At 40.1% G+C, this 288,358-nt stretch overlaps 1 long non-coding RNA gene across 2 annotated transcripts; it reads left to right on the forward strand.

Moving 5' to 3' along the window:
- The first annotated feature begins 86,833 nt into the window (after positions 1-86,833).
- LOC309866483 lies at positions 86,834-215,554 on the forward strand. 2 transcript variants are annotated; one of them, XR_014312713.1, is made up of 3 exons: positions 86,834-86,912; positions 192,027-192,153; positions 215,396-215,554. It is a non-coding gene; the product is annotated as an uncharacterized lncRNA (long non-coding RNA). The 2 variants fall into 2 exon arrangements; XR_014312714.1 differs by lacking the exon at positions 215,396-215,554 and adding an exon at positions 203,129-203,432.
- The last annotated feature ends 72,804 nt before the right edge of the window (positions 215,555-288,358 follow it).

A 288,358-nucleotide genomic window follows, 5' to 3' on the forward strand; every position in this document is an offset into this window, starting at 1 on the left:
CCTCTGCTTTTGGCTCAGGTCATGGTCCCAGGGTCCTGGGATCGAGTCTGGCAGGGAACCTGCTCCCCACCCCTGGCCTTTCTGCCTGCCTCTCTGCCTACTTGTGATCTCTGTCTGTGAAATGAATGAATGAATGAATAAATAAATAAATATTTAAAAAAGGAACTAAATCATAATGAAATAGAAAATTAAAGTAAAAGATGAGAAATGATACATCATGTAAATGTTAACCAAAAGAAAATTGATATACCAGTAGCAGAAAAAGTAGGTTTTATTTATTTTTTTTAAAGATTTTATTTATTTATTTGACAGAGAGAGATCACAAGTAGGCAGAGAGGCAAGTAGAGAGAGAGGGGGAAGCACGCTCCCTGCTGAGCAGAGAGCCCGACGTGGGGCTCGATCCCAGAACCCTGAGATCATGACCCGAGCTGAAGGCAGAGGCTTAACCCACTGACTCACCCAGGTGCCCCAGAAAAAGCAGGTTTTAAACAAAAAAAGTGACCTTGCAGTTTGAAAGGGTCACTGTAAAATTCACCAAGAAAATATAACAATTCAAAACATGTATGTAATTAATCAAATAGCCTTAAAATATATAAAGCAAAACTTGATAATGCTGTAGGGATAAATTGATAAATCCCCCTTCATAATGGAGAATTTCATTTCATCTCTTTTGTTTATTGATACATCAGACAGACAAAAAGATTAGCAAAGTTGCAGATGGCTTGAATAACAAAACTAATAGGTATAATCTAATGACGATACATCACATTCTGTAGTCAAAAATTAAAGAAAGCATGTGTTACATTTAATATAGTATTTATTTGTTAAGTATTTAAGATATTTAACACTGTGTAGCAATTTTTGAAAATTTTTTGTTGTGTTACTTACATAAAACTGTATATGTTCTTTTAAAATTTAAATTCAATTAACATATAATGTATTATTAGTTTTAGAGGTAGAGTTCAGTGATTCATCAGTCTTCTATAATACCCAGTGATCATTATGTCACATGCCCTTAATGTTCATCACCCAGTTCCCCCATCCCCCCATCCACTCCTCAGTTTGTTTCCTATGATTAAGATTCTCTTAGGGCTTGTCTCCCTCTCTGATTTTTGTCTTACTTTATTTTTCCCTCCCTTCCCCGATGATCCTACTTTGTTTCTTAAATTCCATGTATGAGTGAGATCATATGATCATATGATCATATGATCTTTCTCTGATTGATTTATTTTGTTTAGCATAATACCCTCTAGTTCCATCCATGTCATTGCAAATGGCAAGATTTCTTTTTTGATGGTTGCATGGTATCCATTGTATATACATACGACATCCTCTTTATTTATTCCTCTGTTGATGGACATATGGGCTCTTTCCATAGTTTGGCTATTGTGAACATTGCTTCTATAAACATTGGGGTGCAGGTGCCCCTTCAGATCACTGCATTTGTATCTTTGGGGTAAATCTGTAGGAGTGCAGTTGCTAGGTCATAGGGTAGCTCTATTTTCAACTTTTTTGAGGAACTTCCATACTGTTTTCCAGAGTGGCTGCACCAGCTTGCATTCCCACCAAGAGTGTAAGAGGTTCCCCTTTCTCTGCATCCTCACCAACATCTCTCATTTCCTGACTTGTTAATTTTAGCCATTCTGACTGGTGTGAGGTGGTATCTCATTGTGGTTTTGATTTGTATTTCCCTAATGCTGAGTGATGTTGAGCATTTTTTCATGTGTCTGTTCACCATTTGCATGTTTGTGTTTCCTACCCTTTTCTTGATTGGATTTCTTGTTCTTTGGGTGTAGAGTTTGATAAGTTGTTTATAGATTTTGGGTAGTGGCCCAATGATAAAACATTTGCAAATATTTTTTCCAATTCAGTTGGTTGTCTTTTGTTTTTTGCTGACTATTTTCTTTGCTGTGCAAAAAACTTTTTATCTTGACGAAATTCCAGTAGTTCATTTTCACCTTTTTTTCCCTTGCCTTTGGTGACATGTCTAGCAAGCAGTTGCTTTGGCTGAAGTAACAGAGATTGCTGCCTGTGTTCTCCTCCTGGATTTTGATGGATTCCGGTCTCATGTTGAGGTCTTTCATCTATTTTGAGTCTGTTTTTGTGTGTGGTGTAAGGAAATGGTCCAGTTTCATTCTTCTGCATGTGGCTGTCCAATTTTCCCAACACCATTTGTTGAAGAGACTTTTTTTCCATTGACATTCTATCCTGCTTTGTTGAAGATGAATTGACCATAGAGTTGAGGGTCCATTTCTGGGCTCTCTGTTCTGTTCCTTTGATCTATGGGTCTGTTTTTGTGCCGGTACCATACTGTCTTGATGATTACAGCTTTGTAATAGAGCTTTAAGTCTGGAATTGTGATGCTGCGCTTTGGTTTTCTTTTTCAACATTCCTCTGGCTATTCGGAGCCTTTATTGGTTCCATATAAATTTTAGGATTATTTGTTCCATTTCTTTGAAAAAGGTTGATGGCATTTTTTTAAAGGTTTTATTTATTTATTTGACAGATAGAAATCACAAGTAGATGGAGAGGCAAGTAGAGAGAGAGAGAGGGGGAAGCAGGCTCCCTGCTGAGCAGAGAACCCGATGCGGGACTCGATCCCAGGACCCTGAGATCATGACCTGAGCCGAAGGCAGCGGCTTAACCCACTGAGCCACCCAGGCGCCCAGTTGATGGCATTTTGATAGGGATTGCATTAAAGGTGTAGATTGCGCTGGGTAGCATAGACATTTTAACAATATTTGTTCTTCCAATCCATGAGCATGGAACATTTTTCCATTTCTTTGTGTCCTGCTCAGTTTCCTTCATGAGTGTTCTGTAGTTTTCTGAGTACAGATCCTTTGCCTCTTTGGTTATGTTTATTCTTAGGTGTTTTTGAAAGTGTTCTGTATTAGTTTTCTCTTGCTATGTAACAAATCATTATAAATGTAGTAGCTTAGAACAGTAGAAAAGTTTCTTAGGTCAGAAGTAGAGCATGGTGTGCTGGATTTTCTTCTTAGGGTCTCACTATGCTAAAATCAAGGTACTCAACATCACTCAGTTCTCCTCTGGGGCAGAGGGTCACTGGTCATTGTTAGAATTCGGTTCTTTATTGTTTAGAAATGAGGTCCCCATTTCCTCTCTGTCAACTGATGTCTTCTCTCTTCTAGGACCAACCACCCACATTCCTTCTTATGTGACCCTTTCCATCTTTAAGCCAGAGTGGCTTATATAATCCTTCTCATGCTTCCAGTCTGTCTTCCTCTTATAGCCTCCCTTTATACCACCAGTCTTTCCTTTAAAGGGCTCATATGATTAAATTAGGCCCACTTGGATAATCTCCATTTTTTTTAAAGGTCAACTGTTGCATGTAACATAACTGAAAAATGGGAATGATACATCATCGAATTCACAGACACCAGGGATTAGATAGTTCAGGCCTTGAATTCTGCCTACCGTAACCTTTCACCAGTTTTTACCCTTGAGTTCTGTTACTTTTATTGTTAGAAATTCCTTGACACAGTACTTTTGTAGGAACACATAATCAGTATTATAAAATCAATGACTGTATTTCATAATTTCTTATGTATCATCTCTTTAACCTATAGTTATCATGTTACTTTATTTTTAGGTATATGGAAGTTTTTGTAAACCTATAATCTTATAATTGATACCTCATTATGGTCACAGAAATAGACTATAAAATATTATTGCTTTGGAATTTATGAAAACTTCCTTTGAAGCCAGTACATAGGTAATTTTTATGAAGTTTCTATTTTTTTAAAATTTTTTATTTTTTATAAACATATATTTTTATCCCCAGGGGTACAGGTCTGTGAAAAACCAGGTTTACACACTTCACAGCACTCACCAAAGCACATACCCTCCCCAATGTCCATAATCCCACCCCCTTCTCCCAAACCCCCTCACCCCAGCAACCCTCAGTTTGTTTTGTGAGATTAAGAGTCACTTATGGTTTGTCTCCCTCCCAATCCCATCTTGTTTCATTTATTCTTCTCCTAGTTTCTATTTTTTTCTCAAAAATGAATTCATGGTCTCCATTTGGTAAAATTTTATTAATTGTGCTATTAAAATTTTTTATATTTAATTTATTGTATCATCTATTACTTTCTGAGAGAAGTACGTTAAAATAAATTCTTCAGCTACAACTGATTTATATTCCCATAACATTCTCATTTCAAGGCTATGTTTTAGGTACATGTAGGTTGTTATATATTCTTTTTTTTTTAATTAGTTTGTGCAACTGGATTGAAGACAAAGAAATCAGTTGTAGGCAGAACTATTAGGTGATTAGTCTTCCATTGACAGCTTTCAGCATTTTTCAGGGATACATTAAAGATTTTATTGGAAGATCAGCTGTTAAAACCAAGCCTCTGAACAATTTAAATAAAAATTAGAACATGTTGAAGATTCTATTTTAGAAATAAGATGTGTCTCGTTTTCTGTATTTTGGAGGCCAAGAATAGGTTATTTCCTTTATTAAGTAAAATACATAACGTGCATAAAATGTATCATATTTTGCTTTGCTGATTCTATATATTCAGCACCAATTCTTTAGCTACCACAGGGAAGAGCAAAAGTTGTACCATGGACCTCAGACCTCTAGCACTGGAGTCAGCAGTTTGGCTAATTTTATAACAGTGGTGATTCTCTGATGTGACAACTGCATATCTATTTCTCTTTTCCTTCACCCCTAAATGTTCTTGTCCGCTGATTAGAGCAGTGAGGAGTGGTTTCGGCATCAAAACAAAGCTAGGTTGCAGTATTGGTCCCTTAACACATGAGCTCTATATTGGAACATTTTGAATCTTGGCTGCTACCTGTTCTCTTGCAACAGCATTTTCTAAAGGCAGTGACTGTCCAAAGCTGCCAACATCCAAGTCATTTTGGGTATACACATACATGAGTAGAGGGAAATAAACAAAATTAATTTAAAAGCAGAATTCATATAAGGGAGTTGCCAGATTAGAAAACAAGAAAGAACCAGTTATTTATGTAGCACAGGTTATTCTGATGTTGAAGTAGCATAATTGCGAGCCATCCTTATGAATCCATCCCAAGAGATTTTGTTGATTTTTCTTTGTTTTATATATTCATGCAATCTCTAGTACTAGAGGGGCATCTGGATTTGGATCATGTAGCAGTGGAAAAAAATGGATGAAAGAACCTTTGAAATTGGGCAGACTACATTGATACCAAGATGTCTAGCAAATATTACCATTAGTGTTAACATAGGATGATAAATTATTTTAAATGCAAACTTGAGTGGTTTCAGTGCAACCTTAGGTTGGTCTATAAGAAAATAAATTTTCAAAAGGCAAGCACTATTTGATCTCATAATTGTGACTTGCCAATAAAGCTTATCATTCCTGACCAGATCTACAGAGCATTGTGCAGGAGGGTCACGAGCCAAAGAACTAAGTTTTAGTGCCACAGTTTGTCCTTTTTTGGTCTGGCTCTGCACCCTTTTGGGGTGGTCACAAGATTCTGACCAGAACACTTAATTTTCCAGGGTGGCAGGAGGGTGCCTTTTAACTAAGTGGGCAGCAGGTTGGACAAAGAGGACAGAGCCAGAGGCCAGTCATAGGATGAGTGAGAGAGCAGTGAGAATAAATGGCCAGTAGCAATCTTTAGATTCAGAGAAACAAAGAGAACCAAGTAAGACCATCTGTTATATGTTCTTGATTTGTTGTCCCTTTTATCTGCGTATACTGTCATTCTTTATTTCTTGCTAACATTTCTAGCTTTAAATCCCGTGTTATATTTTGACCTAATCCTGTTTGTTGGGCGTGAAGGAAAGTGGAGGCACATCCTTTGTGGAGGGTGCTGCTTGGATTGTCTCAGAGGAGAGAGGCCTCTGCAGCATATGGGAGTGAAGTTGGGAAACACTGGCCCTCATTAGTGGGGAGGTGGATACTTCTGCAGGCCAGAAGATACAGGGGAATCTAGCAATCAAAATACATTACCGCACTAACCCAGTTGATCTGCGATATATTTCAGGGTACCCCCCTTTCCTCATCAGGGCCCTAACCTTAGCATAATAGACCTGCCTATTTTGAGAACTAAACCTTCTCTGGAGCTCTACTGCTCCTGTGATCAAGTTCTGGTCTTAGTCCTGATCCTCAGTTTTACCTTTCCATCCCCAAAGAAGCTCTAATTGTTTTCATCTCTCTAATTGAAGCCCTAATTAACTTTGCATTGATGATTCACCATTCTCAGCATTTCCTTACCTTCCTCTGAAGTTTCAGGTGTCCCCACAACTGCCACCCAAATCTATTGTCCTTAACATTTCCACTTCCCCTATAGTTCCTTAATGTTTGGCCCATTGCACTCCTTCCGTGGGTATACCACTCCAGTTCACCACTTGTGAATGTTGTAACTGTTATACTGCCTGCTTGTGCTCACCTCAGACTGTGCCCCTCCTACTACTAGCAGTGGTGCCCTTGATCTGGCTCCAAGTCTCTTCTTAATGTTTCTATCTTGGACCGTTCCTGGCATTAACTATTATAGGTTGAGATCCCTCAGAAAGTAGTATCTGGGACAGAGGTCCCTACAACTGTAGGCACTTTATCAGAGCATACTCTAAGGATCCACACCTGCGGGGAAGGCTAGGCAGCAGGACTGGGTGGGAGGGCAATGGGGGCTACAGAGCAGTCCCAACAGAGGCCTCAGCTGACCACACAAGCGCTCAAAGCCTGGGGTAATCATTCAGTATTGTTATCAGTTGGAGCTGGGGAGCTGGACCTTTATCCCTTTGCGATGACTCGATACTAGACATTGGTACTTCTATACTGGGTATAGGAATGGGGTGTGACCTTTTTTCTTCAGCTGAGGGCAATTTCTGGGGAGCACTGATGGCTGAGACACTGCATCATCAGCTGCATGATGGGTGATCTGGGTGGGACATTAGTGCTGCATGGAAGAAGCCAGCAACTCTTGTTAGTGTATTATCTAGTTACCTGCTTCTCTAGCTCCTAGAGCTGGTGTGAAGATTGAAGATTATGTTTGTAAGGTGCCTGGCATAGTTGGTTGTCAGTATGTTATTATTAGTAGTAGTATTAATATCAGCATTCATGTCCTTATAGTACTTTGCCATGTGTCTGTTGTCATGTTTTTTTTAGAGTTGTAATCAACTAAAATTATGCATATTTTCCACATTGCCGCCTAATCTTTATAACCATGATTTTGAACGGTGCTTAATATTTAACTCCAGTGGATTAGTCATAACTTATTTCATTGCTTTTTTTACTTTGTATATACTTTTACGTTTTTGCAATTAGAATGTTGAGCTGGACTTCTTCATGCGTCAATATTTTTCCAGGCTTCAGATTGTTTTCATAGGCTAGATTCCCAGAAATGGAATTACTGGGTCAAAAACATTTTGACAGCTTTTGATCAAGAATGCCAAATTATTTTACAAATACATTGTAATAATTTTATTGCCTCTAGCAATATAAAGAATATCAATTTTCCTGAAGCTTTACCAACAATTGGTATTGCTATTTAAAAAATTGTTATTTTTATAACAGTAACTGATCTTAATGTCTTTCATGCCAGTGAATTGAATATTTTTATAAACATTTATTTACTGTTATTATTTACTTTATTTACATGATTATTGAGATATCATTAGGGCTTTAAAATAATCAATCTATGGGCTCACTATATAATAGAGTTATTCATTATGCTGTCTTCAACATATTTTGTTAGCCTATTCTTTGCCTTTCTTTCACACAGTGTTTTAGATATATATTAGCTTAGGTTTATAGGTAATCACACTTGTTGATTTTTTTTTTTAAAGATTTTATTTATTTATTTGACAGAAAGAGATCACAAGTAGGCAGAAAGGCAGGCAGAGAGAGAGGAAGGGAAGCAGGCTTCCCGCTGAGCAGAGAGCCTAGCATGGCAGGATCCCACGAACCTGGGATTATGACCTGAGCCAAAGGCAGAGGCTTTAAACCACTGAGCCACCCAGGCGTCCCAGATCTTTTACTTTGTAATTAATTCATCCTTTTTATAATTCAGCAGCACTTCATGTCACCTTATGATCATTCAATTTTATCCTTGTGATTTTTCTAAAATTTTTTTGCCAACTAATTCATCCAGAATTTTTCTTGCTCATGGCATGATATAAAACATAAAAATAGTTAACCCCATTATTGCATTATTTTACTAGTAAATGTCAAAAGGTATGGGATGGGATAGGGGATCAAAAGGATAAAAAGGATTCAGAGATAAACCCCTGCCATGGTAAGGAGCAGCATTGAGATAGGCAGATCAATGAAGCCAGGTCAGAGTGTTCTATTCAGTATCATTTTCAGTTGCATTAAGTTATTCTAGTAGAAATGAAGCTTGATAATTTGACATTGAGGAGAAGGGGGTTGGAGATGCACTGGACCAATGGTGTGAAAGTTCCCATTCAGTGAAGTTAAACTAAGGAAGCTTCCCAGTCCCATGTATCCAAGTTTGACCTGTTTCTCTGGAGGCATAAATGCAACCATGGTAAAGGCCAATATGTTGTTGAGAAATCGTTCTTTCTCTCTTGATTGATAATCTTGAAATTAGTACAGACTGTTTTAATTATTGAGAATTTTACTGTATGTTCTGGCTTTTGGAAGGGCTTCTTTCACACTGACATTATGTTTTAACATACTTAGAAAGTATTTTTCCTCAATTATTCTTCCAAATTAATTTTATAATAATTTTATCCAGTTTAAACAACAACAATGAAAACCCTACTGGGATTTTTATTTAAATTGCTTTAATGCAATATGTTAATTGAAAAAAATTGACATTCTTACAATATTTAGACTTTTCTTAGAGAAACACGCTGAGTTTTCCATTAGTCAAGTTTTATTTTATATTTCTCAGGGAAATTCTCAAGGCTCCTACCCCCATCTCTCCCTATCTAGGTCACATGCATTTCCCATTAAGATTCTATCTTCAGATTTTATATTTTGTGTTCTATTGGGAATGGGGTTATTTCCCCATGAGGTGTTCTATATCTTTATCTAGTAATTTTATTGATTTTAAAAAATTAATACTTTTTTCAGTGGATTTCTATAAACAGTGTAATTTTCCTGTTTCCTTTTCAGGGGTGGTATTTGTTGGTTTAAAAGAAATGTTTCTACATTGAGTGAGACGTGCTTCTCTTTCCACCATTTGAAGATTGTTTTATGAATAGTGGGTATTGAATTTTACCTAATATCTCTTTCTGTTTTGATAAAGCATTCTGATTTTTCTCACTTGGCATAGTGGTAAAACTATTACAATTTCTAGTGATCTGTAGTTGCTTTCCAGAAACACTCCCTATTGATTATAATGGCCAGGTCTTTAAATTAACTATTGAATTTCCTTTACTATTGTTATAGTTGAGATTTTTATATCTATATTTACAAATAATATTGATTCTATAAGTCTTTATCCTATGTACTTTAGATTTTGTGACACTTTTATATTTGCTTAGAATTGTGCAGCTTTTAATATCTTTGTATTCATCAAATTTTATGGAAATTTTAATGGTCTTTTTTCCCTTATTTTCTTTAGAAAGTTTTAAAAAATCCATCAGTAAAAGCAATTCATGACAGGGATTTTGGAGGGATATTCTATTTTTTAATTTTATCTTTATTTATTATTCTACTCAAGTTTTATCTTGCATTAATTTTCATATTTTTCCAAAGTATTACCAATTTCTTTTGTGTTTTCAAATGAAACAGTATTTCTTTGTTCTTATAAACTGTGTATCTGTTGCTAATAGTTTCTTCCATTAAAAATAAAAGTTTATACTTCTTCCCTCTGACCTCACAGGTCATATTTTATTCATATTTTTTAAAATACCCAAATACCAGTTTTATTTAGTAAATTCTACTGTCCAGAGACAAAAGTTACACACAAACACACACACATTGTTAGGAAATGGACAGCAGAATTATAAAATGAAATTACCCTGATCCCAGTTTTCTCTTTCCTTTGTAGATAATCATTTCCCCTGATTATGGCTATTCTTTTAGCAATAATCTGGCCTTCAACACAGTCAACTCTTTTCAGTACGAAGAATAAAATCTTTCTTGGGAAAATGTTCTTCTGTTCTTTTTAAACCTTATGGCTTCTTAAAATATAGCTTTTCCTTTTACCAAAGTTTTACATGCACATTATTTAAAGAGTCAAGTATTCCCACAGGCTTGCTATAAAGAACATCCCTCTCCCTACAAGCCAATCCCCCTTCCTGTATTTTTCTATTTTCCACAGGCATCTACTTTCAAATCTTAGTTATTTAACCTCCATTTTTTTCAATGACATGCTTATTTTATTACATCTCAAGCCTGTTACCTTCCTACCATCGAAGCTGTTTTAGCAGCCACCCTCCCCATTCCCACCACACACAAAACCTCTGGGTCTCCATTCTCCCAATTTGGTCTTCTGATTTTCTCATATTTCTCCTTTATTTTCTGTCTCTCTGGCTTTTTGCTCTGTATTTTGGGAGAATTGCTCAAGTTCACCTTTCATCCTTTTCTTTACTGTTTTTTAATGGGATTCTAGTATTGCTAAATGCGTGTGTTCACACTTCCTTTTTTCATAAGAAGTCTGATTTTTGTTAGTTTTCTTTCCTCAGTTTCTGGTATAAAACAATTTGATGTATCTAGTCTATCTTCTTTCCTTCTTTTATCTTCTCTTGACATTTACAAAAATTAAATGAGCCACTCTTTAACTCTTTTAAAATATTCCCTCCTTTTTAAAAAATGTATCTTTCCTGGTATTCACTATCTTTATTCAGTTTCTTTAAAAAAAAAGGAGGGGAGCCTGGGTGGCTCAGTGGGTTAAGCCGCTGCCTTCAGCTCAGGTCATGATCTCAGGGTCCTGGGATCGAGTCCCGCATCAGGCTCTCTGCTCAGTGGGGAGCCTGCTTCCTCCTCTCTCTCTCTCTCTCTCTCTCTGCCTGCCTCTCCATCTACTTGTGATTTCTCTCTGTCAAATAAATAAATAAAATCTTAAAAAAAAAGGAGGGGGAGAAGCATGATTTATGACATTTTCCAATAACACTTCTTTATTTTCCAGTTACTACATTTGCTTGTGTTTTATTCAATATATAAGTATGTATATTCAAGAAGTATGATATATTATTCCCTAATCCAGTCTCTTTCAATGGGAACTACTTGCCTCAAAATTTTCAGATTGGTTCTTCTCTTTTAAACTGTTGGTCTCTTCACTTACTCCGTAATTTTCTTATCTTCTGGCTTTATGAGTGAAAGATTTTATAAGTAGAAATCTCATATATTGAGATCAATCAAGCTTGACAGCTGGTGTAGATTTCAAGAAGTATGGTGTATAAGCTCTGTGTGTGTGTGTGTATGAAATGAACAGTTACTCTATTTTCCATTGTGGACCTCTCTACAGAGCAACCTCTTTCCTCTCTTCATTTGCTTTCTCTGAATTTTAGGAGTGTTTTTTGGATTTGTTCTCTGCTTCATTGGTCAAAAGGTAGTTACTGCATGGCTATTGCAACTTTATTTTGAAGTAATCTTTTTGATTGAATAAAAGCCATGTCCAGTGGTATCCTACTGAAAACACAAAGCAGTTGTTTTTTGCAATATTGGTGTGGGTTTGGAGCAAATCTATTTCAGTGAAAGAATTTTGTCCTGATGGTACAGGAATTAGTTCTTACTACCATGTGCTGGATATTATCACGGACTTCACTCGATATTATTCTTTTCCTTTTCCTTTGCTCTTGAACTAGGAGAAATGTTGGCCAGTGGTGGCAGAGTCAAAAAGTGAGGCTTGCCATAGTCCCTTTGTGTTGTGCCTGAGCACTGTGCATTCCATCTCTCGGGTCAGCCATAGCAGTTCTTGTCTTATAGAAATAATTATTTGCCCAGTTCTGAGTTCTTCCAGCCCTCCAAGCCAGGGCTGTCCAATAGAACTTTCTGAGATGATACTGTCACATCATGGTGCTCTATCTGCTCTGTCCAGGAGAGGAGCCATTAGCCACATGTAGCTATCAAGCGCTTGAAATGTAGCTTGTGGCTCAGGACCTGAATTTTAAATTTAGTCTAACTTGAATTAATTTAAATTTGAATTTGAGTAGCCATATGTAGCTAGTGGCTACCATATTGGACAGCAGAGCTCTTGGCATCTCAAAGCATTCAGGTTAAGGAGAAAATATCCCTTGAAAGAGTAATTCTGAATCTAGCTGAGAAGGGAGATATCATCCAGCAGCTCCTGGTCTTCGAAGACCCTTAGTCCACAGAAGCACAAGGAGGCCTCAGGAGAGACTGAGAGCTCTTTTGGTTCAGAGTACAGATTCAATCAAAGAATAGTTGGACTTCCAGCATGTAACATACAGATAGTGAACCAAATGCTCATCAGGATTGGAGAAAATAGATACATAGGACTCAAAGCTACCCCTGATAGGGGTTGATTCTTAATGTTTGACCCATCATTTCACAAATTCCCACCAGCACCCACATATCATTGTTTCTTTCTTCTCATGTGGCTGTACAAGTTTCCTTTCGTAAGGTTTAACAGATACTTGAAGTAGTATTAGGGAAAGCGGTTTCCTTGTACTTTCCTGACTTAGCCATCTTCACAGAATTTTCTTAATTTTATTTTCAAACTTGGAAAAAGAGCTAAGTTATCAGCCAGGCAGATAAAATGATTTGTTTGATCATCTGAGAAGTAGGAGCTTGTAAAAGGTATTTGTTTGAGCTCTCCACTTAATCTTGACAGCACCTTGCCATCTGACACTCAATTTAATGTTTGGAGACAAAGTAGAAAAGGAGGGGTGTGGTATCATTTGTTACCACTTCAAAGACAGGGTCACTTCTGTCCTCGCCTGCCAGGATACTCCCCATGCCATTCAGCTCCCCCATCACCTCCATTCATTTTAGCCTGAAACTCACCTCAGCAAAACAACTCCCCACCCTGATTTACCCTAATCAGAGAAAGCTGGGGTCCATGATTACATCCTCCAAACTCTGTCCATTTCACACCATAGCCAGGTTTCCAGAGAGCCTGCACACTCCCTGTCGATGAGTTCCGTGAAGCCAGTGGCACACCAGGATGGCCTTATTTGCTTTCTGCTTTAAGCAGAAAAATTGGATTTAGAAAGCTTTTCCTAATCTGGATCTCTGCAATATATAATAAACTTCTTACATCTGTCACCATCAGCATTCTCCTTGCTGTCTTTACTTATATGTTTTAAAGAGGAAGGACAGTGGTGCCCTTTCTTTCTCTTCCTATTCAAGCACTGTCTGGGACAGCTAGCCCTGAAGATTAGTGATATCTTCCTGGCTTGGATGATGGGGGACCAGAACAAATTTAGGATTGACCTCTATACCAACCACATTCCATTCTTACTAACTCTAAGGAACAACTCTTGATCTGGAAGCTTCTGAATGTTTTGAAACTTTTCAGATAATAAAAGGCAAGCCTAAAGCTCTCTGAACATCCTCTTTATTGATAACATTGATTGTATCCCCAAGGCAGTGTTTTCAAAGTAGGGGACTGCCATTCACTTACTTTAGAATTACTGCCTGTACCAGTTAAAATGCAGATTCTCAGGTCCTACTGACTCAGACTCTCTGGGGCCAAGGATCTGTCTGCATTTTAACATCTCTCCAGCTGACTCCTATGCACTGTGAGAACCACAGTGCACAGTTATCAGATCCTTCATTCAGTTGTAGCTCTTAGAGGCTGGGGTATAAACAGGAACCAACTTGGTCCTCCTGACTTAGTTTCCTTAGTTTCCTTGTTTGTAAAACTGGTAATCACAGGCTTGATGAGGCATGAGCATAAATCACCTGGCACACATAGTGAGCACTTGGTAAACATTTTCTATTATAATTTCTCAACAGATGCTATGTTTTTAAAAAATTATCTAGGAAACAGCTTCATTTTATGAAGCAGTAATTTATTTATTCATCAAAGACATGTACACCTGCCAATTAGAGTTCCAATGAGCTTGAGTTCTCCCACTCATATCATTCCTGCCAGTTGTAAAGGATCTTGGTGTCTCAGCCTGCACATTGCCATTTGGTTTTTTGAAATATGCAACCAGATCCTCTATCCCCATTACTACAACTTTTCTCAGTTCCTCTTAGTATCTAAAACTTTGGTTGGCAGCTGCGAAGCCTAAGACCCGTGTGTAGCTAACAGGGACCAATTTTCTCCTGTGTCCTATAATTGAGAGGACAATTTCAACCGGAGATAGTTTTTGAACTGGGCCTTTTCACTATGATGAAGACTAAAGGGGGTAATATACATGGGGCATTTAGCACAGTGCCTTTTACATGGTAAGTATTCAGTAAGTGGTAGCTAATTGTTTTGATTAACTCCCAGCCTTAAGACTAATAAGACAAGCTAATATTTTGAGCACTTATAAGTATCAGGCTTTGTACCAACCACTGCACATGCATTATTTAATCTTTACAACACCAGCTCTATAAAACAAGTGGTATTACTGCCCCAGTTTATGAAGGATGGTACTGAGGATTACAGGGTGATTCCATTGTCTGATTCCAGAGTTCTTAACTCTGTGTTTCCCTGTATCCCTCTTTATTATAGTGCTTGGAAGTTTTATTGAGATTTAATGTAGGTAGGAGGTTGATACCACGGTTTACCGGTGAGAGAGATGTTTGGCATTAGTGGACTTTGTAATAACCTCTTCAAATTATATCACAGAATTGATTGCTAAACTTGGCTGTTATACCTTTTCAAGGACCTATAACCTCTTGCTTAAAGTCCATAGTTTCACTTCATGCATACTCTTTAACCATCCATTTCATAACATATTTTATTTTTTCCGTATCTTTATGAAAATCTGTATAAGTCAGCTTTTCCTGCATTCCAGTCTCCCCCAATAGTTAGTAACTTAAAACTGCTTTCATTTATTTAGCTCATAATTCTGTGGATTGGCAAATTGGACTGGGCTCAGCTAGGCGATTCTTCTTTTGGTCTTGGCTAGGGTAACTTTTGACGTCAGCTGCCAAATATGCTGGGGCTACTTAGTGTGGTAGAGTGTTCATTCAGCTGGATGAATCATTTCAACTCCTTCCATCTCTCATTTTCTAGGATCCTAGCTTAGACTTGTTCTTATGGTGGTGGAAGAATTCTAAGATTCTATAAGAAAGAGAACACAATCCAATGGGCAAACACTTTTTAAATTTCTGCATTTTCCATGTTGCTATTTGTCTCAATGGCCAAGGCAAGTCACATGTCCAAGCCCAGAGTCAGTGTGGGAGGAGACAAGGCACATGAAAATCTTGAGTGCATTACTCTAACCCAGGCTTTGTAGTCAGACACCGTGGCTCCACAGAATAACTGTATAGGCAAAGGCTTGGAAGGATAGTGGAGGAGGGCATCTACTGTGGAGTGGCTCTGAGTATCTAGCTTAGTTAGAAACAGTTAAGCATCCTCTTGGTGTGACCATGGTACCAGATGGAACTAGAAGGTGACATGACGCGTCAGGGACCCCCGTACTCCCAAGCTGTTTCCTTCATACACCCATGCCCAGCCTTTTAACCTGAAGGAGACACTGTCAGAGATAGCATTCTAGTAGGTGGTGAGAGCTGAGCTATGGAATGAGTGGTTTATTTTTATCTTCTACCTTCACTGTGTCCCCAGCCTGGCATGGCCTGGAGAAATAGCTGTTATATCCATTAGAATTTAAACCAGCCCTAAAATACCTTGGCAAAGACATCTGCAGGCCTCTCTAATCACTATCATTCCAAAGAGCCACTAAGTTGATCTTACTTATCCTTGAAATCAGATCATGGTAGTATCATCATACAAACTCTCTGGGCTAATAAGCTTTGGACTTGAACATTCAATTTAGTTACCATATCAGCAGTTTTTCATTGTTTATTTCATGAAGAAAGAAAATGCTGTAGGTTATCTGAGGACCTTGGTATCTTGTAACAAGTGGGACGCACATAATGTTAGAACCCATTACTCGATGTGGGTTGTCCTGGGAAATTGCAATAGAAAGTCTGGTGGAAACAATTTTTTATAAAAAGTGCTTCTTTCCCTCCTATAATTTCAATGTAAATGATGGCATAATAATACAACCCACTAACGCAGGGAAAATTCCTTACCTCTTTGTAAATATCTTATGAAATAGTGTAGTAATACTTTTGTACCCTGAAACTTGAGGCTTGGAGCAAAAAATTCCAAGGGAATGAGATGATGACGGTCATCAGGGCTTAGCCTTGCTTACTGCTGCTGTTGCTATGTATAATCAAGTCCTGGATTTTGGCCTGCTGTGACTTGATTCCCCAGGCCTTGTATGGAGAGGTCTCTTTTGTGTATGTGGTTTTCCTTTACTTTCCACATATAGTGGGTTTGAGGGTTTGAGGATTGAGGGTTTGAAGATTCCAGGATTTGGTTCCCTATGGTAATGCTGTTGACATTAGACCATCAACTTCATTAATTTTAGTAAACATTTGTGGAGCTCCTTCTACACCAGAGTATAAGCCTGTATGTACTGCCCTGACCTCTAAGACCTTAGGATCTGGTGGAAGTCAATGAAAGAGGCTGGCCTGACAGCTAACTGAATACCAAGGAGATAAAGACATTGAGAGGTACCTAGAAGAGAGGGATTAATTTTTGTGTGGGATAGGAGATCAGAGAGGTGATGCTTAAAGGATGTTTTAGAAAATGAACATTGGTGGGGAGGGTAGCCTGGGTGGCTCAGCTGATTAATCATCTGCCTTTGGTTCAGGTCATGAGGGTCCTGAGATCAAGCCCCACATTGGGCTCCCTGCTCAATGTGGAGCCTGCTTTTTTTTCTCCCTCTGCCTGCCGCTTCTCCTGCTTGTGCTCTCTCTCTTTTTCTGTCAAATAACTACATAAAATCTTAAAAATAAACATTAAGTGACATTCCATCTGACTTGTTGAAAATTGAGGTTTAGAAAGCTTGAATGGCCTTGTATGTCTAGAGAGACAATGGACTAGATAATTTGTAAACTTCATGAATATGCTTGACAAAATATTTCAACTATCTAAATATACTTAACAAAATATCCATTATATGATAATTTTTAAATGAGAGCATGAGCATACAGGAAAGAAGGGGGAAGTTCTCCAATGTTAAGAATGGAACAGGGCCAGGAATCCAAAGAGGTAAGTGAGGGCTAGAACTGGTGCCTACTTTATCATCAACCACCAATAAATTCCAGGTGCCCAGGAGCTCTAGCTTCTCTGATCATGTCTAGTGAGGTATAAGGAAGCAGGCAGAAAAGCCTGCATAGGGAGATAGACCAGCTAGGGACTCTGAAGTGAAGCTGGAACTCATGAAAGGAAACATCCTCAGGGAAAAGGTGAAGTAGAAAAGATATCCACTCCATGGAGATAGCAGAGATCATTGACCTATGCAGATTCACTACTGATGGTGGAGAACATGGCAATACATATGTTTTTACATGGATTTGGGGCCTGAATCCATGGTATTGTCATAGTCCTAGTAACCATAAGCTGAGAACCTTAATTTGAAGCAGACGTGGTAGGCAGGAACACAGACCTCTGGAGGAATCCACATTTAATCTGTACTGTAAATGACCCCCATAGGTTGAGATCCAGTGAACATGTACTCATAAATAGAGGCCATGGAACATGTGAGGAAACAGAACATCATGCATGAGAATCAGCAGAGACAGTAACCTCACACATTTTACACATTTATGCTTAAAGAAATAAGAGAGGAAAGTGAAAATATGAGTAAGGAGCACGAGCCTATCAAAAATGACCTGATATGAGATACTTGAAAAAGTACTCAATGAATATTTGGAAATTAAAAAAATAATAGTAGAAATTAAAAATTAAATAATATAATGGCCCTAACTAAAACAATGCAGAACTCTGTCAATAGCAGAAGGGTTAAATAAACAATGCAATGTTAAAATGCAGTGGAGGAAAACAAGCTAGAGCTAATGCAACAACGTGGAGAGACCTCATAGCTCTACTGTGAAGCAGAAGAAGCCAGATAAAGAGTACAAATGCTATATGATTCCATGCATAGGAAGTTCAAAAACAAGCAAAGTGGATCTATGAGGATCGTGGTCAGAGTAACAATTGTCTGGTATGGAAGGCTATTGATTGCGAAGGCATATGAAGGGGCAGGCTGGGGTGCTGGCAGTACATGAGTGTGTATGCCTTGTGGACGTCATCAGAGATGTGGTGCTGTTACTGTGATAAAGGTATTATACCTCAGTATAACATAACAAAAACCTCAGTGGCCCTATCTTCCAATTCTTTCAACCCTGAAGACCAGATTAGATACAGCCAAAGAGAAAATTAGTGAACTGGAACTGAAGAAAATATACAAAATTTAGCAGAGAGAGGCAGAGATACAAAAATGACAGAGTGAGGTCCATGCAGAGCCCTAAAAGTTACAGTGGGTGAATAATTTCTAAGACAGACACAAATCCTCTGGTTCAGGATGTCTAATGAACTCCAAGCAAGAAAAAAGAGATCCACACCTAAACACATCATTGTAAAACTATAGGCAAAAGACAAAGAGGGACACCTGGATGGCTCAGTGGGTTAAGCCTCTGCCTTTAACTCAGGTCACAATCTCAGGGTCCTAGGATCGAGCCCCACATCTGGATCTCTGCTCAGCAGGCAGCCTGCTTCCCCCTCTCTCTCTGCCTGCCTCTCTGCCTACGTGTTATCTCTCTCTCTCTCTCTGTCAGATAAATAAATAAAATCTTTAAAAGACAAAGAAAAGATCCTAAAAGCACTGAGATGAAAACAGTGATCATCTGCACATAACTGTCAATTAGACTGAGTAATGTTCCAAGTCAGTAGACAAAGGACGATACCATCGGTACCTTGAAGAAAAGGGAATTCTCAACCCAGAATTAAAAACCAGGAGAATGGGAGCAAAATAATAATTTTGTAAATCAGGTGAACAAAGCAAAACTGAAGACAGATTTCACTACCGATAGACCCTCACTTTAGGGATTTTTCTAAATGGTGTACCATCAAAAGAAAAATCATTACTGAAGGGCTATCTGAGGTACAAGAAATAATGAAGAGCAAAGGGAATGTTAAGTTTTAGGGCACATATACAAAAGGAGAATAGTTGGAAACCATCTTAATTTATCTGTATCTATATCTATATAAATCATAAACATGTACATTGTAAAGAAGAAACTAGAATGTTGTATGGGGCAGCCTTACCTGAAAAGCAGAGTATACTGACCAAAATTAGCTGAACTGAAGCTGAACTGAATTCTACTAATTCTTCCTGTTATAAAGTCATTGTACTTCATGAATTTGGGAGTTTCATTAGATCCCACTGAATTCCTAGAACTGCCACTGAACCATTGACCTTGTTAAGATGAATCGATTCTGCCATATCTGATAATTGTCAATGTTTGCCTTCCTGGTAATGTTGAAAATAGCAACTCCATAATAAGATAGAAACAGATTTTATTCTAATAATGCAAGTAAAGCCTAGAGATTAATTAAAAACAGATTTTATTCATTTACATAATTAGGAAATTATTTGCAACATCAGTCCTAATAAACTTGGAGTTGTTTGACAAATGCGATGATTTTGTTCCAGGATAAATATGTATCCTGTGTAAATACTTTAGATATTGATGGAGGGAAAGGATCTTTAAGGAACAAACTACATAAATGCCTGCCCTTTGGAAAGTGCCAAGGGCTATAAAAAAAATGGAGGCATTCTTCTCCATCTCCGAGAGGTGAGTACAGCACCCTGTGGAGGGTGGAGAGGGTAGTTGCTGGTAGCCGTAGCTGATAATTTGAGAATCCAGTTTCTTGGCATTCTGCTATCACTGTTGTAATGACAGACTGGTGATCTTAAACCTTGACCTTAATTTTCTCGTTCTTCCAGGACCCCACCAATCCATCTTAAACCGTCCTTTAGTGGCCTTTCATTCCTTAGTGAATATTTTAACCTAAATAAAAATTTCATCTTTTCCACCCTCAAGAGACAGCTCAGATCTCACCTTCTCTGTAAATTCTGCCCTGAATTCCACGGCAGGATGAACCATACCCTCCTCCTTCATGCCCCCCTGCTACTCTTGTCTCTCTGTGGCAAGTGTTTGTTTTTAAGTGGCCAGAGAACTCAAGGATGGCAGAGGCTGTGGGCGTCTCATTTCTCCATGCCTAGTGAGTGGGCACATCACTGCTTGTTACGGTGAAACAGAACTGTTTCTATGGAGGCTGCACCTGATGAAGATGATGATGAAGAATTACGGTTCTGCAGTGCTTTATGTGTTCAAAGGCAGTTCCAGTGACCTCGTCTTATTGCATCTGCCCCCATTAGGTAGTTAGAGCAAATGTTTGAATCTTCATCTGACAGATAAAAAGCCCAGGAAGACAAAGTCTAAATGGCTCACACCATGTCCTGAGGTTCGTGCAGAGGGTGAGCCAAAGGAGAGGGTTGCAGATGGGAAATAATAAGGAACAAGGTTTTTCTACTCCTTAGAGAAATCACTTCATTAATTTTCTCACCATTTAAATCTGGCTCCGCCTTCTCCTGTCCTTTTCTTCATGGGATCAGAGAAACAGCCTTTTGATAGAAGGAAGACACACCACAGAGATGCTGAATGTGTGCTGACCCTCACGTGGGGACCATTTTCCTGTGGAAGCAGCAATAATCATAATCATAATGCTTGCTTGAACTTGGCACTTTTCTTCAGTGTAGAGTCTGAAATTACCTGCTGATGCCTTCAGCGTGGCAGTGGGCTGCTTGAACAGAGGAGAGGCTGGGGACAGCAGAGTGTGTTATTGTGCAGAAATTCTCGAAGCTCTCACGTCTGTGAATGACTTTGGTGAATAAGCCAACCTGGGGCAATTCAATAGGCAGGGTGTTAAGTAGGAAGCTGTGACATTGTTTCTATAGAAGGGGTAGGCCAGAGATCTCTCAGGGGTGATGTTGTGTTCAGGCCACTGGGCAGAAAGACCCATAAGAGGAACATTGCAAAGCTCCAGACATAAACAAACAAAACCCTACTTCTCAGGGACCCCAGGAATGACAGGAAACCTAGTTTCATAGAGGATTGGGAGCATTGATAAAAATGAATAACTCTTTGCTTTCTTTCTCCATACACAATGTCACACAAACATGAGGATTCTCAGGTGTCGATTTTTTTTAGGTGTGAAGGTAACCCATTTCTATGGTGCTCTCCATCATGGAATAATGCAGTGTTTTCTCCCATTGCAAAATAAGGGGAAATCTCTTCTTCAATGTGTCTTTTTTTTTTTTTTTTGACAGTTGGTAGATTTGCACAGCATAGACTTACCTGACCTTAGCCACATGGCGTTTTCTCCCCTTCCACCAAAACCAGCTATCCTGAGATAATCATTGTCATACTGTAAAAGTTTAAGGTGTGTAGCATGTTGATTCAATACACTTAACATATTGAATGAGGTGTCATTTTAAACTTTTATCTCTTAGCCATACTGGAGCCTCTACCAGAGTCTCATCTTTAAGCAGGGTTCCTGATCTATAGGTTCTCATCTTTAAGCAGGGTTCCTGATGCTATAGGACATATCGAGGCCATCTGTCATGTCTGTTCTGATTGATCTGGGTGGGGGTTTTCCACAGTCCCCAGCCTGTGTAGAACCCCTTGGACCGTCCTCCTGGTCAGGGGTCCCAAACTGTAACAATCCCTATGGGGGCATATGAGTGTTCTCCATGGGCGTGACAATACTAAGCTGCACTGAAAGAGTGGTGGGTGGATCTGCCCATGACTTCTACCTCCACACTCCCTGTAGCTGAGTGGACAGGTGGGCAAGCTTCTGTCCTAATCAGGAGTAGGCTACACACTCCCAAGGGAGCTGTTTCCCCAGCAATTGTTATTTGAGAACCCCACCAGCTACCTGAGTTTTTCTCCCTGACCTGGCCCTGACCTCCAGTTCTCTGACCAACTGCTCTACTTTTTTCTGGTGCTTGACCGCCTCCCTGGCCTCAAATTCTTATTTTGGATGTGTTTTTACATTACTTGACTCCAGATTACCCAGAAAGAAGCAGTAGAGAGGGAAGAAAGCAAGGACAACTCTCTGTATTGATTAGGCGACAGCAAAAGCGATGAATCTGACCAGTGCCTGTCCCCCAGGGGCTCACAATCTAATTAGAGGAGATAGGCATGACAGCAAGGGTGCCACAAAGTGTTTCAGGGGCTGTGATTGCACTGTGTAGTTGGTATAGGTAGAATGGATGGAGAGGTCATTTCTGGGCTGGTGAGGGGAGTTAAGGACAAGATGGAAAGTCTTCCTGTAGGAGGAGACTACATGAGTGGGGCAGAGTGAAGAGGGTGGAGGAGTAAGGCAGCCTACTGTGCTCATGCTCATGTTCATGCAGTCCCTCTGTACTCCAGGGGAGTGGAGATTGGGGTGGGGAGTAGTAAGAGATGAGGCAGGAGAAATGGTCAGGGACTGGGCTATAGGCACTTGGGGGACCAGGCTCAGAATTATGGACCAAAGTCAAGAGATTGTCGCAGGGGTAAGACTGGCCTCAGGGAGGTACCAGAGTTCGAAGTCATGGTGTCCATAGGGGCATGGCATACTTGGGCTTGATTAGGCTGCATTGGTATCACAGGGCCACAGAATGTCCTTTGTGGTATTTGAGGCTAGGTGTTGGTGGCCTGATCAGTTGGAATAGGACCTTAGGCAGAGGTTATAAGGTGCAGGATTCACCTACCTGCGCAAGACGGCTGGCCAAGAAGACAAGGCCAGATGTCGGAATGATGAGAAAATGGCCTGGGATTCATGGGAGGAGCGGCCTAGCTGTGTAAACTAAGCCAGAATAGGGGAAGTGTGGTTTAAGAGGTTCACATATGGAGACCAAGTCTTGGGAGCTGAGTAATTTCAGATCCCACCTTCCAGCGGAGAGGAGACATCTAAAATGCTCCCTTACCTGCTCAGGCTAGCTTACAAATTCAGTGGAGCAGAGCTGTAGCTATTGGGGAAAGGTCTAGGGGAGACAGAGGCTGCTGTGGAGATTTCAAAGCAAAAAGTAGTTTAAGTTTCAGTGAAGGAGGCCTCCTTTTTGTTCCTGGATAATGGCAGACACTCTGCTCTGTGACCCTCACAGATATTTTCCTGTGGCCCTGGAACACTCCTCTAGCTCTTATTTCAGCCAAAAGCTGTCAGGTGCCTGCAGGCCAGTCCATAACACTGAAAGTCCAGCATCAGTATGGGAATCCTCCCTGCCCTCTGCAGAGCCCCTACTCAGAGCTTTCTCTAGAACTCTGCCCACTGTGAATGAGAGCTGCAACAGACCTTCCTCTCCAAGGCCACCTGCAAAACACTCCTCTGCATCGGGGCAGACCTCACTTCCTTCTCTGGGAAAGGAAATTCCATCTCCCCAATAGCCCTGTCCTCTTACCTAAATATTCATTTTGTGAGGCTTCCAAGGGCTGTATTTTCAGAATGGTTTATGAAAAATCTGATCATCTAATCTGCCCTATCCTCAGATTCGTTTTCTTTTTAGTCTACCAAATACACACATTGCAGGATATTTATTGCTAATTTCAAAGAGCCACTGAAGGGTCTCCTTTCCCTTAGTTATCTGGGAGGCTGAAAGATTTCTAGTTGTGTTGCTATTGCAGTGAAGAAATGATTTAAATAAAAACTCTCCTGCCCACTGAGACTTTGTTCAAGACCCTTGGCCATAGCTTGGGGTCCTATCCCCAATCCACATCTGCCATGTTGTTACCCACCTGACTGGGAAGAGTCTTAGCCAATGGGCGGAACGTGGCTCTGGGGCATTGCCCAGGCACAAGTGACATCCTTATGGGTGATTTTGCCCTCTCCTTGGCAAGGGTGACTCCTATTGTTGTTGCTCTAGAAAGTGAGTAGAATCCATCTGCCAAATGAAGAATAGTACAGTCTTCGGGGTCAGGCAGGGTTCAGAGAGCAGGGACTCCTCAGAAATGAGGTTGTCTGGGGTATGGTGTCTGGAAGGATGGGAGCCAAAGGAGTGTCAGAGAGCTGGTGTCGGATTAAGTGAACTCAGCCTCAGGATTAGGTGAACTTGTTAGAAGGGCTGGCTGCCTTTCCATCTCGGCCCCCAGGAGCTTTTTTATCTCCTTAAGCTCAAACAGAAGCTGAACGTGTGGACAGCCAGTGGGCCTGGGGGAATGAGTGGCTTAGGGAGGAGCTTAACACTGGTTCTCTGTACCCCCCTCCCCTCCCCAATACCACATTTTCTCATTCCCTCAGACAGAGTTTTCTAAGAAAGCCAAAGAAGTGAATTAACATGAAAAAGAGAATTATAAGTATTCTGCTGGGTTCTTTATATACATGATCCATAAAAAACTTGCAAAAGAATCAATTTTCTTATTTCTAGATAGGCACACCAGGACTTAGAGATGAAGTCATCCAATCTGGGACACGTTTAAGAGTAAAAGGGGGTGCTAAAAATACTTACAATTACACACATGTATGTATTTTAAAGTACTTATTGTCTGAGAAACTTGTTTTATTGTATTTTAGACTTATAAGGTAATTCTACTCAAAAACTTATATTGAAGATAAACTGCTTTCCTTAAAAAGAGTTAACCAGATACAAAGCATGTTATCTGTGATATTCAGCGACTTTTTCAAGGTCACATGGCTAGTTAGTGACAAAGTCAGGCTTCCAAGCCAATATCTTTTCATGATTTCGTGCTTGTTAATTTTAGGAGAGAAGGGTGCCAGAGATCCACTAAGTGTTCCAGAAGTTTTTTTGTTTTTTGTTTTTTGTTTTTCCAAACTCATGGATGCCTCTTTTTCCACTTGGGAGTTATATTTGTCTGTCAGACCATTTCCTTCCTACTTCAGTTCTTTCCAGTGTGTCACCTCTAGGGTCTAGGCCATTCCCTGGGCCTCCTCTACTGCCAGCACTCTCTGACAGCTCTTTGGCCCTTGGCCTGATTTCAGACCCTCTCCCTACCTTCACTTGTTATACTTCAGTGTTACTAGATCCTGGCTGTCTTCCCCTAGTTCGTCTGTGTTTCTCGACCCTTCACTGTGCCCTTCTGGTTCTGGCATCTGGGTCCACCTTGACCACAAGACCTCTAGCTCAACTCTGTGGCCCTGGGTATGGTTTCCTCCCTCCGTGACTTTGCCTTCCTCTCCCTGACTTGGTTCGTAAATTCATCCCTGGCTGTGGTCCCTTTACCCCGCCTCCATGCCCACATTCACAACTTGAGTCTTTGAGATTTAATCAACTAGTTCATTGAGCAATCCAGGTGTATACCCACCTGATTTGAAGTGATTTATTTTAATGAAGATAATCATGTGGCCCTGGTTTTCTGGGGCAGCCCTAATTTTAAATATTACGTCTTTTGTCCTAACAAGAAGTGAGTACTGAAAATCTCAGTATTTGGGCATATAAATATCATTTTCTACATTGCCTTAGGCACTCAGAAAACAAAAAACAAAAAGACAAAAAAGGCACAAATCCCTCGTCAGACAATATGCCCTACCTTTGGCTCAGGACATGCAGGTCTCTGTTAAATTATTATTTTTGTCAGCATATGTAAGTCTAAGAAGGAAGAGCTTTTTTGTATGTTTTTAAAAATCTCATCAATATTGGTGTCCCACTGTTGTCCTTATATTCTGTGAAAGTACTTGATTGCCTTCATCGAAGGACCAGTGTATTTCTTGCTGAGTAGCACTGTGGGTTTTGTGGTCTGTGTATCCTCAGTCAGCACCTGACACCATGTTTGTTGTGACAACCCCAGTGAGGTAAATCCCTTCCCTGTGAGATTCACAAGGACATGATCTCCAGGACTCTTCTGTCTCATAAGCCCTCAGGAAAATGGTACTCGTGGCAAAAGTCTGTCCTGAGTTTTGGCAGACACCTCAACTGCAAATGCCTCCCTCCACCCTCCCAACTCCCTGCCTGGGGTTGCTTAGTGGGAGCATGTGTCAGCATCTTCCCAAAGACCAGAATCGCCCCAGTCCTAGGATCCCATCCCAGGTCTGGTCTGGTTTTCAAGAAGCAGGTGCTTCTTCCACAGATGGCCTCCCAGATGGACTCTCTATACAGAGGAAAGAGGAAATATCCCAGAGAGGAGGAACACAACTGAGTGGGCATAACTGCCAAAATAAGGAGGCAGGGCGGGGAGAAGCAGTCCCCTTTCGCTGCATTCTGAGGCCCACTGGTTCCTGAGATGCTTCCAAAGGGGATCTGTGGCCGGTGGAACTGTGAAAGGCTTCGCTGTGGCTGGAGATGCCCACCAGCACACCGAAGTAGCTGAGAAATTCTGCAATCAAGTCAGCAGCTTCTTCTAAACATATTTGACCCCAGGACACCTTTTTTTCATCTAACAACCTTTAACAGCTTAAAGAATCAGGGTAAAACAAAAGAGCAGGGTTTTGGGGTCAGAGGGCCCTGCCTGAGTTCAAGTTCCAAATCCTCACATTGACCTATGTCACTTTGGGTAAATTATTGAGCCATAGTTCCCTCATCAGTAAAATAAGTATAATGACCAATGACCCTACAAGCGTTGTTGTAAGAGCTAGAAGGTACTGGTTGTGAAAGCACTTGGCATGGAAGGTATTTCTTGAAAGAGAAGGCTTTGTTTAGGTACAGAATTACCTTAGCTAGTACACCTTGTAATGAAGAGTAGTCTCACTGATATTGACCAGTTCAGAAGCTGCCCTTCCCCATTTCTGGCTATTCAGGATGTACCAGGGCCAGTGTATTTGGAATGAAATGTTGAGTCTTTGATAGCTAGCTCAGAATGCTTCTGAGTTAATGTCTGCTTTTAAGAAAATATTTTTAAGTTTTGCAGCAAAACACAAGACAAATTAGAGAGGAAAGGCTTACTGTTCATTCTCCCCATCTACAGAATGAAGCCATGAATTAAAAAGTTGCTAAAGAAACAGCAAGAGGGCCTGGTGTGGACAGAGAGGCTGGGGTACTGCAGGAGGAACTCCGCGCAATCCATATGTATGGTTTGGAAAGTTTACTTTGGAACCTTGATTTATTTTTCATGTACACATAAGAAGTAACACCTGCATATTGTAATACGGGTTTTTGTCTTTTTTATATGTTAGATCAGGAGTTCTTAACCTGTACGGCATAGGCCATTAGGATGGAGAGGCGCAGGGTGAGGGAGAATGCTTTAAGGGTTCAGAAATTCCTGGAATCAGAAGCAAATTTTGTTTACATATGTGCATTTTTGTAGGGAAAAAAGTTCTAAACCACACAGTGGGTTTGGGTCTCTGTGAACTGTATAAATCCCATTCAGAATAAACTCCCTGGCCAGTAGAGTTCACTATACAATTGATAACTGGACAGGGGCCTGGGCACTCCCGGGAACCTCCTGGGCTTCTGTGACTTGTGCAAGGCGCTTGACTATACTGCTTCCTCAACAAGATTGATTGGATTGATTTTGCTTGGTCCTCTTGCTCTGGGATGCTGTAGCTTTTCAGTGATTCCTCCTTCCCTCTTTGGCACACAAAGTCCTTGAAACCTGCTGTGGATGTGGCTATAAATCCTAGGTTACCTATAGGTGGCTGACATGACTTTCACAGTTACACAAATGGAACAAGCAATGTGAGTGTCAGATAACTCAACCTACTTGCATATCAGCAGATACTTTATTGGATACCTGTTGGTGCCATGCACTGTTAGAACTCAGGTATAGATAGGTGACAGATGATTAAAAATATATATATGACAGATAGCCCCTGCTTTTCAGAGGCTTCCTTTCCTGTGGATTCAGGCAAGTATAATTCATGATATAAGCAATAAAAGGGAAATGATATAGAATTGTGACCTTTATATTGTTCAATTTGTACTGCAATACCAGTGTTATACAAGAGTAAGCCTGCCCTGTGTCCTTAGGTCTCACCATTTATTCATCTAACAAATATTGACAGCATGCCAATTGTAGGTCAGGCACTGCACTAGGTACTAGGAATTCTTGGGCAAGCAAATGCAGACAGGGTTCATGGCTAGTGTGGAGATGGACATTCACTAAGTTAAATCAAAACACATACATACACAAATGCAAAATTGCAACTGAGATATGAGCTATAAGGATGGGAGACATGGTATCTTATGAGAATATTACAGGGGACATCTTGTCAGATCTCTGAAGTCTTCCCTAAGGAAATAACACCTGATAAGGAAAAATGGGAGTTAACTAGGCAAAAAGGTAAGGACAGGAAGGGACTTGCAGGTACCAGAAATAGCATGTACAGGATACCTGGGTGGCTCAGTGGTTAAGCCTCTGCCTTCATCTCAGGTCATGATCTCAGGAGCCTGGGATTGAGCCCGACATCGGGCTCTCTGCTCAGCAGGGAGCCCGGTTCCTTCTCTCTCTCTGCCTGCCTCTCTGCCTACTTGTGATCTCTCTCTCTCTCACTCTCTGTCAAATAAATAAAATCTTTTTAAAAACAAATTAAAAAAAAAAGAAATAGCATGTACAAAGACCCAGTGTCAGGGAATAACCTGATGCCTATTAGTAAATAAAAGAAAGTTCAGTGAGGCTAGAATCCAGAGAGAGTGAAGTGCACTGTTTAAAGTGAGGATAGGCCAGACTGCAAGGAACTTTGGAAGAGAAGTTGGGGTGTGATCTTTGTTTTAAGTTCAGTATCAAGACTTTGAGTTGTTTTCAGGTAGAAACAAAAGAAGCCATTTTGGTTGGGGAGATTAGGGAAGATTTCAAATTTGCCACTGATTTTTGGAGAATGAGTAGAAGCTCAGTTATTATGAGAAATACCTTTATGGAAATAGCCAAAAATGAAAATTGTGGGAAGAGTGGAAGTTTACCCAGTGCCTTGGCAGTGGTCAGTGGTAGCTATGACAGAAGCTTCATGTCTTTGGAGGAATGACTGGAAAAGCTGAGTATAGCCAAGCCATGAAGAACTGAAATGCTTTGCTAGAGCGTTTAGGACTTACTGAGTGGGGAGTCAGAGTTTTAAAGGAAGGGTATAGTATGATTTCACATGCAGTTTTCATTTGGGATTTTCATCAGAAACTGCCCTATCATGTCTAGCCTCTGCTTTTTATCTCCAGATGTACAGATGAGGACTTTAAACAAACGTTGCCAATTGACTAATCAGAAAACTTTTGTTGTAGGTGTAAAAGCTATTGCTCAATTCAATTTTTGGCATGGGTCCTCTTTGGTCATCACGTTATATTGGGATCGGTCACCTTGCTTCTTACTGAACTGAAGAATTTCCCATCTTAACCCCCGCAAAGTACTGCACTACTCAGGGAGTTTCCCAAGCAAGCAAATGGAAGCTCAGCTCTATGAAGCATTTAGAAATATCTATTTTAAGATGTAACATCTACGTCTTAAGTTTGAGACTTCTTGTCAGTGCAGTGGGTTGTAGAAACAATGCTGAACTTTTAAGCCCCCATTTGTGGAGAAATGTTAATGTCTTCATGGGTCTAGCAATTGCTTACACATTCTCCAAATGTGCCCAGAAGACACCAAAGGCTTGAACCATTGTAGAAGAAAGTCATTATTCTGTGAAGGGAATAGGAGAATCCAATTTTTAAGCCTAAATTGTAGATTGGAATAAAGGCTAGATGGAAGCCATGAAAATAAGGAAAAAATACAGGCTGGTTGTTTCTTCCTAGGAACCATTCTAAGGATAAAGATACTACTTTAAAAATTATGTCTGTTTGTTTGAGCATTGAAGACTTTTTCCCTTGAAGTGGCTAAAGGAGGGAATAAAGTGAGGATCGGAAGGAGCTTTTACTGAGTCTTTGAAACACACATGGCATCCACCTGCAGTAACTTACCCATCCTTATGGCAACCTAAAGTCAAGCTTCACTCACCCTGCTGTAGAGATGAGGTGAGGGCATGCAGCTTGTAAGTGACATGGTAGAATTTGAGTGTAGGCCCGACTATCCCCCAGTACTATGCCTTTTGCATTATTCCAATTTTACAGATGAAGACCTGGAAACTGAGCTGTCTCATTGCTTAGATGATCGTGTCGGTGGTCCAGTCTGATCATCTGACTTACCCAGCCCCGGGGTCCCTGGAAACAAATAGGGCGAAGCCCAAATCATCATTATCATAACAACTAGTGTTTATGGAGCACCGTGCTAAACTCTTCACAGGTTTTTATCTCATTTAATTCTCATAACAACCCTAGGACGTAGGTGCTCGTATTATTCCTACTGTATGAAAAGGAGACTGAGGCAGAGAGTTGCCGTATTTTACCCATGCTCACGTAGCCAGTAAGTGCTATATTTATGATTCAAACGAGGGCAGCCCACGTCTAAAACCTGTGGTTATAGCCACCTGGCCACACAGTCGAGCTTTCAGACAACCTATCCCAGAAGCCCTTTTAAAAATCCCTCTAGGGCGTCTGGGTGGCTCAGTGGGTTAAGCCTCTGCCTTCGGCTCAGGTCATGATCTCAGGGTCTTGGGATCAAGTCCTGCTTTGGGCTCTCTGCTCAGAAGGGAGCCTGCTTCCCCCTCTCCCTCTGCCTGCCTCTCTGCCTACTTGTGATCTCTCTCTGTGTGTCAAATAAATAAACAAAATCTAAAAAAAAAAAAAAAAATCATCCCTCTAACGACTGAGACCGATGCTTCTGGTTTCTCACAGATACCAGCTGGTTGGTCCAGTGTTTCCCTTGATTTCCATTTTGTCCTGCGTATAAAGATACTGCTTAAGCATATCATATCAGGCTTTGGGAAATGCCATCAGTGTGTTCTTGACCAGCCGCTAATTTAGAAGGTTTTGTTCTAAGCATCCTGGAAGAATTCCACTAAGCTTAATTTACAGGGCCATAAGCCATAAAGCACTATTCCTTTTTGGGTAAGTTTCATTTACTGACTTGCGGGATAGATGACTCATAAATAAATTGCTCCTTTTCCTTGTCAATTTCTGTCCCTATCTTTGGGAATGCATGGTTGCCTTAAATATCTGCAAAGAAAAGAAATTGGATTCTGTGTTAGTGACACTGCTGGTTCTCTCTCCCTGACATATTCTGAATATTTTACCCTTTTTTCCAGCATGGAAATCTTTATAGTCCTAATAGAATTATTCCTTGTATAGGTGCTTTATGCAAAATGGCATTATTAATATTAAAATGATAAATATTGTGACTCCTGAAATGATATGTTTTGATCACACTCTAACTGTGGCAAGCCACTTTTTTAGGATCCTTTCAGATGTTGTTACAACCTTATAGTCACATGCCTACACAGATATGGGTCATCTGGCCTGACAAGTTAAAAAGATGAAACCCAGCTAATTCACCCACAATAGTCTTTGGTACAAATTACAAGGGAACACAGATTTTCTGCCTCTAATGAATATATGGTAGGTATATTTCAAAAGAAATCTTAATCTCTTCAGTGGGATAGAAAGCAAGTCTTAAATGGATTTTGGGACATTGGCTCACACAGCTGAATTTTTGTGTTAACATGGCTTTCACTTATCAAACAGAGGTTATCTCCATCCTCAGGGGAGAGAGCAAGACTCAGTAACTGCTGCACTACTACAATCCAATGAAATACAATGAAGTTAGGGCAAGGGATCAGGAGGCCCAGTTCACACCAGTTAGGAAGATATACTGAATAACTTGAGGCTCGGATTCCCCACCTGTCCAATGAAGGGCTTGAGTTAGGTAGTTGCTAAAGATCTGCTGGCACTAACATTCCATGATTCTGCGGCTCTTAATAATGATGTGTGTGACACCCACAAAGGCCTTCCTCCTAAATGCTTAATATAGAATTAATACTTTCTCAGTCACCATCCTCTCTAGTTTTTCCTTGGAAGGACCAAGAAAGAAAAAAAAAAAAAAAGAATATAGGAATTTATAGGTCTTTATACCCTGAAAATATTAACAATATAGTAAAGAACTTTTTTTATTCTGTGACTCTAGGTACCTGTATAGGGCGAGGTCCTTTGTTGTTTCACACCTTTAACCTAAAAGAAGAATATTAATTGTCTCATTCTACAGATAAGGGGCCCGAAGTCCCAAGAGGTGAAGTCACTCACCCCAACTAACAGAGCCACCAGGGGCAGAGCAGAGAAAAATCCCTGTGTGTGGGGTTTCCAAGCCCGAGCCTTGCTACTGTCTTCACAGGCAGCCTCACCCTGGTGTTTGTGGGACCAAGAGCAAGGGAGCAAATGGAGACCCATGTCCCGTATGCATAAATATTTAAAAGTTAAACTTCATATTGATCCTGTAGGGGCCTTCTTTACAAGGTGCACCGATGTGGCATAGCCACACCCTACTCCCCAGAGTCAAGGTCAACAGCAATGCCCTCTGCCGTCTGATTCAGCTCCCTGGCTTTCCACAGCTGCTCTCAGCTGCCTTTCATGAGAAAGGAGAAGGGGCGTTTCATAGCTGCATGTACACACAGCTTTTGATTCTTGGCCAGTATTTTTTTAGCTTCCCAGAGCTGCCATAACAAATTACCACCAACTGGGTAGCTTAAAACAATAGGAATTTATTCTTTCACAGTTGTGTTTGTAAGTCTGAATTCAAGGTGTCGGCAAGGCCAGGCTCCCTTGATGTCTCTAGGGAAGAATCCTTCCTTGCCTCTTTCAGCCTCTTGGCTCCAGGCATTCTTCTCTCTCCACATGGCCTTGTCTCCTGTGTGTCTGAGGCTCAAACTTCCCTCTACCTTTCTCTTATAAAGACACCTGCCATTGGATTTAGGGCTTAAATCCAGGATGATCTCATCTCTAGATCCTTAACTTAATTACATCAGTGAAGGCCTCTTTCTGCATAAGATCACATTTATAGGTTCTGAGGTATAGGACATGGGCGTATCTTTTAGGGACCACCATTCTGCCCACTGCAGTCCTGGATGCCACCAGCTGGGCTCATCCAGGCCTGAGGAGACCACTGGATGAGCCAAGGAACAGATGCAGGAAAAAGGGACATAAAAAGCAGGTAATGGCTGCACAGAATGAGTGGAGCATTTAATGGGAGAGCTGCCACAGTTGGCACATCAGGGACCGGGGCTATGGGCAAGACCCCCATGAAGATACCCACTGTCAATAATCCGTATGTATTGCGTTTCCACTCTCTGAGGTCCTATAAGGAAGCCAAGATATTTAACCCAATGCTAGGGCCTAGGATTTGCAGACTGGAAAAGGAGCCCTTGATAGTTCAAATAGTTCAGGTGGGCCCAGGATGCCAAGCATACTGAGGCTCTAGTGACATCATGACAGCGAAAGCTGGCAGGAAACTAGGATAGGGTTGGTTAGTGACTAGAGGAACAATTTCAAATCCAAAATACGGCTCAACAAAGCACAAAGCAATGAGCAGTAAGCAAGGCAAGCTAAGTGGAATTAATCATTGTCATTGATAAATAAAATCATCAGTAGTATTAACAGGTACCATTCTTTGAGTTCTGTGTATCAGAGGCTCTGCGCTAAACATTTTTAGTGACATTATCCTGTTTGATTGTTACAACAGACTCATGAGGTGGACACCATTTTTTTAAGGAGAATTTAGACTTAGAGAGGTTCAGGAATTTCCCTTCATTCACGGCCTGTGAGGAGCTTGACTGATATTCACATCCTGGGCCATGAGTTCAGTGTCCCTGCTTTTAGTCCCTGCCTGAGCATATGGGGACAAATCTACCCCTATCTGGCAGGACTCAGCCAGTGCCTAGGAGTACAAGGAGAAACTGAGTTAGCATCTAGGGGAGGGGAGATGTCAGGAAGTAGAGCCTCAAACAGTCTGGAGTTCAGAGTAGAGCTTCAAGCTGGGGATTAGTCAGTTGGACCACTGGGTGGAGATTGAGGCAGAGGACCATTCTGGAACCCAGCCTGGCCCTGGAGATGGCAAGGACTATGCTAGGAGCTTTCATGGACCTCACCGCTTGCACCTTGTATGTGGAATAATGGAGGTAGCAAGCCAGGCTTCTTGCAAAAGAAGTAGCCCAAGGGCTTAGGCATGCACAAAGTATCTAGGAGTTCCCTAAAGTAAGGAGTGAGCCATCTGGGTTCTTGCTTCAAAGTAAGATCAGCCCATGAGCAGGTTAGAGGCAAAGGAATGGACTGGGGGGATGGACAGCAGTGCACTCAATGCTGAGAAGCTAGAGAAAGTCAAGGAAATAAGGCAATAGCTGGCAAGCACAAGTATGTGTTCAGTAGTGTGCACGCATGTGCGTTCACATGTGTTTGTCTGTGTGTGTGTGTGTGTGTGTGTATTCATCGGGCCATGGAAGGAAATGGGGACTGGGCTCTCTGTTTTGATAACGGAGGTAGAGTCAGGGGCTCTCACTGCAATTCTCCCAGGTTTTTCTTTGGTATCTCGAAGCTACCATCTCAGAGTCTTATTCCTTCCCCTATAAAGCGTTGAAGCCTATGCAAGTTCAGAGAATTTCTCAAAATGAACTTATTAGCACTTTAGTTGTATAAATAAGTATTTTAATTTTTGTGGTACACATTAAAGTTGGTGGATGGGAGACTTTCAGAATTCTTAATCGTCATGAAATATGCTCTTAATAATCAGTCTTATTAAATCTAAATGAAATGCCTATATGAGGCCCTATTTTAGTATTTTCTGAACTCACTGCAGCTTTTTTATCTCAAATAGCAACCAGAGTCATTCTAAATCATCATCAAATTAACTATTTATACTCCCTTTCACCAGCATTCCCTCTCTACCCTGTTCTGCCTCCCCACCATCCTCTCCACAAATCTCATGTTTTATGGATAAATAATCAGCACTCTCAGCTCGGCAGAGGACACCCTTGGAGCGCTGGAAGGGAGATCAAGTCTTGGGCAAGACAATCCCCTGAAACTCCAGAAAGTCCATGAGAGGCAGCTCCTCAGAGGGTGCTGTTTCTGAATGAGGTGTCTCTAGCACTCGAAGGCAGAGAGCATGCCCACTGGAGCACAGCCTTTTTGTGGAGATGCCTGATTTGCTCCCTCAGTCGGTTTGTCTTGGCGGAAGGCCAGTGACAAGGTAATGCCTCATCTCAATTTCCTTCAGATGTGATTTGGAGGAAAGTAGCTGACCAGCTTTTCAAGATCTTAGATTTTTTTTTTTTTTTTTTTTGCATTTTGGAGGCTGAGCAAAAAATTGTCATCACAGAGATCTGAATTGGCCAAAACCACAGTGGCAGATACGATGCAATGACATTTCAAAGTTTGGATAAGATTATGAAAGTCTTGCCCATGACTTTCTAAGGAGCTGGAAATAAGAAAACTCAGAGGTGACAAACTACCCCCTTCCCTTGCTTCAGGAAAACAGATTGGACTTGCAGTAGATGAAAAGGGAAGGGACAATGAAGTGGTGTGCTGTGGGAACATAGAAGATGCATTTCTTTTCCTAGGGTAATGGCATCTTACCACAGACCCTGCTGGCGACTCTGAAGCCATCATATGAGCTGTCTAACCAGCTTAAGCCTTCAGTGTCTTGACTCCCCTCCATTGATAAGAACAGCCTGGGCCTAAAACGCCCCCTCCCCCCACTTTCTTCAGTCCTGTTATTATTTGTTTTTCCCCTCATCTCCCTCTGGGAGTAGAGCTGAAACTGGCTGTTGGGTTTGGGTTTCAGGTTGTTTCAGAGGTAGCAAATGGTATGGGGGCAGCCAGACAGGAAGAAGCAGAAGCCTTTATACTTTTCTAGGGAAACATCAACCTATCAACCGAGCTATAAGCATTTCAGACACTGAAGCTCCTTATCTACTTTACCATCTTAGAAAAGGGGTGTTCTCCCTAGGAGTTAAAAGAGGGAGAGAAGGAGAAAGTCTGAACACCATCATCTCTGTCACATGTAAGTAAGTAAACTAAATGTAGGGATGTTGTGGCCATTGCCAGCATGACAACTTTGTTAGCACAGAATACCGATCATTCTGCACAGCTCCTGGTTCTGAACTTAGTATCTCCATGATCTCTGAGAACCTGCTGTTCCTCCTGTTCTTCCTCAGGTCAGCCTCCCCTAATCCCTTTGCATCACATCTGGCTTCTTTTTTGGCATCTGAGCAATAGAGGCATCTTGGAATTTGGAAAAAACCTTTGCTGTGGTGTTCAGGCTGGGTTTGAATTCCACATTCACCACTCACTGACAAGTGGTCTTGAACAAGCCAGATCATCCTGCCAGATCTCCCATTTTCTCATCTTTAAAATAAGGATAATATTGTCTCCCTCGCTGGATTACATGAGAAAAATGCATGTGAATTTTCTGACCCGTAGTAGGTGTTTAGTAAATGCTACTTCCTTCTTTTCTTCCACAACAACAAATCTAATCAGTTAAGGGACAGGATTCAGGACTGTGTTTGGCATCATTTAGATGCTGCCATTATACAAACAAAGATGTTTGAGCCTGGACTTGGCACTCCCCTTCTGTAAACTGAAGTTGTCATTAAACTCAAATGAGCACAGTGTGTCAAGTTCAGCTATTTTTACACCAGGGACAAAAACGATGTTAGTTAAGGACACAGGCTCCATCATAAGGAGTTGGGAAGGAATGTTCGCAAGAACTGACATGAGGCAAACCAGGGGCTTTGCCTGAGTTCGTCCTGGCAATGTGATGGTTCTGTTTTTCTCTGACCTGGCTCAGAGGGCCCAGAAGCCCAAAGCACAGCTTCAGCAAACCCGCCGAGGGCCTTGCAGGTGGCCAGTTATGAGAATGTAACTGAGTCCCAGTTCTTTGCAGCCTCACACCCAGGTGCCACGCCAGGTGCCTTGCCAGGTGCCTGGGCCACCTTGTAGTCCTAGTTTCTTCCCATCATTCATTCATTTATCAAACACAAGTTTTCCCTTTCATGCTGAGCTTTGGAAATGCAACGATGACCAGTGGAGCATCAGATGACCGAAGATACTTACAAATAATACTGCCTCTTAAAAAAATTATTTATTTATTTTAGAGAGAGTGTGAGTCGGGGGAAGGGCACAGGGGACAGTCTTTAAGCAGGCTCCCCACTGACCATGGAACCCAATGTAGGGCTCAAACCCAGGACCCATGAGATCATGATCTAGGCCAAAACCAAGAATCAGACGCTAAACCGGCTGAGCCACCCAGGTGGCTCAGGTGCCTCCCAAATAATATCGCTTTTAAATGGTAGAAATCATTGTCGAAATGTGTATAATGACCAAGCAGCTGACAAAAAGCATGGCATTTCAGCAAATGCAAAGAATGGCTTTGCTGTAAAATTGGCCATTTAGAAGGAAAAACCAGGTTTGCTGAAATTACCTGCACAGTGACGGAAAAAGAATTGGCTTGCAACCCAGGGTAGCTAGGTCTAAATTCTGAATTTTGGTTCTGGTTAAGTTACTTAACTTATCTGAGCTCCAGTTTCCTCCCGTGTAAAACTGAAGCCATAAATACTTTCCTTATGGTTTCCTTAAGAAGATTAAAGTCAGCGAGGTTCATGCAAACATGAGGTACAGGGCCTGATATCTAACAAGTGCTCAGTGAATGAGGCCAGAACTGACTTTGGAGAGGCTGCAGAGGGGTCAGAAGCTTCTAACAAATCTACATCAGACAAGGTTCAGGCAGTATGGCTCAGAACAGATGGCTCTTCAATTATCCAAATTAAATTGTATGAGAAATTCACCCTGCAGATTTCTGGGTGCATTTTGATGCTGGACCTACTCTTCCATATTTTAGCTGCCTCACTTGGACCACCCATTGTCTCGAGTTGTTTTGTTTTTAATCTAGCCAACATTTACCTCTCTCGGACTCCTTTTTGTCCTTGGGGACCTTAATTCCTCATCGGGACAAGGAGTTAGCAACTCTGTGGGCTGAAGAAGTGGGTGTCTATGAGGTTGCATGTCAGTATCTGCCTTAAGTATCCTCTGCTAGGGCCTGTTTAGATTTTTTAAAGATTTTAAAAATTTATTTATGTGACAGAGCACAAGCAAGGGGAGTGGTGGGCAGAGGGAGAAGCAGGTGCAGGCTCAGCACTGAGCAAGGAGCCTGATGCAGGGCTCAATCCCAGGACCCTGGGATTATGACCTGAGCCAAGGCAGATGTCCAACTGACTGAACCACCCAGGTACTCCATGCTGGGGCCTGTTCAAAATATAAACCAGCTCGCCTTCAACTTCCTTAATTTCCCTCCTGCCCTAAACCCTGTCCCTGGCCCACAAAGCATCTGCTTTTGGTTTTAGTTGATGTCAGGAACTCATAAAGTCATAGGCTGGGAAAATGACAGTGACTGACTGCCAGAGCTGAGAGGGTCCCCCCATCTTCTGACTCCTGGCTCAGGGCTCTTCTCCTTCCTTCAGTCACTTAGTTACCACTTGGCATTCAGATGCCCAGGTCTGGTGTCTCCTCTTACCTGCACTCTCAGGAAGGACATACCTGCCCCATCAGACTCTTGAAGACTTGAGTCCGGAGCCACCTTGCCCGACTCCTGACCTTTCTTGGACAGATGCCTTCTTCACTGCAATCTGGTGTAGGGAAACCACCCCAATCTATGCTACAAAATAGGATCCGTGTACCCTCCCCCGGGTGGACTTATTGAAACCTATGATTGTCTTACAACTTGCACCTTTTGTTACTGATACTGTTGTTCTTTCCTTTCTTTCTTTTTTTTTTTTAACAATCTTTGCAATATCATAGCAATTTGTGCTTTTCAAGGCATTTTTTTACCTACATGATTGCAGTTGTCTTCACAAAACCTATGCAGCTGGCATGACATTATTATCCTTTTAAAAAAAATAATAGATGTGATAAAAACACAATCTTATGCAGCGACTCCCTTCAGCTCACAGGGCAAAGGCAAGATGGAGCAGAAAGTAGCACCCAGGTCCCAGTCTTCAGGCCAGTACTCTGGGCCATGCCTTCCTGAAGGCGCCTGTGATCTTCAGGGAAACTCAAGCGCCAGCTTGGCGAAGCCCTTTGCAATTCCTCTTCAGCTACATCTACCACCCCTTTGCACACTTGCAGGCCTCTTTCTTCCAGGAATGATTACGCAGAAAATGGGAACTGACAGTGATAGATGTACTTTTCCATTTTCTGCTAACGCGGCTATGAAGTCAGAGCCCATTTTAATGAATGTCCATTAAGGTCAAATTTGGAAAGCAGGTATTAAGAGTCATTGCTGTTAATTACACCCTGAGAGCTCTATTTGTATTTCCAAATTGGATAAAAAGGTTAGTAAAATGGAACGTTTCAGCACAGGCTGGCTCCCGACTTGCTCTCCAAGTTTTCAGAAATGATTGGCTGCCCAAACTTGCTGAGAAATAATGTTCTGTCTTATTCTTGCCTCATGCCTCACAGGTGAGCCAGCACCACAAGGAGTGGCTGCCTCTTGAATCCTGTCAGTCTCTGGCAGATCCGATTACATCTGGGACCCTTAAGAGTACTTGAAGCAAACGGCACTGGTCTATTTTAATCCCGCTCCTTCTAGAAACCAGAAACTGTAAGGAGAGTCTTCCTGCTGACAGGTGGCTCCATAAAAGTCGTCCATCTGCTGCTAATTATGGCAGAGAGAAAATTCACACAGCCGAGTTTTCAGTTTATTTGCTAAAGATCTCCAAAGGTGTAACTGTCTTCCCAGATCACAAGGCCATTCACAGCATTACATCTATAGAGCCTGTTAATTATTTAAATAATTTAAAACCTGGGGTGGCAGGGAGCATTTAACAGAAGTCAGGCTGGGTGAGATGGGTTTGATGGTCTATCATGGCAGAGGGAGGTAATCTGTTCTTACAACTCACAGAGTCCAGACTGTCACACAGTTTTGTTTTTCTCCTTACCATTCTTTCCCAGGGAAACTCAGAGGGGGGCAGAATTAGGCAGAATTAGGCATATTTCAATCTTGATTTGCTTTGATTCCCCAATTCCAGTTCACCTGTCCTGTTTGTAATCTCATCTGTAAAATGGGCATAATCTTCCAACTACCCAACCCAGAAGGCTGCTGTGATTTTGGAAGGGGATAACTTATTAGAAAGTGCCATTTTGGGGGTAATATATTACATAAATATTTTTAGACCCATTAAAAAAATAGAAATGATTGAGGTGCCTGGGTGGCTCAGTAGGTTGAGCCTCTGCCTTTGGCTTGGTTCGTGATCTCTGGGTCCTGAGACCGAGCCCTGCATTGGGCTCTCTGCTCGGCGGGAAGCCTGCTTCCTTCTCTCTAATGCCTCTCTGCCTGCTTGTGATTTCTCTCTCTCTGTCCAAGAAATAAAATCTTAAAAAAAAAAAGAAATGATTAAGTCTGATAGATCAGATGATGAAATGATCTATATCTGAAGGACACATATTTTTTTTTCCTTCCTTGTGGTTTTCTTTCCTTTCTTTTATGCAGGTACCAATAGAATTTGAAAGTTGATTCTTCTTTTTTTTAAGATTTATTTGAGAAAGAGTGAGAGTGGGCACATGCATGAGCAGGGAGAGGGGCAGAGGGAGAGGGAGAAAGAATTTCAAGCAGACTTCCCATAGAGCCTGGAGCTGGGCTCAGGGCTTGATCTCATGACGGGGAGATGATGTGTGCCGAAATCGAGAGTCAGGGGCTTAACTAAGTGAGCCACCCAGGTGCCCCCAAAATTGATTCTTATATGTATTCTCATATATATACACAAGTATAATTGTGTATGTATACATATATATGTATATATTCCTTTGTTTATTACTTATTCCATAGTAATAATTTTACATTGTATTTTAGTTATTGGTTTATGGGTCCATTTCCCTCTGCAAGATGTGGAGTGCTTTGAGGGTGAGAATAATGTCTTAATTCATATTTTTGCTTCCAGGTCTAGCAGGCCCGATACATTGAACTAGTAGATGTTCAATGTATGTTAAATTGAAGAGCTTAGGTATTAAGCAAATGAAACAAATGTGATTTTACTTTATGATGAAGTTATGTTCAACATTAACCTTAATAGCTGGTACTGAATCTGTCAGATTGAATCATTTTTGACATATTTGATGATTTTTATGCAAGTGCTAGAAATTCTTTAAATCTGTTTCAAAAAGATATGTAGCTCCAAGTTGGGTTTGATGAGCTGGAACTCTTTTGCTCTATTCTCTAGATTTTGTCCTTGTCCATTATGTTGTAGCCTACATCAGAGACTGTTTTTAGGTCTAAAATGAAGGTATGATAGAGTTAGGTAGGTGATTTAGATTATATCAAATATTCCCTGATGTCTGGAACTGGGAAGCCAGAAACTGGTCCATTGTTGAATCATTTGCAGAGAATTACAATAAATACACAAAGTAAATGAGGTAATTTTACACAAAAAGAATAGAATGAGACTGTGGTGAGGTCAGAGGATAGGAATCCACCTCATAAGGCATAGCAGTGCTAGGGTCCCTCATGACTCTGTCTGGCCCAGGTATTGCATTGTGTTTGGATGTCCTTTAACCTCAGGGAATATCGTTCATATGGTTTTTCGTATATTCAGTTCTGCATGGAAAGTAGGTTGGGAAAATAAGTTATGATAAAAATAATGTCAATCTAGATAACAATGAAGAAGTCTAAAAAAGGGCTAGAAGAAGGATCAGCAGGAGAGTGGAATCGTTTTTATTCCAACATGTCCTATTAGATAAATCTACTTGCATTTGTTGTGATTTTATTTTTAAAATATTTTCTTGTGTCTGCTCTTTGCAGATTTTCTACTGGTGGTTGTTCATTGCTCTTCTATTCTTGGAATTGATTCATGTGCCCTGAGGCTGCAAAGCAGGCACTAGATCGGGATGGGCCCTGTTTGTATCAGCGTGGTTTGGTATGTCAGTTTTGCATAAAACTGCCTGACTCACCTCGCCTTTAGCACCTCCTGCTCTGATCTTACCAACCTTTTGTGTCATTACCCACTTTCTTGAATCTGAGTCTTACTCGGCCTCACTTCTCTAGCTTTGGTCCTTGGTTTCGTTCCTTGATCTCTCAGTCTAGTCATGCAGCCTGCAAACTTGCCAGGCCACCTCTTCTGGCCTGGCCTAGTCCCTGAAAACAGAGCTCCTCTCCTGGCCATTCTGGCCCCATGAGATTCGGGCAGCACACGAGGTCAATGAGCCTCATGTGATTCTTCCTCTCCTTCCTCCCATCCTCTGCAATCTTTTCCATTCTCCCATGCACTGTTTCATAGGATCCCATGGCAGGAGTTTACAAAATCTGATTGTGCTCAAAGCCCTGTATATTTGATAAACAAATACAAAGGGGCTCCTACTTGGGAAAAGCCTGAAGAATCTTTGACTTGTAATTTGCATGTCTGGAAGTAACGCTTATTATCTCTTGTTGTCTGATATTCCTTGTGTATTGATACTATCTCCCTAAATAGATGGCCACTTCCTTAGAATGTGGGTGCTTCTCTCTTACATCTCTCTCAAGTTTAACATAGTGCCCACACATACTTCGGAACTATTTTGTGTTAATTTTGAAAGTCTCCACAGTCTGACGGTTAACTCCTGCCTCAGCTGCTGAGAATCACATACTTCCCTGTCCTCTTTTCTTTAAGATGAGATAACACTGGTAAACCAAGGCCAGCAGGGTTGTACATTTGTTTTTCAAAAAGAGTAGTTGGTGAAAGTATAACAGTAAACTTAATATGATACAGTGATTGCTTATATAGCATGAATAAGCTTTTTGGGGTGATTTTATATTTCAGCAGAGATTATTTCTGTGATAGGGTGGAGTATATATGCAAAAAGTTTTTTGGTAACTATTTTTTTTTTTTAACACTCCAGTGTGTGGCCTGATGTTTTGAGAAAATACCTCCATTGTCAATACTCTGGAGCTTTTGCCAAGGTACATTTTGCTTTGCTAGTGTAGAAATAGCCTTTCTGTGACCATTAAGGATTTCTTGGCAATCCTGAATCAAAATGTCTTTGCCAGAACCTAATTTGGGGAATTGCATTTTTTTCTCACTAATTAACTCCATTGTTTCAATTAGGAAAGAACTATTCCTTCCATCCCAGAATGCTGTCTCTGTACAGGAAGATGGCTTTGAAATCTTTCACAATGAGGGCAAGGATTTGTACTAAGTTCACCCAGCATCCCTCGTTGCTACATTTTCAAAATGGCTGACCCTGTTTTTGAGGGTCAGTATGCTGGCATCCAAGGCTTATGTAAAGTTGAAAGTAGACCTCAAAATAATCTACAAGAACTTACAGAATTCTTATTATCTCCATCTTATGAGTGAAGGACAAGCATGTTGTCCAGACTCATTATGGCTAGAAAGTGGGAGAATCAAGATTAGAAGATAGGTCTCTTCTCTTTTGTCTAGGCAGAGTAGTTCTAACTGGCTCAAGTCGAGCTCACATCCTTGAAATTGATCTCGTTAAAAGTTTGGTAACTAGCCAAGTTAATCAGTCTTAAGTTCTAGAACTCATGTCAGCTACTTGACCCTCATGGCACATGCTGAAAAGATGCTTTGAACCTATAGTATAGAATATAGTTAGCAGTCTGTGATCTTTGGTTAAGAAATCTGAAATTACTTCCTATTAATGCAAATTATTATAATTAACATCAGTGATGTATTTAATTGCTATTTGTAAAAATTACTTTATATATGCATTAAGCTTAGGAAAAATAGCTATAAATATTTTGGTGGTTTGTGATAGTAAATTAATTGCAGTACTGACTTAGGAATGACTATGATGTACACCTGAAACTAGTAGGATATTGCATGTCAGTTATACTTCAGTAAAAGAAGAACGATTTAGAATCTCATTGATCTGTTAGCTTATTTCCCCAAGTGACTTTGCCCCCTTGATCCAGTAAAAGAAGTCACCAAAGACACTTTTAACCTTGACAGATGTTCATCTGACATCCCCATATTGAAGATTTTAATGTTCAAGGAAAATAGTAGAATGGGAAGGATGCTAGTTAGGCCTTTCAGAAGAGGCTTGGGGAGCTCATGGGAGGAGGGATAATATTAAGACACCCTTTTCTACTCTTGTAAGACTTCCTGTCTCACATCACCCATGGAATATTAACTGAGCATAAGACATGGGATCTAGGATCAGACATAGACTCCATCCCACTGAAAATTGCTCTAACAGATATATACTCCGACCCACTTTAGGATTGTCAGTGCTGACACCAAAAGGGTAGGAATAGAAATCAAACGACCTTTCATAAGCCTTATTATGTATGTTCAAATATTAATTTATAGGTTATCATCTCAGCTAAAATCTCATCCTTATTTAATAAACTCCTTATGTTGACTCCTGCCTATATGAGGAAGAATTTCCTTTTATCTATTCGTTCTGAATCTACACTTGTGAGAACTATGTGTACTGTTCTCAGTTCTGGTGTTGCTGGTTTAATTAGGCCAAGGGTGGGGATATACTGGAAGAAACGTGGCTGATGCTCTGCTAAAGGTGGTCATGGTGAGAACACCATGTCTATGATACTGTCTCCTGTTGTTTCCAAAGTTGCTCATCTTTGGGATGCTGAGTTTATCAGAGAATTGGAGCAAATGTCTCCCTCTTGATGTTGTGATTTTTTTGGTTACCATCGTCCAGCTAGTACTACTGATAATGAATTCCTTGTTCCTGCTCAGTATTTTCTTCCTAATGATGCCTACTATTTTGCTGGAGTTTTGTTGTTGTTGTTGTTGTTGTTTAGTAGCTATTCATTGATCAACATCTTTTGGAAATGATTTTTAAATCCATTAAAAAAAATTTTTTTTTATTATGCTCAGTTAGCCACTGTATAGTATATAACTAGTCCTTGATGCAGTGTTTAATGATTCATTAGTTAAATATAACACCTTGTGTTCATCGCAGCATGTTTGCAACCCTTTTCATATGTATTAGGGGAAAATGTTTTTCCCATTTGAGATTTATAGATAAAGTGCTATTTAAAACACTGGGCTCCATTGTTAAGAACTTGGACATTAAGAATAGTTTTATCATGATTTTATACTTCTTGCCTAAAGTAGTACCTACAACTTAGTAGATACATAATGCAAATTCTCTAAATTAAATTGAACAAAAGAAATGACTGCAGCTTTCTGTGGTCATCAACAAGTCATCTAATAAGAGATGGAAAGATTAGATTTTGGAAAAGATGCTGACACATGGTAGTGAAAGATGAGGTCACTCATGCCTTCAGCGAATGGTTCATTATTTCATTCATTTAATAGTTATTTACTGAATTCTGGTTATGTTGCAGGCATAGTGCTAAGTTGAAGGAAGCTAGGATATGGTTTGAAATTCTTTTGGGGGCAATCAGAACTATAACTGCATATAGAATTAAAAGTAATTTTTTACTTTTAATTCTATATGCAGTTATAGTTTATGTATAGTAATATGTATAAATATCAAGTGTACAACAAGATAATTTTTTTTAAGATTTTACTTATTTATTTGACAGAGATCACAAGTAGGCAGAGAGGCAGGTAGAGGGAGAGAGAGGGGAAAGCAGGCTCCCCACGGAGCAGAGAGCCCAATGTGGGGCTTGATCCCAGGACCCTGGGATCATGACCTGAACCAAAGGCAGAGGCTTAACCCAATGAGCCATCTAGGCGCCCCACAACAAGATAATTTTTATACTTATGTACCCATGTACCCACCACCCAGATCAAGTTATATGTTCATCCCCCCAAAATTTCTCTCATGCCCCTTTTCCTATTACTTATACTTGCTATAGAACTAACCATATTCTGAGTTCTACCATTATGTATTAGTTTACTGTTCATGCACTTTATTTAAAAGGAATCATGTAGTGCATACTTTTCTGTGTATCTGCCTTATTGTACTTACATACTTTTTTTGAGATTAATCCATACTATTGCATGTGTCAGTAATTTGTTTATTTGTTTTAATTGACTGATGTTTCATATTCCCAGAATTACTTTTTGACATTAGTTCAAATGGTATTGGATGGACTCTGGTAGATGGCAGTGGCCATGACATAGTCTTTTAATCTCTTCATATCTATACATAAAAAAAAATCAGAGTGACTAGGATAACAAAACTAAAAACCCATGTACAACATATATAATAAAACTAAATGAAAGGATACCCTCACAGATGCCAAAAATTAAATAATATTAACTAGTATTATTAGTTATATTTAATAATATATTAGTTATTATTAGTATATATCAGTATTATAGTATATATTAGTATATATATTATTAGTATATATAGTATATAATAATATATATTATTATTAGTAGTAGTATATATTATTAGTAGTAGTATATATTAGTATATATAACTAATATAATTAGTAATATATTAGTTATTAGTAATATTAGTATATTAGTAATATTAGTATATTAGTAATATATTAGTTATTATTAGTTATTATTAGTTATAATTAGTTATTATTAGTAATATTATAACTAGTATAATATTTTAGTAAGAACATAGTAAGAATACTTGGTTCCTCAGAGTAAGAATTCCCAAAAATGACAGTGGATACTCACTGGGAAAGCTTAATAGACTAATGTAAGGAGGGAAGCCAAATCCAAAAAGGAGGTCAGTAGCCTAGAATTCATGAGTAAGGCTGATGTGCCAGAGAAGTCTGGGACGTATGTACTTCTGAAACTAACTGTCCAAATCTTCCTTGCAAGATGATCCCTCCAGGGGAAAGAAACTTCTGTGAGTAGAATCCAGACTGGTTAGGTTAGGGACAATAGGACCCAAGAGAAAAAGTACAAAGCAGAGAAGAGGAGCAGAGCCAGCAGATCTCAGGAAGTATGCTTGTGGGGAATCCCATATGTATATTATAAGGAAAAGAAACAAAACCAAAACAGCATCCCTGTCTTTAAACAAAGAAACCAGAGCAGTGTGCACAGAAAACGAATGAAAATTATAACTAATTATTTAAACTATAATAAAAGAACAACACAAAATGAAAGAACAAAACAAAAATGAATTAGAAAAATTCAAAAATGATATAAATGGAGAAAAGAGAAAAGTTTGGTAAAAGATCTACCCAAGCTCAGACAATTATTTAAAATATTATTTTAGAAGTACATACTAAATGGGAAGGAATACAAGAATGTATAGACACCACAGAAAATTCCTTAAGAGAAATAGAAGATGGAAAAGAGGGGGAAATGTTTAAATCAACAAGAAATTAAGAAGAAATAAAATAGAAAGTGATATAGAATATAAGCAGTAAAGATCCAATACCTGTATAATAGGAGTGCCCTCCCACCCTAAGAAACCAAAGCATGGAATAGAATTAATTTGAAAAACTATAATTCAAGCAAACTTTTCTGAAGTAAAAGGTAAATTAAAATTATACCCTGAAGAGGAACATGCTATTTTTGGGAAAATCAATCCAGTGTGGCCAACCTGGTTTAAAAAATGAAAAGAAGGGCTTTTTTGAGCATCCAGACCATGATATTGCATCATGCACAAGACAGGAAAAACAAATCAGATTGTAAGTCTTTCCAAAAGTGGTGGTTTATTATCTGAAGACAATGTAGAAGTGCATTTGGGATGCTCAAGGACAAAAATAGCCAATGAGTTTATATCTGGGCAGTTTATACTGATCTTCAAGTGTAAAGATTGTAGCAAAATGTTATACACATGCAGGAACTCAGAGAACAGCTAAGGAATCTACCGCATGACTGCAGAGACATTGGCATAAGTACTGACATCTAACAGGAGCAATCACCATGTGTGATGATAAAATTAGGTGTGCATACCTCTGCTTTTCATCTGGAAACAGAAGGTTTGAGTACAAAGGAAACTTCCAAGCAAATCTGAAATATAAGGTTAAGTATAATCAAGGATAAACCAATAGTATGCAACTAATTCAGGTACTTTAGTATCAGAGACAAATTTGTCATGGATGATGTCTCCGCTCCTGAAGGAAAGCAGTGACTGTAAGATGAAGCTCTGAATGCCATGATGGATGAATAGTCATAGGTCAGTGTCCATAAACGATTGGCTGCACTGACTTTTCTAAGGATCCATTCACAGAATACCTGCAAAGAATTCCCAGAAGGCCCATAACAATAGAGAACAGCACAGAGATACCCTCTGGAAACAACCACCTGAGGCAACTTTCCTTTAGGAGAGTATTTCTAGAAGTGGATATTACCCTGTTCTAAAAATAAGTCATCTGCATAACCCTGAAAAGAGCAGTCATAGGTGTCTTGTGGTTGAGTCTATCACACTGGTTTGGCGCACAAGGTAATATGTTGAAAATGTTGTCAGGAGAACCATGAGGGGTTTCTGAGCTGGGACTCGTTACATACACTCATTATATACATACGTACATACATACGTGGTCCTCCTATGGGTGCCTATCTATAATTCGAATGCCTGGGGCACACACATGACATTTTGAAGTATGCTGCCTGGCTTTGCCTATAAAAAGCCACACTCTTCCTTTGCAGCAGTACTTACAATTTGTTAAGCACAGCTGACTCACAGCCACACCTGGAACGGAGTAGGATTGAAGGTCTGCCTCAAGCAACGTATTCCAGTTCTTTGTCTACAATAGCTGTATGCCTTATACATCCTGTTTCTACAGGAATGACTGTTTTGGACGTTTGAAAACCCTGAAGTGCCTTGTTGCATGTCCTTGGTCCCCAAATCCAAGGATTGTTATTGTTGCCAGATTGTATTGCTTGCAGAAAGATAGGACACAGTCTTTGAAACTAATGGGCTAAATTTTGCTGAATAACATTTTCCTTGTTTTATTTATCCCCAATAAGGATAATTTTGAGATATTCTAAAAATAATTGTATTGGATACAACTTTCCTTTTGGAATTGAACTGAAATAACCATGTCAGAAGCCAACAAGCAGATGGTAAACTTTCCATTTCTGCTGATTTGGGCTAGATTTTTCTTAAAGCTGAAGAGGGGTTTCATGCCTTAAGATCTCAGTGCCTTCCAGTACCTTTCGACTATTACAGATTTGGGTCATTTGCCAAAGACACACATTTATTTCTAGCTTACATAATCTCAGGGTTGTCTCTCTGCTTTATTATTGTAAATGATTGACACCAGAAGTGCTGAAATGTGTATCTGAAATTATAGAGCACTCTTAAATTCTGGTGTTAAGGAATCCGGCATCATTTCTGATTTCTTATTGTTACTGGACTTTGTTTCTGTTTCAAGGTGTTGGGCCCCTATAAGCTCTTTTTTTTCCCCCTTGGATAATTCTGGAGCATGTACTGCTTATAGAGGAAGCTAATGGTCTTGCAGGTCAGTATTCCTGTGGCTTCAGTTTGTGGTTCCTGGCAGACCAGAAGTAGTTCATGACTTCCTCCATGATTTCTGCTTTCCCCTCTAGTGTTGTCTTTTCTTCTCAGGGTTACTGCTCCTTCTCAAAACTCTACTTTCATGATTCGGCAACATTTACTTAGCATTCATTCTGTGTTGAGCATTTTGTTAGACAAATTCACTTTCTCAACTTAATCTTTGTAGTGACTGGCTCATATATGGTAGGAATATTTGTCCCTCCTTTTTTTAAAAGATGAGGAAGACTAGAGTGACTTGGGAGTGACTTGCCTAAGGCCACAGAAAGTAAGTTGCTGAGTTAGAACTTGAGTATTCAGGTTTTGATACCAAAACATCTAGCTGTGAATTTTAAAAGCAGCATTTACTAGCCAGTCACTTAAACTTGTTGAACTGAGTTCCTAGAATAGTTACAGGTTTACAACAAAATTAAAAGGAAGGTACAGAGATTTCCTGTATACTCCTTGCCCACACACATGCAGAGCCTCCCTCATTATCAACATCACTCATCAGAGTAATACCTTTTTTTTTTAACCAATGGTGCACCCACATTGACAATCATAAAAAGTCCATAATTTATCATAGGGGTTGTTGTTGGTGTTGTACATTCTTTGGGTTTAGATAGATGTATGCTCACATGTGTCCATCATTATAATGTCATATAGAGTATTTTCACTACCCTAAAATCCTCTATGCTCTGAGTTCCTTGTTTATTGCAAATGAGGATCACCCCTACTTCATAGAGTTGTGAGAAAAGATAATGTATGCAAAGTGCATGGCACAGAACAAATCTTCAATAACTGGTAGTAGTTGTTAATTTTTAAGAACTCTCATAATTTTAAGTGGTTCTTATTCAATATAATACAGAGGCAGGGGTTTAAGTCCTGGTGATAGAGGTTTGGGTACGAATCCTGGGAATTAATTAATTATTTGACTTCTCAGTGTCAGAGTTTCATTATCTACAAAATCTTCATTATCTACAAAATTATCTACTGTGTAGTTTATGAGGTTGTATGGATTGAATAAAATAATGCCAATTGAAATTTTTTTTTTAAATGTACCAGTGCCTCACATAAGTACTTGATAAATGCCAGTTGCTACTCTCCTGTCAGTGTCAGCCTATTCTCAGAAAAAGATCAGGCAAATTCTTATAACTAAGAATAAAGTTGATGAGAAGTCTCAATACAACATTCCACCCTGATAACTTATTTGACTCAGGTTTTACCATCTGGTGGTGAATTTTATGAACCAGCAGCACAACCTGGGAAAACAAAACATCTGTCGGTTAAAGTAGATAGTGGTCCAAATGTGTTTATCCTTTCAAATTTTGTAGAAAAATGCATTCTGCTGATATAATTTGGTGTCTGATCCTCTAGTTTAAGTCCAGTCCAGAAGATGATAGAATCTCAGGTGGGAAGGACATTAACAGTGATCTGGTTTGGTTTTCTTACCGTGAATTCCAGGTAAGCTATCATACCCTCTCCCTGCAAACTGATTACTGCTGGGAACAAGCTCAGTTTTGCTCCTCCTCTGAAACCCTCCCCGCTGTCAGGACTCTGCTTTCTCTGTATTCCTGATTCACCTACTGTCTTGAGGCAAGTCTGGAGGGCTCTGTGTCATTTCTTGTGTTGATGTTTAATTTCAATCTTTAAGTTTTCAAGAATCTATGACTTGCCTCCCAACTGGAATATCAAGTCCCCAAGGACATGATTCATGTGTTATATTCCTTTGGACTAATTAACAACCCCGTGTTTCATGCTGTGCAGTAAAGGGTGCAAAAATAATTGTCAAATAAGCTTTTGAGGCCCTCAATCCTAGATGGGAAAGGCATTTCAAGCCTCTCCTGTCAGCACGAAGCAATTGATAGCAGCTTCCTGGAGTATGCTGTACATTTGATGACCCTACTCTAAAGTGGTCTGTGTTTAGAAAAATGGCATGGTGTGCTAGAATATTCTGGAAAAAAAAATGGAAAGTGGGTCTTGTGCTGGGCCTTGAGAGATAGGCAGAATTTTAATAGAAAGAGCCATAGGTGACAACGGCAATCCATATAGGGGCAAAGGCATGAAAAGTATTGATTACAGCACAAAACACCATGCTTTGAACATGGCAGGTGTCTCACCAAAGGTGGTTGACTTACATATTTGTGAAAAGGGACTTTCCTCCAGGTCAGATTCCAGGACAAGTCCCATGAGAGGAAGTCATCATAAAAAATATATATATATCAAAAAGTTAAAAACCTTCAAAGTGGTCAGAGAAAGACAAATACCATATGATTTCACTCATATGTGGTATTTAAGAAACAAAACAAATGAGCAAAGGAAGAGAGGGATGGGGCAGAGGGCAAGCCAAAAAATAGACTCTTTACTATATAGAACACACTGATGGTCACCAGAGGGGAGATGGGTGGGGGGATGGGTGAGTTAGGTGATGGGGATTAAGGAGGACAGTTGTCATGATGAGCATTGGGTGATGTACGGAATTGTTGAATCACTGTATGGTACACCGGAAACAAGTAATACTCTCTATGTTAACTATACTGGCATTAAAATGAAGTAAAATGAAATGAAATAAACCCTTACATCTTAAAGAAAAAAGTATCAAAGTTTTGGATCAGCTGGGTATTTACTGGCTGGAGTGTTAGGATTTAAATGATCTGGTCAGGATATATAAGGAGTAGGAAAAGTAGTGGATGACTAGAGAGAGATCTCTAAGGAGGCTTTGATCTTTTCTAGGCAGTTATGGAAAATGACAGTCATCATCAGCACTAAGGGCCCCCTTTGAGTTTTGCAGAAAGATTCCTAGATCCCTCTTGGAACAGTGGTCCCTATAGTTTTGGGCACAATATATGTTATTATATAATTATTTGGACTTGGTTCCAACTTTCAACTTTCTGGGTTTCTGTTGTAAAGGAGGGGATTGGTAGTGACGGACAATACGGGCAGGTGGTTAGAAGCATAATCCCTGCATATGAAAAACAGCTCTATAATCACAAGCAAGTTACTTAGTCCTGCTAAGCCTCATTTTTCCTCATTTATAAAATGGGAATGACACTTGTGCCTATTTTCTAGGCTTGATGTGAGAATGAAAAAAATAAAGTACCTTAAGGTGTACCAGACACTGTTTTAAGTTCTTCATGTTCATGAAGGCATTTTTGACAACCCTTAGGAGTAATTACTATTACTTTTTAAAATAAAATTTGTGAGGAAACTAAAACTGAAATTAAGTAATTTGCCCACCAGTACAATCCCAGACATGTGAATGTTACCTTTCCTCTGATGAAGAGTTCCTGCCTCTGGATCCATAGGATTCTTCTATAAAAATTTTTTATTGTTTCCCATTCTCTCACCATGAGAGCTTTCGGTATCTGTGATGACAAAGGGGAGTTTGAGCTCCTCATGAACCCAGCTAGGCTGACAAGAGCCTTGGGTAAAGTCAATTTCAGTTTCTATCTCATTCCTTGAACCTGCCTACTCTTTAAGTACCAGGACTTACTTGTTTTTTTCCTTAAAAATCTACATGATTTAACTATTAGAAAGAAATCATAGTCATAATTCTCACGAAATTGTTTTTTTTTTGAGGGGTAGATTTCTTTTCAAAAGAGTTAAGTTTTAAAAAATCACTCAATTTCCAGAGTGGCTGCACCAGCTTGGAAGATGTGGTATATATACACGATGGAATACTATGCAGCCATCAAAAGAAATGAAATCTTGCCATTTGCGACAACATGGATGGAACTAGAGCATATCCTGCTTAGCGCAATAAGTCAAGCAGAGAAAGACAACTATCATATGATCTCCCTGATATGAGGAAGTGGTGATGCAACATGGGGGCTTAAGTGGGTAGGAGAAAAATAAATGAAACAAGATGGGATTGGGAGGGAGACAAACCATAAGTGACTCTTAATCTCACAAAACAAACTGAGGGTTGCTGGGGGGAGGGGGTTTGGGAGAAGGGGGTGGGATTATGGACATTGGGGAGGGTATGTGCTTTGGTGAGTGCTGTGAAGTGTGTAAACCTGGTGATTCACAGACCTGTACCCCTGGGGATAAAAATATATGTCTATAAAAAATAAAAAATTAATAAAAAAAAAAGCCAAAAAAAAAATCACTCAATTTCTGAATGGACTTTCTGACCCATTTGTCATCCTAGGGCAGTAATGTTTGTACAAAATTCCAAATACCCTTTCTTGTTTGTTACAATCTTACTAATATCAAAGAGTCTGAGACTGGAAGGGGAAACAAAACAAACAAACCCACAGCATCACGGCTTTGTTGTTGAATTGTGTTTCAGTTGGTTTTCCTCATTAGCCTAACTTCTTCCTCAGGATGACAATGGGGACATGAGGGAACAAAGCAAAGCAGGAAGAGAGCTAAGGATTCACACCTATTTGTCTGATTGAACTAGCTTGAGTTTCATGTCTGCAGAACCTGGGTCTTCCCCAGGCTGCCTTCTTCTCCAATCCAGCAGCTCTTGACCTTCTGTCTTCAGCTTATACCTCAAACCTAGTGGCCATCAAAAATATCTGGAGAACATAGAAAATATACATTCCTGGCTGCTGTGATTCTGATTCAGTAGGTCTAGCATGAAACCCACGAGTGTACACATCTTGCCCAGAATTGCTTAGGTCTGGGCAGAGCAAGCTCATTCTTTTTTTTTTTTTAATTTTTTTTTTTTATTTTACAGAGAGAGAGAGAGAGAGAGATCACAAGTAGGCAGAGAGGCAGGCAGAGAGAGAAGGGGAAGCAGGCTCCCTGCTGAGCAGAGTCTGATGCGGGGCTCGATCCCAGGACCCCGAGATCATGACCTGAGCCGAAGGCAGCAGCCTAACCCACTGAGCCACCCAGGTTCCCCAGAGCAAGCTCATTCTTAGAGCTACTTATTTCCTCACCCTCTTTACCAATCTCAATCCTGTCCATCCTTCTAAGTCCAGTACTAACTTGGTCTCTGCCATAAGCCTTCCCCAGCTCCTCTTCTTTCTTTCCACCTGTCTCTCTGTTTATCTGTCCCTCTCTCTGCCTTCAAAACAAAACAAAGCAAAACTCCTTTCAGTTCAACCCTAGTCTCAGATCCCAGGCTCAGCATTCTGTGGTTTGAAGGAGGGGGAGGGAATGTGACTGACTTAGGCTGGTCTTAGGAGTGTCATGCATCTGTTTCCATGCCTGCAGTCCAAGCCAAGCAGACTCTCAGACAGAATGGCCTGGATGCTACCTGGAGTTCCACTTCCTCTCATCAGAGCCCCAGGACTGGATGAAACTGGGCAGGCATAGCCCTCTGCAGTCCTTGGACCTACAGAACCCACTTCTTTGTAGGAAAAGCCCTCCTCTTCCTGTCTCAAAGTGCAGTGTTCTAAAAAGTCCAAGTGGGCTGTGAGAAGCCCTACTTAACCTGCATAGGCTGCTCATCACGGCACCATTTCCCCGAGCCCTTGGTTATTTTTACTCTCTCCAAGCTTCTTCCCATTCTTCAGGTGCTGGGCAAGGTGGCGTTCATTTGGCTTTGCTTCTGACACAAGATAAACGAGCTTGGGGCCCTGGGCGATTCACTCTGGCTGCCAGGGGGTTCCAAAATAGCAAACTATTTTTCATAACAGCAACGTGATATGAAGGGAGATGCAGCAGGTGCACTCAGATTTCCCATCGCCGTCTGGGGTGCGTGGTGGAGGGAGAGGATTCATTAAAGTTTGCGCTTATGTCCAGGAAAAAGAAGGGCCGCTCTCACAGTGGCCATTTCCCTTTGGCTGGGTCAAGGTCTCGCCTCCTGAAGGCAAATCTTGTCCTTGGGCAAGGTGGAAGTGCAGTAACACAGCAGCCCGGGCACCCCCGTAGAGCTCCATGCCTTTTTGTTTTCCCTTGCAGAAAGATAAGGTTATGGATGTGGATATCTGCTGAGTGGTTTTAAAAACACAAACATATTGTGTGTGAAGTGAAAGAGCAGGGTTTCTTAAAAGTTGCAGATAGTTGACATTTTAGTACATTGGATATGTGGTACTACACACAAATTTAAAGGGTCGACTTTTCTTTTATTCTCCCCATTTCTAGAGATGTGAAGGTGAAAGATCAAACTGGCATGGCCTCTTTGAGTTTCTCTTTTTATGCTCTTGACTCATTAGAAAAGGAACATCTGCGTTCATTGCACTGGTCGCTCTTAAAAAGTTGGTAACTGGCCCTATATCTGATAATCTCCCCTTACCCCCCATCATGAATTATGTACATTTTTTAGGATGGAAATTATAGCAAAGCAAAGAGGATTTTAATTTATATTTGCATGTATTGTTTCTTTTTGATGTGTCTCCCCCTCCCCTATCAAGTTACTAGATCTTACTGGTTAGAAATGAAAAATAAGATGGCAGTATGTGTTATAATAGTAATGATGATAATGATGACAATAATAATAATGGCTTTTCAAAACTGGAGTGAGTCTGGTGGGACAAATTTGGTATAAAAATGTCCAGAGTCAAGGCCACAATATGCGGGAGAATGATCATGTGTAAAAGCAACGAGCTAGTGAGCTGTAATTGGGTGCATGAGACACTGGATGCTGTCTTATAATACATCTTAATTTAAACATTTCTTTTCCCAGGGGACCACAGAGTACGTGGTGCATGAATAAATAAATGCCATGACTTATTTTGGAGGCCCCAATCATAATACAATTATATGCATTGCAAATTTTCCTATGCTACTTTTAGTTTCTGGTGTTTTTTTTTTTTTTTTTTAATTATTAAACTGCATTGCAGAAAAAGCTATACTTCAGTGTGGCCACAGAAATTGAGAGGTTAGTCAAACCCAATGGCAGAATCCCTTCCATTGTGAGCTTGACCCCTTCAGAGAGTAGTGATTACATTTTATATGGAGTTAGACTAATTCCTGGCCTGGCTCAATCAGACATAGAGAGTCTGGGCATAGAAAGACAGAGCTATGACTCTCTCTTATTGTCTTGTCTTTAGAGACATTTCTCTTCTCAAATCAGTGATAGCTCCTGATCCTACCAGAGGAAAATAATACATTTTTCCTCCTTAAGAACAGCATTTTCTTTCTTCAGGTCACTAAGATCCATTTGCTAAATAACTCTTGAAGTCTAAAAAATTGTCTCTGAGTAGCCAGAAGAGGTGAATTCAACCTTGCAAATAGTTCTCTAAAACCATCACCCTCCTCAAAAGCCTTTTCTCTTTATATAGTCTGTGTAAGTCCTATGCACCTGGGGTAATTTGCTGTCTTGCATTTCTCTTTCCTAAGTATCTCTGACCTCAGTGTCTCTATTTCTCTTTATTAAGAAAGCATAAGAGAGATGCAGGGTAGTGGAGAGGTATAGAGCACTGGCTGCAACCAAACAGACCAGGGATTGAGTTCTGTATTTTCTATTTCCTACTTATTTATCAGCTGTGTGACCATTTGCAAGTTACTTAACCTCTCTGTGCCTCAGTTTTCTCACATGTAAAAAGATGGTAATAATAGGGCCATCTCATTGGATTGCTATTAAGGTAGAATGGGATATTGCTTATAAAGTACTCAGAGAGTGTCCACATGATCCTAATAAATATTAGCCACTATCCTATCAAAAGCATCTTATCCCAGTAAATCCACTCACCTTATGATTTTCCATACCAGCCTAATTAAGAAATTGAAAACAGGGGCGCCTGGGGGGCTCAAGTGTTAAGTGTTTGCCTTTGGCTCAGGTCATGATGCTAGGGTTCTGGGATGGAGCCCCATGTTGGGCTCCCTGCTTGGCACGAAGCTTGCTTCTCCCTCTCCCACTCCCTCTGCCTTTGTTCTGTCACATAAATAAATAAAATCTTTAAAAAAAAAGAAAGAAAGAAATTGGAAACAATCAGATATTTGGATTAACCTGATTTGGAAGCTGAATTATTCTCTTTCATTTTGTAATGTCAAGGAAAACCCAGAATTTTTTAAGCAGACATACCCTTCTCTCTATATACCCCAGCCTTGTACCCGTGGAGTGTGCTGCCTTCATAGGTATGGCCACACTCTCCCTTATAAGACGGGATGAATAGGGACCTGAGGAGCAATGCAAGGTTTGAGGTTGATTTGTTTGTTTGTTTGTTTGTTTTGGTCTAACAACACATTGACTTATTTTCTCTCAATATTTAGGGTCTGGATGATTCCTTTTTTGGTGGGAAGCTCAAGCTCTAAACTCATGAGCCCCCCCATGAGACTGATTACTAAATCATTGTTGACCTCCTATCCACTTAAACCCAGAGGTCAGAACTTTAAAGACGTTGTAAAGATTGACACTGGTGCATTTGGGCTTCAGCTTTAAAGTAACCTGATAGTGCTGTGTGGGAGAGATAACCGTGGCTAATATGCCTGGTGGAGCCCGATAGGGAGCCAGGATCCTAAGGCTGGTGGGAGAGGTAGAGACTTTAGAATGAAGGTCATGGGCAAGGATGGCACACCAGTGATTCTGGCCAGTAGGTGGGGCCACAGCCCATCTCCACCAGTCAGGTGGTGTCCGCTGCATGTTTTCTATCTTTGATTTTTATTTTTTACTTTGGAACTTGATTTCTCTGTGGAAGTTATTTTACATTGCCATGTAGTTCGGTGCCTTCCCCTCCTCATTTTCATTCCATTCATTTCATAGATGCTTGAGTGTGTACTGTGTGTCAAGCACTGATCCAATCCATAGAAGATTGACTGAGGCTCACGGGATCTCTGTGTTTTTATCGCTGACATAGAGATGTAATTCAGGGCTTCTTGAACATTAATGTACATGAAAATCATCTGATTATCTTGCGAAAATGCAGCTTCTGATTTTGGAAGCCTGGTTGGGGCCGGAATTCCTGCAATTCTAATTAGCTTTTAGGTGATACTGGTGCTGCTGGTGGAAGACCTCTATTTTGTGTAGCAACAATGCAAAGTACTTCTGTTTCCCCCTCCTCCCTTCAGTTACTGGCTTATTGTCCTCATTTATGTCAGTGGAGTTTCACAATATCACCAACTCGACCTTCCCTCTGAAGCTGTCAGCTATATTCTGTGACCCTGACCTAGGCCACCATTCGCTCAAATATCCAAGAAGCCCAGGGAGAAACAGGAGGGAGGGTATGATGGGGTGACCCCATGGCCTTCCATCCTGGCCAAGTTTTATGTCGTACTATGAGTGGGACCGCTGAGAATCATCTGCACAGGACGGCTCTTGGCTCCTGGATGATAATAATATGTTAAGCACATTGCCTGATACAGCCTCTCTGGTAACTGGGGTGCCATTTACTAATTTACCGCTCTTACATGACTAATTTAACTCTAGTTACTACTCGGTCATTAGGGACTCACTTATTCACAAAGCAGAATCAGGCTAAATAAATAATACGAAGCTGGGAAAAGAGACAGAGGAAAGTAGAGAGTGAAAGTTAGCTTTTAATGTAGGCTAGAGATGGCTGGTAGTTCGTACAGACCCCCATTTAGAGTATAAATGCAGATTCTTCCTCTGTTTTTAAGTCCCTGTGACCCTAAATGAGTAGAATCCTGTAGCGGAGAGCAGCTACCTTCTCTTCTAATAAGAATCACATCCCAATAGAATGTACATTTCCAATTACTATGCAAAAACAATGGCAGAATTACTTAAAAATGTACAGCCCCCTAAGGGCTCTCTGTGCTGTAGTTCATGTGAATCTATCATTTGCATGCAGCTATTGTGGGGAACAACTGAACCCTCCATCACAGACTATTTAATCAAGCGAGAAGCCCCTAAATTTCTCTGCAACGATTTGTGAGTTCTGGAGCTAAATATGCAATTGGTAATATATTCTGGCTGTCTGCACGCAGCCTTCCCTGTTTCATTCTGAATGGCATGGTGTTTGCGTTGACATTTAGATGATGGGTCATCTTGGATTTCTCCTGTTCGCAGCTGGAGCTTTAGTGGCATCTCCCATTGGTAATCGCTGTGCTTTTTTCCCCCTTGTGACTGAGCCGTTTACAAACCAAGAAGAGGAAAAATTATATATTTGGGTACAGACTGTGGAAGAAAAATAAACTAACAACACAGTAGGAAAGGTGCCTAGGGTTACTTTCTGTGGATAACTGAAGATCAAGTGAAAGTAAAGGACTCAAATGATGTGTTTCCCCCACCCTGACCCACTAGTGCTGTTGCCAGACTTGTTATTGGCAAGTTAGAGGAAAACAGTCTGCAAACACAGACTCCAGGATCAACTACAATCACTAACGCAATAAGATTTGAGAAACGTGGAAATATTTCTTTCTACAAATATCTACTTTTTGATCTATTGAAGGTGCTTGGAATTCTCCCTTGCTTTAATCTATCTCTCTGTCTGACCGTCTATGTTCTTGAAGTGCCCCATCAAGATACAAATGGGTTCTGACTGGAACTTCCCTTCTAAGACACTGCTAGTCACAAACATTTGGCATCAGCTTTACCAATCTGTATCTGGGCCCTGAGGTACCAGTGGGACCAGTGACCAGGGAGTGCAGGCCAGAGGCAATGCTTTCAGAACCATGGAGCCCCAAGTGCTGAAAAGAGAATGGTCCATTGCCTCTAGTATGCAATGCGAAATAGAGACAGTTTTATACTATAAAATTAGTGTAAGAGTCAAACTCAGTTTTGATTCTTTCTATGATGCCAAAATATTGCCATAACATAGCAATATTTCTGTTTTGCAAGTATTCTAAGCTTGTGCTAGGCCAGCCAAGACAACTTTGCTGGTTCTGGGAGCCAGAAAAGACCAGGAAGAGTCAAGGCATGGGAATAGAAGTATGTCAGAGTCATAGGCATGAAAGAAGAGCAGAGAGAAGGAAGTAAAGTGTTTCTCTGTGAAATGTACCTATTTGGCAGTTTTGCTAAGAGTAGCCTGTAAGTTGTTTTATTTATTTTTTTTTTTCTTCGTGAGATGAAAAGAAGCCATCCTCCTTTTCCTCTTTAATCCCTCAAATAATTTTCCATTCTTTCCCCTGCTAAGTAACATCTCAACTCAGTTCTGCAGCTAACCCAGGAGAGCACTTGTCCCTCCACTGATGAATTCGGATGGTTCTTTGGGCTGGTTTGGCTGGAGGTAGCATCTCCTTGCACCCTCTCTGAGGTGGAGAGAAGGAAGGACTGGGAAGATGTGAGCTAGAATGATTGCTGTCCACCTTACCATCCTACCAGAAGAATGGCAGAGTCTGACACACTTTTCTCCTGGTTTGGTGTTTTGCTTGTTTTAGATAATAACAAATGACCCATTTTCTAGAATCAGGATGGGATACTGAGAATACTTATAGTAATAGTTTACATCTGAAAGATATCATTATGTGTATTAGCTCATTTGCAACTCATAGAAGTTCTCTGAGATAAGTCTAGTCATCAGTGGCATCACCCCAATGTCATAAATTTGGAATCTGGGATCCGGAGAGGCAAGATAGATTGCCTAGGGCAATGCAGCTAGAATATTGCAGAATGGACCTGAACATGAGTCTTCTGATATTTTCCCATTGTATTCCACCTATGGGTCTCACTCTGTGTCCTAAATTGGAGAAATACAGGAGCTTCAAAAGCAGAACTGGTCATCTCTGTTCTACATATAGAACATCTGCAGCCATCATAGGGCAAGACACACCCAGCTTCAAGCAACTTGGGAGAAGAGCCAAAATGATTCTGAGGGAATTGGAGAGAAGAAGTTAGTAATGAGAAGAGTTTGTAATTTTCTTTTAGACTATTATATAAAGATAATGGGGATTACAGCCTGTTCAACAAGCTGTTCTGAAAAGTTGGCTTGTAGTCCAGGCTTTACAGAATAATGGCCCCATTTCATTCCTAATATCGTTAGGCTCAGAGAATCTTCCTGAAGAGAAGAAACTGAAAATGACAGCTGATCCCAGAAGCTTTCATCATGAACCCGGGGTTCCTGCAGATATCTGGAATGATGCTGATTGTGCTCAGACACTGTTGCAAGGATTTTACAATATTAGTTCATTGACTGACCATAACTTTCTGAAGTACCGATGCAAAGAGAGGTTAAGATTCACAGACATCATAAGAGTTCTCTTTTTCCTGTTAAAACTCTGCAGAATTTTGCTTAAAGCTTTGAAGTAGTGTAAGCATTGCTGTGTATGTTCTCAAACGGCCACTGTTGTCATTGGCAGCTTACTATATAGCAGGCTCTGTGCTAAATGCTTTATTCAAAGATCCTATGAGGTTTATACTGGTCTCCCCTATTTTTCTTTTTAATAGGTTGGAAACGGCAGATTAGAGAAGCCAAGTGATTTATAGGGTCATCCTGTTAGTAAGTAGCTGAGCTCAGACTAGAACCCAAGTCTCCTAGTTTCTGAAAGCCGTGCTCTTAATCACACCAATAAGCTGTTTCTCAATCCCTGAGTGGATTAAAGCTACTGAGAGTAGTTCTCTAGATCTATAAGCATATTCTAGTTCCTAAGAGCCATAAAGGGAGTTCACATGCCTTGGAAGGGACCAGTGGTAGTTAAAGAGGAAGAAGACAGTGATTTTGAGGATGGAAGCACCAAGATTGTCAATGAATTTCAATTCACTTCACCAGCAGTTATTTATTGGCCACTGAGGAAAACTGTCTATTACATGTTTCAGATGATGAAGGAAAGGCATGTGTTATCCCTGCCCTTAGGAAACTCTCAATCTTACTACATCAACAAGGTGTTACATGATACATTTGGTAGAGTATGTTAAGTATAGAACTTAAGGCAAGCCAAGTTCTGACCACCTAAGATTTTAGCATTCGCAATGCCAAATATGTGTGGGCTAGGAAAGATCAAGAAGTTGCAAGTTCTTTTTCTGGGAAGATTCCCTCACCTTCCCCCTTCTACCTCTCTGCAGTCCCTACATGAGGCACTTGTTAGTCTTTAGCACTGAGACACACTTCCTGTTCCTCTACTCTATTACCCCTCTTCTGAGTCCAGTTTCCTTTTCCTCTGGCCAAAACCCAGTGGCCATCTGTTTCTTCCTCTCATAGAATTTCTTCTCCCCATCTTCTCACACTACCAGTGATGTCCTCTATTCCTACTTGTCAGTGTCCAACCTGAGTCACCTCTTTTGCCTGCCTTCTCATCTCCCGTGACTCTAGAGAGTCATGAAAATGGTGGTAATGCGGTCCACTACATTACCCCCAGCTGGCCTCTGACTCCATAAATGTATTCTCAAGCTCCTGCTGCATTGTCCACAGTGGCTGACCCAGCCCTTCTAAGGAGCCTCTTAGACTCCTGTGCCTATTTCCATTCCTTGCACTCAGAGAAGATTAAAATCCATCAATTTTTACTGCTCAGGGCTATACAACTCAAGAGCTTTTAGTCTACTGCCTTTTATTACAGAATCTTTCGGTATTTTTACTCACCGTCCTGTTCTCCTTTCTATGTCTGCAGAAGAAATAGCTTCATTTTTACAGAATTCAAACTCACCAAAATAAGGAAACATCACTGGCTAATATGAAGTATGTTTTTGAAGGAGATAGTTCTATAATACATTCTTTCTTTCTCTTTCTTCTGCCCCTTCTGGCTCTCTTTCCTTAGTGTACAATATGCTTAGGCCTCCATTTTCTTGAAACAAACAAACACAAAACACTTCACCTCGCATATCAAGGTGTAGGCAGACTTCTTTAAAAAAGAAGTCAAAATACATTTCCTTATCAACGTCTGACTCCTCATTTTACTGCATTTGGCTTCTGCTCCTATTCCTCCATAGAAACTGCACTCAGTGGCTTCCTGATGTTAGAATTGTTAGCCTTGTCTCAGATTCCATCCTGCTTGACCACTGATAGGTGTTTCTTCTGAAAGCATGCCTCTTGGAGGGAAGGTTCTTCTGAATGAGCCTGATACTCAAGGCCCATACACTGGTCCCATCATACCTTCCTAATGTCTTCTACTAATATACTAATACCCTTTCCCCACTCGCCCTGTCATCCAATGCAACTAGACTGAAGTTGAGAAAAGCTAAAATCTTACCTCTTAATGACCACACTACACTATTTCCATATTAAAGTTGATTTTTAAATTTTTTCAGATTTAAGGTCATTCATAAAATCCATGCTTAGTCTCAGGCAATTGGATCTAAAAGCTGTGTTCAAGTTCCAGTCCCTCACTTTATTCTTGATTTATGTTCAGTGCTCCCCTCTGGGTTCTAGAGGCACTTGTCATTTTTGCAACACCCATGGCTTTCATTGTTATTTTCCTAAGAAAGGAGGCTGATATTTTCATTTAAGTCATATAGAATTTCATATTCTTCATGAAAAGCTGTTGATATCACCTTTAAAATTCATCTGTGTCCTCCTTGGTCATGGCGAAGTCATATGCTGTGATATTGACCTGGTACAGTGATAACTTTGTCCCTTTCCTTGGAGAGGATAAATCCATACATGATAGATTGCAGGCCTTCAGAAATAATTACCTTACAGAGTAATATGATCTCCAATATATATATTCATTGATAGGAGGGGAAAAATTTCTGCCTTCCCAAGGTTATTTTATTTCTTACTGTATTGTGGGGTGAAAACCATTGCACATTTTATAAAGGCAGTCTAGACTTGGCTAGGTTACAGAACAGAAATCTCTTGAGCAAGCTGGGATAGTAACTGAATATTGTCTGTCATTGAGTAATTACTTAGTAATTTTTAAGTGCAAAATGGCATGAGTTATCATAAGTTGCACAATGTATTTGTTATCTTTGAGATGGTATATCTATGACCAGGTGTTAAACTCCATGCTTTTTCCATGTTAATATGGAAACAGGAAGGACTACTCTCAGAAAACTATCAGGTTAATGAAAATATTGTTTATCTTGTAATTTATCTGTTTGTTTTTTTAGAGATCATGCATGTGCGAATGGGGTATGGGGAGGAGGGGCAGAAGGAGAAGGAGAGAGAGAATCTTAAACAGGCTCTACACCCAGCCAGAAGTCCCACATAGGGCTCCATCTCATGACCCTGTGGTCATGAACCTGAGGTCATGACCTGAGCTAAAACCAAGAGTCAGACACTTAACTGACTGAGCCACCCAGGCTCATCTTACTTTAAAGATGTAGCCCATTAGGGGCCTCTCACAGTGCCACCATATTTAAACATGATGGAATCATTTTAGGGTTCATTGTGTCCTCTCAGCCTTCATTAATTGGAAAATTTCATTTAAAAGTGAGAGTGCTCTTAATATTTCTTAACCAAGAAAGCAATTTAGTGATTTTGATCTAGTAATCTAATTTTCTAGAATTATTTGATAGCAATAACATCTCTTATACAATAGACTTTGGGTGAATTAGGTGGATAATGAGTGAAACATTCTCAGATCCTTGGAGGTCTCTCAAAACATAGAGATTTATGTATTATCATTTGTAAAACTGAAACTGTCTGGCCACCATGCTGACATTAGTGACCAGAAGCTTCTAGGAGGAACTCTTGAAGTATATCCACCCCTGCCTCCCTATCTCCCTTACTCGATCATTTAGCAGGTATTGTTTAAGAAACCACCTGATGTTAAGATTGTGTGAGATGACTTAGACTGGCTGTCAGAGCTGGTTACATGGTTCTGTACTCTAAAAAATTCCAAACTTAGTCCCAGAAGTAAGAGATGAACATAGCTAATGATCTGTGTATTATGAACCTAACCAAGATATAAATGACAACTATGAACCAGAGAAGGAGTCAGTAAACTCTACTCTGTGGCCCACTGCTTCCTTTTAGAAATACAGTTTTATGGGGCACAGTCACACATACTCATTTACTTCTTACCTGTATCTGCTTCTGTACTATACCACAGAATCGACTAGTTGCAGCAGAAACCACCTGGTCCACAGAATCTAAAAGATTTGCTATCTTGACCTAAAACGCATGCTGACCCCTGGTCTAGAGTTTATGGAGGAAGGTTTTGTAATAAAGCAACCTAAAAGCAAAGATAAAAGTGCAGTTATCAATGATGTCAGCTTGGTTTTACATTAGGGTGTTAAGAGAACTGGGTTCCAATTCTACTTTACCAGCTACTACTAGATGTAAGACTTTGGGTAAACTTGTCTTAGATTGTTTTAGCTATGAAATCACAAGGAAATTTTTCATGTCTAAGTATGTGTTTTAGGGAAACTCAAACTGAGCATGTACTATTATGAACATTGCCATTAAGAAGGCTTATGTTGTAATATGACCAGAGATGAGGCATAGGCAGAAGTTTGGATTTTTTTTTAAAGACTGTTTCTTGGAGTCTACAGTCTCTTGTGGTTTGTCTCGCCTTCTGATTCCCCCCCTTCACTATTCCTTTCTTTCTCCTAATGTCCTCCATGTTATTCCTTATGTTCCACAAGTAAGTGAAAGCATATAATAATTGACTTTCTCTGCTTGACTTATTTCAGTCAGTAGAGCATGCAACTCTTGATCTCAGGGTCATGAGTTCAAGCCTCACATTGGGGGGTAGAGATTACTTTAAAAGATTAAAAAATAAAATCTTAAAAAAAAAAGACTGTAGTAGCTATGTGGGGATTTTAGCTTAAAAATAGATACTGAGTGAACTGTGGTAAGCTGAGAGTATTTTTCATACAGAAAAATATTTTACATACATTCTAATAATTCAATAGCAGTAATTAAACAGAATCAATGGAGAAACCAAACTGAGGTGGGGGAAGTTATCATTGTTCTGATAAAAGTCAAATTACACCCACTATCCCTTTGAAGAAGGAAATTCCCTCTAATTTTATATTTCCTCCTCCTTTGATTTGAAGTTTCTTTTAAAAACGTTTCTAACAGCTGTAGTACATGACCCTTGGAACACATCATTTATCTGGGGAATAACATTCATTTTAATATCGTTTCACCAAGGAAGCAAGACTTAAACCCACATTTTCTGATCCACTTAGTTGATAATATTCTTCTAAAAAAATGTGTGGCTGGTGAAAGGAAGATAATTTAATTTAAAGAGATTAGATATATTGCTTGAAATGCAAGTCCCCCAGAATTTGACAGCAGAACAAGACCAGTGAACAGAAAACTCATCTTGCCTCCTTGCTAATACATGCATCAGGGAATTTATAAGTTGGGCCGTCAGTCTTTGCTCCATGGAGTAATGTCAGTGTCATAGATTCTTAAAATCTGACATTCATTAAAAGCACCCAGTGTGGATATGCAGCGGGATTTTTGACAAATCAGCCAAGTGTCACCATTCTGTAAAGGATTACAGAATGATGCTTTTCAACTTTGAGTTCTTTCTTTACACTGAATGGATCTTGTCTTCATAAAGCACATAAAAGGCTGGGTTTCACTGCCATTCCAAATGGGCTGATTTTGTTTTCTTTTCCTAGCAAAACTAGGAACTTCAGAGATATAGGGGAGGTAATGTTTATGATTCTATGAACCAAGTACTGTGTAGATTCATTCACTCTATCTGTCTACCTACCTACCTACCCATCAACATATAAAGTGTCACATAGATATGGCTGTGTATATCACTTTAACCTATGAGTTAGCTGTTATAATGTATCCCAAATTAACAGATAAAGAAAGAAGGAGACTCAGTCATCTGCCCAACTAATAGAGCTTCAATGAAGAGTAAGTTTTATAAACTCTTGATAGAAAATTTGTCAGTGACCAAGAAGTGTCATACACAAATACCTGGGGGTAAGGATGTTCTTCCTGCCTCTGCCTTTGAGGGCAAATGAGAAACCTAACAGTGCTAGTTGACTCTTCAAACTTCACGCTCTCCTCAAAAGCCTGTACAGAAACACCATTGCAGTATTTATTTTGAAAACAAGCCCACACCTGGCCCTGCCCCTGGTTGTGTTGTTAGATTGGAAACAATGCCGCCTGTGGCTCTCTGTACCCTCCCCTCTCATTACAGCTCATCCTTGGAACACAATCATTTTCTATGTTATCCAAAGGTGTCATTACAGCGTGCCTGCTATGTAGTTAGTGCAGCGTCAGCATATTCAGTTCGAAACTCCCTCCCATCCCGCTTCCCATCCCTGGAGAATATAACTAGGCCATAAGAATTCCTTTGGGGCTACTCTATTGGGTAGGGACACTATTGTGTGTCTGGGGGAACTGTTTTCAGTGGCTTATTATCTATAGTTTTAGGTCAAATTTGAATAAATTTAGGAAAGCAAGAGATCCACAATTTGTGATGGAACAGTAAAGTGGATTTGCATGAAGACTTTGAGAAGTCAAAAAGAACACAGGCCCTGGCAAGAAAATTGGAATTAAAGCTTTTATTTAAATTAGAAGTTTTAAAATTAATATTGTTGAGGCAGAAGGGTATGTTCTGCTTTGTATTTTATGTTAGGACTTAATCTTCTAACAAATTGTTTAATGGGGAGTTTAAGGTTTGCACATAATATTTCAGGGTCCTGAACATTCCACACAGTAACGTCCATGTTTTCCCTGTGGCTTCACCTTTGAATAAATGATGCCTTTTTTCCAGCTTCAGTATTTTTAAATTGAAAAATACAAAGGACTGTCTTCAGAGTATTCCTTTAAGGTAGGGAATGTATAGATTTTAAGCCATGCAAATAATAACTACATTTTATTGTTAGTCAGTGTAAAAACTGCTCTTTATGAAGCAAGAACTAAGACCTGGGCTCAGAGTGCCTCAGCAGTTCAGATTTCACTAGTTCTGCAACTTATGAGCCATGCAACCTTGGGCAGGTTACTTGGGCTCCTTGTGTGCCTGCGCGCTGCAATGTAAAATTAGGATAATAACACCTACCTCATATGGTTGCTATGAGGATTAAATGAGTGAATTCATGTGTCAGGGAGGAAAAATTTTTCCTTTACCCTCTTAGGTTCAGTATCTGGGGACCTGTGAATTAAACTAACAAAAGGCAGATTAACAGGACAAAAGGCGCACAAGGTTTTTTAATTACGTGCACTAAGTTCATGGAAAAGAAATAAAACTCAAAGGGGCGCCTGGGTGGCTCAGTGGGTTAAAGCCTCTGCCTTCGGCTCAGGTCATGATCCCAGGGTTCTGAGATCTAGCCCCGCATCGGGCTAGGAGCAGCTGGGAGCCTGCTTCCCTTTCTCTCTGTCTGCCTCTCTGTCTACTTGTAATCTCTGTCAAATTAATAAATAAAATCTTAAAAAAAAAAAAAAGAAATAAAACTCAAAGAAGTGGTTATACTTGGGAGCATGTACACTAACTATCTTACCCAAGGAGAGGAAGTTTGGGCTTTGAGGGATAATGCATTGTGGGGAAGTAATGAGGAAATATATGGGGGAAATATAGGGAAATAATGTAAGATAAGACTTATTTTAGTAAGTCTGTTTATGCAAACTCACCTCTATGTCAACTTTCCATCTCTGGTGATAAGAGTTGCTCCCTTTTCCTGGTACACAGACAGGATGGATACACCTTCACAAAGGAAAATTTATGCCCCAGTTTCAGGCAGATAAGGTGAAGGCAGATTTTCGGCGTCTGCTGATTCTCAGTTGCCTTTGGCTTGAAATAATCCTCATGCCAAAATGCCATATTTTGGGGTGACATAGCGTGATCTGCTTCACATATAAAGTACTTAGAACAGTGCTGAGGATCTAGTAAAGCCTACAAGCTTCATGATTTTTACTAATGGCTAAAACTATCTGGCACTGTTAAAATCGTCGACTCTAACCATGAAAGGTAAATTAACCTCCGTTTTACAGATGAGAAAACCAAGGCTAAGAGAGTTGACTTGACTTTCCCAAGGCCAAATAGATCATAAATCATGGAGTTAGGAAACCAGTCGTGAGATTTGGTGTTTTAAATACCTACTGCAGAGACAGGAACAGGAAACTGTCAGTGGGTTATTGGGTTGTTCCAAGAAGGGCTTGGCACATTTTCTGAAGGAGAGTCACTATTTCTTTACCTGAGTAGAGCTTTAGTATTCCTGTGTAACAGAAAGCAACTCCAAGCCCTGGAGAATCATCAGCTTGATTCTAAGGAAGGAGTAGAATCTGCATAAGTACCTTACAGACAATTATCAAGTGCCAGTTGCATGCCAGGAACTTCTGAGAAATGCAGATGCTGTGTATTCTCCCATGCTCCAGAGCCCTCAGGGAAAGTTATCTATTAAGGCTACACCAGGTCCAAGTGCAGGTTGCACGTTCCTTCCCTTCTTGTAATTCACAGCCCTTGATGGGTTGCAGAAGAAAGGGATACTCAGGGGGTGCCTGGGTGGCTCAGTTGGTTAAGCCTCCAACCCTTGATTTTTGGCTTAGGTCATGATTTCAGGGTCCTGAGATTGAGCCCTGCATTGGGCTCTATGCACTGGGTATGCAGCCTGCTTAAGATTCGCTCTCTCCCTCTCCCTGTGCTCCCCACTGCTTGTGCGCACTTGTGCCTCAAAATAAATAAAAATAAAAATAAGTAAATAAATGTAAATTAAATAAGTAAATAATTATTTATAATTTAAAAATAAATAAATAAAATGTTTTTGAAAAGAAGAAGAAAGGGATACCCAGGACAGAGGTGGACTTTTTTGGAGAGGAACTTCCTGGAGTACAGCACTTCCTTAGGGGCCTCCAAAGGATGACATAAATATGAATGACAGGGAGAACATCTACATCTCTGGGCTCCTCAACCATAAGAACTTTGTCTAAGTCAGTTAGAGTACCCTCTATGACCCAGAAATAGGATTAAGTTTCACATCATACCACCCATCCCGCAAACCCCACCCCAACCCACCCAGCCACAGAACAACACCATCTAGTACCATGGGGCCTGACCAGGTAGCAGAGCAGGCTCTGGCCCAAAGGTGCAGGGGAGGGCTGGCAGGAGGCCAGACTGGGGGATTGAAATGTGAGCACACTGTCCCAAGCCTTCCAGGAGTCCAAAGACCCAGAGCAGTGAGGCAGTTGGTCTTCTGGAATGGAACCCTGGGGCCCTAAGCCAATATCTTTCAAGGTTCTAGGCAGTAGCAGCCTGAACAGCTCATTCCATTGCATATCCCTGGAGCCAGCTGTTTCTTTCAGCAGCTGCGAGATGTCCAAAATTCATCCTAGGTGACCATAGCTGCCTGTTCCGGAGCCTTTCCTTTAAAAAGCAGCCTCAGCTCATTACTCTCTTTCAGACCCAGCCCACCTGTCAGCACCCTGCGATTGGGGGCTGCATTCTTCACCCAACCATTCCATCAGGAAATACTGTCTTTTGAACACTAAGGGGGACACCTGTGGGCTAGGGCCTGGACAAGGTAGGTGGAGCATGGAGTTTCCCAGGAAGGCAGCAGGGCGCAGGCGCAGTTGGAGCCCACAGAGTGCGCTACTTGACTGTGGAATAAATGCAGATCCTAATCGAGGCAGGGAGAGGATGGACTGAGATGGGGCTGAGCACGAGGGGCCCAGACAGAGCAGGAAGTAGGCATGAAGCAGCTGCAGTTGCGACCTCTCTTCCCAAAGGCAACCAGATCTCCTGGGGATCTGGGCAGTCCTACAGGGGTGGCAGGGGAGTCCTGGAATGAGAAACATCTGGGTAAGCTTAAAATAGACCGAATTGAAGCAAGCCCCAAAGATGGAATCTAGTAAATTTTGGGCAGAATTCTGCAAGGAAGTGAAGGAATTGAGGTAGAAGTAGAGAGAGATTGAAGATAGGGGGATGGGGTGGGAGGAGGTTTTATTAGGGGTTGTGGGGCAGCACACCAGCTCATTAAATAGAAGGACCCAACCACCAGTCACTCTTAATTGCTGGGGGTGGTAGTAGAAAACGCTTCAGGGAGCTCACATGCTAGGTGGGGGCTCAGGATGACCATGTCTAGCCTGCGTCCTTAGCAATCCAGATTGGAGTAGTTCAGAAGAGATGGTGCTCCCTAGAAACTCAGGAAGACAGAGGGTCTGTGAAGGAGGGAGGTCTTGGTGCTGGTGACTGAGGGAATTGCTACATGACCGGGAAAATGTCATCTTGAAAGAGCGTCTGATAATTTTCTAGCCTCCATGTGTGTTCAATGAGGCAGACATTGGCCAGAATAGAGTTACTAATAATAGCTAACATTTATTGAGCACGTATAGGTCAGGCACTATGCCAAGCACTTTGCATGGATTATCTGACTTGGGTCATGGTAGAAATATTTACTGAGTGCCTACTGCATGTGTCAGGCATTGTTTCAGGCACTGGGGATTCAGCCATGAACAAAAAAAGTATGTCCCTTCCCTCTTGGAGCTTTGTAATTATTCTTCCTAATACAGGTAATAATATGATCCTCATTTTACAAAGGAAGCAGCTGAAGCAAGTACAAAGAGATTAAGTAATTTATTCAAGATTACATGTGTAGTTATCAGTGCCTTAACTTATTAATGTAGTAATTGCCAAGTCCCCACTATATAAAGGAGACTGGGGTAGGTGCTTGGGATATGGAGGTGGATAAACTATATTTTATGCTCTGAATCAGCTTACAGATGAGTGGAGAAGATGAACATGCAAACAATAATTATAGCTTAATGTAGTAAATACAAGTTGTTGGGGAAATAAGGAGTAGGACAGGGAAGACTTCCTTTAAGAGACAGAAAAGAATGAGTAGAATCTTACCGTGTAGAAAAATGGTTGGAAGGCAAAAGGACATTTTGGACATGGGATATAATTTGCTCCAAAAATACAGAAGAAAAGGGGTAGGGGAGGAAGCCAAACTTTGTTGATTATGTGTGCTTCACACATTTTAAAAATTAAATAAATATATTAAAAATTAAAATTAATTTAAAAATTAAATAAAAAGAATATTAGTTGTCTATATATATATATATATTTGAGTATATATACAACTATATATATAAATACTTATATATGTATAAGTTTAAAACAACCTACACCTAACCACGCAGCCTAATAAAATATGCTTTTAAAAGGTAGCCTTTCAAATAAGCTAGGTGAGATTGAGTAACTTGTCTAATGTCACAGTCAGTAATAGTAGGGTCAGGGCTCACTGCCTAGTCAGTATGGTCTTGAGCTGTATGATATCGCCCCTCCTTTTGAGGGTGGTGGAGCACTTAGACAGTGATGGGAGATGTGACACAGAAGCTTCCAGTGCACCAGTGAAGAGGGAAGAAAGAGAAAAAAGTCTATTCTCACTGCCATCCTCTGGGCTGAGACCCTAATGGAATAGAAACAGACAATGAACAGGAAAAAACATATTAGTTTCAACTAGATATAAATCCTCAGAGAAACAAAGCAATCCAGAGTGCTGGGCCTGGGACAGAATGTGACCGGGCCTAGTGCATTTCTGCTTTCACTAGGCTGTCACAGTGGGCCTCTAGAAAAGAGACTTTGACCTAATTCCTGAATAGTGACAAGATACTAGTGATGTTAAGACCTAGGGTAAATGTTTCAGGCAGAGCAAACAGTGAGTGCAAAGGCCCTGAGGTGGGTTCAGTTGAGGCTTTCACAAGGCCAAATCCTTTAACCCCAAGACCTTAGCCCCAGGCAGGTTTGCCTTTCTATATTGAGCTTGAATTATATGTGCAATAAAAGTAGAAATGTTGCCTGAGTGAAAAATTGGCCAAATGTTAAAGTCAGTACTCAAGCCAAATACCGTTATCCTTGAATGAATTTTTAGGGGATAAGAATTAATCTGATGTATTATTTAAGTCATCATGCCAATTTTTTCCAGTTTTATTGAGATTGAATTGACATATAACGTGTATTAGTCTAAGGTATACAACATAATAATTTCACACATGTGTATATTGTAAAAAGATCACCACAATAAGTCTAGTTAACATCAATCGCCTCACGTAGTAACAATTTTTTTTTCTTTTGATGGTAACTTAAGATCTACTCTCTTGGCAAATTTCAAATATACAATACAGTATTGTTAACTATAGTCACCATGCTGTGCATTATAGCTCGGCAATGTATTTATCTTTTAACTGGGAGTTTGTACCTTTTGACCCTCTTCACCTATTTTCTCCACTGCCCAACCCTGGCCTCTGTTTTCATAAATTCGGGTTTTTAGATCCCACATGTAAGTGAGATTGTATAGCATCTGTCTTTCTCTGTCTGACTTATTTCACATAGTGTAATGCCCTCAAGGTCTGTCCATATTGTTGCAAATGGCGGGATTCCCTCCCCTTTTCTCCTTCCCTTTTGTTTCCTTGTCTTGGCTGTTGCAGATAATGCTGCAGTGAAAATGGGGGTGCAGATAATCTTTTTGAGACAGTGATTTTGTTTCCTTTAGATGTATACACAGGAGTGAAATTGCTGGATCACATGGTGGGTGTGTTTTTTAATTTTTGAGGAACCCCCATATTGTTTTTTATAACGATTGCACCAGTTTACTTTCTCACCAACAGAGCACAAGGGTTCCCCTCCCCGCCACATCTTCTCTAACACTTATCTCTTTTCTTTTCAATGATGGTCATTTCAGCAGGTGTGAGGTGATAGCTTATTGTGGGTTGGATGGCCATTCCTTGAGGATAAGTAATGCTGAGCACCTTTTCATGGACCTGTGGGCTATTTGGATGTCTTCTTTGGAGGAGTGTCTGTTTGGTTCTTCTGCCCATTTTAAAAATTGGATTGTTCTTTTGCTATTCAGTTGTATGAGGTGTGGTTTTTTTTTTTAAGGTTTTTATTTATTTATTTCATTTAGAGGAAGAGAGAGCATGAGCAGAGGAGGAGCAGAGGGAAAGGGAGGGGAAGGAGTCTCAAACAGATTCCACTCTGAGCACAGAGCCTGATGTGGGGCTCAGTTCCACAACCCTGAGATCATGGCCTGAGCTAAACCAAGAGTTGGACACTCAACTGACTAAGTCACCTAGGTGCTGTGTGAGGGTTGTTTTTTAATTTTTAATTTTTAAAAATATTTTTAATATTAATTTAATTTTAGTTAATTTAATATTTTAACATTTCAGGTATTACTTTATCACATTTTAACATTTCAGGTATTACTTTATCACATATATGATTTGCAAGTATTTTCTCCCATTCTGTAGGCTGCCTTTTCATTTCATTGATGCTTTCCTTTGCTGTGCAATGACAATTTTATTATTAAGATTTTATTAGTCAGATTTTAGAGGTTTGTCATTACAGTGCAGGAGCTTCCAGTACTACACAGAAACTCACTTTAAACTGACATACTTAATAATATCACTGGACTTACATACACAACAGAATATAATTCAGGATAAAAGGTTTTCAGTAGCACGTGTCCTAAAAGGAACTTTGGCTTTAGGATACATAGATTGTCAGTTGAAAAGACTTTTCCTTTTAAATAATGAAAATGCTTTGTCCTTAGTAGTGGGTGGTATAGCATCTTTTAAACAAGCTTTTTATTTAAAGGTTTACTTCCACTTGGGGAAAACCAGGAACTGTCTTCCTCAAGTAGTCTTGCCAAGTCAGTTGTTTCGTGGAAGTTTGGTGAGGCTAAAATGTGTTTGGGTTCCTTATGCATGTTAATTTCCTCTTTTCCTCATATTTCTTTTTTTTTTTTTTTAAACTGATGAAATTTCTTGAGTTTCTACTGTGTTCCAGACACATACTAAGCCCCTGGCTGTATTATTATTGAGGTATAACTGACATGCTGTATTATATTAGTTTCAGGGGGTCAACATAGTGATTCAGCATTTGTATACATAGTGAATTGAGCAAAACAATAGGTCTAGTTACCATCTGTTACCTGACAAAGTTAATATAATATTATTGACTATATTCCCTATGCTGTACATTACATTCCCATGACTTACTTATTTTATAACTAGAAGTTTGTGCTTCTTCTTTCCCTTTCACCCATTTCTCCCCACTCTCCCAACCACCTTCCTTGCTGCAGCCACCAATCTGTTTTCTGTATGTGTGAGTCTGGGTTTTTAAAATTTCATTTATTTGTTTTGTTTTTTAGATTCCACTTATAAGTGTAATCATGTGGTATTTATCTTTCTCCCTCTGACTTTTTTTACTCTGCCAAATACTCTCAAGGTTCACCCATGTTGTTGCAAATGGCAAGATATCATTTATTTTGTGGCTTAGTAATATTCTGCTATGTTATATGTATACCACATCTTTATCCATTCATCTGTCAATGGGATGTTTAGATTGTTTCTATAACTTGGCCATTGTAAATAATTGCTGTAATGAACAAGGAGGTCCTTGTTGAATAGTATTTTATTCTTGAATTAGTGTTTTCATTTTCTTCAGATAGATACCCATTGTGGAATTACTGGATCATATGGTGGATCTATTTTTAATTTTTTGAGGAAGCTCCTTAACTATTTCCCATAGTGGCTGTACCCACTATGAGAACATTACATTCCCACCATATTCTTTTTATTTTTCATTTAGTGGCTGTACCCACTATGGGAACATTACATTCCCACCATATTCTTTTTCATATTTCAGACCCAGACTGGTAGGGCTGATTTTATTTTCTCCTTAGAATCAGCTGATTTGAAGCTCAGAGCTGAATTTGGGCCCTAGTAAGAAAGGATAGAGGACTTCATGCTACCAATCCTTGAATAAGCCTTGATGCTGAAGCCTACGAATGAAGCTACTCGAGTTCTCGACAAGTCCCAAATAAGACTTTTTCTTAAAAGATTCTTGGCCTAAGTGGAATTAAATAATGACAATTTAAATATAGTATTTAAAGGTTTTTTCCTAATATAATGGATGCTAATACACCAAACAATTCTACAAGGATTAGAAATATGATACAATTGAATCTCTATTATTCCACTTTGCATTGTTATTTAAATTTCTATATTTAAATAATTCCTTGGCTCAAAAGAATGTAAGTTAACTAGCTAACATATTCTCTTAGCATTTATATTGTCAACTTACTTTTCTATTTATTTAACCATTTGAATGCCAAAATTGTTTTTGATTCAAAAAATTTTATACACTATTAATTGTAGCATTTTACTCTTGCAGTAATAAATATGTATCATAAACCAATAGGAGATCTCCATAAGGAGATTTTTCTTGTTACAGCTGGAATGCTTTCCTTACATTTGAAAATAAGAATAAAATGAAGTGACACACCTCATTCATATTGCTGATATTATTACATTTAATAATTAGAAATAATGTGTATGGTCACATGATCATTGATCATGCATCAGTTCAAGGAAGTCAGAAATGACTTTGAAATAGGCATTTGGTTATTTGGCCTTTCAAAGCTGAGGCTGAAACCAGATTTATGGCCAACTCCAAGGGTGAGGCTGGACTTCAGCATACTCCTCACTTAGTGTAGGCATGCATCTTTTAAAAAAAAAAAATCTTTTTTATTGGAGTACAACATATGATGGAAGTACTTAAATCCTAAGTGTTCACAAGGTAGATATACCCAAGTAACTGGCACCCATGTCAGGAAAAAACCAGTAACAGCATCTCAGAAGACTCCCTTTGTGTCCTCTTCCAGGAGCTGTCACCTCCAGGGGAAGTGACTATCCTGCCTTTTAGTACCCTCGATGCTCTGCCTGATCTTAAACTTGATGTAAATGGAATCACTCATAGGTGCTCTTTTGTCTGCCTTCCTTACCTGAACATTACCATTGTGATGCTCATCTATACTGTTGTGTGTAGTTGTAGGTTGTTTACTATTATTTTTGCTTAATATTCCCTTGTGGGGTATATCATGGTTTATTTATCCATTTCACTGTCGAGGGACACTGAGCAACTACCTAGACTCTTAGCTTTTGTCAAAGACACATTTTAAAAGGGGGAAAAAAGGTAAAAATGCAGCTTCTGTATTTGTTATAAAATTACCTTTGAGGATCTTGTTCATTCCATCATTCCATAACCTCTGAGTCATGCCCTCATTTTAGCTATTTTCTTTCGGAGTTTAGTGCCAGGGAAAACCTTTGTCTCCCTTGAGGAATTAGTATGCATTCTCCTGTCTTTTAGTAAGTGTGCTTATTATATCCTACTTTGTTCCAGAAAGAACTAGAGACAGCTTAATGAAATAAAGAAAACTTTGCAAAATTAAAGACGGATAAAAAAAGCTGAGGCAGAATGCGAACTCGAGTAGCTTCATTCGTGGGCTTCAGCATCAAGGCTTATTCAAGGATTGGTAGCATGAAGTCCTCTATCCTTTCTTACTAGGGCCCAAATTCAGCTCTGAGCTTCAAATCAGCTGATTCTAAGGAGAAAATAAAATCAGCCCTACCAGTCTGGGTCCGAAATATGAAAGCATGCCAGTTCCTCAGAAGAATACTTATTCCTGGTTGAGGCACATATTTCTCTCAAGGCTTCTCTGGCAGAGCTCTGTCTCAGTGCAAGAAGAAGCAGCAGTGCATTCAAAAGGGTTGGGTGTTTTTGACCACCTCCCACCACAGGGCAATGGCAGCAGACTAGGAGGCAACTCAGTAAAGGTATTTAAGCGATTCAAAGAAGGCCCTGGAAGGGTGTTTGGCAGAAATCCTTTGTCTACCATCATGGGGGTCATTCACTTCCTAGCTGACTTGACCTAATCCCATGGTAGATATTGTGTATCTGGAAGAAGGTAGACAAGAAATCTTTTGAGTGATCTTCTCCCAATAAATATTGCTTCCCTCAGTAAACTTGATAGATAGAAGGTGGTAAAAGCTGGTGGTCATACTCCTCAGCAAATGTGAAGCCCATTAAGTATAGTGCCATTTGTTAATAGCCAACTGAAAAGGAGGCTGAGTTGATACCCTTTAAAGAGAATTCAGAGAGGACTAATGATCTCGGACAGAAGAGTGTTCCCCTCTTTGGTTGGGCCAGGATTCAACAAAGAAAATAATTTTGAATCTGTTCTCTCTGATGCCCACATGAATGGCTTCTCAGAGCTGCTGAGTCCTAGTCCATGCAGCATGGTCATAACGACTATAGCCTGGACTATTTTAAGGCAGGTATAAACAATTACCCGAAGTGGCCATTTAAGATTATATTCCTCTTTGATCCTAGTATAACAGTTATATAACATGCTGTGTTTCCCCTCTTGTCCTAGCTGGCAGGAATCTCAGACAGTTTTGTTTTTTTTTTTGGTCTCAGAGACAATTTTTAAAGCTTAATTTTTAGCTTTAATTGCAAAGCTTAATTTTTAACACGTAAGCCCAGCAGCTTTGCTTATCTTTACATTTAAAATATGTACTGCTGCTTTTTCCCTCGACTCGCCTTTCCTCTTCTCTGTTCCTATTTTTTATCCTTACTGTAGATAAAACTTATTTTGAAAAAAGGTCTCAAAGCCTTTCAGGGAAAAGACACGGTCTAAACAAATTTCAAGAGAACAAAGTATAAAGGGTGAGGAAAGTGATCAAGAATTGGCAAATGTCTAATGCTTGTCTCCAGTTCTTCTGCCCTGGGAATAAAGACCTGTCTGTACAAAGGCTTCTTGACAGCAGAAGGAACAAAATGCTCTCTGGAAAGAAAAGAGCCAGAGTCACTCCATCTTCCCTCCACCCCTGCTTTAAAACGAAACAATGCCTCCCAAAGGAGCTGGCAGCTGGCCCTTGGCAGGTGGTAGAAACAGCACTGCAGCTTGCACAAAAGGAGAAAACCCAAACTTTCAGCTTTGGGGAGCAATGTGATTATTCTGCCCACTACCTTCCCAAGGAGAAGGAACCGCCGCATCCACCAACCAGGCTGAGCTTCTGAAAACCATGGGCTGCTTCTCCTCCCCTCAGTGGCTTCCATTTTTGCTCCTGTCACCTCAGAGTTGACGGAGACAAAGCTTCTGACCTAATGCCCTAGTATCTTGTTCATTCTAAGTGTGCTTCCTCACCTTTTCTTGATGTGCCTGCTGTGCCTGCCAGCCTGCCGGGAGGGCACGGACAGAAGGTCTAGGAAGGGGAGGAAAGTGGAAGGTCAAGGTCTGCAAAAAGAAGGGCAGGTGATGTGCTTTTTCCACATTGAGGACCTGGAGAGGAAGTAAAGACTTGGATTGATGATGGGGTTTCTGGGTTTTGATGCTTAGAGTCTAGTAGGAGGTGAATAAATAGAACAATGTTGGCAGGACAAGAACATCTTTCACCCCTTTCTCTTTGTCTCTCATCCACCTCACCCAAACAAAGGTGGTGGAGTCAGTGAGGACATGAGGGTCACAGTTACGTCACTAAAAGGTGTATTTATTAACCGCCTACTTCCTGGTCATTACTATGCGGTACTTACTGCTTACCTACTATATGGTCATTGCTGTGGTGTATTTGTTGATTGCTTACTATATCATCATTACTCTCATGCATTGATTACTATATGGCAAAGTGAAACAGGTATCATCCTTGCAGCAAGACAGATTTGAATGCGCTGTTTACTAACTCGGAACTTTGGGCAATTTAGTTGACCTCCCTGAGCCTCAGTGAAAATGTGAAAAATGAAGACGCTAGTGCATACCTCATAGGGTTTCTTGCATAACTACAAGAAGCTAACTCATGCAGGTTACCTGGTAGAGCACATAGTGGTCACTTAGTACATGAATGCTCTTATCATCAGAATAATGGTCATGAGAGATGCTTTCATTTCAAGAAGAATTGCATTTGTTACTGGGAAGCTTGTGAGCCAATGATACTCAATATAAGAAAATACTTTTCAGTTTTCAAAATGTCTTATTGCCTTTCCTGGAACCATTATGGTGATCAGAGTCACTGAAGAAGGAGGGACTGAATCATTAAATTAAAAAGTACAAGAGAGCAAGAGGCAGTTCACCCTTCTTAGTTACAGGGGCAGATCAGCCCCAGGAATCCATTGATTGCCAGGCCTAGGATGGTGCTAGAGTGGGAAAAAAAGGAAGTGGTGCTAGAAAATTCCAGTTCTCGCACTTTGTTGAGTTCTGTGACTTTGAGCAAATCACAGAAAACCATAAAAACAGTTACCACTAGCTTACCTACTCAGTGCCACACACATAAGTGCTTGACATATGCGATCTCATCTAATCTTATGGTGAAGAATTTCTGCTCCTCATAGAACTCCTCTAAGGGTCAAATGAGATGGCAGATGCATTGCCCTTAGTATTAGTATTGCTACCACTTACTTTGGATGGTCACTGGTCACTGGTCACTGGAATGTGGCTTGCACTTTCCCTTTATGGAACTTGTCCCTTATTGCTTAAATAACTTGCACTCTGTCCTACACAACTGCCAATGGATCTTGAACCCAGTCCAATTCTGTAACAATTTAATACCAAATATGAAATAGTATTGTAGCCTTTGTCTGCCTCCTTGTGGGATTTATCTTCTTGTGGGGGCTACTACAAAAGCTAATACAGAATATCGAATATGATTATGTGACAAGAGAAATACAGGCAGTTCTAGTGGGTTTTGAAGAAAAGGATAATTTTCTGTGGTCTGGAGGTGTGGGGTAATCTGGAGAGGCATCAGGCATCAGAGAAGTCCTCCTAAGGAGGTAATATTTGGGAATAGACCTGGAAAAGTAATGTTTTAAATTATTGTTTGTATCCAATTATTAAATCGATACATGCACATTATTAAAAATACATAAAGGCAAAAGTGTGAAAAAAATTTACCATATGGCAACCAATCAAATACATTGTTATATTTTGAGATTTTTTTTTTAAAGATTTTATTTATTTATTTGACAGACAGAGACCACAAGTAAGCAGAGAGGCAGGCAGAGAGAGAGAAGGAAGCAGGCTCCCTGCTGAGCAGAGAGCCCGATGTAGGGCTCGATCCCAGGACGCTGGGATCATGACCCGAGCCGAAGGCAGAGGCTTTAACCCACTGAGCCACCCAGGCGCCCCTTGAGATGTTTTCTTACAGTAGTTTTTTATGTACTCAAATATATAGCTATATTACTTAAAAGGATGTATCTACACATTCATATATATATATATATATATATATATATATATATATATATACATACACACAGAGATACATAATTTTATGTCCTGCTTTTATTACTTGAAATTTTAAGTGTTTTCTGTTTGTAAAGACTTTTAATAACTATGATTTTAGTAACTGCATAATAATGTCCTAAAGAACAAATATGCCAAAAATATACATAGCATTTGCCATGTTTTAAAATACTCTGATTTACTATTTTTTAGCTATTGTAACTGACCCAGTGATGTGTTTAGCAGAAACAATAAAGCTAAATGCCAATTATCTGGCCTGGGACTTTGACAAAGAACTTTTAGGTATCAAAAGTTGTAACAAATGTTTTCCCCACTCTGATCATTTCTGCCTACTAAGCTTCATAAATCATTTCACTCTTATTTTCAGAATCTTTCAGTAAATTTTAGTTGATCATAGTGTAAAATCCTAACTTCATTTCCTGGCATCCCAGCCTGTCCAAACCAGATCCAGTCTGTATCTGTTTTATTTCCTGCTGTTACCTCCCCTCAAAGATGTTTCCTGTCCTTTCACTGTCTTGTTCCCTGTTTTGATCCCTTCAACCTTTAAGGTAAGACCCTTCATCCTTCCCTTTTCTCTGAATCTGTCCATCCCCCCTTGGCCTCACTTCCTTTCCTCTTTAATTTAGATCTCATCCGAACCAATTTCATGTGATGCTGAAACTGAAACGTCAGGGCTCCTCACTTTCATAGGCCCTTTTGAAGGTGCTGTACCTGATTTTACATTTGCAATTTTGTGTTCCTTTTCTTTAAGAAGGCCCTCGGATTGTATTAGCTACAGATGCCACAAAACCTGGATCTGCTCCTGACCCCTCTAGTGGGCACCTTGTCACCCAAGAATCTCCCATTCTCATGAAACGGCCTTTTCTTTTCTTTGCTCCAGTGCTTTTCACGTTCTCTGTTCTAGAGTTTAACATGTGAAGTTATAGTTGTTTGGGTGGTCCTAAGTTCCACAAGGGTAGCAACTGTGTCTTACTTATATTTTTGTCCATAATAAGTACATCTTTGCTGAATGCCTTGCTAATTCTTGGTATCTTGCATCAAACTTCCCCTTTCCAATACTGCTGTTACTACTGCTAATGACTGCAAACATTTTGGAAAGTATATTAGGTGTGGCACACTGTAGTTCCCTTAAATAGCTATAATAGTATTTCTGGTGTCACATGTTCTTTTATATCTTGCCACTCCCCATCTAGAGATGATGTCAGTTTCCCCTTCCTGTGAACCTGCGTGGGCTCCAACCACTACAGTCTGGGGGAAGTGATGCTATGTCACTTCTGACACTGGGTCAGAGGAAAGGGTACAGTTTTTCACTCTTTGTACATTTACCTTTGGAACACAGGTACCAGCTGTACAGAACCAAGAACCACATGGGGGAGCAATATGTTGGTGCTCTAGCCAGTAGCTTTAGCAAAGATCTCAGCAGTATCCACTATCTTCAGATGATTCCAAGCCCTAGGCTTTGAGGTGCCAGTGGACCATAGACGGCTGTCCCCAGCAAGCACTGCCTACATTGCAGCTACTGAGGAAAATAAATGTTGTATTAAAGCCACCATGTTCCAGGTTCATTTGTTTCTCAGAAATAGAAACAGCATGCTGAAGCATTTAAGTGCATCACCTTGCTGAAAACAACTGAGACCCAGAAAAGGAAATGACTTGCCCCAAATCAACTTTTCTCCAGTCTATGCCAGGTTACAAGTCATATCTCCTCTACTGGGTCTTTTGGCTTGCATAGATGCACACAGATCCTCCCTTCTTTAAACTCTCACTAGCCAGGTGTGTTCTTGACACCTGTTCCCCCACAGTAGCCTCATGATGTAGATATATCACCCTCCTTGTTTTACAGTTGAGGAAACAGATACATGAAGAGGTTGGAAATTATCTTAAGGAAACGGGTAGTGACAGAGGAATGTCTACTCCAAATCTCATTCTTTAGCTCTTCCTTAATTGTCTTTCTAAGACTTTTATCTCATCTTTATAGACGGTCTTTATTGGGATCACATATTTTGACTTTTATTGCAATATTATCTTGTTTTGTCTCATAATTATCTTTTTCTTTTCCCATTACCACATAAGACTATGCAGCCCTAGACCATAGAGGCTGTGTCCTATATTTCTCTGGGACACTTCCTAGCAGTCTGCACAATGCTGGGCACAGAAGGGCGCTCACTGATTGAGTCCATGTAAAAAGCCATATTCAGCATCCACAGAAGATATTTTTAGAACTACATTAAGAAAAAAAAATCCATAGAAACACAGCAGGTAAATCTTGCAACTAAATCAGTAAGGGCTTTGGGCAAGTCTTAGTGATTTCCTTTCTTTTTTCTGTCTAAAAATACCTCTTCTCGTCTGTTTAAAAATGTTCAAAACTATCATAAGTATAAGTACTTGGTTATATCTTTTTAAATAGCTTATTTTTTTTTTAAATCTGACTTTCTTATCAACCTCGTATTTTGTACAGTGCTAGAATCTTTTCTGTTTTATTTTTTTAGCAGATGAGATACTTGAATGAAGGCCTCCTATTGATCTCACTTATTGCTGCAGGCTCCAGCTTCAAATTGAAATGTGATCAATATGGATTTGAGTCTGTCTGGAACATTAAATAAGACCTTGTTAGACCGATATTTTTTCCTTGGTGCTATTTAATTTGGAGGGGCAGGGAACAAGAAGGATGGGTACACACTTGAGCTAACTGCTGGGAGTCAGTGTCTTGATACTCTTTCCAGGGTTTCCTCTGTGTAGCAGTCAGAGTCAGAATACACCATTGTGACCAGTCCATGTACTCACACTTCCCCCATTCAAATGGAGGTTGTGCATTTTGTTTTTGTTTTGTTTTTATTTTGTTTTTGAAGATTTTATTTATGTATTTGACAAAGATCACAAGCAGGCAGAGAGGCAGGGAGAGAGAGGGAGGTGGGAAGCAGGCTCCCTGCTGAGCAGAGAGCCCGATGCGGGGCTCTATCCCATGGACCCTGAGGTCATGACCTGAGCCGAAGGCAGAGACTTAACCCACTGAACCACCCAGGCAGGCGCCCCTGGAGGTTGTGTTTTTAAAAGACTCTCTCCAGCTACTAAGAATTTTAGAGGGAAAGAATGGCACTTTGAAGGCCCCATCCAGGAACAAAAACATGGGGCCTTCCCTTAATTCACTTTCAACTCCCATTTACTAAACACCTACTGTGAGCCAGGCTCAGGGTTAGCAAAATGGAAAACACAGTGTGGCTAATCTCAAAGAGCTTTTAGCTTTGCCTACCATTTCAAGGCAATATTCTCTCTGAAAGATACGGGGCTAGAAAAAACTGTCCAAATGTAATCCTGTCTGACAGGACTGTTCTCATAGCAACACTACCTTATAGTTTTGCTGAATATAGGTCTTATAGCATTTCAGATTAATAACTAGTTTCTCAATATAAACTGCCTGAGGTGGGAGATCCTTAATGACTGCACGTCCTGTAAGCTTGACATTAATTTTGAGGCCTAATTTAGGCAACTGGCATTTAAAAAAATGGAGGCGGGGAGGATAAAACAGGGCAACATAGAGGTGGGAGAGATGAGACCTCTCCTATTAGAGATCAGGAAATGGAAATACATGGGAATGAATCACTGAACTTCACAGGATCCGTGCATCATGTGAACACAGTCCCTTAGCCAACAGATATTTTTAAATGAGGGTGATGTCCTTGGCAGACACAGTGGCCCTGGGAATATACAATAAATAAGAGACAGCAGCTGCCTTCAAGGAGCTCAAGTTTAGATATTACAGCAGTGTAGAAAGAAGAAATAATAGTAGCTCATTATTCTACGGTCTTCTGAGTTCAAGCTATTTTAACTTTCTTAACTATAGAATAAATCTTTTGGGTTCTAAGGCTTGAAGCATTAACTTCACCTTTATCTGAACAATAATATCCCTGCTCCTTTGTCCTTTTGGTTTGCTTTGCCAGGTAAATTTTGTATGGCCTTTAAGTCCTGTTTTCCCCCTTACTAGTTGAATTTGTGGATTTTGACCCTCATAGGCAGTTCTTTGTATCCTAATGGGGAAGTTTATTCCATTCATATTCATTTTCACTAGTTACATTTGGCTCTCTGTCACCCTGCTTTAACTTTCTGTTTTTAGTAATTTTTATCACTTGACAAATAGACATTTTTTTTAAATTCTTTTTCTATCTTAAGTGATTTAGAGGATATAAAGTCTGTTTTCTTTCTATTAATGGTTACCTTTACACTGTTCCAGAATGTACTTAAACCACCTTTATTTTTTATCTCTAATTAACAATGTCAAGAACAAGTTGTATAGATATAAGATCATATTTAATACACACTTGGGATGGTGAAAACGAATCTCTAATTTTTCTGAAAGAATACTGAACTTTAATTTTTACTGGTTGTTTTCACTCAAGGGTGATTTGCACGCTCTGCCCCCTGGGGGATATCAGGCAATGTCTGGAGATGCTTCTGGTTCTGAGGGGAGGGTTGCATACCTGGCATCTAGTAAGCAGAGAGCACAGATGCTGCTAAACAGCCCACAGTGCACAGGACAGCCCCCACAATGAAGAATTATCTGACTCCAAACCATCAGTAGTGCTGAGGTTGGGAAATTCTAGCTTATGCTTTCACTTGCTTACACTGGCTAAGTAAATTTTACCACCACAAATACTTTTTTTTCCCCTCCAATTTCAAGATTGAAAGCAAAAAGAAAAAGAACTGCACATATTCTATGCTCTTTTAAAAGTTTCTCTTTTATAATTTGTTCTGTTGAAAACTCAACACTTCCCCTTTGAGGAAACATCCTTGTTATTTATTTACTTCGCCCCCACCCTTCTCGAGCGTGCTGCTTGGGAGTTTAGGCATTATCTGAGGGTGGCCTCTGTAAGGGATACGACTCCCTTCACAGATGCAGACTGACTCATATGAAAATACAGGTGGTGTCAGGAGATTCCTAGCCTCCTGAACTCCAGCCTTCCCTGCCTTCTGACTTTCTTATCCCCACTTGGACCTGAACCTCCTGTTGGGGCAGGAGGCAGACATTCCCTAACATCAGAGGAATATGTGTATACACATAGGGTTGCTGCTCCTGGGCACTGACACTTCCCCTCAGGCAGAGCTGTTTAGGCTGTAATAATATACTAACTTCATTGTTTTTCCCTCAAGGAAAGAGGAAATATAATATGGAAGTTTAGAGCTAGATTGTTATTAAATTATTTTCATTACACATCTTTCAATAATTGTTATTAGTGATAATTATTTAATTAACCATGTTTTAGTACAGTAATTCTGAACCATAGCTACACATTAGAATCACCTGGGGAACTACTTAAAAATACTTTTGGGGGGCCCATTCTAGACCAATTAAGCCCATATATCTGGGCATAGCAACAAGGCTGTGGTGCTCTTAGAGGCTCCCCAGCCAATTGCAATGTGCGGCCAGGTTTAAGAACTCACTGGTTTAGTGGTTGTTCCACTCAGCATCAATTTTTTTATACCAACACTCCCTCATTCTTGACTTCTCAATTTTACTCTTCACAATTCTCTTCTGATACTGTACACAAAGATAATATCACTGGTTGCCTTTACATATGAATGAGGATTTGGCAGGTTATTGTGTTTAGATTACGATTTTTATCTTCCTACCTATGGTTAGAACTGTGTGGACATTGGTCCTTTTTCTTTCTGAGTTGCATTTTAACATGAGTTTTTACCTGCCTTGTTTCTTCTGTGATATTTTCTGTGTCCCTGAAATTCAGTGACTTATGAAGCTATACCTGCGTTGGTTCCTTTGAACTTCTAGTAAGCACCAGTGGGTTCCTTTGATGATGAGACACAGATTTTAATTCATTTCAGGATCATTTTCTTCGGTTTCTTCTATTTTTTTGTGCTTCTCCTGTGTACTTGGTCATATTCTTCTGGAATATCTATCCCACATATATTGTAATGGTTCCTAAACTTGTTTACATATTAAGTTCACCTGGGGAACTTTTGAAACTTCCCAAGTTCCAAGTCACACTCAGTCTAATTAAATCACATTCTCTGGGAGATGGAAAACAGACACTGGAAGCAGTCAGAGCTCCCAGGTCACTTCGATGTGCAGACAACTTTGGGAACCACAGATGTGTTGGGTTTCCTGGATTTGTTTTCCATGACTCTCTTTTTCCTTCATTGTTTTTAGGTGTGCTCCCCTGTGCACCCAATGTAAGATTCAAAAATGCTCAAAGACCATGCCAGCCTGAATTCCTCTCCATTTGCTCTCCAGATCAGGTAATTTTATAGCTCTCTTTCTTTATTTTTTTGGTCACAGTTCAAATCCTAAATTACACTATTGCTTGGGTTTGTTTCTTATCTCTGTCAATATCTTCTTCAATGGCGTGCATTTTCATTTCTTATCTTGGTGCCATTACTTACATTCAGGATTCCCTTTTGCTTAGAAACAGTAATTGTCAAACTGGGTTTGGAGTCATATGAATCCATTCCCAAAGGTTTAAATTTAGTTATTCTGGGATTCAGAAGGCCTCAGAAATATTTAATACTCTCCAGGTCATGCTAATATGTAACCAAGATTGAGAAACTCTGTCCTCAGGCCTCCTCAGGTTTCTTACTAGCCTATTTTTTGTGTGTGTGCTGATAGTAGTTCTCAAATTGTGATTTGTATCAGAATCAGAGGGCTTCTTAAAACAAAATTTGAGTCTGTCTCTTCAGACAAAAGTTCAGACAGTCTCTTCAATCTGTTTCTAACCTAGTGGATCTGAGGTAAGAACGAAGAATTTGCATTTCTAACGAGTTTCCAGGTAATGCAGATGCTCTCTGGAGACCTTACTTTAAGAACCATTCAATCAGGATACAGTCAGGCCAGAATGATTGGGCTCCTTCCCTTCCCTCTCATGATCTATTGGATTTATCTAATGTGTGTATTTTGTATGCATGCATGTTAATTGGAGATTTTGATAGTAGGACATTATTGTCATCCAGGTATATCTGAGTCTTTTGGCGTGTTATTTGGTGAGTACTTTGTATGGCAAGTTGTAAGAAAAAGGTGAAAAGAGTCAAATGGAATATACTTAACCAATTAGACACCCTCCCATCCCAACTTTACTTTGTAATGTTTTCAGTTGCTATGATTGTGGAAAAAGAATGGAGCTAAAAAGGCTGGAAATTGGGAAGGTTATTACTCTGTGGGTAAAAGCATAAACTGTACGTCTATTTGTGCAATATTACTCCTTAGGGTTGACCCTGTAGAAATGTGCTTTCTGTTCCCATGATGCCTCTGTGTATCTCCTGGTTGCCAACATCTTAAACCTTTTACGAACTAAAGGATCTTTGTCTTTTGGGAGGCCAGGGTTGCTTTGGCATGATCATGCTTTGGCATGATCACACCAATTACTGACTTGATTGTACTTTTAAATTTAGCAATGGCATTTTTTGCTTCAATGAAGTATTATCTTCCCTCTTCGTGACTACCTGTTCTAGTTTTGTAAACACATTAGCCTCTTGGAATATGCTGAGAAAGTAGCTAAAAAGTTTAAAAACTGTTTAATTTTATAGTAATTTTCTTAGGAAGACATTAGCTCTTATTTCTCAGTCTGGGTCCTCTTTTGTGAGCTATAGAAAGTTTGTCTTTTTTTAAGTAAATTTTCTCCCTCTGCTTATACTTTCCAAAAGAGTTTTATGCTTTTCTAAAGCTAGGGTCTGACATGGGTCTTGTCAGATTCTGTGTGTACTCAGTTTCAAATCTCCTAGCCAAAGGGGAAAGTTTATTTTTCCTTTGCCAGTGTGTACTTGAAGCAGCCTGGGGGTATAGGGTAGATGCCAAATTCAGAGGCTGTGTATCAGGAGGCTATACCTCTCAGCTGAAAAATTAATGATTACTGATGACAGACAGGAATTGCCTGGGTACTGCTCCATGTATTTGCCTAGTGGAGGCCCACCGTACCAAAGGTGGGTCAGAAATCACATAGCTCTGGGTTATCTGATTAGGATGGCCACTGTGTTTCTATGGTTGCAGGGGCAATTGTGGGAGTCCTAGGTTGCTGACTGTCTATCTGCCTGTCTTAATTTCTAGCCATCATTCCTCCTAGTCAGTGCGTATCTTCATTTTAGGTGAGCTGTTCCTTTATGGGTGGAGAAGAATAGGAATAGTATGAAGATCGCCAACCTTTTTAGGTAAAGGGCAAGACAGTAAATATTTTAGGCTTTCAGGAGATACTGTCTTTGTCAAGGCTACTCCTATCTGCTGTTTTATTGGAAGTCAGCCTTAAACAATACATAAATAAATAGGCATAGTTGTATTCCAGTGAAATTTAATTAGAAAAACAGCCCATAGTTTGCCGAACCTTGAAATAAACTGGTTTGCTTTCCATGCAGCCCACCTAAACTTTATCAATCAAAAAGTCTTCAAAGTTTCTTATGTCCTTTCTTTTCCCAATTTATAATTTGATACAGGATTTTCTTTTATTTTTATGTTCTATTTATCATTTCAAAGATGATAATGGAAATGAGTCAGACACTTGTCCTCAAATTGCCATCTTTCCAGGAATCCCCAATGCCTATTTTTTTTAATGTTCAATATCACATTCCATGATAAAGACCTTTAATGTTCTTTAGCTCCACATTGATATTTCGTCTCAAAAAAATGAACACCAGTATCTGAAGCCTAGTTTTTAATTTTCTTTTAAAGAATTCTCTTCTATACTTACTTAAGAGCAAAAAAACCCCACTGTTCTCTAGAGGCAGCAAGGTTTGTGTGAAGCCTGAATTTCTTGGCTTGACTCCATTTTTTGCTGTTGGAGAAAGATCTTCATAGCTAGAGAAAAGTAAGTTTCTTTCCAGATTCTCGAACTTAGAAAATACCAGCACTTGAGCCTCATTCGGGGAACAGTGAATACTCAAAAATCTCCTCCTCAAGGTCCTATCTTCAATAAATTTTGAACAGATGCAGTTTTGGGATCTCCCTGGGTGGAAATTCAAGCAGTAAATATAAAATAGTTGCTCTGTTCTAGACACTGGGGTTATCTCAGAGGTATGGATTGTAGTTGCTAGCTTCTAGGAATCAATTGTGAAATTAAAGGCTGAGATATTTGGCAGTTATATCTGATTGATTGGTTCATTCCTTTTCTCAGTATACATTTATTGAGTGCTTATTATATGTCTGGTCCTATTCTAGGCTCCACAAACACAAAAATTAAGACGTGGTCCTTGTATAGATAATTGTAGTCAATTGGGGAGGAGAAATAGGCAAACCACTAATTAACGTGGAGAGTGTGAGGAGTGCTATAATGGAGCAAGTCACAAAGTATGATGAGGGGACTCAGCCTTTCTGGGGGCAGGTAAAATTCAGGGCAGACTTTCAAGGAATAGATGAAGTTGAGTTTATTTGGTTAAAGGATCAAGATTGTCCAGCCAGACAGAGAAGAGTTGGCAGAATATGCAAGTCATGGAGCAGTGAAATCACACAGGGGAGCTCAGAAAATGGCATGTAGGTGGATCTTCAAAATGTCCACACTTAATGTTTGCATTCTTAAATACTCTCTGCCAACTCTAAGTGCTATAGTATGGAGTAATTGGAAACTGAGATTTCACTTTTGAATTACCTGTGCAGAGAGAGGGTCTTAATTACTATGTCTTCAGCACCTAGGACAGTGCCTGGCACATAGTGGATCAGAATGTTTGTTGTTGAATCACTGATCCTTTAAATAAATGTGAAAAAATGAAAAAATAAAACCAAGTTCTCAGGTTTCAGGTGATGACGTGGTTTTGACATTCTGTACTCAGCCTTGGTGATGCAAGTAAAGATGGTTAAGGGACACATGTAGTCAACTCTGTCTCATTAAATGTTATGAAAATTTTGGGTGTAACACTGTGTCTTCTGTTTCTCTCACAGCCCCTTTATACACACACACACACACACACACACACACACACACACACACACACACAGCCTGTCACCAAATATATTGTACCTATCTTTGAAATAGAAGCTGAATCTAGCACTTTTCTCCTTCTCCATCACAGCCAAAGTCACTATCATCATAGATAACTGTTACTCATTGTAGTCACTAGTCCCTGGTCTCTCTGCTTCTATTTGCCAGTGAGCCTTAATGATACCTTCACTACCAGCAGCCAGAATAGCCTTCTAAAACATACATCAGTTCAGTTAGCCCTCTGTCCAGTACCCTCCAGTGAATCCCCATTGAAATATGAAAACCATTTACCATGGCCTACAAGCCCTATTATAGCCATGCCCCATCTCTCTGACCTCCTCTCCTACCACTCTCCCACCTTTCGCATAGGACCCCCAGCCATTCTAGGCTTCTTGCCATTTCTTGAACACATTAGGTATATCCCCTCTTCAGGGCCTTTGAACTTGTTTATGCTTCTGCCTGGATTGTTCGCTCACATCCGTCAGTTCTCTGTATCAGTGCCAACTTGTCAGGCCATCCCTGATCTCCATGTAAAATAATATAAAATAACATGTCTGGAGGTGACAAGAGTTCTAAGTGTTCATCTGTTTTACTTTTTAGTGAACTTTTCCTCACTGTTACATAAGTTTTATGGGATCATCGTTTGTTTCCCAATAATAACTATTGACCCAAAAACCAGAAAATTTTATTACAGAGTGTACTTTTAAACTTGATGATGGCTGGGATCTACTATGGGAATTACTCTCTACTCTGCATGAAAAGGAAGCAGAACACAGAGTTGTGTCATAGGGTAGCTCTATTTTTAACATCTTAGGGGGATGGGGTAACTGCGTGATGGGTATTAAGGAGGGCACATGTTGTGATGAGAACTGGATGTTATAGGCAGTCGTTGAACACTTCATCAAAAACTAATGATATACTATATGTCGGCTAATTGAAAATTTTAAAAAAGGAAAAAAAGGAACACAGAGCTGTTTCAGGAGGGGCCATACGGTTCTCCCTCAGAAACTTAGGCAGGGGTTAGCTGGGACAAGGTTGAGCCTCAAAAACTGTATTTTTAAGGAATGCAGGTGATATAAAATATTCTTTCTGTAAGCCTATAATAAATAATAATGGGCTAACATTTGTATGTCAACTGTGTTACCTAGGAAGTAAGTGTTCTACGCTTTCCATTTTGTAGATAAGGATAAGGTACAGAGAGGTAAAAACAACTTGCTTTAAGTCTTCCTCTGAGCAATTAGCAGAACTGGGATTTAAACTGAGTTGGTCCAGCTCGCTCAAAGTCTGCCCAATCCCCTCACTGCTTTTCCTATGAGGGACAAGGAACAAAGAACGTCTCCCTGGCTCCTGCCTCATCACATGGCCAAACCAAATTCAGTCTCTTAGTTGGTAAGTACTGCTTGTGGCACCATATTACAAGCTCTGTCTTAGCTTCTTCACTGAAAATAGACTCCCCACTCTTTCAGGAGTGCTGGGAGTGAACTGTGTGAAATATAATAAAATGCATTCATTCACCATACAAATCAGCCTTAAATGGGGCAGAAGGATTGAAGACCTCTCCCCGAGTGAATGATTTTGTAGATTATTGATTTGGGCAGCAGTTTATTTAAACATTAAAACCTTGAATGAAGTAACTTAGCCTGAAGAAAAATGTGTCAAGTACAGTCCTTGTTATAGCTAGTTTCTCAGCCTCTGAGGACTTTGTAAACTGTCCAGATGTATTTATTTTCTAAAAAATATTTTCTCAAGGAAAAAAGGATGGATTTGGAAAGGGAGAGTGGGATTTGTCTCTAGAAATGATAATCTGTTTGAAAAGGAAACTTTTGAAAGGGCTTTTTTTTTCTTTTTCCAGAAGCATTCTCTGCTTTTCGAGCCAGTCAAAAAACATTAGATGTTGTTATTCACATTCTGAAAAATGTAAAATGCTTCCCTCTCCCTTTCCTGTAGCCTGCATCCCCTTCATCTTTCTTTGTTACAATTGGTACATGGACTTGGTATTCTACCAAAGGAGCTGGAAGAGATGGAAGTACTAATTAATGGGAATAATTCTGTGCCAGTTTAAAACTTGGGGGGTAAGATGGGGGAGGAGCAAGGATAGTTCTAGTCTATGGGACCCCCAAATAACAGTAAACAAACATTAACGCTACATAGTTTTGTACAGTTTGAGTACCATTACACATATTTCTTTTTTATGACAGTGCCACCGACTGTCCCCCCAGTTGTCTCACACGTGTTAATCATGGCTTTCCAACTAGCATGCCACTTTCTCACAACAGGGCCTTGTAAAGTTGAGAAGTTGGGATCCCAGTTCCACCATTTGCCATGGCTGTGTGAATTGGGCAAGTGATATCCATAATTCTCAGTTTCCTCATTTACAAAATGGGGATAATAATGAAGGAATAAGAAGAATCAATATTTATAAATTTGCTAGTACAGTGCCTCACATTTTTTTACCTTCATGCTTATCTAAGGTCATCCTAAGCTTTCAGTGAATTATTGTACTAGTCTATTTTAACTACTTTGCTGTAAAAGTGGCGTCACTTGAAGAGAATCCCTTTCAGAATTATCAATGCTTAATTTCCAAGAGATGGAATGAATGAGGAAGTTAGAAAGGAGGAAAACACCAAATGGATTAAGAACATAATGTTGTTTATGTCATGGTGATTACTGTAGGGGTTCAGTGAACATCTTTATTTTTTTCTTAAAGATTTTATTTATTTGACAGAGAGAGATCACAAGTAGACAGAGAGGCAGGCAGAGAGAGAGGAGGAAGCAGGCCCCCTGCCGAGCAGAGAGCCTGATGTGGGACTCGATCCCAGAACCCCAAGATCATGACCTGAGCCAAAGGCAGAGGCCCAACCCACTGAGCCACCCAGGCGCCCTCAGTGAACATATTTAAATTAGAGGCTCTTTATATGTATTTTACCATCTTAATCCAGACTAGATCCTTGTTAAGAATAAAAACACAAAGCAAAAACAACCCCAAGTTGGAAAGAATGAATTGCCAAGTATGTAGGTCATGAGTTCTGCTATGTCAGGAGCAAGGGTTCCCTGCTGTATTTTAAGACTTTGAGATTTCAGGGGTAGGGCTAAAAGATTGGAATCATCGAGTAAAATGCAAAACCATTCCACATACTCATTTCTCACCCACAATAAGCTGGCCCTTATCCCTGCTAAGGGATTTGTCTTTTGTCCTGGATCCCCAACCTAGAAGTTCTGATTGGCATCTGTTTCCCATATCAGAACATTTTCCTGAGCATGTTCCCAAAGTATGAATACATCACCACTAGACCTCCTCCACCCCAAAATAGGCCCTTAAAAATTATACCGAAAAATAAACAACAAATGAAACAGATGCCTTCATTTTTTTTTTAAAGCAACAGTATTTTGGAGTCAATTGAAATGTGGTGAAATATGAATAAAGTCTGTGATTTAGTTAATATTGGTGTCCTGATGTTAATTTCTTAGTTTTGACAAATATATCATCGTTATATAATATGTTGACATCAGGGGAAACTGGTGAGAGAGGAACTCTTTGTACTATCTTTGCAATGTTTTGATATCTAAAATTATTTCAAATAAAATGCATATTTTAAAAATGAAATTTGAGATAATGTAATCTGTTTCTCCCACTTTAGATAGAAAGAAACTGAGTTCCAGAACTCAGAAACTATAGTGACCAAAATCCCGATTTTATGACTTCTCAGTTCTTGTTGGATTTGAAAATGTACTTAGAAACTTCCAAATGGTTAGTTTAACCAATGAGCCCCTTTATAAAAGAAGTTTTTCATTTTTGCCATTCTGTGTCTATGTTCATAGACATTGTTAAAGTCCACCGCATGGGGTCTAAAGGAGTGGCTACACTAAAGAGTCTGAGGATGAGGATAAGAAGTAGAGTCTCGAACACAATATCATCTGGCCTAAATTCAGCCCTGTTCTGTAGTGTCATCTTATTATGATATGGGTCCTAGAATTGGGGGTCATGTGGAGTTAGAGGTCAGACCCTGAAGATAAGTGCAGGTATGGGGGGGGGGGCTCTCAGGAGCACAGACTTTTCAAAAGGAATACCAGCATTTTGATCCAAAGCAATGTTTCAGCCCTAGTGAGTACACCTGGGCTGCTTGAACCCGGATTGGCAAAGAAGCCCATCTCTTGGATTTGTTGAGTTGGGACTTTGATGTCTTCTATTGGCTATTCTGATTTCTTACACCTGGTCATGCCCCTGCCTTAAACTCCTGCTATGCTCCCGGGCTTTAGCATCCCACCTGCTGTCTCCTGGCTTTCAAACCCCCTGACTTTCCCACTAGTCATTGGCTTTACCTTTTCCACCTGGCCTTGACAGCTTGCACCAGCCCTGTCCTGCAATGCTTATTGGCTCTTCCCTAGTAAATAACCATGGACAGTATGTGATCTTGTTTTGAGACCAGCCTGCATTCTCAATCAGAATCTGAGCTTCTTTAAAAGGATCATACCTCACTTATTTTCTTGAACCACATCATCCTACTGCTGGAAAACTTTACCACAGATGGCTTGGAAGTTGATTTAGCATTGATGATCCCCTTTATCTTTTTCCATGACCAGTAGCTAGACATGAGCTCATCTTCGTTCTGGTTCTAAATGAGAAGAATCCCTGTGCCAAGAAAAATGGGAAGATTAGATTTAGATGATAGTGGTTTGAAATTGAACTCTGCCAGGGACCTGGCCTCTTGGAGCTTCAGTTTTTTTCATCTACGAGAGGATGTTATTTATTAGTAGCTCAAGATTTCAGAAGAACTATACCGAATGATAGTCCTAGTCATTTCCTCACAGAAAGTGCAATTAAATTTTCAAATAACACCATCAGAAGTGAATGGACCTAGGAATCTTACTGGTGCCCCTTTCTCAGTTTAAGAAAAGAACAGTTACTGAGTTCCCAGGAAATACCATATTGCTTGAGGAGATTGTGGAATTAATGAATAGAAGCACATTCTTCAATTTGATCCAAGGATCTTCTAGGACAGCCTCCTCTTCCAACTTGTGTTAATTCAGCCTGAAATGTCTGGGCATTGACATTCTTGCTGTGACATATCTCTGAGCTAGAATACAAACTTTATAAAGAGCATGATGGCAATTTTGTTTGAAACTTGCATATGCAAGACTAAAAGGAAATATGCTAGGATGTTAAACAGTGGCTATATTCTGGGATTATGGGTATTTTTATTCTTTTACATTTTCCTTTTTCTCCAATGCATATATCGCTTCTATAGTGAGAAAAAAACAAATAAGTAGTATACAAGAATATTTTTGAAAATCTCAGCACTTAGTGCTGAGGAAGAAAGGAAAGTGGTAAGAAAGGAAGCAGAAGGCCTTCTGTAAGTTATGTTTTTGTTCATTCATTCTTTCAACAAATGTTCATTGACCACCTAATATCAGTCTTTGAATTCTGTCTTTGTCAGATGTAAAAGTAAGTCAGAAACGGAAAATAAAGTCAGGAAGTTGACCTCTAGTAACTCGCACTTCAGCAGAGGATGTATACAATGTATGTAGTTTCAGAGACTGTGCATTCAAGGCCTATGAAATCCCCACACAAGAAGCCTTGGCTTAAATAAGATAAAGGTCACCTTGGGCTTGTCAGAAAAAAACTTCATTAAAGAGGTGACATTTGATTTGGGCCATGGAGGAGTAAGTAAGATTTTGATAAGCGAAGACAAGAGGCAATCATTGGTCTTTGTACTGGTTTCCTTTTCCCTGCCTGTAGAAAGAATGTAGAGATGGAAACTCTAAACTTCCAGTGGTGTGGTGCTCACTTCGGCAGCACATATACTAAACTTCCAGTGGTGTGAAGATGGGCCTGTGGAGATAGGAATAGAAATGAGAAGCTTCTGGAGAGCAGGAATTGTACCCTCCTTGTCTTTGTATTCCCAGTGCACCAGACTGGCTATGTAGTATCTCTGTGCACATTTAGTAAATGAACAAATAAATGACCAGTGAAGTCCTAAGCAAAGTGTTCAGTAGTAGTGCTGGAGGAGGTCATCAAGAAGACATGACAGCAGGTTGCCTCTGAGCTGGACCTGCGCAGAACCTCTTGTCCTCTCCCCTGTTCTTGGAATATATGTTCTGCCCACTGTTCCCACAGTGGGAGCTGTTGCACCACTGCCATTCTGGTGCAAGCAGCCTTCATCTCTCCCTGGAATCACTGCTGAGATCTCCTACCTGGTCTTTCTCCTTTTGTGTTTGCCGCCTACAGATTCTCCACAATATAGCACCTGGAGTGATCCTTTTTTAAAACATAAATCAGATCATGTCACTTCTTTGCTCAAAACCCTTCAGTGGATCTGTATCTCACTCAGAGTAAAAACTGAAGTCCTTACAATGGCCCATAAGGTGTTACATGATCCATACACTTCCCCCTACCTGATTCTTCATCTCCGACTACCCTCCCCAATTTCTGTTCTCCAGAAGCACATGACATTTCTTGAGCATGACTGGTTCTCCCTGTGAAAGCCCTTTGCACTGCCTGTTTCTTCTGCTTGGAGATCTGCATGGCCATGCCCTTTGCCATCACATTTTTGATCAAATACCACCTTCTCTTTGAAATTTGCCCCATCCTACTCTTGGAACTCCCAACTCTTCTTATCCTGCCCAGCTGTAATCAAATTTCAGCATATTCTGTTGAATATTACGTCCGTTGTTTACTCTGTCCCTGTTCCAACATAGCTTCCATGATAACAAAGACCTTTGTGCTTTCTTCACAGATACACACCCAAACATCTAAAACAATGACTGGCACATGGAGGGCAACTCAATAAATACTCATTGAAGGAATCAGTGATGTCTTCCCATACTCCTTCCTCTCCCCCTGCCCCACCCACCAGCCAGTCATTCATCAGATCCAGTTACTTACACCACCCCTTTTCTAGCGGGTTCACTCCACTCCAGCTACACCCATTGCTCAGGCCCGCATCATCTGTCACCTGAGCTCTGTTCCTTTACTGTCTTCAGGACCAAATCTCTCCTGAACACTTCCAGTACTTCCCCTGAATTCATTTGCACAGTTACCTCTTACCATGCTGAGTTCCCAGACTTCAGTCAGACCCTCTTGCCCATATGATAACTCCTTAGCTTGACTCCTGAGGTCTTCTCAATTACCCTTCCAGTCTTACATTCCAGCATCTCTCCTCCCCTCCCAGGAACCCTCTCTACAGTTCCTCTTACTGTCAGGTAAGCTTACCTTCAGTCATTCAATGGCATGTTACCCTTATCTTCTTCTGCTTTAGCACATGCTGTTCCTTCTCACTCAGTCTTTTTTCTGCTCTCCTGTCTGTTCCCCAGAGCCTACTTAATGCTTCGTGGTCTGGATCCGTGCTGTGCTCAAATAGCTGCTTTCCACATTCAGCAGGGAACTCTGGCCAATGGTATATTGGTATATTTTAGAAGATATTGCAGGGAGCCGGGAATAAATGCTCTGCTTAAGGTGGGGGGAAATGAAAGTACCTAAAATGCTGTGAAGGATTAATTTGATCTCTTTCTTAAGGGATTTTTAACCCTCTTGGCCTAAAGATACCTCCCCATCTGACTTCCCATAATACTTTATTATCTGTACCACACAAACGACAGTTTTTATGTATTACCCTATGATGGCTTTTTTTTTTTTTCCTGAAACCCCAAAGACATGCATGGTCCTATGATGGCTTCTTAAACTATTCTTGTAAACAATTTAATCACATATTGCCATTTTTTTTTTAAGATTTTATTTATTTATTTATTTGACAGAGAGAGAAATCACAAGTAGGCAGAGAGGCAGGCAGAGAGAGAGAGAGGAGGAAGCAGGCTCCCTGCTGAGCAGAGAGCCCGATGCGGGACTCGATCCCAGGACCCTGAGATCATGACCTGAGCCGAAGGCAGCGGCTTAACCACTGAGCCACCCAGGCGCCCACATATTGCCATTTTATTTCTCATGTTTAGTTTTGCTTTTTTGCCCTCTGTAAGGTCAGGAACCATGGCTTACACTTCTGACTATCCCTTAGGATAACTATCAGAGCTCCTTATACAAAGCAAGTGCTTGTTAACGTTTGCAATGACAAGTAAAACTATCATTACCTCCTGGCCACCACATTGGATACTAATGAGGGGGAAAACTGCCTGTGTTTTCAACTGTGCCATCTATACCTTAGGAAATCCCAAGTCTGAACCCTGATGGTCCCATTTTACAAATTTTCTTTGAATTAGGATTGTATAAGTAAGCCCAAATCCCACTTCAGGCTAATCTTCATGCTGGTGATTGACAATTCTCCAAGGGACTAATTTTTCAGGAACACCACATGCCTTGCTTGTGTCAAGAATTAGTCCCAGGCTCTTCTTCTCCCTGCCCTCTACCAAAGCCCAGTAGGGACTTTTGAGGAGTAAAAGTAGGAGAAGGGAGTGAGGAAGAACAGAAAAGGGCAGTGGCAGGCATGAGTCTGCTGGATGCAGGTTCAAATCTCAGTTCTACCATTTCCTAGATGTTTGATTCAGGGCAAAGTGTTTAAGCTTTTTGAGTCTTGATTTATCCTCAGCTTTTAAGTGATGAAGAATTTGTGTCCACACTCCATTTATAAGGATTAAATATAAAGCATCTAAAATTGTGCCTGACCCAGGGTAGACACCTAGTGAGTGAATGGCACCTGATACGTGCTGCTTTTTTGAGTTTCCAAAGTGTGACTACAGTCATGACAACATTTATTACTCATAATAACCCTGTGAACCAGGTAGGGTGCAATTACTGTGCCTCTTTTATAGATGAATAAAAGGAGGTCTGGAAAAGTTAACTGGCTTTCTTAGCATTACTCAGAAATGTCATGACTGAAGGTCGCAAATCCAAATCTTCTGTTTTCCAAACCTGAAACACTCTGATAGATTATCCTTGATATAAATAAAGCAATGTCTTTAAAGTACTTAGAGACTGAGTGGTAAAATATTTTTACATCAGTTGCAGGTAACAGCATGGTGGTTTTTGGGGGGCTTTTTTTCCCCCTGGAGGGAGAGAGAAAGTTGGGGGGTGCAGAGGGAGATGGAGAGAGAATCTTAAGCAGATTCCATATGCAGAGCCTGATGCAGGACTTGATCTCACCACCCTGAGATCATGACCTGAGCTGAAATCCAGACTCACAATGCTTAACCAACTAAGCCACCCAGGTGACCCCAGCATGGTGTGTTCTTTAATTAGATCTCTGTATTTAATCAGTTCATTTTATAGAAACTCATAAGTGGATATTATTTTTGAGACAGAAGGTTTATTTTTTCCTTTCAACACCTTATTCTGTAAGTTTTGTCACCAACTCAACATATAATAACCTAATGCATTTTTTATTTTCTTAACAAAAATGTAAGGAATTTCTTTATAAAAAGTCGCTGAAACTTTTTTTTTTTTTTCCTGAAGTGGGTCTCCAAGGAAGCAAAGAGTTGCCAGACAATTACTTTCTTCCCCCTCCATATAGGAGGCAAAATGTAGTCTTATTAAAATCCTGAGAATGAATTCACTTAAGCTCCCCACTGCAGGATGTTTTTCTGACAAGTTCTGTCTCGAAAAAGTATGTTGTACAACTAATTAAGAAATTATTTTGACAGGGTGAATGTTTTGAAGCTCTGTGTTGTACACAACCTAATATAATCTAATTTTCTCCCAGCGAAACAAAATATGTGGATTAAAAAAAAAAAAAGCATGGTCAGATAATATCAGTAATAGGAGTGCCTCAATTTCAGCTGAGAATTCAAGAAGCAGCCAGCCAATTTGTCTAGGGAAATTTGCTCTTGGCTAAGATGGTATAAAAGGTCTTACCCCTGGGCAAACCATTTATTTTAAAAGTTTAGAAAAAAAACATTTTTTCATTGATTGTAAGATTTTTCAGAGTTACCATTTCTGTGTGAGAGGATGCAGGATGGGAGGTAAATGGCTTGCTATTTAGAGGAATAGCAAATTCGGAATGTTTTAGGGTATTTACAATTAATCTCCATTCTGGGCTTTAAGCATATTCTCGGTTTGATGCATATTCCAAGAAAGATGGTAGCTAAGTCAGGAAATCTATAAATCCCAAGCTGACAAACCATCCTAATTTTTTTGTGTGTGTGCATGTATATATGTATGTATGTGTATGTATATATGTAGTGTGTGTATATACCTGTATGTTTATGAAAATGACCCCAATAATCTAAAATCTTTATTTTTCCCTATTGCTTTTGTGACTGTGTCATGGTGCTTTTAGAGTGCAGGTGAGAAGACATGTGATAAGATGAATACTTTAACAAACAAGTGATACCAATAAAATGAATTTTTATATTAAAACTTTTATAATTTTCCTTATAAGAAATGTATTCTAGAAGTATGTATGTGTGCACGTAGGGGACTTATCCTAAATTTTACCTAATAGTGCAAAGAACAATGAAAATCCTCATACACAAATGAAAATAACACTCCCTGTAAAAAGCTATTAGGCTCTCAAAATTATGAATACAAAATAGGTGAGGATAGGGGCGCCTGGGTTGCTCAGTGGGTTAAATAAAGCCTCTGTCTTCAGCTCAGGTCGTGATTCCAGGCTCCTGGGATCGAGACCCGCATTGGGCTCTGTGCTCTGTAGGGAGCTTGCTTCCTCCTCTTTCTCTCTCTGCTTGCCTCTCTGCCTACTTGTGATCTCTGTCTGTCAAATAAATAAATAAAATCTAAAAAAAAAAAATAGGTGAGGTTATTTCCATGTTTCAGAAGGAATGAGTAAACCTATTTAGAGAGGCTATTCTAGGTCTTCTTCTATGTTGTATAGGACACTGATTCCTAAATACCACTAAATCAAATGGAATGTTTGTTTGTTTGTTTGTTTGTTTGTTTTTTCAAGATCTATTTCTTGGGGGGCACCTAGATGGTTCAGTTGGTTAAGCATCTGCCTTTTGCTCAGATCGTGATCTCAGAGTCCTGGGATGGAGCCCCCGTTTAGCTCCCTGCTCAGCGGGCAGTCTGCTTCTCCTTCTATCTCTGTACCTTACTCCTACTCATTCTCTCTCTCTCTTTCTCTGTCTCTCATATCTCTCAAATCTTTTTTTATCAGAACGAGAGAGAGAGAGAGAGACCTGCAGGGGATGGGGAAAGAGGGGCAGTGGGAGAGGGAGAGAATCTTAAGCAGACATTCCCCTGAGCACAGAGCCTGATGCGGGGCTTGATCCCACAACCCCAAGATTATGATCTGAGCTGAAACCAAGAGTCAGATGCTTAACTGACTGAGCTACCCAGGCACTTCTCAAATGGAATGCTTCTTGTTTTTTAATTTTATTTTTTTATTCACTTTTTAATTGTGTTATGTTAATCACCATACAGTACATCATTAGTTTTTGATGTAGTGCTCAATGATTCATTATTTGTGTGTACAGCATGTGCCCTCCTTAATACCCATTACTGAGCTACCCTATTCCCCCCACCCCCGTCCCTCTGAAACCCTCAGATTGTTTCTCAGAGTCCATAGTCTCTCATGGTTCATCTCTCTCTCAAATGGAGTGCTTTTTAAAGATAGCTGTACCACAAAAAGTATCATGTCATCTGCAAAGAGACAGAGTTTGACTTCTTTGTCAATTTGAGTATCTTTTATTTCTTTTTGTTGTCTGATTGCTGTTGCTAGGACTTCTAATACTGTGTTGAACAACAGTGGCAAGAGTGGGCATCCTTGTCCTCTTCCTGATCTTAAAGGAAAAGCTCTCAGCTTTTCTCCATTCAGAATGATATTCGCTGTGGCCTTTTCATGGATGGTTTTTATGAATTTGAGGAATGTTCCCTCTATCCCTATACTCTGAAGAGTTTTAATCAGGAAAAGATGCTGTATTTTGTCAAATTATTTTTTTGCATCAATTAAGAGGATCATATGGTTCTTGTCTCTTCCCTTTTAATGTGTTCTATCGCATTGACTGATTTGCGAATGTTAAACCACTCTTGCATCCCAGGAATAAATCCCACCTGATAGTAATGGATAATCCTTTTAATGTACCATTGGATCCTGTTGGCTAGGATCTTGTTGAAAATTTTGGCATCCATATTCATCAGGGATATTGGTCTGTAATTCTCCTTTTTGATGGGGTCTTTGCCTGGTTTGGGGATCAAAGTAATGTTGGCCTCAAAGAATGAGTTCAGAAGTTTTCCTTCTGTTTCTATTTTCTGAAAGAGCTTCAGGAGAATAGGTATTATTCTTTCTTTAAATGTTTGGTAGAATTCTTGATGGGAATCCATCAGGTCCTGGGCTCTAGTTTTTTGTGAGGTTTTTGATCACTGCTTGAATTTTGTTACTGGTTATTGGTCTGTTCAGATTGTCAATTTCTTCCTGTTTCAGCCTTGGTAGTTCATAGGTTGCCAGGATGGCATCCATTTCTTCAAATTGCTTAATTTATTGGTGTATACTTGTTCATAATAATTTCTAATCACTAGCCATCAGGGAAATTCAAGTCAAAACCACATTGAGATACCACCTTACATCAGTTAGAATGGCATAAATTCATAAGGCTGGAAACAACAAATGTTGGAGAGGATGTGGAGAAAGGGGTACTCTCTTACACTGTTGGTGGGAATGCAAGTTGGTACAGCCACTTTGAAAAACACTGTGGAGATTCTTGAAAAGTTAAAAGTAGAGCTACCCTATGACCCAGCTATTACACTACTGAGTATTTACCCCAAAGATACGGATAATAACGAAAAGAAGGGATACGTGCACCCCAGTGTTCATAGCAGCAATGTGTGCACAAATAGTAAATGTCCACAATAGTGAAATTGTGGAAGGAGCTGAGATACCTTTCAGCAGATGAATGGATAAAGAAGATGTGGTCCATATATACAATGGAATATTACTCACCCATCAGAAAGGATGACTACCCAACATTTGTATCAACCTGGATGGAACTGGAGGAGATTATGCTAAGTGAAATAAGTCTAACAGAGAAAAACAATTATCATATGGTTTCACTTATTTGTGGAACATAAGGAATAACATGGAAGATACTAGGAGAAGGAAAGGAAAAATGAAGGGGGGATATCAGAGGGGGAGACAAACCATGAGAGACTATGGACTCCAGGAAACAAACAGCGTTTCAGAGTGGAGGGTAGTGAACACTGGGTGTTATATGCAAACAATGAATCATGGAACACTATATCAAAAACTAATGAAGTACTGTATGGTGACTAACATAACATAAGAAATAAAAAATAATGAATAGTGCCCCCTCCCCCGAGTAAAGTGGAGGCTTCCATTGGAAAAAAAAAATTAAAAAGACCCATATCTTAGCCAAACCAACTGAGTCAGAGATTTTCTTTTAAAAGGTCTTTTAATTTTTTTTTTTTTTAACAGAAATGACTTAGTGATGAGAGAATTAAGGAAAAGAAAATAGTGTAGAAGGATTGTGGTTTTCTGGATTGGATTATAGAATATGATGCCAAGGGAGAAGTAGACTTAAGGGGAGGGAGATGCATTCAGTCTTGGAGATGTTACATTTGAGGTGCTCACAGGAATCTAGATGGAGATAGCTGGTAGTTTATTGTGACGTGATCTGGAGGTGGTTAGACAAGGCCAGGTTAGAGATGTGTGTTATGGACTTGTCCATTATTCTTTTTTTTTTTTTTTTTTAGATTTTATTTATTTATTTGTCAGAGAGAGAGAGTGAGAGTGAGCATAGGCAGACAGAGTGGCAGGCAGAGTCAGAGGGAGAAGCAGGCTCTCTGCGGAGCAAGGAGCCTGATGTGGGACTCGATCCCAGGACGCTGGGATCATGACCTGAGCCGAAGGCAGTTGCTTAACTAACTGAGCCACCCAGGCGTCCCTTGTCCATTATTCTTGATCATTTAAGTAGCAGACTTATGAGCAAGGTCCTATATAAGAGCATAGACAAAGAAGATTGTGGTGATCTCTAATTCATAAAACATTTCTGATTATCTACTATGTGCCAGGCATTGAACCAGGCTCATTTATATCAAAATGAGTAAGTCCTTCCCTCAATAAATTCACTGTTTAAGTGGGAAGAAAAGCCCACTATTGAATATATTGGAGAATAAGAAATTTCTGCCTAGAGACCTAGAAGGAGTGGCAGAAGAGGGGGCATCTTGGAAATCCTTAATATTTCAGATAAACAAAATGAGGGATGAAGCAAGAGGTAAATACTCTCAGTGATCAAGGTGGTTTATCATGCTTGGGAAAGGGGGATAAAGAATTCTCAAAGCCCTTCTACCTTAGGATTACCAGATTTAGTTCCATCTAGCTACCCCAAATCAAACCAACCCAAGCCCAGGATGCCCAGTTAAATCTGAATATGAGATAAACAATAAATAATTTTTAATGTAATTATGTCTCACCCAGTATTTGGAGCATACCTGTCATTAAAAAAATTGTTTATTTGAAATTCAAATTAACCTTTATATCTTGTATATTTTTTCTACTTACATGATTCAGTAATGATTACTTTCTATATTATTCTTGCTGTTATTATTATTATTATATTATTTTTTTAAAAAGATTTTATTTATTTATTTGACAGAGAGAGATCACAGTAGACAGAGAGGCAGGCAGAGAGAGAGAGAGAGAGAGAGAGAAAGAAGCAGGCTCCCTGCTGAGCAGAGAGCCCAATGCGGGACTTGATCCCAGGACCCCGAGATCATGACCTGAGCTGAAGGCAGCGGCTTAACCACTGAGCCACCCAGGCGCCCTATTATTATATAATTTTGATAGTGCTTTACAGCATTAAAAATGTTTTCATAACCCTATGACAGGGCTAGGCACGCTGAACCAATATACCTTTTCACTGGAGAATATGTGTGCACTTAATGATGGTGTCTCCATTGACAGAATGTTCTCCGAAATCATAGTTACATTTCTCATGATGAGATCCTGTTTAATTTCATTTGGTAGACTAAGTATTTTCACATAACTATCTCACATCCAACCCTAAGAGGTTGGTAGGGCAGCACTTAGTACATCCAATTCTGTATAAAAAACAGCTACAGTAGGTTCAGTGACTTCTCCAAAGTGACCCAGTTTGATCATGACAGAGTGAAACCCTAACCCATCCCTACAGACTCCAACTCTAGTGCATGCTTATTGGCTTACACTATCCCTAAAGAAAAATTGTAAACCCATCATGTTGAAGTAAGCCTCTGCATTCTCGGATTTTACTTTATGTAGGAGCATAACCTCTAACTTATATTTGAACAGACTTAAAAGAACAGTCTAAAAAGTTTAAAGTAAATAGACTTTAAAAGGGGCAAATGATAACAGACTGATGTAAAGGGGGTGAATAAGCAACTATATTTACAGAGAATTAATAAAAACCATTGGAAACTTCCAAGTTTCTTGTAAACAGCTGCCATTAATGAAGCCTTGAAACATTCTTTGTAATTTTATGTTGATCACTAAATGTATTCTATTCTTATGACTTCCATATTTGGGAAAAAATCATTTGCATAACACAGTATATCCAGTTCCTTGGTGTCTGTAAACTTGTAAATAATTTCTTGAATTAGAATGGCTCAAGAAAAGAGCCTAGTTTGTAACTGAAAATTTAATAGGGCATAGATATTTATGTAATCTATTACTATATATTTGTTCAGTAATATATTCCCTATATGTTTTATGGGATATGAATCTGATCTCTCAGTCTAAATTGAGGTTAGTAAATCTATCATAACAAGGATACTAGATTGTTGTTAGAAGAACATGAAGGCTTTTACTCTTATGTTTAATACTTAATGGTTGTTGGGGTTTTTTTTTAAGTTGCTAAAAATAGGAGCCCTGTTAAGTAGGTAAAGAACCCTCTTCCAAGGCTATTCTCTACATTTCCCATCACCAGCCACTGTTCTTCTATTAGTTTCTTTCTCTGCCGCTTTTAGCTCATGCTCGATAAATGATACCTGTATTTTCATGTTAAATGCTATGTTCTTTTTTAATTTTATTTTTCCCCCTGTTTTATGGAGTGTTATGAAAAACTGCTCACTTTAAGGAATTGACAGGTCCATTAACAGAGAGCTTTATGTCTGAGAGTCCAAGCAGTTAGGCCTTCTGGATATTCAGGAAGTGGAGGGTGTCAGACCAGTCATTTTTATTGCAGACTAAAATGATGGCTGCAAGGAGATGGGCTCACATTATCACTTTATATAAATCACCCAGCCTGTCTTTCATTTCTTGCCTTCCCTTAGAAATTGGAAAGCTCAGAGCTTCTACACTTCAAACAGGAAAAGAACAGAAAGCTTAGGAGACTTTGTCCGGCGTAAGGTTCCTTCAGCCCAGCCTGTTTCTCAGGGTACCAAGGGACCTATAGGAAGACGTGCTTGTCCCCTCTAATTGTTTGCAAAGGGTATGTGTGTCTCTTAAGCAATCAGGGATTTTGTAACCTGACAAACCTGGTTTATAAATCTTGACCTTGCCATTAACTAACTGGGTGACCATAGACAGGTTTATATAACCCATTTTTTTTTTCATCTTTAACATGGTGACAGTAATGACTCTTTCTAGTTACTCTTCTGATAGAAAAGGTCAAGGTGGCTGGGATCCTGTGCTCCCCATCAGCTGTAAGAGTTTGTTGATGAACTGCAGAAGAGGCATTCCAGGAAAATTCACGTTGTTTATGACCATAGCCGTAAGTGGAGTTATACCCTGATGAGCTGAAAGCTTCGACAGCCATTGCTCCTCTGTCCAAGGACCCAGAAAAAAATGTAGCCTCCTGAGCTCCTTTACCCCCTTACCTGGGTCTTACTCCTCTGATGGCAAGAAAAGGTATGAAGGGATGCCTAGGTGGTGTGGTAGGTTAAGCATCTGATTCTTGGCTCTTGGTTTTGGCTCAGGTTGTGATCTCAGGGTCATGGGATTGAGTCCAGCATCAGGCTTCACACTCAGTGCAGATTCTACTTTAGACTTTTTTCTCCCTCTCACTGCCCCTCCCACTTGTACTCTCTCTCTAAAATAAGTTAATAAATCTTAAAAAAAAAAAAAAGATAAAAGAAAAGCATCCCCCTCCCCACAAGTTAGAGCAACACCAGTCTAACCTGCCTCCCTAACTCCAGGTCCCTCTCCTGAAATCCACCTGATCTGTCAAGCTGGAGGTATGCCAAAGTGGGAGCAGTCCAGGCCCATCTGGTAATACCAATCATATGGACCAAGGCCTTCCACTCAGAACATTCAAGAGGCTTAGAGATGCCAAAAGAACCAGGAGAGGAAAAAGTTAAGAGAACAAGCCACGTGGTTGAAAACTCTTTGCCCGACTACTGTGACCCAATCCCATGTTCTCCTTCCCATAGGGTACAGCAGAGTCCTCAACCTCAGCACTGAGGACATACGGAGTTGGATAATTCTTTGTTGTGAATGGCAGATAAGGGCACTGTAGGATGCTTTGCAGCATCTACCTCTGATGTAGCCTCTACCTATGGCAGTTGCACTCCCACTCCCAGCTGTGACAAGGAAAATGTCTCTAGACCCCAGGGAGCAATATTATCCCTGGTTGAGAAACCTACTGGGTTAGAGGGAGCAGCAGATCTTGAAATCTCTCTGAAGGTTGGAATAAGTCACTGATCCCTATAGAGCAAGATTAAAGACAAGAAGGAAAGGACCTTACACAGGGGCTGGGATGTAGAAGGGGCTCCATAAATTTAGCTTTCTTTCATTCCTCTCTCCCTGGAGTGGTTACTGTGGTGTGCCACCATATCCCCACTTAAGGACCAAGGCACTCATTCTCCCAACTCCAGGAAACACTGGCTGCTGCCAGCTAACAGCTGAGTATCTCTGTGGGGACTGCTGTCCATTGAAGGTCCTGCCTCACTCAAGTTATGTCCCCTTCTGGGGAATAGCTAGTACCTAGTCATTGCAGGGATGTCAGTCCTTGGACCCCTTGCCTGGATCAGGAGTGTCCCTGAAGGGCCATCTCTGCTTCATAGCTCCTTATGGGATCGTGGGATCACTTGAGATTTGTGACTTCACTGTTTGTGCATTGTTTGTACTTCTCTCTGGCCCAGCCTACATCCCTCGCTCCTTACTGTAAGCTTTCCCTAGTCAACTTTCTGCCTGTAAATCTTTGCCACAGAGTTGCTTTCCCAGAGAACGCCCCCTAAAACACACTCCTTTTGTTCCAGGCTTTATGGGAATCTGTCGTTTTTTAAATGAGATAATGCAAATCAAATCCTTCCTTAGTATTGTCATAACTGTGCAATAAATATTAGCTATTGGTATTATTTATGAGTTTATCCATCCCATTATTTAAATTATCTATATCTAAGACTTCATCAGTCTCTGTGGGTCATGGGTTTCTGAGGCAGTTGTACCTACAAATAAACTGTATATCCTTTTCCCCAACTATTATACCTTTTGAGATTCATGGAGGCTAATTCATTCTCACAGGGGTTCTGGTAACCATATCTGCTCATACTGATGTTCTCCTAATTTTATAAATTTTGATCAGAGGTGGTAATCCCTTTTAAAATGTCACCAGTAAGCACATTGAGACAGAATCCTGAGGGCCCACAGCAGGTTGAGAGGGAGGGTTTCAGACTGCACTTGTGAACAATAGGCTTTTTCACTTGCCAGGACAAAAGTTCTGGAAGGCTCATCTTTGCATCTCTTTCCTTCTCTCCAACACCATTCCCTACCTCTCACATCACAGGCCTTCAGTAGTTGGAGACCCAGGTGCGGTTGAAGGAGGATGAGTTGGCTCAGAAGGCAGAGAAGTGTTGTTCAGCTGAGGGGCAAACACAAAGCTTCTCTTCTTAGAGAACATGAACTACAAGCTTCTCAGTGAGATACCAGAAGGCACGAGACCATAGCATAAATACAAAACCCTTCCAGAATATGACCACAGACATCAGTTTGTGGAACATCTGTACTTGCTACGTGTGCTTGCTACATTCAGGAGGTTTTTCTCTGATCCATCTTTTCTAATTGTTTTCTGATGTCCCACTAAGAAAGGACAGACATTAGCTCCATTTTTCATGGAGACACAGACTAATTATTCCAACTGAAAGGGCAGAATTCAAACACAGTTCTGTGTAATTTCAGAGACTTCTCTAAATGAAGTTTAAAGGTTTAAAACCTCTTACATGGTCTGACCAGAACATTTTCTATGAAAACTTACGGAACAGAATACAAAATCTTGTGAAATTTTAAGACAAATTGATGAGAGCGTCAAAAAAGAGAAATCATACCGATGGGGGCGAGGGGAGGCAAATCATGATCAGTTACCTATTTTGGACTCCAATTCCACCAACTTTTCACAGGAAAATCCATTTTCTCCATCTTGGTTTTCTTGAAGAGTAATTTGCTCTATATACACTTCCCAGCCTCTCTTCTCTGTTTTCCCATACCCCCACGGGCTTAGAGTAGACCTGTCTGATTAGTAAATGTGGAAGGAGTAACCAAACTAGTTCAGTTCAGCAACACCTCCATTCTTTGCCTTGCAAATGCCCCCTACCTTTTTAGAGACCAGGTCTCTAAACTATAGAAGGTCCTATAGTTTTCCATACAGAGTCTTTTTCCTGGGCAGGCTCTCCTGTCACAACCAGGTTGCTAAGAAGCCTTCTTAGCTCAGGGTGCAGTTAGCTGGTCCACTGGACTCTCACCTAAGCTATATTCTTTTGCTCTATAGAGAATATGAATTCTCTATATTCATCTGTGAGGAGACAGAGTGATGTTCGGCTTCCATCTTTTTTCTTTTTTTTTTTAAAGACTTTTTCTTTATTTATCTGACAGAGATCACAAGTAGGCAGAGAGGCAAGCAGAGAGAGAGGAGGAAGCAGGCTCCCCGCAGAGCAGAGAGCCCGATGTGGGGCTCGATCCCAGGACCCTGGGATCATGACCTGAGCCGAAGGCAGAGGCTTAACCCACTGAGCCACCAGGTGCCCCTCGGCTTCCATCTTGATCACTCTTCTGTTTCTCAAATTGCTCACAGCCTGGCTGAAAAAGGAGGCCATTTTATTGCAGGCTCCCTTGCAGTCTTCAACATTTCTGATTGCTAGCAGTATTTGGGGGGAAGCTGGAGATGTGTAGGTATGTGTACTGAACTTGCTTTTCCTTTGCTTGACCCTAGCCTGGGAGTTCCTCCTAAGCAGAGAGTCCGTTTCTGATTTCTTTCTCTCTCATAATCTTCCTCTTGCTAGAGTCCACAGCAAGGAGCTAAGTGAGAAATTATTATCTACCTATCTTAAATTTCTTGTGTGTAGAAAAACGGGTCCTTCTCATGAAAATCTGCTCTTCAGAGACAGTCTGGTTGTATCAAAAATGATATTAATAAAGATGACATATGAAATTGACCATTTTCACAGGGCACCCATGGTAAGTTTTTGTTGTAACTGACAAACCAGGTGCAGAATATTCCATGTATAATTTAGACTCCTTCCCTGTGGGCTGCTCTGCTGGTTTTGTATATAACCTCAGTTATTATTGCCATTAAGAAAAGATATTTTAGGGACAAACTCATTTTTTGAATAGATTGTTATCTCAAATTAAAAAAGATTACGGGAACTGGCAATCAATGCAGCCATCTAATTGCTATTCCTCCAATTAAAAATTAATATACAGAAAGAGCTGCCTGGAACCAATTGGTCTTAGGATAATTCTGAAATGAGGGGGGAAAAAAATAACCATTTAAAAGCAGCGGGCTTGGGTTGGTGCAGGCAGGGTTTGTGGCTCCTCATTTCCTTTGCATTCAGGCTGCAGGGACCAGCATGTTCCTGACCTTGTGCCTGTAGCCGCCACACCCAGGGCTGACTGGAAACAAAGGAGCGCTGAGCTCCTGTCTCATTGTTCCTCCTCTGTTAAAGATTTATGTATAAAATCACTTATTTGGTGATGTACTTCAGAATAGATGGCAGGTGTCATTTTTGTACAGTGCATGTCATTTTATCGAAGCTGTGGAAAACGTGTGTGATGGTGCTTGTGCTAAAAATGTTCCTCTGTTCTTTGAGGATGTCAGTGATGCCGTCCCAGCTTGTTCTTTTCTGCAGAAGTTCATTTGCTGAGCAGTGTTAAGATAGATGGGGACCAAGGAATATGAAATCAAAGGAAGCCTCTTGTGTCTTGAAGACAGGACATCCTTCTGCTTGGTTCAAAATAAGCCTCTTTAATCTGAAAGAGTCCTACTTTGCATTTTGAGTGTAACAGGGACTTAGTTTTAATTGGAAACAAATCATCATACATAGGTGCTTGTAAATATATATGTGTGTCTGTGTGTGAGTGTGTGTGTCTGTGTGTGTGTGTGTGCATATGTACGAATGGACAGAAGTACATATGTATATGTGTATTAAATACAGTAGATGGGGAAGGCTCATCAGGTCTCATCAGCTCTCAGGAAGGAGGTGGGTTTTAGTGAGAAAGAAGCAGCCCTTTATTGATTAGAGGAGGGGCTGTGGGTGGAACCCCTGGGAATCCACACCTGTGATCCTGGAATGTTACTGGAGGTCCTCCCGCTTCAGGAAAGATAAATGATAAGAGCTGGAGAAGGTACCCAGAAAGAGCCTGAGAGTGATTCAAGGGACAGGCAGCTGATTAAAAAAGATGAAACTGTGGTGTAAAAAGTCTGAGGCAGGGAAGGAACGTGTCAAACTGCCTACAGATACATGAAGGGATTGAACCTGGTGGGTGAGAACATGCCCAGGAGAGCCCAGCCGGATACACCTAGGAATCATCTGTGAAAGCTGTGAAGGGTGACTGGGGAGTCTGAATGAAGAACTGAGGTCTCTGAGAGGAGGCTGAAAGACAGGCTTAGACCCAAGAAAAGGAATGTTAGAATACAGGCCTCAAGCTTGTGATGATCATCATCTCCAGATGGGGTAAAATTCCATACAAATGTGTAATGAATTGTATCATGGGATGTCAAGGAAGACCAGGAAGTCCTCCCTAAATTCCTTGTTCTCTGGTTCCTCTGTCTTTGCTCTGAGCCTCACTCAGCAGCCCTCTTGGGGTCTTTCTTGTCAAGGAAGACCAGGGAGTCCTCCCTAAATTCCTTGTTCTCTGGTTCCTCTGTCTTTGCTCTGAGCCTCACTCAGCACCCCTCTTGGCCCTCAGTAGCTAAGCCTGAGCCTGGGGAGAATTCCCAGAAACTTTGTCTCCCTCTTACCTAGCCCTCAAGGCCTTTCACTTGTGACTCCTGAAATATACCTCTCTAGTCAGCCATGGTTTTTACTCCTCATTGCCACTGCCTCCCTAATGTTCAGACCCCAACAGAGATCAGTTAAATCAGAAAATAGGAGTATAAGGTGGGACCCCTTAAGTGTTGGTGTTTGCTAAAAATTTAGCCTGCCTCAACCAACCAATTTTCTCTCCCCACACATCCCTCAGATTCTTTACCTCTTTTTTACAATTTCTTCTTGTGGAACCCCTACATTTTGGACCCAGTTCCAGTGCCACCTTCTCCAAAAATTTTCCAGTCTCTGCTCCAGCACTTTGGAAGAAATGATTCCTTTTCAGACTGTGAATACTTCCTTCTACCTCTGTTATGGTACGTATCACTTTGGACCTAGAATTCTAGATGTGAATGTTCAATATCATTTCTCTTTGAAGAACTTAAGTTCCTTGGGGTTTTTTGGTAGTCCTTAGTGCTGGAAAGTAAAGGACTTTCAACATGGCAAACTCCTGGTTCTAAGATCTTTATAAGTACCTGATCCATTAGTCTTCATAACCATCCTGGAATATGGGTACTTTTATTAGCATCATCACCCCTATTTTTTCAGATTAAAAAACTGAGAGAAGCTAAGCCAAGATTACAGCTAGTATGTGGTAGAGTCAAGATGAGAACCCAGGGAGCCTGGCGTGTGTTCTTAACAGCTATGCTCTGCTGTCTTCCAAATCCATGAGTAAAGGAGTAAGGGTAGGTGGATTAGTGCAACATGCATTTTAGCAGGATCTTCCTGACCAGCAAGGTATCTGTGCAAAGCAATGATTCCAGGGTTAACAACAGAACTGAGCTAGGGCCCTCATCAGCGCTCACAGTAATTGCCCCCAGGGAACTTACCTGAACCTCTCTCTGCCCCTTCTCTCCTGGACTCAGACCTTGGCTTTTCCCTTCCGAAGAAAGTACCATGTAAGCACAAGGGGCAGCCCTCTCCCATGTGGCCTGCCATGGAGTAGAAAAGCTCACATCAAGTGTGGGTATGTTGGGGGGGGGGTGTAGGAGGTTTCTATACCTGCCTCTCTGGTTGTATTGTTTTGTTTTTGGTTATGTTTTAGGACTGATTTATTTGAGAGAGAAAGAGAGTGTGGGGGCAGGAAGGGCAGAGGTAGAGAGAGAATCTTGAGGAGACTCCCCACTGAGCGTAGTGCCCCACTCAGGACTAGATCTTAGGACCCTGAGATCATGACATGAGATGAAATCAAGAGCCAGACCCTTTTTCTTTTTTTTTTTTAAATATTTTGTTTATTTATTTGACACATAGAGAGAGAGGTCACAAGTAGGCAGAGAAGCAGGCAGAGAGAGAGAGGGGGAAGCAGGCTCCCTGCTGAACAGAGAGCCCAACATGGGGCTGGATCCCAGGACCCTAAGATCATGACCTGAGCCAAAGGCAGAGGCTAACCAACTGAGCCACCCAGGCACCCCAGGTTCTTTTTTTTTTTTTTTTTTTCTTAATTGAGGATGGGTGTTGGCACGTCTATGCTCCTGGACTCAAATGTATAATATTTTATCATCCTGTAGGAGAACTTTACAGAGGTATGGGAGTATTTCTCAAGAAAATGAGGTGTTCACAGGCCAAATAAGGAGTAAGGGGGTTGAAGGGCAGGGCGGGGAGGCAGTGGCAGTACTTGACTCTACCCTCTTCTCTGAAGAAGGGAGAAGTGGTAGACAACAGTCATCAAAGGAGGTGACCATGACTCTGTGGCCCAGACTAGCCAAGTCGAAAGTGCCTCTATCTCTCAGGCTACAAATGTGAAATTAGCCAACTGCAAGATTTTACAGGCAGCTACTTCCCTTGAAAAGACAGAAAGATAATTTAAATTTTATATTTTCAAAGAAAGTATAAACATGGCCACTCATCCCACAAATAAAATCTAGTCAGTTGCTCCCTCCTTTGTTCATTGATACATTGGACATCTGTGTATTGGAGACCAACTCTGCTTGAAGCCCAGGGCTAGGTATTGGTAAAGGGAAACAGAAATTTAAAAGGCCAGCCCTACCCTCAAGGATATAGGCTCGTATACAACTAACTGTATTTAAAGAAATCACTCAAGGGGCTTCTGGGTGGCTCAGTTGGGTGGGTGTCTTCCTTCAGCTCAGGTCATGATCCTGGAGTCCTGGGATCGCCCCCGACATCAGACTCCCTGCGCAGCAGAGTAAGGGGGTTGAAGGGCAGGAGCCTGCTTCCCCATCTGCCACTAATCCTGCTCCTGTTCTCTCTCACTCACGCTCTTTCTCAAATAAACAAAATCTTTTAAAAAATTAAAAGAAATTAAAAGGAAAAGAAATCAGTCAATAGGCTGTAGACATAAGTATACAGGATAAAATGAGTTCCTCATTTTTATGAAGTTTGATTAAACATAGTATTTAAGATTAGATAATCACTAAAATCACACAAACATTTAAAGTGTACACACACACACACACACACACACACACACACACACACATTTTGCCTTCCCCTCCAGCATCTTTATTTTTCTATGCCTGATCCCTTAGAGTAGAGCCATTTTCTGCATGTTTATTTTTTGTTTGTTTGTTTTTTCTAGTTTTGACAGTCTGTATCTTCCTCTCTTTTCCTTTGGGCAAATTGTTCCCCCCCTTATCAGGACTTACTGAATTAGGACTTAATATGTGTCTAAGAGAGGAGAATTCCTGGGTTCTCTCTGGTCTACCCTTAATGCCAGCAACACCATTAACAGCCTTGTCTAGTAGCCTTTTTGTGGATCAGTGGGGTGGTTGTTAGAAAGGCAAGCAGAATGAGCCAAGTAGAGTGAGCTGATAGGCATCCCCCAGAAGAACACTGGACATGCAGTCTATCAGAGATGTGTCCTAGGCTAGCTGCATGGTCTGCACATCCGCTAGGGTCGAGAGAGCACAGGCCTGAGGCTAGACCAACCTGGCTTTGAATACTGCCTACTAGTTATGTAATTCTGGGAGAGATATTGACCCTTCTGAGCCTCTGTTTTCTCCTCTGTAAAATGGAGTTGAAAATACCCATGTAATGTAACATTATAGTGAAAACCGAGTTGAAGAATAGGAGAATGAATACAAATATGAAAAATGGGTGTATGATGTATGCATGATGCCTACATAATGCTCACTAGATGGTGGCTAATATGATTAGCTGTTATTACACAGCCTCTGTGAGCTTTCATAGGATGTTAATGAGAGGCTCAAAGGATGAAGTAAGTAGGCAGAGCGGATGGATTCTGTCAACGTGGATCACATCCCTTCCCTTCGACTTCCTCGTTGAGGTCAGTTCCAGAAACCCTGAGGCCTGGCCTCATGGGGGTACTTGGTTCAGGTCATAGGTGCTCCTGCTATCATTTGATCCTAAGAACTGGCATCTGGGTAAGGATGTTAGAAGACAGGGAGCCCACTTGTCACTATATGTTCACATCTGCCTGTTTTTTCTGAATACCTCCAAATGAACTCCAATCCATACCCTGGTTACTGAGAGTTGCTTCTGTACTTTATCATGCTGAATACTGCCATGGGGAACCATGGCCTAAGCCATAGACTGATCTTTTTCTGTCATTTGGTTTCATCAAAAATTGGAGATCCGGGGCACCTGGGTGGCTCAGTGGGCTAAAGCCTCTGCCTTTGGCTCAGGTCATAATCCCGGAGTTCTGGGATCGAGTCCCACATTGGGCTCTCTGCTTGGTAGGGAGTCTGCTTCCTCTTGTCTCTGCCTCTCTCCCTACTTGTGATCTCTGTCTATCAGGTGCTAATTATAATAAAAAAAAATTGGAGACCCATACTGCCCACATTGAGACATGTTCTCCTGATGGACTGAGAGGTTCTCCTTTGGCCTTTAGTCCGTATCTATCTTAAAAAGCCCATGATGTGCACTTTCCATATACTCCAATCCACCTACTCAACAAAAGCTGAAATACATGGAAAATTATTTGTACTTGTGCTGCAGATGTAGAAATTCCTGGAATCTTATGGAACATTCTGTTCCACTAACAGGATTCCAGAATGGCATTAGGAGGACATCAAATCATTTGAGTTACTTGCTGGGACTTTTGGAAGTTAAGCAATCTTTAGCTAATCTCTGTTTTATATTTGATCTTTAAAGTCCACATCATAATACTTGGGAACATTGAGAGTGGAACTTCCTTCTCCCAAGCCAGATTGTGTTTTGGATAATTTTATACTGCCTGCTGAAATTACTGCTGATACTGCCTCTAGACAGGAAAAAGACTTGAATTTCTCTGAATGAAAAACTAAGTTCTAATCCTTACCCTTCTTGTTACCCCACAGTCTATGTCAAGACTCTAGTGACTTAAGTGGGACATTCTGTGTCAGACCAACCTTGAAACTCCTTATCCTCACTCCATTGTTATAAAAGAGAAAAACTGGTACCTACTAGGAGGTTGGGGGGGGTAGTAGTAGGGCTTCATGATGGCAAAGCTTCAGCAAGCAATAAGTCACTAACTAAGCCAGCAGCAAACTTAGAAGTGATTGTGCTGCAAAGCCAAAAACTAATGTCATCCAGAAGAGCAAGATAAATTAAAAGGCAAATTGCTTTCCTGCTCCTTCTTCCTCTTCCAGTATCCGTCTCAGACTGACCCTTGAGGTTGGTGGGTAATAAATCTTTCAAGCTTGCTTCCTGTTTCCAAGAGTTTTTAGATTATGGTTGACTCTTACCAGAATATTTTGGCAGTGAGAAGGTACATGACATGGAACAAGACAGGAGCGCTATCTGGGCCTCCATTTTGAGCCATGTCCCTGCTATCTCCAACTTGCTTAAAAGACCTCATTGCCACTCTAGTCTCATAGCTAGTTCTGCCATCTCTCTCTCTCTTTTTAAAATTTTATTTATTTTAGAGAAAGAGAGTATAAACTGGGGGAAAGGGAGAGAGAGAATCTCAAGCAGACTCCACACTGAATGTGGAGCCTGACACAGGGCTCAACCTCAAGACCCTGAAGTCATGACCAGAGCCAAAATCAACAATTGAACACTAAAGCAACTGAGCCACCTAGGCACCCACTAGTCCTGCTATCTTAGCACTCATAGTCTCATGAGACTGTTTTGGAATCTCTTAACAGAGAAGTTGACATTCTGCAATGCTATTGTGATGATCATTTATCTTCTTTTCCCAGCTGGCTTTGCCATGTGACAGACGAAATGTTCATATTTCCCAGTACCATCCGCCTGGGACTAAGGAATTATTCAAGGTGTTTAATGCCACCTTGAGAATATGAAGATATTCTCTGTGGTCAAAAGGCCTCCTGTCCTCAGAAGAGCACCCAAGTTCCTAAATGTCTTTTTCAGATGTGCTCTGACATTCATACAGAAAATGTTTGGTGAGCTCTTCTAGGGAGCCCAGCACCAAGATAGTGTCAAAACCTGGAGCTCTTACCTCTGAGGAGTTTGTGATAGAATTTTAAATTTTGCCTCAGGCTTGGGTTTCAGTTATAGGCAAACTGGAAAGGAGTGAATGAAATAATAAGAATCCTGAACTAGGAACTTAGTCTTCACTGAGCTACTCTCTAGACTCTGACCTGGGACCAGTTACTTGACTAAGCAGCCTTGGATCTCTGTTTCTTTACTGGGAGACAGGGATGTGTTTTTCTGGTAATAACAGTGTTTGCTCTATGTTCATACTCATCGAATATGTCACAAACCCAAACCCAGATTTGTCTTGCATTTTTCATAATGATATAACTTTAATATATAGTTTTCTTTTTCTTTACTCACTTTTTGGGAAGAGATCTGTACTTCAAACCTCCTGCTGTTTGAGAAGGAGTGTTTATGTTTCCTGATTCTCCTGGTATCATTCAGTCCTGTGCTTTTCAGGCTATACTCCATCAGCTAAAGGGTGGGCTCCTTCATGTAGACCAACTCTGCTTCTGTTTTATATTTTGGGCTTCAGCTGAGGTTTTGTTCATGGAAAGAGTTTCTCAATAAGCTAATGAGAGTTTGAAAATGACTAATTTGAACCCATTGCTCTTGTTCTTGGCACCTGTGCCTGGAATACTAGTAGCATTCTTCAGGGTCTTCTGTGCTTCTCACCTTTTCCTTGGGTGATTTTTCACTCTAGAGGTTTTTGAGAACCACTTCCGGATATCTCCACCTAGACTGAAAACTCATTTTCTCACTCAGAAAACTGAAAGATCATCTTCCCCACCTCCACCCTTTATCTTTCAAACCTGTTCGGTCTCCTGTATTCTCTACCTCTTCGGTTGGCACCATCAACCACATAGCTTTCTAAGTTAGAAACTTGGGGATTTTCCTAGCTTCTGCCTGTCCTAAGCCCTTACTCCCAATCAGACACCAAGGGCTATTGGTTCAGTCTCTTCGCTTTCTCCTTAATGAATCCTCTTCCTGCTGTTCCCTCAGCAGACTTTGACATTCCTTTTGCCAACAACACCCTCTCTAGAGCAGAAATATGATTATGTCTGTGCTTGTGTAGAACCCTTGCCCTGGTGCCCCCATTACCTGCTAGTGAGGTCTGAACTCCTTGGCACGCTGGACAAAGTTCTTAGTGATCTGGCCTCCTCTTGTTTCTTTTGTATTCCTCTTCTACTTTGCACTTTACTGTCCTGTAATATCTAAGTTCTGGAGGTCCCCAAGATGCATCATGCTGCCAGCATTACTTGCACTACCCACTTGCTATTTCTTCTGCCTGGAGTCCCCTTCCACCTTTGTTTACTTGGGGGAATTACTGTTCATCCTTCAAATGGCAGGCTTGGTAGACAGCTTCACAGACAGCGGCATTTATTTCTTTCCCCAAACACTGTTCCTTTGCTGTGTCACTAATCAAGAAGTATAACAATTTGTTTGTATGCCTTCACCTTCTTCTAGACCACAACCTCCTTAAAACAGGACGGGGCCTTTGTCTTTTGAAAACAGTGCCTGGAGCAACATCTGAGACAGAGTTGATACGCAGCTAAGCTGAATTCTCATTGAAGGTAGCTGAGTGCCAAATTACCAAATTATAGGGTTCCTTAGTGATAAAGAGGTAACTCACTTATTTTATCCTAAGTTGTCAAAACAGTCATATGTTTTAAAACATCCAGTCATTATTCTGCCTAGAGAGGAATAAAGCAAATGGGAAACCAAAACTATGAAGACAAGCATTTTGCATTAGGTGCAAATTAAAACACCTAGGTAAATAGTAAAAGAGTCACAGTGGGAGATGTTAGTGTGAGTTCCTCAGGAAATATTTGCAGCTAATACTTTTAATTGATATTTTCCTGGAGCTGCGAATGTTCCACTGTGCGGCTGATTCGTTCCCATTTATTTTTACCTTTCAGCCGGCTAAATCTTTGCATAGATTACCAGAGCTGGTTCCATTTTAATTCCAGTTGTTCCTGGTGTGCTACCAAAGTAAAGCAGTTGGGGGCCCGTTGGGATTTCATAGCTGTTTGATTCAAAAATTTATTCTACTGAAACCTCTTTAAACTATGGTGTTTAAAACCTCATGGATAATCAAATGAGATGAAGAGATGGTCCCCTCTGGGAAAACATACTTCAATTTGTAACGTATTTCCCTCAGATGTCTTAGGAGGAAAGGGTTGTTTTCTGAGAAACCCACTAGCAGCGTGACATGATTTGTATTAGAGGTGAAGCCTCAAGGTCTGGGTCAGCATCAAGGTGTTTGAATACTCCTGGCTCCTGGAGCTGTACAGGTTTCTGTCTGAGGTCACCACCCCGATCTCCACCCCTGCCCCTCCCCCCTGACAACGGCCAACCTCCCAGCCAATACCCATGCCAAAGAGACTGTCTTCGTTGTGTTGTATAGAGGGAAGCTTAGCTAAGATTCAAGTTTTTCCAGTAAAGGCAGCTCATTTCTTCTGTAGGTGAATGCCCCAGAGGCTGACTTACAGTGAGCGAGCCATGAGATGCCTAACCCTCCTTAGGCTTCTCTAAATTTTTTTTTAAAAATTAATTTGGGGTAAAAAATGGACAATTTCTTAATCTTATGTAAAGTGCAGCTAAAGCTCTTCCTCAGGAGGTTTTGCATTGTTTTTGTTTTTGTTTGTTTGTTGTAGGTTTTTTTGTTTTGTTTGTTTTTGTTTTTTGTTTTTTTTAATCTATGTCAGGCAAACTGAGTAGGAGCAGTGAGCTTGCTGTGTAATGCAACTTGAACGTAAATCCCTGAGGACATCTTCCAGTCAGTTTGTAGGGCATGGTATATAGAAGTTGTGAAGCCCCCCTGCTGTTTAGAAAGCTTGTTTCGAGATCTCTGCTACACTCCATTCAAGGCCACATCTCCGGAGAGCCAGCCAGTGGTCACTTTGGAAGAGGCCTGGCTGCAACTCCTTAGGGAAAAAATGCTTCTCTGCACTGGTGTATTGTTGGCTTTTGTTTTTTTGACTTCTTAAGTCAAAGTCACTGGGTTAGGATGTACCTGGAATGAAATTGACTTTATTGGGGGACAATTCTATGACTGTTGATTGCGTTAAGGGTTATGTAATCACAACAGTCAAAATCTAGAATATTTCTGTCACCTCAGAAAGTTCTCTTGAATATCTGTGTTGTCAGTCCTCTTGCTGTCTTAGCCCTTGGCAGCCACTGAGCTAATCCTTGTTCTGATGGTTTTGCTCTATCAAAAGCTATTTACAATTTACAATATTTACAAGATATCCAGAATGTCTTATAAATACAATCACAGAATATTGAGACCTTTGAGTGTGGCTGCTTTAACTTTGCAAAACACTGAGATTTGTCTGCTTATTGCGGTTATCAGCAGTTTGTTCCTTTTTATTGCTGGGTAGTATTTTGCTATGTTTGTGTTCTGCAGTTGGTTTATCCATTTACCCCAGTTGATGAACATTCGGATTGCTTCCAGTTTTGAATGATTATAAATAAAGTTGCCTTACACATTTGCACGTAGGTTTTTATGTGGGCATAAGTTTTCATTTCTCTTGAATGATACTTAGGAGCAGAATTATTAGTCCTATGTTAAGTATATGTTTAACTTTATGATAAAACTACCAAACTGCTTTCCAAGTGACCGTATACTTTTACACATCCAGTAGAAAGGTGTAAGAGTCTCTTTAGGTCTGCATCCTGACAAAAAGTTGGTATTGGCCTTTTTTCCCTTAAATTTGGACCATCAGAATGGTGTGTAGTGCTGTCTCATGGTTTTAATTTCCATATCCCCAGGGACAAATGATGTCAGTATCTTTCCATTTAGTTATTTGCCATCCATAACTCTGTCTTGGTGAACTATCTGTTCAAATCTTTTGTCCATTTTTAAATTGGGTCATTTGTTTTCTGGATATTGGGTTTTAAGTACTCTTTGTATATTATGAGTAAAAGTCTTTCATCAGATATATTGATTACTGTGTTGCAAATATCTTCTCCTAGTCTGTAGGCTTTTTTTTTTTTTTTAAATTTTCCTAAGAAGTGGTTTTGGAACAGCAGACATTTTGAATTTTGATAAAGTCCAATTTATTAGTTTTTCCTTTATGGTTTTTCATGGCTAAATCATAAAAATACTTGGAAAAAGGCAATAGAAAAAGGAATTCAGTAATTGGGGAGGAACAAGAGAAAGCAATGTGTACCTTTTGTCTTTACCTGGATTTCCACTCTCAGTCACCTTCACTATTAAAGTTTCTGTCTTCTTTTCTTCTAACCACTGTCCCAACCACCCACATCTTGTTCTCATCCCTCCTGTGTGAACAGCTACCAGCATCGTGTCTTTTTTTTTTTTTTTTTTGTATTTTATCTATTTATTTGACAGAGACAGAGATCACAAGAAGGCAGAGAGGCAGGCAGAGAAAGAGAGAGGAGAAAGGAGGCTCTCTGCTGAGCAGAGAGCCCGATGTGGGACTCGATCCCAGGAACCCTGGGATCACGACCCGAGCCGAAGGCAGAGGCTTTAACCCACTGAGCCACCCAGGTGCCCCCCAGCATCCTGTCTTAGTGCAGTTCACCAAGATCTGAGATGAACATGCCCTCTGCAGTCTACCTGGACAGACACTTTGCTTTCTAAGTGTTTAAGCCACATTGAAAATGCATCTTCTCTTCCGGTGTGCCCCCCAATGAGGAAAGTAATGTCTAGATCCATATGCACTTCTAAAGGTACTCCATGTAATTTTAATATGTGCCATGGGCATTTCTTGATTATTATATTTCATGTAAATGCTTCTGCCTGATTTTTATAATCTTTTTATTTTATTTTTTAAATAATAAATTCAGTTAGGCAACATATAGTACATCGTTAGTTTTTGATGTAGTGTTCAGTGATTCATTAGTTGGATATAACACCCAGTGCTCATTACATCACATGCCCTCCTTAATGCTCCTCACCCTGTTACCACATCCTGCACTCGCCTCCCCTTCCACAACCCTCAGTTTGTTTCCCAGAGTCAAGAGTCTCTCATGGTTTGTCTCCTTCTCTGATTTCTTCCCATTTGGGTTCCTCTCCCCTCCCTTATGATCCTCTGCATTATTTCTTATATTCCACTTATGAATGAAACCATATGATTAGTGTCTTTCTCTGCTTGACTTACTTAGCATAATCCCCTCTAGTTCCATCCATGTTGATGTAAATGGTAGATATTCATCCTTTCTGATGACCTGGTAATATTCCATTGTATATAGGAATCATATCCTTTCTTTATCCTTTCATCTACTGAAGGACATCTTGACTCCTTCCACAGTTTGGCTCTTGTGGACATTGCTGCTATGAACATTGGGGTGCATGTGGCCTTTCTTTTCACTACATCTGTATCTTTGGGGGTAAATACCTAGTAGGGCAGTTGCTGGGTTGTAGGGTAGCTCTCTTTTTAACTTCTCGAGGAACCTCCATACTGTTTTCCAGAGTGGCTGTACCAGCTTTTAAAATCAGTTCTGCCTATTTATCCAACTTTGCCTGCCATGGCTCCACCCCAGTGCAAATCTCTCCTCCAGCCACATTACTTGCCTTACTATCCTTGGGCACACCACATTCTTCCTTGTTCCTTCAGCAGGGGCTGTTTCCTGTGCTTGGAATGGTTTTCTCTGCCTATATCTTGTCAGCCTGGAGAACTGCTACTCTTCTTTGGGGACCCCATGAAGTCTCTTGCTCCACTGGCCAGACCGTCACCCAGGTCCTTGCTGGTCTTCCTCCATCCTCTGTGCTCCCATCATACTTTGTCTATGCCTCTGAGAGCACTTTCTGTTCTGTGGTAATTGCTAATCAGTAGACTTTCTTCCTCCCTCTAAATCACAGATTCCTTGAGGACAGGAACTTCAGCTGGTTTATCTTCGGGCTTCAAGCTTTAGGCAAACTCCTTGCTACATTGTAGGGGCTCAGTCCATCGATGTTAAATGAGAAAGTCCACCTTTACTTTTTCTCTGGTTGGTTCTCTCCTTGAAATGTTTCCTTGATCTTCTTTCTGCCAACTCAGATCTCACCTGTTTTTTTCAGGTCTAGTTAGGAGTCAGTCACTTCCACGAAGTCTTCACTGCCCACTCCAGATTTCCTTCAACTGTCCAAGCACTTACGAAGCTCTCAGTGTGCGTCTCTTCCTCTGTCTCTCAGTCACTATGCTGCCTCCTACTATTGTTCCTCTTTAAACTGTAGTTGTTCTGCTTCCATAGCCTGCTTATGGGATAATGGAGTACAGGGGCTTTGTCCTAAGCTTCTTTGTGTCTAAAAATATCTGGTATAATGTCAACTTTTCCCGCTGCTGGCTGAAACTGTCTCAGACCTTCAGAATCAACCTTGACCTCATCTGTGCCACCTTGTGTACAATGTAGACTTCTGTTATGGGCTTCCGATGCTCCATTGAATCTAATGCTGTACCCATCTGCCTTCCCAAGTTTCACTGTCCACTCCAAAACAGAGACCAAAGCAGTTTTTAGAGTCAAACAATCCCAGAGACCAAATTCCAGCTCTGCAACTTACTAGTTGAATGACTTTTAATTAGTAAGAATCATCAACACCAGCTGCACTAACAGCCCCAGTCTCCGTGCCTCCACATGCTAAGGCTTATTTCTCTTTAAGGTCAGTCCACGTGTCCATTATGTCAGTCTGTGTGTACATGGCAGGAGTTTCTGCTGCTCACAGTCATTCAAGAGTTCGGGGTCCTTCTGTCCTGTGATTCCCACACCTTTAGCATGAATGATCATTACTAAATAGAAGAGCCAAGTGTGGAGGAAAATGAGGGAATTTATTGCCTGGACTGGAAGTAGTATATATTACTTCTATTCATATTTCTATGGATGGAATTCAGCCACGTGGCCGGAATCTAACAGGAAGGGAACTCAGAAATGTATTCTTCCTATGTTTCCAGGAGAAAAATGAGGTAGGTTTATGTTACGTATATACCGTCCTATCTATCATGGAAGTGGAAGGAGTTCCATGACATCTCTCAGGTTCCTTTCCCTCATTGACAATGTGGAATTATATCAGTTAGGACTAGGTTTGGTTATATCTAAATCTATATCTATATCTATCCTGAAATTATACTGCTTAGCCAGTTTTTCTTTCCTTGTGTGTAAAAGGATATTCAGAGTAGATAGCCCAGGAATGGTACAGTAATTCCATAAAATGGTACAGGACACTGAATCATTATAGCTCTCTGCTTGATTGTGCCTAGGATGTAGCCATTATCCTCATGGTTCACAATGGAAGCTGGAGCTCCAGCTATCACATGCATGTTCTAAGAAGCAGGATAGATGAAGGAGGCAAAAAAGGGACATGTCCGCTCTCTTTAAGGAAGCTTCCTGGAAGACTTGTGACTATTCTGCTTATATTTCACTGGCCAAGTTTAGTTATAGAGCCACACTTATATGTGAGAGTGTCTAGGAAATACATTTAACTTAGCAAAAATATATGCAGTTCAAAATCAAGTTTCTGTTTCTAAAAGGCAGGGCAGAATGGATATGGAGATAGGCAGTTAGCATTCTTTGTCTCAAAGATGAGGATATTTTCTTACTGGATTGTTTTAAGGGTCAATGAGACAGAGTATGAAAATGGTGCCCAACTAATGGTACTTATTGCAATTATAAGCATAGTTACTGTTATTTGCATGCCCAGCATGCAATCAATACATATTTGAAATAAATGTCAATAAGCAAATAAGCATTGTCCTGAATTTAATTGCTTCATTATTGCATTATCTATTTCTCATCATCAAGTATTCATTCTTTTAGATATTGATGACTCCTGTTCTTCTAAAGAGGTGCTTATTAGTCGAAATCTGATAAGGATTATTTTTTCATGATACCTTGTTGAACCCAGGGTCACCTGCGCTTATGACAGTAGGCAAGAGGGTTTAGGATGAAGCATGAGAGAGGGGAACCAGTATGGGGCTAAGATTTGGTAAACCTGACTTGCAGACCTAGCTCTGTTACTAACCAACAGTACAGCCTTGGGAGATTCCCTCATCTCTGGAATTCTGTCCCCATCAGCTTTAAAGTGCCTAACAGTATAACACACATGGGAGCTGGACACCAGCTTAGGACATAGGACACCTGGCTTCTAGTCCTGACTTCACCTCTAATAAACTATATGAACTTGGGCAGACCGCTTGCCTGCCCTTCCTGGTCTTCCACTTTCTCAGCTCTAAAATGAGGGATTGGTTGAGATGGTCTTTGCAAGTACTTGCAGCTCAACTATCTGATCTTGTGGTATAACACCCTATTGCCCTCACCGCACATCTGCCCTGCCCCGCAGATGCTGCGGAATAAATGCTGGTGGTTTTCTATTGGCTTAAATAATTTTTGCTGGCTCTGTGTGCCTCTTAAAAGACAGTAAACTGGTCCTTGGCCCTGACACACTTGGCCAGTCTCTGGTCTCTGGTTTCTTTCATCAGCAACAACCTGAGTCTTGAAACACTTGCGCTGGCCTGTTTCATAGGGTACATCTTCCTAAATGTAAAATCTTCCATGGCCTGCTTGGGTTCATGTTGTAGGCCTGAGCAGGTTAAATAACTTTCTTGGAACTTAGCTTTGCGATTATAAAAGGGGTATTCTGGGGCGCCTGAGTGGCTCAGTGGGTTAAAGCCTCTGCCTTCGGCTCAGGTCATGATACCAGGGTCCTGGGATCGAGCCCCGCATCAGACTCCCTGTTCAGCGGGGAGCCTGCTCTCCCACCCCCACCTGCCTCTCTGTCTACTTGTGATCTCTCTCTCTGTCAGTCAAATAAATAAATAAATAATCTTTAAAAGGGGTATTCTGATACATACCATAGAGTACTTGTGGTGATTACTAAAAATGAGGACAAACTTCTGGTACTTATAAGTCCTTCATAAAAGTATTCTATCCCCACTCTTTGGGGCCTCCCTTTACCCTCCAAAGCTGTGAAAGGCAATCGGATGGTTGGACATTTGGTCACTAGATAAATATGAGCTAGTCTCCAAATTCCAGTTCTTAAAGCAAAACTGAAGCAGAAGGTGAGGGTGAGAAGAATCCTATGGTAGAAGAACAGATGGATCTCAAATCCCCCAAGTTCCAGGGTGTATATGGCTGTGAGACTAAGACCCCTGAACTGCCCAGCACTGTGCTCAAAGCTGTGCTCCCAGTGTGACACATGCTCAGAGGGGTGCCCCAAGAGTATTCACAGGCCTCTCTCTCCTTAGGGAAAACCCATTACAAGCTGATTAAAACTAACTTGTGACATTTTACTAGTATAAACTTTTCAGAGGTATATATCAAACCCGCTTTATTTCACTATAAATTGGCCCCATGAATGCCCATCTCTAGGGGCTGATAAGAAGTTTAAGCCACATCAACAACAACATCAAAAATAAAATTAGCAATGGCATTGGTTACCTCTTAAAACATCCCTTCAAAAAGAAGGTAGAATGCTGAAAGTCCCCACCAGCTTAATTGTTTGCTGTTGCAATTAATTGGGTAATTTATAAAATTTATTTTTCCCTTCTGGCCAGGAGAGCCTTTCTATAGAGGAATGTAATAGATGTAATTTGGGTTTTAAAACCAAAAAAGGGAGCTCAAGCCAAAATCTCATAAAAGCCTCTCTAAATCTTAGAAGGATCCCCGCTCAGCCCTGAGCTAGGTTAGGTCATCCTGGGGATATGTATCCCTGTATTAGCAGGAGATCAGGGAGAGAGAAAGCCATGGAAGCAGAGGCTGACCTTCCTAAAGGCCACCCTGAGTAAGAAGCATGAATATTGCTTTTCAGGCTCATAGGGAATGCTATGCTAGAAGCTTATAACTTTCTTCCAGTTGAAAGCCGAGAGGGTGGCAGGCTGAATGGGGCGGTCCATCTGTCCCCTGTGCTCTGCACACTTGGAGACATTTTTTTTTCCTGAAATAAAAAATCTTAAGCCCATAAACAGTGGGACATCTGCCAGTGTTCTGGGGGCAATGGGACAAACCATCAAGGAAATCCAAGTGATCTTTTTTTAAGGAGTGTTTCAGGTATTTCTGATGATTTAGGGCAAGGGGCTCAGAATTTGGCACCCTTTTATGGTGCCCTACAGCTCATGAATGTGCCCTAGGCCACCTGGTAACATGAGCTTTGGGAACTCCCCCCACGGTGGGGACCTCCTGTCATGTCTGTCAATACGTCAAGTACTTGGAATTGTTGCTGCTACCTTTGGACATGACACCTGGCTAGGGCACAAGGAAAGCTCCTCATCTCCTGGATTTCTGCTTGAATTACCCTCCGGGCAGGCCAACTTACATGAGATGTTTTTGCTTATCAACAATGATCAGGTTTTAAATTAAACGAGGCAGAGGAACAAGAAACACTATCTTCTCTTTGTCCTACTAGACCTCAAGCCCCTTTAGGTCATGACCATGTCTTATGTGAGTTGAGAGGTTCTGGTGCCTAGCAGAGTGCCTGCTACTTAGGAGGCACTCAGTAATATTTACTGACACAAGGTCATGTTTAGCAGATGGATAAAGTGGAAGACCATCTTCTTGTTTGAAACCCACCTGACTTTATTGCCAAAAATAGACTTATCTTTCTGCTTCCTCTTGCCACAATTGGAAGTCCATAAATATACAGAGCACCTGGGCATGCCCTCCTGGGGGTGGTTAGTGGTCCAGGAGCTCCCTTGTGCACTTCAGTTCTTACAGTTATGAGTCTATGCAACTTCTAATGGGACCGACAGTCATGTGTGACAGTTTCTGGAATTGCAGATATAATTCAGAGATTCATTAACTTGGACTGGATACTGCACCAGGTGCTGTTGGACAACGAAGATGAACAAAGAGAATCTTTGTTCCTGAGTTGCTCACAGTCCAGAGTGAGAGGCAGTCACTTAAACAAATGAGTATAATAAAGTGCGAAAAAAGACCCAGTAGAGGGATTTCAGAGTGCCCTGGGAGTGCAGGAAAGAGATTGGCAGAGGGCAGAGAGAGCTTTTTAAAAGAAGTGAAATGTGAGCTGGCTCCTCAAAGATGACTAGGAGTTGGCTAGAAAAGAGGGAATGTCATTGCAGGCTCTGGGACCAACATGTCCCAGTTCAGTTCCCAGGCACACCAGGGCCACCGTGGTTTGGAGAGCAGTAAAACGTGCTTACTGGAGGACACGGGGAGCAGCGGCAATGGATGCGGCAGGGAGGTGGGCTCAGGCCACGAAGGGGGACCTGGTCTGCAAAGTGACAACATTTGGGTTTTACCCCATTCATTTGCTCATTCATTTACCCAGCAAATATTTGTTGAGAGCTTATCATGTGCCAGGCACCATGCTAAATGTTGAGGCTGCACACAAGCAAAACCCACTAAGACCTTATCCTCATGGCACCACTGTGCTGGTGGAGGGACAGACAGCCGGGAAGGGAACACACAAGTGACGAAGGTTATAGCACACTCAGAGAAGTGCTGTGCGGGAACTAAAGAGGGTTATGGAAAAGAAACAATTGGTGATTTCTTTAGAAATGAGCTTTCTAGGGGGCAGGGTGACACTTAAACTGTCTCCTAAGTCGGTCATTCAGCCAGGATAGATTGGGGGGGGTGGTAATTAGCAAAGAGGAGCATTTAGGAGGCTGGGGTAGTCAATTGGGAAAGGCTCAAAGATGGGGGGAAAATAAGTGAGATATTTAGTAAGAGATTCTATAAGCCTCAATGCACAGGGTAAAGGAAAAGGAGACTTTTTTTTTTTTTTAAACAGATGTAGGGGGCAGTTTGAATGTGAAACTCAGGTGAGGGAAGGGAGTTGGAGAGTCCATAGCACCTAAGTCCTAAGAGATGCCCATCGGGTGGGATCATACCTTATATCCCACTTATGGTATCTTCATCTTGTCTCCTCTTTGCTGGTGGCACCTCTGTGTTACCAACAGCAGTAGCAGTGCTTTGGTTTCCATGAAGTCCTGGGCCCCAGCCCCTCAGACACCGGTGGACAGATCAAAAGGGATTCGATAGCCCCAGTTTCTCCCAGTTTGCTTCAGAGTTGCCAGGCAGGTGTAGCTATGGAAATGACCGAGCACAGGTCAGCACAACACAGTGTGGTACGTATGAGTGAGTCTACCAGGAAGGGATCGCAGAGCTTCAGAGCCCACGGAAGAGCTTCAGAGCCCAGGGAACAGTGGTTTGCATACTTGGATTTGCATTTCTTTAATTGTAGTTCTCTCCTAGAGACCCAGACTCTCTCAGCTTATTTGAGCCTGGAGGGATCATTTGGTCCAGCTTCCATCTTTTGGCACTGAGAAGGGTCAGCATCAGCACCATCTAACAGATGTTGCAAACTGAGGTCTAAAGCATTCCGGTGATGTTTCCTGCATTGATCAGCTAGTGCCTTGTGTGTGTATGCTGGAAAACTGGTCTTCTGACTCCTGGCGCAGTGTTCTTGCAATGATGCCATGTCTGAAGTTGGTGGAGGGATAGAACCCAGGCAGGGATGAGCTTCCTAAAGTGGGCTTAGAGTCCTAGACTTCCATAGCTGGCAAAGGTCCTTGAAATCGTCTCGAACAGCTCCTCCACAGCAGGTGGGAACACTGAGGTCCGGAGACAGGATTGACTTTCCCAAGTTATATAGCCAACAACTAAGGACTTGGACACAGGTATGCTCTCTCTGTGGTTCCGCAGCAGGTCTGCACAGCTGAATAACATGAGAGCAGAGAGAAAGCCCTCATGCTTGGTCCCCACTCCAGAGGTTCCATTGTGGTCCGGCTCTGGGAGAACCTAGTGATGACTTGTCTTTTGTAAAATTGTCACCTGCTGATTGCAATGTGTAACCGGGGCTGAGAACCATGGTCTATTCCAGTGACTATCTCAAGATTTACAGCCCACGCTCACTGAGAAAATATGGACAGAGATTGCAATAGTTTTGAATTTGTGGAGGGTACCACAAATGTCAAGGTTCTTCCTGCAGTTGCAGACCCACTTAGTTTACTGTCTGGTTTCTGGGGGCTGGGGCAGTTTCCAAAGACCATCATCAACAATAATAAATACAAGCATATGTGGCTTAGGTGAAAGAACTGAGGAACTATGTGGATGCACCATAAATTTCTTATTAAGGAAAAGTTACCAAGTCCTCATCCTCCCCCAAACATCGTCTAGTCTCATTTGCTCTACTTTCAAAATAAGGTTCATGAACCCCATCTTTCCTTCTCTCCTCCCTCCCTTGTAGATCTTTTAACACAAGCAGGACAGTGACTCTCTCAGGCTTTTGAGTTTTATTCAAGAAGCACAGGTGACTTAACCCCATGTGCTAGTCCTATTCACCTCTCCTCTGCCTGCTTACAGCCAGCATATTCTTCAGTGAACCTTGCCAGCTCAGGGCTCTGAATTGAGCCCCTGGCAAATGTTAGTTGTCTGTGGTTTCTAAGGCTACCTCTCTTTTGTCCTGTAGAGCTTATCCCACCTCAACCCACCTCTTGAAGGTCTCCTTGCAGTCACTTCATGCTAAGCCAGTATGACTTTAGAATCTTACTGTTCTCTAATAGCATGATCCCTTCTCTTTCTGCCACAGGATCTTTGCACATACTGTCCTCCCAGCTCAAAAAGCACTTAGCACAGACCTCATTTACCATTTATTTGTGTGATTATTTGTTTGATGTCTGTCTCTCCCCATTATGTGGCACGATTTCTCAGGGCAGGTAATACAGCTGTTTTTGTCTATCACTGTATTGCTGGCACATAATACAGTGTCTGGCACATAGTGGATGGTAATAAATATTTACAAAATAGATGACTGAATAAGTGGGTGAAGGAGTCACAGCTTGTTTGGGGGATTTAATGGAATAGTATACAAACGTGTCTTATAAAATACAAAATTATTGTGGTGGTGGGGCTGCTCTGTGAAGATGCCTGCTCCTTGTTGAGAAGACACTATGGAGAAATACTGGCTAGGATCAAGCACTAGATGTGTTAGGGAGAAAAGAATCCAATCACCTTCTGTCTGGGCCTGTTCCATCCTTGTTTGTGTCCACATGGACGTACTTAAAGGCAAGAATTTGACATCAGAAAGGGATGATTTCCATCCTCTTCTGCTGTGGGATCTTCTCAGTCAGTTTGTTGAGATGGTTTCTGGAGGGAATTTAAACTTTTTGAGAGCCAACAAGGATCAGGAGTTTTTTATATTGCCATTTCATTCATCTTTACAGTGGTTCTGAAGAGCAGATATTAGCCAACCTTATCGAAAATGAAGAGATGAAGCAGTTTGCTCAAGGTCTGTGGAATGCAAACCAGAGTATGTCTGTTTCCAGGGTCCTTGATCTCTCCGTTGCCTGTGCGGGCTCTGTGTGGCCAGTGCACCAGTGGACCTTGGTAAAAGAAAGCCAAATCTTGGACTATTCAGATAGGAAATCTGAAGCATGGCGAAGTTCAAGTGATTTCCTCCCAAAGTAATAGCAAAAGCTTATGGCACATTTGGGGTCTCGAACCCAGATCTTAACTCTTCCAGCCTAATGATATTTAAATTATGTTCGTCTGACATAAAAATATATTGTAACTTGCTAAAAAATGTACTGCCTGCTGGTAAGTGCTGTCAGTTGCTTCCATTTTAGTCTTTTTCCTCATCTTGTTCTATTTCATGTTACTCTAAAAGATTCTGCAGAGTCCCATTAAACATTTTTTGACATCTGTTACTTTAAAAAAAATCTGCTTTTATTGTTTTATTAACTGTTTATATTGAAAAAGTAATACACACATTATGTAAAAGTCCAAATGATACAGTAGGGCACATGGAAAGTGAAAGTCTCTCTCTTCATTGCCGGTCCCCTCCCACTATTACCACTTTCTTGGGCATTTTTCTGGAAATATTCTACATAGATGCAAATTATACATACATATAAATACTACATATATAAATAAATATGTGTGTGTGTATATATAGAGAGAGACCGAGAGAGACAGAGACGGACACGCACATGTACACAGTTAGGCATACCTCTTCTAATGGCCAAAAATAATTCTATGTTTTGTAGAAGTGATAATGTGTATCATCAAACATTTCTCTCTAATACTATCCAAATTCTTATTTCAAACTCTTAATTGCCTTCTATTTATTTATATCGTTGGGATTCATTATTGGAGGTACAAGGAACTTGGCAGCACCGAGGCATTGGCAAGAAACCCTTGCTTTTCTTATAGTAGTAATTAAAACCCTGTTCCAAAATGAAATAAATCTGGTGGTTCACATGAGTAGATATTTATTAGGCTAATAGAAGTGCCTCAATGTGGCACAAGCAGCATGGAAAGCTGGGAATCAGGAACCTGGCCATTCCATGAGCAGTGTGGTCCTTAAGAAGTCACTTCATCTCCTGGAGGTTCAGGGTACAGAAAGTTGAGCTAGATAGTTGACTAGGTCCTTTCCTGCTCTGCTACTTGATGGCTCTGTGAATTCTGATAAAGAAAATACCACGCTAGAAATAGAGAACCCGGGATTTACCAAATCGTGGTCATTAATTCTGTGGATTAAATAGTTCCAGTTCTTGTAGGTATGTAGTAGGATTATACTCCCCCTTCCTTTGATGTCAGTCACAGCTCTAGTGGTCCATGAAGTGTCAATAGACATGACCTGCTTCACTCCCAGGCATAAGCTTTAGGAGCCGGTGCATGACTCTCTGTGTTCTGTTTTTCTGTCTCACTACTCATGGACTCAGGGAGAGGGAGACACCCTGTCTGGTACCCTAGGGGAGGACAATGTAGAGCAGAGAACTAGGTGAAACGCAGCAGGTCTAGTGCAAGCAAGTAGTAAACCTCCATTGTGTTAAGCCAATGAGATGTGGGGGCTGTTTGTTATTGGTACTTCCCTCAGCTGATTTTGTGCAAATGCTGGATGTGTTTCTGAGAAGTCAGAAACTTCAGAGCAATGAAAGAAACCTCCCAGTATGCATATAGCTCATTTCGTGAAGGACTTTGCAGTGATCTTTCTGGCCATTCTGAATGCCTGGTAGAATCAGTAGTTGTCTTTCTTCCCTTCTCTCACCTTTCTTCTTTTTTTATTCATCTCTGTTCCCTTTTAATCTGTTTCCTCAACTTTTGACCCGTTTCCCTATTTTATATTCCATCTTCTGAGAGCTTGCTCTCTCCTCTCCCATTCCCTCCTGTGCCTCTCCAATCCCTACAAAGTCTTTTCTTGACACTTATCCCCTGACAATTGCTTCCCTGGGTCTACCTTTCAGCTTCATAAAGCCCCATGTGGTCCCCACCTCCAGTTTTTTTCATGCATCTTCCTTCTTTCTTTTGGATCCTATCGAATCTGTTTTGTCTGAATTCTCTGATCAAATGGACAAACACCTTATCAAATACCTTTTGGACCATCCTTATCCTCCATCTGCCCCTGAGATGGCAGATGACGTCTTTTTTCTTCTTTGGTGCCTCACTTTGAGTGACTCTTTTGTGGGGGCTCTTCCAAATTATGGACACTCACTTTTATTTCAATTCAACTAACATTTCCTGAATCTCTACTATGAATGAGTCACTGTGGTGTCAGTGAGAAACCTAAAGACTGTCTGACACTCAGGGATAGGGCCAAGGAGTAAGATAGCACATGACTGTTAGGAATATCTCTGGAAAAGGACAAGTGAGACCCTTGAGAGTTGTACCAGTATACATCCAGCACCATTTTGTCTTTACCTGGCCATTAGCAGGTGTCAGGTGAAAGGACACTCAGAGCTAAGAAAGCTCACACCAGAATCAGAGTTGTGGTCAGGAGCCATGCACAGAAACTTAGAGACGTGGATGAAGTACCAGGAAATGGGATCTTGAAGAGGTGCTGAGGGGATTGTGTGACCAAAATCTGATGGTCAGAGTTCTGCTAACACGGAGATCCCGTTAAAGAGCCGGGGAGTTCTTCACGGTCCTGCCTTAAAGGTGCCACCTGACATGATATTTCCAAACAAATGGGAAAGGTGATCATAAAAGCAACTCATCCTAATTCAAAGTGGATTGAGATACCTGCTACAGTGGCTAGAAACAATTTGTCATGAGAGTAGTGGGAGGGAAGCTTTCCTTCGGACTGGGGGAGCCATAGGCCTCATGAGGAGATCTGAGCTGGCCTCACCACAAAGCAAGGACAGTAATCCCTAGCAGCTAGTTATGGTGAGGAGTGACGGAGAAATGCTACACAAGGTGGAGAGTCAGATATACGGAGTCTGGCAAGTGTTCATAGAATTTCTTCAGCTGCAGAAGGAGGGTTAAGAGGGGAGAGGCAAAGAATGGCTCCCATAGTCTCTGTCATTGAACCCTGAACCCTGATTTCTTTTTCCTTTGAGATTCAACTTGTCCTGGATGGATCTTAAGTATGACTCTTTTGAAGCAGACTGTAATTCTAAAATGAAGGGGGTTGTTTTGCAAAGTGGCTAAGAGTATATGTTCTGGAGTCAGATAACATAGGTTCAGTGTTGGCTTACTGTTTGAATTAGGTGAACCCAGACAATATATCTTATCCATCTATTCCTCCAGGTTTTTTCATCTGTAAAATGCAAATGATTATAGTATTATAGTGAGGATTGAATGAGATGATGCTTAGTATAGGTCTGACATATGGGAAGTGTTCAATAAGTTATTTCTTACTATCACTAAATGTATTGGTAATCCGTGTTGAGTTGAGAGGATAGAAACCACTCTAGGTATTTCACACAGAAAAAGACTTAACACAAAGAATTAGGCTTTGAAAGGTTTTGGAAAGACTGGCTGCATAAATTAAAGCAAAGGGTAGCCACCAGTTTTCAGCTTTGCCACGAGAGCTATGATTCTGAGAATCAGGAAGCTACTGCCACCTCCCAGAGGTCAAGAAACTGCAGAAAACCACCTCGGGTTATGGTCACAGCTGGCCCTGCAACCCCTGACAGTCAGGAGAACATGGAAGCCACTGATAACTTGGAGCCAAAGCCATATGTTCACTAGCACTGCCAGAGGAAAAATGACTTCTACCTCTCTTCCAACACTCATTTAAGTGCATTTCACAGGCAGAACCTAAACCATAGCAGGAACCTTGCTGACACAGGAACCTAGGAAATGCAGCTCCCAGCCATCATTCCCTGAGACACTGGGAGAGCCCTGAAAGGGCTGGGAGTAAAAGGAAAGTGCCAACAAGTAATGCCCGGTATGCAGAGGATGTGCCTGCATCTGGAGTTCTGGCAATGGGCTGGAAGGCACCACTCTGTTTCCCTTCCGTGCTCTGTATTTGACACCTCCAGGGAAACTGTGACTCTCTTCTCTGAGCCTCTGAGTCTGAGCCTTCCATCAATCGGTACCCTGTCCTGGCTGCTCTTGGGTCTCTTGGAATGTCATGGAATGTCCTGTGTCCTGTGTCCCACTCAGTGCCCCTGCCTGCCACAGCCAGGTCAGTGTCTTCTTTGTGATCGTGCCAAACGCATTCACAGTGTTTTGGATCCAACTACACAAACTTTGGACTGGAAGGGAGACAGTTTTAGCTCTCAGACTGCTTCAGCAACATATGATTCTCCTCCGCAAAGTGCCTCCCATATGTCCCAGCAGATTTTTCACACTTTCTTTCCTTTGAAGCAGTTTTAAGTTGACCGAGAGTTAGGGGCATGGCCTTCCTGCTTCAGATGGGCCATCCACTGGCCGTGGAACCCTGGTCAAGTTGCTTCACCTTCTTTGGGCCTTGGTTGTCCCGTGCACGAAAGAGGGGTGTTAAATTAGATGGCCTTAGGGCTCTCTCTGAGGCTAATCATAACAGGGGTGCAGTGGTTGGAGCACAGATCAGCACATAGACGGTGCTATGGAAGCCTTGGATATTATAATTATGGTCCCTGCGTCCCTGCTTGGTCTGTTCCTACCCAACAGATCCAACACCCATTCTCCCACCTTGGTAAGGACTCTGGGGTCAGAGACGATGAGACAAACACCTCACCTTGTGCCCACTTTGTCACTGTGGACACAGGTCAGACGCTGGTCGTAGGCACATGCAGCCCTGCTTAGCTGGGGCACTGATGAGGGGCTGGACAAATCCGTGTTAGGACAGAGACATGTCATGGCTCATTTTCGCCTTTGAGGCCCTTTTTGTTTGGAAGACGCTTGTTGTCTAAAGGCAGCTAAATTTAGCCATATTTTGTCAGCTAGAATGTACGCTCCTGAAGAGAAGCCTAGCAAATCTCAGCCATGTCACACTTTATTAGTCATGCGAGCACTTAAAAGCATGCTTAGAAGAAGCAGCTTCCTAGGATTGGTGGTAACAGTGCTGAGAAATGCTGTGCTGACTCTTTCAGGATTTACCTCAAGAAGCAGGACGGAGGGGAAAGCATGAAATCTCCTAAACAATAAGTGACTTTTTTTTTTCCTTTCTCGCCAGATTGACAAATGGGATATTCAAACGAAGGGAAAATGTACAAACTGGGATAGATAGTGTTCGCATGGCCTTTTTCTTAGACATACCATCCAAATTCCCCCTCCCACCTCAGTTTGAATTTAGAAATACAGTTTAGTTGCTGGCATTTGGTTAACTATTTAAGGTACAGATGGGGAGAGAAGGTAACCTTTGTTGAGAACCTACAGTGGGGTAGGTCATGTATGCTCATCATTTCCTCTGGTTCTAAAAACTATGCAATAAGGTAAGTGGTGTAACCCTCATTTGACATAAGAAAACCCAAAGCTCAGAGAGCTGAATACCAATGGTCAGGTTATAAATTCAGTTTGCTTACCTCCTAAGACTCTGTTCTTTCCACAACTTGGGTCAAGGTTAAGTACATCAAGGGATTCAAACTAACCATGATTTTGAGATTTAAACTCGCCTGTCTTTATATCGGCTTCCTGTTTCACTGTGCAGAGTTCTTTGTCAGTGCTGTATGATTTCACTCTGCCAGGCTCAAGGGTCAGGATAGATGTTGGAGAGAAAGCTGCAGATCTCCAGCTACTAAGCCCTCTCCATGGAGTTAGGCCCAGACTGCTCTGGGAATTGGGAAACAGAAACTCCTGTCTGCAAAAAGAGACCAGTGTCTGCTCTTCCATAGGGCCCACAAAATGAAAAGGCAAACCCCCCCTGCTGTCGAGGGGAAAAGGAACTCTCCCCAGCTTTTGTTCATCTGTGAGTCTATGGCAGGCTGACAATTTAAACTCTCTCCTAACAAACCCTTCCTGTAAAATTTCCGGAGTTTCTAAATAAAGATAAATGCCTAATTCAATATGACAAGATGCCTCCAAGCATCCTGTAAAGAGTAATCGTTTCAGTGTCCCAACCCCACCATCTTTGCTCTTTCCTGGGAATTAAAGGTCCAATAAAAACAGCAGTCTGGATTGTCTGAGATCTTTTCTCTCATCTAGAAGACCATAATGGGATTCATGATCCTCTGCGAACGGTCTCTCTGGATGTTAGTGATGGAAGGAGCCTTGGAGATGAGAAATTGAAGTCAATAGACATGAAGTGATCCATGCAAGATTTGCCTGCTGGTTAGTGACAAAACCTGGGGTAAACCTGGGTCTTCTGAATTGAAGATCAATAGGTCAGAGCACAGTAATGTTGGAGAAAGAAGGCCGTACTCTTGATGCCACCTCTTAGCAAGCTCTTTGACCTCAGGCAACTCCTAACCAATCTGAGTCTCAGTTTCTTCATCTGAAACAGGATGAAGGGTTGTCGATTAATGGTAATAAAATATCCAGGTAAGTACTGCTGTACGGTGAGTGCTTGGTCAATGGTAGCTACTATTATTAAGGGGTAGAAACACTAGCCATTATAGGAGTTCAGGGAAGGACAAGGACAAGACAAACATCCTGGAGTGGTAAGGAGTGATTGTTCAGAGACGGGTGTTGAATTGGGCCTTGCCAGCCTGACAGGTAGGGCATTGATGGGGCCATGAAATGAATAAACTTGTAGGCAAAAGAGCAAAGATACAGTTTAAGGATAGTGAGTAAACAGGTTTGGAGTATTAGGTTCAGGGAAGTGATTATTTGCTGGAGATCAAACTGCCAAAAGCAGATTGAGAAGAATTTGAACACTGTGCTAAGAAGTTAGAGATGTAGGGAGTCAGGGACCTCTGAAGGGTTTTGACCAGAAGAATTGCTGAACTCAGTAAATCAGTCAGGTAGTGGCATAGAGGGTGAAATGGAATAGGGAGCAGCTGGAGGTTGGGAGAGTTGTGGAAAGGTCCTTGTAGCAAGCCAGCGGGAGAGGAAGAATGTGAAGGAAAGTTGTGGCATCTGAAATGAATAGGAAAAGATGAGTGTGAAGGATATTTTAAAGGAAAAGTTGGCAGGAACAATCAATACTATTGTAGGAAAGAGAATTTAATTAGCTTTGTAAAGTGGAGAGAGAATATTCATGGCTTGTTGGGTTGAGTACTATATTTTAAAGCAAAGGTGTCCCAATCCACAAGTCTAAGAGAAAAAGAACATGATAAATGATTAAGCTAAAATGACTAAAAGACTTTAAGAAATGATAAAATGAACTCAAATGAAGATTAAATGTTCCAGATCTGCAAGTCTTGGCTCAAACAAAAACCCTTAGGGTTAACTTTCAATACACATTTTGGTGATTCTTCAAAGTCTTTTCACTAATGGCAGATCTAGTTGCTGAAAAATGATGATTGCATATTAAAATTGGTGGCAAATACAGCCTTCGCTCTACCTTCCCTTATTTCTACAGGTTCCTGGAGCTAATTTGAGCTTTTCTTAGTGATCATTTTTTTTTTTTTTTAACTTAATGATAATGCTCAGAGCCACCTTTCTCCAGCAGTGTTTGGCAGAAGGCTGAACCTCTGAGCTGTCACTTGAGGAAAAGGACATAGTCAAAGAAGGCCTGGAAATATCATGTACCAGTCAGAGGTCAGTCAGGAGACAGAAACCTACCAATTACTTGAACAGAAGGAAGTTCATATAAAGATAGATAAAACATTGTTAACTAGGTAACTGAAAAGGAAGAACAAGAACACTGAGTTATCACCAATGTAACAACTGTAGGAAGCAGTGATCACCCCTTGGGCTGGTATTATTAAATATGCCAGCTGGTATTGATAGGACTGGTTCTTACTAAATCCTAGAAGTTTACGGGAGGGGGACCAACTTGCTAAAACTTAGGCCTTTGAGGAGGGGGCTGCTGCTTGTCAGGCGCTAGACTGAGCTTAGAGGAAGAAGAGCTCCCTTGAGTCTGGAATCCAGACCTCTGAGGAGGGGTGCTAGCCGGCTGATGCTGGCATCTCCTATGCAGGGAGGCTGGTTCTGCAAATGTTGGAAAAAGAACAAAGTGGATTCAGCTGCTGCTATGAAAAGTACTTGCTGCTGCCAACTCAAAGTGCTGCTGGGGTGATGCTTACTTAGAGCAGTGAACAGACAGGAAACAAACAGGAAGTTCCTCCTCCAGTCTCCCTGTCTCCCCCTCAGCGCCCCCTAGTGGCAGAGCATATCAGGGGTCCAGGTTGTAAAGCAGATGGAAGTCTGCACTGCACCATCCCGGGCTGCCAGCCCTGCCAACCCAGTAAAGAGAATGGGGTTATGGCTGAGGCATAATAACTTCTTCACTGGCACATCCCACTTAATGTATCGGCCTCTTGGGTGGCCCCGGTGCATATGAAAGGCTCTAGGGAAAAGAAATCAAGTTACCTCTGTGTAACTGAGCATTCTTCAAACCCTTTGACAGAATAGGAGTTTCCCTATTCTCCTCCCTCTTCCCCATTATAATGGAAAATATAAATGTAAGAACGAGTGGGGTGGATCTGGACATACTGGCATAGAAAGATGCCCATTACTAATCACTTTAGTTTTATATGAACAACAGGTCATATGTTTATATAAAAATAGAGAAGAAGGCTAAAAGTGATATACTACACTTGAAAATAACCACAGTGGTTATTTCCTGCCAGGGAGCGTATTTGTTATGGGGTTCCCTTCACTTTCTACCTCACCTCTATAGTGTTTGAGTTTTAACAAGAGTAGGAATTATTTCCTAATCAGAATAACACTTTGAGGTAAAAAAGAAAGGGAACCACCTAGAAAAGACAGTCTTCACAGCGCCATCAATGTTAGTATGTGGCACTAAAATGAATGTCCTCTTTTTGGTGAGCTCTAAAGAGGTAAGCAGTGTTTACTAACACCTACTGCATGCCATGCTCTTGGGAATGTGGCATACATTCTCCCATTTAATCTCCTCATTGATACCATTATTTCTGTTTTCCAAATGAGGAGCAAGGGTCAGAAGTGTAATTTTCCCCAATACCTAATAAGGAGGTGCTGCATGCATACTACATTGTGCCACCTCATTAATCTTGTAGATGTATATTTCTTATATTTAATTTGTCCTTTCTCTAATATATTTTAAAAAGATTTATTTATTTTAGAGCGCATGAGCAGGAGGTGGGACAGAGGGTGAGTGAGAGAGCATCCTCAAGCACACCCCTCAGCCCCAGTGAGCACGGAGCCTGATGCAAGGCTCCCTCCCCCAACCCTGAAATCATGACCTGAGCCAAAATCAAAAGTTGGCTGCTTAACTGACTAAGCCACCAGACTCCCCTTTCCCTGATACATTTTTAATGTCTGAGGACTTCTATCTTATTTTTCTAACATATCTTAATCTTTTTGAGGGATGCTGTGGGCTGAGATTTGTTCCTCCCAAATCCATACATTGAAGGACTCACCTCCAGGACCTCAGGGTGTTAGAGTATTTGAAGATAGGGCATTTAACACATGACTGAAGTGAGGCTGTTCCAGTGGGCCTGATGACTGGTGTCATTTAGAAGAAGAGGAAGTTTGGACATATGCAGAGACACTGGGGGGTGCCTGCACACAGACTGAGGGGTAGCTCCATGAAGCTGTGGTGAGAAGGTGGCCATGTACAAGCCAAAGAGGCCTCAGAAGAAACCAAACCTGCCAGCACCCTGATCTTGGACTTCTAGCTCCAGGACTATGAGAAATGAATTTCTGTGTTTGTAGTCTCTCATTCTGTCTGCACTCACAGACGAATAGAAATTGGTTTATACTTGTTTAAATTAGGTACCAGTGCTTTGCTTGTACTAGATCCTTTGTAAGCATCTGCTTATTTAGCATTTTGATCTTCTCTCTTTCACTCATTTATTCAACAAATCTTACTTGAGCATCTCCCTGTGCTGTGCACTGTTTTAGATACTGGAGATAAAAGATAAAAGATAAAAAACAGAAACAAGAAAAGTAAAGAACGCTATGTTAGTGATAAATAAAACATATAATACGGTAAATAGTAACAAAAGTTAAGAAAAAACAAAGCTAGGGAGAGGATGTGGAATGGGAGAGGGGAGATCCAGGGAAGACTTCGTGAAGTAGATGACATTGGACTAAAGACGTTTATCGCTGTTAGAATCAGATACCGTCCAAATCAGAGGGTAGTCTTGAGTGGGTTTCCAAGGTCATTTTCCATTTCTGAGTCTTCTAAAAGTCACTAAGCATGCGCTTCCCACACTCCTCCAAATCCAAATTTGCATCCTTGAGCAACTGAGAGATCCACACACTGGCCTGCTTCTCCCTATAGAAAATAGGTTACTCCCGGGGCAGCTTTTCTGGATCAGAAACCCTCCCCACCCCTACTCCCCACTCCCCACCTTCTCTTCAAATTTTTACTATGGCAATCATTTAAAAAAATAAATAAATAAAGGAAGAAAAAAGAGGGAGCCTGGGTGGCTCAGTTGGTTAAGTGGTTAAGTTTGGCTCAGGTCATGACCTCAGGGTTCTGGGTTTGAGCCCCACATCTGGCTTCCAAGTGCAGTGTGGAGATTTTCCTCCTCTCCCTCTGCCCCTCCCCACCATTTCTGTCTCTCCCTCTCTTAAAAAAAAAAAAAAAAAAAAAAGCCTCAAAGTTACTCCCATCCAGTCAAAAATGGAGATGGCTTTCTCCTGTTTGCATTCCTACTAGAAAAGACCTTCCGCGTTTTCTGTTTGCTCACAGCTTCCTATTTAAACAGCATCAGAAAACAGGGAAGGGTGGTAGTTGGGGACGAGTGGAGAGACTGAATCATTTCCAGGATTTACTGATTTGCTGGCTGACCCTGACTAAATCTCCTTAACCTCTCTTTCTTGAAGCCATCGTTTCACACAATAGCAGGGATAAAGAAATTTGCGGTTTTGATGTTGTTATCAAATGTTTAGAGCTTGTGGTTAGAAGAAACAAAAGCAGCCTGCTGTATTTGCATAGCATTTCCATTCCCTTCCTCTCTACTCCGGTTGCTGCTGTAATCAACACTGGGGCAGGCAGTTTCTCTCCTCAGCCCTCCCAGACCCCAGAGGAGACAGGCTGCCTCTGACCCCCTGCTTCTAGGGCTCTCAGGAACAGGCATTGCTCAAACCTGGCAGCTGTGAGTGAATGGGTAGGGCTGTGGCCGCCTTGACCTGCAGCATCCCGGCAATTTCAGCCTCGTTATGCCTACCTGTACCTGCAGGGCAATGTTCGTGTCAGGAAAGAAGCCCAGTACACAAGGAGAGTGAAATGAATTTTGTAGACTCCACTAAGCCACCCTGGTTACCTGGGAGCAAAGGGCATGAACAGGGCAGGCAGGATCCCAGAGAAGACCTTCCCTTATGATGCGTCTCCCGGCTCTAGATTCTGAGACTGGTGGAAGCAAGTCTCCTGTGTGCAATATCTGCTCTATGAGATGCCAGCAGCCGTGAGGAACTCTTTCATGGGCTCCTCCAACAGACAAGCACAAGGTGAGGAGGTTCTTGGTAATTGAGGCCTGGAGGCTACTAGCAGCATCCTGGATTCAGCCCATTCCCAGAACCTCGTCTACCCGTGCCAGATCCCCTTAGGATTCCCCCAAATGACAGATGGCTCTCCCGGATGGCCAGTCAACACAGATGTGATCTGAGCCTTTAGATAAACAATAGCCCTTGCTGGCATAGACAGTAACCTAAATTTGTCCAATTATAAGTCCAGCAAATGCCACAGTCTTGGACAGACGCTGTGTGGAGGCCCCCATGGTCAATTTAAGGACAGAGGCACCGCACAGAGTAGGTGATATAATGTGTGGCGGGGGGAGTCTGAGTTCTGGTCCCAGCTCTTTTACAAAGGCCTTGGCCAAGTCACTTTCCTCCTCAGGACCTCAGTGCCCTCATCCCTAATGACTATAGGCCTATGTCCTTCCCATGCATAATCCATGTGTAATGCCCAGGTCATTTTCAGTATCTGCCCTTTGAGATACTACTAAAGCTCTTTGAACCTCACCTCCCAGTATCTGGGGGTTGAGGGTAGGAAGTGGAGAAGACTCATGGGTTTCCCCTCACCTCCACCTCTGAGCTCTTGTTTCAGGGGAATTCCCTCAATGTATTGCTCACACGTACCAGACCAGCTCTAGCCTCTGATGATCTCTAAATAACACTCCACTTTTTCGTTGATAGAAAATAGCAATGAATAATCCCACAAACAAATTGCTTGCACAAGGCAAACCTAAAACATTTATGTGAATGAGGGAAACCATAGACAGATGATCTTAGGTAAACTGGTACTTGAAAATCCATCCCAAAGTCCAGATGGGAGGGACCTCTTTCTCCCTTCCCGCTCCTTGTTCCCTTTCCCTTCCTGGGCAGAACAATTAATATCCTGTTCTGCCTTTGTCTTCCAGTTCTGCTTTTCCTTCCAGATCTTGTTCTGGAGGCTTTATGGTTTCACTCCCAAATAGCCCAGTAATATACTCTCCTCAGTGTAGTTAGTTCCTTTCTAAGAGGGATTCCCATGCTAATCATTGGTGATCACACATAACACCCATTTAATCCATCAAGATTTGTAAATCCTTAACATTTCAGTCTAATAAGAATTAGTTGACCGGCTACTGTGCTTGGTACAGGGTCTGCTCCCTATGGGGTCTAAAAAACGATGAATCCAAATTGACATGTACTCAGGTGGGAAAACAAGATGAAAACATGCAGTGTACTGATTATAATTATAAAATGGCAAAATGTATATTGGAAGAGGTTAGGAAAAGGAAGGACTAACTTGATTCAGGGGTATCTTCACAGATGATAGCTCTTGAAAAGGGCCCCAACAAATAGGCCACCTGCACCTGGTATTTCGTCCTAGAGAAGTCAGTCACTTTCACAGGGTAAGAAGCAGAGTCATCACCCTCTGAGACAGAGCCATAATCTATTCAAATACAGACCTTTTTAGGAAGTTGAGCTTCTCCAACTTCTTCAACACAGAGATAATACTGATCCTCGGCTGGTTTTCTTCTGTCCTTTCACTTTGTGAGCATTTACTCTAAATCAGGCACCCTTCGAGGCTCAACTCTTTACCCTCGTGGAGCTGTATTCTGGATAACTCAGCATTGGGAGGTAGATTGGTGGCTATGCACTGGAATTCATCTACCATTGGGAACAGGCACCTGGAGTCTGATTGTCTGACCGGCTGTAGATCAGTGGCACACATCTGTGAGAAGATGGCTGAAGGCAGAGCACAGTTTGTGAATGCAGACACCAAGGTAAATAAAGATACAAGCCCAGGGCCTCCTAAGCAGCAAGGATGTACTCTTCCATTCGTTCTTTCACTGGCCATTTATAGAGTGCTCAGTTTGTGCTAGGGGATAGAAATGGGAGTAAAACCATTCCTTCTTCTTATGGAATAACCAGTCGTTTAAAGCCTTTATGATGACTACTATGATATAAATGGGTACTGAGACGTCCAAGAGCACAAAGTAGGAAGAAACCAAACTTTTAGATACAAGGGAAGATCAGAGAGGGCTGCACAGAGGAGGTGACCTTTGGAAAAGGAGTACCAAGACTCTAAGCAGAAGTAGGGGATATGGACGCTAAAGAAGCTTAAATATGTGAAAGAATCTTCCAGAAATAGAAGTTCGAAATAGCTATCATAAAATTGTTGAGATGGAAGGCAGGGTCCTAAGACATCTAAATAGAGAGCAGGATCTTTCATTAACCCATATTTGGCTTCTGTCCCATAGCAATGGGGGTACTGTAAGAGCGTTTAAACCTATGGACTCTGATGTTCTCCCTGTCTCTTAGATAGCTCTAAGTGTGAAGGATGTACTAAATTACAGGAGGCTGATAAACAGTGAGACGGCCCCAAGAAGGCTACAGTCATCCAAGCAAGATAGGCTGAGGGACTGTACTGACTGTGGTTGAAGAAACTCGGGTTGGCCTAGCTGCTGATGGACTGTGGCTTTGTAAAAGAAGAATGCTTTAGTGTGTATGAATGCACTTTGTATATATGGAAAATTGTAGTCCATGATTAAAGAGAGACATATATTCCTAGAATTCTCCTTGAAGGTGACCCGTAAGAACTTGGGATAGTGGTTGCTAGGGAGTTGCAAGCTGGTCTGCGAGCCCCTCTGCTCTCACAGAGATTGCCTCAAGATGTATCCAGTTACTGAATAGAACGTGCCTCTTTTGCTGCCTCTTAATATGATGAAGTCCCCAAGCACAAGGGGGAAAGTGGGCCATTCGGCACAGAAGTGATTATAAAAATTGACTTTTATGTTGATCGTAGATTCTCCAACATGCCTCCCACCCCATACTGTGAGAGAAGAAAAAGTGTGACAGGTCTCACCCTGAAGGCAAAGGCACAGTACTTGCCGGGAACTTGTGCCAACCTGGCAATCTGGTGCAACAGCCAAAGGTGTCCTCCAGAAACATGGAGCCAAAGGACATCGTGGCTGGCCCTTTCCTTTCGCCTCTGAAAGCTTCTATTCAACAGTTAGCTCTCTTTTCGCTCCTCTAAATATTTCCCTGAATCTATATACTGAGGTGTGAGATTGTTTTGCAAGGAAGTCTAAATTTTGCAGCTGGATTTTGGGAGGCCATAGAGAAGGAATCCAATAAACTCCCTCCTCCTAAGCTAACAAACACCAATTAAACAACTATGCTTGCACCTGGAACAGCAGAAATTGCTTTAAAATCCTCAATCTGTAGCCCATAATTGCCAGATCATATATAGAAATGTGGGATTTGGGAGTCGTTATGGGTGATAGTGAAACGGCCCATTTATTGCCCTTTCTTGGCTAGAATGTCTCTTGAATGAGTTATTTTCTACTTATGGGCTTCAGCTATGTAATGCCAAACATCTGATCAGTGGAGGCAAAGTTTCAGCCCATTATTTGCTGAACAATATGAAAATGAAATAACGTAAAGATCATAGGGGGAAGGATAGTATTAGTACAGGGGAGGGATGAGGGGGGTGATCTGTCTAAACATTCCAAACAAGCATTTAGATTGGGTCAAGTTTTCACTTAATTGAAAAGATCTTTCTCAATGATGTGTTAGGGACACAGCTCTTGAGTGTCAGAGTGACTCTTAAGTCTGGTTTTATGAAAATTCAGTGTTGCGCTCCCTTCTGGGTGAAGCAGTTACTTTGATCTTTCATCTTGGGATTTCTGAATATTTGGAATGCTATTCCGGTGGTGGTGTGCTAGGCCCAAAATGAGTTCAATGAAAAGTCAGGAAACAAAGACATGGGTTCTTACCATTCACAATCCAAGGAGAAGGCTGTTTAGCTCTGAGTGTTCTCTAAAATTCCTCTACATCCTGGAGGTTTATGGGAAATAACCAAGACCTTAGGTGAGCCATGTTAGGAGACAGAAGACCAAGCACCATGGTATCTGCATCTTTTGTCTGCTTCCAAACAGTAGGTGTCCCAAGGTCAAGTGGTTTTGTTTCTTTATTTATTATGCTAATATTTAGTTGAGCCCTTACCATTTAACAGATAATACTTCACATTCATTCTCTTAACTCAGCCCTACAATGAGGTAGATAGTATTATTATTCCCATCTTACAGGTGAGTAAACTGAATCTCAGAAGGATCAAATAATTCTCCAGGACACACAGCTCCTTGGAGTTGAATGAAGCAGGATTGGAAAGCAGAGAGTGTTGCCCCAGAACCCTTTTGCCTAATCATTAAACTGAATGGTCTCCCAATTAAAGACCCAACTCCTCCTAAAGCCCCTTGTAACAACCCTGTCCACAGTGCAATATCTGTCCCCTGGATTTCTTTTTAAGTTGCTATCTGCAGCACCTGTGTGGAAACTTTCTCTTGCTGAATTAGGTATTACATAATTTCAACAGTTTTTACTTGTTAGCTTTAATTACTATTTAATTATTGTGCTTTGTTTGCGAATTTTCTTCTAAAATATATTTTAAATTATGGTATACTGCAGGCCATGTCTTCAATATCTTTACACTTGTGTAGCCCTCCAAGTAGCATGGGGACTTGGGGTTGACACACAGAGGGCAGGCCTTCCTTAGTAGGAGCAGCAGCCAGTCATTGGCCATAGTGAAACCGTCTGGTCATGCTGAAGCTAAGCTCCCATGGAGACTGGGGTTCCTCAAGTTCTTTCCTCGGCTTGGGGAGTGTGGAAATGGGCGTTCCACTCAGAAATGATGAGCTCCGAGTTAGGGGTGAGATTTTACCCACTCCTTCACCATAGCTGGAACCCTGGGCACGTTTGGAAGGCTAGAGGCGTTTTTCTGACTTGAATGTTGGCATTTTAGTAAGACCTCCTTCCCTGGAGTGTTAAGTGGGGGCCCGAGAAGTGGGTAGGCAGCCAGAGTACAAGTGTCTAAGACTTCTTTTCTGGAGATAACACAGAAAATGCAAGCAAAACTTGCAAAGTGGTTTCTATGTTCTTGGAGTTGTCATTTTTGTCACTTTATTTGGCTGTGAAGCTGATTTTCACACAGGCCTGGTGGTTGTTAAAGTAAACACAAGTATAGTATTAATATCCCCTGCATATATTTAGGTAAAATTGACATCCAGTTGAAGTCAGGAACTGGTTTGCTTACTCATGGTTCTTGGAAACTGTACACATACTGATTTAATACTTATGTTCCCCACATATACTTCCTGACTAACAGTATCTTCTCCTCAACTTTAACAAAATTTTACAAATTTAAGCATACAAAATATGCTTAAAATATCAAGTGAGTATTTTGCAGCCACTATACTTTGAGAATCTGCCAGGCCTACACTCAGAACATGATTCTGAAATATTTTGCTTTGAAGCTTTGGGAATTCATTCATTCCTTTGGATTCATAGGTTATTGACTGCTATTAAGTAGATATATATTTCTTCTATTAGTCACCCCTATTTTGCAAGAAACCTCATTGCACGATTGAATTGACCTCAGCCTCTTATCAGCTCTAGCATATTTTAGGAATGAGGTGATGCCTCAGCCAACGTGATATTTTGGAGTAATTGGTCTAGCTAGGAAAAGGCTTCCTCTAATCTGGGACTCTTGTTGGCATTCGGATTGCTTTGGTGGCCCCCAGTTTGACTTCCTCGACTGTGGCTAGTGGTATTTTATTTTATTCTATAGTGATGAGCTAAGGATACTTCTGTTGTCTACCTCCTTATCACCCCCAGTTTCCCATAGTGCATTAAGTATTCAGTCCAAAGCTATATAAACCTAGTCCTTGACTTAAGGGAATCTACAATCTATTTGGGAGAGAATAATTAAAGACCTAATAATGTAAACTAACTAAAAATTTTAGGTAAAGTAGACCTGCCAAAGATCATGCAGTAATTGGCAAAAGAATAATAATTAGAGGAATCAAAGGAGGGGCAATCACCATCAACTGAGGCATCAGAATTTTGCTAAGCAGCAAGAGAAACTTAGCCAGCATTTATTAAGCACCTGCTATATGCCTAGCCCAAGGCTGTTCTTTCTCTTGCATTTAGTCTTCAAGTAGAATTCAAATTATTTCATTAAAAATAAATTTCAGTAGTATTTTTACTGGGAAAACATTAAGCCTAATCTGGAGTGCTTCTCAAATTATGATATTCAACCCCCCCTTTCTAGAACTATTGTATGTTTCTCCATATATTGAACTCATCTTTTATATCACCAAGTACATGACTTTTTATGTAGATCACAATTCTCATAAGGCTGTTTCTAGGTGTTTTGTATGTTTAGCATTATTATGTATGGATTTTTCCCACCATATCGTCTAGATAGATATTGCTGAAACGTCTATTTTTCTACATGCATCTTATGTCTGACCACTATCCTGAACTCTTGATTCTAAGAGGGCTGGTCCTGGAGAAATATTTTGATTGTCTTAAATGTTCTATGTTTAATAAAAAACTATCTGAAAATAACAAATTTATCTCACTTATCTATAGTTACACATCTCACATCTGATTCATGACTCTTTTATTACCTACATCTTTCAGAACAATAGTCAACAATTTGGTGATATTTCTTCTGTTTTTTCTAATTTTACAAGGAGTGTCTCTCATTTAGAGATTTTGACATTTTGGTATATGTTAGAATCACCTGGGAGAAGACCCCCAGGCATGTGTATTTGAGGTGTAGGGGAGGAGAATCTCCACAAGTAAATTTGAAAGTACATCAGTTTCACTCCAGTCACTACTATGATTTATAATCATTATCATGGAATTTGGTATACTGATTTTACTAGAACATTCTTTGAATATGACTAAATTCCAAGTGCTATACTATGTGCTTAATATGAACCACTTTAATTAGGCTCACACCCACCCTATCAGGTAAGAAATTGCTGTGCCCAGTATTTATAGACAGAACTGAGGCAGAAAGACTAAATAATTTGCTGAAAGTCTCACAGGCAGAAAATGGTAGAGCCAGAATTTAAACCCAAGTCAGAATTATTTCAGAGCACATTACTCAGCATTTTATATAGCTAGGTGCAGTGATCAATGATCATATTACGGACCTTTTTTTTTTCTCCCTGTCTTTTGAAATATACTTTTTTTAAAAAACATTTTTAAAGATACTTATTTATTTATTTGACACACACACAAATAGGCAGAGAGGCAGGCAGAGGGAGAGGGGGAAGCAGGCTCCCTGCTGAGCAGAGAGCTGGATGCGGGGCTCGATCCCAGGACCCCGAGATCAGGACCTGAGCCAAAGGCAGTGACTTAACCCACTGAGCCTCCCAGGCGCCCCTCTTTTGAAATATACTTTTAAAATTTTACTTACTCCTTGTTCAGTGCCTACTGTGAGGTGGCTTTTCTCCTTCGTCCTATTGATGTTTTTCATTACAGTGGTAGTTTTTCTAATAGTAAATCAGTGCTTCATTCCTAGGGTAGTTTTCTAATTGTAGAACACAATTCTTTTAGATGCTATTGAATTTAATTGAGTAGTATTTTATCGAGTATTTTTCTGCCTACATTGATTAGTGTCATTGATCTATAGGTAGGGTGTTCGTGTTTGTGTGTGTGTGTGTCTATGTATTCATCAAATTTGTGTTTCAGGGTCATGCTTCCTTCATTAAAAACCAGAACTAGCTTTTCAGCTTTTCTTATGCTCTGGAACAAATTAGGTGGCAGCAGAATGATGTGATATAGTTCCTGCAGCATTTGAAGGAATTTACCGATAAAGCCTTCTGGCCTCTTGACATGGTTTGTAGATAATTCTTTAATAACTTATAACATTTCTTCCATGGTGATTGATCTGTTGGAAGGCATTCCTTACAGGTGAAAAAGGTGTCATTGTTATTTTCTGCAACCTGCTCGTTATTGAAAACTTAGAAAACACAAAAAGTAGAGAGAAGCAGAAAAATAATCACCAGAGTCTCATACCCCAGATTCACTGCATTATCATTAAATGGATTTCCTTCCATGTTTTTCAAACTCACAATTTTTTAACTTATGATGCACACAAAATTTTGTATCCTGCTCTTCTCAATTACGGTGATAGCATAAACATTTTATTTTTATTATAAAGGTTGTGTGAAGCTACTAAATAATATTTTGTCACTTTCAAGGTGCTCTCTCCTGAATTAAGTCCTGCACACTTGGTTGATGGTTGCATTCCAGCTCAGCTAGCTGTAGAACAAAGAAACAAAGGAAAGATAGTATACAAATGAATTGTCATTAAAAATGATGCAGAACATTAAAAACCATGTTCCCTGGCAATGAGTGCAAGAGAAAGCCAGGGCAGATTTCTATGCCCTCCAGTTTAAGTCATTTTCGATCTTAAATACTCATTTCATTGATTACTGTAGCATTCTATACTAGAAAACAGAAATAAGCAGAGAGGGGGATGACTCCATTGAAGGCAGAGTGGGGAATGAGGGAAGAGGATTCCTGGATGGAAGGACAGCTTTAATATGCTTCTAAAGGATAAACAGAAATTTCTAGTACAGTAGCAAATAGAAAAGTCAAAGATGCAGAGGTATGGAATAGGAAGGTGTGTTGGGGGAATTATAAGTAGAGTCTGAAACACCAAGAGTGAAGGGACAGGTGGCAGAATGTAGGCCCAGAGAGGTGGGTGCAGCTGAGATCAATGAGCAGCAATGTTCAATAGCCAGTGATCTGGAAGCCAAGGGCATTTAGACCCTCTAATTTAGCTGTGCCTATCGATACCCTTCTGGCCTACAAGTGCTGTCAAATTGCCAAGTTTTAAAAAATACTTTTTACATAGATGCTGTTTTAATCCTGATTTCATCAAACTTTGATTTATTAGGTAATTATTTTCTGCTTAGTTGGCAATAATTGGAGTCTTCGTTTGTGTTCTCCCAGAGGCAGACCCTAAGACGAGGCTTTGAGTACAAGTAATTTATTTGTGAAATGAGCCCTACCTAAGAAGTATGAGTAGGGGAGTGGGGAAGGGATAAAGGGAAGGAAAGGCAGTCAGTATAATTACTGTTGTGAGAAACTGGAGATTCATTCCACCTGGGAACTCCAGGAGTATAAAACATGCCCCCTAGAGTTATCCCACCTATGGGGCGAGGGAGCTGGGATATGTATACACCATCTCCTGCTGAACATTGATCAAGGATTTCTGGGGGACAGTAGGTAGTTAATTCCTTGCATATCTGGCCTGCTATGGATGCAAGCAGAGTGGCTCTGGAGGCCAGTGATAGACCTCAGGTAAAGAGGTGCTGACGGAAGTTAGGCCAGCATGCGCAGCAGTAAGACTCAGGGGGGGTATGAGTGGGATGCTGACAACCTCTGCTACAGCTGGGCATAATAGAATAAAATGAGATATTTATCTTTAAAGCTGCTTTGTGTCTATCCATAGACACTTATTTCTTTTGACAGATACCATAAAATCTTCAAAATCACAAAGTCCAGCAACCGTTATTGCACAAACCTTTTAGATTCCATGCTTACAAATTATTCATGGAGCCCCACTTGGAACTCCCAATGACTTAGCACTCCCTTCCTTCCTCTCAAGACAGCCCATTGAATCTTCTCACTCTTTTGTGTTTTAAAATGCATCTCCTAATAGTCTGCAAAGACCTGTCTCCTTTCCATTGACTGCATGCTGAGAAAACCTAATTTCTTATTTACATGGGGGTTCTCCATCCCTGGCTGCATGTTAAAATCACCAAGGGGACTCTTAAAGTGTACAAATTTAGGGAGGGAAAGTTCCCTCCAGGGCACCTGAATAAGAATCTCTTGGCAGTGGGACTGAAGAGTCCACAGATTTATGCCAGAACGTTCTTACAGAGTCAGTCTAGCCTTCGTCTGTGGGGTAGAGTTGGGGATCACTGCTCTATATATCATCTTTTAGTTAACTGTCACAGCCATCACAGCCATCTCAAGAGTCCCCCTCTCCATGGAAGAGCTTCCTATTCCCTACAAACATCCTTATTATGACATGGCTTAGAGTCCCTTCAACATTCTCTCCCGTCTTCTGACTATCATTGTATCTATTTTTACATTAAAATGTGCCACCAAGAAATGAATATAATTGTGTTCTGAGAGTGTAGAGCACAGCAGAATTATCCCCTCTTGTCTTCTGAACACTGTAATTTAATTAATACAGCCTCAGGTCACATTAAAACTTTTTGAGGCCAGTTAAACTATGGAATCATGATGCACTCAGCATTGACTGAAGCTCTCTAAATCTGTCTTCTTTACCTTGGAAGTTGGATTTTTAGTTTAATTTGGTTTTGACTCAAGGGCAGTACTCCATTGTTTTCCCTTTCCTTCAGTGGTTTTTTTTTTTTTCCTTTTTATAAAATAGGCATTAAGAAATGGAGTCAATGGGATTTAAAATAAAGGGTGGGTCAAGGAAGCCTCCAAGGATTCTAGCTATAGAAGTTACACGAAGCTTCTATTAAGAATTTTGGAGGTGAAGCAGTTGAAGGACGGAGTAGAGATGATAAGTTTGGCTACAGCCATGTTGGGTTTTTGGTGCATCAGGCAGAGGTGTCTAGTCGATGGCTGTGGAGGTCAGAATGCAAGTTAGAGACATAAGTTTGGAGCCCATAGGTTTCTAGGTGGTATTTAGAGCTGTAGAAATCACTTTCTCTTAACATAGGTTATTATTCATATTTTATTATTCATGTTTTAGTTATAATATAGTATTGAAAAAATAAAAGACTGCAGTATGGTTCTAAAGACCTTCCTTCCAGCAGCCATTGATTATCCAGAACATACTTTTCTATATTAAACCCATTTGGACATTATAAGAAATCTTGTCAAATTTCTAAATGAAATTCAGATATATTATCTCTCTCTCATTTCCCTGATGCCCCTGATTAGTAACCAGGTAGAAGGAATGAGGTCTGACTTCAGGAACAAGCCATTAGGAAATTATGTTTCTGTTTGCAATTCTAGTCACAAAGTTACTTGTTCATTGTGTAAGTAATGCTTTTTTGGCTTGATCAGAGGTCTTTGCACATGAATTACATTCCAAGCCTGGCTCACTTTAAGTTTTTGTAAAATGTTTAAAAACGTTTGGCAAATCAAACATCGTTTTGATTAATGGACATTCTTTCTCCAAGAAGAAACTTTTAGGAAAAAAAAAAAAAAAAAACAACCAGTGAATTAATTCAGAAAATAAAAGTAAGCCAAAATGATCTTAACAGAAGTGAAAACTGTTTCTCAGCAGTCAGGTCTCAGGCTGTGAAATGGTTAAAATGAAAAGCATTTTGGGGTTTCATTGGAGAAATGGTCCCTGGGATTAAATTCTCTTTTGACTTGACTTCAAACAAACAGAGCAACAGGATGGGGTTCTTCGTGCTCTTGGAATGTATGTGATCACTTCCTTGTTATGAATTGCTTTTAAATTATTCCCTTTGCTCCTGTTTACCTCATTATTCTTTGAGCACAAATCTTATACTCAAATAATTTATGCGTAAAGGAATCTGATAGAGGAACAGAACAGGCTCACCAAGTGTCTCCTGCTCATTACAAGTGAATAAATAAATAGGAATACCAAACAATCATTCTCATCAAAAGAATGTGGTAGGTTTTTTTTTTTTTTTCCTAGACATCTCTAATAATTACTGAGGGATTAGGGGAATCTATCCACTGTGAAACTTAGCAGAGGTTTATAAAATCAGCACAGTCAAATATCTTGGATTCAGCCTTGGTGGCATTATTTTCTGCCATAATAAGCCTCCTCATGATGAATCAGAAATTTTATGCTATTAGGAGCCCAATTCTCTGTGGATGTAGTGTGGGGTTAGGGGTATGTTTTATTGGGGGAAGGGGGAAGGGGTGGTTGTAGTAAAGCACTTTTTTTTTATGATACAAGTCAGGGAATTGATACCATCTCTTGCCTCAGATTATCTGCTAATGCATACTTACCCTGAGTTAATCATGAACAGAGGAATAAACCTCATTGGCGCACATGGATGTTGTGTATACAATTTTGTTCTCATTAGCACACCACAGCAACCAAGTATTCTCACCTCTTCCTTCTTGTCTCTCGCCTTCCTCTTCTATCAAATCTAAGGAGTCAAATGCCCAGTCCAGTGTCACACTTTCTTACCATGCGTAATTTGTTCACTTCAGGCTTCTTAGATTGGAAATGGTACCCTCCTGACTATTCTTTGGCATCCAGGAGCTCATACTAATAGTGAATTTATGGAGGGCCAGGGATCAAATCTAAGGAGTCAAATGCCCAGTCCAGTGTCACACTTTCTTACCATGCGTAATTTGTTCACTTCAGGCTTCTTAGATTGGAAATGGTACCCTCCTGACTATTCTTTGGCATCCAGGAGCTCATACTAATAGTGAATTTATGGAGGGCCAGGGATGCTGAATTTCATCCTAGCCTAAAAAGAAATGAATCCCATCTAAAGTTTAACCCTACTGTGGTAGGTGCTGTGCCCTTCTTCCCAGATTCCCCTGGGCAGAATAAAGGACTTCTCCAAGTGCTGGAATTGCTCAAAGAAGGCAGCCATCAGCTGTCAGCTTTTTTGGGGCATTATCTTTTCTGATGAAAATTGCTTTGCCAAAGGTCATACCTCTCTGCATGGCAGCCCATATTCAATTCGATGACTGACATAATGGTGTAAAAGGCCCAGCCCCCTGTCCCAACTCAGGACAACTTCAGAGGACCATACCAGCTCTGGAGCTCCCTGTTAGGTCCCCTGGAGCTTGCACTGGGACTTCGTCACAGCTGGCATCTCCCTCTGCCCAGTCCAGACTTCCTCCACTCCCTTCCACAGGTGCTTTTCCCAGGAGCTTTCCCTGATGACCCTGCATGCTAATTTCCATCTCAGACTCTGTTTCCAGGGACCCACTATACTTTGATGTGTGGAAATTAGCTGCATCTTATGTTATTTATTGGTTATACCCCCCGTTTGTTCCCAAAAGGGTTTAATTCAAGTCAAGAAGAAGTCTGAGTAAGCACAATTCAGTGACTACTGGGGCTACTTGGGACTGGGCTTTTGGCTGATAATATATATGACGAGACATCAGAATGGTTGAGGGAGGTGAGGAAGGCTTTTAGAGTAGAGGTTCCCCAGCCCACTTCCTTAATTGAACTCTCCAGTTGTAAGACCTGGATATTCTGAAGTACAGTCTTATTTCACTATCATGGCTTTAGGACATCTTGGCATCCTGTTTTATGATAGCAAACTCAAAGTACCAAGCCCCCAAACTGGCTTTTCCGTTGTCCTAACCGAAATGTGACAGTTATTAATAAGTTCAAAATGGATCACTTATGTTTTCTTCTTGGCCCTAAGAGAAATGGATATCTGGGAAAGTTTCCAGGGTGTTTTAAGGTCTGCCCTCTACCAGATATTCAGGTCTAGCCAACAACTGATCATGTTCTAGCCCTAGGAGCCTAAGTATCCAACTTGACTCTGTGGCACTTGCAGGAGAACACAGTTTGAATGGACTGAGGAGCTCAAAACCGAGGGTCCACATTTGCCAGCCAATGTGCTCAGGGAGCCAAAGGACACACAGAAGCTCTTGGATACTTTGTGCCACCCTGGGAAGCCTTCCCGAACTTCACCAACCTGAAGGTGTCCCTGGAAGGCCACTGGAGTGAATGCATGGGCACCTTCTTAGGTGTTAAAAGCGTACTTCTTCCCCTGTCAAAGTCATGTCTTTTTGGTGAAGATCAAATGCTCATGCTGATGCTCTTTTGGGAACATCATTGAAGTTTGCAGTTCTCTTTTTAGGGCTCATCCAGGGCTCTTGCTCCACATGACTGTACCCCCCACCCACCCTCCAATACCACCCCCACTACTGTCACCCCTTCACCCACTCTCCCTTCTGACCTGGTGTGCAGTTGCATAAGCTCTTTATCTTGGAAGCTATTAAATTAATCCTTTCCTAAGAAGACTCTGAAGACCTTTAGAGATAAATTCCCAATGGTGGGATTTTGGTCATTCTAGTAGGACGCAGGGAGAGATTTTTTAGCACAACATTAATTCCGTGTTTACCTTCAATTCATACAAGAAAAGGGAAGACTGCCTCCCTTCACATTTAATTCTGAAGCTATCCCAAGGAGGGCAGGAGGGTGTGCAGGAGGCTGACCCGTAACAATCAAGAGAATTCATCTAACAGGTCTCCAGTACAGGGGTGCAGTTGAGCAAGGGCCAAGCTGTGCCATTTTGAAAGCCATGGCCTAAGAGTGACAGGAATATTAAGGCAGGCATTTCTGGGAAACAGAACTCCACTGACAGCCAGCTTTGGCAAAGGCTCCCCAAAACCTTGTAGAACCTCCCTTAACTCACATGGCATTCTGGGATGCTTCCACCCAATCTCTCTCTCCTTTGCACCAAGGAACTGGACTTGTATGGCAGTCTGATAGCTCTCCCAAATCTCCCACCTTTGCCCCATTTTATCTCATAATCACTTTCTGTAATAAAATCATTGTATAATTAACTCCTTCTTGCTTTCTGCTTTTCTGAAACCCAGGTTAATGAACTAGGCTTCTATTTTAGCTGTCAATATTTGACTATTTACTAATCAACTCCTTCCACCACCACCATTCCCCATCTGAGCAGAGGTAGAAAAGGCCCTTTCCATTATGACAAAGGGTTATAGACTCAGGAGGCCTCAGAGAAAATTTAAGGAACGAAATCACAACCAAATAATAATAGTAATAATAACAACCATACTACCTTTAAAGGTTAAGAAGAACATTTCTATCCTTATTTTAATCTTTCTAACTACTCCATAAGATAGGAGAAAAGGGAAGTATAACTACTGTTTGTTGAAGGTCTACCTCATGCCATGCATTTGCTCCAGATTTGCATAAGAGGAATAGGAGTATCAACCCAGATGAACAGATGAGGACTTCAAGGCATGGGAAGGCAATGCTGTGAAGCCATACTTACACTGTGAGCAGGAGATGAGCCAGAATTCAAACACAGCATTGTAGGACTCAAAATCTCTGCAGTGCCAAGCAAGTGCTCCCTTTTTGTGAGTAAAATAAGGATTTCTAATCCAGCCTTTGGACTGTAGGATGGAGAAATGGACTTAGCTGCCTATGCTGCTAAGCAGGCAGTAGAGTCATTCCATGGTTGCCTTGATAAGACAATGATGACCCATTTGTGCTTTCCTAAGTGTCTCTATGCGAAACAATTGTGAAAACAGACTTCCAGAGGCCCTAAACTAGAGCCAGTGGTCTAGGTTCCCCATTGAGGAATTGCCAGGACTGATGGCAGAGCCTGGGAGAACAAGAAGGAAATGAGTAGCTGCTTTATATACAAAGAAAGTCCAAGACAAAAAAACAACAAAACATTTCTCAGGAATGCAAAGCAGACCTGCATCATCACTAGTAACCAGAACATCCTATAAAAGTCCTCTTGCACCATCCCTCCTGGCCATTTGTGAGCCACTTTCCTTTTATGTTTACCCAGATGCCAATTTGAATTTGATTTGAAAAGTTCAAGGTGGAGGGAATTTGGGAAGAGGTATACAATTTTAATAGTCTTAGGCTCTACTCCACCAGGGGAATGGCTCTGCCTTCTTCAGCAGGTGGAAGGTCTCATTCAGGCCAGTGGGAAATTTGGTTTCCTGGAGAAACTGGCTTCCAGATATTTAGAGAAAGCTTAAATTGCATTCTCCAGTTGAATCCAATTCAAGAATTGGTCAAGGCACTTAGGAATGACTTCTGGCTTCTTTATAGAGCCAAAAATTGTTCTGTAACGACAACAACAACAACAAAAAGCCATGATAGAGAAGCTCTTTGGAAGGTTCTACTTTTGCTATTACTAGAGAGAGATTAGAATGAGAAGGAAATTACACCATTGTCTTTTGTATCCTGGAAAACTTCCAATTCCCAGCATATCCTACCAGTCTAGTCTCTAGACCAGGGATAGGAATGGATATCTCCCAAAGTTAAGCAAATTGAGCAATGGTCCACAATTTTATTTCTCTACTTATATGTAACTGTATCTCTATAAATTATATGAATATGCTATTATCATTTGCTAATATTTCAGGGCATATGTAACTGCAGTAAGGCTTATACTTCATGAGAGTAGATATACATCTATATTTCATTTATTTTTATTTATTCACTTACTTTTTTAATTAACATATAATGTATTATTTGCCCCAGGGATACAGGTCTCTGAATCAACAGGCTTACTCATTTCATAGCACTCACCATAGCAAATATCCTCCACAATGTCCATAACTCAGTCACCCTATCCCTATCACCCTACCTCCCAGCAACTCTTTTTTTCATGAAATTAAGAGCCTCTTATGGTTTGGCTTCCTTCCAATCCCATCTTCTTTCATTTTTTCCCTCCCTACCCCCCATGACCCCCCCCACTCTGCCTCTCAAATTCCTCAGAGAGATCATATGATAATTGCCTTTCTCTGATTGACTTATTTTGCTTAGCATAATACCCTCTAGTTCCATCCACATCGTTGCAAATGGCAAGATTTCCTATCTTTTGATGGCTGCACAGTATTCCATTGGATGAATTGAAAAAAAAATATATATATATATATTACATCTTCTTTATCCATTCATGTGTTGATGGACATCTATATTCTTTCTGTAGTTTTGCTATTGTGGACATTGCTGCTAGAAACATTCAGTTGCACATGCCGCTTCAGATCACTACATTTTTTTTTTTTTAAATTTCACCTACTTATTTGACAGAGAGAGAGATCGGAAGTAGGCAGAGAGGCAGTCAGAGAGAGGGGGGAAGCAGGCTCCCCACTGAGCAGAGAGCCTGACTTGGGGCTCGATCTCAGGACCCTGAGATCATGACCCAAGCCGAAGGCAGAGGCCCAACCCACTGAGCCAACCAGGTGCCCCCAGATCACTACATTTTTATCATTAGGGTAAATACTCAGTAGTGAGATCGCTGGGTCATCGGGTAGCTCTATTTTCAACTTTTTTAGGAACTTCCGTGCTGTTCTCCAGAGTGACTGTACCCACCACAGTGCATTCCCACCAACAGTGTAGGAGGGTTCCCCTTTCTCTGCATCCTTACAGCATCTGTCATTTCCTGACGTTAATTTTAGCCATTTTGACTGGCATGAGGTGGTATCTCATTGTGGTTTTGAATTGTATTTCCCTGATACTGAATCATGGAGAGCACTTTTTCATGTGTCTGTTGGCCATCTGGATGTCTTCTTTGCAGAAATGTCTGTTCACATCCTCTGCCCATTTCTTGATTGGATTATTTGTTCTTTGGGTGTTGAGTTTGATAAGTTCTTTATGGATTTTGGATACTAGCCCTTTATCTGACAGGTCATCTGCAAATATCTTCTCCCATTGTGTCAGTTGTCTTTTGGTTTTGTTGATTGTTTTCTTTGCTGTGCAAAAGCTTTTGATCTTGATGAAGTCCCAATAGTTCATTTTTGCCCTTGCTTCCCTTGCCTTTGGTGATATTTCTAGGATGAAGTTGCTGTGGTTGAAGTCAAAGAGGTTGCTGTCTGTGTTCTCCTCTAGAATTTTGATGGATTCCTGTCTCTCATTGAGGTCCTTCATCCATTTTGAGTCTATTTATGTGTGTGGTGTAAGGAAATGGTCCAGTTTCATTCTTCTTCACATGGCTGTCCAATTTTCCCAACATCATTTGTTGAAGCAACTTTGTTTCCATTGGAGATTCTTTCCTGCTTTGTCAAAGACTAGTTGACCATAAAGTTGAAAGTCCATTTCTGGGCTCTCTATTCTGTTCCATTGATCCAAGTGTCTGTTTTTGTGCCAGTACCATACTGTCTTGATGATTACAGCTTTGTAATAGAGCTTGAAGTCTGGAATGGTGATGCAACCAACTTGCGTTTTCTTTTTCAACATTTCTCTATTTGGAGTCTTTTCTGTTTCCAGATAAATTTTAGGATTATTTGTTCCGTTTCTTTGAAAAATATTGATGGTATTTTGATAGGGATTGCATTAAATGTATAGATTGCTGTAGGTAGCATAGACATTTTCACAATATTTTTTCTTTCATGAGCATGGAATGTTTTTCCATTTCTCTGTGTCTTCCTCAATTTCTTTTCTGAGTACATTAATAGTTTTCTGAATACAGATTGTTTGCCTCTTTGATTAGGTTTATTCTTAGGTATCTTATGGTTTTGGGTGCAGTTGTAAATGGGATCAACTCCTTAATTTCTCTTTCTTCTGTCTTGCTGTTGGTGTACAAAAATGCAACTGATTTCTGTGCTTTGATTTTATATCCTGATACTTTACTGAATTCCTATATGAGTTCTAGCAGTTGTGGAGTGGAGTCTTTTGGGTTTTCCACATACAGTATCATATTATCTGCAGAGAGTGAGAGATTGACTTCTTTGCTGATTCGGATGCCTTTTATTTCTTTTTGTTGTCTGATTGCTGAGGCTGGAACTTTTAGTACTATGTTGAATAGCAGTGGTCATAGTGGACAGCCCTGCCATGTTCCTGACCTTAGGGGAAAAGTTCTCAGTTTATCCCCATTGAGAATGATATTTGCTGTGGGTTTTCTATAGATGGCTTTGATGATATTGAGGTATGTACCCTCTATCCCTACACTTTGAAGAGTTTTGATCAAGAAAGGATGCTGGGGGCGCCTGGGTGGCTCAGTGGGTTAAGCCGCTGCCTTCGGCTCAGGTCATGATCTCAGGGTCCTGGGATCGAGTCCCGCATCGGGCTGTCTGCTCAGCGGGAGCCTGCTTCCTCCTCTCTCTCTCTCTGCCTGCCTCTCTGCCTACTTGTGATCTCTGTCAAATAAATAAATAAAATCTTAAAAAAAAAAAAAAAAGAAAGGATGCTGTACTTTATCAAATGCTTTCTTGACATCTACTTAGAGTATCTTATGGTTCTTGTTCTTTCTTTTATTAATGTATTGTATCACATTGATTGATTTGTGGATGTTGAACTAACCTTACAGCCCAGGAAAAAAATCCCACTTAGTCATGATGAATAATCCTTTTAATGTACTGTTGGATCCTATTGGCTAGTATTTTGGTGAGAATTTTTGCATCCATATTCATCAAGGATATTCGTCTGTAATTCTCCTTTTTGATGGGGTCCTTGTCTGGTTCTGGGATCAAAGTAATGCTGGCCTCATAAAATGAGTTTGGAAGTTTTCCTTCCATTTCTGTTTTTTGGAATAATTTCAGAAGAATAAGTATTGTCTCTTCTTTAAATGTTTAGTAGAATTGCCCTGAGAAGCTGTCTGGCCCTAGGCTCTTGTTTGTTGGGAGATTTTTGATGACTGCTTCAATCTCCTTACTGGTTATGGGTCTGTTCAGGTTTTTTTTTTTTCTTCTTGGTTCAGTTTTGGTAGTTTATATGTCTCTAGGAATGCATCCATTTCTTCTAGATTGTCAAATTTGCTGGCATATAGTTGCTCATAATATGTTCTTATAATTGTTTGTATTTTTTTGGTGTTGGTTGTGATCATTCCTCTTTCATTCATGATTTTATTAATTTGGATCCTTTCTCTTTTCTTTTTGATAAGTCTGGCCAGGGGTTTAACAATCTTAATAATTCTTTCAAAGAACCAGCTCCTAGTTTTGTTGATCTGTTCTACTGTTCTTTTGGTTTCTATGTCATTGATTTCTGCTCTGATCTTTATTATTTTTCTTCTCCTGCTGGGTTTAGGCTTTCTTTGCTGTTCTTTTTCCAGATCTTTTAGGTGTTGGGTTAACTTGTGTACTTGAGACCTTTCTTGTTTCTTGAGAAAGGCTTGTATTGCTATATGCTTTTCTTTCAGGACTGCCTTTGCTATGTCCCAAAAATTTTGAACAGTTGTGTTTTCATTTTTATTTTCTACGAATTTTTTCAATTCTTCTTTAATTTCCTGGTTAACGCATTCATTGTTCAGTAGGATGCTCTTTAGCTCCATGCATTTGAGTTTTTTCCAACTTTCCTCTTGTGGTTGAGCTCTAGCTTCAAAGCATTGTGGCCTGAAAATATGCAGGGAATGATCCCAATCTTTTGGTGCCACTTGAGACCTGATTTGTGACCCAGGATGTGATCTATTCTGGAGAATGTTGCATGTGCCTGTGAGAAGAATGTGTATTCTGTTGCTTTGGGATGGAATGTTCTAAATAAATCTGTGGTGTCCATCTCATCCAGTGTGTCATTTAAAGCCTTTATTTCCTTGTTGATGTTTTGCTTAGATGATCTCTCCATTTCAGTGAGGTAGATGTTAAAGTCCCCAGTGTTACTGTATTATTGCTGATGTGTTTCTTTGAGTTTGTTATTAATTGGTTTGTATAATTGGCTGCTCCCATGTGAGGGGCATATTTAAAATTGTTAGATCTTCTTGTTGGACAGACCCTCTAATTATTATACAGTGTCCTCCCTCATCTCATACTATAGTCTTTGGCTTAAAATCTAATTAGTCTAATATAAAGACTTCCACTCCAGCTTTCTTTTGATGTTCATTAGCATGGTAAATTGTTTTCCATCCTTCACTTTCAATCTGGAGGTGTCTTTGGGTCTAAAATGAGTTTCTTACAGACAGCAAATGGATGGGTCTTGTTTTTTTTATCCATTCTGATAATGCTGTGTTTTTTGATTGGGGGCATTTATCCCATTTACATTCAGGACAACTATTAAAAGATATGAATTTAGTGCCATTGTATTGCCTGTAAGGTGACCATTACCGTATATTGTCTCTGTTCCTTTCTGGTCTGTTTCTTTTAGGCTTTTTCTTTGCTTAGAGGATCCCTTTCAATATTTCCTGTAGTGTTGTTTTGGTGTTTGCAAATTATTTTAGCTTTTGTTTGTCCTGGAAGCTTTTTATCTCCCCTTCTATTTTCAGCGACAGCCTAGCTGGATATAGTATTTTGGCTGCATATTTTTCTTGTTTAGTGCTCTGAATATATCATTTCTGGCCTGCTAGGTCTCTGTGGCTAGGTCTGCTGCAAATCTAATATTTCTACCATTGTATGTTTACAGACCTCTTGTCCTGAGCTGTTTTCAGGATTTTTCTCTTTGTCACTGAGACTCATAAGTTTTACTATTAGATGATGGGTTGTGGACCTATTTTTATTGATTTTGAGGGGGATTCTCTGTGCCTCCTGGATTTTGATGCTTGTTCCCTTCACCAGATTAGGGAAATTATTTGCTATAATTCACTCCAATCTACCCTTCTTCCTCTCTATCTCTTTTTTATTCTTCTGGGATCCCAGTTATTCTAATATTGTTTTGTCTTATGGTATCAATTACCTCACGAATTCTCCCTTTGTGGTCCAGTTGTTGTTTCTCTCTCTTTTTCTCAGCTTCTTTATTTCCCATCATTTGGTCTTCTATATCACTAATTCTCTCTTCTGCCTCATTTATCCTAGCAATAAGAGACTCCATTTTTTAATTGCACCTCATTAATAGCTTTTCTGATTTCCACTTGGTTAGATTTTAGTTCTTTAATGTCTCCAGAAAGGGATTCTCTGGTATCTTCCATGCTTTTTTTCGAGCCCAGCTAGATAGCACCTTGGTAATCATTCTGAACTCTAGTGTCTGTATTGATTAGGTCCCTAGCTATCAGTAGTGCCTCTTGTTCATTTTTTTTTTTTTTGAGATGAGTTTTCCTGCATTGTCATTTTGTCCAGATAAAAATAGATGGATGAGAGAACAAAATACTAAAAGGGTAGCAACAACCGCAGAAAAATATACATTAACCAAATCAGATGAGACCTGAAACTGGTGGGAGAAAAAAGGGGGAAGAAAAGAAGAATGTGTGTGTGTGTGTGTGTGTGTGTGTGTGTGTATGAATGATGAATGACTGGTTTATAGAACAGAGCCACATACTAGATTTTGGGTGTATTTTGGTCTGTTAGAAGAAACTATCTCCCGAAATTTTAAAGAAAGAAAATAAAAAAATACACACACACACACACACAAATGAGGGTACACACTGTGATGGGATGGAATGCTATAAAGTTGAAAATTTAAAAGAAAAGGAATTTAAAATAAGTTGGTTGAAAAAAGAAAAGAGAAAGAGAAAAGAGGAAAGAATGTGATCAAGTTGGAGACTAGAACAAAGCCATGCACTAGATTTAGGGTATATTTTGATCTGTTAGAAGAAATTGTATTTCAAAATTTTAGAGAAAAAAATCTATATGTATATAAATAATAAGGTTAAATACAATGAAGGGATAAAATATGACTGTAACAATGAAAACTAAAAAAAGATTTTTTTTAAGGTATTGACAAGATAAAATAGTTTAAAAACTTTAGAATGGGAAAGAGGAAAAAATTTTTTAATTTTTAAAATTTTTAAAAGTGCCATTCGATCAAAATTCCACCTGTATTTTTCAAAGAGCTGGAGCAAATAATCCTAAAATTTGTATAGAATCAGAAGAGACCCTAAATTGCTAAAGAAATGTTGAAAAAGAAAAACAAAACTGGCGGCATCATGTTACCTTATTACAAGCTTTACTACAAAGCTGTGATCACCAAGACAGCATGGTACTGGCATAAAAACAGACACATAGAACAGTGGAATAGAGTAGAGAGCCCAGATATGGACCCTCAACTTTATGGTCAAATAATCTTCGACAAAGCAGGAAATATATATATATTATAATATAAATATACAGTGGAAAAAAGACAGTCTCTTCAATAAATGGTGCTGGGAAAATTGGACAGTTATATATAGAAGAATGAAACTCGACCATTCTCTTACACCGTACACAAAGATAAACTCGAAATGGATAAAAGACCTCAACATGAAGCAGCAGCCTATCAAAATCCTAGAGGAGAACATAGGCAGTAACCTTTTTGATATCAGCCATGGCAACTTCTTTCAAGATATGTCTCTAGGGCGCCTGGGTGGCTCAGTGGGTTAAAGCCTCTGCCTTCGGCTCAGGTCATGATCTCGGGGTCCTAGGATCAAGTCCCGCATTGGGCTCTCTGCTCAGCAGGAAGCCTGCTTCCTCCTTTCTCTCTCTCTGCCTGCCTCTCTGCCTACTTGTAATCTCTGTCTATCAAATAAAATAAATAAAATCTTAAAAAAAAAAAAAAAAGATATGTCTCCAAAGGCAAAGGAAACAAAAGCAAAAATGAACTTTTGGGACTTCATCAAGATCAAAAACTTCTGCACAACAAAGAAAACAGTCAACAAAACAAAGAGGCAACCCACAGAAAGGGAGAAGACATTTGCAAATGACAGTACAGACAAAAGGCTGATATTCAGGATCTATAAAGAACTTCTTAAACTCAACACACACAAAAGAGATAATCATGTCAAAAAAATGGGCAGAAGACATGAACAGACACGTCTCCAGTGAAGACATACAAATGGCTATCAGACACATGAAAAAATGTTCATGATCACTAGCTATCAGGGAGATTCAAATTAAAACCACATTGAGATACCACCTTACACCAGTTAGAATGACCAAAATTAGCAAGACAGGAAACAACATGTGTTGGAGGGGATGTGGAGAAAGGGGAACCCTCTTACACTGTTGGTGGGAATACAAGTTGGTGCAGCCAATTTGGAGAACAGTGTGCAGATTCCTTAAGAAATTAAAAATAAAGCTTCCCTATGACCCTGCAATTGCACTACTGGGTATTTACTCCAAAGACACAGATGGAGTGAAAAGAAGGGCCATCTGTACCCCAATGTTCATAGCAGCAATGGCCACGGTCGCCAAACTGTGGAAAGACCCAAGATGCCCTTCAGCAGACAAATGGATAAGGAAGATGTGGTCCATATACACTATGGAGTATTATGCCTTCATCAGAAAGGATAAATATCCAACTTTTGTATCAACATGGACGGGACTGAAAGAGATTATGCTGAGTGAAATAAGTCAAGCAGAGAGTCAATTATCATGTGGTTTCACTTATTTGTGGAGCATAACAAATAACATGGAGGACATGGGGTGATGGAGAGGAGAAGGGAGTTGAGGGAATTTGGAGGGGGAGATGAACCATGGGAGACTATGGACTCTGAAAAACAATCTGAGGGGTTTGAAGGGATGGAGGGTGGGAGGTTGGGGGAGCCTGGTGGTGGGTATTACGGAGGGCACATATTTCATGGAGCACTGGGTGTGGTGCATAAACAATTAATTTTGTTACACTGAAAAGAAATTAAATAATAAAAACATAAAAATATAGAATAAGAAAAAAACAAAATTAAAAAAGTTAACTTTGATAGACTAAAGGATCATGGGGGAAAAGCCATGAATTTTATGTGTTGTTTTCCCCTAGCTCTGGAGTTCTGCGTTCTCATTGATCAGTGAACTTGGTCTTGTCTGGCTGTTCTTGCTGATCTTCTGGGGAGTGCCTGTCGCAGCAGTTTTCAAATGTCTTTGCCCGAGGTGGAATTGCACCGCCCTTGCCAGGGGCCAGGATAAGCAATCTGCTCAGGTTCACTCTAGGGAGCTTTTTGTTTCTGAAAGCTTACTATATAGCTTTGGAGGAGGAGGAATGAAAATGGTGGCCTCCCAATCTCTGGCTAAGAGAAGCTGAGAGCTCAGGGCCCCATTCCTCAGTGTGCTCTCAGAGAAAAGCAGTCAATCCCTCCTCTCTCCCTGGTCTTCGCTGCACTCTGTGTTCACCCACCCTGTCACTGAGCATTTTTGTCTCTGGAGCACGGCCCCGTTTGGAGTCTCCAAACCCAGCCGATTCCTGCCACATGCTCCCACTCTGCTCCTCATGGAGGAGGAAGGTGAGTGTCCCCAGATCTGCTGCTTATTGGGTTCCTGCCTGCAGAGCAGGGATCTGACTGTGCCTTGGATCATGGTTTAAGGTAATCCTGAGCCGAGAGCTCAGTCCTTGGCTCCGTCTCTGCAGCCAGCTTCCCCGCTCCAATACCTGGCAGCTCTCCCACACTCAGATACCCCTGATCTTTCTGAGACTCCACAGGTCCTGAGACCACACTGTCCCCACAAGGGTTCCACTCCCCACTTATCCTCTGGAGCGATATCCCTCAGTGGAGCAAACTACTAAAAGTTCCAGTTTTTTGCTCCACTGCTCTACTGCTTGCTGGGAGTTAGCCCTCCCCCTGCGGTCTGTCTTCCCGTATGTTGCCTCTGATTCACTTCTCCATACGTCCTACCTTCCGGAAAGTTGTCGATTTTCTATTCCTAGAATTGCTGTTATTCTTTTCTTCGATCTCCTGTTGAGTTTGTAGCTGTTCAGAATCGTTTGATAACTATCTGGCTGAACTCCTGGGACCTGATGATATTTACATCTCCTACTCCTCTGCCATCTTGCTCCTCCCTCCATCCATCTATATTTCAGGATAGTCTTTTATCATTTCTTATTTTTTAGCTGACCTTATTGTAATTAGATCATCATTGTTTATATCTTATGAAAGACCTTGTTCCTTCTTGACTAGAAGTATAAGTTCAGATATTTTCTTATTTTCATTTGTATTTCATTAATATATAATACTTTGTGTGAGACAGTTCTTTATGGTCCTCTCTCTTTTTTGCACATCTTGAGAGAAGAAGCTCTGACAGCTTTCCTTCTGGGCCATCTTTCCAGGGATGGTTGTATAGCAAACAGCCTTGAAACATAAAAATAGTGGCTTCCACTGGAGTGGAGAGCAAGTTTGTTTTCTGTCCAGTATTCTAAAGATGATTTCTTCTCTGGGGCAAGGTTCAGTCTGGTTGTCTAGTAGTTCCATTATAAAATATTTTGGTTTCCATGACTCAGACATTTTTTAGCTGTGGTACAAGCACGCTGAACATGCAGCATCCATGCATGCTGTCCCTGTGGGCCTAGTAGCCTCAGGGGCAGGGCAGGCCAGGACAAACATGGGGTTCCTCCTGCCTGTTGTGCCAGGAGTACTAAAGTCCTTTGTCTCTGACCCTGGAGCCTTGTGTCTTCTGACAGCATCCATGAAATGTGGCAGACCAGCTTGTTAACTTGCAAGTGGGTTAAAAGCTCAGACCCTCCACAATTATTACAGTAGCCTTAATACTTTTTAAGTAAAGCATGAGTTTTTTAGTCATTTGTCTATTTTATGAGGGTTAATTTGGCTTAAACTACAGTTGATTCTTGAACAACACAGGTTTGAACTACACAGGTCTACATATATGCAGATACTTTTGTAAATACAGTACTATATTGTAAATGTATTTTTACTTCCTTTTGATTTCAATTACGTTTTCTTATCAATTAGCAATAATCGTGCCTTGGATAAACCTCATTGGCTACGATACTGCCACTGCGCATAGCTTACATTTTCTTTTCTATACCTTATTTTTTTTTAAAGATTTTATGTATTTATTTGACAGACACAGACCACAAGTAGGCAGAGAGGCAGGCAGGGGGAGAGAGGAGGAAGCAGGCTCTCCACGGAGCAGAGAGCCCGATGTGGGGCTCGATCCCAGGACCCTGGGACCATGACCTGAGCCGAGGGCAGAGGCTTTAACTCACTGAGCCACCCAGGTGCCCCTTTATACCTTATTTTATTGTGAGAATACAACATATAAACATGTACAAGATGTGTGTTAATTGAGTATGTTATCAGTTAGGCTTCCAGTCAGTAGTGGGTTGGTTATTACTAATTAAATATTCAGAGAGTCAAAAGTTATAGCAAATTTTCGACTGCGTAGGGGGGTTGGCTCTCCTAACACCTATGTTGCTCAAGGGTCAACTGTATGTAATATTGGCAGACTCACCCAACTATACATCATCTTAACACTGACACAAAAATGAATTCTAGGCCCCTGCTATCCACTTGGCCTTGTTCTGACAAGCCCAGTTATTCCTTAGGCTTGTCTTCCAACTTGGACCCTTTGACACATAGACTGAGGGAAGTTACAGGTTGACTCGTATATGAATGAAGGTAATATGTTTCCTTTGTAGATAAAATACAAGTATCAAAAGAAATCATAATGTCTTCTTCTAATGCTTCCAAAGAATGACCTCAAGACCTCCTTTGGAGACCAATGCCTGTGAATGTGCTTTCCTCACCATTACATGACCACCCCATAATACCTATTGAGCACTTTTGATGGACCAGTCACTGAGCTAAGTATTTCATTTATTTATTTTTAAGATTTTATTTATTTATTTGACAGAGAAAGACACAGCGAGAGAAGGAACACAAGCAAGGGAAGTAGGAGAGGGAGAAGCAGGCTTCCTGCTGAGCAGGGATCCCGTTGCTGGGCTCAATCCCAGGACAATGGGATCATGACTTGAGTTAAAGGTAACTGCTTAATGACTGAGCCACTCAGGTGCCCCTGAGCTAAGAATTTTAAATGAACTGTTTCATTTACTTAATTTTCTATCTGAGCACTATCATATCTATTTTACATGTGTGTTACCTATGACTTAGATACATTAAGTAAGTTTCACATAAACTTTTCACAGAACGAAGTTGTTAAGAGCCTTTGCATCCTCAGCCTGAACTCCAGTACTTCTCTATTTCAAAGCAAGTTTGAAGGCTAAGATCACTGACTGCCTAGTTCTTACCCAACCAGTTCCTTTGCAGGCCCATGCCTTCCTTGTTCCAATGGCTTAGAACAGGGTCTAGTCTTCGTAAAATGACTTGTGATGATTATGAGTAAAACTTGATTAATTTCTATTTAATGAATTCTTTCTTGTTCTGAAATAATATTAGAAGAATACATTTAGGTATCCTCTTTGTATTTTGAATATGCAGATTGAAAATTTTACCTTATGCATTTTGGGGGGAAGAGGGTAGGCAGATTTGGGGTGAGAGAGATTCATGTGGGAAACAAAAGGAAAGAATGGCTTTCCAAATGACTCTGTCATACTCGGGGACATATGTAGGATCAAATATGTACATGCAAGGGAAACAATTAATTCTACTGGCTCCAGGGTTACGATATGATAAATTATCCTCCCCAAACAGAGACTCCAGCAAGTCAGATATGTCGGATCTGAGCACTTGAACACGTCACACTTCACACTGGCTGGTCTTTAAAAAGATTGATTATCCTGACATGTTCTGAGAAGACCACCACCATGCTCCAGCAGTATTTTCTGTCTTCTAAAAACAATATTTCAATTTAATAGAACGCAAGGAAACTTTCAAAAACTGCCAGGCTAACTCCACCTCTGCGGTTTTAATGGGAAGATCATCCAAGCTTCCAGAAGTAGTAAGAGTGCTGATGTTTGTGCACATGGGAAAACGGGGAGATGAGGAGGAAGGCTGAAAGAGGGAGGGGGGGAAGCTACACTTTTCAAGAGGAGTTTAAACAGGTGTGGCAATTTGCTGTACAACTTAACCATAAAACACTGGTCACGTGCCCTATTTGTACTCTATGGAAATCTTTATGGAACTTAACTAAATTTCTATCTGTTGGAGGCTGCAAAGGCACGTGGCAGGAAGTTTCTGAGGGTGGATGATGGTTGGGGGAGGTGGATGGGCAAGAGGCAGGACATGGGCTGGGCAGTGGCAATCAGATTTTTGGGGGTGAGAGTCTTTCTTTTATGTAATTGTAAAGCTCTGTGACATTTCATTCACTGGCCACTGCATATTTCTGGGCCTTTGGTGGAAGAGGAATCAGAACATGGAAAAAGATATAGAGATAAAGAAACCAATTTACCTGTAATCTAGGGGAGTATATGTCAACAGTTTTCCTTGGCCGTTGATTAGAAAATTTTGAAATTAATAAATAGAATAACTAGGAATTTTGAAATTTTTTTATCTTTAGAATTAGGTATTTTTAAAATTTTTTAAATCCCTGGTTATATATCAAAATGTTACAGTCTTAAATTAGAGACAAGCATAATGAGATAATAAGACTGGCATCTAGCCCATCCTTCTCATTTTACAGAAGAAATTTAGGCTCAGAGACATGAAGGGAATTATCTGAGGTCACACAGCATGCCAAAATTGAAACAATATCTGGAACCCAGGGGCTAGGATGAACCATTAGCTCTTCTTCCAGAATGCAGAATTTCCTGGAAGGATCAGAAATAATTCTTTAACATCTCACTCCACAAATGAGTTTTCCCCTTGGCAGGAGAAAGATGGACACTGAAAGCTTTGGGGTTTTAAAGAGGGAGAGGGCATGGACATGGTCAGCAAGAACCCTAAAGACAAACTATTATTTAGTATCATTGTCCAGAAGCATGCCACCCACAAAGTTATTTTCTCAAAATCCTGCTGTCATTATGTCACTCTCCTTTTCCAAAATTGTCTATAGGCTTTGTCATCATTTACAGAATAAAAACCAAACTTTTTATTTACGTGGAAAACATCTCCAGCTTGGGGTGCCCAGGTGGCCCCGTAGGTTATGCATCTGACTCTTGATTTCAGTTCTGGTTATGATCTCAAGTCATGAGATTGAGCCCCACATAGGGCTTGTGCTGGGAGCTGAGAGCTGAGCACTGGGCACGGAGCCTGCCTAAGATTCTGTCTCCCACTCCACCTGCCCCTCCATCCCCATGCACATGCATCCACTCTCTCTTTGTCTCTAAAAAACAAAAACATAACAACTCCAGCTTTCACAAACACTCCTCTCCTGTAATGACTCCATACCTGGTTAGGTACCTCCTTGGTACACTGCACTGAAAACATGGGAGGCACAGTGTAAGATCCTTTTCCTCATAGGGTTCCTATTCAATAGGGGAGATAGTGATCAACAGAGAAAGGAATGGACAAAATAATTATAACATACAAGGATAGCAAACAGGTGAAGTGTCAAAGAGTAGTTGGTGGTGGTGAGGGAGGGAAGGGGAAAGAGATTTCCTAACTACTTTATCTGGAAATGACATTTGACTTGAGATCTGATGGTATTGATGAGCAAGTCCCATGAAGAGCTGAGAAAAGAATCATCTAGAGAGAGGGCATTGCAGTTGCCCCAACTGAATGTCTAGCTAATACTTACCTGCCTCAATTTCTTTGTTAATGCCCTGTCTTCTGTGGAAATGCCTTTCCCCCACTGGCCTATACTAACCAATTCCATCTGAAACAATACTAGATAGTGGTTATGAGTGTAGATTCTGAATTAGATGTGGGTTTGGTTCTCTCTTCACCTATAAGCTATATGGCCTTGGGCAAGTCACTTCACCTTTATGAGCCTCGATTTCCTTATCTTTAAAGTGGAGATGGTAATAAAACTTATGTTAGAGGATTAATATGAAAATTAAGACAAATATTTCATATAAAACACTTAACATAGTAAAACTACAAAAATGAGCAAATGTTTGTTATTATCTACTCTTGAAGACCCAGCTCAAATCATATCTTCTCGGTAAACTTTGTGGACAAGAGCAGCCCAAAGTAGTATTTGTTTCATTGGGCTTCTTATGTTTCCAGACCTAAATTCCCCCTCATCCCTGTGATGTTTTGTAGCAATATTCTCTTAATTGTTTTGTGTATCTCTTTTATTCATTCCCTAGTAAATTCTATGATCACGGTAAATCTTCATATTTCCGAGGGGGAGGAATAATGGAGAGGTGATGCTTATACAGGTGAGTAAGTTAGGATAAATGGGTTATAGTTCTACTGTTACCTTCTTGATTGTGGTGGCTCACCTCCGAGATAGCCCCCAATGATCGGCTTCTGGTATTCATCCCTTATATAAGTTTCCCCACTTCAGTGCAGGTGAGACTTTTGACTCACTTCTGTTCCAGAGAATATGGAAAAGATGTTGTGATGTTGCTTTCATGATTAGGTTGTATAAGAGTGTGACTTCCATCTTCCTAGAAGACCCTGCCTTTGATAAAGCAAGTGACCACATTTTCTAGAGGCCAGTGTGCAAAGAACTGAGGGTGTCCTCTGGCCAACAGTATGCAAAGAACTAAATCCTGCTAACAAGCAAGTAGGAGAACTTGAAAATGGGCCTTTCCCTAAGCAGTTCTTCAGATGAGATGCAGCCCTAGGTGTCACCTTGGCTTCAGCTGTGGGAGACCCTAGAGCAGAGGACCCAAATAAGTTGTACCTATGTTTCTGATTCACAGAAGTTATGGAGTAATAAATGTGTGTTGTTCTGAGCCCTCGTGCTAATTTGGAATGGCATTGTAGTAAATTGTTAGCAATAGATAACAAATACACTTGTTTACTTGGAAAGATAACTTCATCTCCATGAACTGGAGTTTCCTTATTAGAGATCTTGTTTGTGTCAGGTCCTAGAGTGGGGGCGAGGTCTACAGTAGCAAACAGGAAAGGCAGCAATCCTGTCCCTAGAGCCACTAGTCTAGCTGCAACCCCCATGGGATATTGTGTTCACCCTGCTGGTTGCCCAGGGAACTTATAGCAGCTTCAGGCCTTTCTATTAGAGGGTCAAGCCAACCGCTAGATAGATAGAGACAAAACCCAGAGCCATTCTGGAAGCCCTTAAAAAGGAAAATCAAATTAAATAGTTGGGAACTTTCAACATAAGTGATGCACTTAGGCTTTTCTTGGTTTTTAAAAAATTACTGGGCTTTTAAAATGATGGCAAATGTGGGAACCGTAAGAAATAAGTATGTGACATGGAAAGCCATTCTGTAACAAAAGCACATTCCATTTACCTCCAGCTCAGACTGAACCCTTCTTACTTTCTCAAGAGAGACACATGATTAGAAGTATCATTTGATGCAAGGAATACTAGAACATAATCTGGATGATGGTGTCAGTTCTGGGCTAGAAACATGTCTTTATGTAAGAGGACTTGTTTCTTTTAACTTGCCCCACACAGACTCTAAGACAGCTGTCAGAAAGGAAGGCCCAGGGGCGCCTGGGTGGCTCAGTGGGTTAAAGCCTCTGCCTTCGGTTCAGGTCATGATCCCAGGGTCCTGGGATCGAGCCCCGCATTGGGCTCTCTGCTCAGCAGGGAGCCTGCTTCCCTTCCTCTCTCTGCCCGCCTCTCTGCCTGCCTGTGATCTCTGTCTGTCAAATAAATAAATAAAATCTTAAAAGAAAAGAAAAGATGGCTCAATATCCAGACCTCTGGATTCCTGAACTTCCTCCTGACCTTTACATCTTTTCCTCCAGCCTCTTCCCCTAAGAAACTTTCCTTCTACTGTACTTCCCATTGGTACCACTTTCAAGCTTACCCACAAAATTCTGAAATACACCTCTTATCTTCTTCGTTAGTACTCAGTGGCCTATGGAAAATCACTCTCTGAAAGGAGTCATGCCCCTTAAAGACACAAAACGTGTTTATTTTTTTCAAGGCTAAGTGAAGGTCTCAAAAATAAGTGGCCAGTTGACCCTCCCTGGATAGAAGCATTCAGGTACTTTCTTCTTTGAGATACACATCCCCATAATGCTTGTTGCCCTTGTGAACCATGGGCAGAATGTTTTCTTTAAGACTTTAAGGACTCAGGGGCGCCTTGGTGGCTCAGTGGGGTAAAGCCTCTGCCTTGGGCTTAGGTCATGATCCCAGGGTCCTGGGATCGAGCCCCACATCGGGCTCTCTGCTCTGCAGGGAGCTTGCTTCCTCCTCTTTCTCTCTCTGCTTGCCTCTCTGCCTACTTGTGATCTCTGTCTGTCAAATAAATAAATAAAATCCTTAAAAAAAAAAAAAAAGACTTTAAGGACTCATTTACTAGGTTCAGTATATTAGCTCACCACTTAGAGCTGAGTGACCTGTGGCAAATTATTTAACCTTTCTGGTCTGTTTTCTAAATGGAGACAATAATGGCACCTACCTCACATTTACGGTGTGAAGTGCTTAGAGTGGTGCCTGGCATAGGGCAAGCTTGGTAACTGTTAACTGTTGCTGTTAAGGTAAAAAAATAAACAAACAAAATGATTTTATGTATTTATTTATTTGAGAGAGAACAGAGCCTGCAAGAGAAAGCACAAGTAAGGAGGAGGGGCAGAAGGGGAGGAAGAAGCGGGCTCCCCACTGAGCAGGGAGCTCAATGATGTGGGGCTCCATCCCAGGACCCTGGGATCATGACCTGAGCCAAAGGCAGACACTTAACTGACTGAACCACCAGGTGCCCCAAAACAGACAGTTTCCATTTCTGATTACATTGAATTTGATCAGGACACAACTAGAAAAAAATAGAAAAATAGTCAGTATTCATCCTGAGAACTTTTACATTTTTGGTTAGGATCCCCCTTTACCCTTGTCTTTTCCTAGCTCCTCTCCTCTGTACCTTTCTTGGCCAAGTCCCCTTTGGGACAAAACCCCACCTGGGACCACCTCCCCCAAGCCTCAGATTTTGCTGTCCCACTTCCTTCCACATCACATCTGTCCTTTCCTCTGTCCTTGTCCTTAGGCCTTTTGCTAGCATCTGATCAACTAATTTGTGCCAAAATGTTAATCACTCTTGGTTTAAATCAATCGTTCTGAGTTGTTATTTTTTTTTTTAATATCTCCACATCATGCACATGAAATGCATAATAAATCTCCATTTGTAATAACATCCTTCACCTCCCCAGTGACTTCAGCTCAATGCAGGAAGGGGGGATGTAATCTGAAAGTGTCCTGATCCCCACAGTGTCTTCCCCCTGCCAAACTCTACAGCCTCTCATGATGCTAACAATCACGGCACAATCACAGCAAGTACTACCTTCCAGATTCGTCTTTTGGCAGATAGCTTCAATGACTTAACCCAAGTAATATATGATAATAAAAGCTATGGTTCTTCAACGGAGGCACATTTAAGGCCTGGAAGGGTTTGCTGGGTAAAGACTGGGAGAAGGCATATTTGATCACTTTTCTAATCATACATGGAACTGTCCTCTCCATCCGTCTCCAAAAAAACCAAGTAACTGTGGACTCTTCACCTTGTTTTCCTCTGGTATTCAAATTAAATATGCGGTTAATTCTTTTTTTTTTAAGATTTTATTTATTTATTTGACAGAGAGAGACATAGTGAGAGAGGGAACACAAGCAGGGGGAGGAGGAGAAGGAGAAGCAGGCTTCCGGCCAAGCAGAGAGCTGGATGCAGGGCTCGATCCCAGGACCCTGGGATCATGATCTGAGCTGAGAGAGAAATTCGGCTCTCTACTTATTCAAAACAATACATTAACTATTTAATAAGGTAAGCCTTCTTACCACCAAGGGCTCTGGCTGGCCCGGAAGGCAAGATTGGCTGGGAAAGACTAGCTGGGCTTTCTGCTTCTGTTTATTAGGCCAACCAGGCCAGAGTAACTATGTTCACCCCAATACTGCTGTCCTAGTCCAGGGAGTCCTTGATGTCAACAAATCCTGTCCTCATCGGATGGCCCTAAAAATGCGAGTTTCTCCAAAAAAGATACATTTCATGCTATAGTTCCCATTTGGGTTGAGTTGGGGAAAAACATGATCACTGAGTTTTATCTCACTATGAGAGATGAATGAAAATCACCAGGGAAAATCTACCTTCAAGTATTTAATTCTGTTTCCAGAAAACCAACTAAGATGTTTAGTATTTTGTCATCAGAACAAAATATTCTAATTGATCTGGGTGATGATTGCATGAGTTTTGCTTTAAAATATTCTGCAAATGGTAAAAATTGTGTGTGTGTGTGTGTGTGTGTATACGTGTGTGTGTGTGTATACATGTATATATACATATATATACCATATATATCCAACCACATATACATATATATATGTGGTTGGATGGTTCTGCTGGAACAGTGGTTTTCAAACGGCCATATATCAGAATCATGCTGCCTCCTGGACCAATTAAATGACACTCCCTCAGGCATTATTAGTATTTTCAAATTTCCCAGTTGATTTCAGTGTGCTCAAAAAAAGGGATCCATTGAAAACAACGAAACAAAACAAAAAAAAAGATTTCACCCCCAATGAAGGCTTATCTGTAAGATCCTTTTCAGTTCTAAGTTTCTCTGATTAAATAAATATTTGTTGTTTTACAAAAGGAAAAATACTGCCAGACTATCTCTTGCACCTGACAGTTGCAAACGTATGAACAAACAAACAAAAAAATATTTTGGTTCAGAAAGCATAGTCTCTAGACTGGAAGCTTTGAGACTTGCCAAACACAAGTTCTGAGAATTTCCCAGTTTTCCTCTGGGCTGGCCCTGTCTAGTCTCATGCAGACGTTCTTAGATATACATTTGATTTCTCCAGAGAAGATGCCCTAACATGGACAAGCAAAAACTAAAAACTAGAGGCTAGTTGGAAACGAAATTCCCAGGCTAAGTGTTGAGTCCTGCCTGTTGGGTTTGTGTAGATGGAGGTCTGGGGGACTCACTCTAAGCTGCTGGAGGCATCATTAATTTCAATTAGGTGGAAAGTCTTTGGAGTGGATTGCTCCAGTGACAGTCGTTTCAGGATGTCCTGCTAGCATGCGTGTTTTGTTTTGTTTCGTTTTTTCCCAAGGATACTGCTAATGGAGTTTAAGGTCCTTTCATCTCAACAGAGGCTTTATTAAGTCTCCTCACGTCTGTGAGTACCTGTAGCTGCCCTGTTCCCTCTTAATTCATTTTCTGTGCCGCATTCAAGAGTATTTGGAATCTCCGCAAGAACAAATAAACCTCTGAACTCTGATACACATGTAATCTGCCAAGGTCCACCCCACAACTCCAGACTGTCCCCCAGCACAGCTGAAACAATATAAAAAAACATCAGTGTTTTCTGTAATCCATTTGCCAAAGACAATGCACCAGACGTGTCACATTTCCTATTTCCGCTGTGCCTGGCATCGCTTTCCCTCTGGTAACTGGGGCAAGGGGTCAAGGGAGACTCTCAAGGTGACAGATTTGTTAAAGAAAAAAAGCAGTGACTTGAGCTTCCAGGGTTCAGCATTAACCACTCCTTACCTACTTTCCTTTCTCTTCCTTTTTTCCCACTCAATGGATGAGTGAGGACCTTGTGTACGACGGGAAGCACAACTGAAAGTTCTTACATGAGCCAGCTGTGTGACCTTGGGCCTCAGAGACTGCTTTTGTGAATAAGTAATTCCCCAGAATGCTCTAAATTTCCCTGATTCTATTCTAATAAGTGTATGAGGTAGAAACGGGGTTATGTTTATGACCACAGGCACCCTTCTGGCTCACCTACTTCTTGACAGCAAGTCTGTGGCCCTCAAGTCATGCAGATAGCTTTCCACATACTGGACAGAGGCTTTAAACATCCTTCTCAGGGAACCAAGAGGCCAAGGACTTGGTAGATGGGTAGAACACCCTCCTTCCAGTTTCTGTGTAAACCGTCAGGAACCAGAAACACTGGGGACGCGTCTCCTTTTCGTAATTACTTGGGAAGGAATGTCATACCCTCAAGCGTAATTAACAGCATTTTAATTCATTCTCTCTTTTTAGGCTGTTCACATACTTGCTGTTGCTAGAATGAACACACCATTATGGTGTGTTAACTTTTTAAAATGAGGCCAAAGATGTTGAACTATGGCCATCCTCATAAGGAACCTTGCTCTCTGAGCTTAAACACAGGTTGGGAATAAGCGTCGTGTGGCTGCTGTGAAACACACGCAGGCCTCTGGTGGTCCTGAGCTCCCCAAATGAGATACAAACAGCATTTAGATACGCTTGTCCAAGAAGAGCCTGCTCATTATCTGGCCAGCAGGGAAAGATTCCACAAATACACCGCCCACTGACAAGTTACACAATTAGCCATAAGATTGTGATTGGGTGTCTGTGGGCTTGCCCTCCCCTTCCCCATCCTCTTCCTCATCCCTAGGTCAGCATACTTCCCTACCTGCCACGCCAGCCATACTCCCCCTCTCTAGCCCAAATTTTCATGAAGAGAAAGGTTCCTGTATATTTGCTTGTGAAAGACACTGCATGTTATCCCATCAAGTGGAGAGTGATGATCTCCTTTTGCCAAACATTTTTTACTCTCATGGATGCCTTTCCTTGACTTGAAACACACCAAGACGTACACCTGTACACACGCATATATACACATTGACTTCACAGAAGTGACTAGCTCGGCTTCTCTTTTAATTTCATACTTGATGGTAATGAGTTCTTTCAAACAGAACCGGTAAAATGTGAAACTGACATTGGTTGAAATAGGGCATCCTGCTTTCCTATACATTATTCCTTGCTTCTAAAATATTCATAACCACTTAAAGGTGATTTATAGATGCATATCTAGAATTATATCCTGATAATAAGAGCTTTACATATTTTTCTTTCTCAGAGTATAGATATGTTTGGTACCAATTGGAGACCAAAATGCAGTGAAATATTTGTATGTGTTAATTATGTAACATAAATATACATGTAATACATCTACATACATACTGGCCTAAACTCTACAATGAGAGATACCATGTCAAAAAGCAGTAAACTGTCAGGAATCTATGAATATAAATAGTTTTTAGCAATAGCATATTATCAAGGCATTCTTAACTACATTTGGCATTTTTGGAGCAAGAAAAATGCTGGGGTTTCATTAAACTGCAGTGCAAAGGAAATAGAGAATTTGGGTCCTATACGGGGAATGTCCTTGAAATGAATAGATTGCATAGAAAACCAGAAAGTTTGGTTCATACAAAACTCCCCCCCTTCACCCCAGCAAAGGAAATCTCAATTCATTTTTAAGTACCCCAAAATTAACAGAAAAAATGTAGTAAATAATTAAGAGTATGTTTAAATGTCATATACAACATTATTCATGATGAAAGTGAAGTTCATAAAAAATTCATTTGTTTTCTTATTCATGTAAGAGAGCGAAATCAAATAGAGTGAAAACTATATTTTTGTGATCTATCTCAATTGTATACGTTCTTATTTGATTCTGGGAAAATTACAGTTGATGTTTAGTAATTTACTGCTAGAAAAATACGGTTTTTTTCCTGTGATGTATGCTAAAGGTAAATAGCAAATTGAAGTTATAAATGATTCTTAGTATGAAACACCCAAGCAATATTTTTACTGTATTTTGGGTGCCAGGATATCACCCCAGGTACCTCATTGAAGCCATCCAATCTGTGCTGTTCTCAGAAAAGAAGAATGCATTTCTGGGAAATTCGCCATTTGAAATTCCAATGGTTGCTTATCCCCTTCTGAGGCTAATGGTGCCAGTTGCTAAGAAAACAGGGCCTCTTGGCTGGCCAGAGGACATAGCTCTTTCTCTGTGTTGCTACAGGATCAGGGATCAACTTTAAGACACTCATTGTCCTGGAAAATTAGTGTATTGTGAGCCTTCTCAAACTTGGCATCCAAAAGTGTAATCCATATTGCTTGTTTTTTGATCCCAGGGAAGGCCCTGATAACAATTTTGAAGTCCGTGTGTGCTAGCTCCCAAGATGCTCATATTGTAAAGAACTTGAGGTCTGGCTGGCTTGTGGAAAGACTTAGGGGAAGAATTTCTCAAGGCAGAGCCAAAGAAGAGGGTCTGGCTTTTACTCATATTTCAAACACCCCAGTCTTCTTTTTCTCCTGACCACAATGATAAGGTACATTAATTCTGGGGTATGCTCTCTATCTCTTTATGTTCTGTTGGGCTCAGTGCTGAGTCCCTGATGATAATGCTGGAAATACGCTCTTAAGGAAGGGTTCCTTAGGGCACATGGATGGTTAAGTGTCTGCCTTCGGCTCAGGTCATGAAACCAGCATCCTGGGATCAAGTCCCATATCGGGCTCCCTGCTCAGTGGGGAGCCTGCTTCTCCTCTCCAACTCCCCCTACTTATGTTCCTTCTCTTGCTATCCCTCTCTGTCATTAAAAAACAAACAAACAAACAAAAAACCCAAAACACTTAAAAAAAAAAAAAAGAAAAAGAAAAAGGGTTCCTTAGTTTCTGTGCCTGCATAGCATGCTGAATTTGGCCAGAAACAAAATGGCTTACTGTCTCAAGAGGAGACTCCCTTATTATGTAACAGTCAGGCTGCCACAGGTAGGAGTCAGAGCTGTAGACACCATCTTGAATGAAATTTTCTTCAGAGGGGCCTGGGTGGCTCAGTCATTAAGTATCTGCCTTTGGCTCAGGTCGTGATTCCAGAGTCCTGGAATCAAGCCCCACATCAGGCTTCCTGCTCAGTGGGAAGCCTGCTTTTCCCTCTCCCCCTCCTCCTGCCTCTGCTTGCATTCCCTGTATGGCTGTCTCTTTGTCTGTCCAATAAATAAAACCTTTTAATTTTTTTTTTTTTCCTCCAGAAGACAAGACCTAATTTTCATTTATGGAATGGATTCTTTCTCCAAGTCCTTCAGAATGTGAAATTCAAAGCCTATCTACCTAGAATTACTTGAAGCAGAGAATGTGCTAGCTGGAGGAAGTTTAGTTGAAGGGAGAAAGTTTCTAGAGGAAGGCAGTGATTTAGAAAGATCTGTGAAGAGTGAAGGAAAGCAGAGTTGACCAACATTCTCCACCTGACAATTGGTATCCACTCCCTGTCAACTCTAACCTAGTCCATGACCACCACTGATGTCTCCCCTCCTGTGTCAGTGACACTTGTCTCCTTTACCCTTTCCTCCTTCATGAAATAATAAAATGTTACTATTAATAACCATTTATTATTTGTTATGTGCCAGGCCACAAATGTGTGCTACCATAATCCTTGTATAGACCATTCTCCTCTTCTTACAGATAGGAAGACAGACTGAGAGAAGTTATGAAATGTACCTAAGGCCACAGAGCTGGTAGGTGGCATAGCCGGTTTCAAATCTAGTTGGTTTTTCATCTGGCCTGTCAGAACCCACCCCTACTATCTTACCCACTGTACCACACTCGTGCCATTCTATTGATATAGATAGAGCCTTCTTTATTTTTTCTTCCTCTCTCTAGCTCTGGTCAATAGCAGAACTTTCGGTCCCCTCCTGAACCTGAGACCCCAAATTCGAGTGTGTCTGATGCCAGAACCTCACCATCTTCCACAAAGTTTGCATTGTCCAGTACTATAACCTCTAGCCGAACATGGCTAGTAAGCACTTAAAATGTGGCTACTACAAATTGAGATGTGGTCTATGTATAAAATACACAGATATTGAAGACTCGTACTGAGACTCCTAAGAAAAAATGGATGTGAAATATCTCGTTAATAGTTTTTATGTTGATGTCATGTTGAAATGAAAATATTTTAAATATGTCAGGTTAAACAAAATACCTTATTAAAATGAATATTACCTGTTTCCTTTTACTTTTTATCATGTGGCTCCCAGACAGTTTGAAATTACATATGTGGTTCTCACTGAAGTTTCTATTGGGTGGCACCACAGCAGACTGAGTTGGACAGTGTCTGCGTCAAAACATCTAGTGAGAAGCTGCTGCTAAAGTGACCCAGGAACTTTACTATTTACATTTTTCCAAGCTCTCACCTCCCTGCCTCAGTATCTTGAAAGTAATGGCTTCCCGCAGAAACTTTGGTGAACCCTGGCATAACGGAGAATTTTAAGGTTTGAAGGAAAGTTAGAAGTCATCTCACCTAAGCCCCCAAAGCAGTACTCTTAATAACCTCTCTTTATGGCATGGGCATTGTCGTAGATTATGTCACTATTCCAGAGATTTGCTGCCTCTCCTACGTCTCCATCCCTCTGATGCAAAGCTTGGCCGGAGGACTTATCGCGCCCCTCCCTGGGGGAGGACTCTCTATCTCCACCCTTCGTAGCAAAGGAGTAGCTTGTCTCTTGCTTTGGGCAATGAAATATCGAGAGTTATGTCACTTCTGAGCTTTAAGAAACAACTCATGGTTTGCCATGAGTATTTTTCCTCTGACATGAGACCTCCAATGTCTCAGGGAGGGGTGGTTCTAACAGCCCAGGCCTCCAAGGGAGGAAGATAGAGAAGAGATTCGTGGCAATCATGATGAATGTGTAAGCTTAGCGACAAATAGGCCTGAGTTGTTGCAAGCCACTGAGGTTTTTACTGTATCAAAACTTAGATATAGATGATATTCCCACTACCAAATCCTCATACAATTACATTCAAATACCTCCAGTGACAAAAATCGTTGGCTGGCAGAACATTACATCTTTTGATGGCCCTAACTACTAGAAAGATCTTCTTCATACGATCTTCCTGGGACAAACTTTTTCTTGTGAAACAGATGGGGCTCCCTTCCAGCTGTCAGCACAAATGAGGGAGTAACAAGCCAAACCCAGAAATTGGCTGGGGTCAGACACCAGCCGAAGCAGGAGAGGTCACTACAGCTTCCTTTAAGGGGAGGAAGAAGAGGAATGTGACCCAAGGGGACCATATTTACAGCAGGAGGGGAGAACACGAAAAGCTGAGCCCAAGAGACCGGTGAGCTCAGAGCTATGGAATAGATGGAGAGGCAAAGCAGGAGGAAATAGGAGGTTTCTTCATTGCTGGTCTGCTTCGAGTTGTCAGGCATGACAGGCTCACTTAGGAACACTCTGCCCCACTGTACAGGCTCTGGTAAAGTATAAGAGACTGGAACTCTGAACTTGACATTGGCACCCTCCATCATCTGCTTACTTGTTTCACCCCTAGAATCAAAGTACGAAGTTTTCTCCTTCTGCCACAGGACAGCCCTTTCTTTATAGACAGGTCCATTTGTGGCCCGAGCAGACTAACATCAGTATTTTGTAATTAAGCTGGAAGTAGTTTAGAACTTGGATTTCAGAGTCAAGTTAGATCTGGTTTAAAAATCTTAACCCCCATCAATTGATAGTGTTGTGAGTTTCAGTAATTTTTAAACTCAGTAAGCTTCATTTATCTGTAAAATGGGAATACTCCCAATCTTGAGAGGCTATTGTTCTCAGGATTAAATGAAATGATAAAAAGTGCATGCTACTTTATCTGCCCTTCAATAAATGGTAGTTATGTATCTTTCTCTGGCAAAACCAAAGGAAATACTTTTAAAAAGATCCATCATAAAATGGCGACCACATTGATAACACATTATAACTTTAGGGACTCACTTAGAGTCTTACAAAATGCTCAATAATGATGTTGGTCCTTATATTTTAGGACAGAATCATCTGCTATTGAAATTCTGCCACATGAACCCTTAAAGGTTCATTTGAGGTAATTCTGAAAAGGGATGCGTTATTTCTATTTGTGTCCTATTTTCTGTTGTATTTCCTTATCTAATTTCTTCATTTATTGAAGTCAGTGCTGAGAATCAGCACCTTACAAGAGCATTACAACAAAAAGTGTAGAAATTCCACAGCCAATTGCATAAAAATATTTGAAAGCATGGGAGAAGGAAAAGATGAAGAGAACACTTATCATCCACTGTGCAGTCATACAAGCATCAGAAAGGCTGCAGCAGAACTGGTTTAGCCATCCAGCCAGCTCACGATATTGTCCCTGACATCCAGGGCTATCCTTCCCTAGGTCACCTTGAAAAGTTTGGATCTGCCACCTTTTCTTCACCTTTAGATCCTAGGAAGCTCATTCATAAAGCTTAATTATGGTTTTTAAAAATTTCTACTTCCATCTGTATGTGTGGAGAGGGACAGGAAAGGAGGGACAGTGAGACAGAGGAGGGAGGGGAAGAGGGAGGAATGAATGAATGAATGAATGGGACTATTTCTTGGTCCTCTTGAAATCACTATGTGTCATTAGAACTCACCCTCTCTTTTCTATCAGGTCTTCCCCAATCCTGTGAGCAGGAATCCTGGGTGTCTATTCCCTTAGTCACTTCAGATGTCCTTCTCCAACCTCTTCCAGGATGATAACATTTTATTGAGACCCAGTGACCAGAAGTGCTTTGGGTAATGCAGCACACTTGATTTTTCCTGTGAAGCTTTAATTCCCTTGTGGGTGACATTCAGGATGCAGGCCTCTCTCTGGGCCCTAGCATATTCATCTTACGACTCCAGTCTACAATAATTTGTCTACAAATTACACAAATAATATAGCTATAAATAATACAAACTTGGGTCTCCTTTAGTTCTGTAAGTATTCTGAGGATCTTATTTTATGAGGTTCCAAATTTCTAACCCAATTTAAAGTGTTCTAGCTATTCACCATTTTTTAACGGAAGTTATTCCCCAAATACATTGTGCTTACTTACCTTTAGGGGGTACAATAAAATAAAGTGCCTACATCTTTGTAAAACTAGGGTTTTTAATTCCTAGTGGTACAAAAAACAAGGGAGAGATGGAGGGAGGGAAGAAAAAAACCAATGGGGATAAAGATATAGGTGTAGACATAGACACAGATATAAATATGTGTGTGCTTATGAACTGATCATGAAACATAAAGGGAGGAAGACTTGGAGGAAGAGATTACCTTTAATATCAGAACAAGAACAGGCTGTCATAACAGAAAATAGTGAGATGAGGACAAACATGCCAAAAGGATCCAGTCAAAACAAGTACAAAGAAATAGAAATTTCAAGATCAACTTAAAAATCCTTATTGGAAGACACGAAGCACAGCAGGTTCGGAGGTATTCTGATACTGCACAAATAAATTGATCAGTGATGTAGAGACAAATACAAGTAAATAAACCATCCAGAATACATATGGAGAGTTCAAGATAAAAATCAATGAGTGAGAAGCTGTTTGAAAGGTCAGGAACTGACTTTAAAATAAGAGAATTAAGTATGAATGGATAAAGAAGATATGGTCCATATATACAATGGAATATTATGCTTCCATCAGAAAGGATGAATAACCAACTTTTGTATCAACATGGATGGGACTGGAGGAGATGCTGAGTGAAATAAGTCAAGCGGAGAGAGTCAATTATCATATGGTTTCACTTACTTGTGGATCATAAGGAATAACACGGAGGACAGGGGGAGATGGAGAGGAGAAGTGAGTTGGGGGAAATCGGAGTGGGAGACAAACCATGAGAAACTGTGGACTCTGAGAAACTGAGGGTTTGGGAGGGGAGGGATCTGGGGGTTTGGGTGAGCCTGGTGGTGGGTATTATGGAGAGCACGCATTGCATGGAACACTGGGGTTGGTGCATAAACAATGAATTTTGGAACACTGAAAAACGTAAAATAACATTAAAAAAATAGAACTACAAGTAATTTTGAGGATTAAACCAAAACAATAGAAACAGAAATAATAATCAGAGATATAGCAGAAGGTAACTTTTCTGTGCTAAGTAATGAATTGAAAGAACATAAGTCAAATAAAAGATAAATTCATTTGGTTTAGCAATAGCTTAACATCTTAACAATGTTTCCAAATTTGGAAATAAAAAACTCACACACATCAAGGAAGTTAAAAAAAAAAAGTTACCTTTAAATCAGGTTTTCCTCAAATTCTACCTCTAAACAAAACAAAACAAACAACCAGAAAACGATGGAGAAATGCCTACAGAGGTTTAAAAAGGAAATTTCGTGATACATTTATAAACATAGAACTCTCAACATTTTTAAATGAAAGCAGTACAAAGAAAATTCTAGAGCTACCTTAACAAATAAAATATACCACTTTTACAAAATGAGAAATTCATGAATTGAGAAGTTGTAAGATATAATTGTGCTGGGCATTGAAACCACTGAAGTATAAGGGGAATAAGTGATCTCACTATGAGTCCATCTTTTGAAATTGTTAAACAGCTTCTTACTCTCACTTTTCATCTCCTAAAGCAGAATCTTTGAGAGATGAAGCCTAGACATTTGGTTTTTAAGCACCGCACACAGGATTGTGATAGGCATATTTGAGAATATTGTAATAAATGGACAGCATCTTTGCTTGAACTTGCCTTCTTGACCAATAGTAAAGTTACATTTGCATATATTTATTAGCTATTTTCATTACTTCTTTTGTGAATTATCTGTGTCTTTGACAGTGTTTCTCTGAATATGTCAATATCTTTCCTTACCATTTTGAAATTGTTTATTGTATATTAAGAACATAAAGGGGGCACCTGGGTGGCTCAGTGGGGTAAAGCCTCTGCCTTTGGCTCGGGTCATGATCTCAGGATCCTGGGATCGGGCCCATATCAGGCTCTCTGCTCGGTGGGGAGCCTGATTCCCCCTCTCTCTCTGCCTGCCTCTCTGCCTACTTGTGATCTCTGTCTGTCAAATAAATAAATAAAATCTTAAAAAAAAAAAAGAACATTAAGCATTTGCCGCAAATGATGCTGATGTTTTAACCAGTTTATCACTGCCTTTAAACTTTGTTTGAAAGTCCGAATGGCCATTCACTCTTATAATCATGGATTTTGACTATTCTAGATTCTCTGGATCTGTTTGACATCTTAAAGTCTTGCCCATCTTTTCTGAGTGTCTGGCATTCATACATCAAGAAAAACAAATAAGGAAAACATGCTTTTCTCTCAGACCGCTATAGCACTATACATAGGGGAAATGGAATATGCAGTAGAGACTTTCAGAAGTAATTGGAACAGCAGGAAAATCTCGGCACGCATTTGGCCTTTTAAGGCTATTCCATGTTGAGGAAACATACCAAATCCTAGTTTGAACATAGAACGAAGAAAAGCTAACTACTTTTCAGGACATAATTTCACATAGCTCACTCAATTCTGATGAACAACTTTGTTTCTAAACCCTCAGGGGAAGACCCTCTGGTCCTTTCCTCTGGTTTTTTTCCCTTTGCTTGCATGGGCCCCTGGGTGGCTCAGTGGGTTAAAGCCTCTGCCTTTGCCTCGGGTCATGATCCCAGCATCCTGGGATCAAGCCCGCATCGCATTGGGCTCTCTGCTCAGCAGGGGGCCTGCTTCCTCTTCTCTCTATGCCTACCTCTCTGCCTACTTGTGATCTCCATCTGTCTAAATAAATAAATAAATAAAATCTTAAAAAAAGAAAAAAAGAAAAGCCTTTGCCACCCTAAGGTATTTTTCTTACAGTGATCTATATTTCTTACAGTTTTATGGATTCATTTTTCACCTTTACCTTATAAATTCAAACTTGCAATTGGTGTTCTGTTATCTCTCCCATTTTTCAGATGACAATATGAGAGCTCTAAAGTGATTTTAAAAACTTGGTTCAGGGTCAGGTCTCCTGATTCAAAATCAGTTTATTTTCAGTAACCCTAGGATGTGAACTTGATTTTCAACCATGATAGCCTCATACAACTCCTGTCATCATAGGAACGGGATTAAAGAACATGATCTGGAATGGGCCACAGACAGAGGTGGAATAATGTCTGTCTAGCTCATCAACCATCTACCCTAGCCATTTCAACAACAGTAATGGGAGATGCTCTGAGACTACACAAGGCAATAGGGTGTCATTGGTCCTTGGGACCAAGCGTGAGCCACCATCATGTGTGTTCAAACTTCAGTATAAGAGCCTTTTCCAGGAGGAAAATATTTCTAATACCTTCTAATATTTTGCCTCCCATTATTTTTCTATGTATATTTTCAAGAAACTATAGGGCTAGTACTTTGTCAACGATAAAAACAAAATTACTTCTCTATATAGTAGATACAAAAGAAATCAATCAGTCTCAGTGGTATGGGTTGAACATTTTATTCCAGTGTTTGTTTTAGCCTATTAAATGAAAAATAATTGCCACAATCTTTCAGAAATGTGCCTGGTTCAGCTTGGGGAATTACTGAGAGGCATTATAGTGTTAGAGAAAGATAGGCTAGATGGTGTCACTAATTTACTTCTACCTTTCCTATGTCTCTTCACTTCCTCTAACTCTGAAACATAGGCGCCCACTCAAGTCCTTTTGAATTAAGGTTAAATATTAAATATGTCAGTTTGTCAATATAGAGATTTATAGGACTGAGAAAGGATTTACCTATGTTGTTTGGAAAGTTGAATTCAAGATTCTAGTCAATAAATCCCTACTTGGGAGAGTGGATTTTTATTGAGAAGGAAAGGGATGCCAGTGTATAGTCTTAATTAAAACTCAGTTTGGTAATTGTTATTTCTTTAGAAAGAAAATGAGAAGTAATTTAATAAGATTTTGTTTTATGAACACCCATATTTTTATTGATAACTCATTGATAAGAATACATAGTTCTTAAGTATAAATGATTCAGCTTTGCTTTCTGTATTTTTATTTTTTTATTATAGGGACAAATTGCAAGAACAATTTTCTGTGAGATTAATGTAATTTAATACACCATGGCCAGTGTGGCATAAATACTCAGATAAGTCAGGCATTCTGCTAGACACTTGGAACACAAAATGCAGACCTCAAAGAGCTCACAGGCTAAAAGGAACACTGGTGAGTGACTTCAATGCAATAAGATGTAATAAATGCTAAACAGAAGCCTGTGTAAAGTATTAATACAGAATAGAGGAGGAAGAGGCCAATCTACCCGTGGGAATTTGGGAAGGCTTCACAGAGATGATAATATTTGGGTTGAGTCTTAAAGAAAGGAAGTTTGCTATATTAACAATGCATTCAGTAGTAAGTAACCTTAAAAGACAATGAATGGTATGTTTAGAATATAGTAAGAAAACCAGTCTGATTTTAGAATATGGGGAAATTATGTTGGAGGCAGATACAAAAAGAGACTAAAAAACTGGATTGAGGCTTAGATCTGAGTCAGCAACTTCTTTTGTAAAGATAATAAGCATTTATGGCTTGGGGGAGACTTAAATCTATCCTTGTCATGTGAAAACAATTGTAGAGAATATGTAAATGAATGGGCAGGGCTGTGTCCCAATAAAACCTTACCTGTACTTACAAAAAGAGTTGGTGGACAAGATTTGGCCCATGGGCCATAGTTTGCCAAACCATGGACCAAAATGTGAAGGGTATTTTAATGTTCTATTACAGTTTTGAACCCAATGCTGTGGGCATCTTTAGGCATGACATGATCAAAGTTTTCTCCCAGGAGGCTAATTGTTGTGTCATCCTGCAGCGCAGTGGGAGTGGAAATGGACTTTAGGATAGTGGTCTGGGTCTGGAGGGAGGAAGATGGAGGGAGACAGGAAGGGCCAGATGCTTGAAGGAGTTCCAAACTAAGATGGACAGGGACTGAAGGTAGAGTGGGGAGGGAGAGGCTGGAGTTAACTTGATTCTGAAGTCTCCTCCATGTATCTTGACAATCAGTATAGAGAAGATGGGATTTTCTACTTCTGTAGCCCAGTGATCCTTTTGTCTGTTTTGAGTATGAAACCAGAAGATAAGCCAAAAAGGTCTGTATCTATGGTAGGAATTATTTGGTTCTAGGTCTCAGGTCTTACTACAGCTCTCAAACCCTAAGTTGTGAAATTCTTGGAACTGACCTCAGATCTGTCTATACCCAAGATTGGCAAATCAGATCCCCTGCTGAATGCCTGATACTAAATGCTGGGGTTTTTTTTTTTTGTTGGTTTTTGTTTTTTTTTTTTTTTTTTTTTTTTTTTTCTGAAAAATCCTTGGAGATCTTAAAGTCTAAAAATGCAGTATAAAGAATAAACAGAAATAATGAAAAAAATCCTTTTTTTTTTTTCATTTACATTCTTGTTTTACATTCTCTTCATGGATATTAAATGTTCCAAATGGTTGTATCTTGACTATAAAATGTCCAGAGTGCATTGGAACTTAAAAATAAATCACTGCCATGACTCAGAATTGAAATAACCGTATCATAAATTTCTTAGTAATCTGTCTATCCCTGGGCACCTGGCCTTGTCACCATGTGTTTAAATCCTGTGATTTACTCCTCACCCCTCCTTTGCTCTCCCACCCCCACTTTGGCTATAACAGACCAGAGTCAACTCTTCTAGACAGAACATTATTGCTCACCATTAGCGGTTTGACTTCATCTTATAGACATAGATCAACTCAGAGGTCTCCCAAAGCAGCTTTTAAAAACTGAGATGCTTGACTTTGTTTGGTCATTGTTTTTAAAGCATGACTTACCAGTGAAGCTCATTTGAACACTCTTTCTATATCCTTGTCATGACTCTCAGATCTCAGTCTTTCCTTGTTGCTGAGTTCCATGGTGGGGCCGCCTTGCTTTGTGGGATTGTTGAGAACCCAAGACTTCTCTGTCTCCTCAATGTATCGCTGGTGACACTGAACTTCACGTTGCTGCAGGTGGGTGTGCTTGACTGGCTTGTCTTTTGTTCCTTGGAAAGTTCCCAGTTATCTCACATCTTCAACATAAGTTCTAAACACAAAGTGATAAATGAGTATAGGTAGAATTTCTACTCCAGAGATCTTCACTTTGAACATTGTCTCCTTTACAATAGGGAAACTGCAGCTCATGTTTACATGTATTCTGGTTTCCTGATTGGACATACAGGCAACCCAGTATCTTTGCATTCAAAATGAAGGAAAAATCAAACACATTCTAGGCTTTTAAAAAATAATTTAATTTGAATCAAAATATTAAGTATTAGGAAGACTTTTAGAATGCCATATATTAAAAATATTTTGTAGACACATAGCCTTATGTAGTTAAAGCACAACTAAGACTTAAGAGAAATAGGATCTTATTTGGATCACAACCAGTAATCATGTGCTATGACCAATTAAGTAATTTCTTATTTATAAAATAATAAAGCTATATTAGGTGCTTCAGGGTTGGGACTCTCTCCCATGTGTGCAAAGGAGAAGATCAGCCCCGTTGGCTTCTTGGAACCATTGTTTCCCTACCTTTTCCAGACTTAGGGTGGAGAGAATAGAGTGGAGAGAACACAGGAAATTCTGGATTGGGCCAGCTCTTTCCCTGCTCTCACTTTCTTCTCCCTCATCTGGGAAAAAAAAAAAAAAAAAAGATGGATGCAGCAGTCTCTTGGGCCTTTTCAAGTTCTGAAGTTCAAAGTTAGCATATAATTTAATGTTTTTGCATCATAATGTTGAAGAATTTAGAGTTAAGATTCTATGACTTTCAGTGACATACTGTATCTGTGAAATGGGTGAAGCAGAGAGAAAATCAGAATGATTTGGGAATATTGGAAAATAGCATCAAGTTTCTTAGATCAGCAAGCCTCATTGCAGTCCACATATTTCAGCTGACCTAAAATGTTTTTGTGACAATATGGCTAGATATGGCTATGTTGTGCTATTATGGAGCAATGACAAGGGATGTTTTGGGGTTTTTTTTAGCAATAATCTAGTCAGGGAACTTGACATTGAGATTTGTTCAGTGTTTTGGGTTGGGGCTCCCTAGAAGCAGAGTCAGAGATGTGGTTTCTTGTCAAAGTGATTTATTGAGGAGGATTGCTCTCACTTGAAACCTTCAAGGGAATAAGAGGATCAGCAGAGGGCAGAGGGAGCAATGAGGCAAAGATGTGGGCTAAGCTGACACATAGCCACCGTCTGATGCCACCAGGATCTCTGGAAGATACTGGCACCTTCCAGTGATGCTGCCTGGAAGCAACATGGCCTGACTTTTCCAGGGATCAGTCAGCCATTGGCTGTGGGCCACAATCCCTGTCCCCACCCTTATCTTATTCTTGACCTTAAAGAATTTCATTATGGAAGTGTTTGCCCTACTTTTTCTTTTTTAAGATTTTATTTGTTAGAGAGACAGAGGAAGAGGGACTGAGAGGCACAGGGAGAGGGGGAAGGAGACTTCTTACTGAGCAGGGAACCCAACTTTGGGCTCAGTCACAGAACCCTGAGATCATGACCTGAGCCAAAGGCAGATGCTTAATTGAGTGAACCACCCAGGCCTCCCTACCCTACATTTTTGATAACTTTTTTAAGATGATGGCATTTTTCCTTTGTTCCTACTTTTCTAGTAATTTTATCATTAAGTATTCAGAATTTTATAAAATACATTTTTGTACATATTAAGACAATTATATATCTTCTTCCTTCAAGCTGTTAATGGAAATTAATATTTTTTCTTGTTAAACCACCTTGCATTTTTAAGATAATCTCTTCTTAGGTAGAGTATATTATTTTAAAACATACATGGTTATATTCAGGATGCTCACATTCTGTTTGGTATTTATGTATCTGTTGTCATAACTGAATTTAGCTTATTTGGTATCAAGGTTGTACAAGGTTCATACAATGAGTTGCAAACTTTCTCTTTTTCCCCCAATTATTTAGAACGTTTTTCATAATATTGGGATTGTCTATGTATTCATTTCTTGAGGCCACCATAATTGAGTACTACAAACTTGGGTTTAAACAACAGAAATTTGTCCTTTTATAGTTCTGGAAGCTGGAACTCTAATATTGAGATGTCAGCAGGGCCACACTTCTGCCAGAGGCTCTAGGAAAGTTTCCCTTGTCTCTTCCAGCTTCTGGTGGCTGTTGCTGTATTCCTCAATCTGCTTTCCCAGTCTCATGCCCTCCTCCTCCTCTTCTGTCTGGGTGTCTCTCCAATGTGTATCTTTTGTAAGGACATATCATTGGACGTAGGACCCATCTGGATAATCTAGGACAGTCTTCTCATCTCAGGATCCTTAATTATACCTACAGAGGACCTTTGCTTTAACAAATTCCCAGGGGCCAGTGATTTGATATAGGCATACTTTTGGGGCAGGCTACCATTCAACACACTAGTATCCATTCTTAAAAGATTAGTAGATTTCGTCTCTGAAATCATTTGCCTCCCGAGAGGGATTTGGGGTTAAATTTTTTTTTTAAAGATTTTATTTATTTATTTGACAGAGAGAGACCACAAGCAGGCAGAGAGGCAGGCACAGAGAGGAGGAAGCAGGCTCCCTGCTGAGCAGAGAGCCCGATGCAGGGCTGGATCCCAGGACCCGGGGATCATGACCTGAGCTGAAGGCAGTGGCTTAATCCACTGAGCCACCCAGGCGCCCTTGGGGTTAAATTTTTAAACACCAGTTCAACTTCTTTAGTGGTTTTAGGCCTAGTCATTATTTCTTCTTGAGTCTGTTTTGGCACTTGCTTTTTTTTCTAAAAACATATCACTTTTGACTCTCTTCAGATTTACTGGCATGAAGCTCTACATTGAATTCTCTTAAGGTTTTCTAATACAATATGTTATATATGTACTTACGTCCCAGAAGCTGGAAGAAATGAGAATCTTTCCTAGAGACTCTGGTAGGAGCATGGCCCTGCTGACATCTTGGTTAGACTTCCAGCTTCTAGAATTATAAGAGGAAAAATTTCTGTGCTTTCTTAATATTTTTTATATGCTTATTACTATGTGTATATATTCACAGATACATAATCTATTACTGTATAAACACTTATGTAGTCTATCGTAAGTGCTAACTATCTCAGTGTGCACTGTTGCTCTCCATTCATTAATTTTTTATCACATTTTCTAGAGGTATCTAGTTGCATTCATTTTTAAAAGAACACAAGTCATTTTCTTTGAGATCTTCTGGAGCCATCCCCTCTAAGATTTTTATCTCCCTGTCCCCATGCAATTTGTTTTTAAATATTTTACTTATTTTAGAGAGAGAGCACACATGGGGGAGAAGTAGAGGGAGAGGGAGAGCAAGAATCTCAAACAGATGCCCCACTGAGCTTGATCTCATGACCCTGAGATCATGAGCCAAGCCAGAATCAAGAGTTGGACACTCAGCCAACTAAGAGACTCAGACCCCCTGCCGTACAATTACTGTATCCAGCTTCCTTTCTTCACTTTTTCTCCTTAATACACATCACCATCCAGCACACTATGTGTTTTATTTATTTGGTCACTTTGTTTATTGTCTGTCTCCCAAGTAGAATATAATTTTCATGTGAGCAGAGATTTTTAATCACACATTTAGATCTCCACTGAATCCCTAGTACCTGTAACAGTCAATAAATGTTCGTTGAATGAATGAGCCAAAATTGATCTTAATTGTGTTGGTCTTTATCATTGCTTTGTTTTCTATTCATTAATTCCTGCTCTTTATTATCCTTTCTACTCCTTATGTAATATTAATTCACTGAAATTTGTTGAGGTTTTCCATATGGCCTACAAACATAGAAATTTTTGTAAATGTCCCATTTGTTTGCGGTATTACAGATATGGTAGATTCTTTCATCACTTTACTCTCTTTGACCTGGGCTGGGGTGTATGAGTCTCCTTAGTTACAACTTTGGAACTTCAAATCCTGTGAACACTTCCATTAACTCATAGATTTGCCTTCCTAACATCATGGTCATTACGTTGCAACTATCAAAATCCATTTGCTTTAATAAAAACAATACTGTTTTTGCAACATACACAAAAACAAGTTAAACTACAGTTGAATATTACTCTTCCGACTATGTATACCGACACTATTAAATACTACTCCAAAGGGTCAGACTTAAATTTCAGGAAAAAGGTGCCTTAATATTTTTCAGAAAAGAACGTGGAATATTCACATCAGTGTTCCATACTATATCAGTTGGAAAAATTCTGGTAAACCTTATTTCCTTTACTCCATAAAAGCAGGGAACTGAAAAAGATTTTTTAAATTGGCTCTTCCTATATGCACACTGTACTTTAACTTTTTAAGTTTATTTTAAACAAAGGCCATTTTCTATATTAAAAAGATTATTCTTTTCTGGGAGAAAGATACTGTTATCACAAAATGGGAATTTTTAACCTTAAAGAACATTTCCTTCAACTTGAAAAATATTTTTGTCAATGTAAGAGTTAAAATGAAATGTCAAAAGAATTATACATCAAAATGTCACCAGCATCCCGTGACCTAAAATGTGGATATTTGAATATATATGTCATGTATAGTAATTTCCAAGTTATTATAGACAAGCCTCAACCCACACTAAAAGATACCTTATATAAATGTTCCTTTATATGCCAGACTTTGGAACTTGAACAATGGTCCTCAAATAGTGTTAAAGGAAAAGAATGAAATCCTAGGCTACCCCCATTCCTAATGATTTATTAAAATATCAAATCACTAGGAATACAGTATAATATCACTTAATCACTGATAAAATAATGTAGCCCCCCCTGAAAAAAGTCATGCTTAGGGTTCTAGCTTAGGATGACAGACACCCATCCTGCTATTCAATAAAGAGACAGAGACTCCCCTTCGCCTGCCCCCCTCAGCCTCAAGCTGCCAATGAGGGGCTGCTGAAAACAGTTACAGGATCAGTTTTCTTGGGAGGTTGGGCACATTTCCGATAAAATGAATTAATGTGAAAGCACTAGCCTGAAAATAGTAGTAAAGACCAGGAGAAGGGCAACATTGCCTCGTGATTGGAATCTTTCCTCTGCTCCTTTGCCCTTTGTCGAATCTTGGTTTTCAATGCCTGCTCTGAAGCCAGAGCTTTCTCTTTGAACAGACTGCTGCACTATACTTGGATCAGATGCTTTCCGGGCCTATACTAGCTCTTTGAACCGTAATTCTCTTCCCATGAGTCCACTTCTACCAGCTTGTTTTTGTGAGCCCTTGAGTGCCAGATTTGTGAGAATCAGATTGCATCCAATTCCTGATGCCCTTGATTCTTGGATCTATCCAAATGAGAGCAGCTAGTCCATAGTTTAGTCAAGGCACTGAAATATTTTTGTCTTGTTCAACTTTGAATGAAAATTTCTTAACTACAGACCACATCAAAACTGGGAGCGAAGCAGGGATTTCTAGATTCTCCTAATACCAGTGTCCAGTACAGAAGAGCGGTTATATTATTTGACAATGTGCTAGCCTAGTAGCTAGTAATAGAAAATCTGACTGCAGTTGCTTTCACAAATAGGGGTTTGTTTTCCTCAGATAAGCAGTCCAGGGGTAGGCATCTGTTGCTGTTGGTTCAGCTGCTCAGCTCTGCCACTGGGATTCCAGGCTTTTCATCCTCCACTTTCCAGAGAATATTAGAATTTTGTCCTCATATTTAACCATGTTCACAAATGGCCACCCCAAAGACCAGGTGTCACAAGGCAACATCGTTGTTTCAACACCCTCAGCTCCCTCCTGATATTTTGCCATAATCTCTAGCCCATCTCTCTAGTCCCACTCTGCCACTACCCCCAAATCCATTTTCAATGTAATGGCCAAGGTGATCTTTTTGAAAATAAAAATAGATTGTAATTTGTTTCCCTTACTTAAAACACTCCTATGTTCCTCAGTGATTTAGAGGAAACTCCAAACTTTTGCCCTTGGCCTGCAAGGTTCTAGGGATCCCGCCACTGCCCCCTTGCACCCCATCTGCTGCCATTCAACTGCTCCATCATCATACTTGACCACACTGTGTTCCTGGTGTGCTTCAGAAGTACACTGCTTAGTCTAACCTTAGGCCCTTCACGCTTGCTATGTGCTTTGCATGGAATGTTTTGCTGCTACTTTTTATCTGTGTCTCAGCTCAAAGGCCACATATTCAACGAAACCTTCCCTGACCATCTACAATAAATAGCCATATCCTCTGCCCCCCAGTTCCCCCCTTCCCAGGCAGTCTCTTTTTCTTTTGTACCTTGGTTACTCAGCAGCTCCCGCTCCGGACTGCATATGTGAATCACCTGGCAAACTTCTTAAAAATACAATATTCAGCCCTTATTCCATAGATTCAAATTTAATTGGTCTGGGATGGGCCCCAAGCTCTGGTATTATCTTAAAGCTCCCCACATGATTCTATTGTGCAGCTAATATTGAGAACTACTGGAATACATGGGTAAAGGTAGGAAACCATGAACAATAATTTTGGATAATCCTATAACACTCACTTCTTTTTTCTTGATATGATTTAACTTGATAAGGAGTCATTAAGATGATATTCATTCTCAGCATATATTCCCTGCAGCATCTAGTGGGTATTTGTGTTAAATCAAAACTTATAGTAAAGAATTTCTTTCTTAGAAGAAAAAGATCCAAATGAGAAAAAAGTGTTTGCTCTGTGTCTGTGTGTTTGTGTGTGTTCCCAGAGAGAACATAGTTTCTCAGTTTTGCACCCCCTCTTCTTACTGCGTGGGAGTTGTCAGTTTTAGGGAGAGGGACGGTGGAGGCAGGGACCTCAGGGGGCGCTCAGCAAGCCTGGAGCTGGCCCGATTGGTCTGTGAGAGGGAAGGCATGGGTCAGAGGCTGACAGATGGTCTTTCTGCCACATGGACTGCAGGCAGATGGCTCTGACAGTTTGGACAAGGCCACAACTTTGGGTCGCTAAGGCAGAGCTCTGAAAAGATGCTTGAAGAAGCTTCTGATGACATCCCTCCCTCTTGCCCTGAGCAGACATTGAGCTTATAAGCACAGGAGGCGGGGAGGAGGAGGAGAAGCAGGAGGACCAGGAGAATGAGGAAGAGAGAGAGACTGCAACCCTTCCGCTCACTGGCTACCACCATGTTGCAGAAAGCCCTGGGGGCAAGCTGAGCCCACAGGCGGGGAGACAGAAAGTGTAGTGGTTAAGTGCATAGGGCTGTCCCCATGCACAGCTGCCCTGGGTTCCAGCTCTGCTGCTCACTGTATGCGTAACCTTCAGAGGTTATCCCAACATGTTTTAATTCTAGTTTCTGCTTAATAATTGAGTCTAACTCAAAGCATTGTTTTGTGGAGCATTGTTTTCAGGATAGGGCATGGTCCACACTAAATACTCCTGGCAAGTAGTCTCTGCCTTGGGTGCCCCAAGGCTTAAAAGAAAATAAATGCGGGGCACCTGGGTGGCTCAGTGGGTTAAAGCCTCTGCCTTTAGCCCAGGTCATGATCCCAGGGTCCTGGGATCGAGCCCTGGATCGGGCTCTCTGCTCAGTGCAGAGCCTGCTTCTCTCTCTCTCTCTCTCTGCCTGCCTCTCTGACTACTTGTGTTCTCTGTCAAATAAATAAATAAAATCTTTAGAAAAAAAAATAAACACAAACTGTGGTCTTAGTGTTAACACATCTGACCTTTTTTTTTCCTTCTGCTGTTTAGCACCAGCCTTCTCTTTTCCTACTATATATTTTTTAATTTACCAATCAGATCCATGTTTACTGAGAATAGAGAGGTGAAGTGTACCGAGAAGGGAGCTCCATGAGGAGGGGGAAGCCAATCTCATTTCTACCTCTTTTTAGCAGGAAGCCCAGGCACCTTCCTTAATCCTCTGCAACAACTGTTTCCATCCTGCAGGATCTCCTTGCTTCCGGTCTTCTCTGTCAAGGCCCCGGTGAAGGTTTTTATGAGTCTCCCACTTTGGTCTGTAGACATTTGGGAATGGCCCCTGCAGTAAGCACGTCTGTCCTGTTTTCCCCATGCACCAGATTTTGCAAAGCCTCCTGGCACAGAACTACAGTAGACGTTTAATTAACATAAAACACTCTATAACACCATTAAGACAGCTAGATTGGGAAGCTGGCAATTCCCCAACCCCATGCAGCCAAGTTCCCAGACACAGGTATGTCCTTCAGCTTGCTCACAGTGGTTGAAGTTGAGGGCGTCTTTCCCTTCCAGATCTTTCACCTCTGAAGCTCCCCCACCAACATTTTCTGTTGTACCCATTTGGGGTAGAAGTGAGAGTCACTGCTGCACTCCCTTCTCCCACCTGTGTTTTGGGACTCCCAATCTCCTTTGTGGTCATGGGGTCACCGTAGTGACATGCTGAATAACTTCAAACAGCTGGGAACATCAGAGTCCCATCATCTTCTCTTGCTTATGCCAATTTGCCTTCTTCAAAGCTTACTCCCAAGTCCCCACTCTCCGGCTTTGACCCATAATGTCACCAGAGCCTGATGCCCCCTTGGAGGCTTTCATCTCTCACCTAACTTTATGCCACACCTTATTCTCCAATTATTAGGGTCATCCTCATTTTAACTCCTGTTACATTGGGGGGGGGATTTGTCCAGTTGCTCCACAATATGTGATTGAGCACTTGCTTTGTGTCCAGCAACTAAAAGCATAGTGCCGAATAAGGTGTGTCCCTTGTCACTGAAAGATATGTGTGGACTGATGGGTAGGCCCACACATACATCTTACTTTAATGCAATGTAAGAACAAAATGCTCCAGAAGAAGAAACCAAGAACTGACTATTGCACTAGGTAGGAGTGGCGTAGAGAATCAGACAATGACAAAGGATTTGTTTTAGCCAAGTTTCCATGATGGCCACCCCAAGCCTTCTGCTGTGCTCCATGTATAGGTCTCAGGTTTTACAAACACATCCAGTGAAATGACCAGGGGTGTCAAAAAAGCCTGTCAGAAGACGTCCCTGTGTGTCCTGGCATACATCTGAGATTTCAGCATTTGAGATTTTTTTTTTTTAATTGACATCATTGAGGAAGCCAACACTTCTTTAGGAGGGAGCACATCAAGCCTAGAAGATGTTGTCATTTTGAATTAATTGGGCCTACTTTTCTTATTTTGTTCCTCTCTGGTTGTCCTTTACTCCTAGGAGAGAATGACAACATGTGAGGTTCCCTTAGGGTTAGGCCTTCACTTGGGCAAATTTCCTCTTCTCCTTAATGTAGCCCAGAAAATTGTATGATTTTTCTAAAAGTTACTTTATCAGGAATCCAGTGACTGGGATGGGAGAGGGAGTGGTGGGTAAGGGAGGAAACAGCAGATGGAAGCACAAAGCCCAAACCAGAAATAGTAGCATTTACAAAGACAGTCTGATGTGGTAGGGCAGTGGTGGTTTTGAGTGTTAGGAGGCCTGGATTCAGGTCTGAGTGTGACTACTTAGTGGCCTACAGCTGTCTCTAAGCTTTAACTTCCTCCTCTGTACTGTCTACCTTTCAGGTTTATTTTGCACGTCAAATTCTACACTGTTATGTGAGTGGACACAGTGTGGTTGGATAGGCACCACTGATTTCGCACGGATCCTATTCAAGGTGTGGTCCACAAACCAACAGCATCAGCTGGGTGCTTGTGAGAAATGTAGGCCTTTGGGCCCCGCCCCCAACCTAATGACTTAGAATCTGTATTTTAACAAGATCCCAAGTGGTTCATTTTTCAAACAATAGAATTTGAAAAGTCCTGGTCTAGATGCTAGTTCTCAAATGTGGTTGCACATTAGAATCACTTAGGGAACTTTAAAAATGCTGAAGGTCGAAGTGTCTTTCTCAGAGATCTTCATGTAATTGGTATGGGGGTCAGCCTGGCCCTAGAGGTTTCTAAAAGCTCCCCAAGGTGATTTTAACATGAAACAGTTTTTGAGGACCACTGTTCTCAACCAAGTCTTCTCAAACCGTCTCTGGGAAATGATCATTTTGCTTGTAAATTTCCAGTCCAACTGGTTGTAAAATTAGAAAGCATTACCAGCTATGGATATAGCAGCAAAGTCAAATTGGTATAAAGGTGAATAATGATCACTCTCAATTTGTTCCTCCACTTGTCACAAACTTCTAACAAAGAGTTCGCAGACCAACAACAGTCTTTGGGCCACACTTGAACTGAGTTGTACTGCAGTCCAGGCCACCCTTCACCCCAACTAGAAAACCAATCCGACCCTATCTCATCCCCACTGGCTCCCTTCTTCTAGGTCAGAAGTTAAGTAGGTTCTATTTTACTGAACACACACTTACATAGCACCTATCCGATAGCAGGTAATATTCTAAATGTTTTCCAAGTGTTTACTAATACCAGTATTCAATTAACTTATCATTACCCCTTTCTTCTTTATGGAAGCAGAAATGGAGACACCAAACAGTTAAATTACTTGTCCAAAGTCACAGAGTTGGTATGTGGCAGAGGCAGGATTCTGAATCAGGATCATCTGGCTCTTAATCACTAGGCTGCCTTACCCACAGGTGCTTGTGGGAGAAAAAGACTAGTCTCTCACATATGCTACATCTTTTTTTAAAAGATTTATTTATTTATTCTTTTATTTGAGGGAGAGGAAGAAAGAATCTTAAGCAGACTCTGAGCTGAGCATGGAGCTGGACACAGGGCTCGATCCCACAACCCTGAGATCATGACTGAGCCAAAGCCAGGAGTCATTTATTCAACTGACTGTGCCACCCAGGTGTCCCTGCTACATCTCTTTTACCCCTAAATGTCTCAGTCCAATCCCTCCATCTCTATCCCTTTAGTCCTCTTCTCATCTGCCTCTATCCCACCAGGCTCTCCTGCACCATTGCAAGAATCTCATCTCTCCCTTCTAATCATCCCCTGAAACTTGATCAGTGTGATCTTTTCAAGTAGCAAAGCCAAGGAGCTTCTAAATCCTTTAATGGTTCTTAATCCTTAACAGAATAGCAGCCACTCTCGACTACCTTTGTTGTCCCTTCTCTTCCCCTCCAGCCATCCAGAACCAACACCTGCCATGGACTTTGCCTCAGCCACTCTTGTGCCCGATCCTCTGTGCGTGCAGCTTCCTGCTGAAGGAGGTCCTCTGTTGAAAGCGAAGCTTTAGCTCAAGTTCCATCTCCCTCACAGAGTCTTTCTTGAACGCCTCTACCGAAATCACATCCACTGACTTCTCATTCCTGCTTCAGCTTCTCCTAGAGCATTTGCGATACTGTATCCGGGTCCTAGTTTCTGTGTTAGATTCCCTCTTGACTCAGAGCTCCTTGAAGCAGTGACTATGTTTTAATCAGCTTTGTGTTCTTAAAACTACCACAAACCCAGGATCATAGCAATTACTCACTATTTATTTGGAATGAATGAGTGAGCGAATGAATGCAAATAGACCATTAGATCACTTTAGAGACACAGTAGATGCCTCCTTGTTCCTTTCTTCCCTTCTCACCCTTGCACACCCTGCCACCCACTGCCTTTGAACGGGATATCTGTGTGTCCTCTTTTGGCTTTGCCAAAGCTGTTCAGACTGTCAGGGTAGGGAACGTGCCCCTTCCTCCTAAGAGTGTCAGCTGTTGGGCAGCTGGCACCAACAGTGGTCTAGCTTCTTCTTATCACTCCCTTGCTCTGTGTGCCCTGGAGAGAATATTAAATGTGTACACAGAGTACATGCTAAAATATTCATGAATATATTCAGAAGGTTTTTGCTTAAGCCCCCTTTGTCTGAAAATAGAGCAGAAGAGACAAATAGGCAAACGTGACACACAAAAGCTTAGGGAGAAATATTTAAGCAATTAGTTGCAATTGACCACTTTGCATTAGGCTATCTAAAAAAGACCAGTCTTAAAACATACCTGGCCATCAAAGGGGAGCTATCCCTCCATTATTGGAAGAATATGCTTTTTTAATGAATGTCTTCTTTCTATCCTCATGACCCTGTGGTCTGTCACAATATTGTTCTGCCTTTCTTCCTGACTTTTTAACATCTGCCCCATTTCTTGAGGCAGGCCGTAAGTGAACATGGAGAATTGGGTCAATCTGGATGACTTTGCTTCAGCCTGCCTGGAGTTATGCATGGGTGGACCATGGAGAGACCTTGGGGCAGGCACCCGGGTGGTGATCGTGGCTGGTGACTACAGCTTAGGCAGTCTTAGGCAGAGGCAAGAATGGGAAGCCTCACTGGAATGTGGGGTAGGGGATTCTCTGTCCTTATGGACCTCACACTTGTGTCCTCCATCTGACTGGCTTACACAGAGAGACCCAGTTCCTTCACCTAAACCTTGTCAATCAGCCTTGCCCGTTGGCATGTCCCACACTCTGATCTATAATGCTAATCCCTTTTACCATTTATTTCCTTCCATTTCTCCTTCCTTTCTTCTTCCCATCCTTCTTTCCCTTCCTTCCTTCTTTCATTTTTTCCTACCTTCTGCTGGTCCTCTTTTCCTCCCTCTGAAAGATCATCTTCCTATTACTCCCAAACTTGGAACAGCAGATATTTAGTAAAGGACTATTTTAACCTTTAGTACATGGTTTGGAAGTCTAGCTTCAGTGAGGAGTCTCAAAGCCCACCGTCCACTAAGATACAGCTTCTTTTCGGTGCTAATGTGGTGACACTTGTATAAAAAGATGTCCATGCTAACATAAGATTCAGGCTTTGGGAAACACCCTGGTGTCAGACTTAGACTGAGTGAGTGGTCAGCATGTGAGAGAAAGGCCAAACTCTGGGAGTGGGGAAGTAAGTGGTTTTTTTTTTTTTTTTCTAGAAAGCATGAACTTTTTCTCCATGTCTCATCCTGAAAGGATAGTGCCAGGGTGGGAAATGAGAACTTGAGAGACAGGACTTAGGCTGAAGTAAAAGAAGACCACAAATGTCCCCTTTGCCTAGCACAGGGGTTGGCTCCACCCTTAGGCCTAAGGCCATTTCTGCACTGGGGGGCTGATTCTCCTCTGGCCTGTGGAGACAAGCAATAGACCCCATGAGAAGTTTCAATGGCTGTGATACTGCTCTGTGTTCAGTATATCTAGTTTCCTTATCTTTTGTTCAATTTTCCCTTGAGCCACTATTTGTCTCTGGTGTGTGGGGAGCTAGGGAGAGACCAGCATCCACGCCTGTGGGAAAGGAGTATAGAATGGGTCCTCTCCCTAAGGCCAGGGATGGGAGGTGGAAGCAGCTCCATCATGCCCAGGCAGGCCCTGGTCTCAGCAGGGCCATGGGAAGCCAGTTGGTGGGTATAAGGTGTCATACCAGGGGGTCCAGATAAAGAATTTAAGTGCTTACATCCTGAGCAATGAGAGGTGGGGGCCTGGACAGACTCTTCAGTACAGCTGAGGGCCTTTGAGGGTGCTGACTACCAGCCCAGTGTCATCAGGGGCTGTGCCTCCATCATTTGTGGCCAATGTCGATTGGAACTTGGGTAACAATAGCTCCAGCTTAAAGGAAGACAGAACCTGGTCCACTGAATGAAGCCAGGGTCTTTTGGTTAGGCAAGGCAGGTTTGGATTTCCAGGCCCACTACCTGAACTTAAACCCCAATATTTTAATAATGATTTCTACAATTTACAAAGTGCCATTGAGAGCCAGTACATTACCAGTGACAATAGGGATTAGTAAGTGAGTCTGCTTGGAACTCACAAAAACAAAAGCAAAGCAAAAGAACCACAGTGCCTTGTGTGTATGGTTAGATGATATAGATGTTCTTGAATGTTAGGTTCTTTCTCTTATATCCAGGTGTTTTATCAGCATTTTCATTTGGCTGTGGGAGCTTGCACGGCTACTGGTACCTTGGCACTTTCATTCCCATTCTGTTCTTGTACCTTGCGTGAATAAGACTCTCAGGGTAGGAGGTGAGAGAGAGTGGGGAAGAATAATTATTGGGAAAGGATATAATTGTTCTTGGGTCTCTAGTAAAATCACATCATAGTGGGCAAAACTTCACTGTAATTCTTAATGATTCTGAAAAAGATATTTATCCAAGTAAGGATGAAGACCACTGTGGAAACTTGATCTAGACCTGAGATTTAGGGTTCCAACTTCCCTTTCAGAACAGAGACTGCAAGCCTTCTCCATATATTCAATTATTTATCATTCTTCCCTTCGCCTATGAAGTTCCAGGTCATATGCTGCCCCATACCATGTTCTGACACTGAAGCCATTTTATTCAAAGAAATTGTGTTGCAGGACCAAATGTGATGGCCAGTCCTAATGGTTTTGTTAGATGCTGAGCTTAATCAAGGTTTTGTTCCACTCAAATCCTTTGAAGGAAAGAGTGCAGTAAACTATATATGAATAAAATGGGGTGTTTGGCGTTCAAGGGGAAAAAGATAATTGGGAATTATTGGCCTTGCACATTGATTACCATACTGATGTCAAGTCCTCTGATTATGGTAGAGGGGAAAGCATGGATTCTATAGTGGGGACGACTCAAATTTGAATCCCAGCTCTGCCCCGATCAGTGATGTGACCCTGGGTCACTTCCTCTTCTTTCTGGATATCTGCATCTTAACTCATAAAGAACAAAACAGAGAATGACTCCATCTATCATGCCTGAGATACGATCTGGAAAAGGATTTTATAAACCAGAACACAAGGAGGCATTTTAGAACACAGAGATTGTTCATTGAGGGTTGGGCTTGCCCTGTGAACTGACGTGTGGAGAAGGGGCACATGAGGAGGGACCCCAGAACTGTGATATCTGCAGGGTCCTCAGATGATTCCTGTCAGTGTTTTCAACTGGCTTCTAAGCTCTAGGTTTTGCTAAGTCATTTAGAAGTTACATGCCTGCCAGGGAGGTGCCAGAGGAACGTAACTTGCTACACTGCTCTTGTGAGTGTGAACTACACTTCTCAGGTACGACAGGGCTGGCAGGACTATTATAATATTTGGTGTGATGCTGCCTTCTATTATCACCACCTTATCCTCTCCTCTTTTCCCAAGCTGTGAGAATGGGAGAGGTGCTATATGGTTCATATGACTGGGCTGTATTTGAAGGCTTGGAGAAAAGATATATACATGCATTGTACCTCAATAAATTGCTCTTCATGCCCTCAGAATCCTTTATACAGAACTTGGTGGTAGTGGGACCACCTGCAATTTACCACCAGAAACTGGAATATGTATTTGTTTGGGATTTTATTTTCTCACTTCAAGGTGAGTACTGTGTCTTTTGTCTTCAGTAGCTATTCAATACGTGTTGAGTAAGTTATTTCTTAGTTGAACTTAGCCAGTTCACAACTCAGACAGCTATTCAGATGCTTAAGAATTGAACCAACCATTATAGAAAATCTCCAGGAGGTATTAGCAATGATGAGTATGGTGGTGAATATCAACAGAAGGCCTAAAACCAGTGGTTCTTGTCCCTATCAGCACATTTGAATCTTCTGGGGAATGTTTAGGCTTCATTCCCAGAGTTTCTGGTTTAATTGGTCTAGAAAGGACTCTACACCTTGACATCTCCAGTGACCCACTGATACTGAGGCTTGATTTTACTTCCAGTAGAGGATTTCAGCTTTGACTCTATGTTACCATCACCTGGGAAACTTTAAAAAGGACTAATTGTCAGGGTTTGACTCTCAGGGATTCTGATTTGATTGGGCTCTTATGGCCTGGGCATCAGGACTTCCTAAAGCTCTGTACATAGTTCATGGAGCCAAGGTTGAGAAACAATGACTTAAAGGGAGAAGCAGCTCTGTCTTTTTCTGACAAAATTACAACTTGCATTTAAAATAGCCAAATTTAAATAAGAAAATATAGAGGGCTACCACGACATTGTTCCTTATTCACTGTTCACTGAAGTACATTTACAGAAAACATTTTAAAAAGTCAAATACCTCAACCTTTTTTGCATAAATCCTAGCTGCGAATATAACCTGAGACTTGAATAAATTGCCTCTTTCTTAAATGTTGGTTCAGACTCCAGCTGAGATGACTCATGATGTTTAGGCCAGTTTGTTGTCAAAAGTTTCTGGGAATTTATTCTCAACCTCCTGCCCTCTTTCTCTCACCTCAGCCATAAAGAGACTACTGCCCTCTCACCATATGGATTTATTGTGCTATTCTAATGCACCATTTAACTTGATTTTCTGTCTGAGCAATAGTTAGGAAAATCACCTACCCCTCTGACTTCCCAGTGTTCCCACACTCTGCACAGTCCGAAGAGACATTTGCCAACCATATACATCATGGTGTCACCTTTCAAGTTCAACCCCAAATCCTGTCTGGATTTCATTTGGGACGCATTGACTATATAGATCAATATAGGAGAGAATTAATATATTTGCTGTGTTAAGTGTTCCAATCTATGAAAACCATATGCTTCTTTATTTAGATACTTACTTTTCAGTGTTATTCAATAAAGTTTATAATCTTTTCTGAATGATTTTGAACATTTTTCATGATGTACATCCTTAAGTTGTTGAGGCATTAATTGTATCTTTTAAAATTTTATTTGTTGTTAGTATATGATTTTGGTATATTGATTTTTTTTAATCTGGCAAACTTACTATACTCTCTTATGAATTCAGATAAATTATCTGTGGATTTTTTTGGATTTTCCAAATGCAGAATCACATAATCTGCAACAACAACAAAAAAGTTTTATTTCTTCTTCACCAATAACTGTGCTGTTATTTCTTCTCTTATTTTTCTTCTCTTATTCTGTTAGCTAAGATCTCTGATGTTCAATGAAAATGTTAAATGAAAGAGGTCATGCAGACATCTTTATACCTACCCCACACCTTAAAGGGAAAATGTTCACGTGTTATATATGGTATGTTCTGTAGATTTCTTTTTAAGATTTTATTTATTTGAGAGAGAGAGAGTGCACACACAAATTGGGGGAGGGCACAGGCAGAGGAAGAAGCCAACTCCTCACTGAGCAGGGAGCCCAAAGCAAGGCTCAGTCCCTGGACCCTGAGATCATGACCTGAGCTGAAGGCAGATGCTTTACTGACTGAGCCAGCAAGTGCTCCTGTACTGTAGATTTCTGTTTAATTTGTACACATCTTTTATCAGTTAAAAGAAATTCCTTTCTTTTTCTGATGTGATAAGCTACATTATATTCTTAATTTTTCATCTTTCCCGGCGTCCATGCTTTTTGTCATGTGACACTGCAGTTCTTCCACTTGAAATGGCATCTGTTTTCCCACCCCCAATGATAAGTGGGCTTGACAATGAGCATGACCAACAGAATGGTGATTAAAATGACTGTGCTGGTTCTATGCCTAAGCCTTAAGTGCTATTCTATATTTCCACTCACACTTTTGTTGCTTCTGTTATGATTGCAAGAAAACTACATCCCTGATAGCCCATACTAACCTCCAAATATGGACAGACTTGAACCTAACCTAAAATTCGAATCCAAGCCCAGAGAAATACAGGGTAGATCAGCCAACCAGCAACTGACCTGGCATTGTATTACATTGCATTATTGTGTCATTAGCTCACCCTTGCATCTAATCTGCTAATAACCTTCTTAATCATGAATGAATTTTAAATTATATCAAATGTTGTCACCTCTTCTATTGAGATGAGCATTTTCTTCCTTTAATCTGTTAATATGATGATTACATTAATTTAATTTTTTTTTTTTTAGATTTTATTTGTTTATTTGACAGAGAGAGAGAGAGTAAAAGTAGGCAGAGAGGCAGGCAGAGAGAGGGGGAAGCAGGCTCCCTGCTGAACAGAGAGCCCAATGTGGGACTCGATCCCAGGACTCTGAAATCATGACCTGAGCCAAAGGCAGCGGCTTAACCCACTGAGCCACCCAGGTGCCCTAATTTGTTTTCTTGATGTAAGTCAGTCTTGCCTTTGTAGAATAAATCCTGCTTAGTCAATGATGTATTCTTGTTTTTATAGATTGCTTTATTTGGTTGGTTAATTTTGTTTAGGACTTTTGCCTCGATGTTTTTGAATGAGATTCCATGCCATTTTCTTTTTTTGAATTGTCTTGTCAAGCTGGGTAGCAAGGTTGTTGTAGTCTTATACAATGAAAAATGGGGATCACTCCCTCTTTTTCTGTTCTTTGGAAGAGACCATGTAAAACTGATACTTATTTTTTCTTGAATGTTTTTAGAACTTGCCAATGAAGAAACTAGACATAAGATTTTCTTTTTGTGAAAATTTTTTTACTACTAGTTTACTTTTATTTGTGGCTCTGGAAATAGTCATATTTATGCTTATTCTCAAATCAGTGTTAATATTATGTTTTTTCTGGGAATTGGCCTATTTTATGAAAATTATTAATAATATCTACTATTATTTACTGTCTAAGTGATTATTTTGTACTCCATTTCATTCTAGATAATGGTAATTTGTGCCTTCTCTCTCTCTTTCAGCAAAATATTGATGAATCTCACCAGTTTTAAAGTTTTTAAAATGACCATCTTTTTAAAGAATTAATTTTGGCTTTGTTGATATTCTCATTGTTCTTTCTAAGTTTTATTAATTTCTAATCATCTTCTTGTTTCTCTCCTTCTACTATAGCTTCATAATTTCAATACTTTTAAATCAGCTGAGAATTGTTTTGTGGCTCAAAATAGAGTAAGCTCTTAATATTCTACCTATCTTTAAGGAATGCAGGTTATGCAGTAGTTGGGTGTTGTTTTCTCTATTTGTCAATTAGATCAAGTCTGTCCATCATGTCATTTGAAACTCCTGTATCTTTACCAGTAATTTTGTTTTTGCTTTTACCATCAGTTACTTTTACAGGGATGGTGAATTTTTCCCCTTCTCCTGGTAGTTTTGTCAATTTTTGCCTTACATAGGCACTTACAAATTTCACATTGTTCTATCTTCCTGGTCAATGGAATCTTTTATCATTATGAAAATTCCCTCTTTATCTTCAGCATGTTTTTTCTTTTGACTTTAGGTTCATTTGGTCAGATGTTAATATAGTCAGAGCAGCTGTCTTACAGTTAGAATTTGCTTAGTCTATCATTTTCTATCCTTTTGCTTTTAACCATTCATTAGTTATGCGGTATAGATGGATGTATATGTTGTTAGCTTTTTAAAACCCATTCAGACATGTTTGTCTTTTATTTGGAACATTTATCCACTTGTATTTCTTGCAGTTGCCAATGTATAGGTATATTTACCCTCATATTTTGTACTTTGCTTGACTATTCCATTAGTTATCTTATTCAAGTTTTCTCTACTACTATTTTGGAATCTATATTCTATGTATCTGTTTTAATGGCCACCTGGGATATTAAAGTGTATTTATGTAATCTCTTGGAAGCTAAAATTAATACCTGTATCTTTCCCCAAGACAAGAAAAGAAACTTAGAAAAGTTAAGCTTCATTCCTACCCACTCCCCAACTTCTATGCTATTGTTCTAGTGTATTCTAATTCAACAGTTTTAAAAAGCCCTTAGGAAATATAGTAGTTATATAGTGCTAGGCATTATAACAAGTATATCCTGGAATCTTGGTGATTGCACCATGAAAGTTTATTTCATACTCAAGTTCCAGTCCAGTGGGGACTGCTTCTGATGGGGCATCCTTCTGCGGAGTTATTCAGGGATCTGGGTTCCTTCCATTCTGTGGCTCCATGCTCCTTTTAGTTTTTGGACCACTCTCCATTAAGCCACCAAATGGGGTTAGAGACTTTGGGAGAAGATACAGTGATTTCCTTACCACTTTATTCCAGAAATTACCCATATCACTTTTGCTCAAACACAAATGGCCAGAATGTAGCCACGTGCCTGTACCTTATTGCCCTTAACTCAGGTTCCTCCCGATGAAATGGGGAGAACAATGGTACCTCCCTGAGAGCATTTTGTGAGCCTGCAGATCAGCATAATGGGTGAGTATCTAGTTAGGTGCTCACTGTGTGGCAGGTACTGAGTTAAGTGCATCATCTTGTGTAATCTTCACCATGATTTGCAGTGGATGAGCTAATTCATCCCCACCTTCAGAGGAAACAATCCAGGCTTCAGGTGGGGGACTCTCCTGTCTGGAAAGTGGCCTGTAGCTACTTCTCTCCCATGCCAGTCTCCTTACAGCAGGAGAACCCTTCAAGGCTGAGTACTCCTGGGAGGCTCTTCTGACTCCCCCCAGGACTTACGTATTTTCTCCCTTTTTCACATCTCAGCCATACCATTTGTATTTGCATGAGCCATCTTTCATGGTTTTCTATTGCTTCCATGTGAATTAATGTTTTCCCAATTAAGTGATAACTTCCTTGATGGAATGTACCATGTCTTACACTTAATTTATTACCTCCAAAACTGAAAGCACAGAAACACTACACACAGCAGAGTCTTAATGCCTATTGTCAATAATGCCTAAGACTCTTTTTATTTTAATCCTTTACAATTCTTAACACAGTACTGCGCACATAAATGTTACCAGATAAATTGTGTTGATTGACAGATAAGTCTTTCTTTATGGGCAGGATTGTAAATGTGGTGGCAAATAGAATGCACTAGAAGCCACTAACTAATTATATGATTTTGGATTTTAATTCCCTGGGCTTCACCTTTCTAATCTGTAAAATCAGATATCTGAACTCCATATTATAAGCTTAACTCTAAAATTCCATAATTCTGTGGAGTTTGCGGATGACAGAGTTACTAAGTTTGTACATGATTAATTAATTGAATACTCACAACAAACCTATGTGGCAAATAATTATTATCCCTTCTTTATCAATAGAGAAACTAGGGCCCAGAGAAGCTGGATAACTCAACTGAGGTCACACAGTCACTAAGTGGAAGAATTGAGATTCATGCTTGAATCCCCTAGAAAGAAAGCGCACGTTCTCCCAATTTCACCACTCGGCCTCTTGAAAAACCTCTGCCTTAGTAGTAATGGAAGATTTTTATCAAATTTCCTTTAACTGCTTTTCCTCCAAATGGACTGTCTCAAGCTTAACTATGTCAGAGAAAATCCTAAGGCTATTAGATCAGTAATCAGTCTCTGGAAGCCCCTCCTTACAAGGTGCATGTTTGGCTCACTTTAATTTGTCATTCGTTAGGCCTGGAGGAATGGAAGGAGAGACATCTTTGACTTTGCAGGAGCCAGAAGAGCAAAGTTATTACCCGAACTCAACATAAGCACTTGGGTTTCATTTGGGTTTGAGATTTTGGCAAAGGTTCAGAGCTTTCCATTTCCTGTGAAGCCATTGCCCATTCCTGTCAGGAGATCAGTAAATTTTGAAAGAGATTCCAAAGCTGACAGATGAGTCACAGACGTCCGGACTCCATACGGCCTTGCTTGCACAAATGAAATGACCAGATAAGGCTTTTTTGTGTAGCACGGACATTTGCCATCAAACACGATATACGACTGGGTTTTTAATGCCAGTGGGATTAGAGGACAGAAAATTGGAAAAGGGACACTTAAAGGAGTGCCCAGAGAATCTCCTAATCTCAGGACATTGGTCTGAATGTATCTTGAGATACTGTCAAGGGCCATAGAATCATCAAGGTGTGTCAGGGACAGCACAGAGTAGTGGGTAAGGCTGTGCAGTCTGGAATAGGCTGGCCTGGGGTTGACTGCTAACTTTGCCATATATTCCTGAACTTGGCAAGTTCCTTAACCTCTCGGAGCCTCAGCTTTCTCATCTACGAAACAGGGGTGCTATCAGTGGAAAGGGCTATTATGCAAATAAAAAGAAAAAATGTAGATGAAGAAATTAGCACAGCACAGCCCCATAATCTATAAGTTGTTTTTTTTTTAGCATTAAAATATCAGGTGTGCAAAGCATTTGAAACCGTGTGGTTCACTTATCCTTTTGGAGAACCGAGGAGACCCAGGCCCAGATGGATGAAATAAGCAGCCACTTCACTTAACCAGTGATGCAGACGTCAGGGGAAAACCTATGTTTCTTTACATAGGGGATCTGGGTTCCTTCCCTATTTCCCTATTTCTTAACTGAGCCAGCTGGAGAAAACTTCCAGCTTCTCTTTTTGACCAGTTCATCTGGTCCAGGATGATGGTGAGAAAATCAGGACAGCCCTGAGTGTCTGTGAGTATTCAGAGGTCTCGAGCAGGCTGGGCCAGGTCAGACTCTTAGCTTATTAGACTCTATGGGACTTTAGCTTACGACTTCATACTGTTCATTTGTCATTGTTTGATCCATGTAGAAAGCTAGCCTGTGAAAAGTCTCAGAGGGCACTTTGGGAGAGAGGACGTCTCTTTCTGGTCAGGTGCTGGCCTCTAGCTGTCTGGCTAGGACCTTCAGATCCCTGACATTTTCAACCTGGGACAGAGCTGAAAGGCAGGTTGCATTTATAATGGGAGAAATTGGCTTCCATTGTCAAAACTTCACAGAAAACTGGAGGCTCTCTTAAGGTTTCCTCAAAACAGCAGAGAAAATGCCATTGGAATCCAAATTCTGGAGTAATAATAATGAAATTTCACATGTTGGATTTGTTTTTCAGACTTTCTTCTTATAGTCTGGGGTATCAGCTGAGTAGATGTTCATGGCTGGAAGTACTAGCTCTTTGCCATCAAGTTTGATTGCAAAGAAGGGTCCCATTGATGGCCGTAAAGTAATTCTGTTGTCTCATGAAAGGCCTCTCATGCCAGGACCCCTTTCATCTTAAACTCAGTGTCCAGGATGCCAAATAACTATGAGAACAGAACTAGACAGTTTATAAAATTCCATCAGTCAAAACATTTTCCCCATGAAATAGAAGAAATGCAGTGATGATCTACATTGCAACTTTTATTTTACATTAGATTTATATGTCTTTATTGGTTTTTATATCCCTATGTATATATGTTTGTACCAAAATTTTCACTTCAAATTAATGCATTATTTATTCAGTAAATATGTATTGAAGACTTACTATATGCCAGACACTCTTCTATTCATTTTGTTGCTAACTTTGTTTTATAGATAATCGTGACCCTAAAATTTCTTCCACATGATTAATTGACAGAAATTGAGAGAGAATATTAAACTCATTTTAAACAAATTTGGTAGAAGTCAAGTCTCTGCTGAAAGCTAATATTTCCATTTATCAAGATATGTTCCTTCAAGAGATAAGTGTGGAGGCCAAGAAAAACAAGGCTGTACCCACCTCAAGTCTAGCCCTGACATAAGTGCAGACATCTTGATGTTCCAAATTATCACAAAATATTTCTTGGGTTCTGACCTACTCAAGTTAGCATTTTTAAAGTCCCTCTCTGCTTTAATGATTGATTTAAACTCCTGGACTGGAAAAAGGTTTTTTTGTCAGATAGCAAAAAAACTTATTTGAGCTTCATTTTCTTTTTGTTACACTAATCATGTTTTGCTATTTTCGCTGTCATAATTTTCACAGATAATCCTTTCCACTTGGGAAGATCACCTCAGCATTCTCCCCTGGACTCAGCTGCCTCTGTCTTTCATAACTCCCCTACACATTCCCCAACTGACCAGTGTCGACCCAAGTAGGTAGGAACAACTCTACGTCCCTATTCAGCAGGAAGAAGTTACAGAAGATGAGACCTTCCACCTTCAACAACCTTAAAGATTTAAGGATCGAAATTGTTCAGGGGGAAATGTGGAGGCCGAGAAAATTAAGGCCATCCCACCTCAAGTTTAGCTGATGTGGGAAACAGAGGCAGAAGAAACTCATTAAAATTCCTTACCTACTGACAAGCCCTTGAAAGAGACAGAGTGGCTCTCCCCTGGAGACTTAACTGCTCTCACCTTGAGGTTTTGCTAAGGACAATCCTAGCATGACTGCCCCCACCCCCCACCCCAACAGGTCCAACCAGGATCCTGTAAGTCTACTTTAACAATTCCTTTAGGAAACTTTATCTCTAAACCTCCAAGATATTGTCGAGAATCATTCCCAAACATATGGTCCACTGATATACATCTAAAGGGTCTCAGGAGAAGATTTTTAATTCTGGGAATAAATAACCTTTCTCCCAACAATAGTTAGCCCCTCAAGGTCCTGGAGACCTTGCTTCTAAAATTCCTTAGAGAGTTACATCATCCATAATCCCCTTTGTCCTCACCTACCGCCCAGACCACCCCTACTCTGCCTTTAAAAACTCTAACTGTAATCTGGTTCAGGGTCCAAGTCCCTACTCTGCTGTGTGGGGTACACTTGGGCCCAAGTTTAAGCTTGTCAAATAAACCCTCGTGTAATTGCATCAATGCTTGGCTCCTTGGTGGTCTCTCAGACGCGAAAACTCGGGCATAACAAGACTATGTCCAAAGCACATGTTCTCTCATAAAGAGAAACTTTTTAAGAATCTGTTGGTCCAAGTGGCAACTACCAGATTTCTAATGATTAATCAAAATTAAGGTATTCAGGTCATGATACTGTAATTTTTCCAAAGGAAATTGCTTCTCCAGATATCTGAGGCATCTGTGAATTCATTTCTTGGTTTTAAGGGGACTTGATCAACTACATGAAGTGTAAAAGGTTCTTCTTTAATGGAACCATGAACTATATACTGAAATATGTAGCAGCTACTAAACAAATAAACATAAAACAAAACAAAAAAAAGCTTAAAACACAAAAAGTGTAAGACTTCTGTGCTCAGTTAAACTTGTTTTTTTTTTTTTTTAAAAAACAAAACTATTAAACATTCTTGACCTTAAAAGAACACTGTGGAATAAAAGATAAAAGATACTGGTTTATGGGCTTTTAAAAAATATATTAGTAGTCATTAATGTTTATTGAGCATTTACTATATCCCCAGCAGTGCGTGGAGTTCCTTGCATTTACCACTTCATTTAATCCTCTAGTTACTATGAAATAGATACTACTTTTATTCCTTTTTAGCAGATGAAGAAGGTTTGAAGTAGAGAATTATCTTGTCCAGAGTCATGGAGTTTATCAAGTGATAGAGTCAGGCAGTGTGTCTCCTGAGCTTGCCCTCCTTAGAAGCAGCAAAATAGGGCAGAGGAACATGGACCTTGGGAATAGAGTCTTCCTGGGGCTAGAATCTTGACTCTATCACTTACAGGCTGTGTCACCTTGGGCCACACTATATATTCAGCATTGCTATGTTGCAGACTGCTTGGCTGGTAGACAACACTATATTGATTAGGAATTATGCCAACTGAGTCACTGTGTGTTGCTGCATATAAGATACCTGTATTAACTCATCAATAAGGCCAGGGCTGTTCTGGTAAATGTTGAATCACAGGCCCTGCAAAAGAAGAAATCTGCCTGACTGGTAGTGTATGCTGATTTCAGTGGTGTGAATACTAACCCCATGGCTGATTTCAATGCACTGTAACTGAATGCTGAGTTGCAAAGATGTGCACACAATCAACTCTTCCAAGTTGACCTAGCTGGCTCTAGCCCACCACCAAGTAAGACTCTTTCTCATATTCAACACCAAGTAAGTATCTTGGTGCATACTTCGGGTCTCTTGAGAGTGAGTGTTCTCCCTCACTCTCATTGGCCATTGGTCAAGTCACCCAGTGATCATGAGACAATTTACTTATATGCCCACTAGGATATTTATTACAGCATTACTCAAAATAGCAAAAATCTTAGACACAATTTAGTCATACAAAGAATGGGATTAGGAAGCCCTATACAATGCAATGTGGAAATGCATCAAACATTCATCTGAGTGTTGTCAAATTTAGATCTATGTATAAAGTAAAGTTATATCTCTTTTGCAATTGAAGGACATAGTGCCATAGATATATGGACAGTTGGGTGGGCACGTGAAATAGGAAAAGAAAGGTACAACAGTTTAGATGTAGGAGGAGTAGCATCATGCCACGCTGATGCCAAAGAAAGACTTAGTGTTTTCTATAAGATAGGAAAACTTGGTCTCTTGGCAGTACAGAAGAATGTTGTAATGGCAACTGGTATTGTTACTCGGGTAGTTACACAGTGATGAGGTCTGACCAACTACCTTCATCAATAATGCAAAGTTTTTAGCACAGTGCCTGGTACATAGTAAGTGTTTGACAACATTGGCTATCATTATTAAGGTAGTAAACTACAGCATCCCATATGATCTAATGGTTCTTACATTTTTATGGAAGATATATTGACATGAAAAGATACTCATAATGTATTTTAAAATAAAAAAATTATTCTATTTTTATAAAATATATGTGCTCAATTTTAGTGATAGAAAAATATCTGAAACATCTGGAGTGATTCTTTATGGATGGCATGATATTGGGTGATTTACATTTCTTTGTTGTATTTGTGAAGCTATCCAAGTTTTTCTACAGTGAGTATGTACAATTTTTTTATTCAAAACAATTTATTTAAATTAAATAAAAACACTTTTATATAAATATTTTTTTCCTTGTTTCTCTAGAAAAGTCATGACCTGCTTATGTGGTTCAATACTAGAAAGCTAGCAAGTCTTGTCTTTGTTAATTTTGTTGAATAGCAGGTTGGTTAATAACTAGACAGACGGCCTGAATAATATTTTAAGCCTTGCACTGCCCCCGGAACCTGCATGATTAAAAACCACAGCAGGCCAAGAGAATGGGAAATAAAGATAGAAAAAAATAAGAAACGCATAAAGAGTTACCTCATATCTTGTTCCATTTTAAAAAATTTTTATACCACATCTTTATATTTAAATTGGATTTCATTAGACCACATATAATTGCTCTTTTATTCAGTATAGCAATCTCTGTCTTTCATTTGGAATGGATAGAGCACTTACATTTAATAAAATTATTAGTATGTTTAGGTATAAATATATTATCCTGCTATTTCCTTTCTATATGTCTTATCTGTTCTTTGTTCCTTTTTACTTTTCCTGCCTTACTTTGGACTGAGTTGTTTAATAATCTGTTTTGTTTCCACTATTGGCTATTGGCTATAGCATTTTTTCTGTTTTTTATTTTAGTGGTTGCTCTAGGACTTACAATAAACATTTTAACTTAGCAATCTAATTTTTTCTTCATGGTAACTGGAAGCAAACACCTCATCACTTTTGTAGCATAGGTGGTATAAGTCAGCTAAAATTATGAGTAAGACATGGCAATTAAAAATACAGTCATGAATATCATATAGATTATGTACCTACTTTTTATTGTAGGAGTATCTATAGTGTCTGTGAATAGATTTTATGCACAATTTAATATCTTTTTCTCCTTTTCCTCTTGCACCATCGTTCTAGAGAAGCAGCATAATGTAATTGAAAGAGCATGTGCTTCGCAATTTAGATATCTAAGGTTAATTTCTCTGTGTTACCACTTTCTGTTTTGTGACTTTAGATTAATTACTTAAAATCCTGAACCTCGTTTATAAAAAGGGCATAATAATATTTATTCTTCAGGAACTTGAGAAAATAAAATGGTATTATGCATGTAAACATTTGGAAATAGAGAACACATGCTTAGTGAATAACAGTAGTTTCCAATTAGCAAGGTATGTATAGCCTCGTTTAGTAATTTTTAAATAGTTTCTTTTTATCAAACTTATTTTGGTGGCATAATGAATTTTTATTTCTCTAAGGTTCAGCCCTACCAGTGCCCCCCCAAAAAGGTCAGACTTTAAATCATGGCTCTCACATGCTCTTACCCAATATGAAGTTGGGTAAATGATAGATTTTCAAATTTTTACTTCTTCTTCATGATATGGAGATTATTTTGTCATAACTTTTTTCGAAAAGCAATTGTTAGAATGAGTAGAATTTCCTTTTATAAATAATTCTATCACGAATAGTATGTCATTATCCAAATGTAAGGTATTATTAAGAATACTTTTAATAGGGATGCCTGGGTGCTCAGTCAGTTAAGCTGCTGCCTTTGGCTCAGGTCATGATCCCAGGATCTTGGGATCGAGTTCCTTGCTCAGCGGGGAGCCTGCTTCTCTCTCTCCCTCTGCCTGCCACTCTGCCTGCTCTCAGGCTCTATATGTGCTATTCTGTCAAACTAACATCTAGCAACCTACAAACACACTCTTGTAAATGTAGTAATTTGTCAAGAATATTGCAAAAGAATTTTATATATCCCTGTCTATCTGGAATAGTCAACTAGTTTCAAACTAAGTATGCATATTATATATAATATAAGAGACAAGAGAATATTAGGCAATATTTGTTCCACTTCATGGAAACATTACATAAGGGCCACACACCCTTTCGTGTTAGAATATGAAACCTGAGGAAATTTTCAAGGCTCTTTCCATAAACAATCATCTCTAGAAGCCGATTACTTCAGGACAGGATTTGAGCCTGATTTAAAAGACAATCTGCAGGTTTTCTTTTCTACCTTTTCCTTTCCACAGCTTTTTTGTCTGATTCTTTATTGACTAGTTTTTTCTTCATAAGGGAAAATGTGGGTAGCAAAGTTTCGCAGGTGAAATAAAAGTTATTTTTAGCCTTTTTTTTTTTTTTATAAGCTACTGGGGAAAATTGCATTTCATTTACCGTATGTCATAATGGCTCTAGATAGAATGGAAAACGGTTAGACCTGAGCTACTGGAAGATCCAGACCAGTAATATAGATTTTGTCAATTCAAAAAACTCAAGGATGGTACTCACGAGAATAAATTATTTTACTTGGGCTATAACTAGTTCAGTTAACTTGACAGGCTTTGATTCCATTGACATTCAATTCGGTTTTTCAAAACACTCAGGCTGGTTGCTGGAATTAACTAGTTATTTGATTAAATTGACTTGCAGTGTGAAATGACTAGTCAGTTTAATCAAAATGTTCTAACTGGTTGTGCATGCAGGTGTAAAAGTGAACATTTCAACACTCTCTCCTGGATATTCTTTATTCAACAAAATGACAAATGTAAAGAGTTTTGGTAAAATATAATATGAATAGGAGATTATGTAAAATGGGCCAGAAAGCCAGCAGTTTTTGCCCTGGGATCAGCAGTGAGCAATCTCACTCACAGAGTTTGGCTCCTCTTACTATAATTTCCCAGATTCCTACTTAAACTCACATCCCATCCTGGGCCTTTTTTACTCTCCCCTGTGATATTTCTGTTCATTCTCTGGACAGCCAAAATGTTTTGAGGATCTGCTCTGTTCTTTACACACCTTTATACTTTACTCTTGATGCATACAAAGACTACATTTTCTAATGGGGGAAAAGCAGGAGATGAGTTCATCTGTAACGTGTTCTAACAATGGACCAAAGCATTTTCTGCCTGGGATGTGTACTTGCCAAATTATGTGTCACAGGAAGAAAGGCAAAAAGGAGGGAAGGCAGAAGGGAGGAAAGCAGGGGCTATGGAAGGAAGGAAGGAAAAATTCATTGAATACTAGAAAAAAAAAATTGAGTCAACATAAAATAAGTAGGTAATTAAACCAGATTAATGTATGGAATCAACTACCTTCTAACTCTAAGAACCTCTTGGTCTTTAAAACAAAATCATTCCTTAACATAATTCTTCCTTTTTGCCAACATTTTATTAAGATGCAGTGGTGCTTCTTCTTAAAGAAAAGGACAGATTTTTAAGATAAAGGATATTTTCAACAGCATTCAAGACTCTGGAAATTGGAGTTCTGAGTGCTGAGCCTGAATGTTACTGTCTTTTGGGAAATGGGTTCAGTAGATAAGTCCTCCTTATTGTGGAGAAAGAAAAGTTTAACAGTTTGAACACTTCTTAGCAATGAAACCTCACTCTGAAGAGCCTTTGAGGTGAGTGAAATGAATCAGAAACATATGGATTACATTTTGCTTCAAGTGCCTCAGGGCTCAGAGTGTTTGGCTAAGTACATTTTAGGTTTTTCCCATTACAGAATTGAAAAAAATACTATTGCCTGAAGCACTTTCCCAAGCCCAACTTGTACTAGGATTCAGCTAAAGGAACGTCCTGCCCCTCTTCCATTAGAAATGCAAATGAGCCCAAAGCATCAGTTTTTTCAGAAAGCTCTCAGGGAAAGCATGCCTGATCTGGAGGAGGCATCTGCATAGATGGCATTATTTATGAGGAAAAAATCGGGGGGGAGGGGGAGGAGAAGGAGAAGGAAGAGGAAAAGAAAAGGGAAAATTAAAAAAAAAAAAGACCTCAGATCTTCCCAAAGAGGAGTGAATAGTACTTTTGCTAAAATGGATATAAAGATATATGTTTCCTCCCTACTGCAAAGGCAATAATGGTTTTGGTAGTAGATTTCAGTTGATTAACCCTAGGATTCAAATAATAAAGATTATACTAATGCCAGATATCTATTTTATATGGATAATCTCATTTCCATAAAATTTTATAACCCCATCTCTAAATATTCTGATTTAACTTTCTGGGATAGAATATGGATATTTAGTGTCAAAGACATGTGAACTGGGAAATGTGTTTCAAGACTATTGGGGGCACCTGTCTGACTCAGTTGGTTAAGCATCTGCCTTGAGCTCAGGTCATGATCCCAGGGTCCTAGGATTGAGCCCTGCTTCTGACTCCCTGTTCAATGAGTAGTCTGGTTCTTGCTCTACCCCTCCCCTCTGCTTGTGATCTCTCTCTCTCACTCTCTCTCAAAAAAATAAATCTTAAAAAAAAAAAAAGGGGAAAAAAACTGAGAGTGGCATTCTTTCTGTAATTTAAAAAAACCTGAAAACAGCCTAAATGTTCCTTAAGCAGCAAAATGGAAAAATAAACTACCATTGCCATACAATGGAAATTCTCTACAGCAGTACAATGGACTGTGGACACAAGTTATGAACACATAAACATGGCAACATCTTAGAAACACATGGAGGGGACACTCCTACAGGAACAGCCACTCCTCTTGACTCTGAAGACCAGATGTGGCTGCCATTGCTGCTACCGCCCATTGTCAGCACAGATGTTTGCTGTCCCTGGGGTGAGGGTGTCTGACTGACACACGTGGCTGCTACTTCCAAGGCTACCTGGTATAGCAAATACCCGTTACTTTCAAATTCTTCAGTGGTAGGTAGATTAAGGTCTAAATTGTGAGGTAGGAAATTTCTAAAATAGAAGATGAGAGATTGGCTGCTGGGCAGCTGAAAAGAATAGCAAACATTGCTACAGGCTCCAAGAAAAAAAAAAAAAAAATGAGATACAAGAAGGAGAGAGTTAGGAGACCAAATTCGTAACTCTTTGTTAAGTCTAAATAAGCTGTACTTGGTAAAATTTAAAAATGCTAACAATTTAGAATTTAACTCCAGAATAGTATCTTATGAGAGATGAGATAGGGAATTAAACACATCCTAAGCTTTTTGTTCACTGTTTTGGAAAATAATGTAGATAATAATTAACTCTGAGCAGTCACAGAAAAATATGTCTAAATAATTACATTAAAAATATAAGGATGGGGCTCCTGGGTGGCTCAGTTGGTTAAACGTTTGCCTTCAGCTCAGATCGTGATCCCAGGGTCCTGTAATCAAGTTCCACATTGAGCTCCTTGCTCAGTAGGGAGGTTGCTTCTCCTTCTGCCTGCTGGTCCCCCTGTTTATGCTCTCTCTCTCTCTGACAAATAAATAAATTTATTAAAGAATATATATAAGGACAGGGGAGGGGGATGAATAGGTGAAGCACCGAGAATCTTATACTCTTTATAACATCAAAATGATGGACACATGTCATTATACGTGTATCCAACCCCATAGAATGTATAACACCAAGTGTAAACTGTCATGTGAACTATGGACTTTGAGTGGTAAGGGTGTATTAATGTAGGTTCATCAGTTATAACAAATGTCCCACTCTAGTGGGAGATATTGATAGTGGGGGAGGTTATGCATGCAGGGGGGGGCAGGAGAAAAATGGGAAATCTCTGTATCTTCCCCTCAAGTTTTCTATGAACTTTTGACTGTTCTAAAATAAAATGTCTTCAAAAAATTGTAAGGATAAGGGCATCTGGGTGGCTCAACTGTTAAGCGTCTGCTTTTGGCTCAGGTTGTGATCCCAGGGTCCTGGGATCCAGCCCTGCGTCTGGCTCCTTGCTCAGCAGGAAGCCTTCTTCTGCTACTCCCACTGCTTGTATTCCCTCTCTCGTGCTATCTCTCTGTCAATTAAATAAATAAAGTCTTTTAAAAAATCATAAGGATAAACTCTTGGGCAGCAATAATTGGAAGGGCCACAAGAAAGATTTCAGGGATACTGGTAATGTTATGTTGATTACATCAACATAAATGTGTGAAAATACAGCAAGCTGTACACTTGTGAAATATATACTTTTCTTGTCTATATTACACTTCAATAAAAAGTTTTCCAAACTTTATGGGTTCATGCTAAAAAAAAAACCTTTTTGGAAAGTATAGGAAGTCATAGAGTACATAGTAGGTTTCCTTCATACCTCACTCCCTAAATCTCCTGATTCCTACCTAGAGGCAGTGCTGTAATAATTTCTTCTAAAACCTTCCAGAGATATTTTAGGATTCTATACTCATGTGTATGTGTGTGTCTGTATTTATAAAAAATATATATACATATATTCATATCTATACATATGTACACATACTATATTCATGTATATTTCGTCCTTTATTGCATAATCACTATACTAGTATACTATGCATACTGTTCTACATCTTACTAATTATGTTGATCTTTCTTTTTCTTTTCAAGGGATGCATAGAAATTATGGATTCTATCGTATGGTTATACCACAGTCTATTTAGCCAGTCTATGGCTACTCAAAGGAATGCAACAAAAATATCTGTGTAAATATTTCATTGCATAATACACATATGAATCATCTTACGTAAATTATACATATATATTAATATATGTACTTAAACATAGGAACTGCTAGATCAAATGGCATATGCCTTTCTAATTTTGATACTATCACTGGACTACTCTCTGAAAATATTGTACTCCTTACATTCCACCAATACTGAATGAAAATACTATTCCTCCTTGTCCTTACCAGCACAATATATTATCAAACTTTTTCAATATGGTTAGTCTGATAGATGAAAAATTCCCTTGTTCATTTTAATTTGCATTTCTCTAGTCAGATAATTTAATTATTGGAACTTTCATATGTTTAATAGCCATTTGTATTCACTTTTCTACATGTTCTTGTTTTGTTCATTTTATAGTGAGTTGACATTTCTTTATTATTTCTATTGTGGAAAATATACATAACATAATATTTACCATTTTAACTATTTTTGAGAGTAAATTCAGTGGAATTGTAGTTTCACATTGTTGTGGAACCAATACTACTACCCAGCTCCAGAACTCTGTCCTCATCTTAAACTAAAACTCTGAACCCACTAAACAATAACTCCCCATTTCCTTACTAATTTTATGAGCTCTTTATGTATTAATGTAATTCATGATTTGTCATTTAAATCCTGACAGTAATCCTGTGAAGTAGGCAGTTGCTTTAATGACTCATTCCAGTCAGACATTACCCTCAGCACTCAACTAAGACTGTTCTCAGGGTTATCAATGACCTACATATTGCTAAATCCATTCATCCATTGCAGTTTTCAACTTACTTGCCCTATCAGCAGAATTGAATAGAACTGATCATTTCTTCTAGTACAACTTTTTCCAGTTGAATTCCCAGATGCCTTAATCACACAATCTACTCCATCTCAGTCTCCTTTGTCATCTCTTCAGGTTTTCTAAACTTTGGAGAGAACTCTAAGTCTCAGTACCTGCATTACTTCTCTTCTTTATGTATACTTACTTCTTTGGTAATCTCTTCCAGTCTTATGGCTTTAAATAGCATCTGTACACTAATGACTACCAAATTCATAACTATAGCCCAGATATCCCCACCCCGAACTCCACACTTGTATATTTAACTGCCTCCTCAATGTTTTCACATAGATATGTAATAAAAATATCAAGTGTAACAATTTCAAAATTGATTTCTAATAATAATAAAACAACTTGGCTGTACTATCTCTCCTATGAATGGCAATTTTAAAAAACTAGAAAAATATATTTGAAAACAAATGTAGAAAGAAACTGTAGAGAGGGTAGCCTTTAAAGATAGTGCATTCTTATGGCCATTTGCCTGAAGGCACTTACTGGACAACATGAGGCAGAGCTAGAGAAAGTCATAGACTTACAGAATTGAGGTGTCAGAAGGCAGAGTCTTGGGCTGGCAGAGTTACTTGAAAATTAAAGAGGGAGAGAAATATCAGAGATGAGGGAGCTACAGAGGAGTCAGACCCCAAAATTATGAATGTAACTCTTCGAACTATTGAGCAATCATTGAATTGTGCATGTTCTGGAGATATTCCAGGGGTCATCCAGAAATGGCATGTAGAAAGTCAGAGAACTGAGAGGGAATCTCAGCTGCTTCCCACTGCAAGAAAGACAGAGTTTGGGGTTTAGTCAATACTCTTCATAGTTACATAATGGAATCCAGAGTCTCTACCATATATTATATGATGTCTAGCATTTAATAAACAATTACTATACAGATGAAGAAAAGGAAATGAGATATAACTCAAGAAAAAAAAAAACAATAGAAATGACCCAAAGGTTTTTCAGATGTTGGAATTAGCATATAAAAACTTTAAAGCTGCTTCATATACATGCTAAGGAATTAAGGAATTCTTAATTAAGGAATTAAGGAACTAAGGAATGAATAAACATGAAAAATCTGGCAGAGTAATGAAAACTATTAAAAAGAATACAATACTTGAAATAAAAATGTTGTAAGATAGGTTTAGAAGTGTATTGCTGATGGCAGAAAAAGAGCCAGTGAACTTGATGGTGGATCAATAGAAATTAAGAAATTTTAAAAATAGAGAAAAATTATTTAAGCATTATGATCATCAACCTATGTGAATATATTAAGCAGTTCAATACACATACAACTGAGTTCCCAAAAGGAGATAGAGAGTGATGCAAAAAAAATTTTTTTGAAGAAATAATGGCAGAAAATTTCCAAAATTTGGTGAAAAATACTGAATTTTCAGATCCAATAAGATTAGTGAACCTCAGGATAAACACTACACCCAAACACATTATAGTAAAACTACTGAAAGCCAAAGAAAAGTCTTAAAATAAGGAATAATAATACAGAGGCAAATGTATATACAGAAAGGAAGAACATCACAAGTGATAAATATGGCAGTAAATATATAAATGTAAATATGGAGTAATTACATTCATATATGTATATATTTTTTATTTTTAGGAAATATGGGACCACTTAAAAGAAAAGGCTATTTAAGCTACAATGAGTATAGTTGTTTTATGTATTACAGCAATAACACAAAGGACAGGGGATAAATGAAACTAAACTTTTGCAAGATTTCTATATTTCATGTGAGATAGTACATTATAAACTCTAAAACTTTACTAAATTAAAGGTACATATTGTGCTTCCTAAAGGAACCACTAAAAATAAAGCAAAAAGACATAGTTGAAATTTTAATAGAGGAATTAAAATGGAATATTAATATAATTCTATTAATTGAAAAATAGTTAAGGAGAACAAAGGAAATTAGATAGAAGAAATGGAAAATACATGACAAAATGGTAGGCCTAATCCAACTATACTGATAATTATATTGCTTGTAAATTAATAAAACACCACAATTAAGAAGCAGATATTGGTTACTTTGTTTTTTAAAAACACAGGATCCAGTTGTATGCTGTCTACAAATGACACATTTTAAGTACAAAGACATATATTATTTGAGTGAAAAGAAGGAAAAAGACATACCATGCACGAAAATAGACCTCAAGTTTAGGAGAGTTATCTCTGATAAAAAGGAAAATTTTGCAATAATAAAATGAAATTAACTTCTTAAGAGGACATAGCAATTATGAATGCAAACTGTAGTGACAGGACTTCAAAACATATGAAACAAAAAATGACAAAAGTGAAGGGAGAAATAGATTAGTGCACAATCATAATCATAATTGGAGATTTTGAATAATTCTCAGTAATTGAGAGAAGGGAAGAAACCCGATATCAGCATATTAAAGATCTTTACAATACTAACCACCTTGACATCACTGATATTTATGCAGTACTACATTCAACAGTCTGTACTACATTCAGAATACATTATTTTTTCAAATGTACACACAACATTCATCAAAATAGACAATATGCTAAGGTAAATAATATTTCAAAAGATTTACAAAGCATGCCATGTGATCACAGGGAATTAAATTAGAAATTAATAGCAAGATATTGAGAAAAGCCCCCAAAATTTGCAAATTAAACAATATGGTTTTAAGTATTGCATGAGTCAAAGAAGAAAATAAAAAATGAAAACTTGAAAATATTTTGAAGTAAATGATCATAAAACTACAATATGCAAAATTTGTCAGATGCCATTAAAACAATGACTAGAGGGCAAACTATAACTTTAAATGCTTATATATTTTTAAAGTGTTTAAAATCAGTGATCTGAGTTTACAATTTAATAAGCTAGAAAAATAAAATCAAATTGAACCCAGGATAGCAGAATGAAGGAAATGATGAAGAGCAGAGATTAATGAATTGATAAACAGAGAAAAGTTTTAAAGTTAGTTGTGTTTCTACATACTAGCAACAAATTAGTATTATTTGTTTAGAATATCTTAAAAAAAACATATTTAGGGATAATTTTGTTTATGTAAGACTGATATCCCAAAGAATACAGAACACGGCAGAAAGAATTTATTGAAGATCAAATTAGTGGAGAGATAGATATAGCATGTTTATGGATCAGAAGACCCAATATTGTAAAAATGCCCATGTCCCCTCTACAAATTGATCTACACAGACGTAAGAATCCCAGTCATAATCCCACCAGGCTTTCTTATATAAATTAAGAAACTAACCTTAAAATTTATATGACAATGCAAAGGACCTAGATTAGCCAAAGTAAAGAAAAAACTAACCTCAAGACATTTTATAAAGCTACAATAATCAAGACAATGTGATGTTAGGTGTAGATAGGCAAATAGGTCTATATGAAAAAAAAAGAAAAAAAAACCTTAAACATTACCTCATATCAAACACAAAGATCCCTTTGGGAAAGATCCAAAACAAAAAAGCTAAAATATATGAAGTCTTAGAAGAAATTATGGGAGAATATGTTTGTTGCTTAGGATTAGTCAAAGATTTCCTAGAAAAGGTAAAGAAGGAAGTTACCATAAAACAGACAAATATAAATTAGACCGCATCAGAACTTAAAGCATTTGATAATCATAAAGTGATATTAAGGAAATTAGTAAATAAGCAAGAGATTGAGAAAATACTTATAAAAATATATCTGACAGAACTCTATAATCAAAAGGCAAATAAACCAATTTAAATATGCAAAAGACTTGATTAGACAATACCTTAAAGAAAACACAGGAATGGTCAAGCACATGAAAAAGTGATTAACCTAATTAGTCGTTAAGAAAACCCAAAGCCACGTGAGAGCTATGCATTGCAGAGCATTAACATGGTTAAAGGTTAAAAAGACTGTCACTCTTGTTTTTGGGAGTACAAAATGATATAACCACATTTTTACAACAGTCTGATAATTTCTTACAAAAGTAAACATATGTGACCTTGACCCCGTAATTCCACTCCCAAAACTTACCTAAGAACTGAAAGCATAAATTCACAGAGACTTGGAGAAGAATGTTTACAGCATCTTCATTTATAATAGCTCCAAACTAGAAACAGCCCAGTTTTCTGTAGACAGAATAATGATATACAAACTGTGATATATATATATACAGTGAAGCACTACGGAGCAATAAAATGTGGTATATTCATACCGTGGAATACTATTTAGCAATAAAATGGAACAAATTAATGATTGATGTAACAGCATGGATAATTCTCAAAAGCATTATGTTGAATGAAAGAAGCCTTGCACAAAAGAGTACATACTGTATGAATCTCACAGATACCATGCTGAGCAAAAGAAGCCAGACAAAAAAGGAGAGACACAAATGATTCCATTCATGCAGGCAAAATAAATCTAGTCTGAAAAAAAAAAAAATCAGAGAAATGGTTGCCTCTGGTAACTGAGAAGGGACAAGGGGAACTTTCTGGGGTGATGGAAATGTTTCATGTCTTGACGGGAATGTGGTTTAACAGGTGTATTCTTTTGTTACATCTCATTAAATTGTAGAGTTTATATTTATGCATTTGAATGTATGTGAATTTTAGATGAAGAAAAAACTGTAAACTAATAATTGAACTCAAATTAGTAGGTTTCCTTTTCACTACCCTTTGTGTATTTCAGGTTTCAACAAATGAGCAAATACGTAAAGGATAAAGAAGGGTGTCTCACTGTTGGGGAACAGAGTTACACTCGAGGGAAGGAAAGGCAAAAATGTTCTCATTGCTTCTGGATTGGAATTGGAGATATCAGCATGAACTCATGGATATTAAAGTAGGTAGATAGATAAATGGATAAATGAAAATAAGGAAGAGAGAGATTTTATATATGACATATATAACATATAGTATATATACACATTAGCATTATGTATATTTATGTCATAGAAATGTGACTCATATTATCTAGCTTTGCTTGCTGAGAGGGCTCAGAAGCAATGACCCACCCATAGGAATAAAAATACCCAGTGCCCAGATCTTGGTTTATGCCTGGACTATGTTCACATGGCTTATCCCTTTGATCCTTCAAGTGTTTTCTTAAATGTCTTCTCGGTGATGCCTAGACTGAACTCCATAATTTAAAATTGTAATCCTTCACACAATCTGTGCTCATCAGCCATCTTTGTTTTTTGTTTTCAGTGCTTATCACTTTTTATCATGCTATATAATTAATTATTTTATGTATTTTCCCTCTCCTTGCTAGAAAGTGAACTTCTGGAGGGCAAAGATTTTTGGTTCATTTGGTTCATTCAGCACTTAGAACAGGGTCTGGCACACAATAGGTACTCAGTAAGAGTTTGTTGAATAAGTTAATGACTGATATTGTTACAGATAAGGAAACTGAGGTTTGAATTCATGGCAAGTAAGTAGCACAGGTGAGATGTCTACCCATCTCATTAACTGCAGAATTCATTTCACAAAATGCCTTTCTAGTGTGAAAGATCATGATGTGAAACCAAATCTGACCCTACAGCCTAAGCACTACACCCTCTGTGGCGCTGAAGAAAAAATTTGCTTGCTTCCTAGTTGGGCCAAGGCTAAGTCTAAGCCAATGCAATGATTATACTTAAAGTCCTTTTGTCGGGAATGCCCATTTGCATCAATGAAGACAAATCAGGGCTTTGAAATAGATAAGGTGGCACCTGCCAGATGAGCCCACCCTGGAAACAGTGATTTTCTCAACCCCAGAATTTACTGGGGCCTCAGGTCACATGTATACTCTCTCTCTTTATCTTTACTCTCACCAACAGCCTTGTAAGAGGTGCACATGAACTCCTAAGAAATTTGTCTGTGTGGGAGAAAAAGGAAGTGAAAAGAAGAAAGATGTCACATTAGAGAGGTATCTGTCAAGAAGAAACAAAACATCAGAAGTAGCAGCTATGTTTGGCAACTGATGCATTTTTTAAGGAAAAAAAATCATTTCTTTAACATTTGAGGCTGAAAGGGTAATTGTGCAAGAGAAAGAGAAGGCTAGGTTCTTCCTTAGTAGAAGAACCACAAAGCTAAAGTCAACAATAAGCAGCTAAACCAACAAAAGAGGGAGAGCTATGTCTGGAAATTTTGGTTGAAAGCAATTGGAGTTTGGAAGAGAAAAAAGAAAATATGACAATTTAAGCATCACTCACATCTGCCAAAGTGTGGATACAATCTAAAGGTCCTGTTACCTTAGGTTCCCCAGGCCACTGGATTCTGAAGGGGCTGCTAATGAAATGATTTACCCCTTTGGTCATTGGAAAAGACATATTATGTTTGCCTGACTGATCTTAATACCCAGAACCCTTGGCCGTGGTGATTGGCTAAGGAATGATCTCATGCTCAGATAGGCAGGATTTTTCTCCAGATTTCATATAGAGACTAAGTGAGATAAGCCTTTGCTTTCTTCTGAGCTTCCGAAGCTGGAATGCCAGAAACTTGATCTTCCCTCCTCTTGCCAATGGAGAAAGCCTATGAACAAAAACAAAACAAAACCCAAATAAGACAGACAGAGTAAAAGAAGGATGATAGCAGTGTCTCTGTTCCTGGTAGCCTCCATAACTAAATCCTCTTCTTGGACCTTGCAGTTGTTTGAGTTGTTTCTAGCTACTTGCATCAAAGAGAGTCCTAACCAACAAACACTCCCGTCAAAAATCTCATTTATTTATTTATTTATTTATTTATTGTCAATTGTTTCTTGACAGCGTGCTAAGCACTGTAAAGAGGGGGAAACTGCCATGAACCTAGTCCTCAGAGAGTTAAAAATAGAAAATATGCAGTAATAGCTGTTGGGATCCTAACAGTCCCCTCACTGTGCTTTAGTAAAAGTCACAATGGCTCATGGGGATCTTAGCAGCATAGATGAGTGAGACAAAGGAGGTATTTTAATGAGACCAAGTTCAGGGGAACTTTATGTAACAATAAGACTGTGAGGAAAGCCCTCAGGAGACCATATAAGAGCTAGATTTGGGGCAGTCTCAAAATCAAAGGAGATCCAGTACAGGAATGAGGCAAAGGGACAGAAGCATAAATAGTGGATGAATCTGTGAGTCAGAAGAGATAGGAGAATTGTGGTTCCAGGCAATTAACCCTTGGGAGAGAGGGGTCATGTCCACTAGTGACTGGAAGTGTGAGAGGTGGTGCCACGTTCCAAGTGGCCAGAATTCAGCCGGGTTCCAGCCTAATATGCTATAGTTCTTTGGAGATCTGGTTTGCCTTTTTGTAGACAAGACACCAGCCAACTAGTCAAAGTGATTGTGAGAACCCAGAGCTTAGAATTTACAGTGGGCTCTGAGTCTTCACCTAGAACAGCCTGAAGAGGGTAGACCAGATGATAAGTATTAGGTACACTCATAGGAAGGCTCAAAGCACAAGCCAGAAATTGTAGCTTGATATTCATATCCAGTGGCTTGTGGAGAATCTAGAACTGGAAATGAGAGACCAGGCAAAGTGGTCCAAGGCTGAAGAAGCAAAGGGACAGAGGATGAGACAGGAGAAGGGATGGGAAGGGATGAGAACAAAGTGAATGCTTCTGAAGATTTTTTCCCAGAGGAGGTTGTAGTTCACCCAGCCTGATTTTATTAATGGACTGCTAGGTGAGATGTGGGTAGGTCAGCCTGTTTTAAAGATGTAGGAGTTGGTGGACATCAAAGGATAAGGGGGATCAAATGCCAATGATGTAGAATGAGCAAGCAGTGAGGATCTGGGGAAGGCAGCATATCAGTAAGTAAGCAGGTTGCCTGATTTCCTCCCTGGAGTATTAGGAGGGAATAGTGACACTATTTACTGGACTTAGAATCAGGGTCCCCAGAATTGCAGAATCCTGTTCTGGCATTCACTCCATTCACCCCAAGAGAAGAGTATGGTGTAATCTGTCTGAACAGACTGCTTGAGTTCAAATACACATTTTATTATTAACTATATCCATGACCTTGAATGGGTGATGTAATAACCTATTCCTCATTTTCCTCATCTGTAAAAAAGAGAATGTGTTGGTACTACCACATGATATTATTATAATAATAACATTAATATACATTAAGCACTCAGAACTGTTCCTAGAAGTATTAAGCACTCTCTTAATGTTAGCAATTAATACTATCTCTTAAGAGAGAAATACAGGGGAACAGTCAGCAAATGGGAAACAAAGGACCACTTTGCTGTTAGTTTTCAAGAGTGCCTAAGAAGCCCAGTGCAGAACTCTAAAGAACAAATGGCTTGGGTTTGAATTCAAGGGATTTTCACCATTCTCTAAAGCTTAAATCCAGATCTTGGGTCTTAACAGTGTCCAGCCTGGCTCATTATTAAAAACTAAAAGAGGGGCGCCTGGGTGGCTCAGTGGGTTGAGCCTCTGCCTTCAGCTCAGGTCATAATCTCGGGTCCTGGGATCGAGTTCCGCATCGGGCTCTCTGCTCAGCTTCCTCTCTCTCTCTCTGCCTGCTTGTGATCTCTCTCTGTCAAAGAAATAAATAGAGTCTTAAAAAAAAAAAACAACTAAAACTAAAAGAATGATCATCATATTGGGGAATGAGAGAACAGAAGAGCAAAACCTGGGCCTACTTATTTACCAGCTGCAATGAAGAGAGGACAGCAAAATGGGGAGTGAGCCTGGGGTCATAGCACTGAGTGGCAATGCCCCAGCAAATGTTCCAGGCTGCTCCCCGATCATATTAGGAGCACATTTCCCTACTCAGCCAGGGGTAGTAGGAAGTGAGAGTGGGGTGAATGCAGGCAGTAGAACCAGATCTCTGGCAAGAAAATAGAAGAAGGTACATCCACTTTCATAGATGGGTATCAGCCAACTGTAATAAATCTACTTCCAGAATCCACAGGCTGGTGGGTCTGAGCTTCTTTCAAAAAATCCTGTCTTTCATCTTTAGGATTTGCTCAGGAACTGGCTCGGATAAGAAGCAACTCATCATAGGCAGGGCCGACTGGGCATTCTGACAATTGACAGAAACTTTACCCTTAACATACGTTAATGAAGAGTGTGCAAACTGGGATTGATACTTTCTGTAATGATGAGTTTATATTTACAACATTTTCACCCTCCCATCTTTTAAAGAAGGCTTTTGTTTGTTTGTTTTGTTTTGTTTTGTTTTTAACTATTGGTTCAGTTAAAGCAATTGAAGAAGTGTAAACAGTGGGCTCTTTCAGTGTTCTCCAACTCCTTTACAGCCTTGAGCACTACATTGGGCTGCTTTCAAATTTATGGTTCCTGTTGATTCTGAGGGCAGCGCCCCAAGCAAAATCTGTACAGAGATAGGACAGCTCCTTAGTGTGCACCCTAATTTGAAAGGATGAGGACACACAATAGGAAATGCATGAGGGAATATTAAGAGGTGTATACAGTTAATATTTATGAACATTATGAGACAGGGGCGTCTACTGGTATGTAATGATTGCATCTGAGCAGGGTGGTGGTTACCTGAGAATCCACATTTCTCTTCATTTTTGGTAGATTGGATTCTATAAAGAAGATTTGTGGCAAAACTCCTATAGTGAAATATTACTGCTAAATCTAGGAGAGCAGAAATTTTATTTTCCCTTTCTTGCTTCTTTCTCACCCCAAAATAGTCTCTTTTGATTCAGTACAGACAAATTTCACAGAAGTATAGCATTTCAGGTCTGGAAACAATTTGTCTGTTCATTATTTCCTTTTGGATACATATATCCTGTCTAGAATCACATTTCTTTTACTTTATATATTCCTTGAGGATAGGAAACTCCAAGTTTGTTTGTCTGAAAATGTTTTTGTTTCCTCTTCATTTTGAAAAGATATTTCTCTTCAGTGTATAAATGTATAGTTATTTTTCCTCAGAATTTTGAAAATATTATTTTAATGTATTTTGATTTACATGTTGCTATAAGGAACCTGATGTGAGTCCAGTTGTTATTTCTTTGAAGGTAATCTTAAAAAAAAAATACTACTTCTGGTGTCCTTATTTTGCTTCCTTATCCTATGATTTTATTTAGAGATATGGATTTTTTTTTTTAATGTTTCACATTTTTCTTAGTTCCTGAATCTGAAACCATGTAACTTTCATTAATTCTGGAAGTTTTTTATTATCTTTCAGATGTTACCTTTTCCATTTTTTTTAGTCTTCCGGAACTTTTTAAAAAAGTTGTCTCCTAGATTTTCTCTTTTAATCTTCCATGTTTTTTTAAATTATCCTTATCATTTTTTCATCTTTTTCTGTAAACAGTAATTGCTTCAGTATGCAGCAATATATAGTAAGCAATTTCTTTTTTTTTTTTTTAAGATTTTATTGATTTATTTGACAGACAGTGATCACAAGCAGGCAGAGCCACCCAGGCGCCCCAGTAAGCAATTTCTTTAGTGCTATTTTCGAGTTTACTAATTCTTCCTTTAACTCTGTCTATTCTGCTCTTTGGTCCATCCATTGAGTTTGTAATTTTAATAATTATTTAACTTTCTTATTCTTAGATGTCTATTTGGGTTTTTTTCCCAAGATTTACTGGCTTTTTTTACAAAATACTTATTCCTTGATCATATTTTTAATTTCTTCTTTTATTTCTTTACACATTTAAACATATTGATTGTTTATTATTTTTTCTGACAATTGTTCCCTAAAGTCCATAGGAGCATAGATCTTTTGTTAATAGTTTGGTTTTGTTTGTGACTTTGTTTGTGGTTCTTTCATTATGGTTTGATTTTCAAAATTTTATACTTGTGGTTTTTCAACTCTTGTCCATTTCAGTTATAGCTGTGTGAATCCTGCAAAGTCCACTTTGAGAATGATGCTTTGCAGGAAGAATTTTCTTTGGTTTCTTCCCAGAACTTGTTACATGATCGTTGTAAATTAATATTTTTGTCTTGAGGCTTCCTAGATCACCTAAGTGGTATAGAAATAGACCTGAAACCCATGTGAACACAGACCTGTGTTCACAAATTCTCAAGAGAGACATTTTTTTCCTCACAAGAACTTACACCCAGATTAACAAGCTTCTCCTCTTAGCCAGTGGGCTAATGTTTACTATCTTTCACTGAAATCAGACTTCTTTTAAAGCTCTTGATTTTCATGGAAGTCTTAAATTCAATTCTGTACCATGCAGTACCAAGACTTAGCTCATGTCCTCATATGCAGCCATTAAACCCCACTGTGTCACAAGGAACAGCAAAGGCTCTGATTGCAGGCTAAGCTTCAATCATTCTTGATTCCTGTTCCCTCTGAGTGTTTGGTCCCAAAGGGTTTCCCTTACTTTGATATAAACTTAGCCAAACCTATAAAAGTCTTTATAAAACTTCTATTTTTATTTTTATTTTGTTTTCCCAGAGATTATGAAGCAGGTAGGGTTTTTCAAGATAATTAATTAAAATTCCCTGATATGGATCATAAGTTTAATTAACCTAGGTCTGGTTTTTTTTTTGTTTGTTTGTTTTGTTTTTTTAAAAACTGCAACTTTTATTTCAAATGATTTCCACAACCTCAATATGTTAAGATAAAGAATAGACTAGAGTAGAATAGAATAGAATAGAATACCATAGAATAACATAGAATGGAATCAGAAGTTCTTTGGCTATAGCTGGGCAAGCCCAGAACTCTGCTGGTTTGGAGTTTTTCTTATTCTTCATGACAGCATGCAAGATACCTACTGGGACCTGTAGGACTACACAGATCACACTTTGAGGGAAAGTCCAATCTTGACCAAACCCTGATTTTCAAAAGAAAAAAATCCTATTTTCATTTAGTTTGCCACTGTTGGACTTCTCCCATAGACTGGGTGTAGGCCACAGATGAAAATAGGAAAGATAATAAATTCAGAATAGTATCTCTGCTAGTGTGGCATTTGTTTTCCTATCTGTAAATACAAATAAGGCTTAAACATAACCTTAAGGCTAATGTATCTATATAGCTCTCTTGACTTTAAATGCATGGTAACCTTGATTCCTGAAATAGCTATACCCTTGTGACACCTGGATGGCTCAGTTGGTTAAGTGCCCAACTCTTGATTTTGGCTTAGGTCATGATCTCAGGGTTGTGAGATTGAACCCCACAATGGGCTCTGTGCTTAGCATGGAGCCTGCTTAAGATTCTTTCTCTCCCTCTACCTCTGTGCTTTCCAACTCTCTCCCTCTCTTAAAAAAAAAAAAATCCTAAATAAAATAAATAAGATAAAAAAAAATAGCCACACCCATGCAACATTCTATATAAACCAAATCCTACATTTACTTTCATTGGAATATCAGAACTATGTTCCTATGAGAAAAGCAGTATGGCCCCAGGATGCAAAATTGCCTTAAAGAATGCAGAAAATTGAATACAAGTGCATGTTAATTTTTTTTAAATCCCTTATAATAAATTATCTCTTAATAAAATATTAAGCAAAAACCTGAACATTGTAAATTAGATTATAAATGGGATATAGAAGAAAGAAGTCTTGTTTCATTAATCAAGCACTTTAGTCTTTATAAAATTATATTTATTATATCCACAAACCCCGTCTCATTCAAAGACAGCTGAATTGAGCATGCCTTGTCTGATTGTTCATTCACTGAGAGTTTCTGGTTCACACTTTTCCCAAGTGTGTTTGGACAGATGAAAACATAGTTGAGTAAAATGCTGGGCACAGACACTTAATCTTGGATTTCTGTAATAAGAACTTTTACCGTTGTGAAGCCTCTACTCTTTCTTTTCTGGCCACAGTGGCAAGCTAGTACCTTATAGTGGTTGATTTCAGAAGTCAGAGCCAGAAAGTTTTGTGATTGGAAAGGTTGGAAAAGTGGGATTGGGTGGAATGGCCACTTGGCTTGGAGATTTGTTTGTTTCCTCAGCAGGACAGCAAGAGCAAAGGCAAAAACAAAAGTGAGGCAGGAAAGAAGGAAAGGAGACAGACCAAAGAAAAACACAAAGCAAGAAACAAAAAACAGAGTGCCTTTACTCAGATGAGCAAAGTCCATTTAAGAAAGGACATTTGCACACTTCAGCAACTCCAGAATCCCTCACCCAGTGGCCAGAATTCTCTACATTTTGTGGTATGTCCTATCTTCCTGACTTTAAATTTCTCTAGAGTCGGATATAAATAATAATTATTACATTCTGTAACACTTCAAGGTTTATAATGAGATTCCCTCTTACATTATCTCACTTATTATTCAAATTAGGAAGGCATTTATTAAGATTATCTCCATCCTACAACTAAGAAAATTGAGTTTTAAAAAGGTTAAGAGATTTGCGAAGGATCACATAGCTAGTAAATGATAAAGCCAGGAATTGGACAAAGTTCTTCACCAATACTCCTGTGTTCTTGCTACCAAACCAGCAGTTTTAAAATTTTTTTACAGGTTTTATTTATGTACTTGAGAGACAGAAAGAGTGATCACAAAGGGCAGAGGGAGAGGGACAAGCAGATTCCCTGCTAAGCAAGGAGCCAGACACAAGGCTTGATCCCAGGACCACCAGATTGTGACCTGAGCTAAAGGCAGACACTTAACCAACTGAGCCACCCAGGCACCCCAAGCAGTTTTTACTTTTGATGAATTTCAATTCTTCTTTTCTTTATTCTTTGGCCAGTGCTTTCTGTGCTCACTGAAATCTCTGCCTACCCCTTAAGGTCATGATGATATTCTCCTAATGTTTCCTTCAAGCTTTATATTTTTAGCCCCATGTTTACATCTATCATCCATCATAAATTAATTTTTGTTTATGGTATGAGTGAGGAGTTGAGATTCATTTTTCATATGGATGGATACCCAGTGGTTCTAGCACCATTTTTGAAAGTACTTTCTTTCCCCCTTGAGTTGCTTTGACCAGAGCAAACATTATTTGACTGCCTAAGTGTGGGCTTTTTTTTTTTCTATCCTCTATATTCTGCCCCATTATTCTATTTCTTATCCATTTGTCATTACACTATTATTTTGATTACAGCTGCATTCTAACATACTTTTAGTTATTCATTTTTTAAGAAACTGGGAGTCCAGTTGACTTACCATAATTATAGAGACATCTGCTGTTGTTTCACTCATTCATTTTTTTGTGTATTCAATGCATGTTTATTGAATACCAGCCTTAAGACATACACTGTGGTTGGTCCTGGGAAACAACAATAGATTAAGTAAATTTTATTTGTCTTAAGGAGCTTCCATAGTGAAGGACACATTTACACAAACAAGTAATTATACAATGTGCTAAAAGTAATCACTCAGTCAATAAATATTTATTAAGCATATACGATCAGTTTGGCCATGTAGAATCCTGAACTCATGTCCAGGTTCAACTTTGCTAATCCAAGTGTGAGCTTCTCTTCCTAACCTCACGTCACCGACATAATATGTCTTCTGAGCTACCCATTCCCTGCTAATTAGTTGGATTCTTCTCTTTTGAACATTTTCCCACCACAAAAGCACAATCATATGAATAGTAATACCTTGTATTAGCATACTGCTTTCAACTTTTCAAAGTGGTTTTACATCCATTATCTTGTGTTTCTCTTCCTATTTCTCCTGTGCATTAGGAAAAGCAAACATTATTATTTTTACTTGACAAAGACAAGTAGATCACAGAAGCGGTAAGTGATTTGCTCCCTGTCACACAGCGAAGGCTACAGCCTCCCACTCTCCCACCCCCCACCCCAACTCCCTTCCTGCTTCCTTTCCCGTTATTCTCTCTCTTTAGTGTCTTATCAGTGCACACTGCACCTGGAAGGCTTCCAATTTCAGGTACCACTCCTGGGCTCCAAGTTAAGCTGCCACAATGGTACCTTATGTTGAAAGACTACAATAGATTGTCAGCGTTATCTTCAAGTGCTGACGGAGATTTATGAATGGGGATGGAGAAAAGAATCATGATCATTTTCACCATTACAACTGCCTGCAGAAGATTCATAAAATTTCTGACACTTTCTTCATCCTTTTTGCCAGGCATCAGCTGTCAGGGGAAGGTCGCCCCTTCCCACCCAGCTTTGGAATGAAGTGATAAATGTGTCAGAAAGCTCATGCCGGGTGCAATCTTCTGCCTTGTAAACAGTTTTCATTGATACATATATTAAAGTTTGCTTTCTTTTTTTTTAAGCCCCATAAAAGTGCTTGAAAAAGAGCACTGTCACTGATAAATGTCTCCCCTATTGTGGGACTTTTAAGGATATGGGCTTGTTTAAAAAATATAAAGATGTCTAAATGGCTGGATATCTTGGGTCTGGTTTGACAGCAGGCTGACCAGGGTGTCAGGTTGGTGCTTTTACATGAAGAAATTTACACCAGCATTCTGAATTTTCATGAGCTCATTCTCTTCTTCCAGCCCCTCTTCTTTTCCACCACTGATATCTTACCAAAATAAATAAATAAATAAATAAATAAATAAAAATAAAAAAGAAAAAAAACCTTATCAAGGCTCTGAAGACATGGAAATATTGAATGCATTTTTTTTTTTAAAAAAAAAGGATTTTTAGGTAAGTTTTCTTCAGTGTTTAATGCAGAAAAGGGCTCCATTTTGCATTCCCATCGGCAATGTAGACAGAGTGAGGAGTGTGTAATTGAGATCACGGCAGGAAGTGTGCTAGGGACTGAGAGAAAGTTTCACAAAATTAGACTATCAAGGGGGTACAGTGGGGAAAAGGAAGAATATCTCTTTGGGCAGAATACAGAATGTAGCATGTGCCCATTTTTCAACAGAAGATAAAAAGAAGGCATTATCCTACCAAATCAGAAAACAAAAAAAGTTAGCAAAACAGAACCTGAAATGATGTGTTTAGCGTTTAGGTCTTCAACTTTTATTAGTATTGCTATTAAATCATATATTACCTAACCAAACTTCAGGGGAATGAGAATAAAGTCAAAATTGGATCAGAATGTTTGATCAAGCATACATAGACAGGACTCGCAGTTTCTTAGTCACCCATACTCATCATCTTGAGCCCGGCTGATAGATGAAGTCCAGAGAAACAGAGAGACTGAATGTTTTACTTAAGGTCACGCAGCTAGGAGACTATTCAAGCAAGAAACTGAGTCTTTTTGAGTTAGTTCTCCTCTTCCCCATTCTTCCCCAGTCTGTTAGAGTGCTCTGACTGTTTTTCTGCTTTTCCACTTTCCTGTCATTCCTGCTGCCGCCGTGGGCACCAAGTCTCTCAGCACTTTTTCCCAGGTTCTTATTTCTAGCCTCTTCCTATCTTACATGTTCTCAGCTCTGACCTTCAGAAACTTAGCTGTCTCCATGTCATTCCTAGGCATGTCTGCTCTCCCTCTGTTTTCTCAGTGCCATTCAGAATCCCTATAACCCAGGCTCTTCTGTATTCTTTTCCTACACCTGCCATCATAAAGGACCACAACCTGGGTGGTTGAAAACAACAGAAATGTCTTGGCTCACAGTTCTGGAGGCTACATGTCCAAAACTCAAGATGCCAGTAGGGCCGTATTTCCTCTCTTTCCTTGACTATTCTTGGCTTTTGGTGATATGCCATCAATCCTTGACATCCCCTGGCTTGCAGCTACATAATTCTGTTCTCTGCCTTCTTTGTCACATGGTACTCTTCCTATATATCTCTGTCTTCACATGGCCATCTTCTTATAAGGATACCAGTTATGTTGGATTAGGGGCTCACCCTACTCCTACAGGACCTCATCTTAACTAATGACATCTGTAGTGACCCTATATCCAAATAAGGACTTATTCTTAGGTATCAGGAGTTAGAACTTCAACATATGTTTGTTTTTTTGTTTGTTTGTTTGTTTTTTTTTTTTTGCAGGGGTGTACTTTTCAACCTCTAAGATCTTCCCTCAGTGGTTCACATGACCTAGCTAATTTTAAATCTCAAGCCTCCAGTGTGTAGCCTCAGTGTTCCAGCTGTGCAATACAGACAAACCCAGAGATAGCATCACAATGAAGAAGTGACTGTGTTCTGAGGAGCAGATCTACCTGGGAGGGAGGTTTACACAAGACCCCTAAGGCATAACAGTTGGAGGGAATTGTGATCAAGAGGAGCCTAAAGTCGCTGGGTAGGACTACATACTCTGCCTTCTCCAAGACCTTCCATTTTCATTTCCATTCCTAGGGCTCGACTTATTTTGTTTCTTCCCACCCCCAGAAAGCATCCACCCTGTTTACTCTTCGAAGCCCTGCCATTCTGAGAAATAATCTGCACAGTCCACATTTTCTTGGAATCTTCTAGACAGCTATCCAACTTTCATTGTTTTCATTGAACAACTATCCAGCTTTTATTGTTTTCCTTCTCCAACCCTAGTGATACCTGCTGATTTGCACGTAGTTGTGTACTGCCCACCACTCTCTGCACCAGGTGTGACCATTCATTCTCTCTCCCCCAAAGGGCAAAGACCAGGGGTGAACACTTGGAATACTGGAATTCTTTGGAGCTATATGGAGCTTAGACACCATCTATTCCATGATTTCTTAAATTATGCTCAGAGGTGCCATGTGGATGAGCACAGTGAGAGGGGATGTCAGCCCAGAAAGGCTATAAAGCCAGCTACCCCTCTTTAAGCAGAGTCACCCACCTTTGATCCATTTTGTCTTAGAGAAAGCTGTATAAAAAACATCATTTGGGGTTTTAAAGAGTTCTTCAACTAAAGAAAAGTTTGAAAACACTTGAGTTTCCTCATTTTACAGACAGCTAAACTGTGATGCAGGCGGGCTGCATGTCTCCTCCACAATGATACAGCTAGTTTGAGAACCAGGAATATATTTTTCACATCTTGCTGCTTTCTCCTTTATTCTAGAAGTATATCTATTTCATCTCATATAATTCTCTTAACAAATTTTTATAATAGGCATTTTTGTTTCTCTTTTAAAATCATCAAAGTTCAATGCAAAATAAAATTCCCCAAGGTTGCTTGAGCTGCGTCAATGAACAGGGGTGAGATTACATCCTAAAGTGCCTGCTTATTCCACTGGACCACACTAAGTCATAAGAATCAGGAACTCCTGGAGCTAAACCATGAATCATGATAACTTAGTTGAACTACTTTCATGATGTTTGTAGCAGGAAAAGACCTCTAATCATAAACTCATTCCATGCTGGCCATCATCATGGTGGGTGACACACATTAGGGATTCAGGGAAAATTGATTTCAGTGAGTCTGTCATTTGGTGATATTTTAAATATAGAAGCAACAACCCCTGAAATTCATGTATTCAACTATGTAATAAAAGTAGCTTTCTGGGGGCGCCTGGGTGGCTCAGTGGGTTAAGCCTTTACCTTCGGCTCAGGTCATGATCTCAGGGTCCTGGGATTGAACCCCGCATCAGGCTCTCTGCTCAGCGGGAAGCCTGCTTCCTCCTATCTCTCTCTCTCTCTCTCTCTCTGCCTGCCTCTCTGCCTGCTTGTGATCTCTCTCTGTCAAATAAATAAATAAAATCTTCTTTTTTTTTTTTAAAGATTTTATTTTATTTATTTGTCATAGAGAAGCGAGAGCAAGCACAGGCAGACAGAGTGGCAGGCAGAGGCAGAGGGAGAAGTAGGCTTCCTGCCAAGCAAGGAGCCCGATGTGGGACTCGATCCCAGGACGCTGGGATCATAACCTGAGCTGAAGGCAGCCACTTAACCAACTGAGCCACCCAGGCGTCCCTAAATAAAATCTTCTTTTAAAAAAAAAGTAGTTTTCTGTTTCTCTATTCCCAGTAATATTGGGATATAATAGGTTCTTATTTAATGCATGTTCCTCCTGAAATTGCATCATAGTGAGGCACTTACTCTATCAGTACCTTCTTTAATACATTATACTGTAAGACTTTAGTTTCCCTTCATATTCCTTCTCTTTTGGGTCTCTTATGATTTTCAAACAGACTGGCTTCTTCAAGAAGCTTTTGAAAACTGCTTTTGGAAAAGTGCTTCAGTTCTGTGGAAGCCCATTTACAATCCAGAGAGGCTAGGGTAGGCCACATTAAACTGAGAGTCTGCGAAGGTCCTGTTTTTTGTTTTTTGGTTTTTTTCTGACCTCAGGCAAGAGGCTTTCTCTAAAAACAAATAGAGATTTCTAGTCTCCCCCCTTATCAGCATGATCCCAAATCCAAGGTGCTGTAGGAAGTTGGTATATAAGAAAGCTGAGGAAGGGATCTTTCAGGTTTCAAATGGTTGTTAAATATTTCATTTGTGCATGCCTTTAAAGTTGCCACAGGTATGACTAGTGTCTCTCTGTTATGTTAGTTATGGTGACATAAAACTGGCCAATGAAAATTTAAACAGATACCTTCACTCTTGTCTGTTCTAGAAATTTCTGTTCAGCTCAGTAAGAGTAACAGAATTTCTGAATTCTGACCATGTGCTGTGGTGTTTAGATACAGGGAGATTTAGAAAATTATCCCCAAAGTAAGCATCCATTTAGAAAATGGAAAAGAGTAGCATGAACCCTGTAGTGTTGGATTGCAATCAGAGGTATCAGTATGAACTCATGGTGTGTGTATATATATATATATATAAAATATATATAATATATATTATATATATGTATAATATATATACAAAAATATATATGTGCACAAATATATATGTATATGTATATACATATATATACATACATACATATATATAATATATATTCATATATAACATATATATATACACACAAAATGATAGGTATGGAAATATAGATGTGTATGAATTAAAAAATATATATGTATTTCCTGGCTCTGTCCAGTGAGAAGACCTAGAAAAAATGTCACTCAAGCAGTAATGAGCACACCTAGTGCCCAGATCTTGGTTTCTAAATACCATTCCCCAATAAAAAGAAGAACTTGGACTCCTTGGAATAGTGGTTGATTATAGGGCTGGAGCAGAGAAAACATAATATGAGACAGGAGTATCTGTGGTGCAACAAGTTAAGAAGTACTCAAAAACAGGATGGGGCCATGCTGAAAGTTCAAGGAACTCTCCATGGTCAAAGTCAGAACAATTTGAACAACAATAAAAAATAATGATAGTATTGGGTGATAGCCCATAAAGTAAAATAAATATTCATGAGTCTATACTAATATAAATGAATATTGAGTAAATAAATATATGGGAAAGAAGGGATGATTTCTACTTACAAAGGCCTTCCAATTAATCATTGTAAATGAAACATCCAAAGTATAAAACCAACATTAGAACGCCATAGTAATAATTATTTCAGACAAGATATACCACCGGATGCTAAAATTAATGGACAAAAGTTTAAGAAGGAATAAGATGCTTGCATAGTCTCAAAGTATCTCTAGCAGAATTTTTATTTATTACAGAGAGAATAAAGATAATAACTGGAAATCCTGCAGGGCACCATCTTCACCCAAGTGATTAAGTTTAGCGTTGACATCACGTACCCCTGGTATGATGCACTGTGATGCATTTGCCAAGATAGCAAGTTTTAGCATATTTGGCCATAAATGTATGACCTCAGTCTCCTCATGACAGAACATCAAACAAACCCAAATTGAGAGACAGTCTACAAACTAGCTGACCACTACCCTTTAAAAGTGTCAAGTTTGGGACGCCTGGGTGGCTCAGTTGGTTAAGCAGCTGCCTTCGGCTCGGGTCATGATCCCAGCGTCCTGGGATCGAGTCCCATATCGGGCTCCTTGCTCCGCAGGGAGCCTGCTTCTCCGTCTGACTCTGCCTTCCACTCTGCCTGTGCTCGCTCTTGCTCACTCTCTCTGACAAATAAATAAAATCTTTAAAAAAAAATAAAAATAAAAATAAAAATAAAATAAAAGTGTCAAGTTTGTGAAAGAAAAGGAAAGTCAGAGGAACTGTCACAAGAATTGAGGGAGGCTAAGAAGGCATGACAGCTTTATGCAGAGTGGGATTCTTGGTTGGATTCTGAAACAGAAGAAGGTTAATAGAGGAAATACTGGTGAAATTTGAATGAAGTCTGGAGTTAGTTAAAAGTACTGTGCCAATGTTAATTTCCTAGTTTCAATCATTGTACAGTAATTATTTAAGATGTTAACATTTTGAAACTGGGTGAAGTGTATATGGGAGCGCCCTGTACTATTTTTGCAAATGCTCTGAAAATATATATACTCATTTCAAAATAAAAAAAAATTAATTGTAAGTAAGCATCCAGCTAGGACATTTTCTTTCACAGTGGAATTTGATTAATTGCAACTCAACTAACTGGAACCCTAAAGCACTGAAAATTTTTCTCTATACTTCTGCTTTAGCAAAAAACCTTGCAAATAAGCTGTTAAATGGGATTTTTTCCAGAAATTTCATTTCCAAGGGAAAGTCTGGGGTTAGTGTAACTCTAGTATAGTCTATAGTCCCAGGTTCTGAGGTGAAACCCACCCAAGCTCCGTTTAGCCCCTTCATCCCTGGGCAGCCTCTGCTCCAGCCAGTTTCTAAACACTCACTTCATCCCCTTTGCCGCCCGGGCACGTCCACATCTTTATATTGTCCATGCTCTTTCCTTAGCTAGAAGGTGACTTTTCCCTTCATCTATGAACTGCCTTTGGAATCAGCCAGAGCTTGGTTTCAATGATGGGCTGTCCGGCCAATGAGTATGAGTTACTTCCTTCTCTGAATCTACTTCCTCATCTGTAAAACATAGGCACTAATCTTCACTACACAAATTTTAAGGTGTTTAGCACAGTGGCTGATCCACACAGACACTCTAAATGGTAGCTCTGCAGTTGGTATTCATTAATGATGGAAAACTCAACTGTGCCATCTTTTCTGAGAAGTCCTTAATTGATTAATTCGCTTATGTCTTCATTCAACAAAAGTTTACTGAAATCTGTCCTATGCCAGACTCTACGCTAGAGCTAAGAAATACGGTAGTCAGTAATGCAGACTTGCCCCTTCCCTGGGTACAACTTACAAAGGCTGATATAGGAGACAGGTATTGAACAAGTCATTCCCAGTGAGAGCAGTGCTGCAAGAGGGGAAATGTAGGTTTTGAAACCCCGTGTAATCTAATTGATTCGAATCAATTACTCTTCCCTCTGCTTGCAGACAACAAGGACAAATGCCTGATATTCACTGATTTCCTCTGGTTAAGCAGGAGCAAGGGCAGGTAAAATTAAGATTATTTACTACTAGATAAGAATATATTGAATTTTTTGGAAAGCTTCATTTAAATAGAAAATGCCACTTTCCATTCACTGAGTGTTCTAGTTAACTGCAAATTAAATCTGGTTATCAGTGCTACTCACTTCATCGGAACATTCAGGTGAAATCTCTCAGGCGCTTAGTTTTAGCCAAGTACTTTGTTGGACTTCGGCTTCAGTGGTGACATCGGTGTACCTAAATATTAGAATGAGTGTGATGAATTAAAACCCAAAGGTGGGGGATTAAAATCTGCCTTGGGGAAAGGTCTGTGAAAGCCTGACCAAGGCGGTGACATTCATCAGGAGCTAAAGGAAAACAAGTCTACTTCTTGTGACAAGGGCCAGGATATCTTTATGAAGAAGAACAGAGAAGAGACCATAGAATAAAAGAATTTATTGACTAGGTAGTAATATGTTCCCAGGCTAATAAGTGGCCATTTTACTTCTGCCCCACTGGATTTTGTAGGCTAGGAGGCAAGGACCAGTTAGAGCTCTGAGAAGGAATACGCTTGATGTCTTGAGTACCAAATATGGGTTAGGTCTGGTTATGTTCACCAAGTTGGTAGCAGTTCTGGGTGATTTTATTCTTCGTTCAAGAGTTAAGTTTCTCTTGATTAATATCTGCATATGAGTCACTCACTAAGCTATATGTTTCACATTCATCATACCTTTTGCAGTCATTTTCAAACCCCTCCCCACCTCTCAAATGCTTCTCCACTATGGCTGTTTTTGCAGCAAGAAGATCCTCCCCCAGAAGCCCTAGGCTCCCATGTCTGTCATCAAATATATCAGCTGTTTATTCCCAGTGAAGGTAGAAATTGCTGTCCTGGATGGCACCATCTAACCCCCAGGGACGCTTGCCAGAGGTTCTGTAAACTTGGCTTCCCAGAAGAGTCAAGCAATGAGATGTGCCAGAATGGCCACACATATACTGCACCTGGAATCTTTTTCAGAGTTTACTTTTATTTTAAGAGCATGCAGTGGGGACGCTGCTGCTGGGGTGGTAGAAAGAGCTTTAACCTAGGAGTCAGATGATTTGGATTCAGCTCCAGTTGGATCTCTTGTGAGCTACTGTGAGTAAGCTTTAACCTCTCTGAATTTTAATGTCCTTTTCTGCTAAATGGGGAGAATAATAATTGAACATGCCCATCTTCTGGTGAAAGACATATGAGATAATGAACATGGAATGCTCCGTAAACTACAAAGAACTGTACAAATTTGAGCAAGATGTTATTAATTTCGAGGATAACCTTAAATAATCCTGAACATAATGGAATTATTCTCTGTTGACATTCTCAGATTTTAAAATTAACCACCATTTTTCTAAGACAGATTATTACGATTATTACACATTATTACAAGAAATAAATTGTCATTTATCTGAGCTTTTCTAGATAAATTGCTTTTTACTATGTATGCTCAGTTTGTCATATACTTCAAAACTCTCACCAAACTGCAAAATTTTAGTGCAAGGTAATGCATTTGGACAATATCCCTCCCACCAGAGTATCCCTGTGAAGTCAGAGGGAGAAAAAGGCTGAGAAATCATAGCCAGTGCTAAGGGCTCCAGGCTGGGGGTGACCAGACACATGAAATTTGGACCCTGGCTCAACTGGGTCATAGCTGGGTGACCTGAGCACCTTACTTGACTTCTCTGAGCTTCAACTCCTGCCAGGAATAATTACATTTCCTTGATAGGTTAGAATAAATAAGAGAGCACATGTGGAAGATTTTCTGTAAACCATTCAGTGCTTCAGAGAAATTGTAGTTCCTGTCATTAGGTGAGGGATCTTGTATTCTTCTCTGGATTGACACAAATCATTCATGTCTCTGGGCAGCAATGCATGTGAAACCATCCTCCACATAATAGTGCGTTAGAACGTAACAGAGAAGATGGTGACCAGCCGTGACACTTCTTGAGTTCAAATCCTGTCTGGCTCTACTCTGACCAGCTTGGTGACTTGGGACAAGTTCTTTAACCACTCTGTGCCACGGTTTCTCTTTCCTAAAATGGAAGTGACAGCTGCTTCAGCTTCCTAGAACTGTTATGCAGAGAAAATGAGCAAGATGATGAATGAAGGACTTGGCTTGTGATGGTTAATTCGTTTTATGACTACTTTTTTCTGTCCAGTATCTCAAAAGAGCCTCTTCTTTTGTGTTCAGAGTAAAAAGCAGCCAAAGGGAACACGTAAATACTGTCAGTGGACAATGTTCCTCCTATCTCAGAAGTCATTTTTTCCATCAGGTGACTTATTTATGCAGAGTTTCCCTTTGAGAAGACTTGCTTTTCCTCATCTCTTTGCCTGTGTCCCGACTGGCTGTACCATCCAAAAGCAAGAAGCCGACTGCCATGTGATACACCCTCAACTTGAAAGGCTTGTTTGAGTTTTGCTTATCATGGTTTAGATGCTGCTGTGTGGGAGGTGGGACACTAGTTGGGGAGTTGCTATTTTCTAAACCCAGCTCTGCCACTGACTTACTGTGGCCTTGAGCTGGTTGTTTCAGCTCTGTAACTCCCTGGTGTCCTCTGTGTGCACTAAAGAAAAGATACTCCATTTAGAGGACTGCTGAGTTACCAAAATACTTTCTACATTTATATTAAAAATTTTATTGCTTTTTAAATTTCCAAACAACCCCACACAAAAAGATGGTGGAAGTAACTAGGTTATTTGGCGATTACTTATTTTTTCTTCCAAGTTTTTATTTAAATTCCAGTTAGTTAGCATATAGTGTAATATTAGTCAGGTTTAGAATTTAGTGATTCATCACTTACATACGTCACAAGTGCACTCCTTAATACCCATCATGCGTTTCGCCCATCCTCCCACGCACCTCCCCTCCAGTAACCATCAGTGTATTCTCCATAGTTAAGAGTCTGTTTCTTGATTTCCCTCTTTTCTTTATCCCCTATGTTCATTTGTTTTGTTTGTTAAATTCCACATACAGGTGAGATCATGGCATTTGTCTTTCTCTAACTTGTTTTGCTTAGCATAATACTCACTAGTTCCATTCACATCACTGGAAATGGCAAAATTAATTCTTTTTCAGAGCTGAGTAATAGTCCGTCATGTGTCTCTATCACAGCTTTTTTATCCATTCATCAATCAATGGACATTTGGGCTCTGTCCATAATTAGGCTGTTGTAAATAATGCTGCTATAAACATCAGGGTGCATGTGTTCCTTTGAAAGGGTTGTTTTTATGCCCATTTTCAGACAGAAATAAAGCTGCCTTTACTTCTTTGTAAAGTACTTCTTTGTGTACTTTGCTGCACACATGTACTTCTTGAACCCAATTTGAAAACAACTGAACTAGATAAGATTTGGGGGCCTAAATGAAGCCATCAGTGATGGCTGATAGCTGAGCCCCTGCTCCCTCACCAAGACTACTGGAAGGCAGGATTTCAGGGATTCCACCTTGCCATCATTCATTAGGAATAATGGGCTAGACTCCCGAGTGCATTGCAGAGCTATTATTCCTTGGGAGCAAAGTGAACAAATACAGAATGTTTAACAAACAGTCACAAGAATGGACTGTCACTTTCCATTTTTCTTTGTCTTTTCCCCTGGCACCGTATCCCTCATCATCTCCTGCACACTGATCTGTCTCCTCTGTCTCCCCTTTAGAACAGAAGCATGTTCCTTTGGGGCAGGGGTTGTATCTTACTCCTCTTTGTGTGATCTCTAAGGTCCTCCCAGCTTGTACTTTCTGATACCTATATGAAAATATTGGCTAATTTATTTCAAATAGGTTTTTTCCCCCCATTACTTCAAGCATAGCCTCTTGATCTATGAGGACAGCATTAAGATATAATTTATTACATACGGAAACATGTCCTTTCTCCTTGCCTTCCTTCAGTCTGTAATAGACACTGTGTTAAGTACAATTGAATGAAACAGACATAATCCCTGCCTTCATGGACCTTACAGTCCTACAGTTAAGGAGATTCTTGTTAAACAGATATTCCCCAAACAGAAAATCAGCTACAGTTGTGGATGGTAGGAAAGCAGAGTAGAAGGCATGAGGCAGAGGGAAAGTGCATGCTTCCTGAGGTGGAAAACTCTGGAAATCCAGCTGGGATCTTTCTGTCGGCATTCTAAGAGTTAAAGTAAGCTATGTCATAGATTGACTAAAGTGTTTCCCCTGAGACCATCCCTACTTAAACTCATCTTTGCCAATCATAATGTCCTACTTACCTGAGCTTGCTCGGGTATTATCTTTGTCTCAGTAACGTAATCATCTAGACTTTCCTACCTGTGTTGCCATCTTATTTTTATCCTAATAGATCACAGTTCCTTCTCTGTTTGACTCAACATCATATTGTTTAACTCCTTCCCTGGTCAACACTCTCATTTCCCTGTTTCTCATTTTCTAGTGTTGATATTTTCTGCGTATGTGGCTAGTCTTTCTACCACCTGCCCTATGAGCTAATGGGAGGCAACGGATTATAGAGAAAGGAGCCTGGGCTGTGAAGGCAGACAGACTTGAGTTCAAAGTGCAGCTTCACAAATTAGCAGTTTTGTAACCTTGGGCAAGTGATCAGTAGTTTCAAATGCCCAGAGACATCAAATTAGATGAGGAAACTCAGTTTTAGAAAAATATGTCCCTAGGAATTTCATTTGATCTTGATCGACTGAATACCTTTTATAATAATAGCTTTTATGATATGTTAGGTACTTTTATAAATCTCTCACACATATTCATTCATAAATCCCTCTAATGCTCCTATGAGATGAAATAATAAATCAATAATAAACTTCCGTCTCAACTCTAGTCCCATGTTACACAGGAGAACAGAGAAACACAGGAAGATGAGGTGTGTGCCCAAGGCTGTGACAGCTCATGCATGTCAGAAGGCTGATCTGAACACTGACCTCTCAGTCCACACCCATGCACCGTGGTGCCTCCCTATCCCCAGTTACACCTCTCAGTTCTCTCATCTGTAAAGTGAGACCAATAACATACACCTCTTGGAATTGTCATGAGAATTAAATAAAATAATGTATATAAAACCCCTAATGTTTTGCTTGCCATTTAGCAGACAGTAGACAAATGTCCATTCTGCCTCCCTCCTTTATTAAAAACAAATACAGTCCATGATTTTCCCATCCATCCTCATTTTGTTAATGTGTGCCACTATGTTCTACCTATTCTTCATCCCACATGGAAATGTACCATGCTTTTTCTTTATATTCTATTTTCTATATATTCACCCATCATTAAACCTGAGAAATATACAGGGTCCATACCCCCTTTTTCTTTTTCTCTTTTTCTGTTGGATGCTAGTGGCTTGCCCACCCATCTCCCCCTGGGCACTTTCACCATCTTGAGTAGACAAAGGGAGCTGGGACTCTGTATGTAGAATTCCCCTACCCCCTGATTTTCAATTCAGTGCCTCATCCCTCCCTTCTCTGCACCTCCTGTTCCCAGGTCTGGGGCTTTTCTGTTCCACCATATTCATAGTATAAATCTCTAGTCCTTTTTGGGTAGAAAACAGTAGAGTGCCCCTAAAGGGACATTCAGACATTTTTAGTTGTCAGAACTGGAAAGGGGAGGACTGTTGACAATGGTGCATAGAGGCCAGGGATGCTAAGTCGACAATGCCAGATAGCATCCCCCTACATAAAATATCTCCCGCCCAAAATGTCAGCAGGGACAAGGTTGAGAAACTCTGCTTTGGACAGAATTTTCAGCAGTCATCCTGTTTGCAAGTCCTTCTGCTGTCTCCAGAGGAACCTGGCTTCTCTGATCCCTGAGCTTTCCCAAAGCACAAAAGCATGCATCAGCTGGCTTCTCACGAGTACCTCTATATGCAGACACTCGTGTCCCAATTATCCCTCATCCACAACTTCTCCACCTTCCGAAATACTTTCTAGCATCTCTGGCCCATTGTTGCCTCCTGTCCCATTCTCCTCGTCCTTGTAGGCTTAAAATGGTCTTACTCCTTTACTGTCTTTTTAACTGAGTTTTGAGAGAGGGACAAAATAAATTTGTTCAGATGTCAGGTTTGAGCAGCAGTCTACAACCTTCCTAAAACTCCAAGAACTATTTTCTCGCTTTTTCTTTACAATCCAGTGTCATGAACTACAGATTGTTCTTGTGTTTATTAAAGCTTCTGGGAGCCGTAGAGCCAGGTGAATTGTCCTATAAGGAGGATGGATGAGGGGTGTCTTGTTCTTCTCTGTAAATGTCTTTGCATTATCCATGGAAAGAGCCTTCTGAGCATGCCCAGGCTCGAGTGTGGCAGAGGATCTTGGTAGCATCCAGACCATTGTTCCTTGCCTCCAGTCCTGTCACTTAACTATTCCAGCTATGGTACAAATAATAGTACTTATTAGATGTACTTTTTAATTTTATTTTTTATAAACATATAATGTTTTTTTATCCCCGGGGGTACAGGTCTGTGAATCGCCAGGTTTACACACTTCACAGCACTCACCACAGCACATACCCTCCCCAATGTCCATAACCCCACCCCTCTCTCCCAAACCCCCTCCCCCCAGCAACCCTCAGTTTGTTTTGTGAGATTAAGAGTCACTTATGGTTTTCCCCCCTCCCAATCCCATCTTGTTTCATTCATTCTTCTCTTACCCTCTTAACCCCCCATGTTACATCTCTACTTCCTCATATCAGAGATCATGTGATAGTTGTCTTTCTCCGATTGACTTATTTCGCTAAGCATGATACCCTCTAGTTCCATCCATGTCGTCGCAAATGGCAAGATTTCATTTCTTTTGATGGCTGCATAGTATTCCATTAGATGTACTTCTACAACTTATAATTCCTCTTATTTTCAAAGAAAGCATGTATTACTAACATCACTGAAATAGCAGGAATACCTGCCACCATTAGAAAGTGACCTCATATTCAAATACCATTGGCAGGACTTAGGGGGGTATGATATTTAAATTCTAGCTAGATATTGCTGCCTGCCAAAGGCTCTGAACCTGAGATTTATTCTGTTAAAAAAGGAAAAATTCATAAAAAAATCAGAGAGATATTAAAGACACATCAGTACCAAACTGAGGTCTCTTCATGATACACCGCAAAGAAAAAAGAAATGGTGAAAAAAAGTTGCAAAAGGATTAACATTTTTACAATGTGATTCAGTGTTATCAAATGTCTTCCAGATCCCAGATCAGCACTGTTAGGTCTGCTTCATTGGAAAGCCCTGGCCTCATGGGCCAGGTGAAAATGTCCAGAGTGAAAACCCAGGCCTCGTGGGCCGGGTGAGAATGAAACCATCTCTTCATCCCTCAGATGATGAGTTGAGGGATGAGGGAGAAGTACTACTCAAGTGTCCCCAGCTAGGTGACAGCAGTGCTGGGATTCAGGTCCAAGGAATCAGATTCCCCAGTTTGTGTTCTCTTTCCTTAAATCCTCTCATTTCTTATGGAAGTACAAATGTTAATGAGGCAGTGTAGAAAGAACTGAGTGACAAAATGAGAAATCAGAAAAAGCGAGCCTGTGTCTCTTCCCCCTCTTTCTGTCAAATAAGGATTGTTCCATTTATGTGAATGTGTCATGGAAGCTCTCTTTGTTCCCTCCCCCCTTCCTTTGGATCATTTTTCAGTTAAGGATTGTTTTCTTTTGAAAATATGTTTTAGCTGCTCTTTCACAGCATTACCCACACTCTACAGAAAGGAAGCTTATTAAAAGTTAAAAAGGAGCACAGAAAATAGCACCTATGTTGCAGCTGAACAAAAGAATGCATATGGTGGAAAACTGAAAATCCCGCCTTTATTAATTAAATGACAGTATTACAGCTTCTGTTTTCATATGCATTTTTAACCAGACAAATTTAGAAATAGATATTGAACAGTCATGGTCCTGAAAATATATCATATTTTCATAAGATCAACCCTGACAGATAAAGTATTGGCGTGTTGGTCTTTTCTTCCCTGTGTCCCTTTTTGTCTTGACACACAGAGCCCTATCTGGTCAGGAAAACAGGGTTGTGCTGCTCTTTGCACAGAAGTGGCCCCTGACTGAAGCAACGTAATCACTTGACTAGAGAAAGGCCTCCCTTAGTGGTCAGCAACCAGTGACCTGGTAGGAAAGGCTTTCTCCAAATGGGCTAATAATAATGAGATAATCCAACTAGACTGTCTCCTTCCTCAAACTGGCATTGATAAAATAGAACTGCAGTGGACACACAGCAGTGGGAATGTTATGCAAGAGAAATCATTTGGACCATAGAGAGGAGTACAGAGATCTATAGGCTTCAGTCTGAACAGCTTCCTACTTTCAAGCTAATCTGCTTGTATTTTTGCAATAATTCCTTTTTTTCTTAAGGTGGTCCAAGAGAATTCTGTTGCCTTACTAGCAAAAGTGGGTATTAGTTTGTCCATTCTATAGATGAGGATGCTGAGGCTATGAGGTAGTCTATAAAAATTCATATTCAAATTCAGGCCTGCCTTTGTCCCAAGCCAATTCACCAAGCCATGCCACTTCCCTAGATTCATCACTGAAGATCCTCTTATCCTAGGATGTCGCCCAAAAGTCCAGAAACATTCAGAAGAAATGAAAGGAGTCCTCTATTAGACGTACCTCTAAAATACATCTTCCATTCTTCTATTTTGCCCTCTCTCTTCTTTTTACTCCCTCAGGACCTTGCTCCATCATCTCACATTTGAAACAGGTAGACCTAAATGGACTCTTAGCTCCGACTTCTGCCCCCTTCCAAACTCCTCTCCACAAAGTAGCCAGTGATTTGCCCAAAATATCAATTGATGTTCAACTGATGTTCTGCTTCAAGATGCTGGATGGAGTGTATCTCTTAAACTACCTGTCACCCACCTTAGTTTCTAAATCCACTGCGTTTAGGAAATACAGAATGAAGCACATTTTTTTCAAGTGTTGAGATTGGGAAGTAGGGACGGTATATCCAGAGCAGAGATTTTATCAACTTCTAGAGGACTGTAAGGGGGATGGAATTGTGTTAACTGATAAACCAGTGAGAAGAGTGACCTGAGTCAGAAAAGCTACAGGGAAGGCAGGGATGCTCTTTGTGTGTAGTCCCCCACAGTGGCTCTGAGATAGGAGGCAGCAGGCCAGAATTCTTACTGAGGACAGACGACTAGAGAGGACACTGGCCCTAACAAGTCTGTGTTTAGTGCTCTCACAGGTCAGATGCTCAGTGTGATCCTTCATTTGTAGATATGGAAGGACGAACCAGGGCCACTAGACAGCTGCATCCGTCCAACAGCAAGAAGGTGAACATTTACAGCAAATTACCCAGGAGGTACAGAGAGAATCCAAGGAAGAGAAGGGAGGTGTTTTAAAACTTTTTATTCAGGGTGCCTGGGTAGCTCAGTGGGTTAAAGCCTCTGCCCTCGGCTCAGGTCATGATCTCAGGGTCCTGGGATCAAGCCCCACATCGGGCTCTCTGCTCAGTGGGAAGCCTGCTTCCTCCTCTCTCTCTTTCTGCCTGCCTCTCTGCCTGCATGTGATCTCTGTCTGTCAAATAAATAAATAAAATCTTTTAAAAAAAAACAAAGAGGGGCCAACATCCATCAAAGAACAGAGAAATGAAAGAGGAAAAATAAAAGAATAATAGTAAAATCTTCAGATTGAAAAAAAAATTCAAATCTTCAGAATGAAAGACATCACTGGGTATCAGTCAGAAAGAATAAAGAACTCCCCTACCTAGATTCATCCTTGCACAGTTTTGGAACATTAAGAATAAAAAGCAAATCCAACAATAACAATAAAAAGGGTAAAGACTTTCAAGTAAAATATAAACATATAATACATACAGGTGATAGGTAGATGGGTAGGTAGGTGGGTGGATAGATGGATGAATAGATAGATAGGAATCTAGATATAAGATCCTAAGTACTTTCAAATGGAAATATGAATACAGCCAGGAATATGTCTGTGTATTTGTGTTGTTTACATACCAAAAAAGCAATATCAGATTAACATCAGATTTATCAGCAGCATTTAGTCTCATCTGACCCTTACCACACCCCTGAGTTAAAACTGAACATAAAAAGGTAACTCCCTAATCAAAGTAATCTGTGTCTCTAATCACAGTGACAATGGAAAATCACACCTGAGGCTTACTTTCTGCTCCAGATACATACCTATAACACATATAGTTGAAAATCAAGAAATTAAAAAGTCAGAGCTGGATTAGAGAATTAGTTAAGCATTTCTATGAACTAGAAACAAAAGGGAAATTCAAAGTGATGATCAGAGAGCAAGGCTGAGACTAAATTGCTCCATGTCAAGGCAACCAAAGCCAAGCTCTCTTCTTGAAGCCTGGAGCAGGTATAGGGCTGCCTGACTCATGAGAAGCCTGAAAAGTTGCTATTGACCACCAGCTGGGGTTTTTCTTGCCTTTAACAAACTGCAAATTTCTGAAGGCAGGATGGTATGGAGATTGTTCACAAACAGGATCTGACCCCAGCACCTCTGTCTGTCCATCACTGGATCTGCAGTGACCTGAACAACACCTTGGGAAAGGAGCCCTAAAAATGTCGAAAGACCTGGGTCTAAATTGAGGACCTACAGTTCTAAAAAGGAGCGATTGGACAGAGAAGGATGTGCACAGGGAAGGAAGAGGAAGAAAAAATATCTGAATCGGAAATTCCCCCATTCAAACTAGAGCCTACCCACTTAAGTTCAAAAACCAACAAAGAAATCTTAAGAGACAACAAGATCAGTAGTCATCAAAATATGACTTCACTCTGGGTGAAATTAATCATGTAATCTGCCAAGACTTTTAAAAAAGAATGTTCAGAATGCCCAAAGACAAAGCAGAAATTAAGAAAGAAAATATAATTTTGTAAGTAAAAAGAGCATGAAAATTAAAAACTCAATAGGTGGGGTAAATTCTAGATTGAATGGTTTAAGGAAGAATTAACAAAAGAGAATAACAAAAGGGCCCTAAGATAAAAGATGCTCAACTTCAGTAGTTATAAAACAGGGGGCTACCCTAAGCCCAGCAGGAGAAGAGAAATCATAAAGATCAGAGCAGAAATCAATGAAATAGAAACCCAAAAAACAATAGAACAAATCAACGAAACTAGGAGCTGGTTCTTTGAAAGAATTAATAAAATTGATAAACCCCTGGCCCGACTTATCAAAAAGAAAAGAGAAAGGACCCAAATAAATCATGAATGAAAGAGGAGAGATCACAACTAACACCAAAGAAATACAAACTATTATAAGAACATACTATGAGCAACTCTACGGCAATAAATTTGACAATCTGGAAGAAATGGATGCATTCCTAGAAACATATAAACTACCACAACTGAACCAGGAAGAAATAGAAAGCCTGAACAGACCCATAACCAGTAAGGAGATTGAAACAGTCATTAAAAATCTCCAAACAAACAAAAGCCCAGGGCCAGACGGCTTCCCGGGGGAATTCTACCAAACATTTAAAGAAGAACTAATTCCTATTCTCCTGAAACTGTTCCAAAAAATAGAAATGGAAGGAAAACTTCCAAACTCATTTTATGAGGCCAGCATCACCTTGATCCCAAAACCAGACAAGGATCCCACCAAAAAAGAGAGCTATAGACCGATATCCTTGATGAACACAGATGCGAAAATACTCAACAAAATACTAGCCAATAGGATTCAACAGTACATTAAAAAGATTATTCACCACGACCAAGTGGGATTTATTCCAGGGCTGCAAGGTTGGTTCAACATCCGCAAATCAGTCAATGTGATACAACACATCAATAAAAGAAAGAACAAGAACCATATGATACTCTCAATAGATGCTGAAAAAGCATTTGACAAAGTACAGCATCCCTTCCTGATCAAAACTCTTCAAAGTGTAGGGATAGAGGGCACATACCTCAATATCATCAAAGCCATCTATGAAAAACCCACCGCAAATATCATTCTCAATGGAGAAAAACTGAAAGCTTTTCCGCTAAGGTCAGGAACACGGCAGGGATGTCCATTATCACCACTGCTATTCAACATAGTACTAGAGGTCCTAGCCTCAGCAATCAGACAACAAAAGGAAATTAAAGGCATCCAAATCGGCAAAGAAGAAGTCAAATTATCACTCTTCGCAGATGATATGATACTATATGTGGAAAACCCAAAAGACTCCACTCCACAACTGCTAGAACTTATACAGGAATTCAGTAAAGTGTCAGGATATAAAATCAATGCACAGAAATCAGTTGCATTTCTCTACACCAACAGCAAGACAGAAGAAAGAGAAATTAAGGAGTCAATCCCATTTACAATTGCATCCAAAACCATAAGATACCTAGGAATAAACCTAACCAAAGAGACACAGAATCTATACTCAGAAAACTATAAAGTACTCATGAAAGAAATTGAGGAGGACACAAAGAAATGGAAAAATGTTCCATGCTCCTGGATTGGAAAAATAAATATTGTGAAAATGTCTATGCTACCTAAAGCAATCTACACATTTAACGCAATTCCTATCAAAGTACCATCCATCTTTTTCAAAGAAATGGAACAAATAATACTAAAATTTATATGGAACCAGAAAAGACCTCGAATAGCCAAAGGGATATTGAAAAAGAAAGCCAACGTTGGTGGCATCACAATTCCAGACTTCAAGCTCTATTACAAAGCTGTCATCATCAAGACAGCATGGTACTGGCACAAAAACAGACACATAGATCAATGGAACAGAATAGAGAGCCCAGAAATAGACCCTCAACTCTACAGTCAACTAATCTTCGACAAAGCAGGAAAGAATGTCCAATGGAAAAAAGACAGCCTCTTCAATAAATGGTGCCACATGCAGAAAAATGAAATTGGACCATTTCCTTACACCACACACAAAAATAGACTCAAAATGGATGAAGGACCTCAATGTGCGAAAGGAATCCATCAAAATCCTTGAGGAGAACACAGGCAGCAACCTCTTCGACCTCTGCCGCAGCAACATCTTTCTTGGAACAACGCAAAAGGCAAGGGAAGCAAGGGAAAAAATGAACTATTGGGACTTCATCAAGATCAAAAGCTTTTGCACAGCAAAGGAAACAGTTAACAAAATCAAAAGACAACTGACAGAATGGGAGAAGATATTTGCAAACAACATATCAGATAAAGGACTAGTGTCCAGAATCTATAAAGAACTTAGCAAACTCAACACCCAGAGAACAAATAATCCAATCAAGAAATGGGCAGAGGACATGAGCAGACATTTCTGCAAAGAAGACATCCAGATGGCCAACAGACACATGAAAAAGTGCTCCATATCACTCGGCATCAGGGAAATACAATTCAAAACCACAATGAGATATCACCTCACACCAGTCAGAATGGCTAAAATCAACAAGTCAGGAAATGACAGATGCTGGCGAGGATGCGGAGAAAGGGGAACACTCCTACACTGTTGGTGGGAATGCAAGCTGGTGCAGCCTCTCTGGAAAACAACATGGAGGTTCCTCAAAATGTTGAAAATAGAACTGCCCTATGACCCAGCAATTGCACTATTGGGTATTTACCCTAAAGATACAAACGTAGTGATCCAAAGGGGCACGTGCACCCGAATGTTTATAGCAGCAATGTCCACAATAGCCAAACTATGGAAAGAACCTAGATGTCCATCAACAGATGAATGGATCAAGAAGATGTGGTATATATACACAATGGAATACTATGCAGCCATCAAAAGAAATGAAATCTTGCCATTTGCGACAACATGGATGGAACTAGAGCGTATCATGCTTAGTGAAATAAGTCAAGCAGAGAAAGACAACTATCATATGATCTCCCTGATAGGAGGAAGTGGTGATGCAACATGGGGGCTTAAGTGGGTATGAGAAGAATCAATGAAACAAGATGGGATTGGGAGGGGGGAAAACCATAAGTGATCTTAATCTCACAAAACAAACTGAGGGTTGCTGGGGGGAGGGGGTTTGGGAGAAGGGGGTGGGATTATGGACATTGGGGAGGGTATGTGCTTTGGTGAGTGCTGTGAAGTGTGTAAACCTGGTGATTCACAGACCTGTAACCCTGGGGATAAAAATATATGTTTATAAAAAATAAAAAATTAATAAAAAATAAAATAAAATAAAATAAAACAGGGGGCTACTATTTCACATCCATTCGGTTGGCAGAAATTTTGAAGCCTTAAAATACTAAGTGTGGATGAAGGTATCACTATAAAAAGGAAATCTCATATATTGCCAAAGAGTATAGATTGGTACCACCCTGTTATTAAATATTTAGCAAGATCTAGTGAAGATAAAAATGCATATAGCCAACAAACTACCAATTCCACTAGTTAGTATCCTACAGGGAATTTCATCTGTGAGCATATTTGTAAGGAGATATTTGTAAGTTCTATTGTAGCACTATTCATGGTAACTAAAAATTGAAAACAACTTTAATATACATCAACATAAGAGATAAATTTAGATAGAGCTATACTGTTGAATACTTTATATTACCTTAAAAAGAATGAACTACAGTATCCATGTATCAACATGAATAAATCTCAAAAATTCTGTTGAAATATGCATTATGATACTATTTATATAAATTTGGAAAAAATGTGGAAACCAATTCTATATATTGTTTTGGACATGTATGTGTACTAAAACTATAAAATTTTGGAAGAGAGAAGAGAACACCAAATTCAGAATGGCAGCTACCATTCTGGGGAGGAAGAGAGGAAGATTGCATTAGAGAAAGTTACATTGGAAATGTCAATGATATCTACAGTTTAAAAAGATGTTTTAGAAAATCTCAAGCATACACAAAAGTAGAAAAAACCCTGTAAAGTGTACCCCCCCATACCGAATACCCAGCTTCGTAATTCACAAATAATTAGCAAACACTTTGCCAATCATATACCATCCGTTTTCCTTCCACACACATCCACTTGTTTTTCTGGAGTTTTTAAAGCAAATATCAGACATCATACTATTTCACCCATAAATATTTCAGCAAACCTCTGTAACAAATGAAGATATTTTAAAAACATAATCAATGTGCTATCATCATATTTACCACAATTATCAATAACTTGTGTGGTAAGCTCAATAATGGCCCCCGAAGATGTCCATGTCCAAATCCTGAGCCTGTGAATGTGTTACCTTACATGGAAAAAGGAGCTTTATAGGTGTAATTAAGCTAAGGATCTTGAGACGGGGAGATTATCCTGCATTATCTAGTAGAGGAGTACTTGAAAGATGTACATAGGGGGTCAGAGTAGGAGGTGTGATGAGGAGAGCCAAGTGAGTTATGAAGACTGGGGAGGGAATCATGAACTAAGGAATGCAGGTGGCCTCTAGACATGGAATAATCAAGGAGACAGAACAAAGTCCTGCTGACATTTTTATTTTAGCCAAGTGCAGTCCATTTCAGACTTCTGAGTTCTAGAAACTTAAGATAATACATTTGTGTTGTTTTAAGACACTAAATTTGTGGTAATTTGTTAGATTAGAGCAGAAATAGGAAGCTAATGTAATTCCTTACTACCATCTGATATATAATGAATACTTTAATTTCCTCAGTAGTCTCAGAAGTATCTCTTTACAGTGCTATACCTACTACTTGAGCAATAGAACTAAATTAGGTGTCAGAGGCTAAGATTTCTTATTATTTGATCTTGGGCAATTTGTTTGTCCTCAATGCTGTTTCTGGGGTGTGTGGGTTTGTTTTTTTGTTTTTTTTTTTAATTGTGTAATGGGAGCTTTTAATCAGCATCCCTGTCACAGGAAATGAATTAACAAGTATAAACATACTTTAAAGAGGTTAACATAATTTGTAACTCTAAGGTAATTAGTTTATAATCCCAATTAGCCAAATAATATTTACTGAGCAACTATTATGTGCAGGACACTTCTAAGCAGAGGTGGCACACCAGTATGAAAAGACCTGATTCCTGACCACAGAAGGCTTGCCATTTAGTTGTGAAAAGCATCCTGATGTCAGGGAAGGCGGTATAAATAGTAGGAACACCAAGCTGTGAAAACCTGGGCCCAAGCCAAGTCATCTTCTGAGCTTGACCAATTATAAGCCAGGAGCTCTTGGAAAAGTTACTTTTGTTCCAGGAGTTGTTGGGTCCTTCATAGGGTTGATAGGATGTGTAGAAGTGTGAAGACCTGTAAAGCTATGAGTAGGTAAAATGTGTCCCAGGTGAGCTGGCTTCCCTTCCAGGTGTTTTAGCAGCAAGATAAACGTTACTCAGCCTAGATTTCATGACTCAGCAGGATGACACTATTTAAAGGATGTACAAAGCCAGGAGGTTACCGGTTCAGAGAGGGTGGGGCTGCTGTCAGGTAGAACCTGAGAAGGCCAGCAGCTTAAAGGGGACAGCTGGCTTTGAACCGGGTTTTGCCAGGCTCCTTTGTTAGGCAAGGACGATGTGGGTTGGGAGATAGGAGCGAGGAAGATATTCCAGGTGGGAAAGGACAGGGAAGGGAGGGTGAACCCATGTTAGCGGTCAGACAGCAAGGAGATGGTCTCAGTGGCAGGGAAGGTTTCCAGAGGGCAAGAGCAGAAGAGAAGATGAGGATGGAAGCTCACAGCCAGATCACACGAAGTTCTTTAGTACTCATTCCTGTTCATTACGTAAGTCTTAGCACTTACGGTGTGCCATTACAAATCTTTCCCTTTCTGGCTGCTGCTGCTTGTACAAAGAACCTTGAACCCTGGTTTGTCTTGTCTTTTGGAGTTCTGTAGCTTAAAAAAGAAATAAATAAACCTAGTACAAGCAAAATTCATAAATCCCAGACAATGGCATCATGACAGAGAGCAGAGTATCTTGAGGCTGCTGCCAGGAGCCATTTCACAATTTCTGCTCTGAACCTTTCATTAATCCTTACTGTTTTATTTAATTTGAAGGCCTGAACAGAATGTCTCACACAGAATTGCTTGCTGTCTTTTTCACCTTCATCTCTGAGTTCCTGTTTGACCCTTACATTAGCATATATTACCAAGTTCCATACCCTTCAAGGTTTTCCATTTGAGGGACTGACTGTGAATAAAGCCCTTCCTGGATCATGTGCCTGAAAGGAAAAGGTAGGCAGATAGAAGAAGGGGGGATTGCCTCAATAGTAATTGCTTATTTCCTTTCCCCTCAATCGCTGTAAGTTGGGAGGCCAGATAGGGAGTAGTGCTGTTAGTCAGGGATGAGAAGAGCAAGCAGAAATTCCCTATGTAGGGAGCCTCGGTGTCTCGTTAAGCGTCTGCTTTCAGCTCTGGTCATGATCCCAGGTCCTGGGATAGACTCCCACATCCTGCTTAGCAGGGAGAGGGAGCCTGCTTCTCCCTCTCCCTCTGCCTCCTTCCCCCATCTCATGCTCTGTCTCTCAAATAAATAAACAAAATCTTTTTTTTAAATTGCCTATTTCAAACAGAACGACATTTAGTAGAGGGAATTGACTTACCAGATCATTGAGAGGGTGGGAGGAGTAGACTCTAGGCCGACCCCTCCTTGGCCGTGACTCTCAGAGCATGGCATAACTGACCCACCAGAGGTGCCACCTTCTCTGCTCCAAGTAGGAGGCTTGGACCACTTCAAGGTCCCTGAGATCCAGCAGTAGAAATCCACTGCCACCACTCCTGCAATTTGAAGCCCCCCAATACTCTTGGATGGACTACATAAGCTTTACCTTTATTAGTAGAAAGCAGCCAAACTGCCCCACTTCCTCCTTCCAAATCTTTTACAAATGTTGAACAATTGATTGAACTAAGTCCCAGGCAAAACTCTAGTGGCAAAGGATCTGAAAAAAATTTTTTTAACTTTTTTTAAAGATTTTATTTATTTATTTGACAGGCAGAGATCACAAGTAGGCAGAGAGGCAGGCAGAGAGAGAGGGGGAAGCAGGCTTCCCGCCAAGCAGAGAGTCCAACTCAGGGCTCGATCCCAGGACCTGGGACTATGAACTGAGTCAAAGACAGAGGCTTTAACCCACTAAGCCACCCAGGCTCCCCCTGAAAATTTTAATTACAATTTCCAGCCTCTGCAGTGCAAAAGGGTACATGAGAAGAAAGTAGGAATGGGTACTATGGGCCATTCAACCTTATCCGATATGAGTAAGGTCAGAGACATGCTGCAGTGGAACTGACCAAGCAGGCAAAGGTTAAGAGGTCTGGATGTCTAATTCTGTAACTAATTCCCAGTTCCTACCCCAAGACAGGGTGTGATGCCAGGCAACATACATAATTCTCTGAGCCTCCATTCCCTCCTTTGAGAGATGGATGTAAAAATCCAGCCAGGACGGTGTTGGGCAAACTGGCCTGCTACAATGCAAAGGAATGAAACTGGACCCTTTCCTTGCACCATACACAAAAATAAACTCAAGATGGATTAAGGACCTAAATGTGAGACTTGAAATGATTTAAAAAAAAAGAGAGAAGAGAGCGTAGGCAATAATTTCTCTGACATTGGCCATAGTGACACTTTTCTAGATATGTCTCCCTGAGGCAAGGGAAACAAAAACAAAAATACACTGTGGGGACTGTATCAAAACAAAAAGCTTCTGCAGAGTGAAGGAAACAATCAAAACTAGAGGAAAGATGTGGTATATATACACAATGGAATACTATGCAGCCATCAAAAAAATGAAATCTTGCCATTTGCCACGACATGGATGGAATTAGAGGGTATTATGCTTAGCGAAATAAGTCAATCAGAGAAAGACAATCATCATATGATCTCCCTGATATGAAGAAGTGGAGATGCAATGTGGGGATTTGGGGTTAGGAAAAGAAAAAATGAAAGAAGATGGGATTGGGAGGGAGACAAACCATAAAAGACTCAATCTCAAAAAACAGACTGAGGGTTGCTGGGAGGAGGGGGGATGGGAGAGGGTGGTGGGGATATGGACATTGAGGGGGGGGTATGTGCTATGATGAGTGCTGTGAAATGCATAAACCGGGTGATTCACAGACCTGTACCCCTGGGGATAAAAATACATTATATGTTTATTTAAATAAATAAATAAATTCAATTAAAAAAATAGAGGAAAACTGAATGGGAGAAGATATTTACAAATGATGTATCTGAAAAAGGGCTGGTATCCAAAATATATAAAGAACTTAGGGGCACCTGGGTGGCTCAGTGGGTTGAGCCTCTGCCTTCTACTCAGGTCATGATCTCAGGGTCCTGGGATCGAGCCCTGCATCAGGCTCTCTGCTCGGCAAGGAGTCCGCTTCCCCCAACCCTGCCTGCCTCTGCCTACTTGTGATCTCTGTCAAATAAATAAATAAAATCTTAAAAAAAAAAAAAAGAACTTATACAGCTCAACACACACACACACGCACACACACACACCAAATAATCCAATTAAAAATGGGCAGAAAACATGCATAGACAGTTCTCCAAAGAAGACATAGAGGTGGCCAACAGACATATGAAAATATGCTCATCATCACTCATCAGTGAGGAAATTCAAATCAAAACTACAATGAGGTATCACCTCATACCTGTCAGAATAGCTAAAATAAAAAACACAAGAAACAGCAGGTGTTGGGAAGGTTATGGAGAAAAAGGAACTGCTATGCATTATTGGTGAGAATGCAAATTGGTGCAGCCACTGTGGAAAACAGTATGGAGATTTCTCGAAATAATTAAAATAGAGTTACCATATGTTAGTCACCGTATATGGTGACAACATAACATATTAAAAATACTTTTAAAAAATTGGGGGCACCTGGGTGGCTCAGCGGGTTAAGCCTTTGCCTTCAGCTCAAGTCATGATCTCAGGGTCCTGGTATTGAGCCCTGCATCGGGCTCTCTGCTCAGCGGGAAGCCTGCTTCCTCTCTCTCTCTTTCTCTCTCTCTCTCTGTCTCTCTCTCTCGCTGCCTGCCTCTCTGCCTACTTGCGTGCTCTCTCTCTGTCAAATAAATAAAATCTTAAAAAAAATAATTTTAAAAAATTTAAAAAAGAAGAATACATCCAAAAATAAAAGCAGCATTGTCTTTTAATATAAAATATTTATGTGCATCTTAATATTCCTCAAGATTTCTATATCAAACATTTTGCAAAATAAATATTTTTCAGGAAGAAAAAGAAGAATTACCATATGATCTGGTAATTCCACTGCTAGGTATTTACTCAAAGAATATAAAAACACTAATTCAATAAAATGTATACACCTCTGTGTTTATTGCAGTATTATTTACAATAGCCAAATTATGGAAGCAGCCCAAGTATCCATCAGTAAATGAATAGATAAAGAAGAAGAGGCATATGTATACAATGGAATATGACTTAGCCATAAAAAAGAATAAATCTTGCCATTTGCAACAACATGGATAGATCTAGAGAGTATAGTGCAAAGTGAAATAAGTCAGAAAAAGACAAATACCGTATGGTTTCACTCATATGTGGAATTTAAGAAGCAAAACAAAAAAGGAAAAAAGACAAAACCAAGAAGAAGAAGAAAGAAGGAAGGAAAGAAAAGAGAAAAGAGAAGCATGAAACAAAAACATTCTTTTTTTTTTAATTTTTTATTTTTTATAAACATAGATTTTTATCCCCAGGGGTACAGGTCTGTGAATCACCAGGTTTACACACTTCACAGCACTCACCAAAGCACATACCCTCCCCAGTGTCCATAACCCCACCCCCTTCTCTGGACCCCCCTCCCCCCAGCAAGGAGATTGAGCAGCCATCAAAAACATTCTTAATAGAGAGAACCTACTGATGGTTATCCGAAAGTAATAGGAGGAAGGAAGGAAGGAAGGAAGGAAGGAAGGAAGGAAGGAAGGAAGGAAGGAAGGAAGATAGAAGGGAAAGGGAAAGAAGAAAAAGGAAAGGAAAGGGAGAGGAGAAGAAAGGAAGGCCAAGGCAAGGCAAAGCAAGGCAGAAAGGAGGGAGGGAGGGGAGAGAGAGCATGGAGTTTGCTTCAGTTTCTCTCTTCCTCTCCCTCCTGCTCTCTCTCTTCTCAAATAAATAAATAAATAGAATTTTAAAACACCCCACAGAGGAGTCCAGAGGGGCCAGCCCAGCAGCTGTACTCACCAGTAGTGTTCACGTTTCTACTACAATGGTGGCTGCCTCCTGGTTTCTTGCCAATACAAGCCATAGCCCCATCACAGTCTAAGTATTTGTTCAAACGCTACATACAGTCTCCTCACTCACGCTGTGATTAATCTTAACTTTCTTAACATTTCCTGGGGACTTACCCTGAGCTGGACACTGAGTTACCTCCAGAAACATGTAGGGGTGTTCCAGGTCACTGTCAGATTAGAGAGGGAGGCAGGTATGTTAACAAAAACTGTCATTCAGTGCCTTCCGTGTAGAGAGAGGATCAAGCTTGGGGGCGGGGCAGAGGAGAGAACCTGCCAGACAAGGAGGCAGAGTGAGTGCATCCTCGGGCCTCCTTCACCTGGCTGAGCCTTTCGTCAGCACCCAGTCCATCTACTCCTTGAATCCTTCCTCCCCGCTCTCCCCTCTCACACAGCTCCTTCCTCACCAGTCTTCTTTGCAGGCTCTTCCTTCTCTACTCGAGCTCTAGCTGGTGAGGCTCCTCAGGGCCCTCTGTGGGATCCTCTTCCCTCTTTCTGCCAGGTTTGGCGTTCAGTGACTGCATTCCTTCCTGTGGGGGTTCATGCCCACTGTGTGCCTGTGCCAGTGGTGCCCACACCTCTTTTGTGAATTTGCACATCCAGCTACCCACTTAGCCTCTCTCCTTGGAGACCTCAAGAACACCTGGAACCTAAAATGTCCGAAACAGAGCTCCTGACCCCAGCCTGATCCCACCTTCCTCCACGTCACCAGCAGAGGCATCACCTGCCTTTTGTTCTAGACATCACCTTTCATGCCCTCCACATCCAGTCTATCAGCCTTCTCTCTACAGCCACCACCTGAGTTCGGGTTCACCATCGTCTCTGGCCTCGACTGTGCTCTAGCTTCCTGCAACTAACCCTGCCTCCACTCCTGTCCCAGTCCATTCTCACAAAGCCAATAAACATGACCTGTTAATTATGAGAACTGAATTTTTAAAAAATGGGAACTGCATCACATCAGCCATCTGCTTAAACCTTGTGGTTTCCCATTGCATTTAGAGTAAAATCCAAATTCCTTCCCATCCAGGCAAGGCCCTGTAAGAGCTGACCATGTCCACCTTGTGCCATAAAATACGGTGGTATCAGAGAAGTTGCTTCATGCCTGCTGTGGAGACACAGCCATGTTGATTGGACCAGGGAGCCAGAAGAGGCTTGAGATCAGGATGAGGGATGGGGACAGGACCATCTGAGCCATGGCAAGGTTCCTGATCCTGGGCAGTGGTGCCATCAGCACACCTACATCAGAGAGATTCAGGTGCAGCTCAGTGGACACCAGAGAAGGATCCCAGGGCTCAGCATTCGAGGTCACATGTCCTCCCATGGGGGACCGGCATGAACCTAGAAGACAGGTGCACTACCTCCCCCACTCTGGTGCCATCGAAGAAGGGGATGGGACAGTCTGTTTGAAAGGAGGGACAAGTATAGATAGGGAGTTTGAACTTTAAATTGATTGAACACTTCTCAAAAGAGAAACTATTTTAAGTCAGAGAGTAACTTAAGGGGGGATGCTGTTTTTCTTTTCTTTTCTCTTTTTCTTTTTAACACCATCACTTGGAATTGAGGCTCTAGAGCAAGGTACAGACAATTATAGTAGGTTTTGAATGTTCTATATAAGGAGCACATCTTATTTGTGAGCATAGATTTTATACCCATTACAGATATAAATGTAACTATAGATAAGGTAAGAAAGGAAATAAATTAATCTAAATATTAACACTAGATAATGTTTTCTGAGAGTAAATATTTTAACTTTTTTTTTTTTTGTATTTTCCTCTCTTCCAATTTTCCTACAATGAGCATATATGACTTAGAATCAGAATAGCATGGTTAACATTTTTTGAGAGTTCAGGAATCTCTTCATCTGATTCTGAAGGCAAGCCCTATGAACTCCTCTCCTGTCCTCCCGTTACCCGTGGCCCCCTTAGAACACTGTTCTTGCTGTATCGTAATTATCTGGCTTCCTCATGAGGCCAGGAGCTCTTCAGAACAGGGCAGTATCTTTTCATCTATGTATTCTCAGTGCCAACCCAAGACATATAACCACTGGACATTTAATAAGTATTTGTTGAAGAAAAGATTAAGAATCCACAATGAGAAAGTCATCCTTTCAGCTTCAGACATTGTATTTTAAGGACACTTTGGCTCAATTGCTAAATTCTAAGAGGAGAATAAATCCTTTGTCAGCAATTAACATTCAGTATGGATTAACTGAATAGGGCCTAGAAAACAAGGCAGCAGACAGTAAATTGGAATTGTCAAGGAGGAAACAGAGACTGGGTCATGTGCCAGTGAAATGCCTTGTGAAATGTTAGAAGGCCTGGTGATGGCAAGGACAGGGATGGGCTGAGGCACTGGCCTTGGTTATAGAGTTTCAGAGGGCTTAGAAAACTCGGTGATAAAGTTAAATCATGTTTTAGTGCAAAAATTTAAAAAATTGCAATTTATTCAAAAAATCCATGATGAGCAAAATACCGAAATTGTTCAGTAAAAATACGATCAGTATACCAATTTTTCCTTTTGCCTCAGGCTCTAATGTGGCTCAGCACAGTACTGCTACTGATCTTGTCTATGCTGAAAATTTTGGTATTTTGTCCATCTGGGATTTTTTTTTTTTTTGGATGAAGTTTAATATTTTTTTTAATATTGCATTAGAATATTTATCTTGACTGAGTTTTTGTTACCACCTTAAATTTCTCACACTCGTCCCCCTTGTGACTGCCAGCTATGGGAAATATATGAGCAAGTCCACACTCTAGGGCAGGAAAAGGGATCTTGCCTGCTCCACACTAAGTGTCTTAGTCTGCTGCAGCTGCCTTAATGAAATATCACAAGCTGAAAAGCTTCCAACAACAGAACCTTACAGTTTTGGAGGCTGGAAGTCTGAAAACAGGGTACTGACATGGTGAGGTTGTAGGTGAGGACTGTTTTCCTGGCTTGCAGACAGCTTGCTTTCCCCTGTGTCCTCACATGGTAGACACAGAGAAAGAACAAACTTTCTGTTGTTTCTTCTTATAAGGCCACTTATCCTATCAGTGGGTCAGCCTCCTGACCTTATCTAACCCTCATTATCTCCCAAAGGCCCCTTCTCCAAATGCCATCCCATTGGGTGCTAGGTTTAATATCAAATTTAGGGGGACCCAAACATTCAGTCCATGACACCAAGGATTAGCATTGCTTCTGATAATAGTGCCTGTACAGCAATAGGGCAATTAAGAATATTAATAATGTCTAACTTCAAGCATGTCCCAGTTTTACTTCCATTGTCTCCATTGATCTTCATAAGCAGTCTGTGAGGAAGGGTGAAACTTTGTTAACATACTTAGAGAATGAGAGAACTGAGCAAAGGCAAGTTATAATCAGTAGCACAGGTGTTATTAGAACCAAGAGTTCTGGTTGCAAAGGAATATTCTTCCTAGCACTATAGCATTCTCTGTGTCTTCTGTGATTGGTGAAGGACCATTTTATTTATCATGTACTTTAACCTCCAGTCTCCTTTATGATTCTGAGAACAACTCTGTGAAGTAGATTCTTATCCCCACTTTACAGATGAGTATGCTGAGTCAAGAAAGATGGCTAAGATGGCTTAAACCATCTAGCACCTAAATGGGAGAGTTAGTTTTCAAGCTCAGGTTCTCTGACCATGCCTCCTTCCTGGAGGAGAAACACTCATGTCCCCACTCTTTCCTGCTAAGAGCTGTGTGGTGCGGTCCTGCCTGCTTGCTGAGCCTGAGCTACTGTATTAACAGAGGGCCTTGTAAACCCTTCTAAGGTCCCATGAAATAGCACTTGACTTCCTGGGATGATGGAATGTGTGAGTTTGCAGACAAGCTGTTCACATACGGCTCCAGCATTTACTGGAGATCTGGCCAGTGCCTTCGACCTTTACAATCATCCTGTGGATGATGGCAGGTCCCAGATTCACAGTATGCAAAAAATCCCCAGAGCAGGCTGTTGGGGAATTGGGCAGGGGGATGGGGGATGGGGGAGCCAGGCTTGGGGCCCTCATCCAGCAGCACTGATCAGCAGGTAGAAGGATAGGGGCTTTTAAGGTCTTCCAGAAACCATAGTTTCCCCCAAACAGGAGGAAGCACAAAGACCCAAAACCCCATCAAGGACTGTAAAAATACCAGCACATGGCAAATAGACCACAAATCTTAAAATTCAATTATGGTGACAGGAGAAAAATATTGGGAGGAGAAATTTGATTCCAGCCAAAGACACTGAATCAAAGAGGAACAAAATGAAATCCCCTTAGGAAGAACTCAAGGGTACCTCATATAGGACCCAAGCCCTTTGAAACCCAGGAAATCAATCACCAAAGACCATCATGAGCTTAGTGGAGTAATGATGAGTCTTTAGAAAGAAGGATGCCAGATTAATGTGTTTCTGACTCAGGTTTAAGAATTAATAAATGCCAAAAGGTCCAGTGGCCGTAACATTAAATATGAATGATTGAGAACAAAAATGTCAGAGAGTGGTGATGTGTTGGGAGCCTCCAGTGGGACCAGAATCCAGGGAAATTTGTATCTTCCTTAGAAAGCATCTATCATGTAAAAATCTAGAGTACACGTTTGATCTGAAAACACCAGATGTTTGCCTCTTCCTCCTCCTCTCAACTTCCTTTCCCTCCTCTCTTTTCTGTTCTCTCTACTTTCTCTTTCCTTATCTTTCCCTTTATCATCTTTTCTCCCTTCTTCCTCTTTTTCCTGCCTCTCTCTTTCCCTCTTCTTTTAATCTTTCTCTTTCATCATTTATTCCTCTTTCCACTTCTACTTTCTCCACCCTTTCCAAGAAGCTTATTCTACTCCCAGATGCCTTTGGCTATGTGATCTGGGGCCACCTGGAAAAATCAGAAGTCTTCCTGGAAATGAAAAGGCTGTACAAGAGGCTTCTTGGCACAAGAATGGAGAGCACATGTGTTCGTTTTAAGTTTTCCAAACTGGACTGTTATACAGCTATTAAAAATGATGGGTTTGGAAACTATGAAATGGCATGAAAACAGCTTATCCATTATATTTAAATGAAAAATTCAGGATGCAAAATTGTATGTACAGCATGATTACAATTTTGTTTAAAAACGAGCCAAAATCTATGCATAGGGAAAGCCTAGAAGGAAATATGCCAAAATGTTAACAGCCATTTTCTTGTAGTAGGGAGACTGGAGGATTGTTTTCCATTTTTTACTCCTTTCCAGGTTTTATTTAGTAAGCACATACTGCCTTTATAATGATAAAATAAGCAGTAAAATGGTCTTGCCAGACACTTGCTGTCAAGGCATAGCCATTCTGCATCTTGAAGTCACACACTATAATGGGCAGTGCTTGGTGCCAGCTGAGTGAGAGGCAGCTATTAACAAAACTTCATACCAACCCCCTCACGCTGAAAATTCATGGAACCCTCCTTGCCTTTCAGCCTTGAGACAGGAAACTCAAAGGCATTGGGTCTCCCTAAAAAGGAGCAGGCATAGTATTGGAAGTTTCACATACTATGTCATTACAGCTCATTATAGCCATAAGGGAAAGGGGCTGTTGTTCCCATTCTACAGATGAGGACTCTGAGACTTAGAAATGGTCAAGTGATTCACTCAGTATCATGCAGAAATTCAGCCGTGAAATAAGTTTTAACTCAGTTTGATCTGAATTCTTCATTACCCAAAATGGTTACTCCCCAAGGAGTTCAGGGTTCTGAAAGAACCAGAGGAGGAGAAAAGCCTTGAGGGAGTGAAAAGCTATAGAAACCAGTAAAGTTTGGGTTCAGAAAGGAACTAGCTCAGACTCCAGAACTCCATGGCTCTGAGTATTGAATGATATTGGTTATCACTACTAGCTTTTGAAAATATCTTTTCTGTTGACCTCTTAGCTCAAAATGTTTCCATATGTGACCAAACTATTACTATTAAGGATCCTAAGAGTTCCACATTCAGTGCACATTACCATGAGCTAAAAAAAAAGGTAGATTTTTTAAAAAATTTTAAGGCTGTGTTGTTAGTTATTTTTACTTACTGTGAAGACAACTTTACAATATTTCAAGAAGAAAAGATAAGGGTATAATCTGACCACCTGTCACATTAACTATTCACATTTTTCATTGATCTCTATAGCTTTTCAAACATTTGTGTGTGTTTACATAGTTCCAGTTATACTTTTAAATAGTTCTTGCCTCAGTTTTGTCCCTAACATTTCATATGTTCTTTTTCATTTTCTATACTTAGTCTTTTCTCTATTGAGGTATAGTTGACATTATATTAGTTTCACATGTGCAAGGTAAAGATTCGATGTTTGTATATATTACAAAATGTATGTTCCCCACATTCTGTCCAGTTAACTAACATCTATAATGTACTTAGTCTTTACCATTTCCATTATGTATCTAGTGTTCTTGGGATGAATATGCCACAGTTATCATAGTTCCCCATCATTGGACATTTAGGGTTTTATAACCATTACAAATAATGCTGCTATAAATATATTTTACATACCACTTTTTTTTTTTTATCTGAGTCGTTAACTTAGGACGAATTTACAAGAGTCAGATTACTGGTACAAAATATGTAAAAATAGTAATGACTCTAAAGATGTACTGCTGAATTATAATCCAAAAGGATAGGCAAATATATAGTACCCAGATCTCAGTAGGTGCTTAATAAATGTTTAATGAATACAAGAACAAATGCCATCAGCAACATATGTAAATCTTCTTTTGAATATATAAACTGTTTGAGAAAAAAAGACTTGGCCTTACTTTATTAAATGCATGTATTCTAGTCACAATGACTGAAACCAGAATTTCCGAGAATCAGATATGCTTTTCTCATTTATTTTAGTTTTTCCTAACTGAAAATTTTCTAGTCCATCTAACTGAAAATTTTCAAGAAAGGAAGGTTCTTCAAGGACACTAACTTGGAGACCTTTGCCAGGGAAAGGATGGGGATGAGCCCCATCATTGTGACTCCTGGGAGTCTGAATCTGGGTAGGAAGCACTTGGTTTCCATGCCCCCTCCATTCTCCAACCTTTCCACATCACCCTGAGTACCCCAGGTCTTTGCATATTTCTTCTCTCTCATAGCATCTCTTGAGTCTAAAACTCCATTGTTTTTAGTTCTTCTTTCCTGATTACTGACTTGAGCAGAGTCTTAGAGAATAAATACATCATGAACTACCCAAATGAAGACACATGAGATGAAGAAAATGCACTCAACAGAATGCAGAATCTAAGCCCCGAAACCAATGTGTAAATTTGAGGAAAGTAGGAAGCAGTCTTTGATGAAACAAACTCATATTACAACTCCAGAGAGGAATAGAAAGCCAACAGGAACACAGAGAAGACACCTGAATCTCCCTAAAGGCAGCAACAATCATCTGATAATAGCCCCTTTGATAGAGAATAGGAAAAAGAATAAATGCAAATGGTAAATGCAAATGGAAGCTTGCAGGAATAGCCAAAGACAGCGCTGAATTTGTAAACATGGTAACAGAAGCAAAGGCATCTATGGAGACCTTTTTATCAGGATCAAGTATTGGCTATAGAGCCTTATGCATACCCAACCAAAATCCACACAATTGCAGCCATTTGATACAATGTAGGCAAACAAGGGACCTGGGCAGAAGATTGAGGAGAGTTATAGCAAATGGATTAAAAAACAAAACAAAATAAGACAAAACAAAACACCAATACCAAAAGGGCCCACGATGAAGAATGTCAAAGCCAGGGTCTGGGGGTGAATTAAAGCAAAATGTCTGGTGTTTATGCTAAAAAAGTATCTCTCAACAGTGATCCTTAAAGATAGATCCTCAGAAAGTGACCTCTCACAATTGAAACTGAAGGACAAAGACAAGCTCTATTAAGTAATCAGGTGCAAAAACAAGAATTATGTCACACTTCACCCATCCACATTTGGCCCAGAGCGAGGGCCCTTGGAGGGACATCCACCCAGAACTAAGAAAAATCACACTAGTACACACACAGCTTCTTGCCAAGATTATTGTTCTCCTTGTAAGCACAAAGAGAATGTTCCAAGACCCACCCACAGGACGTGAAATGATTTGTTAACAAAGTCCCACAGACACAAAGATCACTTCAGGGGGTAATGATGATTTAAAGCTCAGCAGTGTGTAATTTTTTTTTCCCCTTAAAGTTATCTACTAGCAATTAATATTCATTTTACCAAAATTTGCTGTCTCATGAGTGATGTTCTCTAGCCTCAGTGCTTCTTGAGTTTACAGCTCTGGTTAACACACAATGAAGTGTTGACTCTTCCTTTTCAACTAATCTTATAAGGTCAAAGCTTTGAACTTCATAAGATGAATTTATTTAAAATGATGCATTCTTCTGACTCTAGAAACAGTACTTAATACACAGCTCTGCAAATTTTGTACATTTTATAAGTGTTAGTAATAATAAAATGGCCTATGTCAAAGCTGGGAAAAGTTGTTTTCAAAGGGGTTGTATTATCTTGCTCACTGAACTTGGATTTTTATAATTAATATTTATTGTATCAAAATAATGCATGCACATAGTTCAAAAGTCAACTAGTTCTAAAAGTCTTAAACAATTTCTAAATAATTCCCAGTCCCATCACTCCACAGTCATTCTAGTTGCCTCTTCAGAGGCAAATATTTTGTTTTTTAGTTTCATTTCTGGTATTGAAGCGTAAGCATTAAGCATTTCTAAATAATGTGCATATACTGCTCTCTTTGAATTAATGGGTTTCGAGCATTATCATCTGATTTTCTATTATCAGAGATGAGGTCTTATCTCCTTATTCCTGCTTTCCCTCCCCATCATATTCATTTAAATCAATAGTCAGTCATTACTATAGTATTTCTATGCAAGTATTTCCAGCTTTGCTCTGTGGAGTACTGTTTGCTTTCTTCCTTGACTTTTGTCTTTTCTGATGTGGATTGGTGTGTGTGTCTGTGTGTCTGTGTGTGTTTGTGTGTGTGTGTTCATATTATTAGTCATCTTTGTGTGTGTGTGTTCATATTATTAGTCATCTTTTTATATACTGCTAATTTACCCCACAGTTTTTTTTTTTCTTTACCTCCACAATTTTCAAAAGCTTTCCGGTATAATACTCTACAAGTCAACCACATCAAGAAGTTTATCTTTTCCCATTTCTTTTGCTTTGATATATCCATATGGAATACCTCCATTCTTCTTCTGTTTCAGCTGGATGCTGTCTAAACCAGTGGAACAGTGCCATGCTGGAAATTTCCATTGATTTTCTCCTAGGTTGGATTTCCATCCTCTGGTTTTTTGTGATGTTGTTTAGAAATATGAACTCATTATGCTTCTTTTTGTGCACCTGTTCACTCTTATTGTCAGCTGGTAGGATTTTTTCTCTCAGCCAAATACTCTGAAATTTCATAATATTGATAATGGCCTGTTTTCTCCCACTGCACCCTCAGTGGATCCTTTCAGTATGGAAACTCATATCCTTCAATTGCAGGAAAGATGACTGAATCATTTTATTGATTATTTCCTCTCCTACATTTTTTCTGTTCTCTCTAGAACTACTATTTTTTGGATGTTGAAGCAAGCTATTTTATTCTCTGATCTGAAATCTTTTTAAAGATACTTTTATTGAGATTTTTTATTTCTGCTATCATGTTTTTAATTTCCTTAAGTATTGGGTATGTGTGTGTGTGTGTGCGTGTGTGTGTATTCTAACTCTTCCTTTTTCACTACATTCTGCTCTAGTTTCATGGATATAGTATTGTCTCTTGTTTCTGAGCATGATGATGGTTGATTATATGTTTGTTTTTCCATTTTCCCTTAGTATCTCTGTCACCTCTTATTTGCATGCTCTGTATCTTTGTTTTGGCCTCTATCTTCAGTGGTAGAGGCTGCCCTCAGATGTCAGGCAATTTTTATTTCTTCATGATTAGAGAGAATGGGATAGTTGATTAAAATTGAGACCCATTATAATATTTTCTGGTTGAGCTGTTTGACCTCTTATGTGATTATTTTTATGCCTCTTTCCATGGGCTTGTCATGTACTCCAGGAAGTACTCTTCTAATACCCACCTTGGAGAGCAGAAATCTGGCTGCCAGTGTTAGGAAGCTGAGCCACTAAAGTGGGTTGGAAGTTCTCAGCATGGGGTATGTGATGAACCATTCAGTGCCATCAATTATACCCATCTACTCCCTGTCCAAAACCCCTTATTTATCCTCGCCTAGGTATCAATCTCCAAACTTTTCATGAGATGGGGAAGGAACAGTCACCCAGGGATGAAAAATGGCAAAAGAGAACTTCAAAGAAGTGCTTTTTCCAGTCCTTTCAATTTTTTACTTTTCTACCTGTTCATACCCAGTTCCATAGTTTCTTTTGCTGACAGTTCCTGAACCTTTTGAAGATTGCACAGTGCAACTTTGGTTGGTCCTCAGATTTCTTCACTTTATCTTACAGTTTTATCCCACCTGCTAGATTTGTTATGACTCATCTGCCTGCTTTTCAGCTTCCAATGTTTGTAATTATTGTTGTCTCTCCTGTTTTCCTTTCCTTATAGGTTTATATATTTTATAACAATCTATTTGCCTTGTTTCACTGGGATTTTTGGAGTGAGTAGAGTTACTGTAGGTATTTATCTGGTCTTTTTAGATTTGAACTACATAAAGTTGACATTTTTATAGACTAAAAATTGATTGGAAATTGACAATTTCATATCATTCAAGGTTGTATAAGCTTCTTTTTCCATATCACTTTAAAGAAGTCTTTTCATGGAATGAGAGAAATCATGGTGTATTTACTTTTAAGTGATGCTCCACACGAAAGCATAAGATCATGCTGAGAAATCGACCTGAGTATTTTTGACTGAATAAGACCTGCCCACATCCTTACCCCCACAGTAATTGCTCCTTTTCCCAGCTAGGTTATTTCCCAGCCTTGCTAGAGCAAAGTAAGCCAGGCTTTGATGTATTGAAATGAGCAATGGTGTTAAGAGTAAAAGGCCCAATTCTTACCTCCAGTATTTATTCTCTGTGTAATAGTGGAATTCCCTGAATCTCAGTGTTTTCTTTAATAAAAATCCTTTATCTTTGATATTAGACAGCACTGGTCTTAGAAATTTGTTAACTAGGTGGTCTTGGAGAAATTTGTTAGCTAGGTGTCCCTCATCTCTAACTGGGAATGATTACGTAATTCTTAGGAGGACTAATGAAAGTAAAGGTCTTAGCATGGTAACTTGCATGCAATAACTGTCTCAATAAATGTTAGTATTATCATTATTAATTGTTAGTGGTATTATCATATATGTAATATGATAACAATTAAGTTATAAAAATCAAATATATGTTTATTTCCTCTCTCACTATCACTATTCTATAAGATGTAAGGATCAAGTGAAACAACTTATGTAAAATCTCTAAGTATATGCTATCTACAGTGTACTATGTCTTGCAGACCACTGATCAATACCTTCCTTTGAACTGGTTAATCCAAAGGAAGCTGCACAATTTGAAAGGTGACTGCTTAGTGCACCTGCCAGTCAGACAGGTGTATTCTCTGTTGCTTTTGTGCCTTTCTGCAGTAGCTCCCCAAACCACTGGGATCCAAATGACGGAAGTGACAAAAGTCAGGCAAACCAAATCCTTTCTACATCCAAATGTATTTTAGTTTCCCAAAATAAATATTGGTCTCAAAGAATATTCCTTTCCCCTAAAACTTTCAATAAATGTAGTAACTAAGGGAAAAATAAAGATTAGGCTTCTTCCCCCTCCCCCCTACAATGTGATCTTTCCTATTTGTTTCATTGAAATGAGACCAGTAGATACAACTGACCAAAGCATGGCTGCTCAGTGTGGCTTTTAATATAACTCTTTGAAACCTACTGTGATCTTGTACAATTTTATGAGAGGTAAGCATATGAATAACCTGTAGAGGGATCAAAAGAATAAAAAAATTTCCAAGGTTATATATTCCCATTGGTTTGAGACTATTTCCTGGAAATGTCTTCAAAAAGGATATAAGTCTTTGGTCAATTTGAAAGACTGGAGTGTAAGGGGGAAATTTTCAAAACAAGTTGTACAGTAATATATTATTGCATGTCACTTATTGCATGTCTTATACAGCTAAAGGATTATTCATATCATCCAGTAGTCTAGTTTTTGAAATTATGGGATACTCTAGTTACAAAACAATCAAAACAGAGTTGCAAATTAACAGGTACTGAGCACCTACTTGGCCCTCTGGAGAAGGAAAGGTGGGGATTATTAGCTCTCAATTAAAAATATGAGTAAACACAAGCATAGGAAGATTAAGTAATATGAACAAGAACTCCCAGCTCATTATGTCGATACGGAACTAGAACTCTGGGCTGTCTAGTTCTAAAGTATTACCTTTTTATTCTCTACTCAATAGATGATAAAACTAAGGTTTTATTTTAAGAAGTAATAAGGTCAAGGTTTCACTGCTATCACAAAGTGGTAAGCAAAACACAGGTTTCTTCAGTTCACCATCACCTACCATTATTGTCTTTTTCACAGTTCACCCATAGACTGTCTTTGGATAAATAATTCTCCCATGTTCAGAAGTGAGAATGGATTTATCAGGGTCTCAGGCTTTAACAAGGTTAGTAGGGAGAATAGAGATGGGACTTGCTGTACCTGATGGTGGTACTGAGACCCACCTTCAGAAGAATTCACAGATGGTTCGGGACCTGGTCAGCAGAGACTCTTGGTGGTTTCTTGACTTGGTCAGATAATGTCTTTTGAAATTTATCATCTCATTACTTCTCAGAAGATGTCCAAGTAACTGAGAACTAGTAAAACCCCTTTACAAGAGTGGTAGTGGGGCAAAATGATGAGAACCTACTTTGCTTGACTTTGCAGAAGAGAAAGCTCATTTGTCTACAGGAATAATCCCTTTGAGCATAATGATTCAGGCCATCATTTCTCTAAATTCACTCTAGCCATTACAGATTCCACAGGCCTGGTGTGGCAGGAAGACTTTAAGTGAACCTTCTGAAATGTTTTAAAGGGACATCTTGATAGCTAATTGCTGTGCTTAATGCTAGGGTGTTGGAAAATTTTGTTTTAAGTAATGGAATGTTTTCTGTGCAGTGAAAGAATTGCCTTACTAATGAGCTCCATGTTAAAACATATTAAATACCAACTCTAGATGTATATATATAAAATGACAAGAAAAATTGTCATTGTAAAAGTTATTATTAACCTTCTAGAATATTATTAGGGCAAGGAATAAATGATAGAAACTATTGGAGAAATCTGTGGAGATTATTAGCAAATAGTAACACGCAGTGATCATACAATGAAATTAGGATTGTTTTTATTTTCAATTTTAACTTTATTCAATTATTAAAGTGTTTGTCAAATATAAGATACGTTTGCATGTATGCTCTGTATAAAGATTACAGGAGGATAGTTTGGTGAATTCTGGTCTCATGAAGGATTGATGTCAGATTTGAAACTACACAGACCCTTAGTGAGAGATGTAAACATATTGAGCTGTTTATAGAATCAGGATAATAATGTTTACCCATTAACCATAAAGCTCTTAGATAATGCCTACCCCTTAACCATAAAGCACATTTTATATATTATATTATTGCCTCCAATTCTTCAACCTTTCCCATGTCCATACTCTTCGCTATGTATCTGTCTTTACAGTGCTCTCCTACCGTGAGCAGGCTGTACTCCTTGCCTCTTCACTTGGGTGTGGATATGCAGCATACTTTGACAATAAAATGAGGCAGGTGTGCTAATTCCTAGTCAAGGCCTCAAGAGAACTTAAAGTGTTTCTTCTCTTCTCCTGCTTCTCCACCATCATCATGAGGACGTGCTGGGGCTAGGTTGCTATTCTCAGGAAGAAGAAAAGACACCTGTAGGGTGAAAATGCCCTCATTAAGCTTCTCAGCCTAGAGCAGAGCCCTCACCATTCCCCTGCCTCAGTGAGCCCCTCAACATATGAGTAAGTTCACCCAGGATGAACAGACACTCAGACAAACCAGCCTACATTACCCAACCCCTAGAAACATAAGCTATCATAATGTGTTATTTATAAGTATATACAATAAATTGATATAAGTACTGACTATTAAGGTGGTTTATTACACGGCAGTTACTAACTGATACATTCAATACAGGTACCTAATAAGATCTTTTCTAATAAGACCCAGAGTTGAAAAACCATAACACATGAATCTTTCAACCACATACCTGGTTGATAACCAGTTTGGTTTCTTAATACAGGTATTTGTACATCTGTGACTAAGACTATAGCCACCCTTTAAAAAGTGCCTGGAGTGTCCCTCTAGCAGCTCAGAGTTGATCCCCAGTGCTCTCTTTCTCTGGTAGGTATCCTCAGATTCCATTATTTAGTGCCCAGATTCTTGTTCTTGGCCCAGCTATGCAGACTTTCATTGTGGTCATCCCAACAACTTGACTTTTTATTTTGACTGTAGCTGGGCATGCTGTCATATGATATTCAGTTTTATGACAGCAGCTCAAAGCACCTGTCCCACCACATCTCCATGAGAGATGAGTTCTGACTTTCCTTTATTCTAAGAGAAAAGACTAAACAAGAATTACCCAGTATGATAATGGCTTAAGAAACACTCTCATTATAACTTTTTTTGAATTCACTTGGCTAAACAATTCTTATTGTAGTGTGAGAGCAAAACAAGGCATTTAGCTGAGTTTTGTCCAAATTCTCCTCTCAGACAAGTGGGAGTCCAGAACACTGGAATTCTAGAAGCCTGCTCTGGGCAGAAGGTATTGGGGGACCAATATTTGGGCAATAGAGAATAGAAATAATGGAAGTCCAAGAGACAACACCCACACATGAAACCAACATTGAAAGCCATGTAGACAGTTCAACCAAAGTGCCAGTACAAAGGACTCATGCAAAGAGGCCTAGTCCAGAAGTAAAGAAACAGGTTAGAAACCAGGAATCCTAGTCCATGTTCAAGTGAAATGATTTCCACTGGAGAAGGAAAAGAGTCCTGGAGAACATCCCTAAATTGTTCATAGAGTTCCTGGGAGGTCAGCTGTGACAGGGGATAAAGCTCTCTGTGTCACCTACCAACTCCAACAGCACCCTCAATGAACGATAAATTGACTAATCATTACTGTCAGAAGACATCCAGTGATTCTTGGACTGTGTATAAAATACATTCAAAAAGTGAGTCTCATCCAACCATCTTTCTTCCAATTGCTCGCAATTCCATAAGAAGAAAGGGAACAAAACAACTGCCCTCACTCACCACACCTGGGGCCAGCTCAACTTCCTTATTTTCCAGGGATCCCATGGGTGCAGAGAGGTGTAATTGACAGAGGGGAGAACTGTATATGAAGGAAATCATTCATATTTGCCCACGGGCCATGTGTTGTTATAGAATTTTAACAAAAAAGTGGAGGGGGGGAGCTATATGACCAAGAAGGGATCAATCTTTCAATAGCTTGAATTAGTGGAGACCTAAGTATGAATGTAACTTCAAATGTCTAGTAACTCCTATTGCCCTTCAAAAATATCTCTGCCTGAAACTGTGTCATTAGAGATTAGTTTTCTGGGTTAAAAGGATACCTTAAATATTTCTCCCAGAGTACTCTATTATAATATAGTGGTCCTTGGGAAAAGTAAGAATTCACTAGTCATTAGAACCCTAGTGGCAATTAGCTTAATAAAAGGAGGTTGGGGATAGGCAGGCAGACCTGTTGGAATTCCATAGTGGATATTGTAAGGCTCTGGGCACCTGGCTGTGAAAGTGATGGTAGGGTAGGAATAGGAGACAAAGAGAATAGAAAAATGGGAAGAAACACAAGAAGTGAGAAAGACTTCACACACTTAATAATTAGAAGGTTGGGAACAAATAGGAGAAAGGACATGCCAGTGTTCTAATGTTAGCATCTTCCTCAGAGGACTGTCTGGAGGACGAACCAAAATAATGTATGTAAAACGTCTTTCATAATGCTTGACACTCACCATGTATCCAATAAGTGACAACTGTCATTATTGCTATTGTAAGTTTCATTTCCCTAAGGAGATGCCAGGGAGGTGCCAGGATACCCAGTCCTGATCTCTTAACCTCATCCACTCCCACTCTTCAATCCTTATTCTACACAGTCCTCCTACTACCATGTCTGCTGCCCATCTCCCATGTAAGCCCTTTTTTTCTATTTGGATGTACCATCTGGTTTCTTGGTCCTTCCTTCTTACCTATACTCCTTTTACTTTCTTGTTCAGTGTTTACATGAAACTAACTTCCTTTCTAGAATAAACCACCCTCCAGACTTTCCTCCTATATACCGTTCCCTTTATATAGAGCTCCCTAGTCTATCCTGGATTCATAGGCAGAGCCTATGAAAGAAATTCATACTTTTACTAAACCTGAATGTCAGACCTGATGCTGCTCTTGGTCACTGTGTGGCTGTGAAAAACTTATTTATCATCTCTGAGCCTCAATTTTCTTATTTCTAAAACATTTCTTACCCTTTCTATTTATTTAGTATTTGACCCACATATATTGAACAATATGCCAGGTAATAAGTACACTGTAGTGAATGAAAAATAGGAATGGTCTTTCTCTCCACAGAGCATATAGTCTAAGGTAGGAGGAAACAATTTCAGATGGTCAAATAATGTAAATAAATATAAAATGCTAAATGACATTTAAATAAAGGTAAAATATCAACTGTGGCAGGTGGTATGAGGAAAAGATGTTGGGCATATAACAGAAGGATTTTTCATAATTGTGGGATCAGGGAATATTGACTCCCTGAAGAAGTGAAGCTTGAGTTAGGACTTGAAGAACTAGTGTGAGTAAACTAGAGAAAAAGAAGAAAAAAATTGTCCTAGAAAAATGTAACAACATTTTAAAAGGTTCTTTATTTATGTGGCAAATTGATAAAATTTGGTAATGGATTATATAGAAAGTTGGAGGAAATCAACTGATAATGGCCTCCTTGCTTCCTAGAGGATGAATGGTAGCCATATACTATGTGACTGTCAAAAACCTAAACCCTTCTTAAAGGGTCTAAGAATTTACCCTACTGGAAACTAACAAATTAATCTACTACAATTTTATGGATGCTGACAGGAGACATGAGACTCCTGAGTCAGAGAAAAAGGACTTTCTTCTCATGGCGTAGACAGTTTCATGTTTGCACCAGTTGACCTTGCCTCTAAATCCCATGGAGGTGTATGGAATGGCCCAGGTGGGTGATGAGAACACATTGGTTCATGTCACAGCTGAGGACCTCCAAGCTTAGGAAATGCAAATCCTTTTTAATAGGTTGACACAAATCTACCCTTTGCCCTAGGAAGAGACATTATCTTTATTTTACTGGACAACAAGCAAAACTGCTCTTTGTTCCAGAGGTTGGCACTTACTAAAGAAATATCTTTAATAAGACAGTCCACAAAAAAAAAAAAAAAGACTGTAAGTGACCCTGCTCACAAGATGTGCAAAAACACAAGAGACCCAGAGGGAATTATCTTCCTACAGTGGTAAACCCTGGAAAAGAACCTGGAGATTTTATGGCTATTCTGAGGTTTTCTATGAGGATCAAACAATACAGTGTAGGCTAAACTGAGTGCAGAACTACAAAGAAAGAAGCACTAGTAACCATGCCACCCCCTTTCCTAAGTGAAGTAACCCTATGTGCTTCATTTGAAGCTTTGCAATCAACAAGAAGGAAAGGAAAACAGGAAGGAAAGTAACATTTGGGAGTAAGAGAATTAGGAGGTATTTCCCACATGCCAGGTGAATGCTAACACACAGTATCTTGTTTAGTTTTCACAATTACATTATAAAGTTTTATCTTTACTAGATATATGAGGAATTGAGCTTTGGAGAGGTTAAAAAAATTTTTCAGGGCCACTCAATTGGTAAATGGTGCACAATAGCCATTCAATCCCAGGTCTTGGCTATTCTGTCACATTATAGTTGATTTTCACGTAAACTTTATAGGACTGGATTATCACCTTCATCTTCGCAAAAGGAAACTGAGAGATTGAGATGTTGAATAAGCTTGACTTTACATTCAGTGAGGTGCAGAGATATGGCAGGCCCGCTTCTTGAGTCCTACCAATTAAAATGCCAGTAAGCAAAGAAGGGTGGTCATGGCAGGGGCTGCCTGGCCTCAGTCAATAAAGGCAAAATTGGCATCTGGATTGGTTCTTTATAGACTACTTTTTAATCTATAATAGTACTGAGTAAGTTTTAAGTGAGTCTACTAGAAATGATGCCTTCACTGATACTTCTTGGAAAATCGGCAGAAAAGCCTTCTTTAGAATTTTTGCTATGATAATGCATTGCAGATGCATCACATATCAAGAAGATACTAGCTAAACAAGTTATGGAATATCCGCACTACAAGATGCTCTGTTAACCATATGTTAACATATGAGATACTATGTTAGCCATGTATGTATGCATGGTATGGTATCCAGAGCGATCTTTACATTTCATTTTTTATACTTTGGTACTGTTTCAATCTTTTATGAGAAGAATGCTTTTCTGTGTCACTTAAGCAATTAAATGTAAAGACAAAAAACACTTAATCATCACTTAATATATATCACTTCCAAGTGTCTTCCATGTGTACAATGTGTGTCACAAGGACACATTTCCATTCATTACCTCATGATCTACACTGAAACCAAGTGCTCGAATTTTGCATGGGCCCAAGTACCTTTTAACATTGCCCATGGAAGGACTGTCATTTAAAATATGGTTTGTACCGCTTTTGAAACACATTTAATCTTTTCTCCATTAATCTGCTTTCCCTAAACCTTTCCCTAATTCTTCTCAAGGATTTCCCACCTGCTGTGCGGGATATACAACAGAGGGAGTCTAATCATGTTTGGAATTATTTTTATCAATTTAATCCATATTTGGCAGTTATTTTCATTCCAAAGTCTTAGACATTTTAGGCTGTATGCTGATCAATTTCTCAGTGTCATGTGACATTGGCAACAGATAAGATAATAAATGGATAATTATCTTCTGAAAAATATGTTAGCTCTTCACATAGGCTAAGCTAAGCTTAGATCTATCCACTGAATATGTTTTCAAACTTCCAGTTGTGGAGATTCTCTACAACCAAAAATAATATCTTTTCACCAGGATACATACAGGCTGCATACGTTTTGAAGTCTTTTTCATGCAGGCTTAGAGGTTCGTTTTTTGCTGGTTTATGGGCTACTTTTTGATGCAAAACCCAGTCTAAGACTTTAAATAGAGTGGGAAGGTCAGGTGGATCAACATTTGAGACTCCACCTCCTCACATTTGGCTAGGATTCTCTTTTGTCCTTGAAGGAACTGAAAGTCAGTTTCTCCTGTGGTGGTCACCCCGCGTTAGCTGCAGATGCTCTTCCTCCCAACTTTGCATTCTATTTGTGGCATGCCCCTCCCTATCTTTTCATTGTCACAGAACCAGCAGCCTTTGGGAATGTGTGGGCAAAGCAATGAGACTGGCATCAGAGAACACAGCCACTGGGCACCAGGTGGGCCCAGAGCTGCAGGGAGACAAGGCAGGCACCATTGGATGCACTGTTTGATTTTGTTTGTTTGTTTTTCTTTTGTCAGGAGTGGAAACCCATGAAATGCCTGGTAGTTCTGATAGGAAGGTCTGTGTTTCGAGCTATTATAGCGTTCATTTCCAATATATAGAACTTCATAAAATGGAAATTACATCAAATAACATTGTTCTAAGGCTGTCATAAAATGCTGAAATCCTTTACATAAGTGAAATCTCACCAGATTGCAGTATTTAGTTTCTTTCTGTATCCAAGGCTTTACAGGTTTGACCGTGGCTCTGCTACTTACCAGCTTGTGTGACAAATAATTTAACACCCCAAAAACCTTACGTTTTTCAAAAATATGCACTGGACTTCCCTCATGAAATTGTCTTGGAGAATTACATGCAGTA

The sequence above is a fragment of the Mustela nivalis genome (assembly GCF_964662115.1).
Source record: "Mustela nivalis genome assembly, chromosome: 6".
In the NCBI taxonomy this organism is placed as follows: Eukaryota; Metazoa; Chordata; class Mammalia; order Carnivora; family Mustelidae; genus Mustela; species Mustela nivalis.